Source organism: Neolamprologus brichardi, chromosome 10 (assembly GCF_056152115.1).
Source record: "Neolamprologus brichardi isolate AB-2024 chromosome 10, ASM5615211v1, whole genome shotgun sequence".
Lineage (NCBI taxonomy): Eukaryota > Metazoa > Chordata > Actinopteri > Cichliformes > Cichlidae > Neolamprologus > Neolamprologus brichardi.
The window spans coordinates 12,817,376-13,065,899 of record NC_142113.1 but is presented as its reverse complement, the minus strand read 5'-3'; the positions used below and the strand labels follow the sequence as shown (position 1 = coordinate 13,065,899).

At 40.0% G+C, this 248,524-nt stretch overlaps 24 protein-coding genes across 44 annotated transcripts; 9 read left to right on the top strand and 15 right to left on the bottom strand.

Moving 5' to 3' along the window:
- The first annotated feature begins 626 nt into the window (after positions 1-626).
- Positions 627-3,918, top strand: mogat3b (monoacylglycerol O-acyltransferase 3b). The gene is made up of 8 exons (XM_006802180.3): positions 627-707; positions 1,146-1,236; positions 1,385-1,492; positions 1,896-1,966; positions 2,350-2,554; positions 2,855-3,029; positions 3,104-3,288; positions 3,372-3,918. Exons 2-8 carry the CDS (start codon positions 1,155-1,157, stop codon positions 3,524-3,526), a joined length of 981 nt encoding a protein of 326 aa, XP_006802243.1. The 5' UTR covers positions 627-707; positions 1,146-1,154; the 3' UTR covers positions 3,527-3,918.
- Positions 3,919-4,042: 124 nt separating this feature from the next.
- Positions 4,043-11,778, bottom strand: srrt (serrate RNA effector molecule homolog (Arabidopsis)). Of its 2 annotated transcripts, none has more exons than XM_006802178.3 (20): positions 11,677-11,778; positions 10,715-10,833; positions 10,370-10,498; positions 10,142-10,288; positions 9,792-9,980; positions 7,942-8,111; positions 7,590-7,771; positions 7,410-7,517; positions 7,166-7,319; positions 6,905-7,053; positions 6,739-6,800; positions 6,558-6,636; positions 6,244-6,435; positions 5,984-6,154; positions 5,701-5,854; positions 5,204-5,397; positions 4,797-4,953; positions 4,598-4,690; positions 4,395-4,497; positions 4,043-4,279 (listed from the first exon to the last, which is right to left on the bottom strand). In XM_006802178.3, the coding sequence occupies exons 1-20, from the start codon at positions 11,776-11,778 to the stop codon at positions 4,204-4,206; spliced, it is 2,730 nt and encodes a 909-aa protein (XP_006802241.3). In that variant the 3' UTR covers positions 4,043-4,203. The 2 variants fall into 2 exon arrangements, with proteins under 2 accessions (XP_006802241.3, XP_006802242.1); XM_006802179.3 differs by having other exon boundaries at positions 4,384-4,497; positions 11,677-11,760.
- Positions 11,779-16,781: 5,003 nt separating this feature from the next.
- rnf167 (ring finger protein 167) lies at positions 16,782-24,475 on the bottom strand. Of its 4 annotated transcripts, none has more exons than XM_006802175.2 (10): positions 24,387-24,475; positions 21,576-21,706; positions 21,405-21,482; positions 21,176-21,313; positions 21,016-21,103; positions 20,801-20,891; positions 20,212-20,317; positions 19,568-19,661; positions 19,310-19,390; positions 16,782-19,132 (listed from the first exon to the last, which is right to left on the bottom strand). In XM_006802175.2, exons 2-10 carry the CDS (start codon positions 21,678-21,680, stop codon positions 18,720-18,722), a joined length of 1,194 nt encoding a protein of 397 aa, XP_006802238.1. In that variant the 5' UTR covers positions 21,681-21,706; positions 24,387-24,475; the 3' UTR covers positions 16,782-18,719. The 4 variants fall into 4 exon arrangements, with proteins under 4 accessions (XP_006802238.1, XP_006802240.1, XP_087703333.1 ...); XM_006802177.2 differs by having other exon boundaries at positions 24,392-24,450; XM_087847207.1 differs by having other exon boundaries at positions 24,366-24,407.
- A 9,498-nt stretch (positions 24,476-33,973) lies between these two features.
- On the top strand, positions 33,974-34,936 carry LOC148100864 (olfactory receptor 52D1-like). Its single transcript, XM_087846813.1, has one exon. The coding sequence runs from the start codon at positions 33,974-33,976 to the stop codon at positions 34,934-34,936; it is 963 nt and encodes a 320-aa protein (XP_087702939.1).
- Positions 34,937-38,523: 3,587 nt separating this feature from the next.
- LOC102785239 (connector enhancer of kinase suppressor of ras 2-like) lies at positions 38,524-69,764 on the bottom strand. Of its 3 annotated transcripts, none has more exons than XM_087847203.1 (22): positions 69,227-69,764; positions 64,302-64,465; positions 61,905-62,107; positions 60,702-60,807; positions 59,757-59,798; positions 59,546-59,665; positions 57,422-57,481; positions 57,243-57,311; positions 53,088-53,234; positions 51,579-51,712; positions 48,629-48,831; positions 48,352-48,441; positions 47,404-47,594; positions 47,257-47,305; positions 46,945-47,123; positions 46,775-46,848; positions 44,380-44,451; positions 44,055-44,125; positions 42,820-42,920; positions 42,239-42,719; positions 39,218-39,408; positions 38,524-39,130 (listed from the first exon to the last, which is right to left on the bottom strand). In XM_087847203.1, exons 1-22 carry the CDS (start codon positions 69,288-69,290, stop codon positions 39,083-39,085), a joined length of 2,859 nt encoding a protein of 952 aa, XP_087703329.1. In that variant the 5' UTR covers positions 69,291-69,764; the 3' UTR covers positions 38,524-39,082. The 3 variants fall into 3 exon arrangements, with proteins under 3 accessions (XP_087703329.1, XP_087703330.1, XP_087703331.1); XM_087847204.1 differs by having other exon boundaries at positions 51,579-51,697; XM_087847205.1 differs by having other exon boundaries at positions 60,702-60,789; positions 69,227-69,763.
- A 4,878-nt stretch (positions 69,765-74,642) lies between these two features.
- nlrc3l1 (NLR family, CARD domain containing 3-like 1) lies at positions 74,643-81,639 on the top strand. Its single transcript, XM_006802174.3, has 7 exons — positions 74,643-74,684; positions 76,312-76,549; positions 77,567-77,665; positions 77,919-77,996; positions 78,085-78,190; positions 78,291-78,531; positions 78,659-81,639. The coding sequence occupies exons 2-7, from the start codon at positions 76,365-76,367 to the stop codon at positions 80,260-80,262; spliced, it is 2,313 nt and encodes a 770-aa protein (XP_006802237.2). The 5' UTR covers positions 74,643-74,684; positions 76,312-76,364; the 3' UTR covers positions 80,263-81,639.
- A 1,440-nt stretch (positions 81,640-83,079) lies between these two features.
- On the bottom strand, positions 83,080-84,613 carry LOC102777206 (interleukin-1 receptor accessory protein-like). Its single transcript, XM_006802173.2, has 5 exons — positions 84,502-84,613; positions 84,381-84,422; positions 84,233-84,295; positions 84,019-84,148; positions 83,080-83,922 (listed from the first exon to the last, which is right to left on the bottom strand). Exons 1-5 carry the CDS (start codon positions 84,524-84,526, stop codon positions 83,772-83,774), a joined length of 411 nt encoding a protein of 136 aa, XP_006802236.2. The 5' UTR covers positions 84,527-84,613; the 3' UTR covers positions 83,080-83,771.
- A 116-nt stretch (positions 84,614-84,729) lies between these two features.
- Positions 84,730-92,300, bottom strand: rnf121 (ring finger protein 121). Its single transcript, XM_006802171.3, has 9 exons — positions 92,151-92,300; positions 90,688-90,725; positions 89,827-89,968; positions 89,345-89,499; positions 89,116-89,223; positions 87,603-87,723; positions 87,390-87,523; positions 86,526-86,627; positions 84,730-85,992 (listed from the first exon to the last, which is right to left on the bottom strand). Exons 1-9 carry the CDS (start codon positions 92,226-92,228, stop codon positions 85,872-85,874), a joined length of 999 nt encoding a protein of 332 aa, XP_006802234.1. The 5' UTR covers positions 92,229-92,300; the 3' UTR covers positions 84,730-85,871.
- Positions 92,301-93,640: 1,340 nt separating this feature from the next.
- On the top strand, positions 93,641-100,009 carry LOC102776621 (ribonucleoside-diphosphate reductase large subunit). The gene is made up of 19 exons (XM_006802170.3): positions 93,641-93,840; positions 94,580-94,668; positions 94,772-94,949; positions 95,649-95,749; positions 95,840-95,899; positions 96,692-96,731; positions 96,821-96,983; positions 97,070-97,211; positions 97,302-97,385; positions 97,482-97,643; positions 97,749-97,828; positions 97,933-98,134; positions 98,243-98,392; positions 98,478-98,699; positions 98,792-98,868; positions 98,957-99,092; positions 99,184-99,279; positions 99,392-99,580; positions 99,676-100,009. Exons 1-19 carry the CDS (start codon positions 93,822-93,824, stop codon positions 99,865-99,867), a joined length of 2,382 nt encoding a protein of 793 aa, XP_006802233.1. The 5' UTR covers positions 93,641-93,821; the 3' UTR covers positions 99,868-100,009.
- Positions 100,010-100,546: 537 nt separating this feature from the next.
- On the bottom strand, positions 100,547-109,762 carry LOC102784950 (short transient receptor potential channel 2-like). The gene is made up of 13 exons (XM_087846812.1): positions 109,748-109,762; positions 108,535-109,227; positions 108,247-108,447; positions 107,985-108,149; positions 107,710-107,884; positions 107,422-107,622; positions 107,147-107,309; positions 106,964-107,056; positions 102,972-103,164; positions 102,749-102,876; positions 102,577-102,649; positions 102,335-102,452; positions 100,547-101,801 (listed from the first exon to the last, which is right to left on the bottom strand). The coding sequence occupies exons 1-13, from the start codon at positions 109,760-109,762 to the stop codon at positions 100,933-100,935; spliced, it is 3,087 nt and encodes a 1,028-aa protein (XP_087702938.1). The 3' UTR covers positions 100,547-100,932.
- Positions 109,763-111,613: 1,851 nt separating this feature from the next.
- On the bottom strand, positions 111,614-131,456 carry rb1 (retinoblastoma 1). The gene is made up of 27 exons (XM_006802169.3): positions 130,964-131,456; positions 130,374-130,494; positions 129,336-129,439; positions 128,755-128,889; positions 128,619-128,657; positions 128,422-128,471; positions 128,069-128,179; positions 127,762-127,907; positions 127,603-127,680; positions 126,905-127,014; positions 126,735-126,812; positions 126,394-126,481; positions 126,185-126,301; positions 126,040-126,096; positions 125,731-125,762; positions 125,509-125,585; positions 125,138-125,358; positions 118,015-118,130; positions 117,574-117,716; positions 117,074-117,219; positions 116,853-116,957; positions 116,630-116,743; positions 116,367-116,515; positions 116,197-116,227; positions 115,819-115,961; positions 113,517-113,563; positions 111,614-113,204 (listed from the first exon to the last, which is right to left on the bottom strand). Exons 1-27 carry the CDS (start codon positions 131,071-131,073, stop codon positions 113,134-113,136), a joined length of 2,739 nt encoding a protein of 912 aa, XP_006802232.2. The 5' UTR covers positions 131,074-131,456; the 3' UTR covers positions 111,614-113,133.
- lpar6b (lysophosphatidic acid receptor 6b) lies at positions 119,344-121,400 on the top strand. Its single transcript, XM_006802286.3, has one exon. The coding sequence runs from the start codon at positions 119,745-119,747 to the stop codon at positions 120,816-120,818; it is 1,074 nt and encodes a 357-aa protein (XP_006802349.1). The 5' UTR covers positions 119,344-119,744; the 3' UTR covers positions 120,819-121,400.
- LOC148100863 (lysophosphatidic acid receptor 6) lies at positions 123,623-124,615 on the top strand. The gene has a single exon (XM_087846811.1). The coding sequence runs from the start codon at positions 123,623-123,625 to the stop codon at positions 124,613-124,615; it is 993 nt and encodes a 330-aa protein (XP_087702937.1).
- Positions 131,457-135,508: 4,052 nt separating the features above from the next.
- slc6a7 (solute carrier family 6 member 7) lies at positions 135,509-145,401 on the bottom strand. Its single transcript, XM_087847201.1, has 14 exons — positions 144,896-145,401; positions 143,170-143,395; positions 142,563-142,694; positions 141,682-141,892; positions 139,983-140,121; positions 139,740-139,874; positions 139,544-139,647; positions 139,322-139,446; positions 139,114-139,226; positions 138,880-139,017; positions 138,686-138,785; positions 138,318-138,436; positions 136,976-137,149; positions 135,509-136,876 (listed from the first exon to the last, which is right to left on the bottom strand). The coding sequence occupies exons 1-14, from the start codon at positions 144,962-144,964 to the stop codon at positions 136,706-136,708; spliced, it is 1,956 nt and encodes a 651-aa protein (XP_087703327.1). The 5' UTR covers positions 144,965-145,401; the 3' UTR covers positions 135,509-136,705.
- A 2,793-nt stretch (positions 145,402-148,194) lies between these two features.
- LOC102775854 (SLAIN motif-containing protein-like) lies at positions 148,195-152,206 on the top strand. The gene is made up of 7 exons (XM_087846810.1): positions 148,195-148,634; positions 148,883-149,019; positions 149,113-149,232; positions 150,321-150,410; positions 150,499-150,750; positions 151,135-151,266; positions 151,375-152,206. Exons 1-7 carry the CDS (start codon positions 148,240-148,242, stop codon positions 151,641-151,643), a joined length of 1,395 nt encoding a protein of 464 aa, XP_087702936.1. The 5' UTR covers positions 148,195-148,239; the 3' UTR covers positions 151,644-152,206.
- A 988-nt stretch (positions 152,207-153,194) lies between these two features.
- taf1 (TAF1 RNA polymerase II, TATA box binding protein (TBP)-associated factor) lies at positions 153,195-169,054 on the bottom strand. Of its 7 annotated transcripts, none has more exons than XM_035912702.2 (41): positions 168,752-169,054; positions 168,277-168,391; positions 168,017-168,140; positions 167,830-167,946; positions 166,732-166,851; positions 166,313-166,557; positions 166,000-166,215; positions 165,674-165,916; positions 165,353-165,593; positions 165,069-165,176; positions 164,821-164,988; positions 164,590-164,717; positions 164,262-164,369; positions 164,006-164,179; positions 163,727-163,900; positions 163,471-163,575; positions 163,171-163,371; positions 162,945-163,086; positions 162,419-162,549; positions 162,258-162,338; positions 162,024-162,173; positions 161,816-161,935; positions 161,474-161,649; positions 161,159-161,382; positions 160,857-161,064; positions 160,257-160,428; positions 159,871-160,082; positions 159,663-159,771; positions 157,971-158,069; positions 157,698-157,875; positions 157,529-157,596; positions 157,300-157,422; positions 157,112-157,204; positions 156,927-157,011; positions 156,769-156,836; positions 155,864-155,980; positions 155,491-155,598; positions 155,048-155,143; positions 154,722-154,950; positions 154,439-154,610; positions 153,195-154,203 (listed from the first exon to the last, which is right to left on the bottom strand). In XM_035912702.2, exons 2-41 carry the CDS (start codon positions 168,388-168,390, stop codon positions 153,984-153,986), a joined length of 5,967 nt encoding a protein of 1,988 aa, XP_035768595.2. In that variant the 5' UTR covers position 168,391; positions 168,752-169,054; the 3' UTR covers positions 153,195-153,983. The 7 variants fall into 7 exon arrangements, with proteins under 7 accessions (XP_035768595.2, XP_006802227.2, XP_006802226.2 ...); XM_006802164.3 differs by having other exon boundaries at positions 161,153-161,382; positions 166,313-166,554; XM_006802163.3 differs by having other exon boundaries at positions 153,196-154,203; positions 161,153-161,382.
- A 1,145-nt stretch (positions 169,055-170,199) lies between these two features.
- On the bottom strand, positions 170,200-175,167 carry fam76b (family with sequence similarity 76 member B). 2 transcript variants are annotated; one of them, XM_006802162.3, is made up of 10 exons: positions 174,644-175,167; positions 173,252-173,316; positions 173,089-173,143; positions 172,802-172,957; positions 172,539-172,723; positions 172,372-172,422; positions 172,214-172,291; positions 171,976-172,111; positions 171,790-171,891; positions 170,200-171,409 (listed from the first exon to the last, which is right to left on the bottom strand). In XM_006802162.3, the coding sequence occupies exons 1-10, from the start codon at positions 174,728-174,730 to the stop codon at positions 171,320-171,322; spliced, it is 1,005 nt and encodes a 334-aa protein (XP_006802225.1). In that variant the 5' UTR covers positions 174,731-175,167; the 3' UTR covers positions 170,200-171,319. The 2 variants fall into 2 exon arrangements, with proteins under 2 accessions (XP_006802225.1, XP_035768619.1); XM_035912726.2 differs by having other exon boundaries at positions 171,976-172,108.
- A 1,550-nt stretch (positions 175,168-176,717) lies between these two features.
- mtmr2 (myotubularin related protein 2) lies at positions 176,718-185,998 on the bottom strand. 2 transcript variants are annotated; one of them, XM_006802160.2, is made up of 16 exons: positions 185,754-185,998; positions 184,046-184,148; positions 183,924-183,947; positions 183,752-183,818; positions 183,573-183,667; positions 183,398-183,499; positions 183,006-183,110; positions 182,142-182,225; positions 181,907-182,056; positions 181,620-181,808; positions 180,597-180,782; positions 180,301-180,507; positions 180,128-180,220; positions 179,908-180,021; positions 179,546-179,722; positions 176,718-178,513 (listed from the first exon to the last, which is right to left on the bottom strand). In XM_006802160.2, exons 1-16 carry the CDS (start codon positions 185,831-185,833, stop codon positions 178,349-178,351), a joined length of 1,941 nt encoding a protein of 646 aa, XP_006802223.1. In that variant the 5' UTR covers positions 185,834-185,998; the 3' UTR covers positions 176,718-178,348. The 2 variants fall into 2 exon arrangements, with proteins under 2 accessions (XP_006802223.1, XP_006802224.1); XM_006802161.2 differs by having other exon boundaries at positions 183,752-183,815.
- A 1,408-nt stretch (positions 185,999-187,406) lies between these two features.
- Positions 187,407-189,612, bottom strand: cwc15 (CWC15 spliceosome associated protein). The gene is made up of 7 exons (XM_006802159.3): positions 189,535-189,612; positions 188,720-188,861; positions 188,413-188,525; positions 188,209-188,309; positions 188,004-188,114; positions 187,764-187,891; positions 187,407-187,659 (listed from the first exon to the last, which is right to left on the bottom strand). Exons 2-7 carry the CDS (start codon positions 188,848-188,850, stop codon positions 187,530-187,532), a joined length of 714 nt encoding a protein of 237 aa, XP_006802222.1. The 5' UTR covers positions 188,851-188,861; positions 189,535-189,612; the 3' UTR covers positions 187,407-187,529.
- A 1,195-nt stretch (positions 189,613-190,807) lies between these two features.
- si:rp71-1d10.8 (uncharacterized) lies at positions 190,808-198,422 on the bottom strand. 3 transcript variants are annotated; one of them, XM_006802157.3, is made up of 2 exons: positions 198,291-198,422; positions 190,808-197,511 (listed from the first exon to the last, which is right to left on the bottom strand). In XM_006802157.3, the coding sequence occupies exon 2, from the start codon at positions 197,500-197,502 to the stop codon at positions 196,204-196,206; it is 1,299 nt and encodes a 432-aa protein (XP_006802220.1). In that variant the 5' UTR covers positions 197,503-197,511; positions 198,291-198,422; the 3' UTR covers positions 190,808-196,203. The 3 variants fall into 3 exon arrangements, with proteins under 3 accessions (XP_006802220.1, XP_006802219.1, XP_035768604.1); XM_006802156.3 differs by having other exon boundaries at positions 198,193-198,301; XM_035912711.2 differs by lacking the exon at positions 198,291-198,422 and adding an exon at positions 197,658-197,831.
- Positions 192,517-202,351, top strand: si:dkey-125i10.3 (uncharacterized). 2 transcript variants are annotated; one of them, XM_087847198.1, is made up of 9 exons: positions 192,517-192,526; positions 192,607-192,718; positions 192,841-192,915; positions 200,219-200,278; positions 200,425-200,505; positions 200,626-201,459; positions 201,570-201,632; positions 201,961-202,063; positions 202,167-202,351. In XM_087847198.1, exons 1-9 carry the CDS (start codon positions 192,517-192,519, stop codon positions 202,269-202,271), a joined length of 1,443 nt encoding a protein of 480 aa, XP_087703324.1. In that variant the 3' UTR covers positions 202,272-202,351. The 2 variants fall into 2 exon arrangements, with proteins under 2 accessions (XP_087703324.1, XP_087703323.1); XM_087847197.1 differs by having other exon boundaries at positions 201,961-202,254.
- Positions 202,352-202,509: 158 nt separating this feature from the next.
- On the bottom strand, positions 202,510-207,988 carry plp1b (proteolipid protein 1b). Of its 2 annotated transcripts, none has more exons than XM_006802155.2 (7): positions 207,823-207,988; positions 205,693-205,879; positions 205,427-205,583; positions 205,005-205,182; positions 204,661-204,734; positions 204,396-204,461; positions 202,510-203,344 (listed from the first exon to the last, which is right to left on the bottom strand). In XM_006802155.2, exons 1-7 carry the CDS (start codon positions 207,824-207,826, stop codon positions 203,273-203,275), a joined length of 738 nt encoding a protein of 245 aa, XP_006802218.1. In that variant the 5' UTR covers positions 207,827-207,988; the 3' UTR covers positions 202,510-203,272. The 2 variants fall into 2 exon arrangements, with proteins under 2 accessions (XP_006802218.1, XP_006802217.1); XM_006802154.3 differs by lacking the exon at positions 207,823-207,988 and adding an exon at positions 206,277-206,750.
- A 7,609-nt stretch (positions 207,989-215,597) lies between these two features.
- nlgn3b (neuroligin 3b) lies at positions 215,598-232,318 on the bottom strand. Of its 2 annotated transcripts, XM_006802152.3 has the most exons (7): positions 232,027-232,318; positions 228,079-228,749; positions 226,441-226,488; positions 225,473-225,622; positions 224,413-224,598; positions 221,601-222,390; positions 215,598-218,481 (listed from the first exon to the last, which is right to left on the bottom strand). In XM_006802152.3, exons 2-7 carry the CDS (start codon positions 228,557-228,559, stop codon positions 217,683-217,685), a joined length of 2,454 nt encoding a protein of 817 aa, XP_006802215.1. In that variant the 5' UTR covers positions 228,560-228,749; positions 232,027-232,318; the 3' UTR covers positions 215,598-217,682. The 2 variants fall into 2 exon arrangements, with proteins under 2 accessions (XP_006802215.1, XP_087703322.1); XM_087847196.1 differs by lacking the exon at positions 226,441-226,488 and having other exon boundaries at positions 232,027-232,317.
- A 3,655-nt stretch (positions 232,319-235,973) lies between these two features.
- On the top strand, positions 235,974-244,565 carry cchcr1 (coiled-coil alpha-helical rod protein 1). Of its 2 annotated transcripts, XM_006802151.2 has the most exons (20): positions 235,974-236,133; positions 236,401-236,689; positions 236,774-236,941; positions 237,088-237,205; positions 237,425-237,619; positions 237,826-237,989; positions 238,096-238,210; positions 238,387-238,497; positions 239,645-239,788; positions 239,889-239,999; positions 240,277-240,383; positions 240,500-240,612; positions 240,846-240,918; positions 241,498-241,616; positions 241,723-241,911; positions 242,194-242,295; positions 242,460-242,605; positions 242,680-242,827; positions 242,925-243,081; positions 243,782-244,565. In XM_006802151.2, the coding sequence occupies exons 1-19, from the start codon at positions 236,064-236,066 to the stop codon at positions 243,053-243,055; spliced, it is 2,613 nt and encodes an 870-aa protein (XP_006802214.2). In that variant the 5' UTR covers positions 235,974-236,063; the 3' UTR covers positions 243,056-243,081; positions 243,782-244,565. The 2 variants fall into 2 exon arrangements, with proteins under 2 accessions (XP_006802214.2, XP_006802213.2); XM_006802150.2 differs by lacking the exon at positions 243,782-244,565 and having other exon boundaries at positions 242,925-243,345.
- Positions 244,566-248,524: the final 3,959 nt, after the last annotated feature.

The following is a 248,524-nucleotide window of genomic DNA, read 5'->3' as shown; positions in this document are numbered from 1 at the left end:
TTGTCAAAAAAAAAAATACTTGATCAGTCTGAATCTAAGCCTCACTCTTTCCTTATTTGATCCTATATGCCAAACTATTTCACTGTTGCTATACCAGTTCATTATTCTTCATTATTTTACAATAAAAATCTCTCAGTGCTGCATAGGGCAGAATCACTTGCCTTTCCTGAACCATGCAGGAAATGCTGAGCTTTCAGGACAGAGCCTTATCATCAGGCAAGCATGTAGAAATGATCTCAGTAAATCAGTGAGCAAGAACAACATTAAGGAGAGAAACACATTCATGACATTTACAGTAGCAGGAAAATCAGCATCAGCTCATGAGAAGACTTATAGGGAAGTCTGCTTTATGCATTTTACAAGTGAAGTGGCTGTGAAACTGCATGAGACGATTCCTAGAAGTAACACCAACTAAAGCGACTGACATGTAATCCTGATGATAACCAGACCAAAGACAAAAAGGACAAAATAAAATTAAATCACTGTATGTAAAAGTACAAAGATTAAATAACTGCAGTATCTTTTTAAATCCCATTAACGTTTGCTGTGTTTATCTCTGACATAAGTTACTTGTGTCACAAAGTATTGGGTGAGTGGAGTTGTTATCAGCAGCTGTACACGGTCTGGTCAAAGTGCATACTGCTGATCTGCGGGGAAGCAACGAATCTACATCCATTCATATTAACTTTGGAATTAACTCTACTAAGGTAAAATACAACATTTTATGGAACTTTGCAGCATAAAAGTTGTTTTTGGTTAGGGTTAGGTCGTGTTTTACGGCGTTACTAGGCTGGACTGCTAATAGTTTAATTTTTCAGCAGGTTAAAAAAAATCTAGCGTGTAAATTTGCCTGTGAGCTTGTTCATAAGTGAGTCATTTGATCAGGCTCCTGCATGCCTGCCAATGTTTCAAGCCTCTTTCTTCCCTAAAGGAAGTTTAAGAGTACATGCTTATGTGCTGGTCATCAATGAAATCTGTTGTCTGTCATAAAGTCATCTATTTAAAATTTTATGATCTTGGATAAAGCCACTTTTGTCGTTTCAAAGGCCATACGCTATACTATTCATTACAGTCGTGACCTTTACTAAATGAGAGTCCGCATTAAAATGTTATTGATAGCTGAAAAATGATGGTTTGGCCTCCAGGTTGCAAGAATGACTCGAGAAAAAACTCAGCTGAAGGAGTTTTTAGAGTCAATAAGTGTTCTGCAGTGGGTGCTAAGCTTTCTCCTCTTGGGTAAGAAGTTGCCATACTATCCTTTTTAACGATTTCCTAACAAACATCAGTGTATTAATTGCATTATTAATTAACTCATAAAATAAATCTCTTGCTCCTTCCCAACTCCAATGCTGGTCGACATGGCATGAAAAACATCCATCTCCAGGAGTGGCTTGTATCATACTGATGGTGTATCTTATGTTTACCTCTCTGTGGCCGCTGTCTGCTCTCTACTTTGTATGGTTGGTGATGGACTGGCATAAACCCGAAAGAGGTAAAGAAATTCAAGTATGCATGAAAATAGCACAATCGTGTCCAAGTCTGTGTTATGTAGAACTTCCAAACAGGTGTGCACACCAATGAAGCAGCAAAATAATGACGATACAAAAAACAAAATATGCAGTTTATACAGTAATAAAAGGCAAACCTTTTAAAGTGTGTAACAGCACACTCAAACATTATGATTTACAGTATATGCATGTATACTGGCTACATTAAACAGGTTTGCTGCTTAAAAATAGCTTTATTTTAGTTTTATCATTGTTTTTATCACTCTTAGTATTTAGTATACAATTTCTGCATACCAGTGATCACATCAGGATACTCTTTAGCTTTGCTAACATGCACTGTGAAACTGGGACACTCAGTGTTTCTTAGGTTTTCAATGTCTCCATCAGGGGGCAGAAGAACGATGTTTGTGAGAAAGTGGAAGGTATGGGAGCACATGAGAGACTACTTTCCTGTTAAAGTAAGTTTAAATCTGGCTCTTTAAATCTGTTTACAATTGCTTGCAACACACAGATGCTTACAGCTAATATTTTCAAAAATCTCAACAAACCCTAAGAAATGTCCAACTGAATTCCATGTTGGGATGTTTTTGGGGTACGGAAAGATACATTTTTACTCCAGTGTACACTTGAAACTCTGGAAACCTAAAATGCTGTTATTAGTCTTTACAAAGAGCATATTATATTTGAGGCCCTCACGCAGGGCACGCAGTCAAAAGCCTGCAAGAACAAGTGTCTAATCTTTGCCTCAGTCAGATGAGTGAAAATGGGCATGGCTGTTTAACAGCAGCAACATCCGTGATCACATTAACATTAACCCTCTTGTGTCAATGTTCTTTCTTAGCTGGTCAAGACAGCCGAGCTGAATCCAAACAAAAACTACATCCTAGGTTCTCACCCACATGGCATCATGTGTACTGGAGCCTTTACCTGCTTCAGCACGGAGAGCTGTGGCTTTGCTGAGGCATTTCCCGGGGTGCGAGCCAGCCTGGCGATGCTGGCGGGCCTGTTCAGGATACCATTCTTTAGGGACTACATCATGAGCGCAGGTATTTATAGCATGTTTTAGCAAGGGGACTAAACTACTCCGTTTCTTAGTCCGAGAAGCATTTTGCATTAGGCCAAAACAGCAGTTTATTGATCATACTACAGTATACAGTTCATGTTCTGCAGAAAAAAGTGATTTTACTTTGTGGAATGCAAATGGAAGAAAGAATACCTACATGTTACTGATGCAAACTGAATTTGAAAGCCTGTTGACAGTGTAGACCTGCATGTTACAGCTTAACAAAAAAGTCCCTGTTATGTTCCTGACCTGAACTACTGACGTTCTTACTCTGTCTGATAAGGACTTTACCCAGTCAGCAAACCAAGCCTGGTCCACCTCCTTTCAAAAAGCGGCAAAGGGAATGCAGTGGTAATTGTGATAGGGGGCGCTGCTGAGTCTCTGGCATCCTCTCCCGGACTCAACACCGTGGTCATGAAGGAAAGAAAGGGATTTGTCAGACTGGCCCTTGAGTTGGGGTGAGAATTACACACTAAGAAAGAAAATATATAAATATGTAAAACACTGAAACCTGAACTCTGACCTTCCACAGTGTTGATCTGGTGCCCGTTTATTCATTCGGGGAGAATGAGCTCTACCAGCAGGTGATTTTCGCAGAAGGTAGTTTGTGTCGCAGGTTACAGGACTTGTTTAAAAAAATCATGGGTTTTGCACCGTGTCTCTTTGTCGGTGAGCGCTTTGTTCTCATGCCCTACAGGACTCCAATCACGACTGTTGGTGGGTATTTTATTATTCTTTAAATAGCCAATACCACTTTTATGTACTGAGCCCATTTTATTCTCACACTGTACTCTTTTCAGTGGGAAGCCCAATCTCAGTGCCAAAACGTGTCACGCCCACAGACGAGGAAGTCGACCATTATCACAGACTTTACATGGAGGCCCTTTCCAAATTATTCCACGAACACAAGGTCAGCTGCGGACTTTCAGAAAATCACGAGCTTCGGATAATTTAGATATTTTGACATAAACTGTTTGCACCAAATACGACTTGGACTCACTATGGATCTGATGTGATGAACCTATATTAACACTGAAGGTTTCCTGTGATCATCAGTCTATAAAAATGTGCCTGTATTTAAAACTGCTCATCACATGTTTTAAATAATTATGATGTGAAGCCTTTATGTGGCACCACTGTTTGTATGGAAAACACTGGAGGATTATTAGTTTAATCATGTTTGGCAATAATTTTAACAACATATGGAAAAAATATTTCTCACGTGTTTCTGAAAGCTGTACATATTTGGAATGATTCAATTATTATCTCATAACATGACATACTTTTCCTTTTTTGTTTGCATTATTAAAACAATCCCACTAGTTTTCATGAACAAAAGAAAAAAATCTTACTGGATATTGTGTTGTTTTGATGTGCTGTGTATTATTTAAGATCCACAAAAAAATTATGATGCACTTTGTCACAGATTGCTTCTTTTTATATCAGATCGACTCCACGAGTAATTTAATACTTATTACTGTAATTTGATCACAACTTTATTAATGAATCTGTTTACAGCAGTTCTGGTTGCACAATAATTACAAAACAAGCCTTTTAAGAAAAGAAATAATCTCATTACTCCAAAAAGCAGGGAGAACACAACACTGGTAAAGAGCAAAAGATGTGAACCTTCTAAAAGAAGTCCATATCATCTGGTGCATCCAGGTCGCGGTACTCAATGATGTTGCGTGGGTCACCTCGTGACATTCTGCAATGGATGGCAATGCAGTAGAAACGATCTTTTAAAGGGAATTTCAAACTTCCACATTAGCAGAAAAAAGAAAATGTTTGTAGCAAAATAAAGACACGTACAGCGGTCTCACCTGATGTTGCGCGGCTTACCCAGGTAGTCAGCTTGTCCGCGGAAGTTGTCATAGTTGCCTCTGCCTCCACCATATTGGTTGGGTGGATAAGGAGGCCCACCAGCTTCAGAAAATGATTTTAATTTGAAAAAAGAAAAAGTGTTGCGGCTTGACTGGTAAGCACATTTTCATTTTTAGTATAAAAAGGTAAATTCAGAACATACCACCGTAGCCCATCAGAGGAGGACGAGGCTGTGCAAAGCCCATTGGACCCTGAGGACCTTGGGGAGGAAACGGCATACTGGGACTGAGCAAACCTGCAGAATGAAACAGGCTCAGTGTACCTTTTTCTTACTATTCTGTTTATCTCTGTTGAAGAATATCTGTAGTTCTGGGTTTACTAGACAAAAATCTCAAACTGACCTTGGCTTGGGCCTGGAAGAGGAGGAAGTTTCATCTCTGGCAGTGATGGCCTCTTGGCATCCATGAGGAAATTGTTGAAGAAACTAACCTCCTTTTTCACTTCTTCAATTTTATCCCCATGTTTGTTCAGGATGTGCTTCCGTACAAACTCTGGACCCTTGAATTTGATTTGAAATAAAAGAATTTAAAAAAAAAAAAAAAAAATATATATATATATATATATACACATATATATACACACACATACATATACACACACACACAGAAATAATTCTTGATTATTATTATTTTTAAATTAAACAGAACTTCTAACAAAAACTACTGGTATATCTCCTTTGTGTTTAATAAAATGCATTGACTGTGGGCATGCTGTACAGTCCTGAATACTATTCATTCCAAGTGCCAACCTTAAATTTCTTTCCACTTAGAGGGCAGAGCCATTTATCTTTTCCCAGTTCTTGTGTGTTGGCAGACACAAACTTCTCCACTTCTTCTTCAGGGTCCTTGCGGCCCATCTTCACCCCCTCTTCTTCAGACAAGACTTCTTTTAAACTAAACAAGGGGGCCAACTTCTCCTCCATCATTTTCTCCCACTGTTGCACTGTTGAATGAGGTGATGTCATCTTATCGAATTCTGAATCAACACTAAAACTTTAAAATCTCCACTTTAACTTTCTTTTGCAATCTGCATTGCCTACATTTGACATTTAGCCACTGTTTATAATAATAGGTGGCAAAATAGTCTAAGCACAGCAAATGTTTAACTAGCAAACACAACAGTTAAAATTCACATCAACTCCAGATGTTGGAAGATTCATTTTCACTACAGCTGAGTCAACATTTACTTTTTCATCCCAGAGGTCTCCCTCTGTGTCACGTATCATGAAAAGGGAAGAACACTGACCTTCTCCATGTGTGATGCGGTTGGGAGGAATGGGACCACGTACATGAATCATGCCGCATCGGTTGGGCATTTCATCCTCACTGGGGTATTCACAGGTGTTGTAGTAGTCAACTGAGTGCACAACACGGAGGTACAAGACCAAACGATCCAAAACCTGAAACAACACATGGCAAAATTGGCAGGCCTAGCACAGTGAAGATACAAATGGAGAAACCTACTTTTAAAAGAGAAGATCAGATGGATATTATATCGTAAACTGTTCTACGTGTGGTAATGTAATGACCTTGACAAGTTTGTCATCCCTCTCAACAGTCATCTCTGAAGGGTTTCCTTCCTTGATGCCCTCCTCAGAATCCATTCCACTCCCGGAGCCCAGAAGCTCCTCCTCCTCAGCACTCACCTCCTCTATCAGGTAATCGGTAATATTCTTCAGGATGGGGTTCTGCGCTGGCAACTGTGGAAATAACAAAACCCCACAAATGATGATGATGGTCGAATAACTTGAGAAAAATCGGTTATATTGCATGAGTAAAGGTACTATACCTCACTGCTCTGCGCTTCTTCCTGGGACTTGTTGCTCCAAAGTTCCCCTTTCTCATCCAAGGCATGAATGAGCTTGGCAGCCAGCTTGATGTCATTGCGGAGAATCTGCTTGTGCTGAGTAATGCCATTAACATTACGCACCCTCCGAGCCAGGTCCCTGTTCACCCCCGGTGCCAGTTCACAGTCTCGCAGCTGTGAAGGGTAAAAACAGACTGGTAAAGGCCTCAGCTGAAATTCGAACGATCTCTGCATCTCTAAAACCACCTGCAACACAAAGTTATAGCAGTGCCAACACTTATGCCTGGTGCACTTACCCGAATGTTCTGAAGGTTCCAACAGACCTCTTTGATGTTGACGCTACGGTCAAAAGTCACCCAGCAACGTCTGAAAAACCTGAAACGGTGCAGGTTTCATGTCAAAGTAATGAGTGACTACACTAATCCAACCATTTACACTTTAGTGTAGCAAATAATGCCAAGTTTTAATTTTTCCTACCTGCGCTCTGGATGGGGATCAGACAAGCAAACACGCAGAAACCCAGGGTAACGTCGACACAGCTGAGAAGAAAAAGAAACCACGCTCAGTTTAAACCAGGACACGTATCTGTTTAGTGCACTTAAAAATCTGGATCTGATAGGTACGCTTCTTTTATACAACTCACAGCAATAATCTCAGCCTTGGAGATGGTGGGAGCGATGCTTCTCATGAACAGAGAGCAAGTCCTGTGGAGAGGCCGTGGTCTAGGAGAGTCATCTTTGGGCTTTTTCTCTTCCTTCTTGTCCTCCTCGGAGTTCTCCTTAGGTTTCTCCTCTGGATCATTAGACAGGAAAAGGAGATTTATTTGATGAGTGCTAAATCACAGAAAGATACATATTATACTCCTGAAAATGTATAACCAGACACTACAGGCATGATTTCTCACCTTCACCTTCCTCTTCCTCATCCTTGTCTTCCTCTTCCTTTTTCACTGGTTTGTCAGAGCAGTTAGAGTTGGAGTCTGAATCTGAGTCCGAGTCACTCTCTGAGGCGCTGGCTTCATCATCGCTGTCCCCGCTGCGCTTCCTCTTTCTTCTTGGCTAAACAATCAAATTGAAAAACAATCAGGCCAGTTCAATTTATTTATTTCTCTTGGTAAGAACTAATTCAGCATCAGAAGGAACACTTACTTTCTTAGGTTCAGGAATTTCTTTTGCTGGTTCTTTCTCTGCCTCCTCTTTCACATTCTCTCCTTCCGCTGTGGCAGCTTTCTCTGCGCTGGCTGAGTCACTACCCTCCTGTGGCACAGTTCATTGTCATCCACAGAGCCTCGTGAAATGTCTACCGCCTGTCTAACAGAGCACACATACCTTCTCATTTCTGTCTTTCTCCACTGGTTTGCAGTCACTACCCAAAGCTTTGAGGTCTTCTCTCTTGGGAACTTCAGTGCCCCTGGAAATAGATGCTGACTTCTCTCTGTCTTCTTCCTCTTCAGATGGCAGATCCAAGATGCGAAGATCATGGTCTGTCCCCCCTTCCATTTTTATCACAGCTGAAATGCAGAAAGAACGTTATGGTTCAGCCATAGAAGTACTCTTCTAAGTACCGTCCATGCAATTAGGTCAGATCAGTTTTGCTTTTATTGTAAAAGCAGACTTAATTGTAGATACAAATGAAAACTCCACAGGTCAACAATGCTCTTTAAGTTGTTTGAGACCTCACCTGCATCCAGAACTTTGATGATGGCTGGGGTCTGTTCAATGTCCAGGGAGACATTATCAAACCAGCCATTCTCCATTAGGAAAATGAACACATTCAGACGGTTGTGCAGAGCCCTCTGGGCCTCTGCCTTAAGTCGTCTGGCCTCGTCAGGGTGGTACTTGGATCGGAACCTGTGTCCAGAGTTGGGCGTCCACAACAGATTGGGGAGAGAATGATGGGGGTTGGGATGAGCAGGAAGCAAAAGTTAGAAAACAAATAAATATTACAAGCCTATGTTATATCTGTGTATTTTACACTTTTTTTTTTTAGTTTCTTCTAATCACATTTTTAACAGAACATTTATTCTGAATACGGTTTTTTATGTTAAACAACTCCAATTCAATAAGCAATTTAGCATATGACAAAACTTTAATTTGTCTTCAGTATATCCTAGTTATTATAACTTTCTGTAATTCCATGTTTTGACTGTGGTCTTTATAGCCAATTACTCCACAATGTTAGAAGATTTGAGATTAACTCACCAAAAAAGAAAGAAAAAAAAGCAGGAAAAAAAAAACAACAGATGATCAAATTAAACATTTACATATTCAAAACGTCACATTCAAAATGTTAGCATTAAGTGGACTACAGTTACCTTTTGTTCTGCCAGTTTAATAACAAATAAATACAGAGAGCGGGGTCTCTTCTGTGAAAGTGCGCTCCACTTCACCCCAATGGTGTGTCTGTATGCACACAAATTCGGTTTTGGGATTTGATCCGAATATAAAAAGAAAATTGTGTCGAAAAAGGATAAAACAAGAAAAAAAAATTTCCGTGTGCGGACGACTACATGGCTGTCTATCTAAAATCCCTGTTACTGTGTGTCTAAGAGCAACTGCATTGTGCGCAGTGCATGCCCTGTCTGTCTAAGACCGATTCTTGCGGATGAGCTCCACTTTTTCTCATCTTGAAAAAAATCGTCGTCAACGTAGTAGTCGAAATGAAGGGAAGAAAAATGGGTTATGACAAAACAGAATCATTTTGCATGATACCTGTGAAACAAGTGTCAAAGCATTAACAGACAGCACACAATTATGAATCTTGTGTTACTCCAAATAAGACAATCAACCCAAGGAACAAAGACGTTTTGGTCAAAGCACCAAATGATGACTTTAAACAATTCAGTTACACGAGACTGACAATAAACAATTAACACACATTAATTCCTAGATTTTTTTTCTATACCCAATGTCTGACTAGTGATAATATTTGTATTCCTGCCTAAGGAACTATGGATATTTATGGATAAAAAAAATTAAACTCCTAAAATACATTTATAACAAACATAAACTAATGTTGAAATTGGGTTGATTTTCTTATTTTGTCAACAAGTACTGTAGCAACAGTCATTAGTTATAAATTAACTGTGTGTGCCTGGTCCTTGTACTGGGTGAAACTGTCATACCAAACGCCTTTCCTCTCCTTTTGATTTGTGTGCATTAACAGCACCAGAGTTTAACAAGAACGTAACGGAGATGGCATATACATGCACCTTGTTTTAATGTACCAATTTCATTAGCCATCGATTACAAATAAAAACATCATCTGAATTTTTGAATAGAAGTCTAAGATAAACCCACCAAAAGGACCAGACTCAGCCTATTATATTTGCCTTTAAGTAGCAATTAAACCTAAAATGATGAAAAGGCCAATAAAGAAATAAAGAGCCAATTACATTTGGTGAGAACAACAAAAAATAACAGCTTAAGTAATGCTAATGGATCTGTCAATGCAATAATTATATTATGACTATAATAAAGAAATTATATTCTTGATAAGGGCTTATGTAGTAAAGGCATCTAAGATCGTACCACTCTTCATCTTTATGAGCCAAAAAGAAGTCCTGCATCTGCTGTCGCCGGAAGTCGATCTTGTACTCATTGTAGCGTTTGACGGCCTCAGTCTCATCCACAGAATCATCTAAGGACAGCAGAAACTCCTTAAAGCTCTTCATTATTGGAGGAGGAGGACCTAAGTCCAAGTCGTGGATGTTACCAAGCCTAATGAAAGAAAGATATGTTGGATGGAGCTTTGACTAGCTAAGAAGCTAGTTGGCAAAAAGACATATCTGAGGTAACAACATTAAAAATATATTTTTTAATGTTATGTTAAAGATATGTAAAGTAACATTTAACTTCAAAACTGAACTTAAATTAATTACCTGGCCTGAATGGGGATGCCTTGATGAGGCTGCATGAGGTGCATGTCCGGATGGCCCCAATGTTGTGGTGGTCCATAGCTGGGCCCTCCTCCACCACCATAACCCAAGTCATACCCACCACGGTAGGGGTCTCCACCATGGTCATCCCTGCCAGGAACGGATAAGGGGCTTTAAGTAAAATAAGAGATGGTTACAGAGATTGTGCAATAGTAACATTGCAAATCCTACCAGTCTCTTCTCATGCGTTTCTGCTGGGGACTCATGTCGTGTCTGGGTGGGGTAAATCTCTCCCTTCGACCTCTATCATAATCCCTGTACTCTCCACGACTTCGCCGCTCCCTGCCTCTATCCCACTCCCTGGGCCAATGATCATAATCAGAGAAAGGAGAGAAAACATGAGGAAAGAAAAAAAGGTAAGAAACACACAAGTCTATCTTTAATATCCACTTTACTCAGTGTAAGAGCAGCAAAGAGCTACAATTTATTAGCATTTAGCTGTTCATCTGAATATGATTTGGCTGTATCAGGTTTCACTGAATCCGGCTTGTGCCCAATAGCATCTCTCTTTCTAACCTGTCATTCCAGTCATCTCTGCGCCGGTCCTCTCTCTCTCTTGAACGGTCATAGTCACTTCTCTCCCGTCTGAATTTGTCCCTTCTCCTGCGATCATGGTCATCATCACTGTCTCCCATCTGCATGAAGAAAGAAAATCCAGATCACGTGTAGTATCCATTGATTATTATTAAGATGGCTACAAGCAGAATCGTTTTAAGGAAGGCTTTACTTTTTATATTAAGACCTGATAAGTGCAAAGTTTATGATTTACATCTCCCAAGAAGAAACTGCTCTGGTGTAACACAACTCAAAACACATGTGCATCTTCCTTTTAAGTGACAAGTCAGTAAACCATGTCAGCAAAATGCCCCCCATGAAGATTGTTCTCGTTGAATATTGTTCTCATTATAAGCCAGGGAAACTGTTTCCTTTATTTTGTCTTCAGTATGTGGGGTTGCCACATGGAGACCGGGACGGTACTTATAACAAGTGACTATTAATATTTGACCTTCTAATTCAAAAGGATTTTGGTGACGGCAGTCATTCAAACAAAGGGGACCGTGAACAAGGAAATGCAGATAGTCTGTCACAGACGACGTGCGTAACTTGCCGTAAAGTGATTCCTTTGTCTTGCATAATAGCGATCATTGATATAATCAGACTGGGATTTACAAAATTTACAAAAAGAAAAAAAAAACAGATCAAAAGTAGTAGCTATCCGGAGATAGGCCACATCAGTCAAAGGCCACATCAGTCACCCGACCTGAAAATTCGTGTTTCAGGGCGAGTTAGGACCCTCGATAATGCAGCCATGTATCGTTAGCCACTACGCTAGCTGTGTGAGTTAGCTGAAAATAAAATGAAATAAATAAAATAAAATGAAATAAACTGAATTACGGTCCCATTCTACAGACCTGTCTTATTCTAAATAACAGACCAACTGATATAACTGAGGAAAAGTCAATAAATTACGATAATACCTTAACAATTACTCGTCTGTATGGCGATCTCGTTCGTCTCCCTCTTTCTCCGTAGCCTTCACGTCTTCTTGTTCTTCGCTTGGAAATTGGTGAACTAAACATGGAATTAGCGCCACCACCTGGTTTGGAGTGTAAGCCACAATTTATCACCTCCGCCTAGGTAGCGTTTACGTGCGTGTCATTCTTTTTGGTTGTAAACGCAACAACTCGAAAAGTTTTGAATGACTTTTATACTGGGGTCACGTGACCAAACAATTCAAATTTGGCTTACATCCTCCAAGGTCTTCAAGGTCAAATGAATGATTTATTGGTCAAAAATGAACAAAAATCCTTATAACTTAGAAACTATGATTATTAAAAGTGCAGTGTGTGTTGTCAACATATAGAAAGATTTAAAATATCAAGTCACATTTGACCTCTGACCTTATCTTCAAGGTCAATAGATTGATCTGAAGGTCAACGGGATAATAATGCTATATAGAGCTATTTAAAACGATGTTTCTTACTGCTATTCTTTCTACTGACCACATATAGGCATAAAGGGAATGATATATGGGGATTCTAAATATTACATTACTTTGGATTTTCTTTAAGGTCAAATAAAGACAAACATTCATAAAATGTCTTTTATGCTGCATTTGTTTGTACTGGTAACATTTAGGAAATGCTACTGGTATATGAGGATTTTAAACATCACATTATAGTTTGTGTCCAAATGTGTCACATTTTATATTTGAGCTCACTATTACGTACCGTATTTCAAGTTGACCCTAAAATGTGTTATATTTTTAAAGAAAGTAATGTCAAAAGCTATTTAATAAGTTCAAGTTATTCATTTCCAGTTATTTACCTATCATTATACCTATTATCTATTACCTTTCCTAGATAATTTTTATGACCAGAGAGTGAGCTGACTTGGTGGAGGTTTGCACCCCAGAATGCTTAGTTTTCCATCTTTCACACCGTTTGTGGTTTTTGCCGTTTAGAAAATCTTCTGTTTTGATAGTATGTTTACACATAATTTAAAGGGAAAGATTATTTCAGCCCACACCAGCCATGGTTTTCATAGACCCAAACCTACAACACATATACAAGAGTACATATACAATAATCAAGAAAGGGAGATAAAAGTGAAAACCCAACACTGCAAATGCATTGGAAAATATGGATAATAAATGGAACGTAGGTCTTAAACATGTAAATTTATCCCCTCACCTTTTTCAGATCAGAATTTTCATTCTCATTCTCTATGTATAACACACAAGTTATAACACATCAGTACTTCTTCAATATTTTTTATAGTTTTCCCTCTGTATTCACTTCAGTTCAATTCAATTTAATGGATAGCGTGAGAAATATAGGGGAGAAAGACCGGACAAAAGAGTGGAAGAGAGCCAGAGATGAACAATAACAGCGAGTGAAAAGACGTGAGTGAGGAAGAAACGCTCGGTGCATTACAGGAAGCCCCCAGCAGCCTAGACCTATTGCAGCATATTAAAAGGAGGATTCATGTCCACCTGATCCAGCCCTTTTCCTTTTATCAAAAAGGAAAGTTTTAAGCCTAATCTTAAAAGTAGAGAAATTGTCTTTGAAACCATGAAACCTGAAGGCAATGCCCCCCGCTTTAGTGGTCTTCTATGACCTTTCAGGTCTCTTTGGTGTTGCTGAGCTGACCAGAACTTCATCACAATTCACCAGAATGTTGACTTTGCAAAACAAGCTTTTGCTGTGTCTTCACCTGCACCAACCTCTTGAAAAGCTACCAAATGCCAAACACTTGGAAATAAGTGTTTATATTTAATCTGCCAAATTTGCCACGACGTAATAAGGGAACAGGTCCAACTTGGCCATAAAACTGCTTTTAGATAATTGTCCACTTGCCTTTGAGCTCTGGAAACAAGAGACTGTGTATGTAGAAAACAACTGGATACTATTAGAAGAAATAAATTAAATCCAATACATTTTGCTGGATTTGCTGTCTTTAGGGTTCTATAACTCTTATCCAAGATGAGTCCATTGTATACAAGACATAATGTATGACTGTAAAATTGCTGTGGGATTACCTTATCTTCTATTGAACACTCATCAATACCATGGTCCTTGAAGTGGTTCTATAATTTAAAATTAATTGTTGAATCATATATCATCTACATTATTAATGAGCTTATTCCAGACATAAGCCGTACCCTGCCTTTCAGTTTTATGGTTACTCATTAAGACTTGATTCATTAAGGCTTTATGCATACGATGAATTCAAGCCATTTAATCCTTGTTAATTTCAGTATTTCATGTCCCTTTAATGATGTTAAACCTTTCGAAAGATAGAAAAAGATTCCTTTAATCCTGAATTTATAATCTCTTACAGGTTTGATCTGTGTGTGATCTCTGTGACAGCACTGATCCCAGCGTTCCCACAGCGCGCCGTCACTTTACATACATGATAGCCATGCATAGGTTAGATGGATAATGTTCGGGACTAAAGGCAAGTCTGTCTCTTTCAGTTTGTTTCCACATGAGGCGAGAATTTATTCATTTCAGACAGCGCATCGTCACATTTAGAGTTCTCCTCTAAACCAGAAGAACCTTTACAAGACTCTTCTTTAGCAAAAAAAAAAAAAAAAAGCTTGGATTTGCTGCAAAGAATCTCGAAAACTCTTAAAAACTCTGAACTTTCTCTGGAAAAGATGCCATCAAGCTCCTCTTTGCTGAGATCATCTTTCCTGTTAGTCTTAACTTTAATTATGCTTCTGGATTCCAGAAAGATCTCCCAGGACGACAATGAGGTAAAGTACATTTTCTTGTGACTTTATTTGCTGAATTTCATCACAGAAATAAAAACCAGAGGTAATTTATTGACTGTACCAAGAGAACTTACACCCTAGTGTGATATGCATTTACTTTAATTTTCATTTCAGCAGAATTCTTCCTTGGGCGAGTTTTAACTTCCTTCTAAAATAATTTAATCTGATATTATCTTACAAATTATGTTGATATGAAACAAACAAAGTGGTTTAAGGTTCAAATGTTTTTTGAAATTATCAAAAAATGCAAACAGCTTTTTTTTTAACCTCAGATGAAAGTAAGTTATTAGATCTGGTTCTGGTTATATCCTAGATGCCCTGCACTCCTTCCATAAGCAGCTCTAATTAATTCTTTGATTGATAATATTATTTTCAGTGTATTGTCAGGCAATGCTCTTTTATTATCCTAACAATAATCATAATAATATTGTAGAAATAAAAGAGAAAATAACAGTTTTTACTATTCACATGTTCACAGGCTTTTCTGGGGAGTCCTTATCACCCGCACATCATCTCCACTCCTCTGGAAGCCAATGCTGGTCCTGGAGAAGATACCCCTACTTTCCCACAAGTGGAAGCCACGTTTCTCATGGACTATAAAACGCAGGCTACTCGAGTGTGGCCTGAGAGTGTTATCCTGGACTACATGAGGCACCAGTTAAGGTTCAAAGGACGAACAAAGAAAAGCACAAAGAAAGGATATATTTGGAGGTTCACTGTCTAGTGAAAGTAAAACGCAATAGTGTGAGATCTAATAAACTACTTCTTAAATGTCATCGTTTTCTGTAAGTTTTTTTTCTACATCTGTTCTATAGCATCTCTGATCTGTTGTTAAAACTAGCCGCATAAAACTGAAACTCGTCAGGCATTTCAGGCAATTTTATTTGAGGCAGTGTTTAGTCGAACCAGAATCATCTTTCCCAGTTGGAGCACAGACTTACAGCCATCATTTGTTGGATAATGACACACCTGTTTTATAGCCAGGTGAGGCCTGTTCCTTGTTATTTCATGACAAACAAAACATACATAATATTTTAAATTTCTTCAAAGTGTTGAACTTATATTTTAGCATTTTTTTTTTAGCATTATTTCCATAGTTTTGAACAAAGACATCACAATATCTACCCAAGAAACAAAACAAAAAACATCTAAAGGAGATGAAATTCTAGTGAAATAATATAAATAAAATAATAGTAAAAAATCCTTTTGTTAGATTAAACGAGGATGATAGAAAGACAGAATTATGAGAAAGGAAGAAAGAAAGAGCTAATGAGCCACGGCTAACCACAACATCTGTCAAACATGATGGAGGCAGTATTATGGTATGAGGTGCCAGAGGGACTATATAAATTGTGTGTGCTGATGATGGGACTGGTGATAGAAGGAGCAGGATGGATTGTGAACTGTTCAGAGCTGTACCCTCTGCTCAGATTTAGCGAAATGCTGCAAAACTGATCAGACGATGCTACGCAGTGCAAATGGATAACAACACAAAGCAAACCACAAAAACAACAGTTTGCTAAAATGGGATATTCGTCAAAGGCCACATCAGTCACCCGACCTAAAGCCAATACAGCATGCTTATGCTTAACATTATGTTGCGTTGTCCAATTACGTTTGAGCCTCTGAAAACAGGGGACTGTGGGTGTTAATGAAGTAGTTTTGCAAAACCTGCAAAAAGTCTGCGCATTAATCACATCTTAACGGTTTAATCTGAAATGCATCGGGGTGGTTTTCAGTGTAATTATGCAAAAAACCCATGGAAGTAACGTCAGTTAAGGTTCTACTCCTCTCCATGCTCCAGTCAAAGAGCGCCTTTAAGAAATCAGCAGATGCATCTTCAGATGTAATTTGCACCAAGAAATGTCAGCTCTGCTGCTCTCTTGACTAAAGTTGCATCAGCTGACCATGAGCACAGACTCTGCAAGAGGACAAAAATGAGTAACTTTGGGAAAACATGGAGGAAAGGAAGCTGATTAATATTTCTTATATAGGAAAAAATATGTTTAATAATGCTGGGTTGTTTTTTTTTTACTTAAATTCAACTTGGATCATTAATAAAACATTATTTTTAATGATTAACTTTAAAAACAAACAAACAGTGAGGTGGGGGTATATTTTCCCCTTTCTGGAGGACTAGAAGGAGACTGAGAACCAGAAGAGTAACTAAAGAAAACATCAGATGAGAACAGCTCCGCTGATAAAAGCATGGTTTAAATATTATTATAATACATTACTGACCTTACTATATTGCAAATATTTATAAAAGATAGCAGGTGTTCTAATAACAAAGTAACAAAGTCAAAACTTTTCAAGTGGCTTTATTAATAAAATTATCACGTCAATAACCATTTGTAAGGAAGATCTACTTAAGTGTTCTCATTTAAACGAACAGTAACACAGTCCTACTTTAATATCATTAACCCTTCCACAAACAAGATCTTTATTGCAGCTTTTCACGGATAGTGTTTCAACATCTGAAAGATTCCCAATCCTGCTTTACACATGGAAATTACACTTGACACTATACATTTATTATTTAAGTCTGATAACCTAGGCACAGTCTAAAAAACAAAGAACAAAGAATGAAAAAACGAGTGGGCATTATGATGTCTGTGTGTTTCGGTGAACAGTCTCTAAAACTGAGACATAAAGAGCAAACAAACAAAAAAAAAAAAGTACAGTACAAAAGATAGTTTAAGTAATTTGTAAAAAGGAGGAGTTTCTATATTTTACAATACAGACTATTGCAAACAAGTCCCAAAGAGACCTTAGAAGTGTTGAGTCTTTTAGTCACTAATGAAGGAATGTATTGATATGACAGCCCTATTCATTCAGAAACAGATTTAAAAGGTTTAAAAGGTTTGTACGTCTCTTTGAAAAACATCAAGGGCAAAGACCTCACCAAGGTCATCTCAGAAAGTGGAAAATCAAACCACAGCTGCTCGGCTTTCAGGTGCAAATCAAGCATGACTATGCGAGCTTACGTTATCATTACAGGAGCCAAACATGTGGAAAGCATTTTAATTTTAATTATTTAAAAAAAAAAAAAAAAACCACCGATGGATGTTCACACTGATGAATAAAATGCAAGCTTTCCAAACAGCAGTCTTAAAGACAGCTCGATAAGAGCAGTGTGGGTGGAGAATCAATCAATCAATTTTGTTCAATTTCCAGACATTTAACACAGACATGTCGATGAAGGCCAGTATAAGGCAATGCTCTGCTTTTCCTAAAACCACCACCTGTGTCCCAGTTTCTCACATTATTGTTCTACAATTTTTTATTTTTTTATTTTGTTGTATAAAAAATAAAAACAAAAAAAAATGAAAGAAGAAAAAACATAATTACATACATTTAAACAGATTCGAGGAAAAACGCTAAAACACTTTACAAGACCACAACCCCATTACCTTATTCTTATCGCCACCGACAATTTATTGGAGTGTAAACCTGAGTTTGATCAACAAACTGTATAAAGCTAAAAAATAGTTTCCTTAAACTGCCCTCAACCGCAGAGTATTAACAATGTAAAAGCAGCAGTAACGTTACATATCTCCTATATTTTACTGTGACTTAATTCACTATTAACTTCTCATATTTCAGAAAACTTGGATGCAGAGTTAAAATGTGTGAAAACAGAACTAGGGGTATTATAATATAAAAAGAAGACCAATATTACCCCATTATCCTTGTTAGAAAAAAATAAAGATAGGAATTATTAATTTTAAGACAACATAAATCCTTCATACTCTACTAATCCTAAACAGAACCTTGCACAAGGTAAGATCCCATCCCATTTTTGCACAACTTTGGCCACGAAGACTTCATCTACGGACATTTCACTCTACACTGTCAGCAACTCAAGGGATTGGTAAGTGATCTGGACATTTTGTACTGCACTAGTGATCCAGTTACAGCGGACATCATGCTTGAAAGCTAATGGACTACAGTAAATGTGTGGATTTCAGTGGTTTATACTCAACATTGCACTTGGTAAAACTGACCAACCGCAGGTTCTGCATTTGTTATGACACTTGGAAGAACTCCACTGGTTATTGGGTGACAGATTTTTAACAATCAGCACTAAATCAGTGAACTAACTGTCAAGCTAGCCACAAATCCGAAAACAATTAATTTTTTTTTCTCAATAACAATACGTATGAGGATAGAAACTTTTTTGTCCTTCTGGTCAAACTAAATAATCTCATTGTAGCTAATTTCTGGCCATCAGATCTCCTCTCAGTCCCTACCAATGAGCTGAGCTGTGTCATCATCAGAGTGGTGCCTGCCCTCTCCTGTGTCATCACTTTCTGAGTCTGTGTCCTCCACCGGTGAGTAGTAGCCTTCATAACCTAGGATTGGTGAGTTGCAGTGTGCAGGGGAGGTGAGGCACTGGGCGGTAGTTGTGGTGGTGGTGGCTGAGTAGGCCCCTGGGCTTCCTGTGGGTGACCCCGGGTTGGAGGGTCGAAGCAGAGGAGTGCGCTCCGAGTCTGCGTCACCCTCTGGTCCTTCTTCCTCTCCACGTCCTCCAGTTTCTGTCTCAGACTCAGACTCGGACTGCTCAGGGTTGTTGCGGGTAACGCGCTGTTTGCACACTGGACACGTCTTCTTGGTCTGTGTGAGCCACGGGTCTACACATTTGCAGTGATAGGCTGAAAATCAAAAACAGTTTGAGGAAACTTATGAAAAACCTACCAGAGGATGATAAATACAATATTAAACAAGAGTTTTTAAAAGATATAAAAAAATTCATATTTTAGAAAATAGGATGGGATTAGATGATTGATTGAAGTTCAGTGCCTCATCAACACAGAATATCAGATATTTACCATGTGAACAAGGCAAAACGCGCAACTTGTCCCCTTCTTCATACTCATCCAGACATATTGCACACACATCATAGTCATCCCCTGAAAGAGACTGAATGTTACCAGCTCGCATCATTAGACATAAACGGGCATGTAACTCTCAACGCGTGTAAAAGTCTTCCCAAATGATTAAAAAAAATAAAACACAGCCTTCAAATTTACCGTCACTTCTTAATATTTAAAAAAAATATTTATTATAATAACAGCAAAAATGGTTACCTTTACTGAACTTGTGTATTGGAATGCGTTTCAGCTGTTCCTTGGACAAACGATTTTTCCTCAGCCTTTTTCTGTATTGTACACATCGTATAATCTGAAATATGGAAAAAAGCTCAGTTTTATCGATGGAAAAAAGATTTACAGTGACGTCTCAACACTTCCCTTAACCCTCATGGCCCGCCTCCCTAAGAAATAACAAATAAATAAATGGGGGAAAACTGTTTAATGCTCATGTACTCATTATTACAAAAAGGGTCGTTTCTCTCCTCTGATGTGTTTGTGGCAGGCTCTATTCATGTGTGCTCTTCTTCATCTGCCCCTCACTTTGCCACACATTAAGCTAAGCTGAGCAGAGAGGAGAGACCGATAAAGTGAAGGTGACATTACGCAAGTGGAAAATAACCAGATTAATTTCTGTAAGTTTAATAAAAGCTGCCTAATAGACATCACTGGGTTTGTTCTTTGTGTTCATGTTTGACAACTATCATTAGATACTAAGAAGCTGGATTAGAATAAAGACACAGAGATATGTTGAGTTACAGTTAGGTCACTCTTTTATAACACAAAAAGCCTCTACTACCTCTGGTCCACTTTCATCATGTGTTACTGTATAAACGACCCAGAAAAGATCAATTCATACTTACGAAAATAGCAGACATGACAAGAATGATCATGCACACTACTCCGGTGAAGGGAATAAGGTAGTAGGAAAGCGGAAAAGGAAACTCTGGCTTGAGAATCACATACGCCCTGCAAGTCAAGAAAAGAAAAAAGTAGAAATATGTTTGTTTCCGCAAACCTAATACATATAAACAGATCTGCCTACAGGTTATACATTTCCATATGTAAATTCTGTAGGCAAAGTTTCTGTACTGGAAACCTTCTGGTTTCCCTTTGCAATCTAAGGTCTGTGGACCAACAGTGTTTGAGGTTGCAGAGCAAAAGAGCGAAAACTTTGCAGAAATTCAATCTCAAAAAGCATTTCACAATCACAGATGCAATTTGATTAACAGAATGCTCTTTCTTATTTACCTGCATTAGTCACGTGACATGATAACAGACAATGATATAAGCTCGCTACAGTGGAAAGTCTGAAAACTGGCCTTTGCCTGAGAAGCTAAATCAGCAGCCAAGCCAAATGGTTTCCAGATTGGTACAAATCTAATGCTGACAATTAAAAGTTGGTTTAATCTACAGTTTATGTTTAATATTACTGGTATTGTTCTTTCTTACCCCTGTTCTGGAATTATGTAATTCCTAAGAATGTGCGAGGCATAGTAGCTGGTGAATACAGAGGGAATATTAATCTGCTCTGCAATAGTTTCTGAAAAAGAAAAAGAAAAATACAAAACAACAAGAATCAGACACACACAGTAGGACAGTACAATAGCAAATATTTATATTTGTAATATATGTTTTCCCATGTATATAATAGCACAAATAATTACCATTGCTGTAGTTCATATTGAGCAGAATTTCTGAATAAATGTTGTGAACGATTGCGGCATCGTATCCAGCTTGCTGTGCATTTAAAACCTGAAAAAAGTCCCTTACATTAGAGCAGTGTGCTTCTCAGACAACAAATATTCAGTGTTAAACTCTGCTTACCTTTATATCAAAGTTGCAGTCATAACGTTTGATGAGAACAACAAATTTGGTAGTTGTGGCATTAAAAGATGGGGGCAGTGGTGGGGGAGGGTCTATTGTTGTGCAAGCATTAGCTGGATGAGAGGCAACCAAAACTCCCTAAGATACAAAGAAAAAAAGATGCATCATTATAAAAGAAATCAACCTGCATTTTACCATCTGTACTCCTCCTTCAACACTCAGTTCTCACCATTATTCCATCCTTTGGAAGTGCAGATCCAAACAAAGCAATGCGGTCCTCAAATATATTGGTAATATTGCTATAATGCTGTAAATACAATATACAAACACTATGAGAACAGGCAAAAGTTTCATAAGAGTCTGACCAAATTATATGATTTAAAACTCCAATTCTACTTACAGCATATATATCGGCATCTGTGGGCAAGGGGAGCAGTATGCTGCAGAAAACCAGTATAAGCACACTCAGTCGAGTTCCCATGCACCGACAGCCAAGCTGCACCATCCTTGGTTACTTACAGTTGAACTAATCTATAAAAAGAAGAAGTCATGTTGAACTAGAGATTTATGCTTCAGCAGGAAATCTACACCATAGCTACATTGTAACCACAATCCCTTCTGAAACCCAACAAAGTAACATACCCCATCATCTGACGAGCACCTCCCTACAAATATAACTGTACCTTGGGTGTGCACAGCCTGCAGCTATTGTGATTGGCCTGTTCAGTACTGATGATTCCTCCTGTGCATTTCTGGCTACCTTTTCAACAGTTTTTATTTTAATTGATCAGTCAGAGAATAACAATCATGATCTAGATATGAGATCAAGTAGCTACAGCATTAATATAAGGGCTGTGGCCCCCCACACCCTCTAGCAGATCATTACATGAAGGTACCTTTTAAATACAAGCGCGCTCATGCTCACAGGTGTACACACGGGTGCTCACACACACACAAACTACACCCTTTTTGGCTCCTACCTCAAAGCACACTGTGCGCTGTCGATCTTATGTGCTGCACGTTAGTATTTACTGTGATATTCCCATAGATCATCGTGATGTTGTTTATTATGTTGCTCTTTTTTTTTCTTCCGCTTGTTTTCTCTTTTTTCTTTCTCAACAGGTGATTGATATATGTATTTTTTGGCTGCTTATTTTGTTTGTTTTTTGTCCTTTATCCCCGTCCCTCTTCCCCACTGTTTTTCTTTCCATCATTCTTTCTCCCCTTTCTTTTCCCCAGTCAAGTCTGTCCCATATTTAGCAAGTGAAAATAAAATAAACAATAAAAGGTGGATCAAATAGACCAATACGGCAAGGCTGGGATGGTCCATTTGGTAAAGTAAATCCGTTGGGCATCTTTCTTCGCCTTTAGACAATAATTCTGATGGCAAAAGAGCAAAACGGGACAGGCAAAAAAAAAAAAAAAAAAATCTTAAATGTCAGCAAATTCCACGAGGGAGATTGCTGACATTGTTGGAATGGGCGTGATAGAATGAGCAAAGTGGAAAAACTAGAGGAGCAAATATTTTTGTCCTGGAAAAAAAACAAAAAGAAAAAAAAACTGACCAGAACAAAGAATGGAGAAAGAGGAGGGGAAAAAGGTTTCTACTGGATGGCACCGCACATAAAATGTGATAATTAACACATGACGCACCACGCACAAGCATAAAAGCTGGCAGCCATTCATGTAGGTTATGTCGCAGGCTCTGCAAAGATTCACCACAGAAGTCTATGTGATGCCTTATTATGCAAATTTAAATAGTTCAATCTAAGTAAATCTGTAACCTGATTCATCAACAAAGAATGAAGTAACCCACCATCACGCATTTACACGAACTACATTGTTATGGAGTAGCAAGACAAGTACTTTTGGAGGTTATTGCAATGTTGTCCTCCTTTGACTTATTTTAACCCAAGCTAATTGGTATTTTCACAAGCAAAGGAGCATGTTTACATAAAACACTTAAGTCCACTGACTGTTTGCAGTTTCCAGAGGTTTGCTTTGTTGACACTCCACTTTTTATCACTTTAACACAGATAAGTAATCTAACCAGTTGTTTGGAAGCTTTGTGATTTACCACTCACATGTAAATCAGAAGAACCACGGATCTGAAGTAGACTACATCTACATATTCTCCACATATCCCCCACAATTAAACACCCTTTTACATGGAAAAGTATGAATACGCACAGTATACATTCAAGGCCCTTATACAGGTACAGATGAAAACAAGCCAGTTGACTCAAAGTGTACTCAACAATGCGGAATCTGAATGCACGTACATGTATACGCATACCTTCAAGAAAAAGGGATTTTAAACGACAACACGCTCGCTAGGATGAGGTAAAACAAGTGAGATTCTTTTTAGCAAGATAGTAACATTCCCCAAAGGCCACATATGGTTTGTGTCACTAGTTAGCCATTTAACCCATATAGAATAGAATAGAATAGAATAGAATAGAATGATCCTTTAATTGTCCCACAAGGGGACATTTGGGTGTAACAGCAGCAAGAAACACACATATACAAAACAAAGAGTACACAAGACACAGAACAGAAACATACACAATTTTTACATATTTACATCAATTATACTGTCTCATGTCTTTCTAACAAAACAGGAATGTAGCAACTTTTTGTCGCTTTTGCTGTTTACAGGAAGTTGACCTGGTATCTTTGCAAGGCTCTGTCGCAACAATAAAACTCACATGACTTAACTATGCAGTTAGGTCAAAGGTCAAAGTAGACTGACTAGCTGAAATGCGATTAGTATGCAGTTAAGGTCAGTTTCTCCTTAACTCTGACCAAAGCACAAGTAACATTATCTCATGTGTTTATAGTGTGGGAAGGACATACCTCAGTATCCCGCTAATAAGTGCAGTGGGAGGTTTGTGACCTCACCTGAGATTCTCACATATAACCGTGTTTTTTTTTTTTAATCTATAACACTTATTTTCCTTTTTTACTCCACAATTATCTCTAAAGAGTTAATAGTTCCACGACAAAACGACAAACACAGCGAGGATTAACTAAACGTAGTTGCCGTCTGGCTAGTATTAGCTGACGTTAGATAACAGCTACGATGTCTTCGTAACAGATACTCGTATATCTATTGTTCAGCCCATTCACAACGTTTTATAGAGAACTAACAAAACAAAAACCGATGATACGTCGAATAAAGACAACATACACTTCCACCAAGTTGTGTTACCTTACAGCTGCTGGGTTTGTTTTGTTATTGCTTCTTCTTCGGTGTCTTCCTCGCTCGTCGTCTTTCTTCTTATTTAGGTTCTGTTGGTGGTTGGCAGACCAGCGTTCAGCTGCTGTACCGCCACCTATCGGACTGGAGAGTGAAACAGTAGACGGGAGTTTTGCAAGCTGTGTGTTTAAAAGCTGAGTGTTTAAAACCTTTGGTTACAGTAAAATGAAAACAAAAATCAATTTCAAGTACAAATATAAGGTTTCAACATAGAACGAGTGCATGAAATTAAATTCCTGAGTGTGATAATAAATGAAAAAAGTTGCTGGAAGTCAGAATTTATTGGCCAAATATAGTAATCGGGCTACGTTTTTATCTTTGCTCTCAGTGTAAATAGCATAGAAAAACAGACATTACAGACAATAGCAAAATGTATAGCATATTCATATGTGCGATGTGCAAAGTGTAAAGCTATTGGGATAAATTATTAAATAAATAATGGATTGCTAACTAACTGGTTAAGATATCAATAGTATACACGGATCTCACAGTAATGATATTCAAAACAAACTGTGTTAAAGCATTTCAGTCTTGCCTAAAGTGAGGCATGTGAGACATCAAAAAGCACTTTACATTCTTTACAATTCTTTGGTTTTACCTTGTTAAGTTACTGTGTGGAGAAAATACTCATCAAAGGTCATTACAATCACTGTATGTATTGAAAAAACAACAAAAAACAAAAACAAAACAAAGATCCATGCGAATTGTTAGTAATGTAAAGTTGTATAAACAAATTGATCCATTTTTTTAACAGTAAAATTCTTTAATCTTGCAGAATTCAAAACAGCATGAATGTAAGAAATGAATTGTTGCCAGAAACCATTCAGAAATTGTTCTGTGATAGAGATGAATGGCTACAACTTAAGGGGTACAACAAATTCTAAGATACAAAGAATTTGGACTACTTAAAGAACTTTTTCTATATCCACATGTGGCATAAAATCATGGAACAGTTTAATGTGGAACAGTTTAACAGTGGAATTAATGGTCAAACATTACTCAGTTTACAAACAAATATAAATAGATTATTATAGAGGGAGGAATGTAGAGGGCTGATAATCACACAGTGAATATTCAATGTACAAAATGGATTTTTTTTGTCTTTGTTGGTGAAGTATATAATGTCTTATGTATGTATTGTGTGTGTAGACTATATACAGTTATGTTGTACGAGGAAATAAGGTTTTAATTTATTCTGCTTAAAGAAGACTGCTGCATGTGGATAGTACTTCAGTGCTGCCCTCAAGTGGTAGGATCTCTGAAGTATCACATGCAGTGTTTTTGCTGTTGTCAGTCTGATGCCAGGACCTTATCTTCAATGGAAACTCCAAGCAAAATAAATAAATAGAGCTTGCATATATACTAGGAAAATGGACCCACTCTCCTTTGTGTAAAGATGCAGCTTTTCATCAGTAGTGTCAGGCTAGTCATCAGAGTATCAGAGCACAGCGGTATAAAAGAATGACAAAGAATCTACATTTGGATGAGCTTTTGGATAAAAATCAGCAGCTGTATTAAACGTGTCCATACACTGTTCAATGTTAAATTTCTTTCCGTATTTTTACCCTGTTGCTTTCTAAGATAATGATGCTGATAGCAGTGATTTTATTTGCTTGAAAACATAGAATCCATGCATGCTAATATCTTGCTTTTTGACACTAAGGAAACAAATGACACTGGGGAGATGACATTTTGCATCATGATGGCCCCAAGACTTAAATAAAGCTAAATAAAATAAAATAAAAATAAATAAAGAGGGAATTATGCTTAGTTTTAGTTTTATTTGTTAGTTTGGTTTAAAAAAAAACCCCAAATATTACAACTTTCCTGATGAGGCTTTGATGGACGTGTTTATTGAGACTCTGTCCAGAAGACTGTGAGTCAGCTGCTTTCAAAAGGTTGAGTTTTTATTGTAATATCTGGACTGATTTTCCTGAATGGCTCTCAAATGTACGGCTCCATACATTAATAATAAAAATGACTAAAACTAATACTGAAACAAAAGATTTTCCCACAAGAAAAAATCAAATGAAAGAAGAAAATTCACTGTGGAAACTAAGTGAGACTAGGCTATACTAACTTAAGAACAAATAGTGAAAGGGAGATATAAAATGTTTATGAGTGAAGATGGTTGTCTGTCTCTCTGGGATGGACACCATGGTGGTGTCCATGGTGTACCTCACTATTGATAAGATAAAATATAAATCGCAGAAAGTGAACAAACACATGAAGGTTCATACATTAAGGTATTGTAATGCACTGAAAGCTTTTTGCACTCTTTATGAGAAGATTGAAGGAACTGTTTTATGAAAGTGTTTCTCTCCCTTTTGTTACAGCAACCTGTCTGTGCAGCTTTGTCAGCATACAGTCTAAAAACATGATAAAGAAAGCCACACCTCCTAAACTTCTCTGCAGTAAGCTACTTACCTTTGGAGTTATAAGCCCATCACCTGAGATTCAGTCTGTTATAACAATCCCAGTGGCTCAGGCTCTTAAAGCTCAGTTATGTGCACAGACCCTGACTCAAAGGGGATTAGACACTGACAGTAACTATCGAGTGAAAGTGTTTCTTGAAATTTTTGCCATATTGTTTATTTGTTGCAGCCAGAAAACACTAATAATATAGCAGATATTGCTGGATTTTGTGTTATAAACAATCTTCTGCCATAAAAAAAAATATTTCAAACTGTCCAGGAAATCAAGTAGAAAATAAAATTTATAACCTGAGGTTTGTTACTGTGTCGTTATATATTACAGAGCAGTGTTGTGTGTACTGTGAATTGCACTTGTGGTAATAAACTGCCATGAGATGTAGCTTTGGCTATTAATGGCCTTGTGCTCCTATTTTACTGAAAGCATGCAACTTATTGAATTAGATCAGCCATATTATCACGGTTAAAAAGGTTCGGGTTGGAAAGGATTCCCATGGAGGTATCTTCAGTTATTAAATGTGATATTTATGGGAAAGTAGTTTTTTTTTTTTTAATCCATATTCTGTGTTTTCAGGGGCCCCAAGTCCCCCTTTTGATTGGACCTAATGGATAAGAAGCCCATGTGAGTTAAAAACAAACCAAACCTGAACATGAGGCAGAGTATTAGAAGATTTCTTGTTTCAGACCAAATTTAAATCACATTCTTACTAAAAATCCAAAGTTAGATTAAAAAAATACAATCAAGCTAAATGTTTTTGTAAGAATTCACCCTTAATTTAGCTGCAAAAAAAAGCCCAACAAGTTAACACAAGAAGTTAATTTAATATTACAAAGTCTGCCATGTTACATAGAGTTAAAATGCTAAATTCAACCCTCCACAACAGTGCTTTCTGTTTGCCTCATCCTCTGTCAGGCTTGGTAAGTCATCTGGTATCTCTGACTTCAGAAGTGCAGATACAGTCCAGACATGCTTTCCTCATAGAAAGTGAGACACGCAACACCTAAGAATAACATTGAAAAAATGTGTATTAGCAACTATACATATACACTGATGTACTCACATGCTGCACATGAACATTAACACTTACAGGAAACCTTTCCCACAGCCCAGAGGTCCAAAGAACAGCTCTGTTGGGAGGCAAACCTTTCTACATACTCCACTTAGAGTGGGGCAAGACCACGGGAAGGATGCAGCCTCATTTAGAGCAACTGTAATTTAGAAAAAAGAAAGAAAGAAAGAAATTTACTGTAGTTTTAGGTAAAATCCTTTTGCTTTAAGCTTAAAAAACGTCAACCCCTCTTGGTCATAAACTGGGCAGAAATAAAATCTGCAGAGATCTGCAGAGATACTTACCATTTAGCAGTAAGACAACCAAAAGTGCCAAAACAATCACACGATAACAAAACATTCTCGCGTCTCTCAGTTTTGCACCAGAAATGAGGGTTCGGTGTGGATCTGTCTGTTTCAGTCAGAACGGAGCAGAGGACACAATACGAAGCAGCACATTGGTCACTGGGTTTTATATTTCCTCAATCACATTTAAGAAAATTAGATTACTGTGCCCACCTCGTGTCTAAAAGTCATGAGACAAGAATCTGACTTATAAATGTAATTGAAAGCATGCACAAGCCTTCACTGCTTGCTGGCATTAGCACACAGGCTGTCTCTTTCTATGTTAAATGACTGAGAATGCATTCTCCCATAACACATGTATTTCTGTATCTCATCTCAACATTTACTGAAGAGAGTAGCTTGTAAACAATAGTGATTTTTCCTTGCAAAGCACGAATGTTTTCCAGCATATTTGTTTAGGTTTTATTATTTTTGCACACAAGTTCAGTGGAAGTCAGGTGACATGAACATTTGTCAAACCAGTTTTAACGAGAATGTTTAATCAAATGTAAATTGAATCATAGAAAGTGCAGTTGTCACCTTTAGATCACATTACGGTCTCTTATGCTGTGTGGTTGTGAATAGATCAGTGCTATGTAAAGCTTAAGGGAGCGTGGACTCTGGTCAGGTTAGGTGACAAGCCTAAAAAAATGAGAAGAACTGTGTGGGCGGTATTCTTTAGTGAAGCAGAAGCTTTTGAATTACGGACAAAGATTTAATTTTTCATTTCTCTTTGTTAGAGAGATGAGTTTGGAAGTTTGATCGTCCAAAGTGGTCTTAAAGAAATCAGTGCCTTGCTATGCTGGGCATTTTCTGACTGCCTATTCTCTAATGTGAGCACCTTAAACACAAGGTTCTGCCAACAGACTTTGAGATAAGCAATATCCCTGAGCTAGAACCAAATAGGTTCACGTGTCTCCATTTTTTCTTTTTCTCTTTTTGTGCTGCAGCATCCAATAGCAATCGATTTCTTTGTCTCATAATCAGAATCAGAATCAGAATCGTGTTTATTGGCCAAGTATATGTGCAGACACATACAGGGAATTTGGTTCCAGTAGATGGTGGCTCTCAAGCACAGCAATGTAAATCACACACGCACACACACACACACACACACACACACACACACACACACACACACACACACACACACACACACACACGTGTCTATATATATACATTACACATACATACACAAAGCTGTGTAAACCAACTATAAATAACTAATCTAAACTTATATACATAAAATACAGAAATGAAATGAGGTGGAATGAATACTACAGAATGTACATAAGGTGCAGTTGCAGTCTGGCAGTGGGAGCAGTGTGACAGGTCAACTGTTAAGAAGGGAGATGGCGAGGGGAAAGAAACTGTTCCTATGTCGGGTGGTCCTGGTCTGCTGGCTTCTGTACCGTCTGCCAGAGGGAAGCAGATCAAAAAGTCTGTGTCCAGGGTGTGAGGGGTCTGTGATGATTTTCCCTGCCCGTTTCCTGGTTCTTGAGAGGTACAGATCCTGGATGGAGGGCAGGGGGGGCGCCGATAAGCCAGATTACTTAGATGAAGTTTAGATTTTAGTCAAATTAGTTCACAGGCTCCTTTTACCCTGAATTATCTGCATTCTGTATATTCAGCCTCAAAAGAGCTGTAGCAACCCTCCGCTTTAGCCAGCAGTTAAAGAGGGTTCACTTTGTTGACACAAAACTTAAAATAGTCTTATCTTAGGAAAAAGTCTCTTTTGAGAAGCCCAAAGCCCACAGACATACACAGTGGCTGATTATTTAATCGGCAGTATTTATCTTTAAATGTCACTAGTAAAGCTGAAGGGGCACAAACCTGCATAGAAAGCTGATCACAGTTTAATTAAAGTTAATATTTTGAACTTTTTGAGCTTTCCCACCATGCTTAGAGTGGAACTAATGTTTTTTTTTTTTTAATATAAAATGAATAGCTAGAAATATAAAAGTTCTGCTGTCAGCGTCTTAAAAGTTATTGTTGTATTGCATTATCTCAAAAGTTATGACCCTTTGGACACAGTTTCATCAACGTTGCATCATTTTTTTTTCCAAAGGGATGTCATTACTACTGTTTTCCTCTCAGCCCTCGTCTCCATCCTCCAGGTGCTGTCCAAAGAGGTCTCACCTGTGGCAAAACAGTGGTATCTAATTGCTTTCTAGAGGAATAGAAATACAAAGTGGACTAATGACCTATGATGTGTTTACCTGTTAATGTGTAACTCTTCAGATTTAACTTTTTTTTAGTGGCATCGTTGGCAGATGATACCTTGTGTACCCTTCAAAACACACCAAAAAATTATGTAAAAAAATGTAACTCGAATTTAAAGACATATATTTCTGTTTCAATCTTTAGCTTATGGAAACCGAGTTAATAAATCAGGTTTTAAATGAAAACAGAGTAAAACTACAGTATTTTAGATGTTTTAAACACAAGCTGCTGATATTTAAGATTCTGCTTAAGTAAGAATTTCATTGCTCTGCATAACCGTTTGTGTTTTGCTGGGTTCATGACAATAAACTTCTTGAATCTTGAATTATGTTTAACAAATATATTCCAAATTGTCATTTTCAGAAACTCTTCAGCAACACAGAGTCAGGCATGAATGTATGGAATTCCTTTTAAACGCTTCGCGTCGCCTTAACAAGTTATGATATGAGGGCCAAGTCAGGCTGGTTATTTTTATGGAGGCCTTGCCTAAAAGCTCAGTGGAAAGTGAACACAACATGAGTCCCCCTTTAGCTTCTATAGACGTGATTTTTAAAGGCAATCAGCAAAAGATTTCAGATTTGACTTCTCTTTCACAGAACGGACAGCCTCCTTACTTAAGGTTTGGCTGTTGCAAGACCAGCTTTGACACTGAGGCCTGTTTTGCTTTTAGTTTTTGTCTGGTTCTTGGACACTGGGGACCTTTAGTAAACCTTAGAGCACTGAATGCTGGAATTAAAGGCAATGCAAAATTTAAGATGATGAGTGGCTCTGAGTTTCATATGCAGGAGCCAAACTTTTTATTTCTCTGTATGTAAGGGGGAAATTTTATCTGGATCCTGGCACGACCTGGCGCTGGTGGAAAAATAATAGTGGGGTGATATGTGTTTGAACTAGTAAGTAGTCTAGCAGCAGCATTCTGCCAATTCTACCCAAGGGCTGACTTGGTAAGTAAAAAGAAATGTGAACTCCAATATTATAAGAAGAGCTCAAGGCATGCACGAACATTTCTCATATTCTTTTGAATCTACTCTTACTTTCATTGTGATTCTTTGATAGAAAGTGGTGAAGCTGCTTAATGTGTGCACCAGAGGACGTGCACTGATCAAAACTAGAACGGGGATCATAGTGCTGCATGGTCACGGGGGCACCAGTCCAAAACTCCATCTACTAACTGTTGACTTGTTGGAAATCTTTTTCTCTCTCCCTATCCAGTCTCTTATAGCATTAAAGCTGTCTAGGAGCCTAGAAAATGTACAGACCCTATCAGCAAACACACAAACACACTCTTACCAAATTTGATTAACAGAAAAGCTTCAGTTTGATGCTCTTAGCTGACAGGAGTGACACCTGGTGTGGTCTTCTCCTGCTGTAGCCCAGACATGTGGTGCATTCAGAGATGCTTTTCTGCATACCTTGCTTGTAAAGAGTGTTTCTTTGAATCACTGTTGGCTTCCGCAAGTAAGAATTAAGACTTCAGCAAGCTACGTTTATGTGTTTTCAAGAAAATGCAGCATAAATGTAAAATACAGCAGAATTGATTGATTGAATCTTTATTTTGAACATGTTAACAAAGTACATCAACATAGAATTAAAAGAGACAAATAAACAAAGCAAAACAAAAAGAAAACGAGCAACCACAACTACAAATATCTTTTATGTTCAAAAAGGAGCAGGAAGAAGCATGAGCTTATTTAATCCCACCCCTTTTCCACTATCTAGTAAAATTATAGACTACCGAAATACCTCCTTGCAATCACATTATATGTCATGTGTATTTTTTTTTTTTTTAATTTATTTTATTTTATTTTATTATTTTTTTTAATATATATACATATATGTTTCTATCTATCCATACATACGTATTTACACATACGCACATATACACATTTTCAATAACCCCATTAACACATCAAAGGATACACAACCTACAAATATATATATACCCATACCAACATACCCGTGCACCCGCACAAACATGAAAATATTAGACAAGAACACCCTATCAAATCTCTACCTCCTCCCTGTACCCTGTAAAAATCATCTCCTTAAACCGCTTTTTAAACTGTGCCATGCTCGGACATTGCTTTATATCTTTACTTAGTCTGTTCCACAGCTTCACTCCACACACAGAGATGCAAAAACTTTTTAATGTTGTACGGATACGAGGATGTTTTAAATTTAATTCCCCCCTCAAATTGTATCCCCGTTCCCTTTTAGAAAACATTTTTAGAATATTGTCAGGAAGCAGGTTATTTATTGCTTTATATATAATTTGTGCAGTGAGAAAATGAACCAGATCTGTGAATTTGAGAATTTTTGATTTTAAGAATAGTGGATTTGTATGATCTCTGTAACCGGTTTTATGGATTATCCTTATGGCCCTTTTTTGTAATATAAAGATTGATGATAGCGAACATTTGTAAGTATTGCCCCACACCTCTGCACAGTAATTCAAATACGGTGCAATCAGGGAACAATAGAGAATGTGGAGTGATTTGTGGTCCAGAATGTGTTTTACTTTACTCAAGATTGAGACACTTCTTGAAATTTTGTTATGTATATGATTTATATGAGACTTCCAGTTTAATTTATCATCTATAATCACACCAAGAAACTTATGTTCAAGTACTCTTTCAATTTCCACACCATCTATATGAATCTGCACTTGTGCATTTCTAAGGGAATTCCCAAATAGGATTATTTTAGTTTTACTTAGATTTAGCGATAGTTTGTTCCTGTTAAACCATTTTTTAATTTTGCACATTTCTGATGTAATTGTATCCAGCAGCTCCTTTAGATTCCCCCCAGAACAAAAAATATTTGTGTCATCTGCAAATAATACTAATTTTAATATATCAGATGCCTTACAACAGGTGTGAATGGAAATTAATGTCAAGCACTAAAAGCTTTTAAATGAAATGTGCAGTCTCCACTGGATGTGTTGTTAACGTATAGATTAGTCATTTAATATCTATATCTATTTGCAAGACCTTTATGGTATTTATATTATGTGCATAGGAGGAAAGGACAATTGAAAGGGGTTTGTGAAGCAGAGGGACGTTTTTTTTTTTTTCACCATGGTAACAGGAGAGATCAGCACACCACTAACCCACCCTGAGCTGCAATAAAAAGCTGCCCACTTAAGCAGCGCACTCTGCAGTAAGGAGAGGAGGAGAAACAGGTACAGTAGGCTCAAAATAGCTTCTAAATGCTCTGTATATTCCTGCTCACTGAACCTGTAACTGTACAGATAGTACCTGCTACTCAAACGCTTCACATGCTTTATAACTATGAACTTCAGTGGCAAATCTACGTTAAACTCAGCAACATAAAATCAATAAATCAATAAATCAGTCGCATGATTGAACACTTTAGAAATTACCGATTATGCTGATATCTTTTTCTGTGTCCAATGTGTATTTTATGTGTCATTAATATGTCATATGTTTATTTTGAAGTTCCTCTTTTTCTTTTCAGAACTGAACTGAAACATGGACAACACAACTGCAGCAACATTCAAAATGACTGCATATGCTGTCATGGAAAACTACAAACATGGGCTGTTTAGTGCATTTTTCCTGCTCTACCTCATTACCTTAGTTTTGAATGTACTGCTCATTTCTGTTATACACAAAAACAAACAGATGCATCAGCCTATGAACGTGTTCACCTGCATGCTGTCCCTTAATGAAATCTACGGCAGCAGCGCTTTGTTACCTGCAATCGTGGCTGTGCTCGTATCAAAAACGCACGACGTGACCGTGAAGTGGTGCATGGCTCAGGCTTATTTCCTGCACACATATGCAAGTGGGGAGTTCTGCATTTTAGCTCTTATGGGATATGACAGATATGTTGCGATATGTTCCCCACTCCATTACTACAGCATCATGTCTTATTCAAAAACATGCAAGCTCATTGCATTTACAGGTCTATACCCATTTATTGTTTTTACATCTTTTTACTCTCTTACCTTACAGCTTCGCTTCTGTGGAAAAGTCATGCCAAAATTGTACTGTGTGAACATGGAACTGGTCAAAAATTCATGCACAAATGCACAGTACATAAGCACTGTAGGACTTGCAATTCTTTTTCTTTTTATAGTCCCCCAATTAGTGATGGTAGTTTTCTCTTACGCACACATTTTAAGAGTATGTAGGACATTTCCGAAAGAATCTCAAGCCAATGCTTTTAGAACGTGTTTCCCACACTTGTTGTCTTTGTTGAACTACACTATTGCTTCCCTTTTTGAAATAATCCAGACCAGATTTAACATGAGTCATGTGGCTGTCGAAGCACAGATCTTCCTGTCTTTATACTTTATCATCATTCCACCCATTGCCAACCCAGTGCTATATGGACTCGGCACTCAGACAGTGAGAGGTTGCATAATGAAACTGTTTATTAAAAACAAACTCATGACAACAGTGTTAGCAAAGACACTAACTGTGGGTTAGGATCTGATATGCATTGCTTTGGCAATAATTGTTAGAGATTAAAAAACTATAATGAGAATGTTTCTCTTTTATCTCTCATCTGGCCAAATGGATATTTATCCATCTGTGACCTTTAGTCAGATGAAAGCTGATTTATAAATCTTTTAATATTTGCATGACTTCCCATTTCATAACCATGTGTTAGGGGGGGTTAATAATGTAAATGGTAAATGATACAACAATTTCTCGTAGGTGTGTATTTTTCTGTTAAATAAACTCTGAAATCATAATGTAATTTTTATCATTTTAACTGAGATGGAAAGTTTAAAAACTTCACCTTCAAAACTTGAAGTAAAATCAAATCAAATCAAAGGTAGTTTCTTGTTTGCCTATCTCCATCTCCATGGGTCTTTTTAAATTTGCTGTTAATTCACTTTTAATTTGCTGCAGCGAATTTGATGCACTCTTTTTTCACAAATCTTTCTTCTGTGTGCCTTTTTTCTCCAGATGAAACATTATTCCGACCATGAAGTGAAAGAAACAAAAGAATTAACAAGTCGAAGCAAATTGTGGGGGGGATAGTCTGTTGTATTACCCTGGCCATTGCTAGTCATGCACATTCATTAAATCAAGTTGATAACACCTATGTCACGTTAAGAGGATATTACCAAGTACTTAAAGGCTTAGAGTGGATTCAAGGAGATTAAAGACCTGATTCTACTACGGGGAAGAAGTGCTGCCGAAATGCTTGAAGAAAAAACTCCATATCAAATCTGTCCGCGTTAACAAAAATGCGTTTAAAAAACACATTTTTTGCCACTATCTTTAGTTTCTGTAACTTTGTCAAGTTAGACGTGAGTGGGTAGAAGTTCAAACTGAAGATTGACTGCAAATGGCTGTGATGACTCTGTGGTGAATCACTGGCAAAATGGTTAAGCATTGAACACAGAGCTCACTACAGGCCAATGTGACAACAAAAGCATTCGTAAATGAACTTTCTCGGGCCCAAATATGATTAACAAAGCTTCCTGACGCAGCTCAGAATAGATGCCGCATGAACAGAGAGTACTGAATTAGAAAATATGTGAGTCATTTTGGCTGGTATGTAACGTCTGGCTGAGTCTGCACGCATGAATAGAGTTTTGTTTTCGCTGTTTGCATGTTTCTCATTTTGTAAATGGAAATTTTTTGCATGGAATTGTTTGCAGTAACGCACATCATCTTCCCTGGATGAATCCTGAGCCTCATCGCAGCTGTCGCAACATTTTTGTTAAGATGCCCGCCATTATGCAGTGTAATTCCTGTGTTATTGGGCTGGAATTGCAGTATTTTTCCTCATACACTTTTAGTAGTATCAATCTATTTTATCCAAAATCTGATGATCACAAATTACTAACTTTCTAACTGCTTAGAAAATACAAAATGGATACATGCAATTAAGGCAAGGAGGAAGTTATGTTGTAATACTTTGGCTAATATCCCCAAATATATGAAGTCCAAAACCCTGTGAGTGAATCTGTGTGTGTAGACCTTTTTTGTGACTCGGTTTAAGCCTAACCTAATAACAGAAGCATTGGACTTAGAAATTTAGTTCAGCTCATCTTGTCAGAGTTTAGAACAAACAGTTGCATTGTTTTAACACGTGTCAGCACTATGATTTAAATTTTCTGTTCAGTCTGTTTTCATCATATCTGTCTTTAGCACTGTTTTGTAAATGTAGCAAACAAACAAATAAAGAAGAACTCCTGTGAATGGATGATGAGTCTTATTAGCAGCCAGTATTTTCTATTTATCTGGATACGATTATGACCTCCTTTATAATGAGAGTGAGATGAAAGCAAAGCTGACCTGTTAGAAGTACCTGGAGAATAAATGATCCCGCTGTGTAAACACAGGTTATTACCTCTGATGTTCTAAAGTGGGATACACTGGAAAAAAGGCAACTAAATGAGAATTACAAGTTTGATTTTATGACACTGAATGAGTACTGAGACGTTTGTGCTGAAATCTGGTGAAGTAAATATTGTCTGCATGCAATCGTGGTTGTGTTGCATGTGTAATGTAATGTATAAAATGCAGATTGTAGACACAGAGGATTATTAATAAGGAAAAAAAAAACAAGGAAAAACATTTTAATATGGAACATGATATAAGAAAAATGCATTTAATCATGTGTGTTTTGACACAGTAACAAGAATATTACTAAGTATAATCGTGGGGTAATAGTTGTGGGACCGCTCCTTAATTTCCAGTCGGTAGCAGCAAAATTTGTACTTGCAACATTACTCTAATTCATGCAGATTAAATGCATTCAACATCACAGCAACAACAAAAAAGTCATTACTATTTACACCTATGAGGCAGTGTTCTGGGGAGAAGTGTGAAACCTGGCAATTCAATTTGGGGTATTCTCTTCCACTCTCTGTTAGCTTCAACTACAATTCAATCACAAGTCCCATTTGAATATCTCCATATGGCCATAGTGCAATACCTTGGCTACACAAACACAGTGGGATGGAGTACCTGGCATCTGCAGAAGGACGTGGCAGAAAATTAAAGGCTGTCTTTTTTCTGTGCCTTGTGGAGGTTGACTGATTTTTTGTCAACAAAGTTATGTGTAATGACACTGGATTTTCCTACCAACTGTCATGCAGAGATTCACAATGGGCACACGTACAGTACCGAGCAGTGCTGCTTCTACAAAGGCTTTTTCTCCTCTGGGGCTGCTGTTTTATTCTTGAGGCTGAGAAGATAAATGTGTGCTCTTTCTGTGTTAATGTAATTGGGGCAAATGACGTGCAGCTGTCCCGTGAACCCGCAGGTTCGCTTTAGACCAGTAGTAGCATACCTAAATAAACAGTTATACCTGCACTAAACAGAGCACTATTCCCACGTGTTCCATTAATTATATATTATGAGAAAACCTGAAGTTTCATGTAAATTGAGCAGCCTCATCATTACTGAGAGGAGTAGAAAAAGAAAGAAAAACACTCAGCAGAGGTTCTCATGTATGTACTTTATTTAAAAAAAAAATATGCAGCTACAATATGGCACAGGTGTGATATGTGAGTCACATGGCTGGGTACAATGTTTTAGTCTTACAAAGCATGCTTGCACATTAAACACTTAATAAATACGGTTATTCTGCTTTTTACGGCGCACAATCAGAAAGAAAATGATTCAATTTTCTGGGGCCGTTTGTATAAGAATTAAAAATACACTGTGCTGCTTGTGTGCATGAGTGTGTGTGGGTGAGTAAGGGACTGCGGGTGAGCCGAGGGGTGGAGAAAATGTCTTACAAACAATCAGGTAGACAGCATGCATACAAAAATAGACGACTATTCTGATCGTTCATCTGTAATTTACAATACGAGTTCATTATTGCCAAGCCTTTTATTTTTGTGCCTCTGGTTTGAGGGATAGCTTGCGTTCTGTGTCTTCTCTGACCTCTCTTGGAAAAGTACAATGTACATTCACTATCACTGAGGCACAGCACTTGATTTACAATTTGTATAAGTAACCCAAAACACCGTGTAGTCACTTTTGCTGTAATGTAATATCATAATATCTGTGTTTATATATATATATATATATATATATATATATATATATATATATATATATATATATATATATATATATATATATATATATATATATATATATAAAACATCCTGTACACTCGTACAACAAACATACCCATGAATCAAACACACATGCATAACCAAATGTTGTGCACAATGAGCAGCTGCACACAACTCCAGCATTATGTTCAAACAACTCAACAGAAGCAAAGGGACGTGGCCATGCACGTGAGCAATGATTTAAAAACCTCTCTGACAAATTTCTGACATGGAATCAAAGTGCTTATTTGCCATAAACCCTGGGAGCCTATAACTTATTTCATCAAGCCAGGCATCTTTTTTTGCCTTTTGTTAAAGCCCTCATCCTAAAAAGAAAGCGATGAGGCAAATAGGGATAGCGAGTCTTTGTGCTCCTGCAAGTGGACTGCAGTTGAAGGTGGTGTAAAGGAGAGGAGATGGAGAACCAAGAAGGTAAACAATGGTTTTTGGTGCCTTTCATTTCCGTCACTGGGACGCCAGCAGTGTGAAGTGCAGACAGAAGTGTTATAGCTTAGTTGTCACCGCCACACCGATTCTCAACAGGCTACCCTAAAAAACCCAACGATCGATTTGTGTCTTGAAGGGGGACGTTCTGCAGGAAAATAAAAGCAGGAATCAGAAATCAGCAAATGCAACTCGTTTATAAAACAATAATTCGCGCTTAAATGTGTTGTTATACATTGAGTGAACTGTGGAGAATTCGTAAGCGGTGAAGTTTGTCATTCAGCAGGGGGTCGTTAACTCGGCGGACAAACGAGCGCTTGTATTCCAGGCGGTTGGCTGGTCTGTGATCAGACAGGTTTGTCTGCTCCAGGGCACGGTACAAATCCACCAGAGAGTCCGTCTGCATCCTGCAGTCACGTCCATGGCCTGGCAAGACACAAAATGCACCAAAAAAACATATATTAGTAAACTAAAGTCGAAACTGAGATTTGTTACCTTTTCACACCCTCTAACAACGCTCCCATGTTTCTGAGCATCACACCACAGAGAGCCAAAAGTAACAAATGACTAGTGAAGTGACTATTTTAAGGAACAACATCGTTTTTCTGGAAACAGGTTCCATGCACCAAAACTAAACTATATTCAAGCAGCATTCTACTCTAATAGCTTTCTGGGGTGTGGGTCATCGTTTACTATCGTTAATCTATTAATCATTTCCTCAGTAATGTTGTTTTTTTAAAACTTCAGCGAGACTTTTAAAATCAAAATGATTCAGCATGCTTTAGTTCAAGACAACAAAAACTGTAAAATGTCACTTTTTAATGGCTAGAGTGATAAAAAAAACAAACATTTTGCTAATTGGATGAATCAATTCTAGTTTTCATTTTTTACTGATTAGCCTATTGACTAATTATGTAGCCTATGGACGTCTCCCGAGATGAGTAAACATTTCTTTTGTTTTTAAGACATTAGTCAGAGCTACATGTATTATTTGTGCTTTTTTCTTCAGACAGCAATAAAGGAAGAAAAAGGACCTTAAATGTAGGAAACTGGAATCTCATGCATTATTCTAATAAGCTACCCAAACCCCATTTGTCTCCTGTTTTCATGCACTGCCCCCTGTTGCCAACACTCATACACTGCACTCGGGCGCTGATTATGTGAGTTGTCACACACTGTTTTGTATTTTGGAAGCAGGGTGGTACATTCTGAGGCTTTTGGGCTGTGCTTTGAAATGTATCGCGCTTTGTTTGCGGCCTGTTTTGTGTCTGCTTTCTCGTCCCTATTGGAAGTGGTGGAGAGACCGAACCCACGGAGCAATAGATAAATGAGGACAAGAAGAGAGGGGCCTTGGGCGAGCTTCTTTATCCCATTCTGAATTCAACATTAACTTGGGCTGAAAGGATTCCTCCTCGCCTCGCCATCCAAACACCGCCGAGAGGCACGACGACATCTCGATCAGGCAAGAGGGAAAAGAGAGAGAGAGAAAGCGAAAGAATGAGCTAGAGAGTGTGCTAGAGAGAAAAAGAGAGTGGGCTGCCAAGATAAATCAGTATCAAATAAGACTAAATTTCGTTTCACTTAGACAACTTCCCCGGAGGACTTCAAGGGATGGCGAATGGGCTGGCTTTAAATCCAATCCAATAAAGCAATAATAGCGAGTATTCAACCTCTGACATTTGCTGGCTCTGACTGCCTGTTAGCAGCTTTAATAAAATAAATGATGACAAATAAGCGCATTTGCACAGCCGTGTGCTGATGAAAAGACTGATCTGCATATAACACTGAGCAGGAGAGGCTCTCACAGCAGGACCATTCAGTGATGCTGTTAAGTGTGCGACGTCTTCATCTCTACCTCAACATTTTTGTACCCCCACAAAACTGTCAGATTAGCTCTAGGAGCTCTTCATCGCAGCCACCTGTCGGGCTCCACATGTGTTAATCTGAACTGATTTTCAGTTCAGAGGTATTTAACGCTTTCGATTAAACGTAAGTGGATATTGTTGTTGACCTCTCTTGAATACAGCAGACACGGTGATTATAGCATCGTTTATTGTAAGAGGTGGTGCCTGACTGTTTAAATCGAAGCAATATGCCTCAAATTTGTGAGAAGAATGTCAACTTGTGCTAATAACGAAAAAAAATCTTGCCAAGCATATGTGAATACTTCAATCCATCCATAGATTTCATTCATTTTAACCAATTCAGGGTGGAGTTCAGTGGGGTCACAACCTATCCCAGCTGTCATAGGATGAGAAGTGACGTAGCACCTGAACAGATCGCCAGTCTGGGCTAACGCACAGATTCATACTCTCAGCCAAGTTTTTTCACAGTCATGAATTACCCAAACAATTGGACAGAGAGGCCAAAGCATGCACAGTGAAAACATGCAAACTAAAAGTAGGAGGGCCCCGTCCGGCCAGTGGACTCAAACCCACAACCTCCATGCTGTGAGGCAGCGCTGCAAACCACTGCAGTTCCACTGCCCTGCCTTTTGAACCATATTACCTGCAGCAGTGAGGCAGGCAATAGTCTGAAGGCAGCTTGCGTCGCACTTTTCAGTTTCACTACCAATCAGTTTCTAGTATTAACAGATAAATCAATATATAGCGGCAATCTACCAATAAGCAAAGCAATAACAAGGACTTTTTTGTTGCAGTGCCCTCCTAGCAACTAGAAGCAACCACCTGCCAATCATATCATTCTCTAGAGGGTTACCAGCTGTGTGACTGAGGCCTAAGCTTTATTGGTATATAGCCCAAAATACATCATTAAACAGTTTTTAGGAAAATAATTATTTTATTAATTTTTCTGTTAGCTATAGAGTGCAGCAGGATTTTACAGTTTGGACATCTCATTCCCTCATTCATGGTCACTTTGGAATAGGATGTTGGTTTGATGCTGGAAGGTCTTGGATGAATACGGGGTTTAGACATTTGGTTCTGTAACATGAAATACGTAAATAAAAAGCCCATTTAGAGAAGCGTTTTACTTGTCCTAGAAAAGTTTCCAAAACAGTGATTAAATAGGACTTGTTGGGGACACTGTGATTACAATTGTGATTAGATTAGCCATAGCAGCATGTTGCTATTGCTTTATAGCCTAACAGTGTTATTAAATCATAAGGGGCTTTGGTGAATTCAAATCCTGTAAAAATGTTGTAAAATAAATACAAAAGAGAAGACTGCAACTGTTTGGCTTCTCATGACAGGCAGCATACTGTAGTAAAACTGAAAATTCATATAAGGAATCTGACCTGCATCCCTGGACCGGTCCAGTGGATAGTGCTGCGGTTCCCCCTGATCAGAAGCAGCAGTGGCAGCCAGGATAGCATGGAGGCCGCTGTCCCTGGGAAGTGTGAAGCTGCGAGGTTTCCCTCCTGCCTCTGAATCAATACTGGCCCTGAGGGGCAAGGGCAGGGCTCTGTACTGTTCCTGCAGCAGACTGCGCTGTGCAGGCAGAGTGGCCTGCCTGCGGTACTCCATCGCCAACTGGTCCCTGTCCTGGGATAACAAGGATTCCTCCATGGGAAACGTCTGGAGGTAGTGCATCCGTGTGTTGCTTTCCATCTGGTCGTGCCACGAGTTTCGATGGCTGCTCGTCTTTGGCCCGGGGGAGATGCCATTGTTGCTGCTGCCTTCCTGAGGCTCCGAGCGGAACTCCTCGTGAGAAGAACGAGACTGAAAGGTGTCGGAGGAGGAGAGATGCCCGCGTTTCGGTTCAAGGTAAGGACTCACCTAATTACAAACAGACGTAAGAAAAATAAGGGACGTGTGTCACAGAGGAAAATTCAGTAAATCAACCATAAATTTCTGAACTACAGGCTGACAGACTCACTGAGGATGCTCTGGGATAGGTGTCATAAGGTGGTGGTGGACTGTCCTGTTTGGACATTGAGGGCATTTCCATGTCCTCATGATCACTCTCACTCCAGTAATCTGTCATGTACAAAAGTACTGTTGAGTTAATACTTCTAGGCACAAGCAAAATCAACTGTTTCTACATGCAGCAGAAAGGGGTAATTTTTCTCACACGCATACAGTTTGCAATCTGAACACCTGCATGAGGTCGGAAAAATCAAACTCTGACTAACAGCTCTGACAAGGGTACTGTGGCAGGAGTGTGGATAGGTAGGTGTGATGTACAAGTCCGGGTCCACTGTGGAGTGTGAAAAAGGATGAATCTAAGATGTGAGAACTTCCTTATAGGTCTTCTGGAGGTGTTATGGTTCTAATTTAGAAACTCTTCTGTAAAGCAAAAGACCCTGTTTTCATGAAGCTCGTGATAAACCTGCTCTCACCCACCCACCCATGCAAGGTTCCTACGTAGGCTCCTCTAAATAGCGCAAGGGTTAGTTACATTATTTCCGGTCCATCTTTAAGAAGCTGAAGAAGTTATTCAGCCCCTTAAAATTACTATTTATACTCAGCACCACGAAGCGATTCTTGAGTCTGATGTAAAGCGGAAGTGCAACGCCTCTGCTGCTGATCTAAACCTGTATATTGAATCCTCTGCATCTAGTCTTGTTTTTCCAGGCCATAGCATAAGATTTACTCTAACCCAAGTTATAATTTTCAAATCCCCAATTTATTTCCTTGTAATTCTTCTAAACTTTGACAGTCAAATAAATAATTAATGAGCTCATCTCCCAGTGGAAAGATTCAGACAAAGAAGTCTTTACTTTAAAGCAAGTGAACCGAACTAAAGAAGCAAGAATTTAAATGGAGTCATCTCTACAGTCACTTTTTTTAAAAGAAACGTTAATGTTGGAACAACCAGTTTTGTCCATTTGTGGTGCAAAAGTTGTTGCACCTCCAGTTCTAAACAGTAAAGACAGCAGCTTAATTACTGCTGTGAGCCTCTGACAGCAAATCAAAACCTCTGCCAAATGAAGACTAGGCAAAATAATTATTCACGCATGTGTTTCAACTTTTATGTACGTAATTCCTCAATCGAAAAGCAACAGCGTGACGCCCCACTGCTTAGAAATCATCAGTTTTATATAACTGTTGACCTGTAACAGCTGAAGAAATTCTTGCAGCACCGTGAACACAGACTGTGACTAATCTCACCTTGGTCTTGGCGCATTTTCTCCTGCTGCTCAGAGTAGCCTGCCACTGCCATACTGAGACGACTAAGCCACCTGTGGGGGAGAACAACAGCACTGACGCACAGCAATTCAACATCCAATGAAACATCTCATACCAGTGTGTGCGTGTGTGCGTGTGCGTGTGCGTGTGCGTGTGTGTGTTCAACTGTTTGACTAATAAACTTACAAAACTACTTTGTTTCAAACAGAGAGGGCAGTCTATTAGTAGGGGGATTCAGTTTGCAGACAGTATGGGTTTAAATGTTTGGGGAGTGTGCAATACGGCTATAAAAGCCTCATTAACTCACCGGGACATGTCATCTACATTTTCCGCAGCAAAGTAGAAGGTCTTTATCTTCGGATGGCAAGCCTTGAAAGCACTAAAAGGGACATATTTAATCACATGTAAGCAGAAGGACAGCAACGTATGGCTCGCATTTCCATGTGAATGCTGTCGACTGGAAAAATAAACCGACACATGGCCGTGCATATACTGATTCATGCTGACACAAAAACAGCAAGACTGCGCGTCATGAGAAAAAGCGCTTTGATTATTTTGGGGAGTTGCACAAGTTGGAGTCAGCCTCATGAAGTACGATTCCATTTATATACAGTCACAGTCTTCAGCCCAAAAGCTGAAGGGCATCATTAAGATAAATAATTAAGATAGAGCCATAATTATTAAACACAACTCCAAACCCTGTAATATTCCTGTTGTTTAACTCAGTACTGAACAGCAACCCATCAAGTCATACATCCTTCTGTTTATCTCATTCGTGGTTGTGGGCGTTAGAGAATATCCCAGCTATCACTCGGTGACAGGCAGGGGGCACCCTGCAGAGGTCGCCTGTCACAGTGCAACTACAGAGAGACAGACAACCGCCTATTCATGCTCAGGTTTACCCCTATGGCCATTTTGGAATTGCCAATTAATCTCACATGTCTAGACTGTGGGAGGAAGCCAGTATACCCAGTGAGAACCCATGCAGGCACCAGGAGAACATGTAGACTCTACACAGAAAGGCACCAGCTATCTAGCAGATTCAAACTCGACCACGAGGCAACCATTGTACCTACTGTACCACTATGACAAAACCCATCTAATCCTTCACTCCTAGTTAACTCTTTAAGCTCACAGTAAACCGCAGCAAAACATCATTTCGACTGTTGTAAACGGTCCGTGAGCCAAATGCAGCCAACTTTAATCTTAAGTGAGCCAAACCACTGAAACATTTAACTACACTTGAATTCCCTGATACATAAATATCCAATTTAATTCAAATGTTGATTTGTCACCAGTTCAAAACAACAGTCACCCCAAGGCCTTTTATATTAAAATATAATATAAAGTAATAAAAACAAGTGCCAGAAATCTCTCAGGAAGACTGTTTGGATTAAATTATAAGAAATAAATATGTAAATTTACATTTTTTTTCTGGTAGCACACTGACTAGACAGTCCTCTCATTCAAAAACATTAAAAACAAACATAAAGGACATATTGTTTTTGTTGACTGACTGAAAATGTTTTATTTATTAATTAATTCATTAAGTTAGCTTGTTTTGTTACTGTGGGCCAATTGTAGAAATCTTGGTGTAACATAAATAGTCATGGGCAAGATATTTATCAGTAGGAAAAGCTGTAAAACTCTAAAATTTAACAGTTTCCAAAGCTGTTCAGTGGGCTGTATTGGAGTCATTTGACACCCCTGGTCTAGACCAGCAACATTTTGGAGAATTTTCTTTTCTTTCAAGTTAAAATGAGAAAGAATAGCTCTTAAAATAACCAAAAGTTAAATTTATTTTTCTAATTATACAGAAAAATCTAAATAAATTTCTTCCCTAAAACATACCTACAAGCTATAGCTCCATTAAGGCCACTGTAGTAAAGGAAGGTAGTTATGCAATGATACCAAACACAATTTGTGTGAGGCAGCCATGCTCCAATTAAGATAGAAATCACCTTATTTTCTAATCCTGCACACAGTTTGCGGTGTTTCGTATCTGCCTGTCTTTATCTTAAAACTTAAAGTTTTGCCCCACTCATCAACTACGTCACAGCCTTCCCCTCTTACTCAATCACTAAATGCATGTGCACATACTCATCACGCTTCCAGCCCTCCGCCGGTAACCAGAAAGCACTCCGGGCCCAAAAAGCCCCACAAGAATTTCTTAGAATTATTTCAAGTTTGACTCATAAAATGTGAGTCACACCCTTCTTCCGTGACATTTTCAGTCAGCAGACTTTTTAAAGATCTTTGTTACTGTAATATTTCATGTTGTAGTAATATACCAAAAACTATTAGTACAGCTGCTGCTTCAGCAATTTCTCTCTTGTCTTCATAATTTCAGATTTAAATTAACATCTGAAACTAAATAAAATCTGCTGTGCTGTCAGAATATTGCCTATTTGTGAGTCAGACACTCGATCCCACTGCTCTGAATGGTCAGTCCATTAAATTTTCAGTATAGAGCTCTATGAAAAGCTTAAACAAATTACATATTTTGCTCATTTCTCGGGTGAAAAGATAAAATCTGGCCCAAAACAGACATTAAGAATGAGCCCATTTTCTTGCCAGGAACCAGTTTGCAGAAGATAACCGCTTAACTGATGTTTATAGGGCTGTGTGCAAATATGTGACATGAATAAATGCAAAAGAAATGCACATTTATATTTGGTGTTCAGGTAAAAACAGGCACTCACAACTTCCTTCTGCATTCAGTGGCACGATCTATCTTAAACTCTGGTAGGCTGACGAAGCCCTCCGCCTTCTCATCCTGAGATAAGCAAACAGAGAGTCAATTCAAAGTTCAGCTTGAAGAATGAAGTCTAAAACGTATCAATTGCTCTTTTATGGGAACGATCATATTCACCTCCTCATTCATGTACCAGTACAGACACGTGTCTTTCAGGATGAACCAGTACTTCTTCCACTTCTGCGAAAAATAGGTTTTAGCGTCTTTCTTTTTCCACAGCCAGCCCTGACAGTCGCCCTGACCCAAGTCCCTGCAGGAAATCCGCCGTTTGCTGATTGAAGTGAGAGGACTTCCAGCTGCAGACACCAGCAAGGGAGCAGAACAGAGGAGGGGGCTCAGAAAACTCTCCTTATGAAGCACCTGCTTATATAAGGATTTGAGTACAAGTGAGCATGCATGTAAAATTCAATCCCAGAAAAATGATCCTACCTTTACCCTTTTTCTTTGATCTTGAAAGCAATGAGGATCGTTCAAAAACCTGCGAAATTAAAACAAAACACATGACGGCATGAAATAAATCCCGGTGTGGATTCTGACAATGAATGATTTCACTTTTCGTGGACAGGACAGACTAACGTGATACAAGGATGCAGAGTCAGAGCTAGACGTGGACCGGGAGACTTCCATCTGGAGGGCAGGGACGAGTGTGTAATGGGTCGGGCTGGCTCCTCGCTCGGTCTTCCTCCTGTTCTGACTCAGGCTGCGACCCAGGAGGAAGTCTTCGTGTGAGGTCTTGTCTTCGCTCTCAAAATGCATCAGAGAATTCTCTGCAGGGACACAACAGAGGCAGACTATTATACACATCACAACAACCCAAAACTGTTTTTTTTTTTCCTTAAATGCTAACGACACACTCTTACTAACGTCAATAAACACCGAATCGTCTGCTGCCTATCGGCAAGACTTTGGTTCAAGGCTTTCCACTTAAAATATGTGAAAAGTGTTAAAACATCTACCAAGAAAGCCGTTGTCAGGCAGGAAGCCCTCAAAACTTCCAAATACTGCCTCTTGTAGATAAATATAGCTCCATCACTTTTTCTGAAAAGCCCAAAGGAGCAACATATCAGCAGCATCCTCAGAGGAAACAAACACATCACTCAAGTCGTTGTTTGAGGCTGAAATAAAGCAATTCAGTCTCCTCCCACTCCATTTACCACCTAGCTCAACAGTCACCAGCAAAATGTAAAAATCTTAGGAAAATATATTTATACAGTTGCCAAAGCAACAGCGTACTTTTTATATCCAAACTCGGAGGCACGGCGAAGCTGAGAGGGAAAAAGAAACGGAGAGAGGGATGAAGATGGGGGAGAGCTGTGATAGATAATGAACATATGGAGGAGATACAGGCAGGAGCTGATATCCAGCATGTTATCAGTTTTGACAGGCCAGCTTATCCTTCTACTTTTTGGCTGGGAGATCTGAGAGGGTGAGGATATTATGAGATCTCCTCCCACTCACCTCAGCTCCCTCTGTCCCTTTCTTCCTCCCTTTCTTTTTCTCTCTTTCCCACTGCCTCCCACTCACCTCTCCTGCTCTCTCTCTTCAGCTTGGCCAGGTCTTCGTTGTCTCCCACCCAGTTGTATTCCACTGGCATTGATATGGGCCTTAGCCTCCCTAGAGCAAGGAGGCACAGGGAACGGCAATATTACACAGCCTGCCCCCACACACAGACACACACGCACATACACACACACACAAATCAAAAACACCTAGAAACATTAAGACGTCACATCTGCACGGCTTTCAATTCTTGGCTCCCACGATTACAGCGGTGAATCCTCGGATGAGGCAGAGGTCTTACCGTAGGTGGGCGTGCTCCCCCTGCGGACTGATGCACCCTCTTGGTTCTGGTCGTACTCGTAACAGTACAGTATAGTATCCTCCTCCACCAGAGGAAATCGCCTTCGACACTCCTGATCCAAGTAGGAGTTTGGTGACTCAGATCCCTCTGCGACATGGACATCTGATTGAGGATCATCATCCGGCAGACTTCCCTTGTCATCTCTTCGGTAATAGAAAGCAGGAAGTCATTTTATTGTCAGGGTTTGGAATAAGATCAGAGAGAAGACGTTGTTCTGCTCCGAGCCCATCTGTCCCCATTAGAGATATATATTTTTGTATATACTTAGATTTCTTGGGGCTAAATCATTTCCACTGCCAATGTACTTTAGTTTTTAACAAACATTACTCAAACAGGAGTATATTCAGCTGCAGATTCCTACACATTTTGTGCTCTAGTTTTTATGGTATTAGGTAGTGTTTACACAATTACACGTGTATTAAGTCAAACAAAGCACAGCGCAGGGAAAATAATCAGGGAAATAGCAGCAGGGAAAAATAAGGAGCACATCTCCCCATGCAACACCTTTTTCTTCTCAACAGCAGCGATCAATTTATTATCAGTTTTGATGGTTTTAATGGTACAAATCCAGGTATTTTAATGGTATTTATTCGTGATTTAAAATTCACAACACAGATATATTCCCTTTCTTTAAACCAGTTACAAATACAGTGATCACTAACATGAGATTTCTAACATGCATCCACTGAGGACTAATACAAACTTCATATATTTAGCTCAATAATGCTCACCAGCCTGATTTGGCATTTGGGGCAATCCAAAGCAAGTAAGATTCATCCTCTTGGGACAATACATTCAGTAAAACATTACACAGAAACAAATATCTCTGGGTAAACAATACTAACCGTGTAGCTTTATTAGTTATTATCTGTAGTCGCGTGTTGGAGCTGACCCTGGGAAATCAAAGCTTTCAAGCATCAGTCAAAAATTCACGATTTATCTATGACTCTCGGAGGAGAGCGTTTCTTTATACACAGAACACGATGTACTGTGTTTGTTGTTTGCGTATGAGAGAAGCTGAAATCTGAGGAGGAACTAATTATTACTCATGCCACCAGTCGAGCCTTTCAATATGTGACATGGCTCCGTTCTTGTGGGAACTTTGTGACTTTGTGTGGGAGAAGCACCTGCAGCCACCGTGAGGTGCAACAAGATGTCTGCATGTTCAGAAGTTTCACTGTAAAGCTTTTCTAAATGTTGTGCATCATATTTGCTACCAAACAAAAAGGAAAACAAAGATTCTCACTGTCTCATTTTCTCTCTTAGTCCCACTCATTCCTGCAGAGTTTATCCAAACAGCAGAGGGTACAGATAGATAGATAGCTAGATATTGTAGTAGAAAACTCAGACTGATATCATTCAATAGCAATGAATGCAGCAAACTAACCTATTTGAAATGGGTAATCCTGTGAATTTCATTGCATGGCATCATTTACTCTTTTTATGTATTTACAAGTTGTCAAAAAGTGGCAAAGTGGCAAAAAATGGGTGAAATTAGGCTGAAAAGTTTTGACAAATCAAACTGATGGGTAAAATTTAAATCACCAAACAATTTTCTTGGGGAAACCTAACATTTTGTCAGCCAACACATGGCTTTGACTTAATGCATTAAGACTCGTAGACATAGTCAAGAGAGCGCGCTGAAGTTCCAACCAAGCATTGGAAATTATTTATGTGACTTTAGATGTGGCAGGGCTGTTTGGTGCCACACAGAATGATCTGAGAATTTCAGAAACTGCTGATCTGCTGGGATTTGGTACGGAAAAAAGAAAATATCAAGGAGCACCACTTCTCTGTGTGAAAATGCCATATTGATGTCATTCTCCTCTGTCAGGGGCCAGAGGAGAATGGCCAGTGCGCATCGAGCCAATAGCAACTTTTTAAAAACCAAGGTATGCGGAAGAGGTCAATCAAACCCTGAAGTAGACAGGCAACAGCAGAAGACAAAACATGCTGCCTCTGCCAATCAGCTAAGAACAGGAAACTGAAGCTACGGTTCACACAGCCTCACCAAAATTGGATACGACTTGGAAAAACATTGGATGCTCTGATGAGTCTCAGTTTCTGCTCAGTTAGTAGGGTCAGACCTCACATGAAAGCAAGGAACCATGCTATATTAATAGTTCAGGCTACTGCTGGTGTAATGGTGTGGGACATATTTTCTTAGCACACTTAGTGCCAATTGAGCCTCATTTAAACACCATAGCCTACCTGAGTATTGTTGCTCACCATGATTCTGATGGGTGCTTTAAGCAGGATACCACCCAATCACAATCCCACCCATCACAAAGCTCAAATCATCTCAAACTGGTTTGCTGAACATGACAACGACTTGACTACTCAAATGTATTCCACAGTTAACAGATCTCAGGCCAACAGAGCATGTTTGGGTTGTGGTGAAACGGGAAGATTCAAATTATGGATGTGCAGCTGATTTGCAGTTTGCAACAACTGTGTGATATCATCCAGTTAATATGCACCAAAATCTCTGAGGAACATTTCCAGCATCTTGTTGAATCCATGCTATGAAGAGTTAACGCAGTTCTGAAGGCACAAATGGGTCCAACCTGGCACCAGCAAGGTGTAATTAATGAGTCAGTGGTTGTTTTACATTAAAGATTTCTCAAAATATGAACTGTGCATTCCTTTTTGTTCTTTTATTCACATATTTTTCATCGTTTTTCACCTCTATCTTTCACATCTTTTAAAACAGACTCCCCTCCTCTCACTGCCATTGTTGATACAACGGTACACCTTCAGTAAATAAGATAACATGACTGTGTCGTACATAATGTGCACATAAAAACACTGCCCTGTAGTCACACAAAACTCTGGTAGGAAACCTTTTGCAAAGCAAGCAAAGTTTTCTGTGTTTTACATCTGCGTTCACCTGGGGGTGTAGGGCTCTGCTGGAGGAGGGGGAATGTAGAGGTCCTGCAGGGCGCAGCTACTCCTCCTGGACGGAGTGCTTAAAGTGCTGGTCGGCGTAGCGACACTGCTGCTGGGGCTCTGAGGGAAGATTGGCTGTGTGTAAGTGAGTGTATGTGTATGTGTGAGCATGTGTGAAAGACAGAGAAAAAGGCAGACAGAGAGAAAGAGCGAGAGAAACAGTTACAGGGACCGACACAATGAAAATTTGGAGCTCACAGCAGTTCAGTCAGTCAGTTCGGGGAGCGTTCACTCTGTTCAGACTGTGCAGCTGAGCATCTCAACCATGAAATGAGCTGTGTACTGTACATTTCTGATGCTTTAGTTCTAACTGGTGCACAGAGGAAGAGAGGCTGGCGTGCGGTCTAGTCATCCCTCTTAGTCAGGTCAAGGAGGATCTGTCCGTAGCCTACTTTGCTTGTTATGTACAGTAGACTGTTTTCTAAAGAAAACATGCCTTTGTGTTTAAGCACCACAATGTAAAATAAATTTGCCGAATGTATTGTCAGAATAAGAATATGCAACATCGTCAGCTTAACTTGAATAGTCGGAGAAATGTAATCCAATCACAAGAAATCATTGACTTCCAAAAAAAAAAGCTTTTTCAACAATAGAATACTAATAAGACATTGCTCAAACTATGCTGCATAAACTCAGCGCTGACCAATAGCTGAGATGTGACACTGAGTGGTCTGTGTGCTCCATCATAAGACCATTATATGAGTCACCGCGCAATGTTCTTTTCAATAACTTAGCAGAATACCTTGACATTTTAAATTTTAGTCACAGCTCAGATCAGAAAACACCACAGTCTCTGGTTGGCTTTTTTTTTTTTTTTTTTTTTTTGCCCCTGAAAAATGCCAGCGACATAGCAGATTCGATTTAGGTGGAGAAGAAGAATGTGAGGACGTGAAGGGGGAGGAGGCTGAGCAGCACTGCGCTTCAGGGCCTCAGGGGGAGAAAACATTTTCTCTGGAATGGGACTCAAAGAAAGGCTGGACTACTTTAATACACCTCCCTCTCATTTCCACCCGTTCTGGCGCAGGCACACGGTCCTAATATTGTAATTGGTTTGGCTGAAGTAGGACAACAGATGCCACTTAGGGCTGAAATGTCAAAATCTGTATGGATCATGCTGGACATCAGTTAGTCAAAAGAAGAGTGTTTGAGATTTGTAAGGTGCATTACAAACATGTAATTATTGATAAAAAATAGTGTTAAAGTCAAAAGTTGTGATCACAAAGTGGGTGGAGTCAGGTGGATTAGTTTGGACGCTACTCTACAAGCGGATTCATGTTACACTCTCATTTTATATTCTACCCATTTTAGGGTGATCGCGGTTTTTGGTGTTTAGCTTTGTACGTTTATATTCGCCACAGGCACAGAGATGAACACAAGCGAACAACATCAACAGCCACACAGAGACATGAATGAAAGCTATATCTGCGGAGCATGAAGGAAGTCATCATACCTGCAGAGCTAATGGTTTCCATCTCATGTTTTTCAGCAGAGCAGGGGTTGACGTGAGCGTGCTCTGGGGGCGTTTCTTCAGCGTCAGGGTGACACCTGCAGGATCTCCACGCAACAAGTTCACCAGATTTTTCAGCTGCCAGCCCACCTAGTGCACAAGAATAGCTCGATAAGGGTTTCCTCAACCCACACGGGCATTTTAATGCCTTAGACTGCAGAAATAACGGGAAATATTGCCTAGACTAAATAAACAGGGAGTGTTTTGTTTTTGTTGTTTTTTTGCCATATGTATTAGTGAAGTTTACCTTTGAATATTTGAGAATATAACAGTCATCATGTAATCAGTTTTTTACTATTACACAGAAATTTCCGTATAACTAGCTGATGGACTGTTAATCTATTACATTTTTAAAAATTCACCTTCATCTACCAGATGCTCATGCTGCAGTATCTGTCTCTGTAGACTCATATATGTAGCGATCATTATAGAATTTAATAGGTCGGATCTAAAGTTTGTTATCTGAACAATATTTAAATATGGTTGTAATGTATCCTTAAGTTCCAGGGTTATGTTCCTGAATAATAACCAGAAGAGTTTTTACAGAAAAACTTGACTAAATTTGACATTTGTCCATTACTTTATTACTTTATCCAATACTATTAGACATTTATGTGAAAATTGTAACAATTTTTGAGTTTTGGATCCAACCAGAACATCAGTGATACTAGTAGCTCACCCAGTTCAAGATTCATGACAATTAACAGGTTAAAATGACTGTAAAAAGGACAAAGGTGACATTAATCTTGAGAAGAGTGTGGGTGAAGACCCATTAGGTGATCATTGTGTGTAAGTTTGTTTAAATTCTGACCAATACTTTAGGCGGAGACGTGAGTCTTATGAGCTGTGGTTGGACAAATGGATGGGCTATCAATAGACCCCTTACCATGGCATAGGCTCATTGGTTCTTGAGCCAGATTAAAAAACATGCTATAAATGAACAGCTGGACCAAACCTGAACATATTTCTTCAAAAAATTCCTGAGAGTTTGTTTGTTTGCTTGTTTTAATCAATTTTAAATCATGCTTTTTATTTGTTTTTGTTTCTAATGTCTCTGTAAAGCACTTTGAATCACCTTGCTGTTGAATTGTGCTATACAAATAAACTTGCCTTGCCTTGACAGTCTGATCATGAAAAGGGGAAGGATGCGGGCTTAAAACATAATGTCTTCAGTCATGCTATCTTCAGAGAGGAGGCATAAGAAGCTGATATTTCAGTGTAACAATGCCACATATAGTCTTCTTATTAACTGTCTGTATTTCAGGTAGTTTCCATTCACGATTTGAAGTCATTTTCTTTATGTCTAATTTTTTTTTTTTTTTTTTTTTGAAGTTCAGTTCACCAGAAAATGCGAGCTGTTTTATTTGAGGTGCAGTTACTTTGTTATTTTGGTAATGCACATGGATCCTGATGGTTGACAACTGTAGCACAGCCTGCAGCCCTCTGAGGTTCATGTTGATGATGATGTTTAATGCAAAGCTGGATGCCTCAGGGCATCTTGCACGCCTCCTGCCATGTTGTGCTACAGCCTGATGTTGTGTGTTGCGAACAGCTGCATGCCATGTAAATACTCTTTAACCCAGTTTTAATGATATTTGGCACGAATAACATCCCGCCCAGAGAAACACTCTCTGCTGCTGAACCAAATATGCCAGGTCCAGTTTGGGGAGGAAAATAAAAAATTCTCCCGCTCGGTCAACCGCACTGAATTTTCAGTGTGTCTCGTGTATTTCAAGCACCCTGAAGTACCAGACATTTTTCAGCCTCTGACCTGGCAATCACTTTGTTCCTTGCCAAGTAATTTTTCACCCTTACAGCCACTACACAGAAATTCTTCACAGAAAGTGCATTAAAGACATAGACTGACTGAACAGGCAGACAGACAGACACTTTGCTTTTATTCTTTATTCTATGGTAGAGAAAAAAATGTTCTTCTGTGCGAAGAAAAAAAAGTGTTTATTTAAAACAGTAAATCCCTGATTTTCAGCTTTTTAAGCTGTTTACTTGGTAAAGAAATGTTCTGCTTTAAAGTGTTTCTTATACAACATCAAGTCATTGGTTTCTTCCTTTTGTTTCATCTCACTGGAAATTCAGATAAAACTCGTGAGCGTTGAAATGTAAAAATGTACCATAGTGTATGTGATATTTTATGTGTTTGAAGCTTTTTTCATTTAATGGCCATTCCTGCACCAGACTCTATCACTGTTGTCACGAGTTATTTACTTCTGTGTGCACAACACCACCAAAATAACCTACAAATTAGCAAACCCTTAGGTCTTTCTACATGTTTTCAAGTTAATCACAAGGCAGAGCATTTTTTTTTTCATCATTCGTTTCCTTTGATGTAACTCGTTTGCTTTAGCTGCCATTTCTACATCCACTTCTTATGAAAAAAGATGCTCAGATCCAGTGAACTCTGCTCTGTGTCTTTTTGCTGGAGTACTCCCTGCTGCCTTAATTATAAATCCCTCAACTATTTATAACATGCCTTGTTTTTTTTTCACTTGGTGGTGTTTTCGTCCTTGAGTATTAAGATATTTAACAACTTTTCTTTATGACTTGTTATCTCATTTTCCTGTAAGAAGAGATGGTGGCAGTAATCTGGGCCATCACAGACAAATCTAGTTCAATGCAGTTTCTCTAAACCCTCAAAGGAACGTTTGTGAACAATCAGCCGTAATTAAGTTGCTCTACGCTGTGCCATAATAAATTAAATGCATTAACAATGTTTAAGCTGGTTTAAGCAATGTTTATGAGTAACAGTGGAGTTTTAGCTCAGCATGTAACTCTACTGCAGTAATGTATTGCCTACTTAGGCTGCTGCAAGAGTCCATCCTCTGTTCGAGAACACCTATTGCTCAGTCCTACCCCACATACTAATTTCGGGCAACCAATACATCATAATCGTGTTGTTTAGAAAGAGCTGAGAATGTCTTGCAAATCAGTCTGCAAAATCACTCAAATCATTTATACTATACTTCAAGGCCCTATTTCAATTAGCTGTTTCTGTGTTGGGCTTATGTAATGCTAATATTTACATTACCATGACAGGCTAAAATAGCTTCCGTAGAAGTTTTGTTTGAATACATTGCATTTTCCTTTGGTGCCCCACGAGGAGCATGACTCTGACTGACGCATGCTTCGGTAAAATGAAAATCAACTCTGCATTTCCACTTTTTCTCCAAAACATGGCTGCATTCAGAGGGTGACTTGACTGACTGAAATGAATCTGACTTGAGCTGTGTAATTATCATAAATCTCGCTGTTGCACACACAAGTAGCAATTATTTTAAACAAAGGGTGCTATATTTAAATTCCACTCTACGGAAAAGTGAAAGTTGAAAGTTTTTTCCCTTTCATTTCTGCTCATCACACTGTGTACGCTGCAGAAACAGACATTTTGTGCAGTTATGCCTCTCACTGACAGAAACAATGGCAATTACTTTGGCTGATAAGTGCTCATGCTGAATCTGGGGACAGCTGAGAACAATTTGAGGTCAAAAAGCCATGTATTGAAATAAAAAGAATGAACAGCAAACATCCCCACTTGGAGCCTGGATTATACACTTTATTATTTCCATTTCCCATCTGCTTTTCAGTTCTTTTCTGCTATCTATTAAAAAAAAAGAAGAAGAAGGCTAAAATTTGGTAGTTGCATTCAGGTACATCGCAACTAGCAAGAATGGTCTAATTATCAAGAAAAACAATTTGTGTGTGCCACTAGTTTCTAGGAAAGAAAACAGAACTCTCGCTAGCACAAGTTACCTTTTTGAAGCAGGTACCTCTTGATCTGCTTTTAACAGAAAATCCAACTGACCCCATGATGGCCCTCAAAAACTACTACAAGAGACACTACAGCCAGTATCCTAGACAATAACAGTTGAGCTGCAGTGGCTCATAAAACCACTGAACTCCAGGAGCGTATAAAACAACAGCATGCATTCATAATTTCTTTATGCATGTAAAAAGTGTCAAAATTAAACAAATATTTGTATAAATAATCTGCAAATGCAATGCAAATAACATGCAAATTCAAATAACACCAATTTTCTTTTAAAAACAACATAATAATAAGGCAGAGAAAGAAAACGACCATACCACTGTCTGATGATTGACCTGGATGACTTCATCTCCAGCATGGATTTTCTTGCAGCGGTCAGCCAGTGACTGATGGAAAAACAGACCGAGTCATTAAAAGCAGCTCTGATTCAAGTAAAGTGTAAATAGTGAACGAGGTGAAACTCTGCAAAGGTGAGCAGAAAGACATTTGCACTTACTCCCTCTGTGGTGCCGGTGATCACATGCAAACCATCATATGTTGATTTGATATACATGCCCTGTGGGAATATAGCAGATATGTAAATGACTGCCTTGTAAAGCACAGCATTAGGAGTCGGCATCATCTGCACCTCAGCTCAGCCCCGCAGTCATTTGCAGTACAGACTACTCCATATTTGCAAATCTCCATTTGTTTTAATCTGCTTGTGGTGCAAAACTGGTAGAAAATCTTGGTTTTTACTCAGTGAAAGCCTGAGAGGGAAAGTGCTTTTATACACATCTCAATTTGTCTCAGTAGTCTTAAACAACCAGAGGAAAGTCATAAAATATCACACGGGTGCACTTTCTTTAAATGCACAGAACACTCTGCAAACTTATGTCATGTAACGAGTCCCTCGCAAGCAGATTAAATCAAAGATAAATGATTGTTTATCTGCAAATACTTTTAGTCTGGCGCTGCAAAAAGAAAAAAAAACCTTCAAGGCTTTCACTAAAAGGGGTCAAAAGTACAAGACAAACAAACACACAACTATTTACACACAGATATGCATGAAAATACATGCATAACTATGTGACACACACACACCGAGTCACACGCAGAAACGTAGAAGCAGCATGCCAGTCTTCAAGATGAGTGGAAGAGGTTTATTTTTAGGCTACTTGACCCACTGTTGTGTTCAGGTTTCACTGAACGGATGAAAGAACTTCCATGCCCAATGCTAGCGTTTGTGTGTGGGGGGTGGGGCTTTCACTGTGGCTCCAAGCAAGGAGCTTGTGCCCGAGTGTAGGTCAGTGCAAAGATGGAGTCCAACAAAGGGGAGCGTTTATATACAGTGCAAGAAAAGTATTCTCTGCTTCTAAACAGTTATATACAATCCTAAAAGTAAGTGCTAACAGAATTGCCAGTTGCTGTATTCTATTTGCTTGCATTTCACTCATCTGAATATGGTCAATATGTTGTTTTTCTGTCACATTTTATCCACTGACTCACATGCCCACCAGCTTAGCAAAGCCTAGTTTGGGGTCAGCTAATGTGAGTTAGATTAGATATCGCGCTGAAAAGCAGAACGCAAGGTTTAAAATCTACAATCCATATTTCAGATGTTCTGTGTGCTTTGAAATGCAATTTTGGTCATTCCCAGGAAACTTGACATGACATTATCATCCCCAAGTTGAAATTCCAGAGATAGATATAACAAAAAAAAGTAATCAAAAGAAAAACTGTATGCCTACTTCTTGATGCCTCTACAGGTATGTACAGATAACCAAATATATATATAGCTGTAGTCAGGCTTGACCAAGCCTTTAATGAAAATAGCCTCTGTATGCTTCAAAAAGTAAGTGTGTGCTGTTCCATTAGAAAACTGTATTTATATAAACTTTAACTGGAAAATCAGGCAAAGTTAGTACTGGGCTTGAGCAGAAATATGTTTGCAGTGAGTAAGAGAAACGCTTAAGAGAATTTGCACATGCCATATTTGTATAAAACAAAATACTCTGTCATGCTGTTTAATCGTCATTAGTACGATTCACATTAGTAAGTTTTGTACTTTACTTTTTTGGCTTTTCCCTGTGTTCATCAAACCTGAAAAACAATTTAACATCTTGATATTTTAAGTATATTTCAAGTTTGTGAAAAGTATATTGAAATATTTGTTATGTGTATTTGTTATGTACGCCTTGTTATGTATAGTGAAGTATGAGGTATGTATGCCTGGGATTACTGTGTGATAGATGACCCACTCCTAAGAAATACCTACAAATTTCTGCCTTTCCTGTAATTATTAGTTAATCAGCTATGTAGTCTACATAAAATGTGTAATTTATTTGTTGACTTATTATAGTATCTTTTCAAACTAAGAAAAAAATAAGAATTTATTACATACTTATTATTACTTTATAATAAAGCAGCATGAATGTTTCTGCTGGGTTTCTGAAGCTACACCAAAAAAATTATTTAAAAAATTTCTTTCAAATCTAGACTAAAGCCAGTAATTAGTTAATCTGTTCATGGTTTTCATAAGTCTTGAAAAAGTGAGATACAAAATCTGAGCTGGATAATTAAAACTGAACCCATTTCCCCAAAATGGGTGTGATTCTGAGAGTCTGAGGGTCACTCTTACCAAGCCTTCAGTGGATTTTATGTTGGCGAGCTGCACAACCTCCAAATGTGCAGACTGGGACACCATGGGATCCGAGGAGAGCGAGATAATTTGGTCGCACACTTCAGACAGTGTTTTACACTGCGGAGGACACGTTAGGGATAAATACAATCTTCAGGCTTGAACATATTAGTTTAAGTATTTCTTCGATAGAACAACATTTCAAACTCACCACATTCAGGATCTTGTTTTCTGTTTCATACACAGAGCAGTCCTGAGGAATATTCAGAAAGCACTGTTACCTCAAGAGAATTTGTCAAAATGAAGTTATTATTGGCATTTCTGCTGTAGGTGGATATAAGCAAAAACCGAGCAGCTTGGCACCTATAACCCCCAACACTCCCACACAGGCAGGCACAAACACAAAACAAATGAATCACCAATGCGGAGGCACATCTTTCCCTCTCTCTTTCACTCTGCCAGTCTTCCTCTCTCTCAGCCTTCAATTATTTTCCCTTTTGCCCTCTTTCACGCTCACTTTTAATGTTTTCCCACTTTAATTTTTCTCTTAACTCTATATAAACATTATATTCCACAGAGACCAACCTAAAACCTGTACAGTTCTCTTAGTTTTAACTGATCTTTAGAGGCTCTATATGACTGACAGACCAAGATACAATAAAATGAAACTGCAGTTTATGATAAGCATCTATCTTTTCTATCACTTTAGAATATATTTTTAGGTCACTCTTTGAGGTGGCTCTAATTAGGATTCTGCTTTACATGAAAGCATATCTGACATATGAGAAACAAGTTGTGAAGTAGTCAAGTCCAATTTCAGCTTCTCATTATCTCTGACAGCTGCAAATTCTAAAACTAATAAAAAAGCAGGATGTACTGAAAGGGAAAAAAATGTGTAAATGTATATCTGCTTTAAGGTTTAGAAAGATTTTAAATGTATCCAGGGAATGAAGTAAAATTTTTGAGATTTCATTTTAAAAATCATAAGCACATTTACTAAAGAACCAGGTATTTTTCCAATTCTGCCATTATACTTTAATATGGATCAGCTTCCTTTTTTCTGACAGCTTTGTGATGATCCCAAGTTTGCTCTGTACACTATGAAGTAATACAGTACAACAGGATATGATACAATAAATCATTTCATATTTGTTACCTGTTGTACAATTGTAGTGAGCTCAAGACATAGCTGGATAACATTGTTTCTGGTCACAGAGTAATCTGCCACTGCTGCAAATGGAGATCTGAAAAAGAAAGAGCACCTGGAATGAACCATTAGATCATTCTTCCTTTGAGACTCAGTCACTGGTAAATTTTCCATATTTTTTTTACCAGCGTTTCTCCCTTTACATTTTAGGATTCCTCACATTTCTGCCTATGTTAGTCTGTTTTGGGGTTTTTATTTTGGAATGTGACGTCTGTAATGCTTTTAACACATTTAATAATATTCACATTTCTCCTGAGGCCGAGAGCAGCTGACGTAGAGCAGAGATTATTAGTTGCTGTTCTGCTTTTTCCAAATAACCTCACAAGTGCGTCCTATCCACAGTCAACAAATGCCGCTTCGACTCCCACGTTTCTATTTGTACAATTTGGTCAACAATTAAGCATTTTCAAACATGAAATGAAACACGGATTAGTGAATTTTAATTGGGATGAATGCTGTAAATCATGTCAGCTATAATGGCGGAAAGGCAAAGCAAATCACTTTGTTATTTTTGCTGAACGTTGTCAGCTTTGAACTTCCAAATTCATCAAACACAAACAGACACAAACACACAGACTGGCACAATCCCACAGGGAAGCAAGGATAAAGAGACGTATAAATAGACTTTCTCGGTGTCTTTTTGGCCACCCTGTCAAAATCTACTTATATAAGACTTTTACTCATCTTTTCTTGTCAAATGATTGGTCATGGACATTACACAGAAAAACAAAACCAGTCTGTATCTGTTAAAAAAAAACAAATCAGACTACATGTACCAATGCATGTAAACAGGAGTGTCTCATTCCTGTTTGATGTCAGAGTTATATATTTGATTTGGTGTGTGTTATTTCAAACCAACATAATAAAAAATGTTACATTAATTAAAATTATTATTATATCTTTTTGCTTGCAATTAGCACGGTTGTAAGTTTGCATCTACAACGAATCTAAGGAAATGTATGCAAGAATATACCCAGTATGCATATAAATATGTGTCCATGTGACCCTGTATTTATGTGTGTGTGTGTGTAGTTGTAAATGGGACCAGTACCTGAATCTACACAGCTCTGTGGGACCCTTTTTCACAGTGTGCGTCCACATGTTTACACATGACTTAGCAAATGTTTAAATTCATCTTTTTGCAAATCTCACCTGTCAAGCCACGCCAAAAGGCTTTTGGCAGCAGCAATGAGGTCCACCACTGAAGTTAGAAAGTCGTTGGGCAGCTTGCGGGTGGCTCGGCCGTCATAATGGCCACTGCGCCGCCTGCCTGTGATGAAATTCTGCAGGTTCTTGGCAGATGCGTTAAGCTTATGAGAAAGCGTTTTGAGATTCTCAGTCTCCAGCCCATAATTCTAGAGGGGAGAGGAAAGTAAATTCACTGTGTTTGACCAGTTTGTCAGTGTTTGCTTTCACTGTGACACATTCCATGAATATCCCCAGCCTGGAGATAGAAACCAATTGTTCTCTGATGGCGCTTTATGAATAGGAATACTACAGCCGACCAGCCCACCACGCTCCACAACAGAAAGGCTCCACATATGATGAAAATGTGTGAAACCAGCTGTCACTTTGCACGCCTGAGCATCGTTGAGCGCTCATTACACTTTGCGGCTAACTGCACGTGTAGGCCTATGGGCAGCTATCGTGTCATGGGTTTCTTGGGAGGGGAGAGCGCAGCAGGAGGGCCACTAATCATATTTAATACAGCAGTGCCTGAGAGACTTAAAACTAAATCCCAGTTACGTAAGAAGCTTTAGGGCTGAAGCAGGGCCCCCCGTGCAGCGATGCAGGATGAGTGGACTTTAGATTCAGATTGCATCTGTGACCTTAGTCTGGTAATCTCCACCCATTTTTTCTATAGATCTCAAGAGTTAACACAAACTTTATTGCACCTTGTCTCTGTTATTTCTGCTTCTCATTTATCATTTACCATCTTTTACTTTTATATTACTGCAGTCTAACTTTCTTTGGTTGAAAAACAGAAAATTTGAATTAAATACTGGAATTATATGTGCAAGTGAATATAAAAAAAACTCAAAATAAAGGAAATTATTAGGAGAGAAAATTATTTAGCTAGATGCTAAAGACACCTTACAAAAAGACTTTACATTTTAATTTCCTCTTGTGGTAAACTGGACAGCATGGCCAGAGTAAGTATTCTCAATTAGATGCAAAGCATTTATATGATTCACCCTTAGACACCTGAGCCACTGAGCATCCAATCCAACACCAAATAGTTCTTTCGTGTAGCTCCTGTTATATAAAGTGAAAAGTTTCCAAACCCCAACATAATCAGTACAAACTGCTTAACGGTATTTGTCCCTTATTTCAAACAATCAAACAGTTATTTTATAAATAATCTAAGAGTAAGTAAAAGAGTAAAAAACAATAATAAATTACTTCATCAATCAAATCATGTTTTCCAGAGTAAATAAATTGTAACATTTTCACTGCAAATTTTAAGCACCAATATGGACACTTTTAGTAAGTAGGGTCTAAAAATATGTTCACATTGACGGACAAAAGAGAACATTTGGGAACAGCTATCCTGGGAAAACTTCCATTTAAGAAAAAATGTTCCTTAAATGAAGCAAAGCCTCCAAGCTAGTTTAGAAACACAGCTCAAGCTGCTCTGCGTCACTCTCCTTGCATCATATACCAAATATACCTTCCTGATCTGGTGGTCTATTTAAGCTACATAACTTCCCATCTCTCCGTCTGACATGCTAGTGCCGCTGCCGAATCGCCTTCTGTTTTACCCCCTTTACGCTCCAGGGATATATTTGCTCATGAGTCCCCAGTTTTATATGTAACATATTTGCACACAGACACCAGAATCTGCTTCCAGTGCATTTTTTAATCTGTAGCATGCTTCTGATGATTGCAGTATATATTCGTTCATTTTAATGCCGTTCATTTGACCATTACATGACTGACCACTAAATCTTACATTCTCGTGTTAGAAACAAGTCGAGGTCTCTACTCTGTATGCAGTAACATCCAGAATGAATGTTATAAGGAGAATAAATATTATGCTCCAGCTACTCCAGCTGCACATTAGCCAAATCAGCAGAACAGCAATCTATCATGCTGACACTAACAAAACTTGTGTTTTGGGGAACTAAGAGCAGAAATCCCTTCGGGATGAAGCGGTAATCCATGTCAACACTAACGACAGTTGTAAGATTTGCCTGTGGAAGATCTTTTGGCCAGATTAGTAACTCTGGTAGATTTGCTGTGATGTTTAAAAATTGGGGCCTAAAGCAATCCTATCTACATCCACTTATTCCTGGAATGACTGATTTCGTCAACTGACAGTCTTTGCAGTGATAATAACAGTATAGAAATTGCATCATTACTAAATATATCAACTGCTTACTGGAAAATATCTTTATTCTGTAACTTGTTATCTTCACTGACTTGTTAAATGATTTCACAGAGCTGCAGAGGTGCCAAATGTTCGACAGAAACTTCATCCGACAGCACTGACTTTCTAAAGTGACAGTAGAAAGTAGTGGGAAGATGGTGTGGGAAACTTGGACTCACCAGAGCACAGAGTAAGTCCACAGCCTCCAGTATCAGCTCCTGGTGGCCAATTCTGGATACTCCCAAATCTTCCAGCTCCTGGTGGGTGATACGCAGCAGCTGCTCCCCCCCTACTTTCTCCTTCTCAAAGGTCTTGATGTACTGCTGCAGGCAGTCGTCCAGCCCTTGGGGGAACACAAAGGACAAGAAAACTTTCAGCACAGCTCAAAAGCATGAATTTTTATTTGCAGACTGCATCAGATTTTCAGATTTCTTGTGAAACCACTGTTTGCATTATGCATTCTAACAGGACTTGATATCACTTGTTTTGCCAGAATATGTGCTGTAAATCTGTAAAGTGTGAGCACAGGTTGTATTTTGCTGTGTGCGAGTGTGAAGCAGTCTGTGTCAAGACAAGAAATCTGACACACTCCCCCTCGTCAACATTTCTGATCTGCATTTTCAGCTTCAAACCAGAAAACGCTTTCAGCTAGAAAGAAGCTATGTAGGTGTGCTCGAGTTGTTTTACATATTCAGCTACTGCAGCAGGTGTGAAATCTTTTGGAGAAACAGTTGATGAAGTGCAGCAGACAAAAACAAACTAAGTGATTCTGTAACTTCTGTCTGCGTCAACAGACACCCTGAAATGTATGACTAGAAACTGTTTTCTAAAAAGTATATACACAGGGTAAATCAAAAACTTACAAAAAAAACCAAAGTCCGTTACCAAAGCATCCCAAGAAAAGCCTTCAAAAAATACCTCAAGCCGTGATGAGGGGGCCGAGCAGTTCAGTAGGTGATAAGGGGGCCTAACAGTCCCCATGGCAACTTCTTTTGATCATGTTAAAAGCATGGCTGTGAGCTCTGATTGGAAAAATGTGTTTTTGCTTATTGCACATCCCCAGTGGTGATTTTTCCTCACGAACAACCAAAGGAAGGACTGCAAAGTCCATACACCTGTTCTGAAGAAAATACATGTTGCCACTGCCTTACGATCTTACAGTTAGGTTGAAAGGTCTCATAATTAGTTTTAAGGCTAATAATTCAAGAGGCATCTGCTTATTGGAGTCCCAAATAATGGTAAAAGCCACAAATTTGCAAACATGCTCTGGAGTCCACGTACCACGCTCGGTTTTGGTTTTGATTGATCAAAGCATTGAGGAGGTAAGATCTCACTTCCAGTTTATCAGTTTAGCTAATAATTATGCCAGTACCTTTGAAAAGTTAAACTAAAAAACTAGGCTTGATCTGAAGATCATCTTTGCCAGTTTTTGTATAGACTGTTTTAAGTCTGTCGCATTTTTTATGATAATCTAATATGACAGCGTGTCCCCGGAGTGCGATTTGAACTTGAAAGGTTGATCTGAGGACTTGATCATATGGTTGAATGGTTAGGAGAGGAGTGCATAAAAGCAACTCTAACTTTAACCCACTGGTTCTCGAGGTGTTAGCATTAAACATTGAAAAGAATCAGGAGACTGCCGCAGTTATTGATGGCGTGTCTCTGTAATGCATGAAAGTATTTACTTCAGAAGCTGCACTGTGTCCCGATGATGTAAATCATGTTGCAAATCGAGCATGCAGAATCGTGTTGCATAAACGAAACCACAATTTGATTTATTTTCTATATGAAATTTGATTTGATAATTGATGTTTCTGCCTCAGGCTTCCTAGAAACTCATTTACTCATTTATGTTTTATTCACTTTCAGATCAAGCAAACACATTAATAAATGAGCTACAATGGAGCAGCTTTTGTATTGCTTTTCCTATACATTTAATCTTCTCAGGCCCTATTTCTCCCTTTTCACTCTCTTTCTCTTTAACACACACAGGGTTAGTTCTTTCCTCGTCTTGTCTTTTTATTGCAGTGGACCAATCATATACATGTGTCTCAGTGCTAAGCTTCAACCCCATCAAGCATTCAGATCAGGTTTAGCTGGCAGCTAAACGGTCGAGAGGAAACATAGGGAGTTTCATGGTTTTGCATAACATTTAAAGGCTTAACTAATGAGCCTCTTTACCAAGTTAATTGAGACTCATCATGTCAATGAAGTATTCCCCATGTTGCCATAGAAACCACAAAGCAGGTTTTTTGGCAGGGTTTCTCGCTGACCGTGGGGTAATATAAAGAAATAAGAAGAGGGAGAACATGATAGTTTGCAAAAAGTGACTACATGCTAGCATGAGATATTGAGCTGGTGAAGTTATCAGCTAATTCCAGAGCGTTTCACATTTCTAAATGACATTATAAAGCATCTTGTGAATATGTGCTGTATAAATGATTTTTACTATAAATAAAAGGGGAACATGGCACAAAATGGCACTAATATTCTCTATTCTCTATTTTTCCATTGAAATCTGCCATGTTTTGTTTCATATTTTGCTGAAAGCCTTATGCAAAAGAACAATGTGCAATAGAAATCCTTTTTTGGTGGAATGGAAAGACATCTCAGCCACATCAATTTTCCTGTCTCTTGCATGTCAGTCAGATTATCAGGCACGCCGTGGAGAAATTAAAAGCACAGCGCTGACACATTATGATCTCCATTCTAGATAATTCACTGGCATTGTAAGGGGAGAGAGCTCTTTAGGGCGGTTAAGCATTGTTATTACGGATCTGTGTTGATCTGACTTGTCATTGATCGCTGTCGTCGTCTGTGTTAGACAAGAAGACAGTGAGGGTTTGCACTGAAAGATAAAAACTGATATGCATTGCAAGACAACAAATATATTCATGCGCAGATAATCCTAAAACTGCTTTAGGTTTGTACTTTAAAAACACCCAGACGGTACAAAGTGCAACACTGCAATGAAATGCACATATTTTATGTGTTTGCACTGATACCCTTCACCTAGTAAGAACCAATTTCCAGTCAAGCTGGAATTCTTTTCGCTTTTGTGATGAGGATCTATTCTTTAAAGCAGCTTGGGAATAAAGCGTCTAGCTCACACAAAACACTAACAGGGGGTGGAGAGTGGGACTGTGGGAAGGTCACGGGGTGCCCCTATTTGGCCTCCTGTGACATCACGGAGCGGGTATGGTAATAATGGAACCTGTGAATGCTAACGACAAAACGCTGCCAGTCCTCCGGGTTCGATAATGGATGCGAGACAAGAATGAAACCCCCTCCACCCCATCGTTTCCTCTGTTTCAGTGTCTCTCCGTGCCACTCACTCCCTCACTTTAAATTACCATTACTGGGCTCTAGGCACAAGAACTGTCTCTGCTCCACTTGTCAGATGTGGGGCACTGAAGAGTCCTCTCTCGTTTCCAATCTCCACTCCTTGCTCTTTACATACCTCACTTGTGCCACCAGCGTATTTACAGATCATCTTGAATCTCGTTTAAAACTATTGCGGACATTCAATTTCAGCCCATCGCAGCGTCTAATCATCCCTGTGTGTCTCTATAAATAAAGCTGCACATGGATCTTGTTTCCTTTCTGAGCAAGCATCCACTCCTAAACAGCCTGTTTATAAGGCCACATCAGATTGAGGTACAATCTGTAATATACAACTCATACTAAAAACCGTCTGATCCTTGCAATCATGACATATCTGAGCCAGCAGAAAAGGCCTACAGGCTTAGAATAATAATGTTCGCCTGTGTGTATGTGCATATGTGAGTGTGTGTGGAGGCGGTAAAGATGCAGGCCTATGGATGTGTATGTTTCATCTGAAACAGGCCATTGCCTGACACGTGAGCACGTGGCTTTGAAAAACAACACACATCGCAGGAGCGCTTATGTGAGTTAAAAGACAAATACACAGGCAGATCACGTCCTCCCACTGAGTTTAAGGTCTCCTCTTACATTTCTATCACATTTCCCCTCAAAGTACCAACTTTGTAATGCAAACAGACAAAAAAGCAGCATGGCTAATGAGAAATCTGTGCCCTGAAAGTATTCCTGACAGTCTGTGGAAGTAAATCCTCCACAGCTGTTTGGGACATTTATAGATCTTTGGAGCCTGAATAAGCGGACAAATTTCCTCAAAGGAGCCGCTCATCCGACAGCTGTACTGAGCCTAGCGGGTGATGAATTAATTGCAACAACAACTGTATGTCTATCTAACCCCTTTCCAGCCCTCAATTCAGTCTAAATGTCACAGTCTCTCTCTCTCTCTCTCTCTCAAGAAGAAAATCTTAAAAGTGCTTCATCACCAAACTGAACCTCATTATTCTGCTGGAGGATCCCTGAAAAATGAAAAAAAAGAAAGAAAAAAGAATGTTTTGATTCGCATTTAAGTGATTTTTGTTGGGATTTTATGTTTGTTTTTTGTTTTGTTTTTGAGTGAATAATCTTTATGATAGGCCTCAGGATTTAGGTACCCTTGGGAGGTTTTGAAACTACTAGAAGCTCATCTAAGTCAGCTGTGACTTCTTAATGACTTGAGCATCTGTGGATAAACATATCACAGATGGCTGTACAAGCTCTGATAGTGTACTGCTCTCCCAGCTCTGTTTTTATTCTGTGCACATGCAAAGCCTGGTCAATAACTCGAACCTCTCTTTTTCTTTCCTCCTCCACACAGATTCTGCACCCAGATCCAGCGAGAGGGGAAATCATTCGTGTGTAATTACTAGATCTCCGCTACAACCATCTGCGAGGCAGCCTTATGTTAACAATGACCACCGCAGGACACAATAGATGGGTTTTCCGTGTAGAGCTGTTTGAATCTGAGAACATCTCTTTTTAAAAGGAGTGGGGGGGGGCAAGACGTCTGCAAGCTAGAAGTGCTTGGGAAAAAAAAAGATCGACTAACTGATTTAAGGCTGTGATTAAAAGCTTCCCGAAGCTGCAAGGCGACGAGGCGAAACCCCGAGGCTCAGCAGGTGTTTTGGCATCTCGAGTCAGTCCGTGTTGAAATGCATTTCAGCGCAACACCACACATGCGATTCACTGCAGCGCAGCAGTTTAATGGTCATCGCGTCTGATGCCTTACCTTTCATCCAGTCAACCACCTGACTAGAGCTCCACTTGCTCACGGGCTCCATAACCAGTGCCATGGTAGAAGTTTGTCTTCGCGCTTGACAAAAGAAAAAAAAAATCCCACGCACACACTCCCCACAAACCAAACTCCCCACCCAAAACGTTAAAAAAAAAAAAAACAAATAGAAAGAAAATTAGAAAAGATATTAAAATAGGCTTGATTCAGTGACCATCTAAAGTCTTCTGTGATTGGTTTGAGTATTTACAAACAAATCGAGGTAGGTCCAAAAGGTCCAAAATGTCGCTGTGAGAAGCCCGAGTGCAGCTCGGCGGACTTGTGCTCTTCACTTGCTTGAAAGAGCTCTTTTACTTGTGATTCATGTCAGGCTCGGATGCTGGTGGGTCGCTGCTGCCCGACCCCTCTTCCAAAATGCATCCCAGTACCATCCAGAGCGGAGAACAACGCGCAGACTGTTTCTTCGCACTGGCGTCTGGGAAGGATGGGTTCGCTCTGAGCATCCTCCCTCATACACAGACATGGAGTCATAGCTTTCACCGCGCGGAGTGTACCCTCTGTATGTGGTGTGATTAATGCCACAAGAAGCCAGGAGGAGTGCGAGCAGGGTGGGGTGGGGACTGTTAATGGGAATGAATGGATCCAGATTATAAGGGATTTTGATAAGAAGAAGTGCTGGATCCATGTAAAGCTTTTGGAGTGGCAGAACTTATTTGCCATGTTTTTAGCAAAGCACTCATCAACCACAGCCCACAGGAAAGCAGTGGTAATAAAAATGTAAATAAAAAAATTAAAAGTGATTTGTATATTAGCTTGTATTCTTTAATTAGAAAAACCCTACAAAATCTTATCTAGAAAATTGTGACTCTAGTCAAGTATATAAATTTTGATAAACATCTAGAAAGATAAAGGTACATAATAGAGGTCGGCACTTAATTCCAAAATCTTTCTGGATCATTTGAAAATTGAATTGTACTTTTCATTTCTTTTGGTTAAATATCAATAATACTAATTTTACTGTGTATCTTCAGGGGGCTACAGTTCAAGAAGACACCCAGACCCACGAGTCACCAGTGTTTAGGCTAGAAACTAAACCCCGCTGATTTATCAGTTGGCTAATATTACTGACCAGTGGTAGATATTTGTCAATTATCTATTGACATGGTATTTATAACAGCTGATAAATTAAAATTTGAAAAGTAAAGAAGAGATGGAAGAAGCATTCCATGAGTGTTGAGATTGCATAGTTTGTCCACCAGAGGGTGTGCTGCATCGCCTGTTGGCCATATTTCTTTGTAACACAATAGAATCAGGCAGTGTGTAAACAAGTAAATGAATAACTACAGACAACAAATATTACGGAAAACAGCTCCGTCTTCACCACAACAAATTTGCATTGAGGAGGTCCAACTGTAAATCTACTTTCTCATTACTCCTGAACAAAATCTTCAGACTCCTCCACTTGGGGCAACGACTCATTCCCAGCTTAGGATGCTGTTTCCACTCATTCCCAGCTGAGAATCAAAGCCTCTGACTTGGAGGTTTCTAAATCTCATCCCAGCCACTTCACACTCAGCTGCAAACCAATCCAGTATGAGCTGAAGGTCTTCGCTCCATAAAGCCAGTACCGTGTCATCTGTAAACAGTAAATATGCGATCCCGAGGCATCTGCGTTAGACATCGAGCAGTTTTGGCCAATGACAACTAGAAATGAGCCTTAGCATATGTATCATTTTTTATAAAATATTTTATAAATACTTTAGTTTGTATTATTTGTATTATCAATAAAAAGCTAGGTCCATTAGAAAATCTAGGAAAGTACTCACAGAAAGAGCCCAATGAGACACTGTCAAATGCTACTGAACTGAGGAGTCAATGCCACACTTGACCCTATTCGCTATTATGCAATAAGAACCTGAAACCATCAAAAGTTTTGCATTTTTTGCTTGAAAAATGTTTTCAAATGCAGATGTGGTTGTCTGTGTTACTGTGTTTGTGTCCATGTTTCCATAACAGTTTGCCAACCACACCACTGTGGTCACATTTAAAAAAAAAAAAGTGGTCACTAAATTAGTTACACATATAATGTTTAGGAAATGCTGCATTTAAAGGGACCTTTGTTGTTAATATCCTATGCTTTCACCCACAGGGCATAAGCTTTTTGCAGCGCTGATAACAGGCATGCTGCTTGGGAAAAGAGAACAGCCTGCTTTTTGTCTTCTGAACACTGCCGCAATCTGACGACGACGCGTCATTACACATGCCACTAACTCCATTAGGCAGAGTGGGTATTCTGGGAACCACTTCTCCTCTTTTCCTTTCAGGCCCTGGGGCACTAATCACCCCTCATACAGGCCACTGTTTCCTCCTGCTGTCTTTGTCGCTGCTCACGCCTCCATCACACAAAGCGCAGTGTAGTGGAAACAACGATCACCACCGAGACAAGGATGCTGACATGTGCCTGTGTTTTTCTTTTTTTCATGTATGGGTAAACAGCTTCGGAGGGAAAGCTTAGTGCCTGGAAATGGTAACTCTGCATTTTAACTAAGAGCAGTAACATATAAATACACTTTTTTTTTTAATTAAAATATAAATTAGCGCATATTTCATTCGGTTGCTGTTCTTTTTAGTTTCTATTACATTATATATATATATATATATATATATATATATATATATATATATATATATATATATATATATATATATATATATATATATATATATATATATATATATATATATATATATATATATATATATATATATACATATAATGAAAAATGGCACAAAAAATTTACAGGAATTAGAAAAAATACTCTTCTTAAGGTTAATGAACAACATAATGTTGCTTTTTTTTAAAAAATCCACAGTTGAGTGATTTAGATGTCAGAACAAGCACCCAGATAGGCGCCAGGGAAGTAGATTAAGCTGGGATCCAAGATCATTGCAAATAATAGTGGTACTCCCAGAAGAACTCAGTGCTATCAGGAAACAGTCCTTATCATTCCACAATTGCAATAAAGCATTTGCATTGCACTCATGATATAATGTATGAATTATATCAAAGCAAATTATGAATTTGCTTTGTTGAGGTGTGTTTGTCATGTTAGCTTTTTCTTTATCACGAATTAGTTGATATCTTTTTAAAAGGAATCATGAACTAGGGAGGACCTTAAATTGGTGGTGGTGTTGGTGGGTGGGTAAGGATCGGGGTGTAACCTGTTAGGTTGCCTGTTTATTTTAAATTTTTAAAAAAGATTGGCAGCAGTGCCTCCATAAAGTAATGCAATCGGAAGCAACACATTACGCTGCCATGCCAATATCTTGCCCCATCGCTCAGCATACAGACAAGTGTGAAACTTAATCATTTCACTGGCTACAGCTCCTTTAAGCAATGTTGGGTTTTTTTTTTTTCACCTTTATGAGTCATATCGTGCAGCAGGGACACAGCCGAGGGAAATGTGTGTATTACTGTGCAATGAGCACGAGCTCTCACAGGTTTGACATTCAGTATCAGACTTATATAACAGCAGGGTCATCATATAGTTCAAGATGACACTGATTTGCAAGAAGTGCAGTGATGGAGGAAGTACTCATTAAATTCATTTGCACACCACTCTGTGCAAATTTCAATACCATATTTATCTAAAGGTATAAGAATAAATCAACAATTTTGTAACAGTGGTATCCAAAGTTAAAGTGTCTATAGCATTTTGAAATGTTAATTATCGTTACTGTTAAGGAATTCATCTGAATCCGAATACTTTATTAATCCCTAAGGAAATTATATCACCTACTCCAATAGATCAGATTCTGTGACATTGCTTTATATAATAGTAGTAGTGCTGTCCTGTGAGAACCACATGTAGTTTTTCATGAGCTCAGAGAAACAGGAAATTAAAAGTTTGGTCGGGAAAGGTGTTCAAAATGAAAGCAACGAAAGCTGTGAGACAAAAATACTTGATTAAGACGTACAATATTTTCCTCTGAGGTAAAGTAATAAAATGGAAAATATCTGCTCAAGTAAAGTCCTTTAGTACTGGGTACTAAAACACAGTGTAACAGATATAGTAATTATATTTAGTCAGAATAAATGTGCCATGAAGTATCATAAAATTAAACACTAAAACCTTAGTTTTATTGTTTAAGTAGTAGTAGTAGTAGTCGTCATACAGCTGTTATATATAATGTTAGCTGAAGTGGTACTCTACAAACATTTCACATCTGATTACATGGGATGCACCCAGTTACTGCTACTGATTTCAGGTTTGTCACTTGTCTCAAGTGATGTTGTTTAAGTCTGACTGAGTCTAAAGTCCACAAGTTTGAAAATGAAAACAAAAGTAATCATATGGAGCTAAAAGCTTTGCACGTCTTTGCAGTCCAGTCATCATATCAGCTCGGAGTTGGCTGTTTAAAGTTACATTAGCTGCTGGCAAAAAAGCCAGATAGCCACCCAGAATAGTTAGCAGTTGGCTTTTAAAATAAAGACTGTGGAAAAAATAAAAGACTGTGCTGCAGCAATTTTCTATTTGTCATTTGAATAACTGTGCATGGAGAGTCCAGCAGTGAAAGGACTGCAGTTGTAAATTGCTGGGTGGAGAGCACATCTCTTTGGTAAGTTTTCCAGTCCTTTGGTCACTTATAATATAACTCTAACAGCCAGGATCAGAACACCTAAACAGCTAAATGAAGTGATTTAAGCCAGTGTTTTTCCACCAGCCCTGTACATTTTGTACAAAATTGATTGTCAATTGTGTATAGATAGATAGATAGATAAATAGATAGATAGATAGATAGATAGATAGATAGATAGATAGATAGATAGATAGATAGATAGATAGATAGATAGATAGATAGATAGATAGATAGATAGATAGATAGATAGATAGATAGATAGATCTTTGACATCCTTCTAGATCAATTCGCAGCTTCAAAGTACTGAGTCTATATTATGCCAACATGATATATAACATAATAATATGAAAAAATTCATTCAGATTTGTGATTATTTTACTTTTGGAGTTTTACTTATATGTATTTTTGCAGCTTTTGGATGCATATGATTTTTTTAATACCTCTGTGTACTCCAAAAAGTTGATTCTGTTCATCTGGACGTAGCGTTTTGTGGGAGAAACGTTTCGTCACTCATCCAAGTGACTTCTTCACTGAAGTCACGTCTTCACTGAAGAAGTCATGAAACGTTTCTCCCACAAAACGCTACGTCCAGATGAACAGAATCAACTTTTTGGAGATTTACTTTCCTGGATGATTGAGAATGCATCAAGACCTCTGTGTACTGTACCACACCTCCACTACTCGTCTTTTTTCTCTTGATTTTCACATTTTATCCTGTAGGTGGTAGTGTAGGCCTAGTGAGGTGTAGTATAGCCATAAAACAAGAAGAAACTTAAGACGAAGAAGAAGAAGAAACTTCCAGTCACGGAGAAGGGTAAGCTATTCACTGTTCATTACATGCTTTTAATGTAGCAATAATGTATTTATTTTATAAACAGTGAAATTACATGAGATGATTGAGTGTCGTGAAAGCATTTGTCGTCGTTTTGTGTAAACGTCGTGTTCCTCGTTACCTGTTGGAGACTTCTTATTACGCTTCATCGAGTTAGCTTATGTAAATCTCTAAGTTCAAAATCAACACGGCTAGCATTAAATCATTCAGAAAGACATTATGAAAAGCCGCGGACATAATTTTATCATGGTATGTAGAGGCTGCTGTAGGTCAGACAGGTGCCACGAGCTCCCATTCATAACATGATGAAAAGGAAAACGCAATGCGGAAGAGTTCCCAAAAATGTCAAATTAAACCAGTTTCTACTCTGCTTTATGAATGCAGACCTCAAGCAGTTAGAGTAAGGAAGGCCAACAAATTCCTGTTAGCCAGCACATGGATACAGTAGCGAAACAAGCTTTGCTTTAAGCAGGAAGAAACCTGCGGCATGACCAGGCTCGGCGTGGGCCGTGATCAGCTTGACAGATAGTTGGAATACATGTATAACAATAAACCAGAGTTACCTGCAGGAGTGCACAGAAGAAGAGAGAGGGAGGGGACAAAGAGCAAAGACACAGCATATTAATAGACACTGGTAACAAAACTGTGCTGATAGCTCCAGGCTCCAGCTCCCAGTCTACTTTTCAAAACTCAAGGAAGTGTAATTAAGGCAAAGTGCTAATGTGATATGAGACTTACAAATGCTAGCAAATGGTAATGCTGTGGGAAACGTGATCACTTTGATACTAATAGCACCCTTGCTGCAGCTCGAATTGCAGTAATCTAAAAAGGAACAAGTGCACCGTTATTTGTTTCTACATTCCTACTTAGGACTATAATTTATATAATGTATTTTATATAATATATGTATATATAATTACAAAATAATTGGGAGCTGTCCATCCATTTTCTTCTCATTATTCGGGGGTCACAGTGTGCCTGGAGTCAGTGTATCTGATATCCCTGTGTTGGTGTTGTTTCTGCATCACCATAATAATGTCGGTCCAGGATCAACATTGCAATTGACCAGCCATGCTGTTGTTGTCATAACTTTGCAATGTGAGGGAGAAGGAAAGAAATGCTAAATGAATGCTCAGACAATGTGATTGGTCAGTTGCAATTCTGATCCTGGACCACAAGTGTTATAACTGTTCGGCAACAACACCAACACAACAATATCAGATTGTGTCCTGAGCTTATTCCAGCAATCATGAGCACGAAATGGGGTGCACTCTAGACAGGTCATCAGTCATCCTAACATGCATGTCTTTAGACTGTGGGAGGGAGCAGTAGCAGGTGTAGGGAGAACATGCACACTCCACCAGCTGGCTAACCAAGAACCTTCTTGCTGTGCTAACCCCTGCACCGCTATTCAAACCAATGCAGGAGCCAGTGTCAGAATATTTGAAACCACAGTCTTTTATGCTTATTAGTTACTTTCCCAAGACCTCTAAAGGAAAGTTGTATAATTTCTTTTTGGCAAGAGATTACTAAAGACATCTTTAATAGCAGAAACGTGTTGAATAAGCAAGAGTATAAAGCTTAATATGTGTCTCCTTTATTTCCCCAGGATTTTTCTTCTTCTTCTTATCAGTGCTGCTCACTGACACTCTCCATGACATCATGAGCGACACAGACGAAGCGATGGCCATTCAATCAGAAGGCTCTTCCATTGGGGAAGCAGCTTCTGGAAGACGGGAAAGTGAGCTTGAGGAGGAGTTAGAAGATGATGATGAGGACCTCTACTACATTCCTCCAAGAAGACCTTCGCTTGACCTGGGACCCAGTCCAATGGACACAACCCACTGGTATGGAGAAATGTTTGACATGCAACCCCTTCCTGTGCTTCTCTCACTCTAACACTGTGTTTTTGTAGTGAAAATACTTTTTAAGTATTGTTAAGTGAGTAAAATTTATGCCGACCTACGCTGTGACTGTCTGTAATTTCTTAGGTTACAATACATAAAAATAAGCATCACTCAGTTTGCAGTGGGATTTCAGATTTTGATGGCTTCAGCTTCAGCTTGTCTCTTTTTGGGTTGTTACATGTTATACATGTACATACAAAATTTATATTTCATGCATCCATCTTTGTTTTCTTTTCTACGCATATTTAAGTTGAAAATGTCAAACTGTGTCCGGTCTTTGAACTTTTGGTTTACTACCAGTGCATAAATACTCAATTACATTCAGAAATGATTAAAAACCAGACTAGTTACATGAAACTGTTAATCGATTAGTTATCAGCACAGGCTAAAGACAGGAAAATTGCACGCATCATTAATAGTAAGAATTTCACTGGGTTATTGACCGATCACACTACTAAGTGGTTGTGACTCTGCTGACAGGGGATTTTCCCCTCATAGTTGAAGTCTGCTGAACTAGACTTTCGGGGCCAAATAGAGCACAGTCTATTTCAACTTTATGCATCAGCACCTGCTCAATAAACTACAGTTTTCTGACATATGTTGAAAGATATTTGCAGACAGTGAAGTTAAACTGGAAATATTGGAAACTCCAGTTGTTCTTGATTGTGTCATTGCTTGGCTGTTTTTGTGCTCAGGTGGGATTTTCGGTCTGCAACTTTTGCTGTCTTTTTGCTACATCACATATGCTGAGTCTTAGTAGAGTCACTCCAGTGAAGGAAAGCCCTTCCATCATGCATCATAATTGCTCAATATCCTCAGTTTGAATAACTTAGACTTTTCTAGATAAGTGAGAAAAATCACAGACTGGGCTATTTTGTATGATGTATGGAAATTTACTTGCCGTGTGGTCACTAAGTAACTAAAACAACTGTCATTCTACCATTCCTTCTTTTTTAGGGATTACGTGGACCAGGCCTTGTCTCCAGCTCAGAGCTACAGCACAATGACAAGCGAAGTCTTAGACAAAATGGAAGAAGACGACACATCTTCCACAAGGTGCAAACAAGTCATGTCAGTTTTAATCAGAATGCAATTTTTTTAAGGAGGAAAAAAACCGAAAAAAATTAAGTTGAACCAAAGTACTTTCCAGTTAAAGAAGATGGATTAATAGTCCAAGCAGCCTATCCAAAAAATACACAAGCTTTTCATATAAGAATATTCAGAGAGGACGAAATCTGTCTCTGTTAAATTAATTCCTGGAAAGAGTGAAACACTTCATTTAAACACAGCTTTGTCTCCTTGTTTTTAGTGTCCGCCGACAGAGAGCAGATTCGTACTCTAGCTGTTACTCCGTAGACAGTGACGACTGTGAAAAGAAGATTCGCAAGTAAGAAACTTGCACATGTTACTGTGTGTGGCTTTTTCCAGTATTGTCACTAAAATATTTTGCCGCATTTTCACTGTGACGTCACTAGGGTCAGGAACAAAGAGGATGTCCCTGAATCTTCTGACACAAACAAGTTAATCGAAAACACAAGTGAGAAAAGGCATCCGTCTCTAACAATTCCATTCACTTTTAAGGTTAGTCACTGTTCTTTTTTTGCCTTTGTCCATTTTTTGTTAAAGATAAAAACAAGCACTATATAGACATAGTTATATTTGACTGCTTTTTTGGGTTTAGGCTATCTCAAAAACCCTTGGAAAGCTGTCAGAGTTTGAACTTAGGGGATTCAAAAGGATGCTTTGGAAGTATTACCCGCAATCGTTCAACACTCCTCCACAAAACATGGACCTAGTGGACCTGGTCGACCGCTTACTCGAGTGTTACAGCCTTGAAAATTCATTCCAGATCACCAAAACCCATCTGGCCGAGATGGGGAAAAAGAAGCTGGTTGATTATGTCGATACTTTGTGCATTAGAAGTAAGTGCCCTTGAGTATGCCTTCATGTCTTGTTTTGACTGCTAATTTAACCTTAATGAATGCAATGATGACACATCTGCACAAACTTCTTCATGTATGCACATTTTCTTTTCTTTATTTTTTTCAGATGAAGTACGCTACGAATTAGCCGAGTGTCTGAAGCAGAAATACGGTGAAGTATGTGAGGATTATGGTGGTGAGAAGAGGCCCTTTGACGATGTCCATACTACTCTCAAAATTGTTTCCACGTGTGATAATGGCCCCAATATCGAACACGAGGTCATGAAAATAGGAAAGCTGGACAGCAACCAGGAAGCACCCAAGGAGATTTCTACTGCAGATATTTTAACTCCTAAATATCTGGAGACCTCAAGTTCAAAGTTAGTATTGCTCACTGGAGTGGCAGGATCAGGGAAGTCTATGGCAGTCAGAAGGTTAGTCCTCGATTGGATTGAAGAACGAGCACACAAGCACGTGACTTTCTTGTTTCCTTTGCCAGTCAGAGAACTCAAACAGTTTGAGGGCGAAAAACTTTCCTTGGCAGGCTTAGTTAAAAAACTCTACCCGGCAACAGAAAAACTGAGAGATGGGGATTACAGGTGCGACGAATGCCAAATGATGTTTGTCTTAGAGGGACTGGATGAGTACCCCTGGAAGATTGACTTTGAAAACACAGAGCTTCTGACTGACCCCACAGATACCAGCAATCTGAAGGCCATCGTGGTCAACCTCATGAGAGCGAGGCTGCTTTACCGCGGCCTGTGCTTGGTTACTACTCGGCCATATGTACGCGCCTGCGTCCCATGGGATGCGCACTACAGAGAGATAGAAGTACTTGGTTTCCGTGACACTCAACGGGACGAGTACTTTCAGAAGAGGTTTAAGGACTCAAACCAAGCAGCTCGAGTTATTGATTATATCAATTCTACCAAAACCCTCCGTGTCATGTGCCACCTGCCCTTGTTCTGCTCTATAGTGGCCGATGAGTGCCAGCGCATATTTAAAGAAAAGGGCACACACGCAGAGCTGCCAAACAGCATCACCTACATGTACACAAAGCTGCTGTTTTCACTCCTGCGTCAGAATCGCAAATGGAGAGCTCCAGAAAACAGCGTCGATAAAGAGAGAGACCTTCTTATTAAACTTGGAAAGCTGGCCTTCTCGATGCTGGAACAAGGCCAGTACAAGATAACACAGACTGACTGGAAAGAAAAGGGCATCAACGATCTGGAGGCAGTGTCCTACACAGGCCTGTGCATGCAGTATGTCACAAAGCCATACGTGCTGTTCAACGAGAATGTCTTGAGCTTTATCCACCCCACCATGCAGGAGTACCTGGCTGCTCTTTATGCAATGCTCACCTTTGCAAATCTTGGGAAGAACATTTTCGAGGAGAAACTGAAAATCAAAGTTAAGGGGATGTTCAGGGGGCCCACGCCCTCGGAGATGTACAAGAACGCTGTGGACAGGAGTCTGCAGTGCGAGGATGGCAGATTGGACTTTTTCCTGCGTTTCCTGTTTGGAATGACACTTAAAACCAACCAGGAACTTCTGCAGCCCTTCTTCACCTCTCCCTTAAAGTGGCCAACTGCCACTGGAGATGCTGCTGCTCTCATCAGGAAGAGAATGAAAGACAGTCAGAATCCTGAGAGGAATAGAAACTTGCACTGCTGCCTGAAGGAGCTCGGGTCACAATCACTGGGCTCAGTATCCAGTTTAACTGACTGTTAAACGCTGATGACTGCGTAGAATTATTCAAGTCCAAGTCTTCAATGAATTCAAAAAACTGGCTGCACAGTGAGCTACAGTCTCTCTACATTATGACAATCAGTACATCAGTGTTCAGCCAACGTAAACACTATCGAGTTTAAGGGAGCTAAACTAAGGGTGAAAATGCTTATTTTTAGACTTTTAAAATCGTCAAAAAGTGATGTTTGTTTTAGAAAAGGTGTGAGATTAAAGTGCCTTATATTGGAAGTTTGGGGTTTTGGGGTTTTTGTGTTTTTGTTTTATTTTACATAGTGCATCTAGGATCAAAGATTCTTGATAATGTGTAAATTCTTTTGTCAAGTGTGGGGTTGTGTTGCTGCTGTTGCTGTGCCTGAAATGTGTTAGTCTAAAAAAATAATATACCTTCTAAAATCTGCTTAAAAAAATAACATAAGGAGAAATATTATAATAAAAGTGTCTGACTAATGCTTTTACTCTGAGTTCATTCTAACTGCTTGTTGACCTCTTGCATTATTGTATAGGAATTTCTTTTACCTAGGTATTAATCACATTATGTTATTGCAGCACGGTGGCACGGTGGTTAGCACTGTTGCCGCACAGCAAGAAGGTCCTGAGTTCAATTCCACCATCAGGCCGGGGTCTTTCTGTGTGGAGTTTGCATGTTCTCCCCGTGTTTGCGTGGGTTCCCTCCAGGTACTCCGGCTTCCTCCCACCGTCCAAAGACATGCAGCTTGTGGGGATAGGTTAATTGGATAATCCAAATTGTCACTAGGTGTGAATGTGCGAATGAATGTGAGTGCGAATGATTGTCTGTCCCTGTGTGTTGGCCCTGCGACAGACTGGCGACCTGTCCAGGGTGTACCCCGCCTCTCGCCCTATGACAGCTGGGATAGGCTCCAGCGCCCCCCGCGACCCTGAGAAAGGATAAGCGGAAGCGAATGGATGGATGGATGGATGGATGTTATTGTATTAACATGTCTGACACTCATACTTACGACAAATGGTAGGGGGTGTAGTAAGGATGTTGGGGGGAAACAGGAAATCCAGAGGACCAGTCTTTTGTCTCTTCGAGGACTCTGGGAAGTAGCAAGGGAGTGTGAACCTTAAGGTGTGAAACAGCTGTGTACTGCCTTTGTTCCTGGAGAAGGTATTTAACTGAGAGCCATGCTAGGCTCAGTAAGACTCTGCTGACCGTCTGTCCCGCGGCCATGCGGGGGCTCCACAAGCTTGGTTGTATGTTGTCTTTGTGTGCTTGGATTAAAGAATGTTAGCTACCGCTCACCGCTCGTCTGCAGGCTTTATTTAAGTGGAAAACTTCCACAACAATTATTTAGTTATTCATGCAGTCGTTACGCTTTTATTGTGATCACATTTTATTGTTGTTTTTAGACAAACATGAACATGTAACCGTAATGTGAAGTATGATCAAGGAGGAAAAAAGAAAAAAGCGTTCTGAAAGAAGGAAAGAGGCAAAAAGCAAACAAGAAAGGGAGATGAACAGCCAAAGAGCAAAAGATACACTGCCTGGCCAAAAAAACAAAGATCGCAGACTCTAATATTTCACTGGACCGCCTTTAGCTTTGATTACAGCACACATTCACTGTGGCATTGTGTCGATAAGCTTCTGCAGTGTCACAAGATTTATTTCCATCCAGTGTTGCATTAATTTTTCACCGTGCGTTAATGATGTTACAGTCTGACCATTCTCCAGCACATCCCAACGATTCTCAATGGGGTTTAGGTCTGGACTCTGTGGCGGCCAATCCGTGTGTGAAAATAATGTCATCCTCCCAGAACCACTCTTTCACCATTTGAGCCCGATGAATCCTGGCATTGTCTTCTTGGAATATGCCCGTGCCATCAGGGAAGGAAAAATCCATTGATGGAATAACCTGGTCATTCAGTATAGTCAGGTAGTCAGCTCACCTCATTCTTGGAGCACATACTGTTGCTGAACCTAGAGCTAACCAACTGCAGCAACCCCAGATCATAGTACTGCCCCCACATGCTTGTACAGTAGGCACTAGGCATTATGGGTGCATCACTTCATCTGCTTGTCTTCTTACCCTGATGCGCTCATCACTCTGGAACAAGCTAAATCTGGACTCGGACCACATGACCTTCTTCCATTGTTCCAGAGTCCAATCTTTATGCTCCCTTGCAAATTGAAGCCTTTTTTTCCAGTTTGCCTTACTGATTAGTGGTTTTCTTACGGCTACACAGCTGTTCAGACTCAATCTCTTAAGTTCCCTTCGCATTGTGCGTGTGTAAATGCTCTTTCTTTCACTATTAAACATAACCCTGAGTTCTACTGTAGTTTTTCTTTGATTTGATTTCACCAAACGTCTAAGTGATTGCTAATCACGATCATTCAGGGGGGGTTTTCTGGCCACATTTCTTCCTTGAAGACAATGGGTCCCCAATATACTTCCACTTTTTAATAACACATTGGACAGTTCTTAACCCAGTTTTTTAGCAGTTCCTACACTCTCCTTAGATGTTTGCTAATGATTTGACCCTTCTCAAACACACTAACATCTTTTCCACAACCACAACGTGTGCCTTTCGACACGTCATTTAAAGAGTTCTTTTATAGCTTAAACTACATAACTAAAAAGAATATGGACTCCTGTAGCTTTAATCACTACAGCACATCACAGACAATTTGAAGTTTTCCTTTGACTCAAAATACCTGCATCGTTTCTCATGAATCTGCTTCAGATATCAATATAAAGACCCGGTGATATTTGATAACTAGTTTTAACTCAAGAACAAAAACAATGTTAAGTAAAACACTTTTATTGTTTTATTTTTCTTCAAATCAAATTAAATGAGCTATTTATCAATAGAAATTACATCTGCTTTCAAGCATGAATCTAAACAATATTAAACACAACTTAGACATCGGCATGTTGACTGCGTCTACAAAACTAAATCTAGTCCCCAACAAAACAAGGTTGAGGAACCGAGCTGCTTTGCTGACCTCTGCTGTACAGATGGTGGAAATGCTTACTCAGATATTATTAGGAATAGTGAGCAGTTGGCTTATTTCAAACATCTAAGTGTGAATAACAGTAACTCTCAAGGAAAACATGGTTATTAATTTAAAAGTATCTAAATTTAATTTTCACTATTTTTTTTTTCAGCAACTACAGGAACCGTACACAGGCATAGAAAACAGTTTGCTGATACATTCAACACATTCACTGTGTGGTACAGTCGTCTAAATGACTAATGTGGGTAAGTGTAGTTACAACTGGACCACAACACTGCTACATCAGATGGCGCCTCTGTATGTTTGTCAGATTGATATAAAGCAGAGCATTCTGATGACCCGCAGCAGCTACTTGCTTTACCTTTGAGCGTAACTGGAGTTTAGGTTTTGAACCATCCACAAGTTGCCAAACAAAAGTATTACATGAAAATGCTGACATGCAATGTTGACTCTTGACAGACATGACTTATATCACAAGGCAGAGGACAGAAAATCAAGATCTTTTACACAGTTGTCATTTACGTGTTGATATTAATTTAATGTGTTTTTGGGCCACTCCCACAGCATTTGTCACAACGCATGTGAAGGTGGATTTGAGGTCCTCGGATGTGATGTTCTTCAACAGCAAACTCCTCTGAAGGATTGCACCCTCCTCTAGAGTAGATCTAATGAAAACACAGCCATTACAGCCCAGCTACAAACTGTTTTAATTGTTTTAATTTAATGTACACTTCCACTGTAATTGTAACAAAGATACTCACTCATTAGATTCTCTTATCCTGTCGCTGCTGGGGGCGTCTTCGGGGAAGGTGTCATTGACAAGCCAGTAGATTAGAGTCACATCGTCCTCACAGTTTGCAAACGCATCACAGTGAAGCACCAGCGGTGCACCTAGGAGGCAGAACACATCCATACATCTAAGAAAGCTTTCACAACTACACAGCCTGTCCCATCAAAAGAGGCTTGATGCGTTACCTGGATGGGTTTTTATTTGGACAAACCCTGGTCCAATTATCTCTGGAGATTCATCTTCAGAAACTGCAAAACATTCCAAGGTTAAAAATCTTACAACACACACACAAAAAAAAAAAAACCTTTTCTCTATCACATAACTAATCTGTACCTGGAAATCCATCAACGACCAGCAGACACAGAGATCCCAGAACTGTTAGAGACACAAAACGTTCACCATCGAATATAATGCAAAGAAAAACAAACTGTTTGGTATCATAATAAGTCCTTACCTTTCACAGCAGATGAGAGCTTCATATCGATTCCTCCTGTGTGAGTCTTTTGCTGCTGACCAGTGTTTCAGATTACTGTATATATATATGCGGGCACACACACGCACGCACACACTTAACTTCCTCTTCACCCACACAGTGTTTTCACAAATGAGATGTGCTGACTAATTCTTGGTGACATTATGGAGGGTTGTGAATGCTACCTCGCAGACATATGGACAAAACACACATGATCGAAGTGACATTTATTAATCTGTCTGGATCAAAACAAAATGATCATATCTTGGTCTGGTTACACCCAGTCCTTTTACCATTTAAGCTGGTGGTGAGGTGCACAAATGGCCCTAAAACAACTGCTTTATGCTTTTAGTCTGTTGGGTACCCACAAAAAGATTACCAACCGTTCTCTTCCAGAAATTTCAGGATGGAAGATAATGCACATACCACGTGAAAATAAGACCGTCCCCATCTGCATGCTCACCAGTTAAAGGATCATTCTGGGATATTTTCTAATCTAAATCTTAAATTTAATTTGAATACTTTTGATGGATTTTAGTTCAGTTACATTATAACTTGTTTATTTCTCTCCACACACAGTTTTGACTTAAATTTGCCTCCCTTATCATCTCTGCTACACCAAGACAATGCAAGGGAATTTAACTTACATATGCTGAGACACTGGATAAAGGTCAAACCAAAATGACTCCGTTGCTACTTGGCTAAAGATTGGTGTTTCCCTAAAAGAGGACATCATGAATTCCAGTAACACTAGAATTTCCATCGTAAATGTAGGAGGTACCGTTTTTACCAATATGAGTAGTACTTTCTGACATATGATTACAATTTGGCTCCACGAGGCGTATGACAGGCCCTTATGAAACTGGTGCCACTTGTGGTCAAAATACGTGACCGATGTGAAGCAGGAATTGTAACTAAAGCAGATGCGAAACTAACGTCTGTGGATATAGCGTTCATATATTTAGGAGTCCAGAGGAAATACTTATTACTCATGTTTGATAACCATAAGACACAAGGATGACACATTCCAGTATGATCCTTTAACCTTTTAACACTTAAGACATAAATTAGTAAAAACCCCCTCTAATGATTTCAAAAACCGCTTTACTAGGCCATGAGATACAGACCAATCAAATCCTGGGAAAATGAGACACACGTCCAATTTTAGGTTACTAAGAAAATTCAAATAAACTGCAAATACAGATATGTGCCTATAAATATGTACAAAAAGTATAGACACTTTTTTTTTTTAAATTGGTGTTTTAGTTCAATGTTAGGCCCTCAGTCTTTTTGAGCCAGTGCATAATCTTCTCCACATGGTATGTGTGTCCGTTTCTTCCGGTTTTTGCCGACTACTCCAGACCCAGGACGTAGTTGATACCTTGCACAAATCCAATAATAACAGGCTGCCAGGCCACCAAGTACCGAAGCCAGTCTAAAAGTTGTCCGTACATGACGTGCGGTCTTTCCCAGCTAGAATGGAAATGGTTAAGGAAATAACCCTTGACAACAATCAGAAATGATAAATAAATGGAGAACAAGAGGTCAACATGTAACCACGGTGATGACGCATCACAAGGAAGCAGAAATCTTCATCAGCTCCTGAGAAATCATTAATTATTATATATAACATGTATTTGTCAGTTATATAGTGTTTCTCCAACCGACAAAAAGGAACAGGAACCTCGTATACAATTTATGCTTTGCTTTTGTTTGTTTGAAATAGCCTGTACTTAGCAGTCTGGAACATCCCCCCCCTCCTCAACTATGCTGTGACTTGGCATAATTAGGTTTCAGTGCTTTGTTAGATCTCATCTGTCATACTTAGTTTTGGACTTTAAAGTACATTCAAAATCTTCACAGGGTCTGTTTTTGTCAGCATTTTTATGCAGAAAGTTATTATTTCATTAGAATCTTTGAAATTACAACTAATTCAGGAATCATTTAATATTTAGTTTAAAAAAAATGTAACTAATGCAGACAGAATCCCAGAATAAAAAGGATACGGGTTACTGAACATCCTCTTCAGATCCACCTTCTCTTTGCAGTACGGACACATCTGCTTCTTCCCGACGATACACCATCCTCTTATGCAGAATTCATGGAACCTGGATTTGGAGTTAAGGCTCAAATGCTGAATACTCGGACATCTTTGAACATTCATCCAACATTAATGCTCTAATACCAGTCAAAAGGACAACATTCATCTGATACTAAATGATTTATACAAAACAATAGTACAATTTAAGGACAAAGGATAATTTCCTGAGCTGGTTTAACTACCGATAGCACTGCACTGTAGGGCGAGACACTTGTACTGCACTATTAATTAATAATTACATTTCAGTTTGCAAATGTGTTGTTTTTTGTTTGTTTGTTTTTTGTTTTTGTTTTTTTTATCTAAACCTGGTGTTGCTTTTATGTGTAATAAAAGAATAATCTTCAGGTGTGGATAATGCATTTTTGGTCACATCTTTTTGTAAGGAAATAAGATAAAGGTAAATTTTAAACAGCATTTTAAATAGAAAGTTGATTTCCTATAAAGAATACATCAAGGAACGTGTCAAACTTGATCCAAAAACCAAACAAACAAAACAAAACAAAAATCGTGTAATGGCACTGTGTATCATTTACAACACACAACAGATCCTCGGGGAAGTAACAGAGACATCAACAGTCTGGCATAAAGGTCAGGTAAACCCTGGCAATTCCTCTTTAAGCTGTTAATTTGAGTACACAGTGTAGTTCCATGCCAACCCATGACATACCTTTTATACCAACAGAATTCTCCGTCACGCACCTGAACTTCTCTTTCAGCGGTAACCATTAAAGGCATGAAAATGTGTCAGTAAATGTCACAGGAAGGATACACATGGTTGCAAGATAATCGATATGTGTTCTCAATAATCCCTTCCTCACTGACATCGACAAGGATGGGCTGACCGCACACAGCACAGATGTTGTCTGAGAGGTGTTTGGTTGGCATGCCAGATGCACTGTAATACTGCGGGAGGGAAAAGCTACATTAAATTTTAGGTTACAGCCAGGAGAAAATATACACCGTTTTAAATTTGTGCATTTACCCCAATGGTTGAAGCCATGAAGTCCGCACACATCTCTGCAAAGTCCCTTCCCAGGACCCCGTAGTACAGTCCATAGAAGAGAAGTGAAACACCAAAGTCCATGGCATCCTCTGGACTTATCCTGGACAGAGAACACAGTACTGAAATCATCTGACTAAAAATGTTATTCAACCTGAAGTTCAGTTTGCTCCATAAGACAGGCAAATGCTTTACATTTTGGGTGAAAGACTAGACTATAAAATTTCAATTCTCTGTTTTACTGTGGCTTTTTTAGCCTCCGTTTAATAATAAATAAATAAATCACTATATTTCACCAAGCTAAAATTAAAAATTGTTAATAATCTATCCTTTTATGATGATCCCAGAACATCAAACCATAAACAGTGATATCAGTTTCTGCAAGTCTGATCTGAATTTGGAAAATTATGCATCTGTAGCATTTTTACTTTTCCTGTGTAAAACCTGCTGTCTTGTTCTACTCTTTGTGAAACAGAACAGACAAAATATGATGTTTTCTAACTGAAAATGACATTTTATGAAAGCACTGTACTATAAAACGAATCAACTGACAGTTGTAATTCACCTTTTTATACATACAGTGTCGGGAATAATTATTTGATCCCCGGTTGAAGTTGCTCACAAAGAAATGAACAGTCACTAATTCTTATGGTAGTATTTTTATTTTAATGGAGAGGAAACCAAAAACAAAAATGCACAACCTTAAAGTAAACTGGCCTCAGCCACTGAGTCTGTCACTGAGTGAAATGAGTATTTGATCCTCATGCAAAGCATGAAGGTGAAACCTCCAGATAGTAAGTCAGTGTCTGTAATTGATTGACTGTAATCTGTGTGGAACATGGGCACAGTGTCAATCTGTGGGAGCCAGAATTCTGCCTGTGTGGTACAGGACCAAATACTTATTGCACTCAAGAACAAATCAATGTATAACTTTTGTAATGTGTGTTTTAATGGTTTTTGGTGCTCATTCAGTCTCAATTACAAAAAAAATGAACAAACTGACAAACTCAGGAAGGGCTCAAATAATTATTTCCCCCACTGCACACGTGAGGCCTGTTAAAAAAAAGGCAGGTTTAATGAAAGAGAGATCTCGAATGGTAAAATCATCATCAAAGTAGTCAGTCAAGTAAACAGATACTTTTCACTAAAGCTTCTTCTTGTAATACTCTCAGCTCTCAGTTACGCTGGAAAAAAATTTAATCGCAGTGTGTGCAACATCAAGTACTTTACTTTATAAATTAGCAAAAAACCAAATCACATAGATGGACAAGTACAAAGGAGGAAAGAAATCGTAATATGGAAAACAGCGCCATCTAGTGGCAGCCAAGTGCTAGAGGATGCATCCAACCTATCACAGAACCTCATGCATTTAAACAAGAAAAAGAACGTTTCACTGAAAAAATATTTCTATAGTCTCCCATTTGAAGGGTTTTAATTGCAGTAGATTGACATTCACTGACATTTTTAAAAAACTGAACTAATGTGCAATACATACCTGAATATTAGGTTAATACCAAAAAGTGTAAACATGACGACAGTGTAGCCAACTATTCCCGTGGCATAGCTGATTTTATACAGGAGGAGGAACCACTTGTACACCAACCTACACAAACAAAAAAGTTGAATCAGAATATATCAGGAAATTTTCCTGACAATTCTGTTCCCACACAAAGAGAGGAATGGGTATGTTTACAGGAACGTGTGAGTGTAAACAATGGCTTTACCTCGGTGTGGTGCAGGCCAGTGGCTTACGGGTAGCACGGAAGGAAATGTACGCTGTGATTACAGAGAAGATAAACCACGTGGTCAGGAACCTCCACCAGTGAAGTTTGGTAGTAAAGTAGAGAGGAACTACCCACATCTGGAACAAAGTCACCAACTACAAGACAGCAAAGTGTGTGCGTTAGAACATTCATGCAGTCCTGACCACCATCAGACTGTGCAAACACAAAAACACAAACCTATAACTTCAAATTTTTGATGATGTGGAAGAAAATAAGAAATTACAGGATCTCTCTTTGAGAAAACAGGTTTAACTGGAATTATGTATGAAAACTAAGAAACCATAAAAACCACAGCATTTACTGTACACTTTCACTTCCCATTCTCTCTCTCTCTCGCTCTCTCTCTCTCTCACACTCACACACACAACTGTTTTAATTCAAACTGAACAATTGCCAAATTATCAGTTTCTTTTGTGCCTTACATTGTATGACTTTGGATGCCTCTGTTTCCACTGCACGAGGACTAGCTGGGCGACTACCAGGGTAACAATGAGGATCAGCACCATCTCTGCGTGCATGGCCTCATGGCCTTTGTGTTTGGCATGCATTCTTGCATGCTCCATCCTGTGGAAAAACACAAACTTAATTCAGCAACTGGCAAGCCTGATTAGACTGCGATGCCTTAAACAAAGCATAAACAAAACTTGAATTAATGCGTAAAAGCTGTTCCAAGATCAACTCTACATCTTCAAGTACAAAACATTTTGTTATACAGATTAGTCAACCCCTTGATATGGGTCAGCAGATGGATGAGTACAATGTCCAATATCTTTTTTTTAAGAGTGCAAAAGATATCCAAAAAAAGAGGGATGACTAATTTAGAAATGGTGTCCTGATAGTTTGTTCAAAAGATAAATTACACCTCTGACTGCACTGTGTACAACAGTCTTAGCACTGTCTGTAGCAGTGTATGCATCACGGCTAAGCAGATAGTCATGCTGAGTCAAGCAGCGTTATTACATTATGCTGCCAACTAATTTGTTAAAGACGTTACTGGTAAGTTAATAAGCTATCATTCTATAATTTTCTCTTTTCAACACAACTATAAGACATTGTATGGATAAAAGAAGAAGTCACTCGGATGAGTGACGAAACGTTTCTTCCACAAAACGCTACGTCCAGATGAACAGAATCAACTTTTGGAGATATGGGTAAAAATATTTGCAATCAATATCTGATTTTTCAATCCCTTAAAATAATAATATAATAATAATAATCAATAATGGCCAAAGAATCCAGAATCATATTAGGAAAATGTATACATGCATGGCAAAGACACTAACCTCCACTTCTCTTCTGGTGAAAGCTTGGACAAATCATACTAAAGAAAGAGAGAGAAAAATAAGTAACAAATTATCAAACTAAAAGCTTGCATGAAATTATACCCTTCTTTTTTAAATTGAGACATATGATAGTGTGCATACTGATCACAGAATCGTTTTAAAACTCCTATAAAACAAGTCAATCCCACCAAACTGCAGCATTTGCTTTACCTTTTACACAGTTGGCTCCAAACCCCAAGATCTTACGCTGCATACCAATTAGAGAGCAGCTAAAAAAAAAACTGTAACGGGACTGAAACATTTAGGTTTGGTTGAGCAGCAAGATATAAGGCAATTGCATCCTGAAATATCTTGCATGATAAACCGGTAGTCCCTCCCATGTTGTTGAGCTTGTTAAGCTACTATCCCTGTATTCAAAACAAAGAACTGTTGATGACTCCTCTATTTATCATCTGCTAAATAAGGTATATGAATAACAGACACAAATACACATTTAAGGGCTCACATCCATTTAGTACGATGTTCCTTGTAAAAAAATAAATAAATCCGTTTTTACCTTTTATACCTTGTTACCATGAAAACAACACATTTTAGGTATACCTGCCAATCATTAGCGTCATTGCATTTTACTCACTTAACAGATTAGCTCATCTACGTGTTGTTTTTATCTGCACATACTAAGATGTAATACAAAAATAGGTCAGTGTGCCACATTAAAGTTCCTACTGAAAGGTTTCTATTCAAACCAGATAGTGTGAACTCATCAGTGACGGATGTAAAGACCTCTTTGGGATTTTTCCAGGTTGTGATGCCACTTTTGCATCAAAGTAAATGTTCTACCTCCTACCACCTGCTCTTCACATCTCAGACTTTGAGAGCTTTTATCACGGACTCGGTTTACACCGTGACCTTATTTAGTTTAGCATCTAGCTCGATTAGGTTTGACCAGAATGTTGAAATCCCACAGGAAGTGATGTAGTCTTTTCTTCTGTCTGACTTGTCGCGGCTAATGCATTTGGTGACCTTTGACCCCAACAGCCACATCAGCTTTATTTGTAGGGTTAATAATTCAGACGTTCACATATCTCACTCACATATCTCACAGCTCAGATCAAACATTCGCGAGAGAACAAATCTCGTATGAAATGCAGTATTTTTAAAAAAAAAAAATAAGTAAACTTTGGTGCTACTTTAGTCACATGAAAGTAACTAACAATAATTAGCTTGGCAGTTGGAAAAGAGTCCTTTTACGCTTGCACTGTCGCTTTGACCAATGAACAGAACAGTGCATTTTATACACACACCTCTGCTCAGTAAAATATGGCTAACAAGCAGTTAACAAGCAGCTAGCTACTTACGGGAGACTAAGCCCAGGAGTAGCAGTTGGGTTAGCAGCAAGTAATACACCACATCATAAATCCGTTTTATTGTCACAATACCTCAGAACGGTCCGTTATTCTCACCTGGTTCGGTTCATCGTGATGCTCCAGTCCATGATCGTGCTCCACACCATCAACCTCCACCTCAAACACCCCGGCCATCTTCGGAGTGCTGCTTTATCGTTCCGGGTACATTAGCATTAGCGAAAAACCGGGCACATCCGGTCTTGGATGTTTTTCTTCCTTCAAAATAAAGGGCGGGACATGTTCAGAATTTTTAGCTTAGCCTTTTGTTGTTCCCTCTTTAAGTCATAGTTAATGTTTGAAAGTCTTATGTCGTCACCGTAACATTTTCCCCACATCTACACATTGTTTTTTGGACGGCGCCCTGTATTTTAAGGCTATGATTGTGTAGCAATTTGCTATGAAGATTAGATAAGATAAGCAAAGATGAAATAAGATAAGAACAGATAATCCCACAAGTTTTTACAGCAGTTAAAAATTCCGTTCAACGCAACATATAACAGAACTGCTTAAATTAGTAGACTAGTATATAGCTTACTGAAATAAAATGGATACTAAATACTGAAATATGATATGACAAAATAAATGTAATACAATTGTTAAAAAAAATAATTAAAAAATAGAAATCAAAATTAATAGAACAAAGCTACCCAAGTAAATGTATAAAAAATATGCACAGTCCAAAGACATGCAGTTAGTGGTGGATAGGTTAATTGGAAACTCTAAATTGCCCATAGGTGTGAATGTGAGTGCGACTGTTTGTCTGTGTCTGTCCAGAGTTGTACCCTGCTTCTCGCCCTGAGACAGCTGGCTCCAGCCCCCCTGCATGGATGCATATATACAAATACTCCTCTGTCACACACAATTCTCTGCACGTACTCCTTCACTACATTCATGAATCTTCTATGTGGTCTTTCTCTTCTCTTGAATGGTAGGTCCATCTTCAACATCCGTCCACTGCGCATGTGCAAACCACCTCAACCTTGCCTCTACAAAAAGTTGAACCTGAGCTGTCCCTCTGACAAACTCATTTAAAATCTTGTCAATACTCATCCCACCTAATAAAAATCATCTGCATTTTCAACTCAGCTTGATAAATGCAGTAAAAGCAGCAAAGCAAGTATATGATGTCATTTGCCTCATTAGGAGAGTGTCAAATGTAGCTGAAAGTGCAGTAAAGTCATTCAGTGTATCAGTTTATTATTGTGACACTGCAGACTGGAAGAAGCTGTTAACATGAGAGAGATCATCAATTTTCTGCTACACATATGTAGATTTCCCAGAGCTATGCTTGTGGCACATATAAATATGAAATTCGGTGTTACAACTTGTTTCTGGTTTTCAAGACGTTCATAAACACGTCGCCAAACTGCACGGACGAGCCAGTCCTGTTGTAGAAACATAATTGCATGTTCCACTGTTGCATCCCGCCAGATTTTTGGTCCGGAAAGAGGCCACCGGAAAACGTAAAAGGACGGCGTGATTGGTTTAGAGGTCTATTAGTCTCGTGTGATTGGTTGAGCGACTGACGCAATTTTGTGTAACTGACTTCGGGCTCTTTGGCGCGCTCAGTTTGAGATTCTGCTGTGATGCTTGATTGTTCTCACAGGGTTTATAAGCTTGTTGTTAGCTACTTTGCGCCACAGTTTCTTTAGCTCGTTTCCAGCATCCAGCTGAGAAGATACCAACAGCACCTGCTTTCTGAGGAGACCTGCCGCTTCATTTGTCATCATGCATGTTATCAAGCGAGGTACTGTAGCTAACTTTAATACTTCCTCTATCAAAGAGGCTGATGCAAACCCGGTCACCGGCTTTGGTACAGTCGTGGGAGGGGAAAGCCTCGAAATGTATTATGTATAATGTAAGTTGCAGTAAATGTTAATAGCACAACGAAACATCGCATATTTTGTGTGCATGTGTGTTAAACACGCGTTAAAGGTGCTTTTTGTTTCTTTGTGTGGTGTTTCCGTCGAAACACCACACAAAGACTCGAGTTATGAAAGGGCAGAAAAAGCGGACAGATAACCGGTTGCTAATTTTCCCCTGGCTTCTTATGTTGTTTTGGTCTTCTTTTTTTAATCATATACATTAATTGTAACATTTATATTCAAAATAGAAGCAGGACAGCTGAAATTTTAAATTTGTTTTACACCATGTCCACAGGCTTCCCACTGTAACAGATGTGTGTGTGTGGGGGGTGCTTTTGGCGTGTTTTTATCATCTGTGTTTTTTGGCGCGCAGCAGCAAGGTGTTGCCTTTTGTTGACACTGAATGGTTAGGCAGCTGATCACTGGGAGCCTCATCTGAGCTAATGAGTAAACTGGGGGAATAAATTGAGCAGGAGAGTCGATTAGACGGTGATATGCGGTGTGTTTAACACTAAGTTATATAAGCTAGCTAGGATACTTTACTTCAGATAAACGACCAAAGGAGTTTGAAGACTACTGAATTAAATTTGTGTTATTTTTTTTTGTTTGTTTGTTTTTCAGATGGACGCCCGGAGGCAGTTTCCTTTGATAAAATCACTTCTCGAGTCCAGAAGCTTTGCTATGGACTCAATTGTGACTTTGTGGATCCTGTAAGTTGCTAACACCCCCCCAAAAAAAGAAAAAAGAGAGAGAGAGACAAAGAAAGCTCAGGTGATGAATTAATATAAAAGCTAATATCTTGTGTTTCTGCAGGCCCAGATTACCATGAAGGTGATCCAGGGTTTGTACAGTGGAGTCACCACAGTGGAGCTCGACACTCTGGCAGCAGAGACTGCTGCCACTCTCACAACCAAACACCCAGACTATGCAGTCCTGGCTGCACGCATCGCTGTATCTAACCTGCACAAAGAGACCAAGAAAGTATTCAGTGGTGAGTTTCATTAGTCCTTTATTTATCCAGGTAAAAAATCTCATTGAGATTAGAAATCTCATTTCCAAGAGAGACCTGGCATATGTGCTGATTTACCAGAAGAAATAAAATACTCGACAGCAGGGACGTCAAACTCATTTTACATCATGGGACACATACTCTGACACTTTGAGCTTAAGTAGACTGGACCAGTGAAACTACATGATAAATCTAAAAAATGACACGCACAAAAAAGTTCTGGTAGTTCAAAGGACAAAGTCCTATAGTGGAAAAACAGAAACTTTTATGTCATGTAATTATCTTTTTAAAAATTTTACTTTGGTGTAGTATGAATAGCAGTAGAGTCTTTATCATTAAGAAACGCTGCAAAACTTCTGAAATTACAGTTAAAAGTTCAAAATCTATGTATTACCATCCAGTAGGCCAGATTAAAGTCTTCTCTGGGCTGATTCTGGCCCCTAGGCCTTATGTTTGACACCCCTGCTCTACACCAACTTCCTGAATTTCTGTGCATTTCATGAAATGTATCTATAGGTATGACTTTACACTGAAATCATAGCACCTGTAGTCTACTATAACACCCCCTGGTGCACATCTTTGGTAACTAATAATGCTGCACACAGGAAGTTGCTTAGCTTTTTAGGAAGACTTAAATAATCAGCACTAATATTGAACTGACATTCCTCTTTGCTTGTGTAGACGTTATGGAAGACCTCTACAACTATATCAACCCTTTAAATAAACGTCACTCTCCTATGATCTCCAAGGAGACGCTGGACGTTGTTCTTGAAAACAAGGCTGTAAGTGGGGTTTGATTTTATCCTTTGTTCGTCTCCTCACAGTTAAAGTTTGGTGAAGCTTTTTAACACATTTTCCTCAATTTTTTGCAGCGCCTCAACTCGTCAATCATTTACGACAGAGATTTCTCTTACAACTTCTTCGGGTTTAAGGTAAATTCTCATTTTACCCTACATTTAACATCCTGTGCATTAGACACACATATTACCACAATACTTCTCTCATAATATGATATTTTTGCAATGTTTAACATGTTGCATTATGCAGAATATTTTACCAACATACACTGTGGTTTATCGCAGTTTTTAAGCTGCAAATTATGTCCTCAAACACCAACGGTGTCACTAAAACCTGCCGTACATGTTGCCATAAGACTGCATCAGTCTGGTACTAAATGGGCTTAAGGTGATGATGATAATAATAAGCAATCTGTTACTGATAATACAGCAATTAACTTATAAATTGTCAAAAATCACATATCTGTTGCTGTTTACATAGAGAAAAATTCACATTATTACATTTACGCTCAAAAACCTGTTCCAAAAATTTTGTACCAGTATACAACCACCTGGCAGCCAGTTGACTCGAGTCCCCTTGAATTGTGTTCACTGACAAAGATTCATTCAGACTGATGGCAACATGTCGGCAATCTATCTGTATTTACAAATCAGACAGGGATTATTTGCAAGCCTTCCACAATCTCCGAGAGTGATTGAAGGAAAGTTGCCTCTTATCAAGCAGTCGTTAGTGTTCAACACCCTCAGAAGCTCTGGGCAACCATTTAGTCACCACAAGTTGCAAAGATGACAGAAAACTATTTTCATTATCTAATAAAATATCGAAATTATTGGGATACTGTGATGTATCCACCACCCTTTTTTCTCTGACCCCTATTGTGCATACACTATGATTATGAATCTAACTTGTGCTTTTTGCTCTAACAGACTCTTGAGAGATCGTATTTGTTGAAGATTAATGGCAAAGGTGAGAGTTAAATTCCCTATAACTTATTGATAAGCATGTTTATGGGTGCAGGCCATCAGGGACTAACTATTTAACGTCTTTCTCTGTAGTTGCTGAGCGACCCCAACACATGCTAATGAGAGTGTCAGTCGGGATTCATAAAGGTGACATTGATGCAGCCATTGAGACCTACAACTTGCTGTCAGAGAAGTGGTTCACTCACGCTTCTCCTACACTGTTCAACGCTGGCACCAACAGGCCTCAGCTGTCCAGGTAGAGAATTTATAATTGAGGGTGCTGATACGCTCTGATACTGTGGGGATTTTTCCGCCTAATATACTTTGTTTGGATTTCTGCAGTTGTTTCTTGCTAGCCATGATAGATGACAGCATCGACGGTATTTATGATACACTGAAGCAGTGCGCACTTATCTCAAAATCAGCTGGAGGTATTGGAGTGGCAGTTAGCTGCATCAGATCTACAGGCAGCTACATTGCTGGGGTGAGTGAAATTTTGACGAGTTGCTTTCATTTATACCAACGTGTTTTGTTTTTTACTTAAAGTGGTGCGTGTTTGTTTTGTTTCTTACAGACTAATGGCACTTCCAACGGGCTGGTTCCTATGCTTCGTGTGTACAACAACACAGCACGTTATGTTGACCAGGGTGGCAACAAGGTAAAGACGACATTTTCCCATAAATTATGGAAGATGTGTAACAACAGTGTAAATAAAATGGTGCTAATCGCCTGGCTTGGTTTTTGTTTACTTTAGAGGCCTGGGGCGTTCGCTATGTACCTCGAGCCGTGGCATTCTGATGTGTTTGAGTTTTTGGAGTTGAAGAAGAACACGGGTAAAGAAGAGCAGAGGGCGCGGGACCTGTTTTTCGCCTTGTGGATCCCAGACCTTTTTATGAAGCGAGTGGAAACCAATCAGGTGATTACTGGGGGAAACCCCATGCTGGCCAGAGTTGACTTTAGGGTTTTATTTTTTCCTAAATGGTGAATAGGAACAAATCTTATCCTTCTGCTGTGATTGTAGGACTGGTCTCTGATGTGTCCCAGTGAATGTCCTGGATTGGACGAATGCTGGGGGGAGGAGTTTGAGGAGCTCTACACTCGGTAAGATCAGCACGACAAACTCTGTTCTCAACAAACAGCTCTTTTTTTTTTCTTTTTTTTTTTCCCAGTGCTAACCTGTCTCAAATGATGGTCTTGGTTTTCAGATATGAGAAGGAGGGCAGGGCTAAGCGTGTGGTGAAAGCTCAGCAGCTGTGGTACGCCATCATTGAGTCACAGACAGAAACTGGTACACCATACATGGTTTACAAGGATGCCTGCAACAGAAAGAGTAATCAGCAAAATCTGGGCACCATCAAATCCAGCAATCTGTGCACAGAGATCGTAGAGTACACGAGCAAAGATGAGGTGAGGGGTAGAAGATGTACTGGTCACAACAAATTTAGCTTTTTGGGACAGCTATGTGTATTATTCTGTCAGAACTTGTTTTCAGTTTGGTTTGTTCTCCTAACTCAGGTTGCAGTGTGTAACCTGGCTTCCATCGCCGTCAACATGTACGTTACACCAGAAAAGACCTATGACTTCAAGAAACTTGCATCTGTTACCAAAGTCATTGTCAAGAACCTGAACAAGATTATCGATATAAACTACTACCCAGTGCCTGAGGTATGACTTCCTTTCTGGTGTTGCAGCCATGCAGCTGGGTTTCATAAGCTCTATGTAAACAAAACTTCTCCATCCCTCTTTACAGGCTGAAAGGTCTAACAAGCGTCACAGGCCAATTGGAATTGGTGTGCAGGGTCTGGCTGATGCCTTTATCCTCATGCGCTATCCGTTTGAAAGCCCAGAGGCCCAGTTGCTCAACATTCAGATCTTTGAGACCATGTACTACGCTGCCCTGGAGGCCAGTTGTGAGTTGGCAGCAGAGCTTGGCCCTTATGAAACCTACCCCGGCTCTCCTGTCAGCAAAGGAGTGAGTAGATATCACGGTGTCTCAAAACCATCCTGGGATACATTTTAGCAGTTTGAGATCAAAACCTAACAAAGACGTGTTTGTTTTTTCAGATCCTTCAGTATGAAATGTGGAATAAGACCCCAACTGATTTATGTGACTGGAATGCGCTAAAGGAGAAGATTGCCAAGTAAGTTTTCCTGAATGCCTGGTTATCCATTTACTGCTCACGTTAACCATAAGTGGTGGCCATAGTTCTTACTCCTGTCCATCCTCAGGCATGGTGTGAGGAATAGCCTGCTTTTGTCCCCAATGCCCACAGCATCCACTGCCCAGATCCTGGGTAATAATGAGTCCATCGAGGCATACACCAGCAACATCTACACCCGCAGGGTGCTTTCAGGAGAGTTTCAGGTGAGTGCTGAATGCATCTGCCGTACTGTGTGTTAAGACATGTGCACAGCAAAGGCAAGGCTACTATGTGTGTTTTCAACCTGTCTTATAGATTGTGAATCCTCACCTGCTGAAAGACCTCACAGAAAGAGGACTGTGGAACGAGGATATGAAGAATCAGCTCATAGCTCATAATGGATCCATCCAGGTAAAAGGCTTATTCAGTTGTTCCATTTCACTGCTCCAATTGTTCCTATAATTAAGCCCAACTTCACTTGTGGAGGACAAATAAAATGTGAATTTGTCCCTCTTCTTTTCAGAACATTGATGAGATCCCAGATGATCTGAAGCAGCTGTATAAAACTGTGTGGGAAATCTCCCAGAAGACGGTCCTCAAGATGGCAGCAGATCGTGGTGCATACATTGACCAAAGCCAGTCGCTTAACATTCACATTGCTGAGCCAAACTATGGAAAACTTAGTAGCATGCACTTCTATGGCTGGAAGTTGGTAAGTTAGGACCAACTGATTCATGGTCAAGGTGGAAATGGAGAAATATCCAAACACTGTTTGAAACCTTCCCATTTTTTTTCCTCCCTCCACAGGGCCTGAAAACTGGCATGTACTACCTGCGGACAAAGCCTGCTGCCAACCCCATTCAATTCACCCTGAACAAAGAGAAACTGAAGGAGGGCCAATCGGCTAAGAGCGTGGAGGAGGAGACCAAAGAGCGCAATACCGCAGCCATGGTCTGTTCCTTAGCAAACAAAGACGAATGCCTGATGTGTGGCTCTTAAATGAAGTTTGCTACGCTCAGACAATCGTATGCATGTTTTGTATAGAATTAATATTTCTTTTACATTCAGGTGGGTCATATTAATGAATTCAGGTTGACCTGCATTTTTAAATAAATAAATAGAAATAAAATATTATCCAGTGGTCTGAGATTCAGCATAATTATTTTCAAAGATACTGTGTACAAGTTTTGGATTTTGCTACAAGACATCAAAACCTGTCGGACAAGCGCTGGGCTTAAGTTGGGCTGATGAGAACAAAAACAAAGTTTAAGGAGACATTGTGATAGAAAAGGTCATAAGCTGAGGTGATTTTCCAGTGCAAGAGTTTGGATATGTGCCATGGGACCAATGCTGCTGCAGGTGATGAATTAATGAGCCAGTGTGTTCCTGCATGAGACCTCATGGGAGTATTATGTATAAAGCAAGCTGAGACCTGTATTGTTGCAATGTAGCAACGTGTATAGGTTAGCTGCCTGATGGAAATAAAAGGAGGCGACACTGTTTAAGACACGAGACTTTTATTTCAATGAATGTAAATTGAAAACTTTAACAGCAGTCTGATAAATAACTAACAACCTAAATGAAATGGAATCGTCTTGGGAGATGAAAGCAAGCTCAGAAGCTTATCCAGCTTATCTCAGGTATCCAGAGAGCTACAGTTGCTACACACATCTGCACCCAAACATCCTTAAAGCTCATTTATTAAAACTTTCAACTATACTTTGTTTGATCTGCACACAAACTGCAAGACATCTAAAGAGGGGTTTTCTAAAGGTATGAAGAAGGTCTAAAGCATTGCTGGCAAGCCTCTGCAGTTTTCATCCTTGGGCTTAGAAATAGACTACATGACAAAATGTTTGGCAATCTAAAGATGAATGGATAAAAGTAAATGTTTTTAGGTAGTGGAAAATATCTTGCATGCAAACTGACAGTTTCTCTGCTGATCCTTTGTTTACTTTTTAAGACATGGGGGAAAAAGTGGACATCTCAAAACTCTGCTCAACTGCAGACTCTTGTCAGATATTGCATAAAGTGACCAAAGAGGCAGCAAGGTCACCTCACAGGTTAAGGTCTCACTGGTGTGCCATCGATCGATTCTTCCCCCTCTTGGGAACCAAAGCCTGTGTCCTGGGAGCTGCTGCTTCCTGTAGGTGAAGGAATCATTTTCTTCATTTCAGGTTTTTCATTGTGAGGCGTCTCTGCTACATTATGCTCAGGCTTTCTTCCGTTCATCCAGCTCGGTTGTGCTGCTTTTTTTTCTTGCAGCTCAATGTGATTGAACTTGCTGATTATTTTTTGGGTTTCTATATTTTCGTCACTCACTTCGATGCTCTCGGCATGTGCAGAGGTCATGTGTTCATCCAGCACTCTTCCCTCTTTGTTCATCCCTCCTTCATTTAGGGTTTCTGCTTCTTCATCCGTGGCCTCGTCACTCACCGTTTCTTCTGTGTTAATAAAACCGTTTCCTCCTTTTTTCTCCTCTTTCACTTTATTTACACTAATTTCACTTTTGGCTGCTTTCTCCTTCTCATCTGAGTTAATTTCCTTCTTTTCCTCTTGTTCAGCCTGAGCTCGGCCTTCCTCCATCTTCACCACAACAGAGTCAGGAAACTGTCCCTCGTCTCTACATTCATCCACCTCATTCTGTTGAATGTCTGATTCCATCTGTGCTTCAAACTTTTCTTTATCCAGCTTTTCCTCAATGCTGTGCACAGTCACCTTAAGAGCTGTGCATTTGTCATCTTGTCTGGTGGTAAAACCTCTGAAATTGTTCTTGGCACCAGTGATGTATTTCCCCAGTACAGAGGAGCCATTCTTGGTCAGGGCATCGCTTGTATCGTTTCCATCATCCATTGCGTACTGCTGGGCGACTTTCAGATCGTTGTGCATCCTGGCGACCGCTTTGCTCAGCTCAGTCATTCGATTTCCAATATCTGAGGGAAGAAAACACTTTAGTCACACCACAAGCTTTTTAATGATTAATAATTTACTTAAAACTGAAATCAGTGCTTAAAAAAGAAGAAGAAAACCTGCTAAAATCATAGAGCTGATTTATAGAATATGATCCATGTCTGGGAACCCAAACCTTAATCTCTTTGTCAGTAGCAAAGCAAGATTAGTCAGGAAGTCAAATTACACACTATATGGACTGAAACATTAGATCAACAAAAGGTGCCTGACCATGAAATGAAGCTTTTGTGCTGATGTTAATGTAAGAGAAGGTTTGGAGCTCTGGTGTTACTGAGTCAGCAGATCATTGGCACAATGACCTCTTTAGAATGATCCATTATTTCCTCTTTTGTTTGTAAAGGCAGACTGCATGCCAAGATGCTTGATTCTATACACCTGTGATAATGAAACTGAAAACACCTGAACTTAAGATTAAACGGTGTGGCCCAATACTTTTTCCATATAGGGTATATCCGCTCTACAAAACTAATCAAGTGCTTACTGAAAGAGTCATTACCTTTCCTCTTGGTCTCCTCAAACTCCCTGCGAGCTGACTCAATGTAGCGCTGCACCAGTGCCGTGATCACCTGCTGACGGTACGATAACTGGCCATCTTCAGACCCCTTATCATTGGACTTTTTACAGAATACAGATAGCATAAAACATGTTAAATGCCATATAGAGTATAATTAACATATATTAAGTAAAATGTAAAAGATAATATATTCTTTTACTAAAATCAAATTCATACACACTTACTATAGAGGCTATGGGGGGATATTTTTGCTCAGAGGAACAAGTGCAGCAGCAGCAGATTCGTCTAAAGATGCCCCTTGAATGGAATTTTTAAAAATATATATTTAAAACATTTTTTAAAAATCAGAACAAAAGGCTGTTTTTCTAGTTTAAAATCTGTATTTTTGCAGCTCACCTTAGGATGTAAAAAATGGCTTTGGGGGAGGGAATGATGTTGAAAGGCACAGGCATGGTGAGGCCCTCTCTGAAGTAGCTGAGGTACAGCTTTGACCTGGCAAATTTCCACTCAACGTCCGCGTCATCCTGAAGTAAGACAAATGCACATCGGTCAGTGCGCATCCCAGAAAGGGGGGGGGGGGCTTTTGTAGACGTTACACAGGAGGATGGTAATTCTTTACCTCAATTTTCTGAAAGGAGTTTGTTATCATGGCAATAAGCATGTTGAGAAGTACAATGACAATGACAAGAGTGAAGATGCCATACAGGATCCTTCCTACAAATTCTGCCAACACAAACTCTGGCATGTCCACATATTCCTGGTTTACAACTCCAAACATGGTCCAGAATAGGAAGCGGAAGGTCTCATTAAACCTGTGAAAGTGAAGAAAGGCACAGGCATGATGTGAGGGTTGTTTTATTATTTTTTTTTAAAAAAAAACAAGACAAGTTACAGTGGGGCAAAAAAGTATTTAGTCAGCCACCGATTGTGCAAGTTCCCCCACTTAAAATGATGACAGAGGTCAGTAATTTGCACCAGAGGTACACTTCAACTGTGAGAGACAGAATGTGAAAAAAAAATCCATGAATTCACATGGTAGGATTTGTAAAGAATTTATTCGTAAATCAGGGTGGAAAATAAGTATTTGGTCACCTCAAACAAGGAAAATCCCTGGCTCTCACAGACCTGTAACATCTTCTGTAAGAAGCTTTTCTGTCCCCCACTCGTTACCTGTATGAATGGCACCTGTTTGACCTCATCATCTGTATAAAAGACACCTGTCCACAGCCTCAACCAGTCAGACTCCAAACTCCGCCATGGCCAAGACCAAAGAGCTTTCGAAGGACACCAGGAAAAGAATTGTAGACCTGCACCAGACTGGGAAGAGTGAATCTACAATAGGCAAGCAGCTTGGTGTGAAAAAATCAACTGTGGGAGCAATCATCAGAAAATGGAAGACATACAAGACCACTGATAATCTCCCTCGATCTGGGGCTCCACGCAAGATCTCATCCCGTGGGGTCAAAATGATCATGAGAACGGTGAGCAAAGATCCCAGAACCACACGGGGGGACCTGGTGAATGACCTGCAGAGAGCTGGGACCAAAGTAACAAAGGTCACCATCAGTAACACACTACAACGGCAGGGAATCAAATCCCGCAGTGCCAGACGTGTTCCGCTGCTGAAGCCAGTGCATGTCCAGGCCCGTCTGAAGTTTGCCAGAGAGCACATGGATGATACAGCAGAGGATTGGGAGAATGTCATGTGGTCAGATGAAACCAAAGTAGAACTTTTTGGTATAAACTCAACTCGTCGTGTTTGGAGGAAGAAGAACACTGAGTTGCATCCCAAGACCACCATACCTACTGTGAAGCATGGGGGTGGAAACATCATGCTATGGGGCTGTTTTTCTGCCAAGGGGACAGGACGACTGATCCGTGTTAAGGACAGAATGAATGGGGCCAAGTATCGTGAGATTTTGAGCCAAAACCTCCTTCCATCAGTGAGAACTTTGAAGATGAAACGAGGCTGGGTCTTCCAACATGACAATGATCCAAAACACACCGCCCGGGCAACAAAGGAGTGGCTCCGTAAGAAGCATTTGAAAGTCCTGGAGTGGCCTAGCCAGTCTCCAGACCTCAACCCCATAGAAAATCTGTGGCGGGAGTTGAAAGTCCGTGTTGCTCGGCGACAGCCCCAAAACATCACTGCTCTTGAGAAGATCTGCATGGAGGAATGGGCCAAAATACCAGCTACTGTGTGTGCAAACCTGGTAAAGACCTATAGTAAACGTTTGACCTCTGTTATTGCCAACAAAGGTTATGTTACAAAGTATTGAGTTGTATTTTTGTTATTGACCAAATACTTATTTTCCACCCTGATTTACGAATAAATTCTTTACAAATCCTACCATGTGAATTCATGGATTTTTTTTTCACATTCTGTCTCTCACAGTTGAAGTGTACCTCTGGTGCAAATTACTGACCTCTGTCATCATTTTAAGTGGGGGAACTTGCACAATCGGTGGCTGACTAAATACTTTTTTGCCCCACTGTATAATCAAGCTATAATATCAGGGGGTTGAACAATAAAGCCAGTGACAATTGCCCAAAACTGCCAAGATGTGCAGAACAAAAGGGCGAATCTTTTTATAACTCACCTGTTTTAAGAGGTAAGTTGTGCATTTTTATGTGGCATGAGTATTTTGAATGACAGGTGACTCCCCCGGTGAGCTGTCTATATATTATATACTGAACAGTGGATGCAGAAAGTGTACACACCAATGGTAAAATGCTGTTTTTTTTTCATGATGCAATCAATACAATTTTTCCCACCTTTAATGGTATACAGTATATCCCCTGTACAATTCAATTGGAAAACAAATCTGTTAGGGAAAATATACACTACAAAAGTACAATAGGCTTGTTGCGTACACCAATAATCTAGGACTTTGAAGCATCTTTTGAGTCTTCTTGGGTACACAGCTGCCATTAATTAGAGACTCTGGTTAATCCCAAATAAAGTTCAGCTGTCCTAAGAGGATTTCTCTGAGATTTACTCAGTTGCCTGCTTCAGCCAAAGCCATGGGTTGCAAAGGATCTCACTGTTGAAAGGTATCAGTTGCAAGAAGTGTACAAAAAATGTTTTCACAGTATTTGAAATTTCATTGAGCACAGAGAAGACGGCCATCAAAAGGTAGAGGGAAAAATAGGACAATAATTACACTGGAAAGAACTGGACTTAGTTGCAAAATGAACGAAAAGACAAGATGTAAACCGGTCAGAGAAGTTGCCCAGAGACCTACAGCAACACTAAAAGAGCTGAAGCTCCAGTACTGGCAAGTCCTTGTTGTATACTACATGTGACAACAATATCCAGTGTTCTCCTTATGTCTGGACTATGGTGTAGGGTTGCAAAATGTAAGCCTTTTCTGATAAAGACAAAAAAAAAAAAAAAGGTTTGGTATGTTTGGTACAAAAATACACCAATAGAACATCATACCCACCGTGAAGCACGGTGGTGGTATCATTTTTAGGTTGCTTTTCTTTAGCTGAAACCGGGGCTTTAGTCAAGGTGGAGGTAATTGGATGATCTGATATCGTCGTTTTGGTGTTGTTCCCAGATCATCATGAAAATGTTGTTCCAGGTTCAACATTGCAAGTGACCAATCACATTGTTGTGACGCTATTGTTTTGCGCACCAAGCCATTCGTGCATTTATGAAATTCCAATGTTGCAAGGACAATATCAATTCTGCTTACCGTTTATTAAAGGGTCAGGGTCCGTTGATTGGAGGACAGAGGCGGTTTCTCGCAGTTTAAGTACAGTTTTTTGTTTTACGGCGGTTTTTCCCGAAGTCGCAAAAGTATGACGTCACAACATTATGATTGGTCACTTGCCATGTTGATCCTGGCACAACATTTAGTATGATGATCTGGGAACAACACCAACACGACGATATCAGATCGTGCGAGGTAATTACAGTTTTGTACACCTGTCACTTTTGACCCAAATCCTTTTGGAGTCTACCAGACAGCTGAAGAGGAATTTTACCTTTTCAGCATGACAATGACTCTAAGTAAGCAAATCAAATAGATAATGGCTTCACCAGTAGAAAATTACCCTGAAGATGGTTGTGCACAAGAAAGGCCCTCAGAAGCTGACAAAAGTGGACAACCAAGTCAAGATGTAGCATGCTGGTAGACTCCCTTCCCTAACAGATGATTCAATTGAACTGTACTGGTTATAGGTCACACGAAAGGTGGGAAACACTTTTAAATGATTTATTTGGATCTTTTTTTTAATGACAAAAACTGGTATTTCAACAGAAATGTGTGTACACTTTACATTCAGTGTATGTGGCTTGATAAGTATGAGTTCCTTTGAGATTGACAGGAAGTCTGTGTTCAGGTTTTAGTTGGAGAAATTATTGTATTTCATTTATGCGCAACTTAACACTTTTTCAGAAGATAGCACCTGCTAACTTAAGCTTCAAAAATAGAGTAAAAAAACCCATTATCCCATAATATTAACAAGCTTTGAGAGCTTAGATATTAACTGTAAGGGCTAGTTTTAATTATCACATTTCTGTAGATCATTTAAATTAGAAATACTTTTTACTGCCTTCAGAAAAGATGATGTAAAAGTCTCTCAAACTCTCTCTAGTCTTACCTGCCAAGATTTGGAGAAATGACATAAGGAACATAGATATTGTTGATGCCACAAAGGAAGGCGGTGCCAATGATCATCAGTATGAACATAAATCTAAAAACACACAAACAGAAAAGAAACATTCACATACTTCTGGTTCTGTATATTCAGATGTAAAAATATAAGGAATCAGATATAAGTGACCTCATCATATCATCAATCATCTTTCCGATGGAGATCTGTAGTGTTCCCAGAGATTCGTGGGCTGGCAGGATATATGCCAGTCGTGTGAAGCTTAACATGCTGGTCACTGCAAAGAGCACCTCGGCAATCAGCTGAGGATCTTCCTGGTGCCAATTGTCACGTGCTGCAAGACAATTTCACATAGTCAAAACAAAACAAACAAACAAACAAAAAAACACAATTGAGCATTTAGATTTGTGACATTCATTTTGGATGAATGATTTTTCCCCGCTTACAAGTCTGGGTGAAGTAGACACACTCCTCTGTGCCATCATGATCATGGCAGAGGAAGAAACCTTTGAGCAAGATAAGCACACGTAACGCAAAAGATGCCAGGTACATGCTGAGCACCATCACGTCCAAGCAGTTCCACCAGTCTAAGAAGTAACTCCGAAGCCCCTCGATCCACACTTCCTTACACTCATACCAGAAGAACCCTTTAAGAAACAGACAATCCGAACCCTGTTCACATCTAATGGCTGTTGTCTATTTTTAAAAGTTAAAACTAGAGAAAGTACACCTACCGACCACCCACACCATGTGGAAGGAGCTGTGCAGAAGGTTCTGCTGCCGGGAAGCGAATGTGTCCTGATACAGCTCCATGGTTATCGATTCCCCAAGTAATGTAATGAGAAACCACAGGTAGGATGCAGAGTGAAGAAGAAACTTGATCACAGGAATTCTTACTAGCTTTCCCAGCTGGGGAACAAACAACACAGTCAACGTAAAATTGACATAATACCTCACATGACATATTTATGTACATCCAATATCAACCTGCTACTACAGAGTGTGTGACCTTTGACTTCGGTGCAATCCAGTAGGCAAGGCAAAGAAGGGGCATGGTAAGAAAGATTCCCATAGAGACAAACAGCTTCCAGGCCGTTCTGCTACCTCTCCAGCCTGCCAGTTTCCCACACCAGATAGAGGACAGAACCTGCTGACAGATTGGGTGCGCCACAAACTGCCACAAACAGAGAGAAACAGAGACAGAGAAGACAGGAATTGATTGTTTTTATCTTACTTGTCTTTGGTTGGCATCAGTTTCTAATTCTAGCTACCTGCTTCTGGTTGTAGTTGACTGCAAGCCGCAGGCGAGACAGGCTGGGGATTCCTTCCTCAAAGGCCTGTTCATCCAAGGAATCCTGAGTTTCATTTCCACAGCTGTTCAAAATAGTGGTTACCTCGCTCTGGTTGCGACACATGCCCAGCAACTCCACGGCAAACTCCTGACAGATCTGCTCCAGGCTCAGGTACTGAGGCTGTAGGAGAAATTAACCATAAGTCATGAAGCAACAGAGACACCCGCCATGAATAGTGAGCAGGGATAACTATGAATCTCCTCAGACCTTGAACTCTGGCTCTTTCTGTGACAGCTTACGGAGTTCTCTGCTGAGACTGAAGGCGCTGAGCATGGCATCGTCAGAGGTGATGGACAGGTAGGCACGGCTGGCAATGCCGCGATAGGTATTGATGCGAGACAGGGAGAACTTCAGCAGGTCATACTGCCGGCCGTTAGAACACTCCAAACAGGCGCAGGAGATCTTATGTGGCCACGGGATGACGTGGCCTTTCTGGGTGAGCATGGTAACAATCTCGTACAGGTCTTTCTGGCAGGCTAAAGTCAGAGGGGTCACACCAGGGGCAAACTGAGAGTTGTCAACAGAACGATCAAATATGGCCTGAGAGAAGGATCGTACGTCCATCTTGTTCCCTTTCTCCTGATCCAAGCGGTCCAGGAGACGCTTCACCACTATGGGCTGGTTGGTGTCCACGGCGACTAGCAGAGCCTCATGAATCTGCCGGAAGTCAAACTTGACTCCTTGCAGGAGGGCGTCCATGGCATCCTCGTTGCCCAAGCGGATGGAGAGATTGAGGGCCTCCCTCCACTGACGATCCTCAGACTCATCCAGCTGGCGGGTAATGCCGTCACCTGTCTTCAAGAGTCCGCACAGCAGCGCTGTTTCCCCCTCCTGAATGGCACTGATGAGCGCTGGAGAGAACCGCATCTTCTTGCTCATAATCTCTCGCCATTGCTCTGGCTGCAGGACAGACCGGGAAAGTCAGCAGCAGTCTCAGATTCACACACTCGAAGTCTTTGATTTTAAAAGATTTTATGCTGTTTTATTATGTTTAGACAACAAAATTACTTGGTTAGATTTGAGAAAAATAAATCATGGTTTGCTTAAAATAGACTTTAAAAGCTTTAACCACAAGGCTTACAAAGTGAACAAAGGTCTGAGGGTAAGCTTTTCAGTTCTGTCAAGATTTTTTGGCACTGAGGCCAAATACACGATTCAACTGATCCTTTGATAAAATAGCAAGATATACTAGGAATAAAAGAACATGCAAATAGGGAAAGATTTGACTTAGAAATGCATGACATATATGAACACAAACATTAGTAAAACATAGAATTCAATTTTTTTAAAAGCTGGTTCGAGCTTATATGAAGCACAGTAGGGTTAGACTTGCTTTTTTGTTTTTGTTTTTTTAACCCGCAACTACTTTTTTCATATCAAATAACAAATAAAAGCCAAGAGCCAATAAAAATCTCCTTACCGTTAGGTTTTCCATTCCCAATGACAAAACAACACAATTTTGAGAGGCGGCTCTAAATCGAAAACAGAAGCAGAAACAAAACCTGAGAAAACCTCAGAAACCTGAAACTTCAGGAATGAAGATATTGGCAGATTGCACAATAATTCCAAAAGAGGAGAACTGAGAACTCCGTAGTCCTCTGATCATGTGCTATCGGCTGACTACTGAAAAATCAACGTACACAAACTCAATAACAAATTTCAAAGGCCCTTGGGGCTAGGCCAATTAAAATGTTACCGGTTCAAAGTACTTTATGCTTGGCTGGGCCCAAACCAAACTGTGACTGTATTCAAACAGAAATTAATTCCGGTCTCTCAATTGGAAACAGCACCATGGCACAATTAAGGCAGCTGTTACTGAACACGCAGCAGCTGTCACCATTTCTCCCAGAGGAGCTGCGAGGAGCAGTGGGAAAAACAAGGAGCTGCAAACATTTACAAATTTTCACAGGTCTGATTTAAATCTTTTCCTGGAAGTCAGATTTTGTCCATTCATTAAAAATGCACGTTATAATTATTGTCTTGAAACAAGTAAAGTTTCCCTTGATTTTACACCGATCATGTTTATAGGGATTTTTCAAAATCACTGCAATTTTGGCAGCATTCTCTGTATATTGCTGCTAAACTCATAGCACCAACTACACTGTGTGCGCTCATGGCTTTGGTCCAAATTTGTTATTTCGTTTACATTTACTTTAGAAACAGAAATACATCCCTATACTCCTTTACTACAAAAATGTCTACCAAGCAGCTGATGGTACCACACTCGTAAAAGAAAGCATGAATGATGGTCAAACAAGTTTTAATGTTTGACCATCATTAAAACTTGATGGTCAAACATACCCTCACATCATGAAATCAGTGAAATGATTGTCAGAATTAATAATCCTGTTAGCAACACATAGAAAACACTTTTATATCATTGGCTACAAGAGGATTTCTTTATCACGTAGAAAAGACTGAGACATACTGTTGAGAATGAACTTCTTTTTCTTATATTAGGATATCTCAAGAATTAAATGTGTAGTTAAACTTCTGTACAGTGCTAGAAAGTTAGTTTGACTAGTCTGGCACACTGATTAACTGATTAACAGTGAAACCGGACTGACTTCAGCTTCTTGTAAACATAATTCTGAACAGCAGAGGGAGTAAAACTACCTCTGTAGACTTTAAGATGAGCTCAAAACTGAGACTGCTGTTCTTCTGGTTGAACAGGAATAAACACAAGGTCGATTTGTTTTGGTCAAAGATTTAGTATTTATTGGTTCATAATTACAGCAGAATTTGGTGAAGAAAAGGGACTGTTCTGGTTTGGTCTAAATGCCCTAAACTATCATCTATTTGATCTTTCATGTTAGCACTGAGGAGATCTAAGACACGACTTTCAAGATGAAGCTGAACAAGAAGTAACAAATATTCTGTGGTTTATTAAAAACGTCTACGCATTTCCAAAATGGTACTAAAATCTTATCTTCCCCACATCCAAAGCAAAGCAAACCAAAACTAAACTGCCCAATAACAAGTCCTCTCACGTACCTTCACAGGGACGTGGGAGTCTATTATGAGAACACACAGTGGTGCTCTTTACTCTATCGGGTGGTCACTGCAAACCACCTTTGGCTACTCTATGCTGAAAGAAAACACACGGCTGATCTCTGTGGTGACCTGTATGTACTACACTTCAGTACATTAAAAACACATTTCACTTTAAAATTAGTGTCTTCACTTTCTCTCCTTTTCTGAGAATTCTCCTTATCCCCATTTGCAAAAATGACAACAGCCAATCTAATGAGTGTAAATTATATAGAAAACATAGTTCTTTAACTCATAACAAATAACCCCTTTATTTGCATTTATTAACCATCCCAAAAAGAAAGCAAAAGTTAGCATAAAACTACACATTACACCGAAGGGAAATCATCTGAAACTACAGTGAAAATAAAAACTTGCACCTGAATTAGTGGGATTTTTATCCTTATTACTCATAAAGCAGAGTATGATCTTCAGCCATGTCAAAATTATAGACAAAAGATATTTCACTAAACATACAAAAACAACTGTACTTCTCATGCTTTCACTGACCACACAGAATAGACACCACCGACTTGTGCAAAAACTACTCTGTGAGGTGTTACTATTGAGGCGATTGAAAGTGTGGGTTGTAAAGGTTTCCCTTTCTATAAGTCAAGCCACACAATGTCTGCTCTTCTCAAGAAAGAGACGCTTTGGGACAATGTTCTAAATTAGTGTTCTAAATGTTCAATGTTCTAAATCTTTTGGCAAAATGCACACAAATACATCTGGAGGAAAGAAATGTAAGGAAGATATTTTGTTTAAAAAATCTAGACTGTGAAGCATGGAGGAGGGATCATCGTGGCTTGTAGCTGCATTTTTGCAGTGAGGCTGTGTTGGAAGAATTTAGGTAACAATTCAAACTTATACCAGAAATTTTACTAAAGAAGTCAAGACAGCAGCTGACCTTAACTAGGAATGTCTGACTCATGCAACAAAATAATACAAAGCAATGACAACATCACAGAATCACCGATAAATGAAAACTGGTTTGCTGGGGACAGTTGTTCAAGTCTTCTCACAGTTGTCTCATAAGCAGCAAGAAACATCTGGTAAAGGTTGTTGGTGTTTCCAGCCGGTGTGTTCAATGAAAACATGAAAATGACTGTTTTTGTTTAGTTTGACTGTGTTCGTATGATAACTGTGGCTCAGATAAAGAAGTAGTGGTGCAGAAATCTTGTCAGGATGTCAGACATTTTTATGCAACTCGACACGTTTTTAAAACAAATTCAATTTTCCTACTCATTTTATGTCACCAACTTAAGAAGACATTATGTGCGCTGCCAACTGAAATTATTACTTTAACAGTAAAAACACTACATTAAAAGACATTCGGATGTCTCTCTGAGGCTGATATTTACTCCTCTTTACAGAGTAACCATGATTTAACACTTGAATGTGACATTATGCTTGAGACGTGAAAAGTTCTGGAGGCGGAGAAAACAAGCAGTGTGTGTCAGAAGCTATCCAGACTACTTAAAACATGAGTGAAGAGGAACTAATAGCACTGAAATACTTAAAACCAAACATACTAAATCTCCAACAAGTTGAATTCTAATGAAAATCACTGACACAGCCCTAATTCATTAAAAACACTAAGATAAAGCATCAACAAAAAAGGTGAACATCCTCTATATTCACAAAAATCTCCTCAAAGTTAAATAAAAAATAAAATAGCACTTTTAAATGTACAAAAAACAGGTGTGTTTCACTTCAGGTGTGAACAGAAAATAATGTTCACATTGTGACAAACAGTGCAGGTCAGCTGAATAGATTTCAGAGTTCTTCCATCCTCGACTCAGCATCCTCCTTCATCTTTTGCTCCTGCATGCGACTGCGAGTGGAGCCTACGTGAAAACAAAAGCGATGAAAATCAGTCTAAATAGCTAAATTACAGACTATGACATGGATGGAGCCAGCATGATGTTGCACAAAGGGTTTCTGGATTTGGATTTTCAAGAATCAACAGTCCACGTATATGGTCCGGTCTACTTATATATGTACATCGGACATTTTAACATTGAGTCTATAAGGATTTACTCGTTTTTGAAGACAGCCTCAATTAGGGATTGGAGGAACTGTAGTTTTTGACAGACACTTTTAGCTTGATTGGGGGGGGGGTTTAGCCCCTGAAGCCTTTTATTGATACAAATACTTACTCATCTCTGCAAGCTTCTGAATCAGTGTAGAATCTCCTCCAGATTTGCTGTAAATTAGATAAAATAAAGAAAGCTTTAATGAAATCGTTCTTCATACTGCAGAATCATACAGTGAAAACACAAATTTTACATATTAATTGCAGAAGCTGATCTCAAAATGAATAGCGAATGTATGCTGTTGTTTTTAAGTAGTGCAGTGGCACTTTGGGGACACTAGAATGTGCTGTCGTGCATATCTGTAAATAAGTGTTCATCAAGTGATGCTAATAGCGCTTGTAATTGATTACTTAAATAATAAATATGCAGCTTAGGGCTGTTCGATATAACGATATATATCGGATGACGATATAAAAACGTTTATGTTTCATTTTACGCTATCGTTTCTTTCGTGGTTTTGCAAAATAAACTGTTTACGGCAATATTTTTTCATTGTTTTGATGGTCACTGTAGTGGCTATATTAATTTCTTAAAGTTCTCTCTTTCTCTTATATTTAATATAACCACACTACAGACGGACAAGCGCCTGTTTTTATGCATTGTCGTTAGCAACAACGATGGTAAAACCATCACGTGTCCGCTTGTTTATTTTCCACATAAACCTTTCACAATAAAGCTCAAGATCCTGTTGAGACTTTTCAAAATAAACTGAATCACGTGAAATAGTATGCAGAGTATTTACCGATGAGAAGCAAAAAAAGAGCCGTCAGGTGCTAAAAAATAAACCTTAGACTCAAACGTTAGAACAGGCTTTTCCCCGCAGCACGCCGCAAAGAAAACGGCGGCCGTTAAAACCTATGTCTAAAAATGTGTAGTTTCATGCATCGGTAAAACACTCGACTCCAGATACACGACGCCCAGCTGGAAACACTTCAGCTACCCGAGATTCACATTTTTGTGATTTATATCGTTATCGACGATAGATGTTTTATATCGGGATATGAGATGTTGGTCATATCGCACAGCCCTAATGCAGCTTATAAAGAAAAAGACTAAGAAATATATGTATTAGTCTTTTGTTTGGCTTTTTATGAACAGCTGTTTTTGCCATCTGACTATTTGCAGGGATATAAAGGAAGAACACAATAAATGTAACTATATGTCTGTGTTTTAATGCGTGCGTGACAAGTCTCGCAGGCCACGCAAAAACCACTTGCACAGCAGGTTTGTTCCAGTAACACAACATGATGAGCAAGTATTCCTTCTCCCATGAAAAAGCTGGAGTACTGCAAGAACTCACTCAAGGGAGGAAGAACAAGCAAGCAAGCAAACACAGACAGGCCGCATCCAGCAAAGGGAATTTGAACACAGGACATTTTCACTATGAGGCAACAGTGTTAACCACTGCACCACTGTGGTCAAACTTATGCTATATCATGCTCCCAAAAGTCTGACGGGGAAACTCCAACAAATGCAACAAAAAATACTGAGCCTACACCTTTCAGTTGTAAAACTGGCACCGTGCCTCTGGAGCGAAACCTGACACTCATTCTTTAAAGTCAAAGATTGTGTTCTTGTGGGACGATGTTGGACAATGTTTGACAATAATGGGCCCATTATACTTGCTGCACTGGTCAAACAGTGACGTCACCACAGCTTTGTACCATTTACGAGTACTCGCTGCGGTGCTGTACGTAATAATAGATGTCGCCACTGAGACAAAACCTCCACATCAGCACCGGTATGGGAGAAGTCATCAGAAATGGTGACTAGAGTAAATAATTAATTAAAAATGAATTACACAATCATCTTAAACAAGCGCCATCAGCTGTGGCACCTGTTCAAGGTTACAACAAGTGAGAGGTGAAAACCAGCAGATATATGATGTCACTTTTGTGATGTAGTGCTGTTGGTATAATGAGCCCACAGTGAGCTAGTCTGAAAAACTAAAATCTACACACAGAGTTTACTGTTTAAAGATTTGACATCTATCAAAGACCAATTATAGGCTGCTGCAACTGAATGCAATTTTATAAACTTTTCACACATATAAGGAAGCTAAAAAAATGTTTTTTCTGATTTTTGTACACATGTGCAGTCCCTTTCTTTCACAGTAATTGTAAACTGTTATTTCAGCTGCTGTTCTGTCAGCTAATCATCTTTGGCTTTTAAGACAGACGAAGCCATTGGTTGGCTATTTTTGACTCTTGTGATTTTGGTGAGAGTGATGTTTTGACTTATGAAAACTACAGCCAATTAAAATATTAAATCATGTCTCATATGAGACGGGATAATGGTGCAAAAATGCTGTGCTGCCCCACATGATATAATATAATCTGGCACACAAGCACCATTTGTGACCAACCTGCCGTCAGCTTCATCTTGCCCGTCCACATCAAATCGTAACCTCTTCAGAGGCTTTGGCGTGGAGCCATGATCCAGAGTCCTCTTTAGGGATCGATCACTGCTGTTGACCATCTGGTTGATCTTCTGGAAGCGATTTGATGGCTGCAGATGAAGACAAAACAGAAGTAAGAGTGAGTGAGGAAACAAATAACTGGCACTGCAGCTGCAGAGAGATCAAACCAGCCCTTTGTTACACTACAGAGCAAAATGTTTTGATGTATGCTTGATAATCCAAGTAAGAAAATACCAGAAGGTTGGTTTTGTACATCCAGACCAAGCAACCAGATGAACAGAATCAACTCTCTGGGTCTACAGAGCAAACTAAAGATGAACATACCCCAAATGATTCGCCGATCGATACCAGCATTCTGCAAGGGAAAAAAAAACCCCCAATGAGCATTGTACAAAACAAACAGGCCTTCATTTCAAATCATTCTACAATATCATTCTAGTTCAGGAGTAGCGTTGTCAAAAATTATTTGACAATGAATATTATGCAGGACTTACTTGGATCGAGGGGTCATGATCCCGGGAGACATGCGTGCGCTTTTCAATGGAGAAATGTAGACATTGTTGCTACCGGGCACACGCAGAGGCGAATTAGGGAACTTGTAGGGGCTGCAGGGTATTTGTGGGATTGGCGAGAGTGTCGGAGGCTAGAAAAGAAAACAGCAGCAGAAACAATGAGAGAAACTTTTAGAAATACTTTTTTTAAATATATGTGCATTAAAACCCCACCGTCGCCAATGACTACTGCAGATGTAGCTCACCCTGGTAGAAGCATACTGCAGGATGTTTGTTTTCAGCTTCTGCATAAACACTTGGTTGTAGAAGACAATGATGGAGTCGTAGTGGCCTTCAGTGATTAACACGTGCTTGAAGGTCTGCAACATTCAAAGTGTTTTGTTACAGTTCTACATGAAACTCGATTACATCAGCAAAACTTCAGCCGACTCGGTGAGTTTTTATGGAAACTGTAACAGGCTGTTTTACCTCTTGGCTGGTGTTGGCCATGTTTTTGTATGCTGTGACAATGGTCTTGAAACGCAGATCAACGCTCTTCACTTTACATATGGCATACATGGCAGACATCATCAACTACAGGAACATACAACGTATTTAGCAGAGAAAAATAAATAAGAAAAGCGGAGGAGGGCAATAACAGGAGACGAGGGACAGAAACAAATAGCGAGAGCAACATATTTCCAGCTTACCTGATCGAGGTGACGGTCTCTCATCAGCTCGTACTCATGCTGCAGAGTGTGCTGGAACAGAGTCCATATTATGGGCTCAAACTCAGGGTGGGAGGACAGCAGGTAGGAGCAGAGCATCTTCAGCCTTGTATAGGCCAAACGGTACACTACAGAGAAACAAAACCAGAGGATTAGAGCGTCTAGTGTGATAGAATAATGAATGGAACCTCTTATCTTAATAAAAATGTAACAATAATAATATAAGAATAAAAAAATAGTTTAATAAAAGTGTGGGGACACCTGACTGTGTGTGCAATACTTTAAAGAAAATATCAAACAATGTTATTTTATACAATTGCATTAATATTTTCTCCTATCAACTTGTTATTTTTCCCATTATTTACTCCATCCATCACAACATTACTACTTTAAAAGATTACTTTATTGCTAGGCAGGACCACCACCATTTATCCAGCGTTCTCAATTATTTTTGACTACTGCAAACTCTACCAGTGACTTACATTTTTTATAGAAGAGGCTGAGAGAGTTGGACTTCAGGGGTCGTGGAGGTTGGCTGGTTGGCTGTGAGGCAGGCTGAGAGGAAGTTTGAGAGCTGGACTCAGGAGGTAATACACGCAGGCCTGGGCGCATGGGGGACAAATATCTGTGCGGGAAGAGCACAGGAACCAGTTTCATAAACATGAAACATTCCCCTAACCACGAACCTTAAATGGATGGGTAAAACAAAAGAAAGCTCTTCCTCAAAGCTCAAAAAAAATAAATCAAAGAAGGGGGGCTGTGGAATTTAACAAAATATTATTGATGCTTATCTGCTCATCTATGACGTATTCATCAAGGCTGTGCTGTTTTGATTAGTCAGTCGTTTCACAACTGTTGTAAAAAGGTTTGGTGTTCTTTCAAAATCAAAAGACAAACTCATCGAAAGCCGTGGGATGACTTACAGGTCGGCTGCGGTGTGGTTGTGCTGCAGCGGTTGACTGAAATTAGCTGGGGTCTCCACCTGCTCTGCTCCTCCGCTCTCATGTTCCTGTTTCAGAAGCTCAAATAGTGGGGAACCCTGCAGAGACACAAACATTTACTTTATATTTAACCATTTCCATTCATATCCTGTCAATCACAACTTTCATTTTCCTTTCATTCAAGCAGGAATTTTAAAAAGGTGCAAAAAGAATTTATTTCATTTGGCAATCACATAATAATGTAATACAATAATCCTGTTAGGTTGGAGATCATGTCTTGATCAGGCAATTAGTTCCTTTTTGGGGGGGGTTTCCTGGTATATTAAGTAGAAGATGTGCAGAAATGATGTTAGAGGTATTTTACATGTGAAATTTCCCTTGCAAAACAGCCAACTGATAAGTCAAATCTATACATGTATTATAAATCTGTTCCTCATTTTATGTTGACCCAAGCACACACCCTACAGTATCCTGTCTGACTCCGAATGCATTTCACTGACTCGTTAAGCTCGTTAAACAAATAATAACTTCAAATTAAAAATACATTTTCTCTAAATACAAAAAAAAAAGAAGCAAAATCTATGTTAACATGCACAATTCTAAATCAAGATGAAAAGACAATGAAAGTGAAGGTTGCACGTGAATCTCAGCACGCAACCGTCACACCAGTAAAAAAGCAAACTGATATGAGCTCATACAGGGAAGTGAGGAGTGGTTTACAACTCAGCAGCTCCCACAGTAACTGCAAGTATGGACTTGTAAGCATGGCTTATGGTACATTCATGCATCATGCCTGCCACACCCCGCTTACGCCACCAACATTTCAAAAGTACATTTGGATAAGAACATTCGCTGACATCTATCAGTAGTTATCTATCCTCACAGTTGATTATCAGGTCGTAACAAAGTCATTACAACACTACATAATACATCCAACTACAGATGAGTCACGCTCTTATTTTTTAATTTAAAATACTCCAAATGACACTAGTAAAAGCACAGAAAGACAAAAACATGCACTGTGCTATTAAACAAATAAGAAAATCTCCTGATAAATGCTTTGATGTTTCGGGAAGATGATGAAAAGACCCCTATGGCAGGCAGCAAGGACAATCTCTCACACACAACAAAAAACTTTCTAAAACTTATCTTACTGAAATGTGAAAATTACAGAACATATTATATTGTTCCATTATTCAAATGCTTTTTATTTGCAAAAGCAAATGAAAGACATTTGAATGGGAGGACTTTGGCCCCAGCGGTGGCTCCTCCCAGTGGTTCGACAGCCTGCTCTGTTCCCTGTGTCAGAGGCTCTGCCATCCAGGCTGCTGTGAGGTTTCTGATTTACAATCCAGCAGGAGCAGAGTGACGATCCGCATGTGCCTTTGGGACTTCAACAACACAGAGAAGAACGAGACAAGTGGAGACCCACTAAAGTGTTCACAGAGCTAAAGGAAAAAAAAAAAGCACGACTCTTCTCTTTTAATACATTTGTTTTGTGAGGACTGAAAGCAATGAAAGCTCCACTTAAATGATCATCGCTGCACATACAGGACAGCTGCCACAGCAGGACAAGTAGATGGAAAGGACTTTGGATGGCATATCAAGGAGCTGCCGTATACCTACTTTTTTTCATGGCATAACGAACACCAACTGTGAGTAAGGAGAACCTTTTCACTCTTTCCACTGTAAGTGTACGCTCTGGTTTAAAGATGGATAACAGCACGGACTGCAACAAGAGTGACAACTTCAAGTATAATCTCTACGTCTCGGTTTTCTCCATGGTGTTTGTAGTCGGACTTGCCTTCAACGCGGTGGCTGTGTACATTTTTGGCTGTGCGCTGAAGATACGGAACGAGACCACGACATATATGATGAACCTCGTGGTTTCGGACTCTCTGTTTGTCCTCAGCCTGCCTTTTCGGATTGTGTACTTCATCAAACGTGACTGGCTCTTTGGAAGTGCGCTCTGTAAGATCTCCGTGGCCCTATTCTACACCAACATGTATGGCAGCATCCTCTTCCTCACCTGCATCAGTGTCGATCGTTTTCTGGCAATTGTGTATCCATTTTGGTCCCAAACAATTCGTACGAGGAAAAATGCCAAGCTGGCCTGCCTTACAGTTTGGGTGATCATTCTCTCTGGAGGTATAACCACTGGGGTCCTTTTGGACACCACTTCACCGAACAATACTAACTCGGGTTCGGTAAACTCAACGCCACATTTTTGCTTTGAAAACTACTCAAAAAAGCAATGGAAGGCTGAGCTTTCGTGGGTGGTGATGTTTATTGAGACTGCGGGCTTCCTTATCCCACTGATGTTGAATGTGTTTTGCTCTGTCATGGTGCTAAGGATACTGAGGAACCCCAAAACCATCAGCCGCGGAGGAAACCTCAACAAAGCAAAAATCCTGAGGATGGTCTTTGTGCATTTGCTCATGTTCTGCTTCTGTTTCATTCCCTACAATGTGAATCTCATCTTCTACACCTTGGTCCGCTCCAAAATCCTAAAGGGATGCTTTGCAGAACACGTTGTAAGAACCATCTACCCCATCGCTCTGTGCATAGCGGTGACCAACTGCTGCTTTGATCCCGTTGTCTACTACTTCACTTCAGAGACCATTCAAAGCTCCATTAAACGAAAGTCTTCAACATGGCAAAATGGTGCCAGGCTATTCGAAAGACTACAGATGGACAGCTTGCAAAGCAGCCCAAGTTCAACGCCCAAGAGTTTGACGCTGAAAAGTCTCAGACCCAAAATATTTGACAATGAGTCCACGGTCTAAAGACAGCCTGGTAATGTGAGCTACAAATTTGACTTAAGCGAGTATGGCTGACAAAACTTGATTCAAATCAGAGGACATGGGTGAAAGCAGAGTGCCTTAGAAAAACAACATAAACAAAATGGTTACTAGGGAGTCCGGCTCACCTATTGGACACAGCAGAGACTTTAGACCGGAAGATAATGATTCAGTCAACAATAGGCGCTAACACAAAGCATTTTAAAAAAGGTGTGTAGGCTTTTGCACAAAAAAAATAACTTCTTTCACAGAGAAGACTCAACTTTAAGAAAAACCCTAATTTGACAGTGCTGAACCAGTATTACAACTCGTTACATCTACTGCCCTGTACGATTTTCAAGTATTCGTTTTATGTGTATTGAGGTTTTTAAGAAGTTTTTAGAGAATCATGTTCTATAAAAGCTTTGATTCGCATTCTGAAAGTGAATTAAATATTTTTGTAACATTTTGAAGTGTTGTGTGTGGAATTCAATACCTGTTTGATCAAGCGAAAGGTTGTGAAATACTTGGCACTATCCTGGAAGAATTTTTTTTTCCATTCCACTGTTCCCACTAAATAAGTCCTCTAGACTGGTTAGTCATATGTGTACTAACAATACAGATGCAAATATTCTGGTTGGCCCCTCAGTGTGCAATACATTTATAAAGTAATTGTTTCATTACATGTGTTGCTAATAAATTAAGTGTTTCAACAAAACTGATGGTCTTTAGAAAAACAAAAGTGGGTCAAAATGTCATCATTTCTGCATATACAACAACACTGGAACCGTAAAAAACTCAACCCACACACAATATAGATTTTCCAAGTTCCTAAAATTTATTGGAAATCCTGAAAAACTAATTTAGACCAGATCCAGGCTCACACTGTGTGAAAACACAAGTCTCATAGCAACGATGTGTGCATTTCTTCCATGCTTGTGACAAGTTGTGTGATGCAAGACTGAACACTGCACATACCTGTCGACAGCCTGAGGGTCTGTACTGACATGGTTAGACTCATCACCTCACCAGCAATGATGAGAAAGGGCTGTAAAACTAAAGCAGGCAAGAAACAACTTGCCTCTTGAGGGAAAAGGGTAATAAAACAGTCTAGAGGGGGTTTTGTAGAGTAGTATTTGGTTAGATCATTGTATGCCGATCAACTTCCCAAAAAGATAAACAAATTTTATACAAACCATAAGAAAAGTTCTGCACATTACAACACAAGAACATATTACAAATAATAAAACTTTGTATGCACTCACAGGGATTTTTAATTTTTATGTGTTCATGGAGTGACACGCAAGTGGCACTACTGCTTACAGCCCCTTGTTTCAATGAATTATTGCTTTTACTTTATGAGCTACAGTTTATGATTAACTCTAGTCACTCACGTATGTTCATAACAAGGTGTTGTAAACAAGGTGTTGTAAACAGCTTTGAGTGTCTAGAAAAGCGCTATATAAATGCAATCCATTACACTTATCCTACCAGAACGCCTACAAAAAAAACAAAAGTTAATCTGACAATTTTCAGGTCAATGAAAAAAAATTTAAGTTGACATCTAACAACCTGTAGGCTAAACTAGAGATTAGCCTAGACTCTTGTATCCCTCTAAAAAAGGTCATTAAAAGTAATCGGTCAGCTATAAATTAGAGGGTATGTGAGCAGAAGAACACGGCGAGAGAGAGAGAGAGAGAGAGAGAGAGAGAGAGAGAGAGAGAGTGAGAGAGTGAGACCCTGACCTGTTGGTGTCTAGGTGTGAACTGCTTCAGTCAGCGGCAGATTCCCAACTGCAGCATCCTGACAAGCTAGCCACAGTTAAACAGCTGACTGGAAAATGCTCCACACTGACAATGCTCCCATCCTGCTACTGGTGAGTGATTAAATTCTACCTTTAAATATTCTCTTTGGTTGTGACAACTGTAAAATTAAGTATGATCTTTTTTTCTAAATTAAGCATATTAATTGCTCAAACTTTTGCAGAAAAATTTGTAATATCCGCACAGATTTAAAGATGGGGTCGTCTATTTTAAATCTGACAGGTCATTGAATTAAAAACATCCGTCTTAATAATAACGCTATGAGTAAGAGAATTTGTCACTTATTTTAATTTTGAAAAGTTATTTCCAAATTTGAATTAAAGTTAGTTTTTAGATATTAGAAATATATGTTTTTTTATTCTTCTATTGATGCTCGTTTTGTGACTGAATCGGTTCTTTAATGATCTACATTATAGATGAGCTGGCAAGAAAAAAAAAGATAAACTTTAATCACGATCACACACAACAAACAATTGTAAAAAGCTATAATCAGACTCTGCCTTTACAACCGGAAAAATGCTCACCTGATTGCCTATGCAGTGCAAACTTAGTTCAATTATAAAATCTCAATTAAAAAAAAGAAAGATTGATTTTATGGGCTCTGGTAAATGTGTATTTAATCTGTCGATGTAATGAAATACATCAGTTAAGTGCTTTTTCGGTTGGCTTTATGCATGTAATGACACCAAATGTTTGCTTTGTTTCTTTACAAGCTGGAAGCTGCAGGTAAAAATTTATTGGCAAAATTAATTTGTTTTCTATATAACATCGAGCAGAATATATACGGATGTGTATTCATGTCATCTCAGCAAATTTGCATTTCAATTAAAAAAAATTGTTTTGTTTGATTAAGTTTTAACTTACTACACGTTTAACTGCTCCAGCAGATCTTTCGTCACATATGCCCTCTTCAACCGATCTAACCCTCCTCCAGATATAAGACCATAACAATTTGACGTGCTGGAAGTGGTCAAATCATTTTGAGACATGGAGCAGTGGAATATGACTGATTTGACAGCCAAGCCGGTCTCACTTTTGTCTAACTGTACTGTCGATACAAGCTACCGCTTCACCTTCTACAAAGTATCCTACAGTGTCATCTTCCTGCTGGGGGTGGCCACCAACAGCCTGGTTCTGCGCAGACTGTGTCTGTCTCCCTGTACCATGAACAGCACAGCCATTTACATGGCCAGTCTATCGACGACTGACTTGTTTTTTGTCATCTCTCTACCTCTGAGAATCTACTACTACCACCAAAAGGCTCAAGCCTTGGCCTCCAAGACAGAGGACACCCCCAGTTGGACTCTTGGGCCGGCTTACTGCCAGATCACATTCACTCTCAAATACATCAGCCTGTATGGGGGCATCTTCTTCCTGGTGTGCATTGCTGTGGACCGTTACTTTGCTGTAGTGCACCCCCTGGCATCGACACAGCGCAGGTTGCGTGCCGCACGCGTGGTGAGCGGAGGGATCTGGTGCCTGGTTCTGGGGCTCAGTGTGTGTCTGCCTGCGCTGCGGTTAGCGGCTTCTCACCAGAACAAGGCCTGTCTGCTGGATCCGTCCTCACGACACCATCGCACCCTTATCCTGCTATTCCTGGGCATAGCCCTGGGGTCATTTCTGCTGCCCACTCTTGTACTCCTCTACAGCTACTGCCGGGTGCTGAGTGTCCTTAGCAAGATGAGACACCGCTGCCGCAGCAACCGTCACAGCCATCTGCACACTCTAAGGGTTATTTACTCAGTGCTGGGTGTGTTTCTCCTGTGCTTTCTCCCCTATCACATCAACCTGCTGGGATATACGCTCACACACGTGAAGCTGTTGCCACATTGTGGCCTGGCCAAGGCGACCAAGGCTATGCATCCTGTGGTCCTTTCCTTAGCCAGTTTCAACTGCTGCCTCAACCCACTCATCTACTATTTCTCCAGCAGCCCGGTGCACAGGGAGGTGCCCAGTAGTGGAGGCAGTGGTAGCCGGTGACACAAGTACTGTAAGACCTCTTTATTAACAAAAGCATTCGATTGCTTTACTGTACTTTTGTCAATTTGCAAAAAGTATCCTGTTACCTATATTTTTTTTTTTCCATTATAGTGAAACCGTAAACACCTTTGTGTATGTTAAAAGTGTAATCTGTTGTTGTTTTCCGTTTCTGTGTGTGTGTGTGCCCCACGTGTGGAGCAGTCAGAGTAAAGAAGCACTGTGAAATCATTAATTATTATTTTTGGCAAAGCAGCTTCGTATGTTTGTGAAAAGCTGACATGAAATGAGATCAGTAGTGAAAGCAGGATTTATGTAGAATCTCCTTTTATTATTGTTATTATTATTATTATTATTATTATTTAAGTGACTCTTAAACAGTGACAACAATCTGCTTCTTTTGGGCCAATATATCCTAAATGATTGATATCCAAAGAGTCTCTATGTCATGTATACATCAATCTCTGTGAAATGCTGTGATATTATTGCCATCCTAGTCTAATAGCAATGAAAGATCAAACTGACCGTCCTCCATGCAAGTCTCTCCATGATGAGGTTCTCGCAGGTCTCCAGATGTTTGACGATCTCTTTGCTTAGCGTGGGGTCGGCCTTGATAAAGCTCTCGATAACTTTATAGAAATCAAAGGCGGTCAGGTTGAACACATTTAGTATCCAGGGGAAACACACATCCGTTTCGGCTGAGTCGGCTCCTCCATGGCTGTACCCTCCATTTTTGAAACTGCTCTCTAATCATGTGGAGCAAAGAACAACATTAGAATTGATCACACGTAAAAGATGTGTAAAACTTTAATTACTGATAACAGATGACCAAAAACACATAATGCTTCATAAAGAGCTATATTATTATTCATTTATAAGAAAGTTATAGGACATGCCTCCATATGTTGCCATGACTACCTCCAAAGCACAAGCCAAAAGCGATGTGTGGAACGTGGAGTCATTCAGGAGTTTACTGGAAAGGAAATCAAATGACTCAGTTCCATGGAAGAAAGTGTGTGTCAAAACAATAGAAAGCATGCATGCAATTCCAATGCACCAACATGGATAAGAGTCATAATTCCCACTATTCTGATAAAAGTGGAGAAAAAAAAACATACCTGAAATTTTGCACAGACAGGCGCTTCTCTTCCTACGAAAGAAAAAAAAAAAAAAACACCCAAAAAAATAAGACCTCAACGTTAAGATTTACCAAAAGTATTTTTTTCCTAGAGTGGGATTTATCTTTTAATTGATAAAAGTTTAAATAGGATGAAAGAAAGAAAAAAGAAAACTCTTGTATAATAATTTGGTGACTGACGTCTATAAATCTCATCAGATGGATTTGAAATTAAAGGTAAACATCCAAAACAAAACCGTAAAATTCTCTTAACCCAACAGTTTAAAAAAAGAAGGGAAAAAAACTGTACCGATTTCAGCATTTCCTCCATAACTCTGTAATACAGTCTGACACCGAGGGTGAATCTCTGAAAGAGAAAAGCAACTCAATTCAGATAAAAACAAAAGAATATGACAACAACATGTTGCCATTGTTCCTCCTTTTCGTCTCCATACCTGCCTGCCGTACACTACGCAGCGTGGGCCGACCGCCTGACCGAATCTTTGACTGAACACCTGTCCAAGCGTCTCCAAGCGCTTCTGCACATCCTGCGTCGGATCCACTGTGCAATGCTGACGAAGGGATAGCGAGAGGGAGAGAGAAAGGTATGCTTGAAAATCTGCAGTTTTATCTTTTAATTCGAGGCAAATTTCTAAAGACCCACTTTGAAATATGTAACCAAATTAGCAGATGGCTGGTCCCCACTGGAAGTGAGATCACCCCTCAGCAGCTGAATGGAGGTCATGGCAGCTCTGATGGGAGATTAGAAAAGAAAAAAAAAAGGTTATAATCTGCATCTTACAGATGTCATTTAAATTGCTGGCAACTTAAAAGGAAATAAACAATCATCACAGAAATGCACAAATGTACATATTGAGAGGTGAGTAGCTAAACAGTGTTAAAAAACAAACAAACAATACTGCAGAAGCAAACATGAGACCTCTGTCCTTTCACTCTAGACAAAGAATGATAGATACAGTCAGTGAGGAACTGCTAAGTGCCCACCTGATGGGTGTCTGAGGAGGGACGAGTAATCCATCTTCATCTGACAGGTTCTTCTTTGGTGTTCTCTCCACTTGTGATCTGAATGCAGGAGAAGATTATTGAACATCTTCTTTAAGTTATTTTAAGAACTCAACATCTAAACACTGTACGCTGAAGAAAAAGGGGATTACATCTCGACTTTAGGTGCAAGAACAGTCTCGTCTCCATTGAAAAACATTCGTCCGTCAATGTCTCTGCTCTTGAGGTAGTGTTCTTCATATTGTTGGTCGACATCATTCACCTGGGTTGAAAGTCACAGCAAAAAGTAACGCGCGGTGAGGCAGAAGCCAACAGACACAGCTCTCAAAGGTTTCAGATTCAGATTACAGCTGATTGGAAGAAGGCAAAGCTTTGCTTATTCTACACCTGGACCAGACAACAGGCAAAGCAATAACCAGCGCCAAAAACTCATCGAAATCTTTGTTTTTTCCCCGAGTAACCCAGGCCTTTTGATGACAGCCTATCATGGTGACATTTGTACATTATTTATTTAAGACACTTAAGCAAAAATGCACACCATCTGCCCGTCACCGTGTTCACTATAGTCGTTTAGAGGAGTGTACCACTGTCAGCAAACAGTAGCATCCTGTCTCTGCATTATAGTGACACACTACAAAGGACCTCCTGCTTGAGTGCACATTTACCCAACGCGATATACGTGAAAACAAACACGTATAGGTAGCAAATAGCGCAACCAACACCTGCCAGACGTTCAAACGCTCTACAGCGGCAGAAGCGGGCAGGAAGAGATAATGAATGGAAACTCCAAATGCAGTTAGTGAGAATAAAACCAAACAGTGGAGCAGGTGTTCTGACAATGACGTCCTACCTGAGGAAAATCTGGGCTTCTTGAAAGATCCATCGACTCTAAGAAAGCCATGAAACTGGTTTGGTATACATTCTTCACCTGCAAATAAATTCACATAAATACATTTTGAGTTGTGTTTGTCCAGTAAGACTATGAGATTTTTTTTTAAAGTGTTCACACCTCTTCTGCACTGCATTCATTCTCTTTGCATAAGGTTTCGAGAAGCTGTACATCAACCTCTGGCTCCACAACTCGGGATTTAGTTTTGCTCTGGTTGCGACGAGATGTTCGTGTTGGAGGGCTCTGAATTTTGCTGATGGCTGATTCTGAGAATAAATAAATAAATAAAACCTCAAGGAGCTTTAAACCAAACTTTCATGACAAAAAAATGGTAATTGTTTGACTTTACATTTACTTATTGTACAATCTGAAGTCATAAAAACATTAAAAACAAAGAATGTGTAAATTAAATGCTACTGAAGCTTACTGTAAAGAGGCTGCAGAAGGTCTGGAGAGCAGCGCTTGATGATTAACTCCAGCGTACAAAGAAGCAGCTGAAATGATATGACCAGGTCATCCTCCATCTGTAAGGCCCTTCCTGCACGCAGCACAGATGCAACACACGAGACGCATCGTCACAACAATTCCGATGCCTTCTTAAAACAACAAAACTTAAACCATGATTTTCCAATTCAACTGATATCTGCAGCTGAACACGAAGGAGGAAGGAAGGGTGAAAAGAAAATGACAGAGAGGCATGAAAACAATTCCATAACGTGTGTTAACAGCTTGATTCTACTTGTTCTTGTTGTTGTTAATGTATTCATAAGCTTAACCGACCTTTGGCCAACAGAAACATCGTCCAGCAAGTCCGCACGGTTTCCCTCTCCCTTGAAAATGATACACCAAACAATTAATCACGCAGCAGCATCAACCTTTCATAACAAGTGCAAAACCGCTAACACACAAGACAATAAATATCATAACATAATCAATGTCACCAACATATTTCCCACATTTATAAGTTTGTAACTTACTTCCCATCAGACGTCAGATTGAAGATTTTCTTGCAAGTTCTGAAACAGAAAAAATTTACATTTTTTTTTTCATTTACACTTAAACTACAAATATTTTTACATTAATCCAATGCAATCTATTTGTATGATCACTTACTTCTCAAACCTCTGGTAAAGAGCCAGCATCACATCATACTTCTTGTCCAGCCGTGACAGTGCAGAGTTCACCTTGGTGCTTATCGTATCCAAGTTCACATCCAACTTCCTCACCAGATCTATAAACTGTTTGACGCTACAAAAGAAAAGATGGAATTAGCGTCGAAGTAACTTCCATCCATTCGTCCATCAATCTGTTTCACAAACTATCCAACTGAGAGATGAGCAATGGACCTGGAGCCTATACCTGGACTGCTTTTCCATCTATCAAAGGGAGAACACACAAAGATCTATCTAAAGCTGGAGTAAGTAGCAGGAGGATACATGTTTAATGTTCTTACACAGCCTGTAGTTTTTCTACTTTATTTCAAAGAGCAATCCCAAATAAAGTTCTGTTTTTGCTGAGGAAAAACATCTGCTACCCTAAGTTTCCTATTTCCAAAGAATGAAAATCCAAGCAGCTAATACTCAGCAAGGCTGAAGTCATCAGCTACCCAACAAATTTTCACATTCACCAATATCTCATGCCAACAGTTGGACTGTGTGGTTATGTTTTGTCAAGAAAACATAGCAAGCGCTTACTTCACACAGACTGCTTTCAGAACCTGGGTCAAGGTGAAACAGGTGGCATCCATGTCTGTCACAGTCACAAACAGACAAGCACCCCAAAGCTTCTTCTGACTGTCCTGAAACCAAATGACAAAGAACAATGTTAGATGATGCTCGTGTCACACCTTTTCGCCTTTTTTTAGGAATGGAAGAGCAACTGTTTTAAGGGGATTATAAAGCTATTCCACTTTATGTTTTAAAGTACTTTTAAAATGATTATTTTTTTGGACTGTACCTGGCTACTGACTAAAAGGCAAAAATACTTAGCCCTCCTAATATCCCATTTCACCAATAAGGCACAGTGGATATTGTGTGTAAGCTTTGATTTAAAATTGGACTCAGTACTGCAAAAAGAAAACTTACATAAAAGGTTTACAACCCAAACAGTACAAATTGTACTTTCTTTCGCTCCCCATGCATTTACATGCCTATCACTAACTTTGTGTTGTCTTCTTCCCACAGCTTGTGATTTGCCACGTTTGTGGACTTTTCTTTTCTTGTCTTCTTTTTGGATGTCTTTCAACAATGTTGTAGAAGCTCTGATTTGCAGGAGAGATTGGATACACCCTGGTTTCTCTATACTTGAGAAAGGTCATATGGACTAAACTGTTATTAATGAATAAAAATAATGCTGAACTGCACAGTGTGCGAGGGTTATATTATATTTAAACACCCTTGACAGGCCACAGGGCTAACGCATAAAGTCAATCAGTTTAGAATCACCAAACTGACTGTGTCTCTGTTCTGACCCCAGTGAGAACCCAACCAGAAACAGGAGAACATACAGCCTGGATTTATTTTGCTGTGAGGTGACAGTGATAACCACTGCACCGCCATTCCATCCTGCAATATGTATTGCTTTGGGCCAAATACTGTTCTAATTTGTTGCTGTATAAGATAATGAATTAAATGATCGATTTCCACTCATGCTTTTTCCAGGACAGGCGACAGGATTGAAGTATCATAAATGTAGAGTGGAACTACTGAACTACAGTACGTGCAAATACGTACAGCAGCTTCATCCACGGACTCCTGAATGGTTTTCCACAGCGTCCAGGCTCGATCACATACAGGGTCAGTCACATGAAGGCTCTTGCACAGAGTCACAAACTCAGCATCCTTGTCTCCGTGCCTAAAAGATGGAGACCAGAGGTTAGCAACCACGAAAAACACGAATAAGGTTTCAGGAAATCAAAACAACTGCACTCAAGACAACCGGCTTGTCTTGTGAAGTAGTCTGACTGCCAGTCAGAGTCTGAGCAGGGTACAGGGTATAGTAGGTAGGGTATAGCCTGTGTTTGAGAGCTATACCCAGGCTACATTTCAAGTTTCATTCATTACTTAATAGTTACACTCTTTGAACAGTTGTGTGGGGCTAAATATGCTTTTAAACTCGCTGTTATTAGGCCGGTGGACACAGCTAACAGATCAGCCTGACGTTTAGTCGCACAAGCTAGCGAGCGAGATAAACGTAGCTGGGGGAAAGACCAAAATATCTGTGTACAATGTCAACTTTTTTTGTTTTTTGTATTTTCTTTTGTAAAAAGCCACAAACTGAAGCTACTGTGGCTTGACGGAGAGGCGATCATTACTTCTCTTACTTTTTAAGAGATAACTCAGGACTCTCCTTCTTCTCTGGAGAGGCATTTTCAGCAGTGGGTTTCATCTCTTTGCTCTGTGTCGTCCCAGAATTGCGTTTTTTAGGCGGCATCTTAGTATCCGGTTACGTAACGGCCAATAATTAACAGATAAAACTCGAATATGTTTTAAAGCCGACTGATATTGTTTACTAAGTGTAAATCCCACTTCAAGAGTTCCGTGACAACAAAACCACAGCGACTTCCTGCAACTGTAGATCTGTGGATGCTCGTTTTGTATCAACGTACTGCGCGGTGAAGCGCCGTTGGCGACGCTGCAATGGTGTTACGAGTACTCGGCGGTTAGTGCTCAAAAACCTGTGCACACGACTTTGTTCATCTGTGTTTTTGCGATCGTCTGTCTCTGTTTAAACTCTGTGTTGTCAGAACCTCTGTCAAACAACCGATTTATAACTTCTCACACATAGACAAGAGGTCTGTCATTGCAAACAGACCGATGTAGCGTTACGCCGGGATCACGTGACAAACCGCAAACGAACTAACCCAACCCGAGGACTGGAAAACGCGGGAAAAAAAGTCTACGCAACATCCTGTTCGACCTCCAACGCGCCTGGAACAGAAATAGTAATATAGCCCCTTTATATACACCTGCAACCACAACATGTAAACCTTCTGCTTATTATCGGAAGGATTTATTTACTCATGTCGTGTTCCTCAATTAGTTTATGTGGCACTTACAGGCTGCACTATTGGAGGCTGTGCCTCTGCAATAATACATGTTAGATTAAAGTAATATGTGAAAACAAAAAAACAACGATGTTAAGGCTTCCCGGTAGAGGTCATTAAATGCAGTTAGATGACCATTATTGTCCCGTTCACCTGTTTTTTTATCTCGCGGGTGATAAGTTTAAATTATCGCACACCTGTACATGTTTATTTGGCAGCTCTGTTAGTGTGTAAAACTTCACCTCTAAGCGTGCAATCGTTGCCCTCTGGTGGCAAAAATTCACAAGTAACTTGTGCTGCAAGCTTTTGGTACACATTACCTAGTTAGAGGATCCTCGATCACTTCTATTGTCTATTAGTAGCATCCTACTTTCATGTGGAAATATATTTCACCAGCCATGTTATTAGGTTCACTTTGCCACTAAAGGGTTGGACCCCCTTTTGCCTTTAGAACTGCCTTAAGTCTCTGTGATAGAGGTGGGCTGATCGATCCAAATATTGGTAGCATTGATACCAATGCTGGTATTTGTACTGGATCAGACTAGTGGAATAGGATTGATACTGTCTTTGTTAAGTTTAGTATTTATATATATATACATACATGTGTGTGTGTGTGTGTGTGTGTGTGTGTACATATATATATATATTAGGGGTGCAACGATACTCGTATCGATATCGAACCGTTCGATTCAGTGCTTTCGGTTCGGTACGCATATGTATCGAACGATACAACATTTTTAATTTATTTTATCAACTTTCCTTCTGACGATGCTGTCTGTGTTGAGCGCTCAGTGGATCTGCGCTCGACAGTGCAGCCTAGGCGGAGTAGTCGAACACAGATTCACTGAGCGCAGGGCAAGCTAGCGAGACAGAAGCTAGGCTAGTTGCAACATGGCAAATTGAACCTCCCCCACCCTCATTCAGATCTGGCGTTTGGAACTATTTTGGTTTTCATGTGATGTATGACCCTGAAGGTAAGCGCGTCATGGACAAAAGTAAAACAGTATGTTGGATGTGCCAGCAATGCTCAATTGGTGGGAACTAGTGTGTTAGCGCAGTTAGCTCGTTAATGTGTTGACGTCTTCCAGCCCCACTCATGAGGTGATCCGCGGTAGCTCGTTAACGGAGATTTGCCGTGTTGTGACGTTAATGTCATTTCAGATTAAGGCTGACAGCACTAGTGGGAACACAACCAATATGACTGCACATTTACTCTGACATCATCCTAGTGCAAAGACAAGTGGAAGCAGACAAAAACAAGCAGGCATGCTACAAACTTTACCCGAGTCATTTAGACAGCCGTTAGCACATGATTCTCCTTATGGGGACCTGATATGTTTAATATGCTGCTGAGAATATAGCCCAGAAGAAGCGTATAGTATAGCTTTTATTTTGGAAAGAGACATTTCTCCATAATAAACTCTCTTTTCCAAAGATGAGTGATTCCTCAATCAGATACAGGGCTCGCAAAATCGCTAGCCCGACGTCCTGGGGCTTTTTTCCAGTCGGGCTACCAAAATCTATCTCTGCCCTGCCCGTCGGCCTATCGTAGGAAGGAAAACTATATGTCAATGCTTTTGCATTCTTTCGGAAATGTAGCTGGGTAATTATGTCATTGGCATCGGCCACTGTCAATATGTGACATACTGAAATCGCGTTTGAATTTGCGCTTGTTTTTTGCTTTCACTTTGCAATCGCGTGAACTGTGTATAGAGAGCGACAGTACTGATTGGTGAGTGATGATAATTTGCGCACCAATTCCTCTGGCATCGTCTTATCAATCGTTAGCTTACTATGCAAACATGACAACTGAAATCTCCCGCAGCTTAAACATGTGAGAGGTTGATCGCGCAGAGAATCGCTGAGCGTTATGTGAGTGCGTGTGTAAAAGCAGCAGGATATATATTTTAGTTCTGCTGAGCCAAATAAGACAGGTCAGGGTGAAGAAGCGACAGCCAAAGAAAAGCTTACCACAAAACGGAAAGGTTATGACAAATCAGACTATAAGGAAAAAAGAAAGTGCAGCTTTATGGTTTCATGGACAAAAGAATTTCTGTGGCTGCAATATGACGAGCTAAATAACCAGGGCTGCATGGTCCGCAGGTGCGCATTCGCTGTCAAAATAAAAACCCGCACAAGATAAGAAGTTGCAACGCGTGTTTGCGTACATAAGATTTTCAGGAGGAGGACAGACATTTGTTTAGAACTCTTAAAGATGTCGAAGAAGCTCCTTTAAGCAATTACTGTGATGTTCCTCCACCTCCAAAGAAATGTCAGAAGGAGTCCGAACCACAAAAGAAGCACGTATTCTCGGAAAAGTGGTTGCAGGAGGTGAGCTGGCTTCAAACAAATGATGAACGCACAGAGATGTGGTGCAGAATGTGCCGTGAAAATTTAATAAATGACAAATTAATAAAAAGGCATGAACATTTTTTTGTATCGAAAAAATATCGAACCGTGACACCAAAGTATCGAACCGAACCGAACCGTGAATTTTGTGTATCGTTGCACCCCTAATATATATATATATATATAATTTTTTGGAAATGAAAAAATGTGTCAAACATACACTGTGAGAAATGTCTAAACCTTTTTGCGTGGACAGTCACATCTACTTTATTTATAGCCTGTCTTTATAGGTTAAAAGTATTGGTATTGCTATGTATTGCAGTACTGGCCCTGTATATACTCGTTTTTGGATTGATACCAAAATTTGCAGTATTGCACACTACTACTACTTTGTGTGGCACAGATTCAGCAAGGTGCTGGAAACATTTCTCAGAGATTTTTAACCATACTTATATGACAACATCCCACAAATGCAGCATATTTTTCTGTTACAGAGCCACGATGCAAATCTTCCACCCACAACATGGTGACTGTGGAGGCCATTTGACTACAGTGAACTTGCAGTCATGTTCAAGAAACTAATTATCTGAGTTTTGTGATATGACACATCATCCTGTTGGAAGAACCTATCCTAAGGTAGTCATAAAGGGTTGGTCATGGTCAGCAGCAATACACTGTGGTACAATTTGAATGCTGCTTAATTGGTACTAAGGGGCTCAAAGTGTGCCAAGAAAATTTCCCTCACACCATTAGATCACCACTGCACGCTGAACCATTAGAACAAGACAGGATGGATCCATGCTTTCGTTCTCTGTAAACCCTAGAGATGTTTGTGTCTAAAAATCCCAGTAGATCAGCAGTTTCTGGAGTACAGAGACCAGTCTGCCTGGCAACAACAACCACACTCGGTTCTCTTAAATCATGTTTACTTCCTATTCTGATGTGAGGTCATCTTGACCATGATTACATGCCTGAACTCATCAAGTGGCTGCCATATACCGGTAACTAATAAGTAGTTGAACAGCTGTACCTAACAAAGTGGCCAATGAATGTGTGTTGTTAAGAGGCAGACTACCACATGACTGGCCTCTGTGATCACACTAATTCATCTCGTTAAACTGTTATGGGCTATATATACTCATCCCATAGCTTCAAGTAGTTTTTAATTGGACACTATAAAAAATATACAATAAGCAAAAGGAACCGACGAAAAATGTTCTTAAATGTTTATGTAAAGGTTTATGAAGAGATTCTGCAAGAAAAGAATAAAAAACCCTCTTGTGATGATATTTATTTTGTAATTCTGAAATTCAGAAAGGGATTAAAAACGCATAATAGACGTACTAGGCAAATTGCACAATACATTTTTAAGCAATAGCTTGCAAAAAAGCTTGATACAAATTAAAACTAAAACCTGCAAATTTATACTTGTTTTTGTTTTCAACTTCAGAAACTTAAATAAGCAATTGCACGTTTTCCAAAAAAATTAATTTCTTGGCAATTAATTCATGGTTCAGGCTTTAAATGCTTAATCTGAGAAGTCAGGTTCTGTGAGCCCTCTTAAACAGATGAACACTAAAGGGTCTTCATGTAATTTCTACCCTGTACGTTCTGATGTTACTGTCATCAACTTTACAACACAGAGGGTTGTTGCAAATGGGGGCAAATTTAAAACCCCAACAATAAGCATGTCCAGAGTACATTTAACTCAAATGACTTAATTAGCTTTCCACTTAAAAAAACAAACAAAAAACACAACTAAAAATAAAAGTGAGAGTAAACGACTGTCAAATTCAAGTTTCCGTGAAATTAAGAGAAAAAACAAGCATCAACTTTAACAATGCCATTTGATTTTTTTCCCAAAAGATAACCAACTTTGATATATGTGAAATCTATCTACAGTACTATTTTAGTATTTAGTTGTTACTCGGTTGTACTTATATGTGCAAAGACAAGTTTTCACTAGACATGACGCAAACACTACATCTTCAGCGGAACTGCGGGAACCTGGTTAGTTGAAATGCAAATGGTCAGAGTCAGGAGTCTTCTTGCATTGAAATACGGACAGTACCATGAGAAATAGTTCATTTGGCAACATATTGTATAAATAATGTATTTATTCTACCAATCATTTTCGCAATCATTTATTTTAAAATGGAATTTAAAATATTCTTGCTTCAGTGCAGCTATGTTTCAACGCCATTTAGTCTGAAAGCATGATGTTTCGTGGTCGCTTCTCTGGTTCCATCAGTGGCATGAAGGGTAACAGTCACAAAGTTCTTTTCCTCCTTGGACAGCAGCTGCTGGCAACTGTCAGTAGCAGTTCATTGCACTGTGCTACTATAATAATAAATAAGTTCAGCATTTACATTGCAACATCATCTTCATTGACGCATTCTCATGAAATCCTGCATATATATGATAATCCAAGCTTCCTCTAAAACCTCGTAACCTTACATTCTAAGCAGTGAAAAAGAATTTGAAAAATCTATATTTATGTACATAATAGTATAAATATAGCAGGTATTCGATACTGCCCTGACACAGGACACAGTGTGAGCGAGCATAGCCTCCAGAGCTGAACCTCAGCCAATAACAAAATAGTAAATTCCTTTGTCTGTTTAGAGCAAAGTCTGCTCATCATGGTGTATTCACAAATGCTCTGTTCCCTTATGCCTGGCTTCCCATGTCCCACGTCATCGCAGTAATGTCCATGTCGGTGAGCGTGACTGTGTACGGGACGTCCACTTGCTCAGGCTCTACGTGCACCTCTGCTCTCACGGTGCTGTTCAGGGTATTTTGCCTCCAGGAATTTAGCGGTCGGATTGATTTCTGGAAACGCTGTCAAAACAAAGAGAGAGAGAAAGCCAGAGATAATCACAAACCCACTTAAGACTGCTACTGTGACAGTAGTGTACGTTAATGAGTGGTGATACTGACTTCTTTCAGTGTTCCAGTTTCTTTGCTGATGGCGACGATAGCCCAGATGAGGATCTGTAAACAGCAGGTGGCCCCCATGCACACACCTAAGGCTTTACCCCACAGTGGATACACATAGTCGCCGTAGTGGAGTGACGTTCTGTACATCTCAATGAAGATGTATGTCAGGATGAACTATGCAACGGGAAAAGCCCAGAGTGAGCAGAGGATCATTTCATCTCAACACAAAAAGAAGCAGAGTGGAGGGCCGGCACGGAAAAACTGCAGATCGAATTCCAGTATCTCCTCTTCAATTATTTACCTGCCCCAAAGATGTCAGCACAGTGGGCAGCTGACACTTTCAAATGAGTGACGTCATTTTAGTTCCTTTGTTAGTTTCTGAGTCAAACCCTTCAGTCATTTAATAGGATACTATGAACTCTCTTTCACTCTTTTACTAAAAGTTCACTGGTACACTTGAATGCAGATGCTAATAGATTTACCTGCTGGATGCCAAGTTCATGCTTTAGAAGCAGCAGCATAAATAACAAAGGGAGGAATTTGGTTTTAAAATGATACAAATCAACAAGCATATAATGTGTGCTATAGTTAGCAGTATCACCACAGCTACCAGAAGTGGGTTTTTTTTACTTATTCATCCCATAATAGCTGTGCCAGATAAACAATAATGGAAACAGAATAAGATAATTTAGATCACAGAATGTAAAACATTTAAGATAAAGCAGCTTTATAGCTTCTGGACTTGAAGTCAGCCACCTTAAAAAAATGTAATTAAAAAGAATATCAAAACTTGTACGTTGCCTTTTAGGTTGTGCACAACAAGGGTTATTTACTGTGGCTACAATTTACAGACTTTCTCTAAATGCCTCATGACAGACACATTCACCTTATGCACAGAGATTCCCACTTAAAGACCAAGAGGAGTCACAAACCACACCTCATGGGCTCAAAAGCTAGTGTACTCCAAGTGTTGGTCCCTAGACTGGGTAAATGGAAAGGTGGGGTGAGGAAGGGCATGTGCCATAAAATCTGTGCCAAATCAAACATATGGATCCTGTGGTGAACGGGACACAGGAAGTTGTGCTAGAGCTGTGAAAGCTAGCAGAAGACAACAACCTCAACACTGCATTTGCTCACACATTTCACAATAGTCCTGCTAAGTCTGAACTTTTTGGTGAAGGGATGCAAAGAAAAGCAAGAAACAGCCAGGCACACTGAGACCTGCATGCAAAGATTCTTTGATTTATTAGAGAGATATTTTAACAAGCATTTGTTAGCCGTCACCAGTGCTGTTGTTATCTACTAACAACCAATATCGATATCAGTTCAAGTGTAAACTCACCAGTAGAAGAAACGGAGTGCAGAAAACCCAGCATGCTTTGAAGTAAATCAGCACTTTGCCACACCAGGGAGGACAGTGGCGAATCATATCCAAAATGTCTTGACAAAACTGGTTGACGCCTAATAAAAAACAAATTAGAAAAAAAACAAACATTCAAATACAAGGAAGATCATTAAAAAAAAAATAATACTCATCGTTCGACCAAGAAAACAATGTAAAAAAAATATGATCAATGTTCTATTCAAAAAATAAAATGCGGGAAAACAAACAAACTTGCTATACAGCAAGTCAGTCACTGAAATGATCAAAAAAGGAGTGACATGGTTAAAGGAGTTTATTGTGAATATGAGGGCTGTGAGATGAGATACCATAGAAGAAGGAGATGCCAATGCACATGAAGAGGGTGATGATGATGAGGCCGAAACTAGTGCTGAAGGAGTCAATGAGAGTGAACCAGTAAATTCCTCCCTGTATAGACAGACAGCACGGGAAATATGACTCTTTCTGATCATATGAAGCATGCAGACACGTCAGACTCCTCATTGAAAACAAACATACTCACATCAGTGACTAACAGGAGGCCCATCAGGTAAAAGAAAAAACACAAAGCACCCAAGAATAAGGACTTTTGCAGTGGGTTTCCACGGAGGTGAGGAAACTCATCCAGCACGGCCGTAGTGATGCCCTCCATGTTTCCAAACTGTGAAGCATTAAGAAGGTGTAAAACATTAATAGGTGGTATCCGTATGTTAGACCTATATTTATGCTGCTATCTTTGTATAGAGTGCAGCCTTACCAGGGTATCAACTCCCAGCATAAAGAGCATGAGGAAGAACATAATTGACCAGAACACAGAGCCTGGCAGCAGTGCAAGGGCTTCTGGGTAAGCAACAAAGGCTAACCCAGGACCTGAAGGTAAGCAGAAAAAAAATGCATTTCAAAAAGCGTGATACAAGTAATTAATTGTTGCTGTCTGTGTTATAGAAGCCAAATAGGTAAAATACCAGTATCTGCCACTTCTCCCACAGGAACGCCCTTCCTGTATGCCATGTGACCCAGGATTGAGAATATAGCAAATCCAGCAAAGAAGCTGGTGCAACAGTTTCCTGTGGTGATAACTATAGTGTCCCTGAAAACAAACAAACACAAAAATCAAACCATGATTACCAGAGCCATAAAAAACAAGTAAACAAATTACAAAACAAAAGAACAGAGCCCAAACTCACCGGATGACATTGTTGTCAAACTTATTGTAAGAGGCCATAGAGAGCAGCCCCCCGACACCAATACCTAATGAGTAGAAGATCTGTGAGGCTGCGTCATTCCAAACCTGCAACACACACACACACAAATATCTGCAGTTATTTTAAAGCAGCATCAATACACTGTGTTCACTAACTACCACTGTCCCATCAAATCTACCTGTGCGTTAGCCAAGCGGCTCCAGTCTGGTGTGAGGTAGAAGGCGACGCCCTGCAGAGAGCCCTCCAGTGTGGCCCCTCTGATGATCAAAACAATGAGCACAAAGTACGGGAAGGTAGCCGTCACATACACCACCTGAAAGCAAAGACAGCAAGGACACACATGAGGCCAGCATGATATACGAGCAGAGGCCACGCAAGAGTTTGTATCTGTGCTGACAATAAGAACATTGTGTTGCGTCACCTTGCCAGAACTGCGGATGCCCTTGAGCATGCACAGGAAGATGATGATCCACGCTGCGAGCAGACACAGGGCCAGGGGCCACCGCACAGGGCCTGGATCGTGAAGGCCCTCACTGTGTACTACACCCAGGACTTGCTTACTACGAGATGAAATAGCACAAATATGACCACACATATTACGCATCTGTTTTCTCCCACTTATCCAATTCAGAGTTGTGTGGGGGGTGGAGCCTATCCCAGCTATCAGAAAGAGGCAGGATACACAGTGCTGTCACAGGGCTAACAGAGAGAGACAGGCGTTTGCACTTATGGGTAATTTAGAATCACTAATTAGCCTAACTGTAGGAGGAAGTTGAGGAGAACATGCCGACTCTACACAGAAAAGCTCCAGGCTGGATTTAAACATTTTTGCTGTGAGGCAACTATGCAAACAAGCACCTATTACACATTAACTATATAAACAAGGCACAGCTGTTGGTCTGGATTTCTGTGATGACATCGTCCTGGACGCTAAAAAATTCCATATGTCCTACAAGGGAGTAAGAGAAGTGAAATTCAGTTTCTGTGGCACTCTTTGTCTACTACAATGCCTGTAATATTCAGATTTCTTTTATTTTTTGAATTCACTTAAATAAAATTGAACCAAATTGAATTTGACTAAAGACGTAGTACGATGGCACGGTGGTTAGCACTGTTGCTTCACAGCAAGACGGACCTGGGATTGAATCCACCATCTCGCCAGGGCCTTTCTGTGTGGAGTTTGAATGGTCTCTCCATGTTGGCGTGGGCTCTCTCAAGGTACTCCAGCTTTCTGCCATAGTCTAAAGACATGCAGTTAGTGGGGGTAGGTTAATTTGGGTTTAAATTGCCCACAGGAGAGTATGAATGGTTGTCTGTCTGTCTGTGTTGGCCCTGTGACAGACTAGCAACCTGTCCAGGCTGCACCTCATCTCCTCACTCTTTGACAGCTCAGAAAAGCTCTGGCCCCCCTACATGCAGTAAAGTGCAATAAAATACTGATTGCATTACCACCCATAAGGCTATACACCTTAAAATGAAAAAAAGCTCTTGTGATATTATGCATTTTGACTACAAGGATAAATCATGAACACAGTGCTTTTTGTAATGATGATGTGCAAAGCCTCTGGGATTCATTCACCGTGTCCCACGGACTGCTGTGGTTATCTGTACAGACAACTGCTCTGTACTGAAACGCTTACGTATTCTGTAGTAACACTGTGTTGCTGTGAAGTACTAAAAAAAACAGTTGACTGGGATCAAGTGTTGAGTCATTTTGAGCAAGTACTTCAGCAAGGTGTATAATTACCCAAATAATTGTATGAGAAATTTAAAATGAGTAGACTTGAATGAGAACAATTCTTGTCACTTAAGTTAAAGCTCCTGGTGCCATTTCAGATTTGCTCAAAGCCTCTTGTATGTTTTTTTCTCACCCTATTGTTAAGACACAGTTGGCTAAAACCCATCAAATGTGTCACTTAGGTGTGGCTTAGAGACATACCAGTACCTTTGCATTGCTGTCATTTTGATGCACCCATAGTATATAAGTTTAAAAAATACTTTGCAAATTAAACCCTTGCTACACATTACTTTTTTCTTTTAGTAAATCAAAAATGTACAACCTTAAAAACAACACTGATTTATTCATTTATGTAAAATGACCATCCAAATAAAGCACTTACTTCCAGAAGATTTCTGTCGGGGTGAGGACTTTACCAGTGGAGTTATTGGCAGTGATGTTACCACTACAGATAGTTGCATTGGCGAGGGCCTCACAGGACCAGGGCAGAGGGCTCTGGAATGAGCTGCCCAGGTAGTAAAATGTCCACGCTATAATAACGTTATAGTAGAGACACACCAGTGTGGACACACACAGCATCCCAATCCCAATCCCTGTGTAAAAACACAGAGAGGGACATGAGTACCTCAGACAAAAGCAAATGTTCTACTGTATAAGGCAAACTGTATGTAAGACGTTAGTTTCAGAAAATGGTGCTTAAACTGGCAAAAAGAAATAATACTGACATTTAACAATCACTGCAGAGTTTATCACCCTTGATCGCACTATTGCTGACAGCCAGTGTTATTCTTGCTAACATAAAAAACGTTCACTTCCTTTTTCCTTTTATGAGGAATTCCGTCTCACCTTTCTCTTAAATAAGCCTGCTGGCATGACCACTCCCTAGCACAAGTAAGACATTTCTTACAGGGTTAAAATTAGTTTCTGAGAAGCCAGGAATTTTAAGGTAAGCCATAAGAAGTGAGGCAGCAATTTGTTTTGAGTCACTCAGCAGCTATTTGCATGAACTATAATGTCTGGTCTGACTGGTGACGCTGGCATTTTGACGTCAATCGGAGATTCTGCCCACACAAATCCTTCAAATTCAAACAGAAATGCTGCATAACTGTGGTCAAATATTTTGTTCTAACTAACTGGAATAAAGTACCCCCAGTATGAAATCACCATGCAGACACCATGCTAAAGTTTCCAAAGTCTTTCCACCGATTTGCTTCTGCTTTCTGTAATTACTTACAAAAAATTCCTGCAATAGGAGGTCATTACCTTTGAGCAGAGGGCAGCATTTCCACACAGTGATCGGGCCGGCTGCTCCATACTGGCCTAAACTCAGCTCCATGAGGAAGAGCGGAACACCCGTAACAATAAGCATGATGAAATAGGGGATGAGAAAGACACCTGTGAAGATTAGAAACAGGCCTCTTTAATGAAGGGAGGGAGACGACTCAATAAAAACGACTTGGTTTGTGGATGCAGGCAGCCTGTAGCAGCAGGCTAACTTATAAAAACGCAATATAGACATCATCTATCTGACTTTACTGTCAGACAAGCTGCAACATGTACGCTTTTCACAAAGAGATGTGTATTACTTAAGGCTGGGATCAAAAAGTAAATCCCATTTCTGGCGTGTAATCGAGGAAAAACATTGTCCCTACTTAGAGGATTAGTGAATGCTTTGTGATGTAGTTCCCATTCTCCTCAGTCTTTCCAGAGGCTGTCATGGCGTGCTCTGGAAAGAGTGTGCCAAATAAATCAGCATGATGAGAAGCACACACACCCAAGGGCAGGGCAAAGAGTGCCTCATGCACAAATGAGTGTTACAAACAATGATTAACACACACGCACGACAAGCATTTGACTATGGACCACTCACCTCCCCCATTGCGGTAACAAAGGTAGGGGAACCTCCACACGTTTCCCAGTCCCACGCAGTATCCAATGCAGGAGAGCAGGAACTCATACTTTCCACCCCACTGCTCCCTCTGGACAATCGGTGTTGGAGTAGGTAGTTGGCATTCAGACTGTGGCTGTGGTGTAGGTGTACTTGGCGGGTTGAAACCATTTTGTGTGACTGTATTTCCATTCATATGTACTTTATTCTAAAAACAACAACAACAACAAATTACATTGTTAGGATGTTGAAATGAGAGGGGAAATACATGGTAACTCTGATGTAAATACATATGAGGAACTGACTGTGACTGACTGTTCTGTTTGCTTTTGTCTGACAAGGTTTGTTTGCAGTTTGTGGATTACACAGTCGAGTACAAAAACCAAGAACAGGCGCACACACTTAGCGTGTGGTTTAACTTTTCTATCTCCTTAAAACCGTCCACTGATCTATTGCTTCCTGTTCCTCTTCCTTCCTGCGCACCATCTACCTCTAAACAAAGGAGGAACTGGTTTTGATGTTCGCACACACAGGGAGGAAGTCTGATGAAGGTAACAACAGGGCTTCTGCTTTAAGCATTGTTACTGCATTGTTATATAGTTCACGTTTCCCCCCCATTTTTAAACACATTGAACGCCAATGTATTATTGCATAAAAACAAACAAACTGCATGAACATGAGGATGATTTGCTTCTGTAAAAGAAGTTGCTCAGTTGAGTTCTCATGCTGTTATCTGGATATTAGCATTGTCATTTATCATCATTATGTGCACGTTTCTATAGCTACTGAGGATGTACAAGGCCTGTTTAAAGTTTAGCAAGTATTATAATATATTTTTTTGTTCTTTTTACATAAGGGGAGCAGGTCTTGATAAGTGTTAAACTTCCATCTACTCCTTTTTGTACTTAAAAACATTTATTGACACCATCAAGCAGTTTTTTGTATTTTTTTAATTTTGTATTTGTATTTTTTCGTTTGAATTAAACTACATTGCAACTTTTGAGCCCATAATGTAGCATGTCTGAGATATTTTGTATGACTGGCTTTTACACACTTCATCAAACAGATATGATGTGGACAATCTGATGCACATGGTAAAATCTGTTGGTCAAAAAACAAAACAAAACTTCTTTAAGGTTACAGTTACTCTTGTTTCTTGTGGTGATTACTATTCTTCGACGATTAAAATCCAGATATATTTTATAAGTTGTCCAATTGAGATTTAAAGAGTGGGGGCTTAGAATAACAAGTAGCAGCAATCATTTTCAATTATAACCCCCCAAACACCCTCACAGTCACTTAATATACCACAGCCACACCTCAGAGGAAAACGAATCGTTTTATTTCCCGTTTCTACACATTTGCTGCACTACTGAACCAGTCTTTCTAGCTGAGTACTCATTGTGCATGTGTGATGTACACAGCGGGGAAAAGTTAAGGTAAACACAACTGCTGAACAACTGAACCGAGGCAAGGGCTTTATCTGCTACAGACGAAGAGGAAAAGCCTGAGAGTAATGCAGGCGGACAGGTTGGACCGCCTCATCTGAACACGGTATCTTTCAGACAACTGAAAGCGCCCGTTGGTGACATTGAACTGCTCGTAACGGGCTTTTGGGGTTACATCAGGACGCTAGCGTGTCTTACACCTGTACAGAGTCCTGTATGATGCGGTGAAAGCCAGAATAACAAAGTTGCATTGCTCCTACCTGCTCTGCGGTTGTGCCGCTGTCTCCAGCCGGGTTCCCGGAGGCTGCTTTGTCGGTTGTGTCCTGCATTTTCCCCCACTCTCCCTCCCGACAGAGGTGGCCCTTCGCTGTCCGGTTTGTCACTCTTCACTCCGCATTTCACAGGGGAAAGCGGTTTTTTTTAGGACTCCGTGATGTGGTGGCTGAAGTTGAAAAAGAAGCGCTGTAGCTCAGACACAACAACAGAGTGACGAGCAGGAAACAAACCGGTGGGCGGTGAGGTGACGAGGAGACAGGAGGCAGGGCGCAGGTGCAGCTTTATCCAGGAGGAAGACACCTCCTACTCCTTCTCCTGTACCTTTGGGTGGGAACTGGAAGAGTGTCGATAGCTATGCTAGTGTTTACGTTTCGGTGCTGTGTTTTACATGTCCTTTACATTAATTTGAGTTTTCTGCAGTGTACGCCCTGAGCCTGTCTGACAGATACCATCAAAGGCTGACCTCACCTCTGTGTGCACCTGCAGCCCACCAACAGAGACCAAGTCAAAGATGTATACTTAAAAAAAAAAAACCCTACTTTGAAATCAATGTATCAAAACAAGGCTCTCTTACATAGCATTAGCTGCACACAAACATGATTCTGGTCCTTAAATACATCAGTTAAAACATTTATTTTTCTTTAACGTGGCGCAAAAGAAAAGTTTATTTTGTCCAATTTTCATAAATGTCTCTTTCTTGCTAAGAGTAGCAGCACATGAAAGCCTCCTGCCACACACAGTTAAGTGAGAGATGCTAACACAAGGTTACGTTATATCTGCTAAGTTTTTATTTATCTGTATGTAAGTTTCTGCAATATACAGGGTTTTGGTTTTTTTACGAGCTACCAGGTTCTTTTGCTCAGTTAATCCAACAAGCAGGGCACATATTTATACCCCTAACCCTTATTTAAATTAATGATTAGAAACCATATGTGTGTTGTGTTTTTAATCTAATAGATTTTCAGAGTTGTCATGTCTGTGTGATATTGAGCTGCCATCAGGACTAGGGCTGTTTTTATTACCAGCACAGGCTAATGAACCCAAAGAACCAGACCAACAGCAGGAGTTGGTTTCAAGAGGTTGACATGATACTTAGTGTGGGGTGTGGGGGGGTCTATGTGACAATGGTCTAGTCTTGCTCAACTGGTCTGATTTAACATTTAATCAACGCTAAACTCCATAAGTAATCTTCACCTATGTGCCACACATAGTTTGTGATATTGTCGAGAATAAATAGAGAATAAACTGTACCCAAATGGGTAATTTAGGAGAATAGACTGGACTGGGACACTTATCAACAAAAATGCTTTGTAAAATTGCAGTGATGGAAATACTCTTAGCTCTACGGCACAAGTTGGCAAAAAAATGAATGAAAATGACCTCCTATCAAATAAATGATTTGGTCTATATATAACAGTATAACAGTAGTCTCCCTATTCACACTGCCCAACTAAAGCTCACCCTGAAAAAGATGAAACGTCAAAGATCATCACCAAAATACTGACTTAATTCTGAGTGAAGAATATAAGAAAGCAACTCAGGCCTGGTAGTATGTTTAAAATTCTTTGGTTCTTTTCCACTCAGCCCATTTTACTTTGTTGTACAGATATACACCTAAATTATTTAGCTACCTAAATAAAAGTTAAAAAAATAAATAAAAATAAAGTTGTATTAATACAAAATCCACTGTATTTAATTAAAATGATCATCAATAATGGATTGCATTTATATAGTGCTTTTCTAGACACTCAAAGCGCTTTACAATTCCACTATTGATTCACTCTCACATTCACACACTGGTGGAGGCAAACCACAGTTGTAGCCACAGCTGCCCTGGGGCAGACTGACAGAAGCGAGGCTGCCATATCGCACCATCGGCCCCTCTGGCCAACACCAGTAGGCGGTAGGGTGAAGTGTCCTGCCCAAGGACACAACAACCAGGACAGATAGAGCTGGGGATCGAACCGGCAACCGGTTACAAGATGAGCTTCCCAACCCACTGAACCACAGTCGCCCATCAAGGTAAATAATGACATCTGCACTATTTCTCTAGATACAAGTGATAAACTGCAATTTAAAGTAGGGTGAAGGCCAACTTAATCCAGTTAGCCTTGACCCTGCTTAATCCCACATCTTGCCTTTGGTTGAATCTTGGGTGGATCTTGCCCTTAACCCAACCATAGCACAAAAAAATCAATGTTAAATGTAGGAGATTTGCCAAAGTGAACCTGCCAGTTCTTGCTATCAGCGACGTCATAGTTTGGCAGGAGGAAACTTCTTTACTGGCTTGCTGCCCAAAGTTGAGTGTAAAACTGTAAAAGTCGAATCAACAAGTTGTAATCACAGGGGCGTAACATGCTGGAACTATTTCTCAACAAACGAGCTTATGTGCCCCACCTGTACTGTTCACATAGCCTACTTATGTCACACCTAATCACACCGAACAATGATAAGAGAATTTGAACCCTTCTGTATGTGATTCACTGTATACTGAAGATACTTAAAAAATTAATTTGGAATGGACTCAATGTGATTTTCCACTTTAATCAGGTTTTGTTTTCTTGTCTTTTTTTATTTAAATACTAGCATCATTAGTTAAATTTATTATAGGGCAGATGTTGTGGAGCTACTAAATTTGCATTATTGCTTCTTTTAAAAAAAAGTTAGATGTTGGTTTATGTTCCTAAAAGGCTTAGCCTCCTGCAAACATACTGCATAAAAAATGCACAAGTGTAAGTGAGAGTTATTGATCTTCACATGGTTGTAAGGGAAACCCCAAACCTTCTTATTAATCTGTCTGCACAAAAGAGAGCATCTGACCATCCTTTTCAGCACAACTTTCTCTACCGTGACTCAGGTACATTTGATCAGCTGTTAACTGCAAACATTCAGCAGTAGCAACAGCACAGTATATACAGCTGTAATGACCACACGGAGGGGACATCTTTCCTGTGAAGTAGTGTTGCGCTCATCTGAGAAATCACAGAAATAGTTACAGCATCTTTTTGCTCGCACATGTAAGTCTTGATGGTGTGATCCTGAATGCCAACTCGTGGATTCTAATCCACATAAGCTCGTGATGCTCTCCTAAATCCATCCAATCTGTTGCGTGTCTATACTTAACAGCTCCACTCAATAAATCTGGGTCAGCAGAAGGTAAAGTCAAGCTACAGTTGCTGTATCTGTAGAACAATTTTTAAAAAGAGTTGTGTTTAAAGCAACCTTTAGCCTGGTGTTGTGAGAGCCCGGTTTGGAAGCTACCCTCATTAAGGAGGAGTAAGAGTGGACGAGAGCTCAAAGACGCAGAGTTGAAGATTTCACACAGAAAATGGAACTCCAGGACCATACGATGAGCGATTGGAGCCAATACTATTTACCACCTACAAGTGTGAACCACCACTTTCTCTTTAGTGATTTGAAAAGCAGCTGTATGTGGCCGCAGGGTAAATCAGATGCATACTGCAACATCTGGGCCGATATTGAACCGGCAAAAGTGAAAAGCTGTAGCAGTGGGTCTTTTGCTATGGATGCTAGAATAAGACTGGACAGTTTGAAATCTGGGTGCAATCCACCCTTGCCTTACTGTGCCACCAACAGGATGTTGCACAATTATAGCTGTGAAAAACACTCTTGGGACAGTGAAGAGTTGCAGGAAGAAGAGACTGCTTTGGACCTGGTGGAAATCCTTGACATAGCGGATGAAGAGCAGGATGAGGAGAGCTGGTAAATGCCATCAGATGTACAGTGATATTCTCTGACAGTGCAGCTTGTGATGTAGAAGTATTTCATTGCTTGTTTCTAGTCTGAGTTATGACAGAGACATGAACCTGAATTTGTGCACTTCTAAAGAGACGTTAAAGACTTTGAGGTGGCTGCTTTTCAGGACAGTTCAATCTGAGCACTCTTCAGTATTAAAAGCTCTTCTGAACAGATCTCTTCTTTACATAGTCGTAACGTCTTATTCCTCACAGGCTGTACGAGTCTCCAAGGAAGCATTCGTCTGTAGAGAAAAAGGAATCTGCTTTCAAATGGTGTCGACATGTCCTCGATAATCCCAGCCCTGAGATGGAAGCTGCATGCCGTGCACTGTTAAAAATGCTGGATCAAGGCAAGCGAGCGCCACAGACTCACTCATTATCTTAGAAATATCCTTGATATAAAAGAGGATTCCTTTAATGGCATTCACTTTTTGTATTGTCAGGATCAAGACGTGAGCTCCACAAACGTCCTGCAGTTTCCTATCATGCTGCCAGTGTCCCTGTGGGCTCCTCTGTGAATAAAACGTCTGCCAGTGCAGCAGCGAATACACCTGACAGTTCAGGTAATATCTTTTTTAAAAAGTCTGAACTTCCACCATGAAACCTGAGTCAGTATCTTACATTCTTTTCTACACACACAGATGACCTTTACACTCCAGCACAGCTACACATGATGTCGTTTTTTTTATAAGCTTTGGATAAAGTTAGCTTTAATTTATGTCGGTTGTGTTAGCTCGTTAACTATCTGTTTCATGTGCAGCCTTGTGTTGTGTCAGTGTCAGGTCATGCACAAAAAAGCGCAAACACAACCTAGTAACCCATCAACTAGTCTGCTAACTTACCTTCTTGGGACAACTGTGTTTTTTTTTCTTCTGTCCTGGTCATCAGTGAAGGTAGATTTTAAAACAAAAATAAAGGCATTAAACAAAAGAGCTTGTCATCAAATGACAAATGTGCAGTTAGTTGCAGATTGTTCAAAAGATTGCATTTTGTCGAAATGTGATCCCTCTTTTGGTCTCCACGGGGACTGTTGACTTGTAGCCTTACCTACTCAACTGTGATTGGTCAGTAGCGCTCGGACTACGAATGAACTACAAACAGAAAATTGGAAGCTTCCAGTTGACAAAATATTGTCCCTTTCCCTGCTGCAGATTCTTGATATTCACATGCAGATGTGTGTTTATGTCAGCTCAGAGTTAACTGACTTAAAGCGATGAATATGCTGGTGGAAGAAAAAATGATGAAGCTTAAAAATCTGTCAGAGGATTAGGACACAAAGACATAAAGCAAATAGACAGCATGCATATATAATTTGTGGTTTGTTTGTATTGCATATTGGGTCTATGCTTTGGTATTGCTCTGTAAGACTTTATGGTCATTTTCGATCTATTCCTCATCTCATTTTGGTTGTTTGGGTATCTTTTGCACAACTTCCTCAAGTGTAACTCGGGTATATTTGACAAGCTGCAAACATTCAGCAGTATATGCAATACATGAGGTGCAGTAATTACAGCCACATTGTTACTTCCTGATTTCCTGAGGATTTTGTGCACACAGAAAAGTAGAAACAACAACAACAAAAAAAGGTATTCCTCCTAAATACTGAGAGACTGAAGTGCGTGTCTTGAATTTATGAATTTATTAATCACAGGTCACAGTGAGCCAAGCATCTCCCTCGATGTCGTAACAAAGAGCTACAGGCTACAAGATGTCCGCATCATGGCTCAACTGCAGGAAGCCAGTGAGTATAGAAAAAAAAATATTTGTAGTGATATAGCATGCTACTTAAAGGTTTGATTGAGAGTTAATAACATGTCTATATTTTTCAGGTTTGAGGCAGGACTTTGTGTCCATGCCTTCCACTGCTTCACAGAGGAGAAACCCTGAGGCTCCATTGATGCTTCCACCCTCGTTTAACACCACTGGTGAAAACACTGCTTACTCAACTCCAGGAAATAAATACGAAACTTCTTCCATATCAGCAGTTAAGGAGTGCTGCCACAGTCCCAGACCATCCAGACTTCATCAACAAGTCACCCAATTCAAGCTGCTTAAACGCGCCCAGAACCAAGGTACACAAAGTCAGGCATGTTTATACTGTCAGTGTAAGTGATTGATTTTCTTGTGCTATGAAAGGATTACAGTGAGATTTACTCACTGTAGACGACTGATAGGATCTTCTTTCTTTTTATTTCTTTGTGACATGGTCTCAACAGTTTTTGAAGCTGAGAGCTTTCTGTTCATCAGACAGCTTTTCATAGGTTGACAGTGAGGTACAAACAAAATAAATAACAAGGAGTAAAACACAAGGCAGCACTTCTATTTTTGATTTTCTCTTATGGTACATGTCGTGCATTTTCCACATTTCATTTGAGAAAATAGCTTTTTTTGTAAAATAGCTCCAAAACATGAGCAGATGCTAGAAGTTTTACTACCTCAGTGTGAGCTCAGTGTGTTTTTTGCAGCAGCAGCAGCACCAGGCAGGACGAGGTCACCCCTGCGTACCAGCCTCCGCTCCCTCCAGGCTGTTAGGAACAGCCGAAGTTTAGACATCGATGACTGCCAACCTGCTGACCAAACCGCTTACCTCCCATCAGGTTTAGATCAGTTATTTGTTTTTGTTTCTTAACCAGAAAATATGAAACTCTGCATCTTAATGACTACATGTGAGCCATTTTCTTATTTTTTAATTCATTCTTTCCCAGATCTGTCATCTGCCAAGGGGGAGGGTTTAAGTTGCTTGTTGCCATCACTTTCCCCAGCTTCATTGAACTCTGGCAGCTTGTTGCAGTCGATGAAAAGCTCATCAGTCCGGACAGCGGCCGTGAAGAAGATGAACAGGTCTCACTCGCTCAGCCCCTGCCGGATTCCTCAGTCTGCTAAAGGATGCTTGTCTGTCCACAGATGTGTTTTTACCTCACCTGAGAGGCTAACCACTGTAGCTTGGGGCAGAAATTTGCCTGTTCAGAGATAAAAGATTTACCCTGTGGGTTTACCTGGGATAAAATAATAATTATGTGATGCAATGTAATTATTTACTTCTGTGGTTGATAAGCCTCTGCAATCTCATGCATACATTTAGATTGTGACAGAATTTGGGCCTATATTAGAATCCTTTGTGGTATGCTGCTCAGGGCAAAAATATGCTTTTTCAGTTGCATGTGCAAGGATCTGGTTCATCTTTCTCAGTAAGAGATTCTTGGTAAATGGCAGGCAGTCACAACCAGAGTGCTCTAAATCATGTGGATTATTGTAGAAGTTTTGTGTTCAAGTCACAGGAATGTAGAAAAGTAAGGAGCACTGATATGCTATAAATTCACCCATATGAGACATCTTAGAAATACTGACAGTAGAGCCAGTAGGTTGTACACTTCATAGACACCTCACCTCCACTACTGGAACTTCAACATTATGCACTACATACTGTACATTAATGCCACTGTTTTGCACAATATCCAACTACAAACCTCTGTATATTTTATATATTTTATTGCTTACTCTATTTAATTTGTAAAATATGTATACACACACACACACACACACGCCATTCTTATATTTTTGCTTGTTTTATGTTATTGTATTTTTGCACAACTCTGTTGTTTGTGAAGCTCGCACGCAAGAATTTCACTCGCATGTACTGTACCAGTGTACCTGCACATGTGATGTGACAATAAAAGTGATTTGATTTGATTTGAATTATCAGTGGCTTTGCAAGCATGCTCATGTGCACAAACTACGTTCCATGCATAGATTACAAGTATGAATATAGACATCAGTGTGGTCGATGAGCTGAATGAGCAGCTCTCTGCAGAGCTGTTGCAACAGGAAGTGTGCTGTCTGGCATCGTCAAGTACGAAACAGTAAACGGGTATCCTTTACGTAGTAGTTGGAGTTGTTAAACAATCTGACATCACACACAAAGCGTTTCCAGGAAACAGAGATGTGGGTGGGTGCAGCTTCTTCCTAGCTTTTCATTGTTGCTCACTACTTCAGAGGTCATTTTTGTTTGCTAATGTTTTTGTATCGCTGAGCATGATTTATTTTAACCCAATTGACATATTTCTCCTAGATTTTTCAGAGTAACCCGAATCCTTACCCAAATACCAGCTTGTCCACTTGCCATGGAATTATCTTTGAGTTATTTGTAGGGGATGGTGTATTTCTCCATTTTATGTCCCTATATGTCAGCTCGGGCCCAGTGGACTTTACATTGACCTTTCTTTTTATTAATAATGTCTCATTTTCAATTAAAATAGGAGACAAAAGCCACTGTGCAGATGCTTATTATAGTAATAGTAAATAAATGACAGTGGGTTATAGTAGCTGAGATAATGCACAGTGAAACCTGACATTCAGTGTGTGCTGGAGTACCCTCTGCTGTTCACTGTGTTTATGACCTTGTTCATGAATTCACTTAACAGCAGCTCCAGCAGCTTTAGTGTCACTAAATGTCAGGCACTATAAGAACACCACATAGTTGAGAAAAATGAAATGCATACAGAAGTGTAATTATTTGATCAGCTTGCGCTTGTTTTATTTATAATTGTTTTTTGTTGGTGTGTCGAAATATCTAAAAAAAAATTCCAACTGTAACCACAGTCATTAAAGTCCTGTCATATTCCACCTCAATGATTACTTTCCATCGCTTTTACTTTATGTTTGATGATAAATGACTGGTGGATTGGACAAATATTAACACGAGTTAAATATTAACATATCAAAAGGGAAGTTGAACTGCATGGATCTGAATCTCTCTCAATCACTTTTTACTGGAATTATGTTCATTCAATAAGCAAAACTGAGAAAGAGGAGCTGCAGCTTATTTAGTATTAGAAAAAAAAAAGAAAATTGTGTCTTCATTTTTTTCTTCCTTTATTGTGAATTTGGGATATTGTGGAAGCTCTTCCCCACCAACTGAAAGAAACCCCAAACACTTTTTGCTTGGCAAAATGTTTTGGTTGACCTCAAAATGGATTATTATCGCATATTAACTCAAACCTCTGATTAAGTCAACTCTCTAAAGTAACTCTAAATTTTGACTGAGAGGTGGCAAAAAATGTTTGTTTTTTGAGTGATAGAAAGAAGCTTCCATAACATTTAACTGAAGCAAAACATGATAAAACAAAGGAACCATATATAAAAAGAAACTGAAATTTACAAGGTGCAGGTTTTTTTTCTACAATTGGTATAACACAGTCATTTACAAAATAACACTGTACACATATTTACCTAAGATCTCATTTCCTCATTTTTAAAACTGTTTCAGTTTTCGTGATTCTGGAGCAAAAGAAGCAGAAGAAGAAATCAAAAGAAGCTAATTGTCAGAGTCCAAGTCGCTCTCGCCCCCAATAGATCTGAACTCTTCGCTCTCTTCATCTTCGCTGAGCTGGACCTGAGAGAGCACAGCTGGGCCTCTCCTCCGTGCCTCGTCTTCTTCGTCTTCCTCCTCCTCGCTGATGCCGTATTCTTCTCCATTTCCCAAACTAGATGGCTGCATCTGACTCTGACTCTCCGTCTCCTCGTAGCTGCCGTAGCTGAGATGAAAACCAAGGAAAGAGATTTTAAAATAACATCAGGACATGGAATGATTCAGTGGTACAGATATGCATACGATAAAACTATTTAAATACTTCATGACAATGAAAATTAAGCTTTAAATGTAATTTTTCCCCTCATTAAAATCCTCATTTCCAGATGCACTTTTGTGATAAGGAGACTGCCATCATTTACATTCTTATGCTTTCACTGTGGTCAGTTGGTCTGCTGTACCTGACATTGCTGTCTTCCATGTGTGGCCCATCAGGCCCATCCCCTTCGTATGACATCATACTTTCGTCCTGCTCCATGCCCATGCGGGCCGTCTCCTGAGTTCTCCGTGGAGGCGCAGGTCGCACATCAACCTCTCTGTCCGAGTCACTGCCGCTCTCCGATAGTTGTATGGCTGGAGGGTGAGACGCATTTCATCAGGACATTTTACAAGAGAAAAGACATTCTGTGTCCACCAGATTTTGCTATTTAGATTCTGAACGTTGGAGAATAATTGTGAACCTACAAGAGAACGGGTTGTCACCCTCCTCTTCGCTGGCATCATCCTCTACATCCGACATGAGCAGATCTTGATAGAGCACGCTAGCTTGAGCTGGGCGATTAGATCTTCCGTCGCCCTCCTCTTCCTCCTCCTCTTCCTCCTCGTCATCCTGGTCATGCACCCGCCTGCGAGGAGGTAGCAACAACTCCTCGTCATCGTCCTCGTACTCCTGATCTCCTTCTGCATCCTCTGCCTTCAGACACAGGTCACAAAAACATGAGATAAATAAGATCGGAGGCAGTTTACATCTGTGTGTATGTGCTCAGTATCAGTAAATCTGTATTTCTTACAGGAGCAGGAGTCTTGGGTTTGCCATCATCATCCTCATCAAAGCCTTCAATATCCACATCAGACTCTTCTTCCCCTGGTCTTCTGCTGTGCCGTCCCTGAGAGGTAGAATGAAAAGGGTCAGGAAACAAACTTGTCTAAAAGATGGCCTGTCACTGTTTACTGTGGTGTTTACTGTTGACGTTTTCACATGTGATCTCTGGACAATGTCTGCAGAATCAGGTCAAAGTGCAGTATGAATTTGCCCCTTTGCCTCAATCAGACAGGTCTGCAGTACTTGAGTAAAAACAGCTACACAGACAGGTAACAAATCAAGGGTGAAAAAAAAACTGTCACCTGTGTGGAAGGTGGTACAACAGAAATGCCTACTGAAGCGGGATGCTTTGAGGATAGATACAAGAGGGGTGGGCATGTGGCTGCAAGACTTATTTCTGTCTCTCCATACCTGCCCCCCTCTCTTTTCTGGACCACCCACTAGAGGTCCTTCAGAGAAAAGGCTGCTGGGCTCTCTGGGCAGACTCCCCGAAGCCCCGCTGTCAAACAAATCAGCAGGCTGGCCAACACCGCACAGAGACACGGACAAAGAGACACGGCAAAGAGGGCAGGAACGAAGGAGAAGAACAGGTTGGGAAAAAGAAGACACTACGGTAAAGAAACTAGATTGTACAAATGAAATGTGAAAGTCTGGAAAGGAGAGTTAGTGCAAAGGACAAGTGAAGGAGAAGCAATACAAGGAGTGGCAAGGAAGCTACTGCACGCACAAAAGTTTAGAGTACTTGGTTTGGCCTAAAGAACCTAGAACCTGGATGCTGTCTTACCTGAGGTGTGTATGGCCCAGGCGTCATTGGCTCCAGACTCTCTAGGTCTGCTGCATCTAGAGCTGCCTCTTTAGCAGTAGAGATGTCTTTCTCCAATTGAGTCAAGTGCTCATCATACTGCAAACACAATAAATGGTGACTATTTCTAAAGCGTTTTGGTTTTTTTTCTTGTTTAGATGTGTTAAAAATACAAGTGTTAAAAATACATTACAAGCAACACAATTCTGTAATTACTCCAAATATTTCACAGTCTGATTTTACACACCTGGGTTTCACATTTCCACTCTGTGTCAATGCAACATTTTTAAAACTACGAGTCAAACTGCCTTTGATTTGCTCCTAACTTGCTGTGAAACTGCTCAATCAAACTCAGCCTTATTTAACTTCAAAAGGGCAAAGTAAGGGTGTTTTCACACCTGTAGTGTTTAGCTAGTTTAAATTAAACTGGTTTTTTCTCCACTTTGGTGCAGTTTGATTGTGCAGATGTGAACACAGTAATTGCACTCGAGTGTGGACCAAAACAACCCCCCCCCCCCCCAAAAAAAAAAAAAAAAAGAAGTTCCAAATGAACTCCAGAGAAGCTTGTTTGGCAACCTCAATCTCACCCAACTACAAGGTGCACGTTGTAAAAGTTGAGCTAAAAAACACTTCCTGTAGCCATGTATGCTTTGTATTCTGGGCTACTATAGATGTGCGAAAGTCTGTATGGCCTAGCAACTAGCTGCGAAATGACACACCACCTGGATAAACGTGCTCCCGGCCCAGACACGTTTATCCAGGATGTCTTGGAGTTCATCTGAATTTTTCTCAGTGTGAACAGCTACAAATTGACAAACTCATCAACTGATTCAATCCAGTATAAACAAACTACAGGTGTGAAAACACCCTAAGAATCTTCTACACACCTCTGCCAAAGTCTGCTTGCACACATTAACAATCTCGAGAGCTGTCTTGGTGTAAGGACTGTCTGAACCTGTCAAAGACACACAAGATAGTCAAGTTAGTCAAACTTCTTTTAAGAGAAATTAAATGCTGAGGTAAAATTATCCATAAAAGCATTTACCATTATACTTGATGCTGTTGGTGTGGATGAGACTGACATCTGAAAGGAATGTCTCTCGGTTCTGATATTTATGTTTGGAGATGTTCTGTCGAAATTAAACACAGACACACAAACAGGGTGTTTCTTCATGCTGCTGCCAATATTAAATGACTCTAGGTAAGTCTGACATCCTGTTAGCCTCTCACCTTGCGGATATTCTCCAGATCCATGGGGTTCACAATAACTTTATAATAATCCGGCACAAACTTTTTGTTGACGGGATGGTGAAATGGCCACGACTACAAAGAGGGGAAGAGTGGAAGAACGAGCCTTAGATTATTATCCGATTCTATACTGATCACTGTTCTCAAACCGACTGAAGGAGGTGACTTACATCAGGAACCACCATCATTTTCTGGGTTACAATGTTGTCCAAGATGAAGGAGAAGGCCACCTGATCATCATCATCTAGCAGAGGGTTGATGGCTTTCTCGAGCCTCACCAGCCTGTCCTCCTTCTGCAAACACACACAGATTTGACAGTTGATGAGGAAACTAATAAAAAAAAAGGGGGGGGGGGGGGGGTGAGACCAAATCATGGCAATGATGTTTACATCCACTCACCTCTTTCAGTTTAGCATCACACAGATCCAGCATGGACTGTGCAACTTGTGTTATTGGATGTTTTGCCCCTGGCGAGACAAAAACAGAAAGCCATCTCAACAAACTGATGAAGGTTTGAAATCTCACTGAAACCACGCTGAGTCTGTTAAGCGTGTTCCTGTAACTCTACCATTGTAGGTGGCACTGTTTTTGACAATAAGCTCCACTGCTTCACGGAACTCCTCCCTCGACGGGTACATCCGCTTGCGCACATTCTCCCTTAGTGTCTGCAGGTCCATGGGCCGCGTGATGATCTTATAGTAGTCCTTCACAACTTTGGCATTGACTGGCGTGTGGAACGGGTATGTCTACAATGAAGAGGTAGATGTAATAAAAGTGAAGCTGGATAGGAACAAAGAACAGAATTTTAAGGTAAAGTGAACGTGTTGTAGACGCCTCTTACATTGGGGTGATCCCGCATGTCATTGATGATGCTTTCTAGCACAGAGGACAAGGTCACCATGGGGTCTGTGCGCCTGCGGTGGATGGCCTTGTGTGGTTTCTGAAGAAAAAAAAAAAAAAGACTTAAATCATCTATTAAAGTGACCCTCACCTTACAATCCAGTGAAATTCAGATCATTTTATTCACTTATAACGCCCTTAAACAGTGATGTCAAACTCATTTTACATTGTGGGCCAATACAGACTACTTTGATCTTAAGTGGGCTGGACCAGTGAAATTTTACACACTATAAATGTGTAATATTACAGAAAGGTTTTTGTAGTTCATTACCCAGACTGTCCTGTAATTATAAAATAAAAAGACTTTGTTAATTCAAAGATAATGTATTGTTTTTCTGTGAACCCACTGTAAAAAAATAAAATAAAATAAATAAATTATATAGCAGATGGTGAAAAAACAGGAATGTTCTGTCATTTAATTGTTTATCTATTACTTTGGTCTAGTATGAATGGGAATTGAGGGGACTTCTTTATCAAAAGAAAGGCTCTAAAACGTATTAAATAATAGATAAAACCTCAAAATCTATGCATCCTTCACATTTACCAGCGTCGTCCAGTTGGCCAGATTGAAGTCTTTGCCGGACTAATTCTGGCCCCGAGCCTTATGTTTGACACCCCTGTCCTACAAAGAAGACCTGCTGAGTCCTTGTAACAGCAGCCAGCCTCTCTGATCATCTGTTCAAGTGTTCCACACTCTTATTTTAAATCCAGTGGAAACCACTCTTTTCAACCTGTAGCTCCTAAACTTTACAACAGCATTCCCCAAGACCCTTTCACACAGGAAATAGCACGCACACAGGTGGCATACACTGTGTTAACCGCTAGGTCGAGCAAATGACTGGCGAGTCGGCACAGTGGCAGGATGTCTGCTGTGTTGCCTGGGATTACTCCTTATCCCCTACCCAACCCTGTTGCTGGTCACGTGCTCTATAATGTTGTACTGTGGACATTTATGTGCTTTTCTGTGCAGAGGAGTTTTTTTGTTTCCTGTTCTCATGCTGTCCTCCTGTAGCCCAGCATGAGTAGAGGTCTCTTTTTTTCCTCTTGTACTTTTTCCCATTGTAATGTCCATTTCAGTGGTTTTTCTGTATCAACCGTTCTCTGACTTGTATCCCCATGTGATGTCTGTGTTGTGTGTGTAAGGTCGGGGGGCGGGTTCATTCCACTGCAGGGCAACCTACCTCTGCATGTGGCGAATAAAAATTTGAACTTGACCCAAATTTCTGTTGCTCTGGCCGGTGCACCCTGCTTGACTTTCTATGCTCCCCAGTTGGCGCACAAAATTTTTTATTGAGTGGCACAAACCATAGAAAGAATGAGTTTGCAGGACACGCTGCTGTAAGCCTTTCGGGTCAGCTAATTAGTGGTAGCTGAAAACTCAGATCTATAGGTTAGCTTCTCCCTAGTCTTTCATACATTATTTTGGGCTTGTGTTCACATAAAATGTGTTTATAGATGTGTGTAATGTAGGAATAAATATATAAGACCTATGTGGTGTGTTTGTATTGTGACATGTCCACTTATCTTTAATGTGGTTTTATCCATGAAATACAGTGTGCTTTAAAAACTTTATAAAGTTTTTATCATCATCATCATAATGTTGTATGGCAACAATCTGTATAAGGATGCTTACATTGAGATAGTCACAATGGACTGCACTGCCTACACGTCTCTTCTTCTTTGCTGGTAGCTGTTGTTTGGGGAACTTGAGCACCAAAGACTTTCTGCGCACTTCATCAGCGCTGTAACAAATTAGACACAGATCCATTTATTGTAAATGTAGCAAATGAGTAAAACATAGTTTGCAAAAGATGGGAAATTTAAATCTAATTTTTTTATACCTTTCAATGAGCTGTTTGCCCAGCACAATCTTGGTGCCCTCCACCTTAATCAGTTCCTCATTGTCATTGTGGATGACTGTCTTTTCCAGCTCCTCCTCCTGCTCCTCTGTCATGGCGACTGGGTTGGAGGGTGGGGCATTGGTTTGATAGTAAAGTGGGCAGAACTTGTTTGTTCTCATGTGTCCAATGGCGCCACATGCACCGCACTTTAGCTAGGGAAAAGAGGAAAACATTAAGGAACACGAGGATAATCTAGCAGGGCTATATTATAAGAAGAAGAACTGTTCAAGGCAAACTGGCTGTAGGTTTTGAATTTTGTGCATTACCATGAAGCTTGTGAGGAAAAAGTGAAAGAAAGGCATATAGTACTGAATCGGCAAGCTTACTTTTACCTTGAGGTCTGGTCTCTCTTTGACCTTCTTGGTCTTCTTCTCTGGAGGCCCCTTGATCTTATCCTTCTCTTGGTTTCTCTTCAGCCTCCTCAGCTGCTCCTGAATACGCCGGCGCTCCTTCCGCATCTCTTCTCTGTGCTGCTCATCAAAGAGGGCAAACTTTCGTCTGTAAAAAGATTTAAAGAAGAAAAACGACCTTTAACATTCACAGGTTTACAAAAAGAGGTCTGAGTTAAGTGACAGTCCATTTTTTTCCTTCTTAGTAATTTAATCCATACCCATGAATTAGATTAATCCTCTGGTTACACCATACAACACCAACAAGAAAAGGTTTCTGCATATTTAACAGATGTATCAAAAATATTAAAACTAATTTGAATTTTAAACAAAGTCGTGAAAAAGTCGTGAGTCATAATCACCAGTTTCTGTGCGTTAACCATGGCTCTATAAACATAGACTTTGCTGGGTCAAAATTACTTTATTTTAACTGTTACATAATAGCACCAATAAATACAGAACCAGTCCGCTGGGATACTTCCAAGAACCAAATAATTATTTTTTAATTAAACTGACTTTAATTACAGTCACACTCACATGAATTCATCATCCTTGGTGGTTCTGATCCTGGTGTAGGCGTCGATGACTGCAGCTTTACGCACAGTTTCACAGCGGACATACTCTTTGCCGTCTTCATCTCTGAAGGTGCGATAGATCTTGAGTCGGCGTCCCGTGGCCGAGGAGTTCAGGCTGGTGACGGAGGATGTGTCATCATCTTTGTGGGAGCTGGTGGACAAGGAACTGGCTATAGAGTGAAGAGAGTTCACAGTTATATACTCAATTTTTTGTCCTTAACATTAAGACTGTGTTTAATATCACAAAAGGACACTTACATATACCTTTGCGCCGCTCCTTGCGCCCCTTGTCACGATCGCTCTCTTCACCCATCAGCATCCTCTGCAGCTCCTTCCTCTCCTGCTCTTCCCTCTCACGGGAAAGTTGGGTGCTGGTCTTCTTGTTCTGCAGCATGTTCTCAATGTTCTTACCCATCTCCTCAAAGTCACTATCCTCTGCTGAACTGCTGTCTGTGTCTGTTGAGAGCACCTCTGTAGACTCCAACACTCTGAGGTGGGGGTGCAATAAGATACAGAAGTTAAAGTGTGCAGAGGCAGGATCCTGAATAAAACACTCATAATGCTGTCCTGGAAACTCACTTGTTCTGCAAGTCAAAGATCCTTTGGCACTCTTCCTTGTAACGCTCCTGGTGTTCAGCAACAGAAAAACGAGAGCCTCTGGCAAACTTACTCATGGGTCCCTCGCCTGAGCGTGCCTGCTCTGTGGACATGGTCCTGACCACGTCAATAACTTCCCAACGTGACAGTTTCTTGATCTGACACACAGACAAAAACAGGGTCACTTTAGAACCTTTAAAAATAACCTTAAAACTAAAGCCTTTTCTGTGTTTTTATCGGTTGGTTCAGATCAAACCTAATCAGGGGAAAGTTTGACAATGTCTCGCATCTCTTTAAAGTGCTTGAACATCACCCTGGTCTCACCTCCTCCTCTGGCACACCAAACTTGCGCAGCAGCTGCTTGGCATTCTTCAGTGAGAGCCTCCTCAGATCAGCATCTGTCCCTGTGACTGTCTTCTTCACTGGTTGTGGCTCTTTGTCATCCTGAAAAATCATCAGAAACAAACTTGTCAGCATTACATGTCATATAAGTTACGCTGAGGCGGCAGAATTTGACTTCAGACACTCAGACCTTCTGTTGAGTGGGCTTGTTGGGCACTTTCACATAGGAGAAACCTTCTCCACAGCCTGTGGGATCAGCCACACCTGTAACCTCTAACAGGCACTTTCCCTTCATGGCAGAAATGAAGGCTCTGGTTGTGTTCCAAGGAGCTGTTCGCACCTGGAGGGTGACACAGAATCAGCATGGAGTCATCTCAAGTCTGTATTAGTTAACTTTATTGTGAAGAAGAGTTTCGGTTGATACCTCATCATCAATCTTCATTTGAAAGTCCTCTTCATTCTCTTCCTCTGGAGCAAAGAAGGATTTCTCACCATATCCGGCATCCTTAAGGGGTGAAAAAAAAACTTGATGAAACAGACACTAAATAAATACAAATGAAGATACATGTAGGTGATAGCTGTTACCTTCAGCCTTTGCTCTGCTACCAGCATGCTGTAATAAGCGCAACACTGCTCCGGAGAAACCATGGCCCTGATCTCTTCTTCTGTTGGCAGTCTGAAATCAGGCTTCAGCACCCACCAGTTTGAGTCCATTCCTGCCATGAGGACAAGCACACAAATCATTTATACCCATCTGCTTAATCATAGAGTGCAGTGTGGTAAGCAACAATTAAAATCATTGCTTTATTCCCATTATTGTCACACTGTGTTATACCACACAGTCATACCCTGTCTCCTTATTCCATCCTTACACTACATCATACTTCTGGGGTAAAATCCATAGTAGACATAAAAAGCTCTTTCAATGCTCAGAATCCTCCCTGTCATTTCAGGGCGCACATACACACACACGCGCACTGCTGACCCCATGCAACTTCAAAGTGCACAGAATCTTTTTATGCCCCAAATATTTCCCCGACTCAACACAAGTTAGTCTAATCCATGATGATCATCACTAAACAATCGACACAGTCAAACGTGTGAAGTCTACCTGTGCGTTTGAAGTCAGCACACAGTTTAAGTCGCTTCCTGATGCTGCTTTCTGAGTGTGAGGGGAAAGCTTTTTTGATATCCTCCATGCGGATTCTCCGCGGCCGGTCCTTACTCTTCCAGAACAAGCGATAAATGAACACCTGCAGAACACAGCAGTGATACGTCAGCTATGTGCAGACAACAGCCGAGCTCTAAATAAAAAAGAAATATATAAATAAAAATACCTGAAGGAAGTCTCTGATGTGAGTATTGGCTCGTTTGGAGTTCGGCCCTGGAACTTCAAACAATGGGCACTCCTGACCAACTACAAAAATGTCCACAATCTCTCTAATGTAGTAGCCGTGTCGTGTTCGTATAACCAAGAAATCAGTCTCAGGCATCTTGTGAAGGTAGATTGGAGCACGGAAGAGGTTGTTCTCGAAGGCCTGAGGAAAAGGCACACCATCATACAGGTTGCCATGATAACAGAACAGAGATTTTATATATATGCACAGATCTGGTTATTTCGCTGATACGGTGCTGACCTGAAGAAGTTGTCCAGGATGCAGAGAACCCAGGAAAGGGGATGTGTGACAGTACACAGTCTCTCCATATTTACAATCGGGTGCTCCAGGATCTTTTCCAGGTTTCTGAAAAGCACAGTAACAGCGTCATAATAATGAGTGAGAAATGACAATTTGATGATCTGGTGAATTTCATCATGTTTTAAAAATCACTTTTCTCAGCAGAGCAGAACAGAAGTGCAAACTTAGTACAATACAAATCCAATGTCAAGCTCACTCTTTTGTAGTAGTTCTTGATTTTGGTTGCCATGCCAACTTGCATGATAAGAGGGGGGTATTCTTCACTGTATTCAGCCAGAATTAGATCTCCGTCTTTGCCTGTCAAGTCCTGCGGGGTCCGCATAAAGAACATGTCTCCTCCTCCTGCTGCCTGCCGCTCTTGTTCTCGCATCTATAAAAGATTATATATTCAGTACACATCAACACTAAAATGACAACAATTAAACACTACATATTTATCTCTACACTCACAGTGTAATAGTGCTTGAGGACATACCTTGGCCTTCTTCTTTATGTGTTTGAGCAGAGGCTGAGCAGGGTGTGGACCCGGCTGAGCCACAGCTCCAAATGAGTACTTCTTCAGAGTTGGACGATGGAACTGGCGAAGTTTCATGGGTCCCATGTGAGTGGGAAAGAAGGGCTGCCGCAGCTCCAGGGCTGGGATGGAGTGCTGTCAACAAGACAAAGGTTTTCATATTACACAACACAATTTGTTTTAAGCTTTATATTCACTGTTATAAACGACCATTTACCTGAATGATGTTGCCACCGAAGGTTCCCCTCAGGCCTTGCTGTTTGGGGTAATAGAACTCATCATTGGACAGATTCCAGGGGTCTTTGACCTCAGGTTGGGACATGTTCTGTGTTGAGAGAAAGCATACAAAGCACTCAAAGTGCTGCTATTCTATAATTCCAATTTTTTAAGTGTAAAAATGTTCCTGAGCATTTCCGTCTTACAGTCGTGCTTTTTTTTTATGTAGCTCTTTTTATTCCCTCTTAGATATTTTCACCTTTTTCTTCAAACAAACCACATCTCCAGTACAAATCAGCAGCAAATTATCAAGATTGCCTTTCCCATACCTGCTGTGGCTCATCTTTTATCACGCCCGTTTTCCCCAGCAGGATGCGGCTCTTCTTGATTGCAGTTTCCTTCTTATTCTCTTTTGATGGCGAGTGGGAGGTAGTCTCCTCCTTTTCATCAGGAATTTCTTCAAGTGAGAGCAGCATAACACAGATTTAAAAAAAAAAAAAAAGCCTAAAACAAGTGAAAACATAACAGAAGAAGTGGCAGATAAAGATTTTTGACTATACCTAGAATTATATTCTCATCATTGGGATCCAGTGTAAGAACAGGTGGGTCAAGCATGTGATCCATCTCCTGGTCATCCCAGATAATGTTGTCTTCCCAGCGTCCGTATACCAACTCTTCATTATCAATAGGAAAAATGGAGAACCAAAGACAGTCGTCGTCCTGGGAGGCTGTAATGGGACAAAAACAAACAGTGAGAAATTATCTTGAAACAGGAAGGACTGAAATGTGACCAAAAGCGTAAACTGACCTTGATTATCGTGGCTGTTTTTGTCCCGCTTCGAACCAGAAATCGAAGCAGCTTTGGGCATGGGTGGAGGTGTAGGTGGGACCAGTTGAGAATTACTTCTTGTCAGACCTTTAAAATTAAACAGATGTTAGGGCTTCTTTTAAACACACTCAATATTACACCAGACTCCTCCACCATCAATTATCAATGTTCGTACAACAATAGCACACCACAGTACTGTATTCTGCTAGCATAAAAAAAAAGACCCACAAAGATTTAATTCTGAATTTTTCCAACTATCTTACCCTGCTGTGCGTTGTAAGCATTGGCATTACGGGTCATGCTAGAGGGTAGCCATCCTGCAAGACTGGCTCGCTGAGTCTTGGTACCCTTGTGTTTCACGTCCTCCCCGTTCCAAATTATATCATCCTCCCATTGCAGCTGAGTGACCATGAGGAAGAGTTCGTTTTCCAAAGCTTTTCTGTCTTTATCTTCATCATCATCATCATTACCATCGACAGTGTCATTGTCCTCCTGCATCTGGACCTATGGATATATTTCACAACTTTAGCAGGATGATCAGTATCATTTACCTCCTTCTGCTAGAGATGTCTGTATCTGCATACCTCTTGAGAAGTCTCTGTAATTTCATTAGGCGTATCCTGCTTCTGAGGCTCACTGGATTGTATTTCCTTAAGCTTGAACCCATAGTTAAAATTGCTTCCATCCTCAGAGACCCCTAGCATGTCGTACCAGAGCTGGGCTGGACCATATCGCCATTCTGCTACTTTAGGCCGAGACTCTGTCTCCTTGTCCCCATCACCAGACGTTTGTGAAAACTTTGATTCTACTGGAGCCATCATGGTTATCTGGACAAAGCAGAATTAATGTAAAGTGCTGATTAACCTGACATACTGAGAGAAAACTGCTAAGAGCTTACTTACTGACTTACCTCATCATCAGAAAGGCACTGCTCTGGAGGAGGAGGAAGAGCGTACTCATAAACCCATCCAGATTTCTTCTCCTGGCTTTGTTCTGATGGTTCTCCTTCTGGAGGAGGTGTCCCAGGCTGATGGTCTCTATGTTTTCGCTTCTTTTTCCTGCGGGCGCTCCTCCAAACCGATGGCACATTCTTTCCAGGACCAAACAGGCGCAAGAACCGGAGCACCTGCCAGCACATTCAAGAAAATGGATTTAATGCACCCCTTCAATTTAAAATGTTGATAAAAATGAACCTTAAGTATGTGTAAATAAAGATGCTGTACCTTTCCAGGCCTAAATTCTGGGAAGAGCTCTGTGACACCTGGCAATGCTTTGGCAGCATCTTTCTGCATGATGCCAGCCAGAGGGAGTGTGAGAATGTCCGCAGAACCACCGGCCCCTGAACCCTGACAAGGACGGTCGGTTTCTGACTCAGAGTCTGAGGAGCTGCTGAAGTCAATCTTATCTGCTGTGGAGGATGGTGCGATGATGGAAGGCAGGATGATGCCATCCCCATCTTCCCCAACTGCTGCAGGTGACAGTAATAAATCAATGGAGCAGTAGAGGTCATCAAAGTTTGTGATGAAAATTATTTGATCAAAATAAACATGTATTGCAATTTAATTTAATACATTCTGTGAGAAAGACTAATCCAAACCCAATTAATCTTTTACGAAGTAATCACAAGCAACTATGGACTTGCCATTTGTGCTCTGAGTGGAGGGTTCCTCTTTCTTAGATGTAGGAAGAGTTGGTGGTGGTGGAGGGGGCATGAGCTTAGAGTCAATATCCTCACAATCAGCATCATAGTCATCCTCATCATCTAGGAATAAACAGTTTGAAGATATTTTTTATTAACATAGTCATGAGGAAAAACACAGGACTATGCAGCCATGTGAAAAACTAAGCACATCCTTACTGTTTCCATAGGAATTAAAAGGGTAACTGGCTGATGACTTCAGTTGTGTGTTAACACAATGCCATGATCTACCCAGGAGGGGATGTCCCAGAAAATTCACCCCAAGGTCAGACCGTGCAACACAAATGTGGAGATATTTGGCCATAATGCACAGTTCCATGTTTGGCAAAACCAAACACAACATATTAGCACAAACACCTCATCTTGCAGTCATTAAGCCAACCGTGATCTCTTCGGTACAGCAAAATATTCCAGAGTCAAATGTGAGGTCATCTGTGTGACAGATAAAGGCTGGCCCAATAATGGCTCATGCAACAGGACAATGATCCTAACAACAGCAGCAAATCTAAAACAGAACTGTTGCAAAAGAGAAGAATCAGGGTGTTGCGAAGTCCAGACCTAATCTGGTGCAGACCTAAGTCCAGATCTAATTGAAATTCTGTAGCATGTCTGCAAACCTAAATGAACTGAAGGAACGTGCTAACGAAGACTAAACCAAAATTCCTCAACAATGATGTGAGAGACTGAAAGTCATACAGAAAATTATTATCTCAAGTTGCTGCTGCTAAAGGTGATTCCACAAGCTACTGAAACATGAGGTGTACTTAATTGCACAGACTTTATGTAGTCCTGTGAAAACAATAATAAAAAATGTTATATGATGAAAAAAAAACCCAAACATAACATAAGTTAACAAACCTTTACCTGTTTTTTCAAAGACTGTATCCACCTTAAGGATCTTAAAATGTCATAAAATCCTCAACTGACATAAAATGTTCAAAAGATTTGTTTTAACTGATCATCTACTGACAAAGTACAAACAATACCAGCCTCATTGTCTCCACAGTTAATCATTGTAAGAGCTGTAACATTGCTGATCACCTGTTTTCCTGCTGGGCTGCAGAGACCCCATGGCCTGACGGTACTTCTTTGTCTCATCCTCGGCAACTTCACTGATGTCAGAATAATCAACGGCATCCTCAGTGCTCTTCACCCAACCTGGAGAAGGTCAATTATTTTAAACTTTGCAGAATACTGCTCCTAATTTGCTTCATATATGTGACCTCACCTTCCGCATCCACGCTGGCAGGGTCTCTGTTTTCTTCCTTATCATCATCCTCATTGGCAGTGATCTCTGTAATAAGTGAGCCCAGACCCAGAGTACCCAAACCAGCTAGATGCTTTTTGGACTCCTGATATGAGGAAATAAGACAGATCAAAACATTTCAATGAACAGCAAAAGCAGACAGCTGTTGAAGAAAATTTAAGTTTGCGAGCTTAAATGTGCTACTAAATGTTTCTGCAGACAAACGTATCACAAACACCTACGTTATCCAAAACACTGTCATCTTCTAGCTGCCCATCTTCGTTGATGTTTCCAAAAAGGAAGCCAGTTATAGAAAAAGGGCGATCCTGATCATCGTCACTGTCCGAGTCCGACATCCTACAAGGACAACATTTAGAGTTTAAGCATTTGGACCTCCTAATTTAATTTCCTCGGTCTTCATAAACTGATTTCCGTAATTCTTTGCATTTTACTGCCAAGACGTACTATATTTATTTTAGTGTCCCTACTATTGCTTATTAGTAGCAAAAAAATCGTAAGATTAGAGAGTAACATCATTCAATCAGTTTTTTGTCATTTGTTTAAAAAAAATTAGAAATGAGCTGTGACCTGAACCCTGTTAACTTTAGGTTAGCTGCGCTATAATCAAAACAAAGTTAACCTTAATATTAGTTAGCTAGCCTGAACTTAAGACTTTAAAGCGTGAATAAAATAAAACTCCAGTCAACTGCCACTTACCTTTCGTTGAGTTCTTTTTAGATTTTGTACGCTTTTGATTTAGCCAGCTCGATTTATCTTCTGAATGCTAATAGATGAGGCTAAGTAAGTTAGCTCATATTAGCTAGACAAAATAACTTGTAATACGGTGACTAAAATCCGTACACTTAAACATATTTTACCCTGGCCCTAGACTAACTTTACGAAGTCAAACAATAAACACTTTAACTCATTAAACGCAGTATATACATATTCGGGTAAGGGTTGTTTTTATTTGTATTACTGTAAAACACTGCAGCGATCTGCAGACTGGACTAGCCAAACTAGCGGAAAGTCCCAGTGACCCGGATGAATAAATGTGACGCATTCAGGTACTCCCTAAAACCTAGGAATTAGTGGAGTTCGCAACAAAAGGTACAATATTTTTCACTAGTAATTCGCAAACGTTTGTCATTTTCTTTGCGCTTGAGTATCAAGTTATAATAAATTTAATGATATTGAATTTTTGCCCGTACTCATTCCATAAAAATAAAACGAATCAGTCTCGACTATACTTCATACTCTATTCACTACAGTTTTATGGTTTTGTGTTGTAGCACATTTTAATTAACTAGCCAAATGCAACCATCACTCCTACATTAACTCAAAATTTGCTCAATTTATCGCAAATAACTTTAATTATATGCCCTTACAGTACACACATCTTAAAACACTTTCTGTGACATGGCGTCCCTAAAGCTGTTGGGGAATCAGTGTTTACTGAAAATCTTTCGAGATGAATTCAAAACTTACTGGACTTACGGTTTTCACTTTTTATTGTTCTAAAAATTAGAACAACTTGTGTGCACCAGATATTATTTATTTGTTCTCTATATCAGATGTCAAGTATTTGATACTACCTCTTTACAGGTACAGTCAGTTCCGGTTTAAAATAAGAAGAATCTATCAACAGAATGCGAACAGTTGCAATGACTCTACGTCAAAACTATGAATTATTTTGAGGAATTGTCAACCAAAGTTGAACCAATGTCAGTCTGTACTTTAATTTAATACCCAGCGATACCTCTGGGTGATGGTGTGATGCATTAAAAAAAAAAAAGAAAAAAGAAATATGAAAAGCAAAAACAACAACACGAATCAAACCCAGCCCATTGGTAAAACGTTACCTGCTGGTGGTGACAGGGAGTGCATAATCACATCTGGAAGCTACTAAAAACATTACAATCCGTACATATTTTTGCTTTGACACAGATGTCATTCCTCACTCAATGGACTCAAGCATTCTTCTTTCAGCTGTTCCATCTGCCTCCATCTCACCCTATCCCTTACCATCAGATCTAAATTCAGTATCCTTTACCCAGTATATTCACTCTCCCTCTTTTCCACATGTTCATAAAGGTAAACTACTATGCATTAATAATAGAGGCCCGCTGAGTAATAAGTAAAATAAAAAGTCAAAGAGAACACCATAACAGTTTAGCCAGTTTTAATAGTTTTAAAACACTTGGTTTGGAAAAAAGTACAAAAGTGATCCTGGACACCACAGTATGAAACCAGCCCAGTAATGTAGGGTGATAGGTGTGTTTGTTTAAAAAGCATCTTCTACAGACATGTTAATTTCAACTGGCCTTACCATACACATACTGTACTCACTAAAACAGATACAAGCAATAGTTTAAATACATTGGCTGACCCCGGTGATACATTTACAAGTGACTCTTAAAAAACGAATTAAAAGAGGGGCACGGGAAGAAAAAGTCTGACCACAAAGCCATCCGGTATCTGGCAGTAAAATCATGCAGTATTACAATCGTTCCACTAAAGAGAAACAGCAAAGCACTACAGCTGTCACACAGTGAGTAACTGGGCAGCCAAGAGACGGCCTTTCTGAGTGCTCATTGGTTGGTTTTATGTTTATGAATCGTTAACCGAGAGATTTCTCTACTGTCGCGCAGCAGCTCAGTGGTCGCCTTTCCCACGTTTGCATACATTGTAAAGTTGCACATGGTCTCCGTTAAGGAGCATCTGTCTTCCACAATCGCGTCCATTTAGAAAAATATAACTAATTACTATTGAAGAAAACCCCAAAATGTGGGATATTCTCTTAGTATGTTGTGAGGAAATACAAAAAAAAGCTAAGAAATACAGTTGAATAAATAAAATGCATGACATCCATAAAAATTAAGTGGCTGCATTGACAACGTTCTCCACATACTGTATGCACACCATGGTTTTTGTTTTGGCCCGGCAGTGTTGGATTAAAAAAACCAAACAAAAAAACAACAACAACAACAACAACAACAAAAACAAACAAAAAAAGAGGACTCCATCCTCCACCACATCCAAAGTCATATCCTATGATCCAGTGGAAAAGCCGCCAGAAAATATCTAAAATACGTTGATTTATTTATTTAGAGAAAGAAGGATTCTTTGATTTAACATTTCACTTCCATGTACAACATGGTCTCTGGCTTTTTACCAATTTAGAAGTAGTTGATGTCGATGGCAATGAGGAAACACAGGAGAGAGACTTTCACAGTGTTACAAAAAATGAAGCCGCTCTGTGTTGTCACCCTGGCCGGCCTATTGTTAGGGTAACAGTAGTGAACTTCCTGTCCGGTCAAACTTTTTTCCTTTGGAGAGGGCAGCCACTTGTTTCATCAACTCCCTGTTCTTAGCCTGTGGAAACAAAATACATAGTGAGTTATAAATGTTGGCATATACGGTTAAAAAATAAATTCCAATTAGTAACATGCACACTTTTACACTATTACACTTAGAAAATAACTATAAAGACAATTTAAGACCCACACGTTTGATGATCATGACCGAAATGGATCAGCTGACACAGTGAACCATCCCTTTATTATCATAATATTAATCCATTATAACCTTTACATCATTGCAGAACATAATTCCCATGAATTGTTTCTCTGGTGTATCAAATGGCTACATTACCACACCTACTGGAAACAGCTGGGCAATTAAAACTGACACAGGTGAAGACTAATACTAATGAGGAGTAAGAATCTGAAACCCTCAGTGTCACACATTCCTACCTGCTGTTGCTCCATAGCTTCTTTGTGTGATTTCTCCATTTGATTCATCTTCACTCTCATATTTGACTCCTGGTACTGAAAGTCTGCTTTGAGCTCTGTGAGCTACGAGAGAATTTGGTCATTAGAAATCAACCCCTCAAACAAAGCAAAGCAAAAGCAGAGGTCAACTGAGGCAGATTAACCTACCTTTCGGTCCTTCTCAAGGATGGTCTGATCCCTCTGCTGCAGAAGTCTCTTCAGTGACATCACTTCCTCCTTCAGCTGGCTGATGAGAATGAAGTTGTCCGTTCCTCCTGAATCCATAGACTGGGTAATGGAACTACTGGAGGGAGAAGGAAATGAGCATGAAGCCAACAATGGGAACGGCATAAAGGAAAACATATGTAACCATAATATAGCACATAATGTGCTACGTCTGTAGTACCTGTCCCCGTTGGATGGCTTCATCTCCAGTTTTGGTTTCTTCTTTGGAGTCTCCTTTTGGATTGAAGACGATTTATGGCTGCAGAGCAGATGAAAAAGGAAGTGTTCACTCTGGGAATAAAAACTCAATAAGAGCCTTAAATAAGAAGGCAGCTTTACCTCTGCTTCCACAGTCCCTGCTCCTGTTCAGGACTCAGGCTCCCACTCAGCCTGCAGCATATGACAGACACATAAAACATTTATGTGTTTTTTTAAACTTGAAGGGCTGACTGAGCAGCCTGGGGACAAAACATGCGAGAAAAGAGGCGATACAACAGATGACATACTTGTGGTGAGAACTGCTGTGTCTGTGTTGGTGATGGTGATGGTGATGGTGCGATCTGGAGTGGTGGTCTTTCTCATTCAGGGATGAAGAGTTGGAGGAACCAAAGCCCTTCCTCTGCTCCTTAGTCTTCTGCAGGACACGGCGGTAGGAAAGCGTACAGAGCCAGCACAGAAGTTTTCCATCCACCTGAAACAGGAGGTGATATTAGCTCATAAAACCTGCTACTAAACTGTACAATAGACTGCATGCAATTCAGACTCATACCTTTCTCCTCCCCTCCTCCTTACGGTCAAAGGCGCATTGCTGTTTGCATTGTTCGCAGGTCTGTGGAGGTCCATATTTCTTCTCTGAGTTAGTACAACGCTGGCACTTTGTCCCGATAAAAGCTGCAATAATGTTACAGTACTGGCAAGGTTTGGGCTGCAAAGACAAACAAACGAAAAATAAATAAATAAATAAACAATAATAATAAAAAAGAAAATGCAAAAAGTGAAGCAGGACCTAGCAAATACAGCTAGTATTACAAAAAACAGGAGAAATTTGCTACTCACCGTTCCAAACTGTTTGACGTTCTGGGCACATTTCTTGCAGATTGTATTTGTTTTACTGCAAAGAATAAAGACTGGTTTCAAGCCAAAACACGCTGCAATGAAATTCATTGAATTGGCGTGAATGAAAGCTGAACAAACATCACTGGGAGGTGAAACATCTCACCTTTCCTGCTGAAACTCAGATCTGCAGTATGTGCACTTCACTATTGGGTGAGCGATGCGACACTCCTGCAGTACAAAAACAAAGAAATATCATTTTGTGGCACACGACTGCTGGTGAATGGTGACAAACAAACAGCACTACTGCGGTCTATTACAGTGGAAACTGCATTGCAGGTGGTGCGTATTGTACGCTGGCTACAACATCTGTGAAAACACCAATGTCAATTTTCTCTATACAAACCCAGCATAATGTCACAGTAGGGTTTCCCATTGAGGGAAACAAAGGCATTATTAACAGAACAATCATGGTTTAACAGACTTTTTGTGACAATGTCTAGGTCTTAAAAAAATAAATTAAAAATAATCTTGAATGTATCAGTTAATCTAGTAGAGGTGGGGAGATCGATATGAACAGTGACTGTATTGACACCAAAGCCGGTATTGGTATGAGATTGATATAAGTGTTCCTTTAAGTTCAGTATGTAGCCCTCTGAATTGTGCCAAATATATTATTTTTTGGAAATGAAAAAAATATACCTTAAACATGCACAGTGAAAAATGTCTGAGCCTTTTTGTGTTGATTGTCATATCTATGTTACTCATAATCTGTTGTTTAAATGTGCTATAGAAGTTGACCCAAAGTGCTTTATAGACAGGCACATTTATATCCCAGCTCTACAAAAGACCAAGTTTCAAAATCCACGAACAGCTGAAAGTCATGTTTTATTGTGTTAACTAATTATTGTGAACAGTAAAAACGGTGATTTAGAGTTAAAATTTGTTCAGAATTAGCCAAGTGAAGCCTACTCGTATCATAAAGCACGACACACTGCTCTTTCCTACATAAGCTACCTTTACAGGTTAAAAGTAACGGTACTGGTATCGGCCATGCTGGCTCTATATTTGGTTGGTATCGCACGGCACTAATGCAAAGAAAAGCCATGGCATATGGAAGAAAACATCTAAAGGAAATGTAAGCCAGATTTGCTTCAAGGTTTTCTCCCATTTAAATATTTTTCCTTTGCCAATAAACGAACTCTGCTCCTCAGCTATAAACGAGAAAGACTACCAAACATGTAATCGACATTTTTTTTTAATTTACCGGGACAAATATTCAACAGGTAAACATGTGGTATGGTTGTGTTGTTGCGCTTTAAATAAAGAGCACGATGTACAGAAGTGATCTAAACATGGTTACGTTAATACGGTTGCCTTCCAACTTGTTACATAATGTGAGCCTGTCTAACCTGCTACTTGTTGTAGCACCGTGACACCCCGGCGGCAAAAAAAACAACAAACAAAAAAAACACCCGCACACTCCTTCACTCTTTCGTGTCGTGATTGTTTGATGATTCTTGTTTGCAAGCACTCTCTCACACATACACTCCCAAACCTTGCACAGCTGCTGGCCCTGCGACAGCTCCTCGAAGGGGTACCGCTGGTTACACTTCGTACAGGCGTACAATGCCGTAGTTGCCATTCTCGCCCAACTAAAGCCAACGAGCTAGAAGCGGATAGCTGAGTCCAGCGGTAAAGCGATTAACAGCGCGGTTTCCTTTCCTTTCTAACCGCTCGCTAGCTGACAACCAGGAGCACACACCGTGTTGGCATCCAGCGTTAGCTAACGTTAGCTAGCTTGGCTATGTAGCGTACAGCAACACAGAAATAGCCTAGCTGGAGGAAGCAGGCGAAGAACAATAAACTCCAAATATCTGCGATCTTGCACTGCTCATACGTTTTCCAGCCAAGCTAACTTGTCAGCAGTCGTTAGTTATGCTGACACATAAGCAATCCATTAACAGCAATCTGGCGATTTGTATTAAGTTTCCGCTGTTCTCGCCAAGAAAGGTGTTTTTCCTTGTGTTTTCCTTCTCTCTTTTTGTATCAACGCCGTCGTCGTCATGTAACCGGAAGCGGCCGACGGCTCCCGAAGAAGAAAGGAAACCTATCGCGACACAACAGCCGCACGCGGGATTTAAGTTTGAAATCTGCAGAGCCAATCACGTGCCAGGATTCAGTTAACACGTTTTCTTCTTCTCACACGCTACACCCGGAGTGCAATGGAAATATAATTTTTAAATAAAGAATGGTATTTTTCAAAGAGTGATTCAATAATAATGTTGTCTTATTCGATCCAATAGCCACTGTGTATGTTTAGCTATCAGGAACCTAAACAGTATCTGATACCTGTACTTCTAAACAGTTTTCCAGTCTTTCTATCCCAGACAGATGTCTCTATTCTGTTTAAAAGAACTATTTCAGCTTTTTTGTATATATGCAAGTTGAACTACTGAAACTCAGTTTGTATGGCCCCAAAAAAAGGTTGCAATCATGCCCGACAACATCGGGGCATGCCGCTAATGAGACAATGGATGGGGTCTTGGGGGATCTTCTCACAGATCTGGATCAGGGCATCACTGAGCTCCTAGACAGTGTGAGGTGCAAACTGCTGTTGGTTTGCACCTCACACTGTCAGTAGTCTGATGGACTAAAACTTAAAATCCCAGAAGTGTGCTATTTGATTTATGTGGATTGGATTTAGGTCAGGTGAGCATGAGGACCAGTCAATCATATTTATTCCGTCATTCTCCAGGAACTGCCTGCATACTTTTGCCACATTCATTCACTCTCATATTCATACACTATGTATATATATATAATATGTCAGAACTGTGGTCCCATTTTACTATATATAGTATATATATAGTATAGTATATACTGTTTTGTTAGTGGATCTCTTCCTTGTTTCTTCCTCTCATAAATTCAATTACCCACTGTGCAGTTAGCAAAATCAGTGTTGTGGGTACTGATTTTTACCTTCTGTATGTTCAATATGTTAAAGTTGATTAACCCCCCCCCCCCCCCCCCCCAAAAAAAAAAAAACAACAACCCCAAAACAAAACAAAAACAAAAACCAAACAAACCCCAACAGATTGTATATAAAGACGTTCATGATTTGTCATTTTTGTATAGAAAGTGTAAAGTTTATACACCACGGTCTTTACTGGTTTGATCCACCTGTTGCAACCATAATGGGACTTGTGTCTTCTCCCAATATGAACCAGGAATCTTTTGCTTGTTACACATGTAAACCACAACACTATGGACTCACCCGTGTAACAGTTGAGTACTACACGCGAAACCAACCCTATGAATTTTATACCTGCAAATTCTCAGTTTTAAAAAAGTGTCGCTCCAGGGTCTTCTGTGAGTGAAGTGAGGTTCTTGATATTGTGTACTGGAACAACTAACGAATAAGTAAAAAAAAATACATAAATTGAGATAGACTACAACTGAAGGTATTTCCTCTTTCTTGATGAAATTGTTCAACGCAAACAGAATTAGGAGACTTCTGGTTCACAAATAGCTGTTTGTATTGTAATTAATTACAAGACTCAAGCTACAAGCTTCTTGTATAGTATACACAATGCCTTTTTTTTTTAAAACAAAAAAGGCCAAAAGTTGACTACACAGCATCAGCACTTTTATTAAACTTTTTAACACATTGGCAGTCAAGAGTACAGTTGGATGTTCCTGATGCCTGCAGTATATCAATTTCCAAATTCAAGTGTTGATCTAATGAAGTGCACACAGGACTGCAGCCTCTTTGCAACCACATGGAATGGTGTCACTTAGACAGCTGTGCATTTTAAAAGGATTGCAACGATCAAGATCAGTGGCAGCACTGATTTACATACAAATATAGCTGCACGAATTAAATGTAAAAGTCACATGAAGAATCTATTACTGGGTGACGGATGTCTTTATGCTAACATATAAAGATAAAACAGAGAGAATAAATGAATGTTTTCAGATTGTAATTTGGTATTAGGTTACCCCACAGTCGCACTGTAAATTCCAGACTTTTATCCTTCTTAATTTACAGTAAAAGGCACTCTTTGTCCTATTTTTATGGAAAGATCAGAAATAGGGCTAGTGTTATTAGAGTTGGCTAATATCTGAAACACAAAACCGCAAAACCCAAGAAATTGACTGGAGGATGCTGCTGTTGTTAGCAACATGCTAATGTGACAAACCGTACTGAATCCTTGAGTTGCAGCTTTATTGCAATTATTTGAATACGCAGCAAAAAGGCTACAGGCTGAAACCATCTTTACTGTTGCACATTGTTCTTTTGTCATTTTCCCAGTCATTCAGGACAAGGCACGGGTACTTATTCAAATTTGCAAAACTACATAAAAAGCCCATTATTTGTGTAGTTACACATTCTTCTGCCAAAAAGATTGGCTGATAATAGCTTTAAAAAGCCTCTGCGAGAATTGTTCCCATAGGACTCCTGGGACAAATGAGCTATTGCATAATCTTTGCAGCTTATTAATATTGCATGGAGACGCAGCTAATCAATTCACGACACAAGACAGAAGGTGTCTGCGAGTTATAAATACACATCTGGAACGAAAGATAATAAATAATGTTAAATAGTTAGAAAAAGGAAACTTACAAAACATAAACCACTTGGTGAGAGAAATGTCACGCATGACAAAAAACGTTTGGTCTCAACAATCTAAAAAGATTTGTGAAGCTAACCCTAACTGCTTCTTAATGCACTCTATAACTACTTTTTTTTTAATATCAGAAGAAGCTAACATCACAGCCCTTAAGCTACATTTCATTTTAATATTTATTAACTCAACAATTTGTTTTAGTCCGTGTTTCCTTGTGCTAAAAATCACTTCTGCAGCACTGCATAGCCTCACGGTTCCTTCAGTTATAGTGCTTTCAAATCAATAGCAAGAAATGAGGCAAGTGTTCCTATAAAGATATAAGGCATAAACATTTAGTGTACTTAAAACAAAACACTGATTGTAGGTAGGTCGATATGCTAAACAGTCCTCGCTATTCTGGGTACCCTCTCAACCTCAGAGGAGGAATACATATGGCTGTAGGCAGGTGGTCTGAGACAGACATTTCTGTTGCAAGCAGGCTCTACATGACCTGTGAGAGATGCAAATACAGTAACAAATACTACTTATTCTGACTTTTGGTGGTAGTGTATCAAAGCGGCTGATTACTGCTGTATGACACCTTCTCACAAGTGCGGTTCAGCTTCTGTGACCGTCATTAGGGTTGAGTAGCGTCAAACAAAGGTCTGCACCGGAGTGATGGAGCGTGTGGGTGAGCCTGGCCGCTCAGAGGCGGAGGAAGCTGAGCGATTGGCCACCTCTCGCTGTAATTCGTCTACCCTTTTCTGCAGCTCGGCGCGCTTTGCTAATAGCTCCTTGTAGCGCTGATGAATTGGTTCCTGGTAAAAGGGAGGGAGAAAAAAAAGAAAGTTAGAGTAAAATTAAGTGGACGAGTGCCAACCTCTGCCCTATTCTCTCAACTTTTTCTCTGCATGCGTTCCCAGTTCCAGGTGGACAGGGCAGGGACTCTTCATCTGGGATTACCTAGACCTAGACTGTGAATTTCCTCACGATAAAGCTGTAGCTGGTTTTTCATTCTTTCTTCTTCTTGCTCATCTACCTGCCTGCTACCATGCCACACATCACCTCAGTTTCCTCCCAGATTGCAAAATTTTTTCAGTTATGGAAGACATCCCACCTTCAGATCCTGGACGAGTCCCCAGTTTGTCAAAAACTGGTTCATAAGCCGATGACGAAGTGTGAACACACTGCACTGGGTGCTTTGTGCAACAATGTTAAGAACATCACACAGTCACATCCATTTATGCTCGCCTTTACAGTGCAGGTAGCTTCTGCAGTATTCTTCTGAACAGCAGGTGTCACCACTCATGCCACATAAACGCTGATATTAGAGAAGTCAAAGTTTCCCAGAGTCTTATCTTTTCCAACTGCTGTAACATCTCCCTCTGTGAATCTGAGCATCAGTAGTGATTATAGAAACTGAGAGGTGCACAACTGGCAGAAATGGCCAGCGACAGTGGATGTGACATCAACTTTAGCCTCAGTGCCATTTGTGAGCCACTGCAATGGTGGGTATCAAACGGCCTTTGTGCAGACTTGTATAACTTTAATGCAAAACTAATGAGCTGTCAAAATCACTAAGATCACTCGTGTAGGGTGGGGATGAATCTGAAGGTATGTTTGGTGCTGTCAGTACAAAAACAACATAATGACACTGAAGAGAAACTAAGGTGATGCGTGGTGGCCAGTAGGTAGGTGAATGAGACGCAGAATGGAGTGGCAGCCACACCTTCATAGTCTGGAAAGCGCCCAGGTGTTCCCAGTTGGCAAGTAGAGGAATGTACTGTGAGTATAGTGCAGCGATCATCACACAAGTGAAGTCCAAACAACAGCAAGTCTTTCTGACATACCTGAGGTCTCATGCGTGGGTTCCAGCGAATGTAGTAGCCAACCCAAAGCTCCAGGTGGCGTAAGCTGACTGCTGGGAACAGTACATGGTTAGAGTAGTTCACATACAAAGGATTGGTGAAGTCCTCCAGCTGGCTGTTAATATATGACCACAATGAGACTGTCCTCTTGGGAATCTCCTGTAACAAAAAAGGAATGTGATTACACAAACCATATGAGGGAAAAACTAATTCATTCTTGTGCCATTTCTGATTCGTATTATGCTAGTTATTAAGCATAATTAAGTTATTAAGCTATATTATCCCAAGTAAAACGATAAGGAGAGGGGGGAAATCAAAAATACTGAGAAACCAAATGAGCTTACTTCTTTTAACCTCTGCTGTTCACTGTTGCACAAGAATGTCCCAAACAGGCAGCTGTACAGGTGATCCAGGATGGTCACCAGGAAGTATTCATTAAACTCAAAGGCGGCAGGAAACTTGAATTTAGAAAAACAAAACAAAACAAAAAACAGCTTGATTACAATCCTTGAAAGAACCTTTTCCTAAACATTTCAGAACCATAACTCAATATGTGTCACTTACCTGACGAGTTAACTGCCAGACACAATCAATAAACTGAATGAAAACAGGTGAGCGATCTGCATCCGTGTGGTTCTTATCTCCGTGACCAATGCGCTGCCAGAAACAGGAGCATAAGGAATCAGTGATGAAACTAGACTTCCAGCTGGACCGAAGTGGAAAAATAATCTGTTTACCAGTTGGAAGCGATGACCAAAGCTCAGCCACTCTTTCTCAAGCAGCACTTCAAAGCCGCGAATGGTGCGGTAGTAACCATCCAACATGAGCATAGACAAGGAGGTGAGCTGAGCCGTGCGGTCCCAGCCGTCGCTGCAGTGCACCACAACCGACGTTTTCCCCGACTCCACTTTGTCTGCGATCCTCAGCGCTCCAGCCAGGATCAGCTACAAACACAGGACCAGAAACACACAAACCATTATCACTGCAATATTTTTAAAATGTCCTTTCCCAACCGATAGGCCACTATGCTCACCTTGATGTGCTCAAGCCAATGAGTGGACTCCAGATTGGAGAGCCAGTGGGAGTCCTCGATATTGGGGTAGACAACTTCCTTCAGCTTGCGCAGCGACTCCCTCATCACGTGGATATTGTGAATATCCAAGAAAACCAGCTCAGCGTTTTGATAGGCATCCTCGCTTTCATATCCACCCCCTTTCATCTGTGGAAAAGTAGAGGATGCAGTGGTAACTAAGTTCCACGGGGCACAGAACAGAAAAACAGATCCAGTTAAATTATTGCCAACGAGACAGTCCTGAATCAGTAGTAGTAGAAGCTACATTAAGCAGCAAGGTCACCACAGCAGGTAGAGTTTTTAATGCCGGATGCGTCCTGACGCGGTCCTAAAGGAGATTTGTGTCTCCAGCTGGAAACAAACCAGGGACCTTTTTGCTTGCCAAGTGAATGCATTAACCACTTTAGGCACGTCACAATAGAAACTAGTGATCTTCTAGCTAAAGAGCTCAGATTTTACCTTACTGCTCAAATATAGTACTGATTGCACGTTTTAATTACTTTACTTTGCAAAGACAACACATAGTTAATACACTGTACCAGCTATAGGTTAAAAAACTCAAAACTGTGCTTGGTGATGCACAGCGAATAATAAAAGACAAGAATCTAAATCTGGCTACGGCTCCATACGGGCCTCTTCATTTTGTGTTTATTTTTAGAATCTATTGGGAGATCTTTCATCCACGCTTTGAAACAAGCCTTGAATCAAACTTTGTTTCAGCTCTCTTTCCCCTTCCAATAATGCACATGAGATCACCGTTAAGGATAACTACTCTCTTTGACATCATGAACATCCATGAGTAGAAAAAGACTGTCTGAAATGGACCATTGAGAAAAGTCTGAAGCCTGACCTTTTGGCTCACTGGGATGACTATTATTGTTATTGTTATTATTTGAAGCTTTGGCCATGTTTAACATATGTATCAATCACTGTAACCCAATGTAAAGTGGGTCCCATTAAATAAATATAATTTAGAAAATGGACCTTGTTGGCAGCAGCGTTGACGCTCGGTCTGGCATCAAAAATGAAGAGTTTATGTGACTGAGCATTAGCATCCATGATCGCCTGCAGGTATTTCTCATCCTCTTTGCTGCGCTTCCCGTTCACCCCAACCATCGGCTGACTGCAGCGTGTCACTGTTGCCTGGCTCTCTGGATGGATCCATGACAACACCTTTAAATAATGTGTAGCAGAATATCAGCACAGACTGTCCTGCAAGCCGGGCGCACACACAGACAATTATAGTACCGTTGAAAAATACGGTCGCTCACCGGTATCCTTCCCTTTGCTCGGAAGGCAGCGACTCTTTTCAGCTCCTCGTCTGGTATGTTAACAGGCACTGCCAGTGTTGATGGGTACGTGTCGCACAGCTCATAGTGATCATTTACTTTAGTTATCCTCCAGCTTTCATTGGGTATACCCTTGACAAAAAAAGAAAAGACATAAGTAACCGGTTTTATGAGTGTACTTTAACATTTAACAAAGCATTCTGCATAACTTTAGTACCTGTCTTTTATACTCTGAGAGAGCATCATACACCTTCCATCCATTTTCAGGAAACACCTGCCCATATTCAAAGGCAAAGATTTGCTGTGGAGAGTGGGGGAGACATTTTTCAGTTGGTCATACACGAAAAACAGTTTGTGCACTTTGTAAAAGACCTGTGAAAAACTAAGTACACTCCACAATTCAGTATCTTATGTAACCATCTTTAAGAGCAACAATTTGAAGTAATCATTTTCTGTATGACGTTATCAGTGTCTTGCATGATGGTGGAGGAATTTTAGCCCACTGTTCTTGAACACGTTGCTTCAGGTCATTGAGGTTTACAGGTATTTGTTTAGGCACAGCATTTCAAATGGGTTGAGGTCTGGACTGGCCATTATGTTTTACATTTGCAGCTGTGCTTGGGATCATTATCTTATCACATGACCCAATTAGGGCCAAGCTTTAACTGTTGAACAGATGGCTTCACATTTGACTCTAAAATACTTTAGTTCTCTGGCTCTCCTCCACAGCGTGTCTTTGTCCTGCCTTCCTCCCCTAACCCCTAACTGGTCACGGGTGATGGCCGCCCCTCCTTGAGCCTGGTTCTGCTGGAGGTTTCTTCCTGTTAAATGGGAGTCTTTCCCTTTCAAATGTTGCCAAAGTGCTTGCTCATAAGGGGTCGTCTGATTTTTGGAGTTTTGCCTGTATTATTGGAGGGTCTTTACCTTATAATACAAAGTGCCATGAGGCAACTGTTGCTGTGATTTGGTTCTATATAAATCTAACTGAATTAAAATTGAACTTAGTTTTTCAGAGGACTACGAATATGCGTTTCCCAGTACTGTATGTGCAGGGCTATAATGGCCAATGGGCAGTACTTACCAGCCCATTGGAAACAGGAAAAGCAAATTTCATCAGCACTTCAAAAATGGACTTCCTGAGGGTGTCCTCTATCTGTTTGTGTGCAAATCGTAGATTACGCACATCCTGTAGAAATGCAGAGCAACAAATCAAGGAAAAACTCAAGGGCTAGCAGCTGTATGCAAGTATCATTTCATCACAGTCAAGCGTTATTACCAAGAAAGGTAACGTAGAAGTAGATCTTTGTGAAACTTCACTATTTCTTAATGGGCTATCTCTGGCAGAGATTACACAGCTCTGTCTCTGCTTCTCAGTTGAATAGCTGTAAACTACTTGGCTATTTTGCAACTTAGTGATTCTGTAAATCAAAAATAAAAGCAGTAATTCTTTACAACTTTCACAAGCTTACTCACTTTGCACACCAGCCCATAGGACACATCACGACTCGAAGCGTTTCCAATCCTTTCCACGCGACTCACCACCCCAAGTGGCAAGTCCAACATAAATGTTGAGTCCTGGAAATCAGCCAGACATTAACAAAAAAACATAAATCTTCAAAATACAAATTAAAAATAATCAATAACATACCCTGTCCATAGATTTAAAGAATAGCCTGTAGTTGGTGACAGTCACAGTTCCCCTCAGTGCTCCAGTGAAAGGACAGAAGTAGGTGACATCTTGGGCTATGAATAAAAGCAAGAGGATAAAGGTGATGATGCATTTTTGCTGTTTTGATGGGCTGTAATTGCAGATGAAAGGAAACCTACCCATGTCTTGCACGGTTTCATTTGGAAGCAACTGCGGTTCTTCTTTGTCTGAATCTCTGATGACCTGCTGGAAACATATCATCCACTTTAGTTCTGAGTGGTCTCTTGACTGGAAATGTTACTCAAACATATAGGATAGGATGGGTAAAATTAAATGTGTAAAATCATCTACCTTGGCAGATATTTTGGGCTTGACCTGCAAAAAGAAGAGGAGAGCCACGCTTCAGTTTTTTAAATTAAAAAAAATATTTTCATGGAAAAATAATAGTGGTGAAACATATGCAGGTCACTAACCCTGAGCTCTGGGGAAAACTCTGCAGAGGTGGACACAGAATCCGAGGACATAGCAGATGGTGGTTTGGCCTGGGCAGAGCGGTCAGAGCGAGAGGTGGAAGTGCTGGTGGAAAGTGACACCACACAAGTGAGAACCATTTATTAGGTGCAGTCTTTTCTTTTTTGGGGGGAGTTTTTTATACGTATCTATACGTATACGTATATGTAATGACAGAAGACTCAATGACTAAAAAAACAGAGATTGGCCCTTTTTTTTCAGACTGAGAAAAAATATGTCAAATGTATATTTTTCATTTTCCAGATCCACTCTGATGGATCTGGGCATGCACAATGCCCTCAAGGAGTCGTAAAACTGAGGTTAAGTTTAAAATTATACAGGATACTAACACTAAAAATGCAAAAATGTAAAATTTTAAAACAGATTACAATTCCGGCAGCATGCTCATCACCCGGTGACATCAGGGCGAGGGGTTAGTGTCTTGTGTCGGACTACTGATTTCACCGTGTGCACACGTACCTGACCTTGCAATACTCACATGGAATGAGCTACTAATCCCTTTCTCATTTCTCTTAATAGTTTTTCTATATTCATTTGTATGTGCAAAAAATATTACCTTGGAACAGCTGCATTTTTAAGTACCTCTGAGCATATCTTAAACTTAACCTGAATTATCAGACTCCTACTTTATATGCATGCCTATAAAGTAATTGTCAGAAATGAAAAAATATACATATACTTGACTAAACTAAATTATGCTCTCAGTTATAATTAGAATATCATCTGGAAACTCCAGAATTTTGATCTATCTGTATTAAACTATCTAATGGTGTTTTTGTGATAGAGCTTGTCATGTTTGCTCAATCCAACATGAAAGCTGAATGAGATTTGCATTTTCTTTTTTCAACTAAGAAGTTTATGTCAAAAAGCTATTCTACATGTTTTATTTTGTAATACTATAAAATACAACTATATCGCAAAAGAAAGTGAAACTAGTTGTTTTTGTAATGAGATTTTTATTTACATATTTATTTACTGTATTTTAATTAACCCATACTGAGAGGGATTTTTTTGTGTTTTTTTTTATTTTTATTTTTTTTTATTGCAGATCCCGATTCAATTTTATGGCAAAAGGAGCCAGTGAAAACTTCAGGCTTTTATTTATGTCGACGGAACTTCTTTTTTAATCCATCTTCAAAAATATCTGATATACGAAACTAACACGTTACAGCAATTATTAGATATATCCAAACCACAACATTTTGAGGCAAATCAGACGTGGCTGTGAAGAAAATGTTCTAAAAATATTTCATGATTTGAGAAAGTGTTTTTAACTTGTCTGGCCCACACGAGCGCAAACTGGGCTCTATGTTGTCCATGGACTGAAATAAGTTTGACAGTGTTTGAGCAAACACTCTACTACATCGAGGCTCTGTTAGTTTCCGTTTGACATTTCTATCACATCGCAGCCTGAGTGATTACTGGAGCGGATCGATAAAACTGCGTTGTCCTAATTTACAGTTTAAGCTGCGTTGGTCTCGTAGCGCTCGTAGGTGGATAACATTAGTCACAGCTGAAAAGCTTACAAGAAGTGTACTGAAGTTAGACAAGCTTAACTTTAGCTATAAAGCCTTAATAACTAACCCCTGCCGATAGTGTCAAAACTTTTGGTTAGCTTAAAAGGCGGTGTCTGGCGGTGAGTTTAGCTACCTGGACAATGAATCTACACTCGGCTGTCGGGAAGAGGAGCGCTTCGAGCCCAAGCTGTCGACACTCCCGCTCTTCTCCATGTTCTCCTTCTTCAAGCGTTTGGATAACCGGTATTGCGAGTCAAGACTTTACCGTTAAAGAGCCACTGAACGCTTTTAAATCCCTCCTCCGAGTGAAGCAAATCCCCACAAACAAAAGGAAGCTGCCATCTTTTCCCAGAAGCCTCCCAATCCCCGTCACAGGCAGGATCGTTGGAGGGCGCGCCCTCTGCTGTCTCTCTGTGGAACTACAACTGATCGCGTGCAACGCTTTTCTCTCGTGCCAAACCTCTGGCTACGCAGTAGAAAGCGGATGACAGGATAATGCTTATTTTAATGAAGACGTACACATTGTCTAATTACCCACCCAACGTCCACGTGGGTAATGTCACTGCCTTGGGTCCATAATAATGAATGCTGGAATAATGAAATGGCTCAAGTGCAGTAAAATTAACTTTAGTACCGACAGTAACTTACATCGTGTTTACATTCGGGTTAATGAAAGACTTAATGCAAGAACAATAGAATTTCTTGCATTACTTTACTGCTACTTTCTATTGAATGAGATAAAGCTGATAATTTCAAATGCAAAATGGAGTTTAGACAAGAAGTCTACTGTATGCAGCTAGGTTTAATAAGAAGGGAGAAGCTGCATCTGCATGGAAATACACCAAAATTAAATGTGCTCAAATTGTTCAACAATTCTGCATAATTACAGACAATTCATTAAATGAGCAATAAACTGGGAATATTCTAATCTTGATGAAGTGGAACATGTAGTTCGGATAAGATTAACATAAAACTTGCACCTTTATTTTACTGGAAAGTTGTGTGTGTATATGATAACAGTACCCTGGTGACTGATGTGCTGTTGATTTTTCAGTCTGTTTATTTTTAAGGGTTCATAAAGCAGTTTAATATGAAGACACTTTATTGAAAAAAGTATTCCACAAGAAATGTGACAGACTGACAGGGTGTATTATGCCTTTGGGATGTGCCTGATTTAGACTTCTGCAGGAAATCCAAGTTGTACCTTCTACTGCAACCGAAACCCGTCTTAACTCTACACTGTAACCTTCCATGTCATTCAGTTGTTGCAGTCTGCATCGACCTGAGATGTAGCTATATTTCTTGAGAGGTGCAGGTCAGGTTGCGGTGTAGGGTTAAGAAGGCTTTCCGGTTACGTTACAATTTCCCACAGAAGTCTAAATCAGGCTCCAGCGCCCCTGTGCCCTTGAATAAGATAAGCAGGGAAAAAGTCAATGACAGATGGCTGCATAAAGAAATAAAGGCTTGACTGCAGATCTCTACACTGTTTAGAATGAAATGTTTGTGTGCGTGGAGCGGCTAAACAGAAGGAAGATATTTCCTTCTGATGGTCTGACTGGATCCTAATCTAACTGTGCATTTGTGGAGATGCTAGGTTATATAATCTCTGCCAGCTGACAAAAACCCCCCAAAGAAAATAAATGTCTGGTCACATTTTAAAACTGCACTTAACTTTTGACAAATTTCACTCAAAGGATGTCACGTTGACACATTTATATACAGCATGACTGTACAGATGGATATGTGGTTAATAGCATGGCTAGATGGATGACTGTACAAGTATTAATCAAGTTCTATACAGAGTTTATTTGAAAAAACATGTACCCTCTGCAACAGAGGGTAGAGGAAGGAGACCAAACACATTTGATAATAAAAACAAAAACAATACAAATGACACAGAGGAAGTCCTCTACTTTACATATTTCTCCATAAATTTCTTGTGAAATTCAGAGCGCAGTGTGTCATTGACAAAGCGTTTCTCCTTCCGTGCCTCGTCCACTCCTTTGGCACAATTCTTGAACACTACGTCATCATCCCACCTTGAATAATATTAAGAAATAAAATCAAGATTAGATTTAAGAGGTCTTTTTCCCAAATACAAACCTAATCCTGTGTTTTTACTGTGTGTATAAGTGAGACATACCTTCTCTTGACTCTGAATGAATTCTGGTTCTGGTTCTGCTGCTGCTGTCCAGCCAAATTAATCAGTGGATTGCCGCTCAAGATATTTTCCATTCGAATTCTCTCCTCCTCTGCCTTTTGCTCTCGCTCCTAAGATGGAAAAAATAATATTTTACTGAATATAAAGAAGTAACATATCTTATGTTCAAATATAATGCCTTATTTCAGTTAGTGCAAACAGAACAGCCTAAAACAAAGTTACTTTGCGTTCTTGCTCTTCAGCACGCTCTTTTTTAATCTTCTCCAATTCAGCCAAAAGAGCTGCGGTGTCATCATCATCACTATCTTCATCAGAGTCCTCGTCCTCATCATCCTAATAAAATAAAAATAATTATTAAGGGAGATTAATCAGTACTAATCACCACTCAAGTTAAATGCCCAAAATGTCTTGCATTGCAGACACTTACATCAGTGAGAGGATCATCAGCATCAAGGTTAGCAGCTGGAATCTGATCTAGTCTTGGCCTCTTTGAAGATGATGAAGAAGAAGATGATGATGTGGTGTGCTCTGGAAAAAATAAGACCAACATAATGCTATATGTGAGAAAAGAAATATAATCTAAAATATATTTTACATTAACAGGAAGTCTAATTTCTGCAGAAAGACCAACCTCTTGGTCCCCTCTCTCTGGTCTTTTCACGTACTGCTACACGCTCCCTCTCCTCCAGCTCTCTGCGAAAGTCACGGGCACGGACCTCCTCGGGGGCATCCTGGGTAGGCTGCCTGCAGAAGGGAGAACATTTGCAGATTAATAAACTCTAATGTTCATCCAGAATGCTTTCTGGAACACTTTCACCACTCTCACAGTGAGCAGACAGATGATGCAGTAGGAACTGATCCGAAAGCATCTTTCCTTTTAGCTAACCAGCCATCAGATCAGGTAATGATGAAACTCCATTCACATTTGATCGTCTGACCTGTACTTGATCTTTGTGTGACCTGGAAGATCTCGACTGGAGTACTGCTTGGAGAGAGCACTCAAATCACCTTCTCCTTTACCCCTCCCTCCTCTTGCCGGCTCAAATGTTGGTCTTGCAGCTGTAGTCATCTTTGATGGCTCTGCAATTGGACACAGGGGACATTAAAACTATCATACAGATGGAAAAGCTGCAAGCAGTAAAAGCAAAAAAAGTCACGGTGTCCATTATGAAATTGCAGTTCCCTACAACACAACAGGCGTTTATTCCACTTATGTGTTTTATAGAAAGTCAGAAGGCTCATCTTTTTGGTTTTTAGACAAGCTGGTACAACAATACCCTTTCCCAAATATCAACCATCCATTCATTGAACCTCAGTGGTGTTCAAACCGCTTATAGTTTGCATGTGTTTCCATGTTAGCAACGTAAATAACATTTGAGAGGCATTTAGATTACAAGTTACGTAATCTTCCTAATAAATATCATTTGTTCACATGCTAAAATTCCAGGTCAATCAATTAAACCTATAATTAACAATTCTCTGATTAAACTGCGACTGTGGCATTTTAAACACTTTGTAGGATAAGTATCAGCTGCCAACAGGCAAGTAAATGAAAAGAACAAATTAGCCTGCTAGCTGCTAAAGCTAAAACGTTGCTTCCTATAAAAGCCGATGAGGTTGAAAACGACAGTAATTCGAGTCTTCGGTAACACGGATAATGTTTCAGAGAAGTGATATCACAGCCAAAAATAAAGGAAATAAAAAAATCCATTAAGCAGTATTTAAAAATTAGGTTTAAACCAACAACACTTACAAAGCCGCTACCACACGACGAAAGGAACGCCGATACAACAATCAACGTCACTTCCGGGAAAGAAAAGATGTGTTCAGGAACACTCAGAGAATATAGCGTGCGAAATATGAGACATTTTAAACTTCTTACATCTCAACACAGCGTTGACACGACTAGGGTGTACGCGTATAACTTAACAAATATGCTACAGCCTCTCTAAATTTTATTTTGTGAACCACCACTTCCAAAAGACTGATAGACTAAACTGACTACAGGGGCATCAGCGGAGGAGTGACCTGTCTTCTCAATAGTGCATTGTGTTACAGTGAAGGAGTTAAGGGAGGATGCTGTTAAGTGCAGGGCTAAAAAAGATGCGTAGAAGGTGCATTCAAAGCACAACCTCCCTGTAATGGTATCACAAACAACTCTCACACAGTACATTCAGTAGTTTTGGAGTAGTGTTGCTAGACTCACCAAAATTCCTACTGTTATTCTTATTATGAGTAGTAATATACCTTACTTGTGTTGAAAAAGACACACGGTTTTAACATTGGCCCCTTTATGTGTGACATGCATTTTAATGACACTAAAAAAATGTACACTCCTTCATTACTAATTGTACACATCATTCACCACTTCGATGGTTTCTGTTTTATCTCGATACTGTTCTGTGAGAGAACCAGGAAAAGAAGTGGTTCTATTGGATTCCACTTAATGTTCAAATATTTTCTGTCTAAGCAGCAATACTTTTATTTGTATTTTTATTGTATCTTTATTTTGAATATGTTTAAATAGACAAACAAGCAAATCAAAACTAAAGGAAAATAAAACAATAATAATTATAAATAACTTACATGTTCAAAAAGGAGTAGGAAAAAGCATAAGCTTATTTAATCCCACCACCTTTCCACAATTTAGTAACTAATAGTCAACACTTTTTCTTCCTGTTCATGCGCTACTCATCATAAATTCTTCCTTACAATTTGTTACATGTATTTGCGTTTATAACCTGAGTAACACGTCAAAAGATATACAAATTTACAGATATATATACTTATACTTGTGCACCCACACACACACATCCCTATTGTGAAACTTTACAAACTGAAGTATAGAAACTGGAAAAATAATAAAGAATGACACAGTTACAAAAAAAAAGTTAAACATTTTCATGGCATCTTTACAGGTTTTGAGTTAGCCTCAGTGAAAGAAAGCGAATACCCTTACGTTTAAAAACCTGAAAAGTAAATGGACCAGTTCTTACATACTGGCTTCTGCTCTACCTGAGCACTCAAAGGACTTTATACAATATGTTTATTCACACATAAAGTACTTCCTGTCTAACACTCACACTCCAATGAACACACTGGAAATAACTCAGGGTTCAGTATCCTGCTCAAGATGCTTTCGTCATGCAAACTGGAACAGCCAGCAATTCAACCACCAACCTGCTGTATACCCTATGAGCCACAATCATAACAAGAACTAAAAATCGCATTAATTTCTTTTGCACACAGAGTCCCCCGTACACCCACAGACCAAAATATGAATATTTCAGTTTATTAAAATGTAAAGTAAACATCAAATAATGAGGTTAAGCTTTTCTCTGTGCCCTTTTATTTTCACTGGAAAGAATGGGCATTTCGGTTCAAGGATTTTCAATGTAAATATTATTAAAAAGGTCTGATGAGACAGTAGATTAAATTCTAACAACTCTGAGATCTGGTCCCGCTTGATTCCTAGAAGCCTACCAACTGGAACAGTATGCTTGTGAAATAAAGTCTTTGTTGTGGGTGAACCAATACTACAAGCTTTTTATATTTGAAAAAACAAAACAAACAAACTTTTGTGGTTAATGATATGCAGGTTTTCAGTTGTCTACTTTTTTTCAAAGGCTATTGTTCAGTGATGGGCAATTAATTTTCCCATGGGACCACATAAAAAACTGGGACTGTTGTGGAGGGTCTCACCAATAAGTGTATAAAGAGATTACATTAATATTGAGCAGAATTGAGTTCAGTTTAATCCCCTGCTATAGCCATTAGTAGGAAAGAAAACAGCATCAAGCACTAACCTGCAGGGTTCATTTAAATACCTTTAAGCTGTCAGGCAGGTTATAAAAGCCTATTTTTAATTTGCTTCTTAGCAAAGACTGAAAATCTCACTAGAAAACATCTCTGGAATGTGACTTCTCACACTCAGAAAAATCGAAACCACAAAACAGTGCTGCCCCTCTTATCACCCAGCCTATCCGCTTGCTCAATGAGCCTGTGTAGCATCATCCAGGTGCGGCACTTCAAAACTAACAGGAGAGGGGGGCGGGATCTGAAACTGCAGGGGGTGGGGGCTCTGGTGAAGGTATTTCTGCCATCTTATTTGCGTGTCACAGAGACCCGGAGGAGGACCGGCACTGATTTGCTCTGACACAAACAGGTGAGAACACAATACGGCACAAAAATAGACTTAACACCCCTATTCGTGGCCTGTGTGAGGAAGGCCTCATTACCAAATCTGAATTGCTTTCCTTTTCTATGAATAATGAATTTGACGTGCTTAATTGGGGCTGGCACATCTCCAGAAAGATTCATCACAAGAGATTAAAGCACTAAGCACAGGTCAAAATGTTAACAGGCGCTTGAAGAGAATACAGAACAGATGCGCAATATGACAAGATGCAGAGAGACTGGGGAGAGCACGAGGGACATTTGTTAATAGTGTTTACAAGCAGATTCGATTTTTGCACAAGTTTTATTGTGGAACGTCTTCTGGTATGCTCAAATGATTTTATTCAGATAATAACTGTCCACATGTGTTAATAACAAAGAGTAAATGCTTCAATATCACTTTACCATGGTGGATGAGTTTTTTGTGTATAGGAATACAGCTTTACAGGTTGCGAAAGGGGTGAGTTGGGAATGAGTGTAGAGTATGACAGATGAAACATACAGAAAGTTTTTCATCAAATATTTCCTCAGGTTGAACATCTGAGAAAACATCAGCAGCATGTCAAAAGGTGAGTATTTGATAACATTAAACATGGAAGAAAAAAATATTTCTTGGTATGCAGTACTGATAAAAGTGTGTGTGTTGTAGATATTAACAGAAGCCAGGTGCTTCAAAACATCAGGGTGCGGTCTACATTAAAAAAGGACGGCAGCTGGATCCAAAGATCAAATGATGCCAAGAAAGAACAAGACACAGCGGGGTACTCACAGTGATTAAGATGCAACTTCAAAAATTGAGTTTTAAAATGTTGTTTTTTTTAATTGAAAGGGATAATTGAAGCTGTCCTGTCTCAGTGTCACAGCAACCTCTTCTGTGTTGCAGAACGAACACAGATGTGGAAACTAAACCTATTCCAGCTAGGAGTTCACAAGTCCGGTTGGCAGCCAGGAGATTTGAGTGAGTGCTGCAAAATTATTTTAAAAAAGAAAAAACACTTTTGAATGTAAACATTGCTCACACACACCGGATTTAACTGACAAATCCGAAGAAATGGTAAAACAAACAAACAAACAAAAAAACCTTTCATTTCTAAGGTTTCAAGCATCCGCACATAAGAAAAATAATAGTCTGTCCTTACAATGGCTTGGTAAATATAACTTTAGATGAACTTTAAAACTTCACATATTACAATATGTTGTTGTTTTTTTAAAGACAAAAAAGTAAAAATGCAGAAGTAGTGTGTGAAGAACTATGTACAGCCTTACCACCAAATTCACCCTAAGGTGCTTAGAGAAATCAAATCAGAGTCTATAGGCCTCGGTTAGCATGCGAAATGTTAAAATTTGTGACAGTGCAACCAGGAAAAGACTGAACAACCAAAGTGGAGATGTCTGACCATAGTGTGTAGTTTCATGTTTGGTAAAACCCCCCCAAAAACAAACAAACAACAACAAAAAATGCACAAACATTTTATAGCAACTCTAATGGTGGTGGACGGGTGATGATTTGGGCTGGTTTTGCAGCCACAGGAAGTGGGCACCTTGATATCACTAACTTGACCATGATGAACTCCTCTGTATACCAAAGTATTCTAGAGTCAAATGTGAGGGCATCTGTCTGACAGCTACAGCTTGTCCAAAACTGGTTCTTTCAACGGGACAATGAACCCAATCACATCAGCAACTCTATACCAGAATGGCTGAAAAAGAAAAGAAGCAACACGTTAAAGAAAAGTGGACCAAAATTCCTCCGCAATGATGTGGCAGACTGATAAAGTCATACAAGAAGCTATTCAAGTTTTTGTTGTTAAAGGTGGTTCTACCAGCTACTCAGTCACTGGTTGTTCTTTTCACACACTCCTTCTGCATTTTGGCTTAGTTTGTTTTTTTAAACCGTGTAATACGTCACGCATTGTTGTTCATCTGAGGTTGTATTTCAGAAACTTTAAGAGCATGATTTACTTTCAATATGCCCTCATATGTAAACCTCAGAACTGACAGAGGCCACACATTTTTACCATGACTGTAAATCTATTTTTTTTTTTTTAAAGAAAAATAATGTAAAACTTAAATTAGTCCCATGTGTATGGCACCACACAGTGTGGTGGCAGTTCTGCAAGTTAAACTCAAATTGTCCTTCGACTGTGCTGTGTCATTGAATCATAACTAAAAATATTCCAGGCTTCAGGCACAAATCACCATCTGTGATATTAACATACAGTACAAAAACATTAACTTAGCCCAGGGCATCTGTACCGCATCCATAAAGCTCTAAAGTACACTGCAGTGTGACCTACACTTAAGCTGGTTGATCAAACGTTAATCTTACTGGGGTGCTTCCCTGTAGGACACACATGCATATTTTTTCCTTGAATACTGTAGCGAAAGCTTTCTAGGGAACACCTTAACATATGAGATTGTTAATTATATGGTATGTGACAAATGTTTTACCAGCTTTGTTTAAAAAAAGCGGTTAATGTTAATATTAATACCCCTGTGCATTAAAATTATGATTTTGATATAGGCATCCAATAATTATAGTCATATACAGAGTTTTTTTATACAGGTAATAGAACAGAAAGATGTTCTTCTGCTTGGTTACACAATATTTCTACTAAATAAAGGATACGTCAGCCTTAGCTGCCTGACTATTGTCGGCAAATGTATCAATTGCACTGACATTACATCACTCAGCCTGAACATGTACATAACACACACACACTCACACGGCTATAGCAAAGTTTTGTAAATTATTAAGGTTATGGACAAATTTTTGCTTCAAACATATTTAAAAATATCTTTATTCTAGATGTCTGACTTTTCCCCTGAGATCACGTAGGGTTCATTCTTCCAGGTGAACAGAAAGAAGCAAATTATTTAAAAAGGTCTTGGGTTTACTTTTATATCAGTTTCCGTGTTCACAATTATTCAGGATACTTATGTTCACGCGCCACTTTATTATGTACACCTTGCTTGTACTGTGTTGGACCCCTTTTCCTCCAGAACTGCCTTAATTATTCATACCATAGATTTAACAACATGCTGGAAACCTTCCTGAGATTCTGATCTACATTAACATGATAGCACAGTGCTGCCATGTGATTGGCTGACTCGATATATGCATTAATGAGAAGCTAAACAGGCGTACCTAACAAAGAGGCCAATAGATGTAAGTATAGGAACAATCACAGGAGTCACATGTACAATTTTAAACTATTTAGGGAAAAAAAGACAATAGTTTCTTAGATGGAACCAAAAATGGACATATTTTCTTTGACCTCCAAAGAAAACCATGACAACAGCAGTAGGTGTATCATATTCCACAGCTGCATCATCTGTTGATGACACATCCTTCAATAAATGGTTCCAACTTCCACTCAAAATCAGTCTGGTATTTAAGAGGCTTGATTGTGCTTCAGAGACATTTTGCACAGCATAAAGTGTAGTTATCAGACGTCTACAACAAGATAACATATGAAAATGTGCCCAAGCTTTAAATCCAGTCTTTTATCCGTTCCAGTGTGTTTGAGATAATCGAGTGAATTTGTCACATTACTTACATACATAAAACAAATGACAGAGTGAAGCACCTGTGTTATATCTGTGCAGAACTGCTCGGGCAACTCACACCTCACAGCCTCCCCTCCCTCACTTACTGTCAGAGACCACTAAACTGAAATCATGCACCTTACCAATGATGGTTAGCTTCGCTAGCTGACTGGCCAGCAATACCAAAAAAAAAGATGGCACTGAATATCTACAAATGTTCTTTTGCTCACAATCCTCTAGGCTGAAGCAACTTGTGAGTGCTTTGCAAGTGTTTTTCTTTTATGGGTCACTTAATTTAAATGGCTTACCACCCAATAATTCACAAGAAGATGGAAGCATTTATGAAGAGAAATTACAGATTTTTGTTAAGCAGAAATATTTCCTCTATTTTTCTTTTATTATCCTTTTGAAAATCATGTTCACCTTGGGACTCCCAACCCATTGAAAACCACAGTTGTCCAGCATTCAAACATTATTACCCGATAACTAAATCTGAGCTCATTGTTGAGTAGTAATTAATAACAATGCAAGCCTTCCTCAAACAGGGCTCTCTGCAGGGAGGCAGCAGGAGGTGGTTCACTATATTAAAAACAGGACTGTAATTAATTCAGTATTTTGAAAGACAGAACGAGCCTGTGCTCATTTCTGCTTTGCTCAATTATGCAGTCAATCACACTTTCATTTTTATAGCGATGAATTAGGAAGATGGCCCAGCATCTGTGAGGTCTCCTACAGTGTGCACTCCCGGCACTGGTGTTGACAAGGAGGGTGCAGCTATCTGGCCAGTGTGGTGGGCTGATATCATGTGTCTGTCACAGATGGTGAAGGGGTTCAGTGGGTAGATCCCAGATTTCCTAAAGCCTTCCTTCACAATTCTCACACCTTCCTCCTCCTTTGCTACCTGATATGTTCCTTTGAAAACCCCTGAGAACTCCTTTTTGCTAACTGCAAAGTGGGTGTCAGTAGTGTAGCCGTCGCCTAGGAATGAAGCAAAGTGCTGCTTGAGGACCACAAAGAGACCATCATTGAGTGGCTGGAGGATGTGGGAGCAATGAGGTGGGAGGCACAGAAGAATGACATCCTCCTTACGAGCTGTTTCCACCACCTCCAGGTTCACGGGTGACTTGTGGCCATCGAAAATCAGCAGCAGTGGACGCTCCTTTGGTGCGTGCACGAGAAAATGTTTGAGGAACCATTTCTTAAAGAGGTCTGAATTGATACATCCCGAGTCTGACCACCCATATAGGGCATTTGGTGGTCCTTGTGTCTTGTAGCATACTCCCCCTGGATAGGCCTTTGAGTAGATTATAAATGGGGGGATGTCCTCTCCAACCGCATTAAAGCAAGCCAAGACGGAGACATGGTCCCTGGAGCCTGACGCTGGCTTGTAGCCTAGACCGACAGATTTAGGGAGAGTCACCCTCTTCCTACTCAGCTGAAAGTCTGTGTCATTGCAGTTGAAAATTTGGTGAGGCTTGTCTCTGAGCTCATGAGCATCTACAACAGTCCTCAGGAGGTGAAAAAACTGATCTACTGCTTCCTTTCTCACTGACACAGTCCTCCCACGGACAACATTGTCTGCTGGCTGAATAGTGATGTTTTTCTCTTGTCTTTTTCTAAAATTGAGCCACCATGTCTGGCCCAGTTTGGAAAATGCCACCCTCCGGTGTTGCCGCTTATAAATTGACGATGCGAAGGACACCAGCTGCTGCTTTGTAAGTGGGAATCCATGCCTGGACATGTATAAGGAGAACTCGACCAACAACTCCTCATCAGCAGATGTTATAAGCTGAGCCGGGCCGCTACGGCTCCCAGGGGTCACCCGTCCACTGACTCTGTCCCCCAGTGAAGATTTAGGGACTCCAAACTCCTTGGCGGCTTGTCTCACTGTGCACCTGCCTGACTTGACCTCTATCAGTGCACGCTCCATGGCGTCCTCTGTCCACCTCTTCTTTTTCCTCCTCCCGATTTTGTCAAGGTGATTTCTCGATGGCATTTCCCCCCCCTAAGGCAACACAAGAAAATACTGAGATGAACCATACAAGTAAAAATCCGACAGCCACAAGGTGGCCTGGCTAAGCACCAAAAAGAATCACAAATCACATTGACATTGTTATAAGCTTACTAATTAAATACATACACATACTTTACCAGAAATAATTGCTTTGTACTTTGTGTAGTTGGAGTTTATTGCAGTCCTTCAGCACTCATGACAACCAGATATAAAAGGCTCGAGTTTGCTAGTCACCTATAAATCTGACTATATTAAACAGGTAGAATGCATTTTTAGATCTCTAAGCTCACTTCAATAAGAATAAAAGATATTGCTATTTTTGTTGTTGTTTTTTTTTTTTGCTTAAAAGGGGCCCAAAGCGATGTTTAGAGCCTGCACTAATGTATTGAAATAACAAGGAACAGAATGCCATTTAAATTAATTTTTTTTAACCGGGCCAAAAATAATATTTATTCTATATTTTGTTTCGAAAAACACTGTATCAGTGTTAAGTAACCTGATAGACCTATGTCAAGTTTCTTTCAAAACCTGGTGGAAAGCATTGGGAAAGTAAAATTTTTTGAGGCACCTCATTTAGCTCTAAAAATGATACAGCAGGCCACATGAATTTTCTATTAACTACTATTATGTCTTTTACTAAAAGTAAAAGTCGTAAAATACGAAGCGACTTACTCGTCTCGGACCGTGCTGGTATTATTTTTGATGTAAAACAGCAGCCGTAAGGACTGTGGTGCAATTTTGAGACGATACTACACTTGAAAACAGCCCACCTGGGTAGTGTTGATTCCACAGTGGCCACTGATATGTCTGCTAGTTACAGAGAATTAAAATAATGCTGCTACATTTGACTATCGCCGTTAACTTCTCCGCTTAGCAATATGCTACTACTTTACGAAGCCGGGGAAAAGCGGAACAAGACCGGAAGTATTTCCACGACGCTTTCAAAATAGAGGTATCAAGAAAATAAGAGCCCAAGCCTATGGAGACGCTGACCACTGACCAAATCAATAAACTGCACTACAGTGCCCATGTAATGATAATCAGCTAGCCAGCATTGTTGTGAAAAAAAGTATTTTCCTCCCTTCCTGATTTATTTATTTTATTTTTTGTACATATTTGTCACATTTACATGTTTCAGAACAACAAACACATTTTAATATTAGACAAGGATAACCTGAGTAAATACAAAAACAGTTTTTAAATTATCCTTTCCTCTATTAAGGGGAAAAAATGTCCAACACTACCTGGTCTTGTGTGAAAAGTAATTGCCCTCTCGTTGTGCCACCCCTGGCAGCAGGAACTGAAGCGTTTGTGATACTGAAGTTATTTTAATTTAGCCACACTGAAGGGCTGAACAGTCTAATAGAGAACATGCCAAAATATCTCAACTGGATGTAAGTCCCACTTTGTCTAGGCCTCTTTAAAACCTTTCCAAAAGGGCTTGCTGGTGTATTTAACTTCTTATCCGTACCTTGTGTATTCGTGCTGCTACATCAAGCATAATGCTTACATCATTGTTCCATTAATTTATCACACCACCACCACTGTTGATGTCTTGATGATTTGGTGTTCTTTTTATGAATATATTAGAATATATTCACGTATCTATCTATCTATCTATCTATCTATCTATCTATCTATCTATCTATCTATACACAATTGACAATCAATTTTGTATGTAAATCTTAGCAATGTCTAAATAAATGTGGTAGTATATTAATCTACCCTAATTAATTACTACTACTCTAATTAAGCTTACCCAAAGTGTTCTTACCAAAACTAACCCAGCAAACACTGTTATGTTGTCCTTATTTGGATGTTCCGAAATTAAAAGTTGTGCTGATGTCTTAGCCATCTGCTGTACCTTTCGCCCTTTCGCCCTTTTACGCATCTGTTCCCTGGGTCTGATGGTTCAAAGTCCATAAACATTTTCTATCAAGTCAGATTTTTTTTAAACAGAAATAATAGAAATGCACTAAAAAGATAATAGACAAATGTGTGTATATTCTCTGTTTTAGATGACAGCAATTGACACAAGTCATAAACCTTCTGAATTAATAGTTCAGTTCACACACTCATGAATGACAAACACCACATGTTTTGCTGTCACTTGTTAAGCTGCAAAGGGACCATTACCTCACAGTTTGTTGTGTATACAGCATATTCTTCTGTATCAAGAGGCTTTGCTCCCGCGGGAAAAGTTTGATTTTAGTTTGTGTGTCTCTCATTTATTACCAGCCTCAGCCACCACTTCACTGCAACGTGTCTGGTGATATTTACACCATTAATAAACATTGTGTTGACATTTAAGGCCTTATTTGTTAGCGTTGTTTCATCAGTCACTGACTTCACATGCTCAGGATGCTCATCCTTCAATGCAGGTTGCACTCTTCATACAAATTTTTTTTTTATGTAAGTTATGGATGAACGTTGTTTATATAAGAGAGTCTGAAACTCCCAGAATACTGCTGACGCTGTATTCATTAAGCAAGCACTATATGTGATAGCTAATGATGTACATTTATATTATTGCTCACCAGAGACATCAGTCACTACTCTAATGTGGAGCATTTGGCTTAGACTTTATTTCTGAGCCAACATAGTTAGAAGGTGATGAAATCTCTTATTGGTTCTGAAGAAGCAATTAAGAAAATATAAGGCTATAAAGGGGTTTTCTCTTCTTATTCGTACCTTGTAGAGCAATAGATCCTCCACCAAGTTCTCCTCTTCAAAAGGCAAAGGTCATTTCATCTGAAGGGTATGTTGGTGCTGAATGTAAATTAAACTGTGCAAAACCCGAGAAAATATTTACTGCTTCTCTGCAAATCTGCATATTTCAAGCTTAATCTCAGTTAAATCTGAACATTTAAACCAAATACTCAGTGCTTTGTTTGTCTGTTTTAGGAATTCAGATAATCAGGCAAGTGCTGAAAATATTTCAGCTCAGAAAGACACTCGGCCTGAAGGCTCAACAGTGAAGATAAAGTTAGTATACGAGACTGTAACTGGAAGTGTTAAATTTAAAGATGCTGAGTGTTTGTTATTTTGCTTACAAATCAAATTTTTTGTTGCAAAGTGGGGAAGAAGTAACACTCTCTTTTACAGGCCTCAACCCCCCACAAAAGCACCTATTCAAAATATTAATGCACAGCCAGAAAAGACATTTACTGAAGCAACTGCAGAAAACACAGAACAACATGCTTATGCACAAGCTGACACCTGTCACAAGGAGGATAAGGCCTCCGCAGATGCTGATGTGAAAAATCCCCCTGCAGAAATCTCTGCTGCGGAAGGCACAGTGAGAGAGAGTAGCGAGAGTGAAAGCACCGCTGGAGTCTCCGGAGAATCTGTAATCAAAAGAGAACCGCCGAATACAACTAATTTAGAGCACGCAGGAGTAAACATGTATGGACCACCTGCTTTGGCAACATCGGGAAAAGATGCTTCTCTCCAAGGCGGTGTGGAAACACCCGCTGTAAGTGATGCAACACCAGAAGAAGAAACTGCTCTACAAAACAGCACCATATCAGTCACCGACACTTTGCCTGCACCATCTAGTCAATCCGATGCTGACACTGCCAAGGGTGTGGAGTTTAAAGTCGAGTCTGCACCACCCTCTGAGCCGGTTTTTAAGAGCGGAACTGAAGAGGCGGTTGAGCGCAAAGATGAAGGCACTGTTGTTGAACAAAGTTTTGATCCAACACCTAAGACAACAGCAGACTGTGACAAAGAGTTGAACATTGAAGACGCCCTTGACCAAGTAGCTGCTTCAGATGCAGAAGGTGTTTTGGATAACACAGAGCACGCAGCTATTAGACTAACTGATGCTTTAGATGTGGAGACGGCCAAGGCTGAAGCTGTTCCTAAACCTGTGGAAGATCCAAGACAACCCCACTCTGAGGACTTCAAACCAAACCAAAAGTGTGATGATAGCCATATGTGAGTGTTTTTGTTTAAAAAAATAAAGGAACAGTAGAGTATTCAGTGTTGTTCGCATATTTTTATTTGAGCACTAAAATCATTCTCATTGTTTGTGACTGTTTTTGTAGTTCTGATGTGTCTCAAAAGCCTGCAGAGGACGTAAACTCAACAAAAACTCTGAATAAGCCCATGTAAGTTTCTCACTCTTACTATACATAGTTATACAACACTCAAAAAATATCTATCCCTAAAATGTTGACATTAAGTAATTTGATTACATGTAAATTTTCCAAGTGGTTTAGTTACATACATTAAATGTAAAACAGTAATTTAATGGACTCTGGTCATGAATAAAGTATTTGAATAAATTCACTTTTGATTTCATATATTTCAGTTACATTTATTCAAAATTATTGCTTTGTGTTTATGAGAGCCAAGAATGTTTTTTTTGAGTGTACATAAGTGTAAAAATTAATAAGGTTCATAACCTTTGCTTTGTTTTTTAACCACCTGCTTCAGTCATGGCAAATCTCCTTGTTACTTCTGCAACCAAATCATTAATGGAAATGTCAAGATCATGTTCAGTGAGCCTTCGATGAACTGCCACCCAGACTGTTTAAAGGTTTGTTATGTCTTCTTTTGTAAAAATGCTGTATATCTGTGCTTTTATGATATCCTTTCACTATCTCTCGTACGTGAAATTAACACTGAGTATGCTTTTGCAGTGCGGGGTTTGTGCTAGGGCCCTTGGAGATATGCTGACCCCCATGTTCTTGAAGGACCAAGTGATCCAGTGTGGAGTGTGTTTTTCAAAAGCGGTTAAGAAATGATGCCTATTTGAGACAAATATGTTTCCAGAAAATAGTCCAAGCATACCTTGATGAATGTGCTGTCCATTATTTCCCATAACTTCCCTATCAACTTCTTCTTTCTTTCTTTTTTTGTAACAACTGTATCCAGTAAAAGGGCAGTATATTGTTATGATTAATGATTCTGCAATGAAAAGGATAAATTAAAAATACAGCAAAAAAAAAAAAAATGTATATGGCTAGAATAAAATTCCACGCATCAGATTTAAATGTTTTAATGAGCCTTAATTTCAAATAAGCACACACAAGTCTAAGTAGCAGGGCTACACGCTAAACACCTGGAGACAAGTTACTGAAGCATCAACCCCTCTGCAACCTAAAACAGCTTATATTGGGCTGAACACCTTTTTATCCCACCTACCATGGTAGCATTTAAACGAAAGAGAAAAAAAGAGACTGTATAAGTATGACTAAAAAGCATGTTTATTGTAAGTGAAAGCTCAACGGGAAAATTTGGTTCGTTCAGCCTCACTCGTCTTAGTTCATGCAGTTTTGAAGGCTGATAATAGAGAAGCCGCAAAATCATACTGAGAGCCAATTTGGGTGTCAGTAACCACTGAATACTGTGCATGCAGTTATGACTTGCGAGGCAAGCTGTCATTGCTCTTAATTATTCATGAAACATCATAAATCACAATGAGCACCAACAAAGCCTCACACAAAGGATAAAGTGAGAGATACAACCAGCAATGGGAAAATGAACAACAAAGCTAAGAGAATCATCTTGAAAGGAGGATCTGATGCACAGGCCAGAGCTCATTGCTGGAGGTAAATTATCTTCATCTCTCTGTGTGTTGTTCATAAATAATAGTGATGAGAAACTATTTCTGTTATTGGAAAGGTTTAAAGAATAGCAGGCAATCCAGGTTTGGAGGTTGCCGTTTCCCAGAGGATGAATGTAGGCTGACTGTCCATCTCGTAGTTGGACAATGGGGTTAACAGAGAAAACTGAGGCGCTGCACTTAGCGAATGCCTTTTCTGCCCAGGAACCGCAGAACTGCGTAGTTGTAGGTGGTAGCAACCAGATACAGGAACTAGAGTGAGTGGAAGAATTAATAAAATGAAAAAAAATAATCAGCTTCTACACATATACAAGTACTGTAAGCAGTTTTTTTGCAAGCAGACAATGAATATTCATTTGTATCCAAGAGGAGAAGTGATCAGTATAATGCTTTAATCATCCAAGATAGAAAGCAAACTTTAATAGTCATCTCTGACTGTGTGTAGTCACGAACAGAGTTTTGGTTTAGAGAAATCCACACGTTGAAAATTCATTTATTTCTGCTCAATACAAACAAGGTGACTGGAATTTTTTTGTGTGAAGATCATAGCATTGAAAACTGACATTGGCAATGTGTCGCCGTTCCTCCAAATAATTCACATACTTTGCTGTGCACAATGTTAATCAGAAGCAGTTCCACTCACAACACATAGGTGATACTTGATAAATAAATGATACTTTAAACAGTAAAAGGAGCACTGTTTCTGGAAACTCATTTTCAAGTGCCTAGATTGAGAAAAAACGTTTATCGGATGTACCAGTGATGGTGTTTTTCCTGCTTCATCATAACATTATATAATATGATAAATGTAGATAATATGATAAAACATATATGTCATATTAATGTATGTCCAGGATGAACACTAAAACTGGCCAGTCATGCTGTTGTGATGTCACAGCATTGCAATTTAGGGGGAAAAATAAGAAAAAGATGCCCTTGTTCAAATATGACCCCCTTGTGGAATAAATGGTAAGCATTTCAAGGGTTTTCTTTATTAATTAATGCAATAAATATATATATATTATCAAGATAGGCTTGCTGCCAGCCAGATTTAGGTTACTTGCATTGGTTTGGTAATGATAGTTTTTAAAGCTAACGTAGCTAACTTCTTGACCTGTGCTAACTGAAATCTCAGAAAATATTGTTGGTCACTGGCAATATTAATCCTTGACAAGTATTATTATGATGACGTAGGAAAAACACCAACACCGCAGAGTGGTTTCATTTTAAAATTAAAATTTGATTCAGCTGTTTAAATTGAGTTAGCTTAAATGTCCTAGAAATAATGCAAAAATTAGCTCACCAGTGCTAACAGAGTGATCCCAGCACCGGCAAATGCAGCTATGTACAAGTCATATGTGACATAGAACTGGAAGACATAATAAAAAAAAGGTTAGCTTGAGACACATGCAGGGCGTTTAATCAAACTCTTGTGTGTTACTGAGAGCTCTCTCATATGCACGTTGTCCTGCTAATAATTCAAAACAGATTTTATGTTGATTTTGAGCAGCGATTTTAATGTGATGATGCCAAAATGCTATATCAAACTGTATAAAGACTCTACTCACTTCACTAGTTTTGCAGATTGCTGCTAAGGTTGTCCCACAAGACTTGCCTGGCATTGCATTCCAAGGAAGCAGACCTTAAATGGAGACATAACATAAGTGAGATACCTCATACTATGGCTGAATTATGACGAGATTTGATGATCTGTGTATGCTCTGGCTTGCCTGAAGCATGTCAGGGAAACTATAGTGAAGAAATGACCATAAAGGTGTAGTTCTCTTCATTATTTCCTGACTAATATAGCCATCAGTCTAGCAGCCACTACACGGTGATTAATTGCTTTCAAGGGCGCATTAACATTCCCATCAGGGGGACCATGTGGTCAGTAGTTACACGAGCAACGCACCATACTGCCTGGCGTCCATGCAGATCCAGCCATGCTGATTAATGCTGGGGGTTGTTTCAGACAGGATGTTGACGGTGTGGCAGGTCTGCTCCATATTGAACAAGAAGAAGACTGGGATAGCACTGAAGGCAAACACCGCCAGCCAGATGAAGGCCAAGATGTACGTCACTATGATGAACTGTTGTAGCAAAAAAGTGCAGCACACAAGGTCACAGAATCGCAACACAGATGCTAATAGATACTTTCCGCGTGATAAATGTGGTGTCATTAAATCTGTAATGAACCATAATTCATGTGGAAATTGCAGAAACAAAGAGCATATTTATTAGACTCAAAACAAGCCAGAATTCAGCATCTCAACAATGTCACACTTTCCCTCCCTCTTCATTTCCTCACTCCCTCCTCCCCACCCATGTGCTCACCGTCAGGCTGAGGCAGCGGCCGCACTGGGTACTCCTGAATTCGCCGAAGGTCTGTTTGACAGCACTTGTTGTGTAGAAGCCCTCAGCCAGTAGCAGGATACCATAGAGGAAGAAAAATGAAGCCAGACCATAGATCACGTACTGGAAGTATTTGATACTGGAACAGTCACAGAGAGACGTCAGTCAATCAGTTCAAACAAAGCAATGCCAGAGACTTAAAAAAAAAAGAAGCCACAACTGAGAGAAGTTATTGAAAAATCACTCACAAAGAGGCCATGACCACATAGTCCTGAATGTTGCGGGCAAAGTAAGTCTCAACGAGGACTTCGGTTTGGGTCAGCGCTTCGTGCCCGCAGCCACAAAATAATGCCATGCCAGCATAGCACAGCAAGGTGGCCACCAGGGATGGGTAGGGCACTGCCCCAATGCACCGGATACAGCAATCATAGCAACCTGAGGGGGCATAATATATCAGCACACAGGCGGCACACACCGCACATATAACCACACAGCACATCTATGCCACAGTGGGGGACTCTTTCACCCAGTGGGGGAGCTATGAAAAAGGCCTCGCTTCGTCTGAAAATCCATGAGCATACACCAAAACCCCACCAACAGGCAAGAAAGCAACAGAAAAAAGACCAAGAAAAAAAAGAAGATAAATTAGACAGCAGTGACAAACAAGAGTTCAAGCAGCGTCTCCCAATAAAGCGTCCAAACAAAAGCAGCCAACACTGACTTTATAGCAATCTCACGCACTTCTTCCAGAGCAAGCTGAGCTGTTGAAGCAGGTAGCAAACATCCAAAGTGTTAATAAATGCATTGCCAGAAATGGGATAGAGGAAAGCACCTAAGGCTTTGCAAAGCCAAGGCTGCCTGACCGGAAACATTTGCTGCTTCTGATGCTGTACTCCGCTACAAGAAAGGTTCCAGTGCCAACAAGTGTACAGAGCTCTCTACAAGGTATTGCTACTGTAAAATAAGCCTCTCAGCGCTGACTTCATCCAGTATGTGAAAGCTCAAATGCTTGTGCCAACACCTCACAGCTCTGCTCTTACTAAATCTGGTCCAGCCCTCTTTGTCCACTGGTCACAGGCGTCACCAGGCGATTAAGGGATGGTGGTGATACGCTGGCTTCAGGGGGCCCAAAGAAAGAGCATCTCTTTGTGGCAGCAGATACAATATCCATTGTATCTGCCATGATTGGGAAGGAACAAAGGCCAGTGATGTCAAACAAAGACCATGGTGCCACAATACACACACATACAACACTAACGTAATGGCGTAGGGGTCACCGGGACCGTCTCTCCACCACTGCCAATGTCACTACCCAGGGCCTCCTCCCTCCACAGCTGGCTGAGACTGGTACCATGGCACCGAGTGTCAATGTCGGTGGGGGCCGGATTCAAGTGTTTAAAGAGTGGGTGGAAGCATTATGAAGGAGAGGGGCAATTTGAATATCTTCACAACAACAACAATAGCAAGCCCAACTCAAAATTAGTTAGGCCCAAACATCCCCAAACATGTCTATTTCTGCATTCATCTTTTGCAAGATCTTTTGGTTTTTAGTTGGAAGGAAGAGAAACTGTGAGTTCAACAAACTGTTACTAAAATATAAATAGTAACAGCAGGAAGACTGTTAGTCCCAAAAATGATAGCGCCTACGGATGCCCACGCTTAATCTGTGCCCGGCTGCAGCAGTAGTTGTATTGAAAGAGTGATAAACGCCACAAAAGCCTCAGTTTGAATTTCAGTGCAAAGTGCATCAGTGCATTTGCAGCAGATGTCAGGTAATTACTGAAATCTCCAAAGCTGTTTTAAAAAAACCCCAAACAAACATGCAGAATTTCACTCAGAGGCTATTTGCAAGTGAGAACATGTTTAGCAGAAGTTGTTTGCGTCCACAATCCTCTTGAAAGTGTGACAAAATATGCCCGTGACACATGTGGGAGTATTTGACCTCTTTCACATGAGTGACCTGGCATGGCCTTGGCATGATGAGAGTTGCTGCCCAGCTCTGTCATGCCACTCTGATTCCACTCTAGTTTACTGCTGAAAGAGATTAGAGCAGGTGACAAGAAGGTAAATAATCCTGGCAGCGTGCACATGTTTTTCTTTTTGGTCTTTCGAAATCACCATCATATGTTAACCTGCATCGTGTGTTAGAATCAAGGGGCAAAAAGGGAATTAGTGGTAAATCAAAAAATGGGTCTAGAAATGCTTTTGATGAATTAAAACAGAGGATTAATTTGCAGCAATTCTTCCCTCAGACTTGATATCAAAGGACATCAAAGGCAGCATTAGTACTGGTTATTGAAATAGACTTTTTTAAATTTCATTTTATAAATCCCATCAATAACAAATGATAAGAACCATTAGAAATTCTGTGCACTCACCCATGTCCGGAAAGAAGTGTCAGGTTATTGAAGTTTTGCTGGGTGGCTTTGTGACTGTGATATGAGGATATGAGAAGTTATTCGCCGCCACCCCTATATGAATCTAACTCGCGCTTTTGTCTCATCAACAATAGATAGACCACATCTCCCCGAGTCACATCTTAAAGTCACAAAGACCCATTTCAGCTGCCAGTCATTATTTAAGGAGCCACGGGGAACAGAGAGTGGGCCAAATATTCTAACACGAACTTTCATCTTGGTATCTTCTTCCTTTTACAGCATTTTCATTTCTTTTCTTTCCCTGATTCTATCATAACATTTGTGGGTAATTTAATAAACATGCCAGCTTTTACATGCACACTTTACACTTTTAAGCATTCAGTAAAACAACAACTCAGCTATTCTGCGATCTACATTTTTTTCCTACATGTTTTTATCTCTTTACACTTTTGTGCTGATAATTCATCTGTTTATTGCACACACCTCATGTCAGACATCAGCACCACAGGTAACAGGTCTCGTGGCTTATGAGTCCATTTGTGCAGAACACTTAAAGATAAGAAGCACGCACAGACAGAAGAGGAAAATAAATTTAAACCTCAGTGACTGACATTGACGAAGTTGAGTAACAAGGGTGACATTGATGGTTGGGTCCAGCTGCTGTCCTCCTTCCCTCCCTCCCTCATGTTTGACCCAGTTGATGTCAAAGCTGGGTTCACTACAAAGGCGCCAGTGTGCAGCAGGAGAAAACACCATGCTTTTTTTTTTTTTACGAGAGAGTGAAAATCCTCACCCTCCTTTCATTTGCCATTTAAAGCACACAGTGCACAAGTAGACGTAATCAAATATCATCATCAAAAGACACAAATTATCACACTATTAGATCACATTTAATTACCAGGAATTAAAAAAGGAATGCTTTAGTTATTTTGGAGAAACAGCACTTTATATTATTATACAGTTATCTATCCATCCATTCGCTTGTGCTCATCCTTTTCAGGGTCGCAGGGGGTGCTGGAGCCTATCCCAGCTGTCATAGGGCGAGAGGCGGGGTACACCCTGGACAGGTCGCCAGTCTGTTGCAGGCTAACACACAGGGACAGACAACCATTCACACTCACATTCACACCTATGGGCAATTCAATTAACCTATCCCCACAAAGTGCATGTCTTTGGACTGTGGAAGGAAGCCGGAGTACCCGGGGAGAATCCACGCAAACCTCACACAGAAAGACCCTGCTGATGGTAGAATTGAACTCAGGACCTTCTTGCTGTGAAGCAACAGTGCTAACCACTGTGCCACCGTGCTGCCTATACAGTTATCTAGTTGTATTAGTTATTGGGACTGCTAGAGATGCAGTGCAATTTTTACCAACTCACCGGATCCTGTAAAAAGCTGGAGGGACTGCTGTGTTCCCGACCCAAAAAATAAATAAAAAATCACTCCTCCTCAGACAGTTCCTTCAAATATAATCGGCTTCTGGATGCTGAAATTGTTTGTTTTAACTTTCCATTCTGCAACCTTTCTCAAAGCAATTACAGATCAAGTGATTTGTTTAGAAAGGATTTCTGACACTGGCTCTGATACACTTAAGTGCAGGGAAGTGACGCCTTTGAAGTCTCTAAGAAGACATATGAGAGAATGTGAAAGAGAGACAGACAAGAAGCATTAATTAACCTCTGTACTGCATATGAGTGTGTACAATGGCTGTCAGCTTTGCTTAATGTTGACAATCAAAGGACGGGGATTAGGTAGGGGGACTGGATTTAGACGCTTGCTGTCTTGGGTGCCATGAAAAGAGACTTTATTAATAAACTGCATTCCACAAAGCTGATGCAGATGGTGGCCGGTGATGTTACCATAGATCATATGATAAATTATTCGGTAGCAGTTAATAAGTCTGCGTAACAGCCTCTGGTTAATGCATGAACTGATATTTTAAACAAACATATTACTGCCCAAGCGTTCAACTAACGTGCAAATGTTATAAAGGCTATTTTGCATAATCACATAGGAAATTGTAGCTATATTATTATCGGTCCTACTCTGCAGGGTATGTTAAAATAATGCAATGTAGGCCTATGAGACAGTGTAATTGATATGACACTTTTATAACTGACTGCCTAGGATAGATACACTTGCCAGTATTTACACACTGAACATGGTAATATGCATGTTTATACAGAGGGAGTGGAGAAGTGCCCTGTAAAAGTATTTACATAATCTCTTATCACAGTTATCATAATGTGTGTCGTGTTATCTTATGAAAAAACCAAACAAACAGCTCTCAAACAAACAAACAAGCACTTGGAGGAGAAAAACAAGTCAGGCTCAGTCGGGAGTGACTTCAGTGCCAAAGGCCTCCTGTGGCGAGGGTTAAATTATTTATTTTCCCAGATGCTGAAGTAAGGATGGACTAAGCTTCCCTCCATGTTTGTTTGATTATCTTTAGTGATCTCAGACTCTTGCAGCTGGGTATTTGGGATATGAAACCAGCTGGTGTGTTTTAACATGATTAAAAGATGAAGCCTAAAACAGCAGCAGTAGCAGAAACACCCAAGGAAACATGAGGACTGTAAGGAATGTGTTGGTGGTTTTTCTAGAGGTGTGTACCAAGCAAAGAAGATGAAAAGATGAGATCTGGCTAATTTTAGTATTCTCAACGCTCCACATGCTGGACAAAAGTGCCAATTCATCAGTACAGTGTCTTATGACTACTGGCTGTATTGCCATAGTGTTTGATAGCGAACGCTAGATACAATCATAATCTGTATATAAATGATGGATGTAGATCTGATCATTTATACAGTGCACAATGTGTTACACTCAAGATAACATCTGTGCAATAGTGCAATAGCTCTTGGCTCTCTAGTGTGGTGTCTTTTGTGTTATTTCTGGCATTGCTGTTCATGCTCTGTAAAGATATGCTCTTATATAGATGTCAGGAGTTTATAAACTGTGTCCTGTGGCTATTATGTTGGACCTCTGGTGAGTTCACAACATCCCAGTGGACATAACGAGACCTCCAGGGTCACCATAGGTTGTTTTGGAGTCTGCCAAGCAATGAAGGTGCCATAAAGAGAGGAAGGCAGAAGCAGGGATCTATAAACAAAGCCACATGAGTGTATTCAAACATCAGGGATGCATACAGCACGGTGACCCTTGGTTGGGTCTGTCAGACCATCTTTGACTACTCCTTACCCTAGCACACAGCCCCCAGGAAAAAACAAAGCCACACATAATGATCATTAAAACCTCCCCAGAGGGCTCTATCACTGAGCTACAGGACTGCTTTGCACACACTAAATGGGAAATTTTTGAAATATACACAAACTGTGCTGCATCTCCACCTGTGTTATTAAGCACATCAGCGTTTTTTCTGACAAGAAACCCTGGATAACTAAGGAAGTCCAGTCTCTCTTGACGACTGAATGATCTAGCCGTCATGTCCGTTCGAAGACAAGATTGAAAAGTGGCATCAATCAGGCCAAACAGGACTGTAAGAGGAAAATTGAGGTTCACTTTACTGACAATAAACTCAGGCAGGCTTGGCAGGACACACATCACTAATCACAAGGACAGCAATCTCAAACTCAACAACATGAACACTTCACTGGTAGAGGCTTTGAGGTTAAAAGACCCAGTTTGGGCCCTCCATCTACACCTACTACCACCACCCTCCCAATCACTGTACAGCAGTGTGATGTGAACCTCATGCTTAGATTGGTGAACCCAAGGAAGGATGAGAAAAGCTTCTAGCTCAGACAAGGTACCCAACAAAGTGCTCAAGGCGTGTCCCAGTCCAGACCTCAGCAGTCTTCACTACTACATCTTTAACCCTTGCACAAATCATTATCCCACCTTGCTTGAAGTCATCTGTCATCAATCCAGACTCAAGGAAAGCTTCTGACTCCCTCACTGACTACAGGCAGACCTGTTGCCCTAACATCCACGATCCTGAAGTGCTTTGAAGGGCTGGTATCAAATCACATCAAAGCCTGTCTTCCACTGACTCTTGATCCACATCACTATGCTTACAAAGTGAACAAATCCACAGAGGATGCCATTGCGACAGCTCTCCACTCCGCCTTGAATCATCAAATGAATCAAAAAAAATGTGAGGATGCTCTATGTTGACTATAACTCAACATTAACAGCATCACGCCATAGAGCCTGATCAAGAAGCTGGCTGAGTTTAGTCTTTCCTCTCCTACCAAAGACTGCACCTCAGTCCATCCCATTAAAACCATTATTAAATTTGCTAATGTCACCACACTAGTGGGACTCATATGAGCGGTAGATGACTCTCTCTACAGGGCTGAGGTCCATCAACTGGTCATGTGGTGTTCAGCAAACAATCTTGCAAAAGAAAACAAAATAAATCATAGACATCACGAAGAGCAGAGGCTCGCTCGGTCATCATTGGAGACTCTATTGAGAGGGTCCATGATTTTAAATTTTTGGGACCTTTATTTCCAACAATCTCACCAGGCCTCCCACACTGCAGGACATTAAAAACTTGGATGGCCACTAACTTTCTGCTTCTTAACTCAGATAAAACTGAGGTCATTGTACTCGGCGCTGAAAAGCTTAGAAATATGGTATCTAACCAGATTCTTACTCTGGATGGCATTACCTTGGCCTCCAGTAACACTGTGAGGAACCTTGGAGTCATTTTTGACCAGGACATGTCCTTCAACGCACATATTAAACAAATATGTAAGACTGTGTTCTTCCATCCGCGCAACATCTCTAAAATTAGAAATATCCTGTCTCAGAGTGATGCTGAAAAACTAGTTCATGCATTTATTACTTCCAGGCTGGACTACTGCAATTCATTATTATCAGGATGTCCAAAAAAACTCACTGAAAAGCCTTCAGTTAATCCAAAATGCTGCAGCAAGAGTACTGACAGGGACTAGAAAGAGAGAGCATATTTCTCCTGTTTTGGCTTCCCTTCATTGGCTTCCTGTTAAATCCAGAATTGAATTCAAAATCCTGCTCCTCACATACAAGGTCTTAAATAATCAGGCCCCATCTTATCTTAATGACCTTGTAGTACCATATCACCCTATTAGAGCACTTCGCTCTCGCTCTGCAGGCCTACTTGTTGTTCCTAGAGTATCTAAAAGTAGAATGGGAGGGAGAGCCTTCAGTTTTCAGGCCCCTCTTCTGTGGAACCAGCTTCCAGTTTGGATTCGGGAGACAGACACTATCTCTACTTTTAAGATTAGGCTTAAAACTTTCCTTTTTGCTAAAGCATATAGTTAGGGCTAGGGATGGGTATTGATAAGATTTTCATGATTCCAATTCCATTTTCGATTCTGTTTAACGATTCGATTCTTTATCGATTCTCTTATCGATTATTTTTTTTTAAAAAAAGGAGAACACTAAGGTCAATTAGCTTAGATCTTTGTTTTATATCTTCTCTTAGAACAAGATAGAAATTTAGGAGTAACATGGCCTTACAAACCCAACAGTGAGATCTTAACAGATCCAACCTACGGCTCTTCAATGGGGTGTCACAGGGTCCCCAGGAAAAAAAATTGTGAATGTAAAATAATAAAATAAATATTCTTCTGTAGCAATTACACAAGAATATCCAATAATGTCCCTGCCTACAATTAAACACATTCACTTACCGAAAATCGGGGGCATCTGCTGTGGCAAATGGGTGCAAGCCTTTTACCACAAACTTAGTCACTGCTCGGTGACATTCGTCTATCCTGGCCTGAAAGGAGACGCTACCGGTAGACTGTAGCAAGAACTGCCAGCATCTGAGCCAGCCAGACTCTGTCTGTCTCTCTCATCATAGTCACCTAAATGCACAGTAATGGCAGGTTTTGTAATAAGGCAGATCGCGCTAACATAATATGCACTGTTAGTTGATTATTTACCTGCCGTATTAACGGGAGAGGACGTGCAAACGTTACCGCTGCTGCTGGGTTGAGATTCACGAGTCTGGAGCGGAATTAAAAATACGACATTCATTTAAGGTTATCGGGTGTTTTGTGAGCAAATGCTTTTGCATATTCGTAGTGTTTCCTCCCTTAAATGAAATATCTACTTTGTAAGTATTGCAAGTTGCCCTGTTGTCATCCGTTCTCGTAAAGTATAACCAAACTTTTTAGCGTTTGAGCCGCCATGTTTCCTGCCAGGTAAATGACGCTCCGCAACGTGGTGACGTCATTCGGGGCGACTGGAATCGATAAGGGAATCGTTTGCAAAAATGGCAAACGATTCCAAGGAATTGAAACAGTGGGAACCGGTTCTCAACAAGAACCGGTTTTCGATACCCATCCCTAGTTAGGGCTGGACCAGGTGACCCTGAATCCTCCCTTAGTTATGCTGCAATAGATGTAGGCTGCCGGGGGATTCCCATGATGCATTGAGTTTTTCCTTTCCAGTCACCTTTCTCGCTCACTATGTATTAACAGACCTCTCTGTATTGAATCATATCTGTTATTAACCTCTGTCTCTCTTCCACAGCATGTCTTTTATCCTGTCTTCCTTCTCTCACCCCAACCGGTCGCAGCAGATGGCCGCCCCTCCCTGAGCCTGGTTCTGCCGGAGCTTTCTTCCTGTTAAAAGGGAGTTTTTCCTTCCCACTGTCGCCAAAGTGCTTGCTCATAGGGGGTCATATGATTGTTGGATTTTTCTCTGTATCTATGAAGCGCCTTGAGGCGACTTTTGTTGTGATTTGGCGCTATATAAATAAAATTGAATTGAATTGAATTGAATTGAATTAAAAAGGCTATCCAAAGAAAGTACAAAAGATCACTGGCTGTATCCCCTCCATGGAAGAGACTGCAAGAGAGTGATACCTCTCAAGAGCCTTCAGGATCACTAAAGAAACCTTCCACCAGGTCACTTGCTGTTTGACCTGCTTAGACCCTACATGTCCATCAAAACAACATGAGTTTTTCTCCATGTGTAAACATTGTTCTAATTAAACATTACTATTGTGAGGCACTTTAAAAAATTGGACTCATTCATATTCATAAATATTTATTGTCTTCTCCTGAAAGGGTTTGGTTCACTGTGTAAAAACGTTTTTTTTTTGTGTGAATGTCTTTGTTGGCAGAAATATCACCTTAATTTCTTGTATTAGATATTGCAATGACAATAAAAGGCAATCTGATTCTGATTCATAGATTGGACATAGTTGGACTGGTTTGTGTCTCCACTGCGGTGCATGGAGAGATTTTTCTTTCAGAGGACCTCTTCTTTCTAAGAATCTCTCCTTTCTCCTTTAATTAGTCATTAATTTGTGGCTCTTTTCCACAGTGTTTCTCTTGTCCTGTCGCCTCACACCCCCAACCGTTCACAGCAGATGGCTGCCCCTCCCTGAGGCTGGATCTGCCAGAAATTTCTTCCTGTTGAGAGGGAGTTTTTCCTTCCCACCAACACTAAGTGTTTGCTCATAATTGGATTGTCTGATTTTTGTGATTTTCTCTTTAGTATTGTAGCACCTTTACAATATAAAGCACATTGAGACAACAGTTTTTGTGATTTGGCGCTATATAAATAACACTGAATTAAATTGAACAGACACTTGGAATGCAAAACGGAGCAAAATGGACATAATGTTTTATTCAATTAGAGTCAAAACAAGTGAGTGAACCCAAAAACTCAGTAGGAGTTATTACATATGTCAAAGCCAAAGGCTGTTTTCTCATAGACCTCTATAGGGCTGGAAGTGTTTTCACAGACACAAGTATTGGCCCCACTGGCTATTAGAAAGATTGTAGTTTTAAGGGATATCTGTGGTGGTTTCACTTTTCAGACCCAGACGCTAGGCCAATCCATTATATTATCTATTACACTCGGAAAAGATAACCAACATCCACCAGTGTGTGAATGTGAGAGTGAATGAATAGTGGCATTGTAAAGCGCTTTGGGTGCCCAGAAAAGCGCTATATAAATCCAATCCATTATTATTATTATTATTAATGCTTTAGAGAGAACAAATCAACATAGATAGTCTAATTTTAACCCCAAGCCTTATCTAAACCTAAATTAACCTCACATCTTTTAAATTACTTCACTGGAAATAATCGAGATTCCACTTATTCAGCATCACATTCAAATTATTTAACAATACTGGACTTTAAAATCCAAATTATAACTGAACTGGAGACATCTTTTTTTGCAACTCATCAGAAAACACTTCAGCTGGAGAGTTAGGTGTGCTGAAATAGTGTCAGCTGATGCAGCATCCAGCTGCTAGCCTCAAGCAAAGAAGAGAAGCCAGGTACAGAGGTCTGTTGATCTCACTTCTTTATCCCCAGATTTTCAAATATCTTACCTGATTTTTTTTTTAGCGGCTTACCATGGTTTTAAAAAACACTCCAGGAACAGTGTAACAGTGTAAATGCAGCACAGTTCCCCTGTAACTGCATCTCTAAGGCTAATCATGACCTAGGTATTATACAGCTTAGGACTACCTTTCTTGACATATACGATTTATAAGTTGTCATTATACCTGCTTTTTCCCTATAAATTGTGTTCAAATCCCAGATTCGGACAAGACTCATCTTTAGTTCCAAAAATCTTTTAATAGCCATCTCATTTAGATTACCAGTAAACAATTTTATAGGTTCAAAGAACTCAAATCGCAAAGCTTGAGGTCCATCGTGTCCATTCAGTACAGAAAGACCCCTGGGTTTAGCTTGACAAGGGGTCCAAACCACTTGGAGAGGGAGCAATATTCTGCAAGGTTCATAAAACTGCTTTTTAAATGTGAATAACTGAATTGGTATACATACAGTTACAATGTAATTACAGTCATCTCTCTGAAGACCTTACAGTAGGCTTTTCATAAACAAACGACAAATAAAATGTTGGTCTAAGTTTATTCTGTACAAACAAGCCAAGCCAAAAGAACCATGAGTTTGGTTAGAGTAGGAAAAACACATCTTAAGCAATTTTCTCTTTATAGTGAAGCAGAAGATCTATTGCTACGATGTACTAAGCAAAAATGGAAAAGCACATAAAACAATAATATAGCAAGGTTACTCAAATAGACTACAATAAATTACACAATACTACATATGCAAAACCCAATGGTTAATTTCAACCAGTGCCTAATTTACATTTTTGTACTGCAGCTGTCAGCCACACACTTGCACCACACTCTCACAAACCAAGCCACACACACACACACACACACACACACACACACACACACACACACACACACACACACACACACACACAGTGCTATAATTTGCACTACCAGATAGAAACATTTTGGGTAAATTGGACAGTTTTAACACATGTGACCAGTAAAACTTCAATCCATTGTTGGCATGACTCCACAGTAATTCCTCATGTAAGCGATGTGCTGTACAAGGCATTTTAAAGTAATTACAGTAAAAATACATTTTCATAATAAGCAATGTACCATGAGAAATATGTATAAAATAGCTTGATAATAGTAATAATAATACTGCTTTTATGCTTCTCCCAGATCTCATCTCTGTCCACCATGAGTTGTAATGTCACTTTGTTCCACGAGATCAAAATAGATATCACAGAGTAAGAAAAACTTCCCATACAAATCCAACTGTACAAACATTATACTAAGTTCTTGCTAGGTAAAGTTCCAAAAAAGCCAAAGTGGAAAATGAAATGCACTTTTTCTTTTGGACTGCCTTTGAAAATGATTATTATAAAATGACTCTGCAGTTAGACTTCCTATTATGAGAAAGCAAAGGCAGGATGTTCGCGGTTGTACACCTTTGGAAAAAGACAGAACATACATATTAAATCCTATTTTACCTACACATCCTAAATACAGCTTTACATTTCCATTTTTCATCTATGTCACATTTCTCATCTCTTTCTGGCTGCCAGGCTATACCCTTGTGGTAGAGTGGGTGCTGGGCAGGCCTGCAGAGCTGTAGCCAGCGGGAAAGGTGCTGTATGGACTCATGTTGGAAAGGCCCATTAGGGAGTTGGGGATCATGGTGATGTTGTTGGGGGTCATCAGAGGGATGTCGTCAGGGGAGCGGCGCTGACTGAGCGTATAGTCCAAACTGGGCGAGACGTGGAGAGGATTGTGAAGGGCCTCGCACTGGTTCCTTTGCTGGGATGACAAGGTCTCGTCTACTGTTGTGGTGTGGCTTGCATTATTGCCTTTGCTTTCACGCTGCGGACTGGGCTGCTGTGAAGTGTCCTGGCGGCTGCGCTTGTCCTTGCGGTAGTACAGAGCAGCAAAGGCCAGAACGTTGAGGAACAGCAGTGACGCCCCGACAGCAATAGTGACACTGAGCTCTGTGGAGTAATCTCTCGGGTTTGGCATGATCAGAGGACCCATCTCTCTCCCTCCTTCTCCGCTACTGTGGGCAGTGGATAAAGGGGGGCGTCCAGTGCCCCCAGGCCTCTTGCCATTGGACTGGGTGGGATCCAGTGGTGTGACCTTGGTGGTGGTGGAGGAGTAATGGAACATGTCATGGAGGTTGTAGAGATGGGGCACCAGGTGTTTCCAGAAGGCTACTTTGGTTGCACGATAATGGTCACGGATACGAGGCTTCAGGCCAATGTGCAAGTACAGCTGGTCGTAGGGGTCATACTTGGACCAGGCTACCTCCTCAAAGCGGTTGGCCTTGGTGTGGATGAACTTGGTGTCCTGTGGCACTGGCTTGTTAGGATCCCTATGAAGACATCACAGGTAAATTTTAGCCTTGGAGGGAAATTCATTTCAATATATATTAACTTTTAGCACAATCCTCTTCAATCCTAATTCAATGAACATTAGATTTTTTAAATATGTGATTTGGCTTATATTTGCCCGAACATCAATGGGCATCACTACTGAAAAATATCTACATCACTACTGTTTTAATAACAGGAGGGAAGTGCAAAGTATTTGGTTGTTACAGTTACTATTCTTAAACTTAAGTAGAATTTGCAGGGATTTCTACTTAGGTATTTGTTTGGCATCTTTTTACTTTTACTCCCTACCTGTATCACAAATAACTCTCCTTTCTGCTCCTTACATTTTTAAACAGGCTCATTACTTAAATTTTTACTTTAGCCATTTTAGGGGAGTTATTATATGCTGTCACTGAGTACCTTCAAACATCAGGCTGAATCTAAATGGAGGGAACAAAAAACATAAAAGACAACCCTACTGGTGTGTCAATCACCGGCGCTAACCATACACAAAGAGATTAAAGAATTTTGTTTTTAAAAAAAAATACAAATTTAGGCCTCATTTAGCGCTGTATTCAGGGGTTTAAGTGGACTAGAATGATCTGGAATGATGTTTTTGGTGAAGGTGTTTATAAGTTGTGACTGCTAGAGCTACAGAAAAGAAGTGAATATAAAGGAAGAAATGTTTTTTTTAACTAGCAGGTGATTTTAAATTCAATATTTCTAAGAGTTCAACAAATATCAGCAAACACTACTCTACTAGCTAAAAGTATAGTTATTGTTGTTGTTCCTCAGAGAGAGCAAAGAAAGTGAGATAACTTCACTTAGATGTAGAAAGATGTAAGAAAAAAGGACGGGTTTATTTTTTGGGTTATTATTGATTATTTTTAAGGGTATGGTCTGTTCGTTAAGATTTGAAATTGATGCTCATACATAACATTCAAATTTCTTTTATACTAATATTTCGATATTAAAAGGTTACATAAAAGGTTGCAATTTCATGAAGGGCGTGCAGGTTTGCAGTAGTGTAGTGAAGTTTATAATGTTGTACTTTGTTGGACTGGTGCATGAGCGGCTGTGGTGTTCATGGTCAATGTAAGATTACATCAGTAGATTGAAGGTGATCGTGCTGTTTAGATTCACTCAATCAGTTTATGCAAAAGCATCTGCTTATATCTTGTTGAATTCAGAGCAGCTACACAGGTCAGCTGATCTGAGCCTGTATACAAAAAAAATCTTAGTTCTAAGTGATTCTTTCCCCACACCGCACCACCACAATCTTAGGGTTCGCACACATGCCAAATCTCACTGACTATACACATTTTCCTGTTTAGCCGTTGAGGCAAAGTCTGCAGTTGAAGGCAAATGCAAACAGAGCTGGTTTTATTTATTCCCTTTGTTTGTCCTCTGCTTCTGTTCTGCATAACAGGAATTCAAGCCGAGCGCAATCATTAGAATTACAATTTAAGTTGAAATGGACTTTCTATTCCTATGTATTAATATTATTTTATGATGCTATTAATATAACATGAGATTCAGTTAGTTTGGTCAAACTTTGAGTACATTTCACAGCCTATACTTTTTCACTTTTACTTGATTAAAGAAGTTAAATTGGTACTCTTGATGCTTTTACAAGATTTTATTTTATTTTATTTAACAAAACCTCTTTTCTTGTACTTAAAAAAAAGTCTGGTAAAACTGCCCCCTCTGGTGAAAATGACATTAACCTCATTGCTCAGGCCCACAAGTCAAGTCCATAAATGTTGCCCTTCCAAATATATAAGGAAAGATAGCTTTTCCAATGAAATGCAATACAGAAAGAAGAGAGAAACCTTACCAACATATAAGCAAAACAACAGGTAAACACAATGTAATATCACAAACTCTCCTCAAGAGCTCAGCATCCCCTCATCCCCCACACACTGAAACAGCAGCCTATAGTGATCAGTGCTGCATATCTGCCAACCACTAGGGCCATCACCCACAAAGATTCATTGCAGTTGTGCATTCAAAATGAAGGAAGACTCTGGCATGCAGCAGGGGAGCCCTCCACCACAACTCACTTAGATGTCTTTTATCTTCAAACACACTTAGTAAATCTTTGCCTCGGTATGATGAATTGAAAAACAAAGCTGTCAGAAAAAACAGGTGCAGAGCTCCACTCCAACTCCACATCCTACTGGAAGCCTTTCAGTTAGTGCAATTTGATCTTTGCTTGTTTTGGGCAAAATAAACTCACAATCGCTGAAAATTGAAGACAGATATATAGATGAATAGGCTGCATTTTTTTGCCTCCTTGTAAAATCGATTTAAAAAAAAGCTAATCTGCCAGAAGGACAGACAGATCCTGAGTGAAAAATAAGAGTTCGTCTCTAAACACTTATTTATTACCAGCATTTATCTGTAATACAAGTCGACGTATTTCCGTAGTGACAAAGTGAGTCACTCCTATCAAAAAACACAACTCACTAAAGCTGGCCTTAAATTTATAGAGCACATCTAAACTGTGTCTTCAAACTTTCTCTTCAGTGTAACCTTTTTGTTAAACACCAATGAACTGCTTTAAACATTTATGCGAATGAAGCTGTAAATTTTATTAGCCCTTACCTTTCGGACAGCTGCCCAAAGTGATGAAACTGTGTTATGTGCATTACACCAGGTTTTAGAGATAGCTAAACAAGACTTTGACTGTTTAAAAAAAGAGACTAAATAGATACACTCAGTTTTGTCAGCTGATATGACTGTGCTGGACTGATGTCTGATTTTTTTAGGATTTGGCATTATGTATGCAGGGAAGCAATTAAGTTCACGGGTATGGGTGCAGAGTTAAACTGTTTTTAAAACATTTTTAATGAGGTCAAACCAGTTGCAGCAAAGGCAAGGAGACCTATTGCTCAATAAGTTGTCTAAATTAAAATCTTTTTAATGTCAGGAATTGATGCAAAGCAATAAAAACTAAAGCACAATTTGGGGACAGTTATGTTATTTCACAATCATTTCTGAGCAAAGACAGGAATATGAAATTAGATAGTGAATGGCAATTTAATGCATTTCAACGAATGTGTAAATGAGTCACATTCTTATTACTTTACTTTTTGCTGAATCCACTGCTACTCACCCACTTTTCGCAAAGTTGGTCCAATAAGTCATAACCACAGCGCTGAGCATGATATCGTTCCTGGAGAAATTACAGGGGAACAGATCAGTTGGGCCCACCATGGGGATGCCAAATACATAAGGCACCTCATCTCCATGCGCTGAGTCTGACCACACTGGCTTCATAAGGCTCTGGCAGTGGTGGTAGAAGGCGTAGAAGTAGGTGGGCGAGCCGTAGCGGGCGTGTAGGTCAGCCGTTACCACCGACGGCTCCACCCACTGGTGGTCAGTGAAGAGGGCCACCAGGGTCTTCCTCCTAGTCTCTGGGTTGTCCTTGTCAGCCCAGTCTGTGTACATGAATTTGATTGTCTCCCTCAGTGTGTCCTTCCCTTCTGGGTAGCCATACAAACTGTCCACAAAGTCGGACACAGCAAAGTCAAAGTCGCTGCCAGACACACCGTCTTCCAGGTCCATCACATTCTCCACAAAGCGCAGGCCCTCTCCCTGATTAACACCCAGCATTATATCATAGTTAAGGAACTCGCCCTGCTCCATCAGGATCTCTGGGTCATCTGGGATGACATCACCATCGATGACAGGGCCAAAAGCCACGCGGTAACGGGCAGCCTGGATGTCTTGCTCAACCAGCTCTTTAGCACTTTTCTTCTGCAGGCAGGACACCATGTCTACTGTGTCCAACACATTGCAGCCAACCCTCTCAGCAAGCATGCGAGTGTACTTGACTGGCTGGTAGTTGACTGCCCAGCTGGACAGCGCCGAACCACTCTGGATGATGGCTCTGTGGAACAGACCTTGGGAGACAAAATTCAGAACAAAAACACACAGGACAAAGGCACAGAGAACATAGGTTAACCAGCAAAATCATATTTATTAACAGCATTCCTGACTGCCAGGAGCAAATACATGATTCACGTTGCATTAATTGGTATTCATAACTAAATCTGAGGCTGGCTGCCCGTTGCTTCTTGTGGCAACAAGATGAAACAAGGCCACATGTGACGTACTTTGATTATTAATCAGGAAGATTAGAAATACAAAGAATGATAAGGCCGGCGAGTTGAGCAGATGAGACGCCGCTAAGTAAAGCAGCGGGTAGAAGAAATAAATTAGTAAAGAGGAATGTTGCTTCTTCTTCTGAGAATAAGAAAAACGCCAAAAAGAAAATCCATTCTTTTCTCGGCTGATTTCTAATTTGTCTCATGTGGCGTCTTCTCTATATGCAGATGACAGGGAATGCACATCAAACCAATTTCAACTCGGCTCAATTTTCAGTGAGGAGGTTCCAGTTTTCCTTACACTGGTTATGCACAGAGCTACTGTAATTGCAGCAACGTTATTGGCGTCCTGCTAACAAGCTGCTTAGCATACACGTAGCTTGCTGGTGCCAACTCTGTGGTGCAGGGGTGTGTGTGCAGAGAGCTGAATATGCAGTTACCCTGATCCTTCAGTGTTGATACAGTAAACACGCTGCTCTGTTGAATTGTTTATATGCAGTGCGTCACCTCTGTCTCTGGGGATTTTGTTTCTAGCACCTAAAAATGACAAGTGATATGTATCAACTCAGAAATACTCTGCTGGGGTTAAGGAAGAGCGTTCGCTGGAAAAGCAGTGCAGGGCCAGTGTCACTTTCTCCTTCCTTTGCTGTCATTTATTTCAATTTTTTAGGGCAGCAGCTAGCTAGTCTACTTCAAAGACAGCCGGAGGTCTTTGTGCATTTGCTGCAGCCGAGCTAGGACATCCAATACAAACCTCACAAAGGACGGCTCCCGCAGTCTCCCTGTCCTCGCATAGATGAAAACACACAATTTCTGTCCTTCTCGTGATTTTGTCCAGCATCAATGGGAGACCCAGGGCAATAATACAGCAAAGATAAGATGTTCAACTCCCAGCAGGCCACCCATATTGAAATACACATCTTTGATTCTTGCAAGGCGCTTTGGATGACTGTAAATCAAACAGCATGTTTTATTGTTATCTAGTTTTCTTTTTACCGAGTGTCAGAAGATTCCTGTAGGTAATGTATATCCTTTGCAGAGGAATTTCAATTAAAATCAAAGTGTCTTACACTGTTCAAAATATATGAAATAATTTGGTTTAAAGTATGTTTTCAGTTACAACACTAATGCAGCAGTTGTGTGTGTGTGTGTGTGAGTGAGAGAGAGAGAGAGAGAGAGAGAGAGAGAGAGAGAGCCAGAGCCAGAGCCGTGGAGGAGGGGTTTATCAGTTTTTAATGAGAATATCTTAAGAATTCGGACTGCTTCATTCTCATGCCAACCTTGTCTTTGGTAAACAATGTCTTCGCTCAAGGTTTTGCAATGACGGACGACAAACACACAACATTGTTGGCATTTTTAAAACATTTTCGGACGCTGCAGGTAGGCACACAAGGGTAAACAAACATCACGTGGAGAGACTGAAATATAAATGAGTTGGAATGGTAAAAACTGATGGTCACAGGTGAACTCGAAGACATGCTGAAAACTTTATAATGCCAGTAGGCTTCTTTAAGAGCTTAACGTTTTAAGAGGCAGAGCTCTTAGCCTGATTAGATTGAGTAGAGGGGAACAAAAGCAATCACTTACTTAACGAATACCCCCTTTACCCTACTCCCATATCATAACACTTCATCTCCCTGCCAGAGCATTTGGAGCTTCATTTGGAGAACAAAACTCTAAAACTGACCCCCCGCCAAAACCTCAGGTTCATTGATATACTGGTGCTGAATTTTGGCATTAGTTATAGCCCAAACAGCAGGCATTAACACCACATCAAAGTGAGAGACAACTTCAAAAACAGTGATTGCAGATTCCTACCCTCTGAGTGGTGGGATAGAGTCAGCAAACTGACGCAGGAAGCACCAATTCCAGATCCAAAAACCGTGATGCGACTGGGGTCTCCTCCAAAGTACCCGATATTTTTACTTATCCAGCGTAGGGCTTGAATCTGGTCCAGGAGTCCGTAGTTTCCTTTTGCTGCCTGGTCACCGGTACTGAGGAAGCCTGGTGTATACAGAGAGACAACAGAGCCAGTGATGAAGAAGAGCTCGACCAAATATGTCACAGCTTTGATCTAAAGCTGTAGCCCAGCAGGGAGTCTGAATGAACTGACACCATTCCCCCTCAGGTGTAAATATGCCTTTGCTCTCTCCCACAGTATCCCCCACACTAACTTAGCCGACTCCTTGTAATAGTCTTCCAAGCAGGAGCGCCCCTTACCAAGCGACCGAGGCTCCGCTGCTCGTGAAATTTCAATGCTCTCCTCATAAGAGTGACTTCATAACGTTTAATGTAATGTAAATAAACCTTTTATTTCCAGAAATAAATGTCATTAAACTACAGCGAGGTCACCGTTGCCCTTACACTTGCTCTTGTTACTGATCCGCTTGTCAAGTCCCATCCAAACACCTTACTGTTTTGAATGTTAAACACAGGGTGGAGGGTGTGGGGGGGCTCTCGACCTTGTAAATGCCTGCGAATGGCGCAACCCTCGTAGCGTAAATTGTTTTACTTCGAAGAAAGGCTGATAATCTTGTACAGATTAGATAAATCCATCTAAAAGAAGATAAATTGTGTTTTTAGAGTGGGTATAAAACAGATTGTGTGAAACAAGGACATGGCATGATAAGTGTTTGCATAGCTTTTCCTCTGAAGACAACATTTGTATGCAGATCAAGCTACACTATGCTACCCAGATCTCAGGAAGCTATATTTCCTTGTACAGCTTTCCACTATAGTTTTCTCTCACGTCTGTACTACATTTTATATGGTAATGACAGCAGCACAGTTGATGCTAATGACAGCGGTGACAGTTTATTCTCCCAAGTTCAAGCAGGACTAAACGTGTTGTTTGAAATGCCATTAAAATGTACCGCACCTAGTATTCCAATTCTGTAGTTGAGCGTGACGACGACAACATTTCCGTAACTGGCCAAAACGCTGCCGTCCATCATGTTGCCGGTGCCCTCCATGTAGGAGCCTCCATGGATGTAGACCATCACGGGCCGCGCTTCGGAGTCCCTTATATCTGCAACATCGACGCACACACACACACACACAGAGATGCTAGGCAAACACCTGCAGAGGTGGGGGTGGAACAACAGTGAAATGTAGACTTAAAGGAGAACTGTTACTAAAACTTTATGGCCCAACCACTTCAGTATGAGGTATGGGAAAAGACTGCTTAGAAAATGTGCTCAGAAGCAAGCTAGGGTGGGAGGCCTGTGGTCTCGAAGCTGTAATGACAAATGGCAAATATGCTCTGACACGTGTGTATGAATAATAAATAATTAACCACAGTTTCTATAGTGCATGTGAGGTGCGGGAGCAAGCATTATGTATAACATGCATGCGTAAGCAGTATTAAAAACCCACAAATTTGAGACTGTCTATGTTTAGACCTAACTTTATAGATATGAAGTGGAAGGTGTCACACTACTCTGAGCTCTTTCTATTTATTAGTATGATCTAAGAAGGAAACAGTCGTCTGTTTTCGCTATGAACAGAAAATCTATATTTCATGTTTTGGGGCCAATTTATTATATTGACGAATGACTGTCTTTACAAAGGACTATAAGACAGATAAGTAAGAATGCAATCTCTGGATCAATGTGCATGAAAATAGAGATATAGCACTTACTGAAAGGATTGCAACTGTGTTCAGTACAAGACCGAGATGCACTAACAGGAAACTTATGTAATCATAAACCGGATAACATTTTTCTTATTCCTCTTCAAATAAAAAGAAACCCCCGCAGTTCTTTAGGAAAGTCAAAACAAAGGAGTGTAAGATCTTCATGAAACTAAAAGAATCCATGCATCAAGACTTTGAGCTCTTAAAAATACCTTCAGATATATGTATCTCAGCCGCCCCTTTTTTCTTGTGTTGGCTCCCTGGGATTCACATAAGAAAAAAAAAAAAAAAAGAAGTACAGAATTCAAAATAGCATGGTTGACTGTGCCTCTTAAATAATATACTGTCGCTCCAGACTTTCCTCGGTACAAAAAAGGTAGATGAAGTTAGGTATAATGTTAGTGTTAAGACGCTAACATTATGACACAAAATGATTACTGTTTATAATTCAGGTTTTAACAAATTGGTATTACCCGTTAAATCTTTTGTAAGTACGCACACATGCACATACACATGCTGTTGCCGTTGAACGCTTCAGTAACTGTGACAGCGAAGGATGCACGTATCTTGGTTCATCCTTCTCTCTATATTTAGACAAAGTGTCGCGTTGATTCTTTGCAAAGTGGAATATAAGGTATATAGTGTTTTGGTGAATAGTGATAAAACTGCGAATAATGCAATATTCAGAAACAGCCTGTGTAATGTGACAGGACGAGACAGACCACTGGAGGTAAGTGAAAAAAGGGGTTTCACATCAGTGAAACAGGTAATAAAGTCAGAGCATGCCCCGGGTGCCTTTTAAATAAACAATGAACAAGTCTGAAGAGAGAAAAATGTATAGAAGAAAAGGGCAATGTTACTCTGAAATAATGTGTTATTTAACCTGTTTGTGGCCAGATGAGTAGGCCTGTTGGAGGAACTCATTCGAGGGGCTGTGGGGCTGCACCATTTTGGACTGCTGCCTCTCAAGGAGGCTGTTTATCTGTTGTTGCTATGCTACCAGAGAACAGCCAGTCAAAGCGTGGCATCTTACAAGTTGAACACGGCTAAACTTTCAGCCCCCCCAATTATGTCAAATACTCTGGAGGGAAGCTGTAACTGTAAGAAACCAAAACCTAATTGAAGTAACCTGAATTAAAGACCTCTGTTTGTCAACATTTGATTTAGGGAACACGCAGCATTACCGTGGTGTTACACTGTGCTGCTAATTTGCAGATTCACTCAAAATGTTTCCTCGCTGGTTCATTTCACACTTCTATTAGTTAGAAGAATAGGACTGGATTCAGCATGCGATAGACGGTTGACTCCTGTACCTCACTAATTAGCCCCCAGCAGACATGCTGTCGGAGCAAAGCAGTGATTCGGTAATTTTAAAGAAGTTTTAGAAAACATGGAAAGCTAGCACTTTTACTTTTACTAGCACTGCTGTAATTTCCACTGGTGCTGTAGGCTCGTTATTTTAAAAAAAATACCAAAAATTTCATTTAGTTAAAGGGGGGACCAGTGCTCGAACAACACCTTGGCTCTGAAGTACTTCACTCGATATCTGTTGCTGGGAGAACATGCACATGCCTCAGTCTGTCTATGTTTAGGTATGCAGAGGATCAATTAAGTGGCATCAGGGAAAACTCTTTAGTTGCCTACCAAATCATTACCCCTAATGTGACAGCAACATGTCAGACAATGATGACATTGCACTGGGCAGTAAATCAGCCCTTGCTGGCAGCAGCGGCATGGATATTGGTTACACGCATGCTTTATGATGATCACAGCACAACATCAGGGCCACGATAAACAGTGATCAATGGACGTGGAACGCCATCGCTGTCCTTTGTACCACACCAACTCACCATCGTCTGTTGGAGCGTAGATGTTTAGATACAGGCAGTCCTCGCTCTGATCCTGAATGTATGTGGCCACTGTGTCCAGGTTATAGGTGAACCATATTGGCATCATAATCTCTGGCACAGTGTTGTGGATGTTCTGAGGGCAGACGGGCATGAAGTGGGTAGCGTTCTTGATGCCTGACCAGGAGGAGGGCTGATCAGGGGGCATGAAACGCTTCTCGCCCAGAGGTGGGGCAGCATAGGGGACCCCGAGATACTGATCTACTGGCCTGAGGACCTCACTGGGCACAGGAACCCTGAGGCCGCGCAGTTTCCCATACTGGGTGGTCACAGTTGGGTAAAATTTCTGGCTCGTTGCCCTGGTCAGTGACCAGCAGGAACATAATATCCACCAAAGAAGAGCACAATGGGTGATGGTTACAGTCCCTTGCCGATGTAGCAGGTGTGCAGGCAACAGATGGTCTCTAAATGTAGCCAGCCACATGGTCTGGGCAAGATGGTGCCCTTGCACAACACAAATGCACACTTTAGTGTCTATTCAGTCCCTCTGCACTGACCCTGTCAACCAGACATCACTCACTGCGCCTTTAGATCTGACAGTTATAAAATCCGAATACACCTCAACCAGGTATTGAGCGCCCCCACTTCCAGCTTTCATTGCAGGGAACACAGATCTGAAAACGAGAGGATTTGACAAATTAGACCAGAAAAACATGAAAATGTGTGAAAAGAGTGAAAAAAACAAAAAAATATCCACATAAATGATATTTTTAATAAAAGCATTACCTTCCTTTAGTTTAGCACTAAACGCACAGACTGGCTTGATAATAACCTTTTTATGCTTGCTCATGCACAAATCACTGAATACTGATCTTTGTGTATCAGTGGAGGAGGCGATAGGGAAAATCTGAAAAACCCATCTGCTGTGATGTTGGAGTGACGCTGCGAAACCATCTCTAGCTAAAAGGTGTTAAGAACTCAATTTCTTATGTAAAAGCAACACAGAGCAGAAGAGACAAATCTTTGATAAGTACCAAAGCAAGATTAAAAAACGGAGAATAAATATGACTCGACTGGAATGTTTCAGTGTTTAATTTATTTCAAAAACCCCAAATCATAAGTGCAGTCTTTTTCTTTTCTTTTTTTTTTTAGTCTTTCAGTGCATCTAAGCAGTACTGTCAGCTGTTGACATGATACATAATGGAAGTGATGAACATTCACAGAACAAACATGCCTGATGGGACCCAAACCTCTCCACGGGGTGGAGTATTTGGAAAAGCCTTCGTGTCTGTAACTGCTCTGCACTTTTTGCTTCCACTACTTTCAGGTGTCATAAATGGTAAGTCAGTGAATGGAGAGTTCAAGGCAGGATGATTTATTTTAGCTTTTGGATTTTTACTGCCTTTTCTAGTTTTTAACCACTACAGTTTTCATTTCCTAGAAGAACTGCATAACAGCAAAGCGTAAAACAATAGAAGCTGCAAAATGAATTCCTTGATTTTTGACCTGTTAGTCCTTCAAGTAACCGACCACATATTAACACATATTAGTCTGTCTCCTACCTCGCTGCAAATGCAATTACCAGGTACCTAATAATAAGTAGTTACTGATTTATTGGTGTGTAAGCGTCACACACAGTCACCCCAACCACATGTGTGCACAGTGGTAAAATAAAATGTAACCTTACCCCATGGAGACCTATAGAGAATAGCTTCTCATCCAATTAACAATGCTCTAATACAAAATTCATCCCATCTTAGTCCTTATGGTCTAGGACAGCCGTAGGTGTGATGTGCTTAACATCAGGTTCACACTGGCATGTCAATAAGCAAAGCAAAAGCAAGCTTGTTAACCTATTTAGATTATTGATAAGCACTTCACTGAGGTTTGTCAAAGCCTGCTGCTAAACAGCTCCATTTTTAACCCGATGAACCTAACTAATAAGAAAGGGAGCAGTTTCTTCCAGCTATTATAAACACTAATTAACCATAGCCGTGGCGCACCGGTTTTCCTTGTCCTCTGCAACATTTTGTTTACACTGGCAGGGACACAAACACAAACAGAGGCAGCTCGTCCTTTTCTTTTGCAGGTGCTGTGCATCAACCAATATGAACATCATTACATTATTCCCATTTCCAAGCAATGAGACAATTCAGATACATTTTAATTCTCACACTAGCACCGAGGTTCATTTGAGAAATATTGTAGATCTGTGCCTGGGGCCAGCTTTGTCTGTATTAATTAACAGTTATGAATGTTCCACCAAAAGCCAAAAAGGACAAGACTTGTTCTATCCCCTATCTTTTATACGACAATGATGTACAGCTCCCACGACATTTAAATGGGAAAGATAAAGAACCAGATTTTTTTTTCCTTTTTTTCTTCTTCTGTATATCAGGGCACATCTCCTGGTTTGAAAGTGACACAGATAATAAATCATTTGGATCCATTTAGAGGTGAAAAAGCCTTCTCTCTCTTCACAAAACCTGCTGTGAAATCATTATCCATTATGAAATTAGCGGTAACATGCTGTACAGAGGGAATCACTAGTCAGACTTGGTTAGTTGTCTCTGGTTTAAGAAGCAGCAAAAAAAAAAGAAAAAAAAAAGGCAATGCTGGAGATCGAGGAGATAATATGTAGACTTAAAATGAGAGGCATTACCTTTCTCATCACACATTTGCAGTGTTGCTTTCAACAAATCGGTACGTTTTTCTCCATCTGACATCCAATCAGAGTCCTAATTTAAGTGTCGGAGCAAATCTGATGGTTTCTTTTGGGGCTGTACCTCATATAAAATACTTATTTTGTTTCACTGACGTCACTGCAGACAGTCAAAGCGCCTGCATACTGCTTTCCCAACTTCTTCTGGTGTGCGATGGGACAGATGTGGATAAAAGCTTTATAGCTTACACCAAATGGGCCATGTAATAAAATTGAGCTATCACTCAGTCAAGTATGATACACCGCAAGTTATTTAGCAATTTAGACTGGCAACATGCCCAGAACCCAGTAACTAAGTTATATTTAAAAAAAAGAAAAGAAAGGAAAAAAAAGAAACTGTTTTACAACCATAATGTTTTACTCTAACAGGCTTGTTTGCACTATGCACACACACATGTGGGTGCGCCACATCGGTGGTTTAAGTGAATACCTAGCTTCCCTGAAGCCAAAATACTTCAATTCCCATTTGACTGACTTGATCCTTGTTACAAACCTATTAGAATGATTGCTGTAATCATGTTTCACTCCCACCATTACTATCTCTACACCTACATCATTGACAGGCACACAAATCAACTCCAATTCACCACTAATAAAAAAAATCTCAACAACATCTTATCGACTGGATCCTGGTAGCCCGGGGCCCCCCCTGACATGAAAAGATTGGAGAAGGAGCCTGTGTCAGACAACAGTGGGCTACCGAGCTCCCAATGCCCTTGTAATTCGACTGGTGTGGATCAAACCCGTTTTAGTGGATTTCCCAAATCCCCCTAATTTTGCAAGGCAATAAAGAGGAGCAGGGATTGGTGTAGGGGTGAAAAAATATCCTCCGCGGAAGGTGTAGGTAGCACTCAAACGTAATGATCACTGCTTTATAAATTAATGCAAGGATGCAGACCAGAGAAAACCAAGCCACAGCCCACGTAGCATCGACAAACTGCTGTAGTGTGTGTGTGTTTGTGTGTGTGTGTGTGTGTGTGTGTGCGCGCGCGCCTCACGTTGTGACTGGGAAGCTTGTTTAATCTAGGTCTAGGACGGTGTAATATTGGATAAAATTTGGGAAAATAAAACACCGAGCACAGAAAAGAGCCACTGTGGTAAATCGCAAAGCAATCGCTATAAAGAACACAGTCAACCCAGATGTCAGTGATCAATCTGAACAAAGATTCATCTCGTGGAGAGAAGAAAAAAGGCATTAAAAAAATATCAGAATCATTAGGTTAACTCACCTGCTTATTCACAAGCTAAGACGCGCTCCATCTCGAGATTTCCTCCATACTATGCCCGTCAGTTACATAAAACAATATGTTTCGTGCGTGTGTGTGAGTGTGAGTGGAATATTTCTCCGGTTTCGGTATCAAACGCGCAGATCTTCACTCTTATCTCCTGCTTCGCACAGTCTGTGTGCTTTGCGCATTCACGACGCCAAGGTCAGGAGCGCCAACGGTTTTAATGGAGCGCCCACCATAGAGATCTCTCTACGGCGCCCACTGCTAGCGCGTTACTAGGCAACCACCGGGATACGCCGGTGCATTAAATTCACCATCCAAAAAACCCGACTGAATCCCAATTTAGAAACCATTAACTAAGCACCTTAACCTCGGACTGCACTCATGGGCGCACACGTTTCGTGTAGAGGTAAAACCCATCTACGACTGACCACATCAAAAAGTAAAGTGAGCAGGCCTGCACGGACAGAGAGAGAGAGCGAGAGAGAGATCACAGACACATTTGCATTGGCAAAAGCCTTTTTAGCAAATTGTGACAACAACGGCAAAATAGAAAATGTTGCAAACCAGCCTCCAGTGTTATCCCATGCTTTGCAGCACATGTTAGACCTAATCACCCCCTCGTAGTAGAGTCATTAAAAATCTTATTCGTACTAGATCTACACTACACAAACAATCAGACTGAAGGTGCAAAAAACGAACAAACAAACAAACAAAAAAAACTAGTTAAATGCTCTGAGCCAAAATGACCACAGGTGCTAGGAAACCAGTCTATGACAGGTAAGGGGGAAAATATATCTTCCCTAAAAAACAGAGATCATTCCAGTAATTGTTTTTTGTTTTTCTCTAGCTTGCTGACTTTCTGTTTAAGCACCTGTATGTGGGGAATTGGGCTTGTGCTTTTGTTGCATTCAGTGGTTAAACTAAATCTAAAAATATGAACATCACACTAGAATCTGTCCCAACGATACAGATGAGTTATGAGACAAAGTCTGGGCAGTTGCTGACAGGGCAGACATATTCCCCCACATATCCTTTTTTTTTTTTTTTTAATAATGCCCAGTGGTCACAGCTATGATGCACAGCTGAGGGATCATTTCTAGACTTCTTGGAGAGAGATGCTGCCCAGTGTAGTGTGCTTCAAGCTGGGTTACAAATGAAAGCTTTTTACAGAAATGAAAATATTTTGCATATATGTTGGTTCCCATGCAGGGAACAATCCCTGTTTATTACAATGAGTTTCAAACGCATCTGACCACATGAGCAGAATACTATTGGTTATCAAAGGACAAAAACATTGCAAATCTAACAGTCGCCATTTATTCAATTTTAGCATTATTTGCCTAACTCAGTCAAAAAAAGCCAGAAATAAATCTACCATGTCATTTCTTAGTGACCTCTGAAGTCTTAATCCTACAGCTGGCCTGATAGACCCACATCTTCCTTTTAATCAGTGTTGCCTGACCCTGTGGTTCCAGGTCTGGGTCACACACTCACCTGTGAGCTCCTGTGTAAGATTTGTAAGGCTGCCAGATGGATTAGGAATGGTCGTGCTTAAGTTGCTTTCAGAAAAGGCAGAGAAAATGCTGACCTGACAGTATCTGTATGTACACAGCTGGCAATGCCCTTGTGGTAACAAAAACAGGTCACTGTCACTGAAGCAGACAGACACATCCACCTGGGAGGGTAAAAGTATGAGATGCACTGACTAATGAGGAACCAGTTTTTCACAAATGGAGATCTGAGCATTTTAACCCAAAATTTGGGTTTAGTTTAAAATCTAAAATACTGGGAAAATTATAGACCAGTTAGAGGAGTATGGGACTCATGTGACACTGTGATACAATAAAAAACAAACTGAATTCAAAAAGAAGAGCGAAGGCTCTAATCAGAAAAGCAAGTCTGCAGAAGTTGGAGAGTTGGCTCAGTGCTGTGGTTGAAATGGGGTTCTCTGTAGGTTCTGCTTGTTCTACCTAACAGAACTGAAGAGTGAACAAAAAGCAGACCTTTTCACTATTGCTTCAAGAGCCCTGCTAGAGCCCAACAAGGAACATTTCAGTCTGGACCCAGATCAATTTGCTGCCTGCCTTTATCAAAATGGCCTTTATAGCTTTCATGTACTACGTGTTTGATGCTCTGCAGGTGGTCAATGCTCACCTTGATTATAGAAACAAAGCTCACATACTAATTCTCTTTCTCCCTTTTGCTTTTTGATAAAGGTGAGTATTGTCTTTCTTTTTTGATTCCCTTTGCCCTTCTCAATCCATCTTTCCCTCTGCGATGTTCCTCAGGACCTATGCTGCAGTGCCCGCCTTGTGGTAAGAAGATACAATATCAGCATGTCCAAACAATGCACATCACTCCCACTGTACTCCCCAATCCGCCCTTTCACTACATTAAAGATTTTATGCAAGATGAACGCTATCATGTTCTACTGACATTTTCTCGGCGGTGTACCATATCATCTTGCATTTATTTGTGATCATTTATGGAAATGAATCAACCTAAAAGGTCTCTGTGTTGCTCAAAAATGCCATAAATAGATGATATAAAACTTTAATGAACCCCAGGGGGAAAGTGGGTCATAGCAGCAACAGAAAACAGGATATACTGTAGGTAACAGCAAACACAAATGTTTGCTGCAGACATCTGGGGAAAATAGTACAACGGGATATGTGAAATATGCTTGTTATCATGACTGTTAGATAGCCAATGTTAGACAGGATTTTATCTAGAGGTGGTCACATGTGCACAGTTTGTGGATTTAAATCACAAATGTTGTGTGCGCAAAATGTGCATCACTGGAGGAAAGTAACACATGAGTAATCTACCGAAATTTGGTAATCGGAATTATATAAGGATACTAATGATTTTACAGTTGTGGGTAAAATATTTATAGACGCCCCTCAACCCCCAAAAATTCTGTTACGTAACCAAATTATCACCAATTACTATTCAAACCTGCACTTATGAGCCTGCTCAGAGTGCCCTTTTCTGCAAGGCCGGCTGTATTATGCAGAAATGATGTGGCTGTCAGACACCCCTGGGTGTTCTTGAGGTGAGGGAGTCCCAGGCAAAGAAGGAATGTTGTAATTTTAGGTTATCACCTCATTAAGTGCATTTACATGAGACCCTTTACCACTAATTATCTAAATGGTATCCTTTTACATCTAGATAAAGCCTGAATATAAATGGCGCACGTAACCACCTCCAAAAGAGTGGAATGACACAGACTAATGATTTATTTAACTTATAAATATTTCTCCTATAATAAATATGATAATGTGTGTTTCTTATTGTCGAAACTTGTGGTTTCTGCACAAAGGGACAGGAAAGCTCATATATCATATTGTTTTCATAGTTTTTCTAACTAGTGTCTGTTGCTCAATGTTTTCATCTAAATAAAACATTTTCGAATTTAAATTTGCCCAGAAGGACAGTTAATTTAGTCCTCAGTGCCCCCTCTTCTCAACATATGCTACCCATCACAGTATACCTTCTGTGCTCCACCCACAGATGGTGCTATCGTTTAAGGATTACGCCCTGAATTTGGTCTATCAGGAGAGCTCTTCCAGTCGACGCTGCAAACGCTGCACTGAAACGCATACAAATAGGCGGCAATGCAGGGTTACGATTTAAGGAATATTTAAAGGCAGTTTACGTGAAAAAAGAACTCCTGCAAGACTACAATTAGGGAAATGAGAACCCAATTACATTTTTACGCTCCTTATAATTTCCCAAGATGCAATGCGCCGTTTCAATATGTAACAGTTATGCCTAAATAAACTATTAAATTTGTTGAATTTCATATACGTATATACATGTACCATCGAAACCTTAAAATGTGGGTTATTTGAACCAAAAATAACGACTGACACGACCAAAAATTGCCCAAATCGAGAGCTCTGAATGTTGCTGTTGTACCCGTAACTAAGGCAACGGTGAAGAATGACGTGACTCGCGGGAGAACAAACGCTAAACGCACCACGGCAGCCGTGTACTGTTTCCTTCCTGTGTGATGGCAATAGTTATTTAACATGGAGAGACAAACTTTAGGGAAGGAGAGGCTGATAGTGCCCACTGACTTCACCTCACCAGCACTTCCGAGTAAGTTGCACCTAAATTCTTGTTACGGTTGAGCTAAATAAACTGTTAATTAGCAAATGTTAGCTTACAGTGTAGCCCACTTGGCGCTTACATGAACTCATGTTTAACTAGTAAAAGTGATTTTATACTTCACGATTAGGAAGCTGTCATGTTTATCTTTACTGAGCTTAGCGTAACAATATGCTTGTTTGGGAACATGGGGAACCTTATATTGGATTAGGGTAGCTAATGCATGCAGGCACAAAGACACTGTTTTATTTTATGAAGGGGAGACTCCGGAGAACCTCATACCCCCATCGCATTTTGCATCAAGTGCCCATTCTGCTGGAGCAAACAGATGTGTTCAAATCCCGGCGACGCAGCCACCCATCTCCTGGATAAACCAAGGAATGATATCAGCACCATCATCAGGGGAGCCAAGTCCTGCCAATCCATGGCTTGCCATCAATCAGGCCCAACAGGAAATCTTGGAGCTGAGGAAGGAAAATCAGAGGATCTTGATGCTACAAGAAGACAGCATAAGGACCCCTGATTATCGTTCAGATTGTAGAGCCAGGTATATCCACTACATGTTTTATATGGTCTGTCACTTGGGTGGCAATATGGACATATTAATGTGGTCTCTTTTCCTTTTATGCAGATCAAAAGACAGAGGAGGTAATTCGTCTCGATGGGAATCAGAGTGGCGACTGGAGGCAGATAAGCACAAGGCTGAAGCAGAGAGGTTAAAGGGGCAGGTGGAGGCACTAAAGGAGATTGCAGAAAGAAGCAGGGAAGAGGTCAGAGACAAAGACACCACCCTTAGCAGGTAAGAGATGTGCTTGTGTCATTATGTGACATCTGAGTGATATTATGTATTTTTTCCCCACACATTTAGTACGTAACCTGACATTATGGAGGTCAGCAAATAACGGTTTTGAACAAGCTTAACTTGGAATAACCTTTGCACAACAGACACAGCCATGAGATGGAAGCAATACATACGGATCTATCCAAGGCTAAGTCTCAACTCAGCCAAATCAGAGAGGAGCTCAGTCTCTGCAGCGCACAGAAGGAAAAAATAAGCTCACAGGTAATGATGTTTACTGACAAAACATTTCATTTCGACACTCTTGTAGACATACATCACCTGAGAGTTACTGGCATTTTGTAACTTATTTTGGCAGTTTGCAGTTGAATTTGTTTTTGTACAGTTTTGTGATCCCAATAAAACATTTTAGTCACATTTCACAATAATAAGGTTAATAAAGTCTGCTTTTTCTGTTTGCAATATGTCTGTTTTTTCTCACAGTTTGAAAGACTGAAAGCAGAGTCTGAGGAGGAAATTACAAGGCTGAGGAGAGATGCTGAAAGGAGCAAAGAGGAATCCCGGGAGCTTGCTTTGAAGGTTGAAATGGGCAGGTTGCAGGCTGAAGAGGAAGCCAAACAACAGACTCTCAGACTATTAGAGCAACTAGAGGGATTTAGGAAGAACAAGGAGGTGGAGGTGTGTTTAAATGATCATAAACATTGTACTTGGGTGACCTCATTTAGGATTAAGGGCCTTAATCCAACAACAACTAAGTATCTCTGAGCAGAACTCTGAGCACTGCCTTCACTCTGACTTTGCAAGTAATGTGAGAATGTGTAATTGAAGACGAATAAGTCATTATGTCACTATTTGTCTGTGTCTTAAACTTCCCTTATTTTCAGCTGCAACAGTTGAATGCATCCCATTATGCAGAGTTGGGTGCAGCACAAAAAACAAATGGTGAACTACAGGACCGACTTCAGTCAATGACCTCAGAACTGCTGCAGCTAAAGAGCACTCTGATGGAAGTATCTACTGAGAGAAATGGACTAAAAGAACATTTAAGGTGCTTCATTCAATCTAAAACAGAACAGAACTAAAGCATTTAAAGCACTCCGTAGTCACTGTTTTGTGTGTGTGTGGTGGGGGGCATGTTGTTGTTTATTTTTCAGCCAAATGGGACAAGCTTTTGAGACACAGTCCGCTACATTGCAAAGCCTCAGAAATTACATCGGCCAGCTTGCACCAGAGAAAGGAGAGAGGGAACGATTAAATGAAGCTGTTGAGGTAGAGGCAATATATACAGTATTGATCGTAATGAGCATACTGCAAAGTAACTGCATGGGACTTTCAAATGTTCTTTTCACTAGAGTAAAGGAAGAACAGTAAAATATGAATGAGTTAATGTACAAATTATATAATTAACGCTAATTGTGTGTAATTTAATCTTGTCCATTTTGCAGAGGCTGAACAAAGAGAAAGCAGCTCTTCAGACAACTGCAGAGCTTTTGACAGTCAGGCTTAACTCTGTGAATGAGATACTCGCCCTCCAAGAAGAGAAAATGGTGAAAAAGGTGGGTTTTCTTTTCTTTCTAAATTTACAGAGCAAAACATGATACAAAACTGTGTTTAAAACATCTGGTGATCAGCAGCAGTCCAATGTGAAACCAGCAGATACCTATGATTTTGTGTTGTCTCTTTGCAGACCACGTAAGGTAAGAAATGTCAAACTGAATATACATCACAGACCACATTGAATAAGCTGGACTAGTGAAACACACCTTTCTGTGTGTATATACATTTACATTACACATGTAATATCTGAGATATCTTAATGAGAAGGGCTATTTTTGTACATGATAAAGAAATGCTGCTGTAGTAGATTAAAGAAATCTGTCAGCACAACTCTTTGGGTTTAAATTGAAAGAAATAAAAGTGTAAAATTACAGAGAACTACACTTCTGTATCCGTCTTAAGTTAACTCACTTGGGTGCTCACTTCACATATGCGTACACTGAGTAGCGCTGCAGGAGACTGAGATATGATAACAGTTGGTAGAGATGGGTAATTATAGTAAACCGCTTAGTTTGTTGTTGGAGGCTACGTCCTCTGTGATGCTCTGTTATCACACAGTACTTTGGAAAGGTTTAGCCTATTTTAGATGTTGAGATTCTTACGTGTCATGGAATATCATCTGGGAGGCGTTTGGTCAGTCCCAGATTATTTACAGCAGCTTCAAACATGCAGTCAGACTCCTATATCATGATTGGAACGAACTCCTAAAAGAGATGGTATGGTATGGCCTGGCCTTTACGGAGCCATTTTTTAAGAACATTGAGTCAGTCAGGCATTATATGAAGAGCCGTGAGCAACTGAAGGAGCCTAGATCCACAGAAGGTCTTCAGTACACAAATGCATTTAGAAAATTGGTGCTGTTTTGGATGCAAATTTTTTTTTTTTTTCATTGGGCTCTTTGTAAAGTTGACTGATTTTAAAGCCTGCTATATTGTCCATTGATAAGCATTGTCAGTTTACCTTTAGTACCCAGATCCTGTGTGCAGTACTACATTGTGGGAAAGAGAGAAGAAAACTCCTCATTTCAAGATGTAGTGCTTTAGAAAACATCAAGGCTAATTTGAAAACAATTATGCATGCTCATGTGGAGCGTGCACTGAAGTGTATGTGTGTATTTGTGTTTCCCATATGTGTGTGTTTCCACAGACATCAATGGATCCACTTGTGGAGAAAGGATCCGAAGGCCTTCAAGTGCTTCAGCTGTGGAGAGAGAAAGTGTTCAAGTTGTGCGTCCAGCTTCGCTCAAAGGACATCGAGATGAGAAGAGAAAAGGAAAAACTGACTTCAAAAGTATGAAAACGGCTATTATTTTGCTATACCACACAGTACAGGTAATTCCAGCGTATGTAAAACTGTGTTCAATGTGGGACTACAATGATGTGTGTTTTAGGTCAGATTTGCAGAGCAGCAGCTGCAGCAGGAGCAGCACAGAGCTAACGTGCTCCAACACAGCCTACATGACAGGATCGCTGAGCTGGACCTCGAGAGGGTGGAAAAGGATGTTAGTACCAGGGCAACTGATGTGATTTACATGGCTGTCTGAAATTTTGATGATGCGTAATAAACTTCGGTCTGCCTAGGAAAGTGATAAATGCTCGTACAATTTTTACCACAGCAAATGATGCTGACTGCACCAAAACTTTGGTTCCCAGAGCCATTGAGCTTTAAAGGACAGCACCTGGGGAAAGACGATCTTAAAAACTAAGCACCGCATTAAAAACAGTAAAACAGATCTGTGAAAGATGCTCTGTTATATGTGGGAATGTTTTTCTTTCCAGGCACTGAAACAGGATTTGGCCAGTGTTCACAAGGAAAATGTTCAGTTGAAGTTACAGAGCCAGAAAGCAGAGGCTGAACTTAAAACCTTGACAGAGGCAGTGCAAAGGTAAAAAAATAAATAAATAGCAAAACTGAATTTGAGAGGATAAGGAAAGATAAGGAGACGTATTAGAAAAATAGAAATAGAATTCAAGACAGACATATATTGGCTGTGCCTTACAGATTCTGTGAGGCGCTGGAAAGCAAGGTGGCAGAAGTGGAGGCAGCTAAAGCAAGGCTCAACACTTTTACCCAGAGGCTGACATTTGCTAAAAGACGAGTGGAGACAGTCCAAGGTACAGATGTGTGTGTGTGTGTGTGTGTGTGTGTGTGTGTATATATATATATATATATATATATATATATATATATATATATATATATATATATATATATATATATATATATATATATATATATATATATATATATATATATATATATATATATATATATATATATATATATATATGGGTTAACAGCATAGCTAGAAGAACATAAAGAAGTTATATCTGGTTTTGTTTTGCAGCTTTGGTCATGAGGAAGGCAGCTCTGCAGAAAGTTGAACAGGCCTGTAAACAGCCAGATAAGGATGCTGAAAGGTACAGTTTATTTTTTTATTTTTCAATGTGGGTGATTCTCTCTTTCACCTCTATTTCATCTCTTTCACATTCTTTCTGGATCATAGACGTACACAAAATCATATCTGACTGAGGTCACGTGTCTTTTCACTAGGCTCTCCTCATTTTAGGCCAAGAGATAGCCTTTATAAGCATCTTGTTCTTCCACTCACTCTAATATGTCAGGATGTTCTTGCATTAGTAGAAATAGTTGCTGCTTTCAAGCCTCATATGTGGCGAGATGAATGAAGGATCAAGAAAAGAAAAGAAGTATGTGGAGGGAAGGGTTCTGAGTTTAGATTTTTATGCTGGTATAAAGTGGCATACTGCATACTGATTTTATGGGACATGTATAACAGGTGTCGCTAATGTGGTTGAAATAAGTGTTGTGAATAGCAGGTGTTGCTGTCTTATGCTGTCAGTGTATCTATACAAGATGATTATAATTCATGCAAAAAGTAACTTTCAGGCTGTTTAGCTTACTTTGTTATGCATCATGCAGAGCCTTCTCTACGTCTGCTTGTCTGTTTGCTGTACCATTTTATCTTTGTTGCCCTGCAGCATCAGAAACCTCCAGATAGAGCACAGTTTGGTGTGCGAAGAGAGAGACAGACTCACTCGAGAGCTCAAAAGAACCCCAGAGCTTATCGAGAACGCTCTCGCTGATCTGAAAGAGCAATGTGAGACCCCATATGGATCATAACACCCATTATATCGTCTCTTTGTCTGGTACATATCCACATTTCTGTAATGCATGTGTCTCCGCGCACTTTATACCCTCTGCAGATGAGAGTAAAGTTAGGCTACAGCAGCAGGAGCTGAAGCAGAGCTGGGTGGAGCTTGAGCAGGCTGTAGCTGGTAGAGAGGAGGCTGAGCAGAACCTGCAGCAGATCCAGGCCCAGCTGGAGGACACTAAGGTCACCCTGGAGAGAGTCCGCTGTGAGCTGCTCAGCCAGCAAGAGCAGAGTGAGCAGGGTGAGGCCGCTCGCTGTGCACCTTTCAGAAGGCCCTTCAGCTGAAAGCAGCTGTTCTCTGTGCCTAAAAGCTAACAATGCTGTGAGAGCGGTTAACCAAAAACAATAACATTACAGACTGACCACGCACACAACACTGTGTTTAAGACTTTTATGTAGACTATAAAAATGTGCAAACATCTAATGCATCCCTGGAGTCACATAGAAGTATTGAACTCAGACACTCTGTATGTCAAACACAGTACTGAGGGGTGGTGCATTTGTTTCCCCTACCCTACTTCAGCCCTGCAGGAAAGAGTGTCTGAGATTGAGGAGCGGTGTTCTGAGCAGCTGAGAGAAATGGAGGCTCAAGTCAGCACAGTCAGGAAAGAGCACACCAAAGCAGGTAGTAAGATTAACTGTATGCTGCCTCAGTACACTGCAGGTTTACATATGGGAATGAAGTCATATCCTTAATGCAGACTTTGCTCTAATATGATTGGAATTGTTTACACAGTATATAGCAGCATATCCCTGTGGCTTTTGAGGCGTCTGTATCGTCTGTTGCAGTTATGACTTTGCGTGAGTTTGAGAGAGAGGCAGCAAAGAAACTAGAAGAGATGAAGCAAAGCCAAAAACCGGAGAGTGAAAACACAAAGAAGAAAGTCCAGCGCAAACAACTGAAGGAGACAGCGAGGGACAAAAAACAACACTTGGTAAGATTTTATTATAGCAAAACACAGTCATGGAGATTTTTGCTTCTGCGTCATTCGACCTGCATTTGTTCCAGGTCACAGTTGCTGATAGAGGGCAGATGAAGGAGCACCAGAGAGCTCAGGCGACAGCTCGGCAAAACTCTGCTGCTCAATGGAAACTTCGACAAAACGCTTCAGAATGGAGCTGTTCTGTAGGCGCACAAGTCCAACTACCTGCAGATGGTAAGAAAGTTTTGCATGCTCCACACAGTTTTTTTGAAGTCCCAGCATTTACACAGACGTGACAGAGCTGACCAATGACCTGTCTGCATCCTGTCAGAGACACTTCTGTGTGTTTTGGAGGAGCTCCATTCTCTCAGTGCTGCAGTGGTAAACAGTTCTGAGGACTCTGCGGAGGAGGAAGGACAGAGTGACAGTGTGGAACCATCCACCGGCAGTCTGCACAGCTGATACCTGAAGATGAGTCACTGAAGCCAGTAAACACACCTTTAAATTCTAACTGTTGGCAGTGTTGATAACATACAGCTCCTGGAAATCATTTGTTTGAGCCAAACCACTTAAAATCAGACATGTCACATTTGAACTAAACAGATACTGTGTGTTACATGTAGAGTAATATAAATTTAAGGTTGTGTAATTCTTCGAGGATTCTGTGACCATCCAATGGTCCATTTTCTGAATAATCTAAATTTCTTGTCTTTGCAGTAAGATAATAAATAAATAATAAAATATATTTTTAAGTGAAATCTGTGGTGTTTGATTTTTTCAAGTAAAATTAGATATACATGGAGACATTAGAGTTTCCAAGCCTTTTTGAGTCAGCCGTGAAGCTTAAGTTTATAAAGCAGCTGTTTATATAATTGGTGCATCAGCCATATTTTTTCTGATATGGAAAACTGGAAAGATCTATAAGATTTTCACATTACAAAAAGTCAATATTTTCAATTCGAAGCTCCTTTATGGAGGTCAATTTTAAAATGGCTCTCAGTCATAGGACTGATGATGATAAACATCATGATGAGCCAGATAATTGTGCTATTTGTCATGTTGTCACGAGTGCTAATCAATTTCGCAGCAATACAAAGTTTCAAGCCTCTAGGTAAAAATACCTCATGGAAAACTGAGGGAGAGTGAAAATACTAATAATGTCTTGGCTTTTCTACTCTATTTTCCAAGATCATTGAAGACGTACGTTCCTGGAGAGGTGATTCGTCATGGCAAGCAGAGGATGCATGCGTCACACTTAGAATTTTAAGAAACTTAATAGTGGATGATTTGAAGTTGAGTCTTGCATTTATATCGAGGGCTCATAAAGCAATATATAAGACGTGAGAACATTTAAATTCTTTTATTTTAAGCCTTTGATACAAAAGTCTTTAATGTTTTAAATAACCCACGAAGAAACCATACCATTACAGTTTAGAATCAGTAGTAGTGGATAAGTTTAATCTTGGTCATAAGTTATGATTGCGATGCATACTTTAGCTCATATCACTTCATATCAGGAGCAGCGACATCCCACTATCAGGGTAATACTAATAATTCTGAGCCATGTTAAACACAGGCGTAAGTTCTAACGCTTATCTCATGTCCACTACAACACCAGAAGAGGGCGATGTTGTCAAAGATGAGAGCAGCACATATGCTGTTTGGGGTTAAGCTTAAAACAAATTTAATTTCCCTATGATAAGAAATATTTCCAGAATAATTTAATGTTGTTTCTCAAAAGATTTCAAACAACATAAAGGATCTGGGTTAAAACATTTAGAATAAATATTGCAATATTGTTGCTTTTTCCCTTAAGCCTGGAAAAGAATTATTTTACTATTAGCAGCCTAGCTGAATATGTAATTATAGACAGGGGGGCAACTAAACAACACAGTGGGTGGCTAATAAATTAGGAAAGCACTGGAATACAGACAATAAATAAAATAAATTGAATAATAACAATAATTTAACAAGAAGCATAAACAAAGACTTTTCATGTTTGCAGAAATATCAACTGACATGAAAACTGTTTTTTTTTCTTTCCTAAAATCAGCTTCACTGATACTGGAAAGTGTTACTGTGTGCTTGTGTATGAGAAATCCTGCATTTGCTTCTGAGGCTGATACTGTGCTGTCAGAGTGCACTGTGTCAAATCAGAGCATCTGCTGTCATTGGCCCTGCCTGTCATTAAGAGTCTGCGTCAAGGCTCAGTCCACTAGCTGTTTTTCTCAAGTGGAGTGTTGTCTCCAGTGCTTGTACAGTTTTGCGTTTTCACTGGAATGGTAATGTTTTCTTATCAATAAATGATTTATGGCCTGTATTATTACTAAGCACTGTATTAAATATTTATAACATAACGCGAAGAAAGTGAGGGCTACCTTGGGACTGGGAAAAGATGCCGATGTTTGCACATGTAGGGTCCAGACAACATGCTGAAGTCCTACTGCTGTTGATATTTAGGGCACAAATATAGGGCACTGTGTATAGCTCATTGCCTTACTCTGTTGCTATTCAGCTATTCAGGTTTTCTTTCAGCTAACCATCGCTTAACTTTGCATGTCTTAAATGTTGTGAAAACCTGCAGTTGCAAAGCCTATTACAATTTGCGAAGTGTCCCCAAAGTGGAGTCCTCTCGGGGACAGTCCTCATTCAAGTTTGCTACAGCCAGTGACTGGAATAACCCACAAAACTTTTTTCCACAGCATATTCTCTCAAGGACATTGTAGCACTTCCTTAAATATACTATTCAGACTATACCAGCATTTCTTGTTTAATACCTTTAAAGTATTAGAAACTACAAAAATATTCACGTCTTTATTTCTCCAGTGAAGAAAACAGTTTGCATTAAAAGGTGACAAACAAGCATGCCTGACACGAGGCCCTGGTTAATCTGCTTGCCTGATCTTTGAAAAGTTCTTGCAGGCCAGAGAGCGGAGCAAACTGGAAGCAGTGTCTGAGGCTGACGTGATTTAGTAAGTCAGGGGTGTCGCCCACCAGAACTGCATGCTGCATGAGCCTGGCTGATGGTTGTGCACTGCTGCGGAAGGCCAGGCTGCAAGGTAGAACCGCAGACATGGAGGAGCAGTGATGCAGGCAATGTGGGGCACTGTTCGGTGGGGGTTGCAGTGGACCGAACTCTTTTTTTTTTTTTTGTCATTACTACATCGCTTTATGTCACTTTCCCGCAGTGATTTAAATGAAGCAGAATGTTGTTATTTTTTGCATTAGCATAATTTTGCTGTAGGCTGAGCTACAGACCTCTGAGACTAAAATCGATGATATAGTGAGAATATTCTTGCAGTCGGGGTTCTGACTGAGAGCATTAACCATTTCATACAAGTCTGAGTAGAAAAGCTCTGCAAAATAATGACACATTATTCAATCATTATTAGCTTGTCAGACTTTATTTTCAGCTCTGCAGCTGAGTAATCTGTGATCTCTTATCGTTTCAGATCAAATTTAAAAACTACTTGAAGCCGCACTTTTTTTCCCCTGTAGTTGCTTTTTGAAACAAACGGTAAACACGGCGTCATCCGTGCATGATCACCACCTGTGCCAATCAGTCACCTTGTTTGGAGCTGTAATTGCAGTTCCCCTTTGGAGTGATCACTGTGTTATATGGTACACACGGTGAGGCGGCAAAGCTGTTTACTCAATGCAGGAATGAAGTGAACAAATGAAAGGGACGCTTTTCAACTTTTGTTATTATTAAGTGATTAACAAAGTGCCCTCAGCCTGTGCCTGTTTTCCTTTAAAACCATTTGAAAGGTGTGTCGTAGCACTTCACTCTGAGTGCAAACTAAGCTATTAAATAAGTATATGTCAGGAGTAACATCTACATGCTCCCAAAGATCATCCCGGGCCTAATAAATAAAAAAAGATATCAACTGAGCCGAGTCAAAACTCTGCTTTGGCTTCGGCTGCTTTGAAAGATCATAGATTCACTTGAATAGAGAAACTGAAGAAAGGCTTAATCCCTCAGTTTAAACAGAAGCTCTTCTTTTACTTGTGGAGCTAGTTTGTCCCCGGTTCATCAGTCATCATTATCGTAACATCTCCCCGACTTAACAACAGCTGCCTCTTGTTTCGCCCTTTGATTTTAGCCTTAGATATGCTTATCGTCTTCACAGATAAAAGCCCTTAATGTGTTTCTAAAATGCATTTCAAAATCCATCACTTTCCCCCGTTTCTTTGAAAGTAGTGGTTACTGCCAACACTTCACAATGATAAAAATACAAAGAATGGCTCTCTGTTGAAAAAGATTGAATCAGTTTAGTCTGTGAACAGCGTCCACTGGCAGGACTTACATAAGCAGCAGAGAAGCAGCAGCGCTTTCCACACATATTCGCATTTTCTTTTCTGAGATTTCTAATTTAATGTTTCACTTAACTGGTCAAATGTTCACGTGTGTGTGCGTGTGCGTACTAATGTTCATTCCGCAGCATTAGAAATGATATAAACTATATAGAACATCAGTAGAAAAGACAGCCAAAGGGCAGAAAGTCAAACGTTAGCGCTCTCCTTTAAAACATTAACTACATCAGAACAGCTGTTGTTGGGATCTCAATAGCAAAAAAATAAAAAAATAAATGAGACAAGGGATGTGTGAGAAAACAGAACATCGATAATTAAAATTGCCAAGCTAATTTGTTTTGTTCTGTAAGCGCTTTGCCTGTAGGGTATTCAGTTAAAGATGTGGGAATGTTTAATCAAATTTCCATTAATATTCATCTGTGCGGCTGCACCTTAACTCCCTCTGGTTACCAGCATGTTGTTCAAATAAGGCCTCCTAATTACCAGATTTTAAGACTTTTATTTCATCCGTTCCTTCATTCGTGAGCAATCTGTTCCATAAAATATATTTTGATTCAGATGGTGGTTTTTTCTTCCAGCGGCACTTTGTCCGAGATAACAGCCATGTGACAGTTTAATAACGTACTCTGTAAAGCAATGGACAAACGGACTAGTGAAATGCACTCCTTTTTGGCTCCATATTATTATAATTTGTCATTATGTCGAGACAAAAAGAAACACTGAAGCAATTCCACCATCTGCAAACAAGAAATTGCTTTAAGTTCTGGACTTTAAGAAATGTGTCTCATGATTGCAGAGCACTGTGATTCATTCCTCTGCATAAAAACGTTGCTGTGGGCGTCCTGTCTCTCAACAAATATGCAAATGCTTGAGCTGATAAGAAAAAAAAAAAAGGATGAGGGTATATAAGGTGGAATATAAACTCAAACTAACCTGAGAGGCGTCATTTTGAGATCATGTTTTTCCAAACATCCTATATTGCTTGCAAGTTTTCAGTCAAATCTTGGCAGCTGTTGTAGTTTTACAGTGATGCTGGTTAAAGAGAACTTACACATTTTATGGTATGACAGGCACCAGGCGTAAAGTAACTGTGATTTTTGAATTTGTAATATAATATTTTAGGCCTAACCTGTGCAAACATGTGTTAGACTGATTGCTGTGTCAGTTTGGAACAAATGAATCAATAAGCTGAGAGACACCAAAGTGTTCTGATGATAAAAGATTGCCTTTTTTTTCCCTAAAGGCCAGTTTTCTGGCATTTTATTGAAATAATTGAAAAAGACTAGTAAAAATAGAGCAATAGATAAATTACTTGTTGCCCTAGTTACAACATTTGAATGGAAGAGCATGTCCAACACTGAACATCTGCACCTGACAGAGGGCTGGAGTGAATCCACAGCTTCCCTCTTCATCGTTACAATATTGCACATGACATTCCAGCACTGCAGGTCTTTGCAGCCAAAACTTAAACTGGATCAAATAGATCCCTCAGCACACAGAGTGAGTCATTTGTTAAAATGAATAATTTACATTTGCAATTTTATTGAAAATGTATACAAAATTACTGAGTCATGCTCAATTTTGATTTACAAATTTCTAACACCATGAAATGAGACT

Coding starts and splice junctions, on each gene's coding strand:
- si:rp71-1d10.8 (XM_006802157.3), bottom strand. CDS start 197,502: ATGCCATCGAGAAATCACCTTGACAAAATCGGGAGGAGGAAAAAGAAG.
- nlrc3l1 (XM_006802174.3), top strand. CDS start 76,365: ATGAGCGACACAGACGAAGCGATGGCCATTCAATCAGAAGGCTCTTCC. Junction 76,550..77,566: donor CCAATGGACACAACCCACTG/GTATGGAGAAAT, acceptor CTTCTTTTTTAG/GGATTACGTGGACCAGGCCT. Junction 78,532..78,658: donor CGATACTTTGTGCATTAGAA/GTAAGTGCCCTT, acceptor TATTTTTTTCAG/ATGAAGTACGCTACGAATTA.
- mtmr2 (XM_006802160.2), bottom strand. CDS start 185,833: ATGGAGAAGAGCGGGAGTGTCGACAGCTTGGGCTCGAAGCGCTCCTCT. Junction 183,819..183,923: donor AGCCCAAAATATCTGCCAAG/GTAGATGATTTT, acceptor ATATGTTTCCAG/CAGGTCATCAGAGATTCAGA. Junction 180,022..180,127: donor TCTGGCAGTTAACTCGTCAG/GTAAGTGACACA, acceptor TCTAAATTCAAG/TTTCCTGCCGCCTTTGAGTT.
- fam76b (XM_006802162.3), bottom strand. CDS start 174,730: ATGGCAACTACGGCATTGTACGCCTGTACGAAGTGTAACCAGCGGTAC. Junction 172,724..172,801: donor AGGAGGAGGGGAGGAGAAAG/GTATGAGTCTGA, acceptor CTCCTGTTTCAG/GTGGATGGAAAACTTCTGTG. Junction 172,292..172,371: donor CAGGGACTGTGGAAGCAGAG/GTAAAGCTGCCT, acceptor TCTGCTCTGCAG/CCATAAATCGTCTTCAATCC.
- LOC102785239 (XM_087847203.1), bottom strand. CDS start 69,290: ATGGCACTGGTTATGGAGCCCGTGAGCAAGTGGAGCTCTAGTCAGGTG. Junction 51,713..53,087: donor GGAAACCATTAGCTCTGCAG/GTATGATGACTT, acceptor ACTTACACACAG/CCAATCTTCCCTCAGAGCCC. Junction 42,921..44,054: donor GAAAATGCGCCAAGACCAAG/GTGAGATTAGTC, acceptor TGTACATGACAG/ATTACTGGAGTGAGAGTGAT.
- taf1 (XM_006802163.3), bottom strand. CDS start 168,390: ATGTCGGACTCGGACAGTGACGATGATCAGGATCGCCCTTTTTCTATA. Junction 163,372..163,470: donor ATCCTGGACAACTTCTTCAG/GTCAGCACCGTA, acceptor CCTTTTCCTCAG/GCCTTCGAGAACAACCTCTT. Junction 154,204..154,438: donor ATGGAAGACAGCAATGTCAG/GTACAGCAGACC, acceptor TTTTCATCTCAG/CTACGGCAGCTACGAGGAGA.
- plp1b (XM_006802154.3), bottom strand. CDS start 206,316: ATGTTTCCGGTCAGGCAGCCTTGGCTTTGCAAAGCCTTAG. Junction 204,735..205,004: donor CATGGACGCCAGGCAGTATG/GTGCGTTGCTCG, acceptor TCTCCATTTAAG/GTCTGCTTCCTTGGAATGCA. Junction 204,462..204,660: donor CAATCTGCAAAACTAGTGAA/GTGAGTAGAGTC, acceptor TATGTCTTCCAG/TTCTATGTCACATATGACTT.
- LOC148100863 (XM_087846811.1), top strand. CDS start 123,623: ATGGAGCAGTGGAATATGACTGATTTGACAGCCAAGCCGGTCTCACTT.
- LOC148100864 (XM_087846813.1), top strand. CDS start 33,974: ATGGACAACACAACTGCAGCAACATTCAAAATGACTGCATATGCTGTC.
- rnf121 (XM_006802171.3), bottom strand. CDS start 92,228: ATGGCCGGGGTGTTTGAGGTGGAGGTTGATGGTGTGGAGCACGATCAT. Junction 89,969..90,687: donor TCACCAGAAGAGAAGTGGAG/GTTAGTGTCTTT, acceptor GTTTTTCCACAG/GATGGAGCATGCAAGAATGC. Junction 87,724..89,115: donor GGTATTAACCTAATATTCAG/GTATGTATTGCA, acceptor TTCTCTGTCCAG/GATAAGTCCAGAGGATGCCA.
- lpar6b (XM_006802286.3), top strand. CDS start 119,745: ATGGATAACAGCACGGACTGCAACAAGAGTGACAACTTCAAGTATAAT.
- srrt (XM_006802178.3), bottom strand. CDS start 11,778: ATGTTTAGTTCACCAATTTCCAAGCGAAGAACAAGAAGACGTGAAGGC. Junction 7,320..7,409: donor AAATTCCTGAACCTAAGAAA/GTAAGTGTTCCT, acceptor TTGATTGTTTAG/CCAAGAAGAAAGAGGAAGCG. Junction 4,498..4,597: donor TCCTCTGATGGGCTACGGTG/GTATGTTCTGAA, acceptor CATTTTCTGAAG/CTGGTGGGCCTCCTTATCCA.
- slc6a7 (XM_087847201.1), bottom strand. CDS start 144,964: ATGCAGGACACAACCGACAAAGCAGCCTCCGGGAACCCGGCTGGAGAC. Junction 141,893..142,562: donor ATGCTGCCCTCTGCTCAAAG/GTAATGACCTCC, acceptor GTTTTTACACAG/GGATTGGGATTGGGATGCTG. Junction 138,786..138,879: donor GCCTCCTGTTAGTCACTGAT/GTGAGTATGTTT, acceptor CTGTCTATACAG/GGAGGAATTTACTGGTTCAC.
- LOC102784950 (XM_087846812.1), bottom strand. Junction 107,885..107,984: donor GGATTGCACCGAAGTCAAAG/GTCACACACTCT, acceptor TTTGTTCCCCAG/CTGGGAAAGCTAGTAAGAAT. Junction 101,802..102,334: donor TGAGGAGACCAAGAGGAAAG/GTAATGACTCTT, acceptor TTCTTCCCTCAG/ATATTGGAAATCGAATGACT.
- LOC102776621 (XM_006802170.3), top strand. Junction 96,984..97,069: donor AACAGGCCTCAGCTGTCCAG/GTAGAGAATTTA, acceptor GGATTTCTGCAG/TTGTTTCTTGCTAGCCATGA. Junction 97,386..97,481: donor TTGACCAGGGTGGCAACAAG/GTAAAGACGACA, acceptor TGTTTACTTTAG/AGGCCTGGGGCGTTCGCTAT.
- rnf167 (XM_006802175.2), bottom strand. CDS start 21,680: ATGGTGCAGCTTGGCTGTCGGTGCATGGGAACTCGACTGAGTGTGCTT. Junction 19,662..20,211: donor TTGTCATGTCTGCTATTTTC/GTAAGTATGAAT, acceptor TCCATATTTCAG/ATTATACGATGTGTACAATA. Junction 19,133..19,309: donor CGTTTTGCCTTGTTCACATG/GTAAATATCTGA, acceptor TTTGATTTTCAG/CCTATCACTGCAAATGTGTA.
- LOC102775854 (XM_087846810.1), top strand. CDS start 148,240: ATGGAACTCCAGGACCATACGATGAGCGATTGGAGCCAATACTATTTA. Junction 149,233..150,320: donor GAATACACCTGACAGTTCAG/GTAATATCTTTT, acceptor TATTAATCACAG/GTCACAGTGAGCCAAGCATC. Junction 150,411..150,498: donor GGCTCAACTGCAGGAAGCCA/GTGAGTATAGAA, acceptor TATATTTTTCAG/GTTTGAGGCAGGACTTTGTG.
- nlgn3b (XM_006802152.3), bottom strand. CDS start 228,559: ATGTGGCTGGCTACATTTAGAGACCATCTGTTGCCTGCACACCTGCTA. Junction 225,623..226,440: donor TGAGATACATATATCTGAAG/GTATTTTTAAGA, acceptor TCGATGTTGCAG/ATATAAGGGACTCCGAAGCG. Junction 222,391..224,412: donor TCTATCCCACCACTCAGAGG/GTAGGAATCTGC, acceptor TTGTCTCCCAAG/GTCTGTTCCACAGAGCCATC.
- LOC102777206 (XM_006802173.2), bottom strand. CDS start 84,526: ATGAAGCTCTCATCTGCTGTGAAAG. Junction 84,423..84,501: donor GCTCTCATCTGCTGTGAAAG/GTAAGGACTTAT, acceptor TGTCTCTAACAG/TTCTGGGATCTCTGTGTCTG. Junction 84,149..84,232: donor CCAAATAAAAACCCATCCAG/GTAACGCATCAA, acceptor TCTGCCTCCTAG/GTGCACCGCTGGTGCTTCAC.
- cwc15 (XM_006802159.3), bottom strand. CDS start 188,850: ATGACTACAGCTGCAAGACCAACATTTGAGCCGGCAAGAGGAGGGAGG. Junction 188,115..188,208: donor CTGATGATCCTCTCACTGAT/GTAAGTGTCTGC, acceptor TTATTTTATTAG/GATGATGAGGACGAGGACTC. Junction 187,660..187,763: donor TCATTCAGAGTCAAGAGAAG/GTATGTCTCACT, acceptor ATATTATTCAAG/GTGGGATGATGACGTAGTGT.
- rb1 (XM_006802169.3), bottom strand. CDS start 131,073: ATGCCGCCTAAAAAACGCAATTCTGGGACGACACAGAGCAAAGAGATG. Junction 128,658..128,754: donor CTTTACCAGAGGTTTGAGAA/GTAAGTGATCAT, acceptor TTTCTGTTTCAG/AACTTGCAAGAAAATCTTCA. Junction 117,220..117,573: donor CAGCCTCTTCTATAAAAAAT/GTAAGTCACTGG, acceptor GTTTCTCTGTAG/TGTACCGTTTGGCCTATACA.
- mogat3b (XM_006802180.3), top strand. CDS start 1,155: ATGACTCGAGAAAAAACTCAGCTGAAGGAGTTTTTAGAGTCAATAAGT. Junction 1,237..1,384: donor GCTAAGCTTTCTCCTCTTGG/GTAAGAAGTTGC, acceptor ATCCATCTCCAG/GAGTGGCTTGTATCATACTG. Junction 3,030..3,103: donor AGACTGGCCCTTGAGTTGGG/GTGAGAATTACA, acceptor GACCTTCCACAG/TGTTGATCTGGTGCCCGTTT.
- si:dkey-125i10.3 (XM_087847197.1), top strand. Junction 200,279..200,424: donor AAGGTCATTTCATCTGAAGG/GTATGTTGGTGC, acceptor TGTCTGTTTTAG/GAATTCAGATAATCAGGCAA. Junction 201,460..201,569: donor AAGTGTGATGATAGCCATAT/GTGAGTGTTTTT, acceptor CTGTTTTTGTAG/TTCTGATGTGTCTCAAAAGC.
- cchcr1 (XM_006802151.2), top strand. CDS start 236,064: ATGGAGAGACAAACTTTAGGGAAGGAGAGGCTGATAGTGCCCACTGAC. Junction 237,206..237,424: donor AGGAAAAAATAAGCTCACAG/GTAATGATGTTT, acceptor TTTTTCTCACAG/TTTGAAAGACTGAAAGCAGA. Junction 239,789..239,888: donor AGGAAAAACTGACTTCAAAA/GTATGAAAACGG, acceptor TGTGTGTTTTAG/GTCAGATTTGCAGAGCAGCA.